The 288,358-nt window shown below is 38.9% G+C and overlaps 4 protein-coding genes and 1 long non-coding RNA gene across 12 annotated transcripts; 3 read left to right on the forward strand and 2 right to left on the reverse strand.

The window, feature by feature from the left end:
- The first annotated feature begins 3,099 nt into the window (after window positions 1–3,099).
- Window positions 3,100–35,349, forward strand: SLC30A7 (solute carrier family 30 member 7). The gene is made up of 11 exons (XM_034437359.2): window positions 3,100–3,387; window positions 4,169–4,270; window positions 7,765–7,878; window positions 9,583–9,670; window positions 10,704–10,830; window positions 12,187–12,336; window positions 14,345–14,395; window positions 16,845–16,980; window positions 28,437–28,527; window positions 29,361–29,510; window positions 31,010–35,349. Exons 1-11 carry the CDS (start codon window positions 3,308–3,310, stop codon window positions 31,055–31,057), a joined length of 1,137 nt encoding a protein of 378 aa, XP_034293250.2. The 5' UTR covers window positions 3,100–3,307; the 3' UTR covers window positions 31,058–35,349.
- LOC148114654 (uncharacterized) lies at window positions 26,223–29,783 on the reverse strand. The gene is made up of 2 exons (XR_015733157.1): window positions 29,680–29,783; window positions 26,223–26,407 (listed from the first exon to the last, which is right to left on the reverse strand). It is a non-coding gene; the product is annotated as an uncharacterized LOC148114654 (long non-coding RNA).
- Window positions 35,350–36,577: 1,228 nt separating the features above from the next.
- On the reverse strand, window positions 36,578–80,237 carry DPH5 (diphthamide biosynthesis 5). Of its 2 annotated transcripts, none has more exons than XM_034437363.3 (9): window positions 79,991–80,237; window positions 78,609–78,683; window positions 76,667–76,849; window positions 70,350–70,474; window positions 66,032–66,140; window positions 49,157–49,277; window positions 41,042–41,081; window positions 39,110–39,213; window positions 36,578–36,988 (listed from the first exon to the last, which is right to left on the reverse strand). In XM_034437363.3, exons 3-9 carry the CDS (start codon window positions 76,799–76,801, stop codon window positions 36,783–36,785), a joined length of 840 nt encoding a protein of 279 aa, XP_034293254.1. In that variant the 5' UTR covers window positions 76,802–76,849; window positions 78,609–78,683; window positions 79,991–80,237; the 3' UTR covers window positions 36,578–36,782. The 2 variants fall into 2 exon arrangements, with proteins under 2 accessions (XP_034293254.1, XP_087746117.1); XM_087889991.1 differs by having other exon boundaries at window positions 79,987–80,063.
- On the forward strand, window positions 80,171–152,242 carry LOC117677270 (uncharacterized). Of its 2 annotated transcripts, XM_034437362.3 has the most exons (8): window positions 80,171–80,304; window positions 102,557–102,805; window positions 109,238–109,339; window positions 126,667–126,758; window positions 130,728–130,910; window positions 132,162–132,221; window positions 139,452–139,554; window positions 151,647–152,242. In XM_034437362.3, the coding sequence occupies exons 1-7, from the start codon at window positions 80,184–80,186 to the stop codon at window positions 139,545–139,547; spliced, it is 903 nt and encodes a 300-aa protein (XP_034293253.1). In that variant the 5' UTR covers window positions 80,171–80,183; the 3' UTR covers window positions 139,548–139,554; window positions 151,647–152,242. The 2 variants fall into 2 exon arrangements, with proteins under 2 accessions (XP_034293253.1, XP_034293252.1); XM_034437361.3 differs by lacking the exon at window positions 139,452–139,554.
- A 10,409-nt stretch (window positions 152,243–162,651) lies between these two features.
- On the forward strand, window positions 162,652–171,100 carry S1PR1 (sphingosine-1-phosphate receptor 1). Of its 6 annotated transcripts, none has more exons than XM_087889993.1 (3): window positions 163,009–163,142; window positions 165,235–165,350; window positions 167,053–171,100. In XM_087889993.1, the coding sequence occupies exon 3, from the start codon at window positions 167,203–167,205 to the stop codon at window positions 168,340–168,342; it is 1,140 nt and encodes a 379-aa protein (XP_087746119.1). In that variant the 5' UTR covers window positions 163,009–163,142; window positions 165,235–165,350; window positions 167,053–167,202; the 3' UTR covers window positions 168,343–171,100. The 6 variants fall into 6 exon arrangements, with proteins under 6 accessions (XP_034293245.1, XP_034293246.1, XP_087746119.1 ...); XM_087889992.1 differs by lacking the exon at window positions 163,009–163,142 and adding an exon at window positions 163,614–163,993; XM_034437354.2 differs by lacking the exon at window positions 165,235–165,350 and having other exon boundaries at window positions 162,652–163,142.
- Window positions 171,101–288,358: the final 117,258 nt, after the last annotated feature.

Below are 288,358 nucleotides of genomic sequence, written 5' to 3' on the forward strand. Positions count from 1 at the left end.
ACTATAATAATAATAATTTGGCATGCCCTGTTTGCCCCAACACAAAGATACCACACTAACCATATGCTGAAGTCAACAATGCAAAACATCCTCAACCTGTATCCATCCCACTGCAAAGGCAGCCTCCTACTGTTTTTTTCTTGATCTCCTTCAAAAGTAGCACTATTTAGTTTTCCCCACAAACAGTTTGTGGCAATTGTTTCATGGTAAATTTAAGAGGGTGAAAACCAGTAGTGGTTTAAGGCAGGGGTCTCCAACTTTGGCAACTTCAAGCCTGGCGGACTTCAACTCCCAGCTGGCTGGGGAATTTTGGGAGTTGAAATCCGCCAGGCTTGAAGTTATCAAGGTTGGAGACCCCTGGTTTAAGGCATCAGACTTGAAATGGAAAGATCAGGAGTTGTAATCCTGCCTTAGGGACAAAACCTGTTGGGTGATCTTGGGCTAGTTGTTCTCTCTCAGCCCTATGATGGAGGCAATGGCAAATCAAAACCTTGCCAAGAAAACTGCAGGTACTAATCAGGCAATCTCTAAAAATTCAGATACAACTGAAGAAAAAAAAAACCTAAGGGCAGGGCCTATCCTGCTGCTCCTGCCCACAACTATGGTAATTGCTGTGGACATTCGCCTTGGTTATTTGCCTTTAAGCCGAAATAATTGAACCTCTGCTGTGGTGTTGAAAAGCCAGCTTTCCCATGCCTTTGATTAATCTATGAGTGACAGAAAGAGGTAATGTGGAGAAGCAGGTTTTTAGTGCCAGTTCTTCCTACTCCCAAATACCTCCTTCTATCTAGCTGAAGAATTGTTTCCCCTTGTTTCTGATCCCACAAGAAAGGTAGTTCCCTAGGGGGTGGTTCTATTCTGGAAAGCAAAGTGGGAGCAAGTAACCATCAATCGTTCTATAGGATTATTTTCAATGTGTGTGTGAATGCATAGGCTCTGCAGCCTACACCCTCTGGGAAAGGGTAAGAATCTAGTTTCTCCTTCTTCTCCCTACCATGCCTGCTTCTCATGACGAGGCGGATGGAACTGGTGGCAGGAGAAATGGAGGCAGTGGGATGGAAAAGTGAAGGAGAGCAAATGTGGAAAATGGCTCCTTTGGTGCTGGTTACTGGTAGCAGATGAACTGTGGATAACTTAGCTTACTGACATCAGAGGAAGTACTGTACTCCTTACACAGCTTCCCCTCCTCCCCCAGGATCTCATGACAAGAGAAAAACCAATTCTCCTTTATTCCCTAGCAGGGGTCTAAACTACGTTCAGCATGTTTCTGAACTGGCATTCTTTTATTCCTGTTACTGCACTTGATTTTTATTTTGGATTGATTATGTTAAACAACTAAACACAAAGATAGTTTTTTCACTCGTGTCATCACTCTGCTGAACACCTAAATACCACAGTACTTGTATTAGGTCAAAGGATCTTTACCCATGTAGTACAGCTGAATAGGTAGTCCTTGACTTATGACCACAATGGAGCACCAAATTTGTTAAGTGAGTTTTGCCCCATTTTACGACCTTTCTTGCCACAGTTGTTAAGTGAATCACTGCAGTTGATAAATTGGTAATCTAGTTAAGTGAATATGGTTTGCCCATTGACTTTGCTTGTCAGATCACAAAAGGTGATCACATGACCTTGGGACACAGCAACTGTTATAAATATGAATCAGTTGCCAAGCATCTGAATTTTGATCAGATGATTAAGGGGATGCTGCAAAGGCCGTAACTGTGAAAACAGTCATAAGTCATTTTTTTCAATGCCATTGTAACTTTGAATGGTCACTGAATGAACAGTTGTAAGTCAAGGACTACCTGTATTACTATTATCCTTCTCATCATTTCTACTACCTCCTTCTGTTGGTATCTTATGAATATATTTTATTGTTTGTATCTACACTGAGTGCTTATGCACCTTATGCAAATTCCTTGTGTGTCCAATCATGCTTGGCCAATAAAGTATTCTAAAGTATTCTAATTAGGTGCCATCAAATTAGCATGGCCTCTTACTCTTTCTTTTGGAAAGAACTCTTGAAGTCCATAGGTTATCCTACTTCCTTAACTTGGTAAAGTAAAAATGCTTAGGCAACAATCCTAGACCAGTTAGCCTTGGAGAGACACTCATTAATGGAATTTACTTCTTTGTAGCATGTATATCTGTAATGTCATGTAGATATATTCCCACCGTACTCAGTGCAGGTTACAGCGAAGTACACGTTAAGGATTGGCTATAAACCTGTATTGCTTCAAGTCAATACAGGTAGTCCTCAACTTAAAACAGTTCATTTAGAGACTGTTTAAAGTTACGGCACTGAAAAATGTGATTTATGACCATTTTTCGTAGTTACGACCTTTGCGGCATCCCCATGGTCATGTGATCAAAATTCAGATGCTTGACAACGGGTTCATATTTATGACTGTTGCTGTGTCCCAAGATCATGTGATCACCTTTCGTGACCTCCTCACAAGTGACGTCAATAGAGGTGAGGTGGCGCAGTGGTTAGGGTGCAGTACTGCAGCTACTTCAGCTGACTGCTAGTTCAGCAGATCAGCGGATCAAATCTCACTGGCTCAAGGTTGACTCAGACTTCCATCCTTCCGAGGTGGGTAAAATGAGGACCCAGATTGTTAGGGGGTAATATGCTATTTAGTATACTGTCTTTGATGTAAGCCATAGGAATATGACTAATAAATAAATAAATAAATGGGGAAGCCAGATTCACTTAGCAACCAGGTTACTACAGCCTCCATGTTGTTCCCAGCGTCTGTTTTTCCCCAACTTGGAACTGAACCAGATGGATTTTCCTTCCAACACTAACTTATCAACTGCAAGGATTCACTTTTAACCACTGTGGGGAGAGAGAGGTTGCAAAATGGGGCAAAACTCACTTAACAAACGTCTCGATAACAGAAATTTCGGGCTCCACTGGGGTCCTAAGTCGAGGACTTACCCATATACCTCCGTCGCCCTGGGGCACCATCAAGCGTCGAAGCACAGATCGCTATAAACACGTGCATCACGCAACTGTGCGTGCGGCGCAAAAATTCAACCTACCCCATCCTTCCTTCCTTTTTCTCACCGCAACGTAACTTAGCCACCCCCCCCCCACCACTCCTACTGCGCAAGCTCACTAGCGACGCTTGGCTCCGGCTGTGCCGGAAGTCGGTGCTCAAAAAAGAGAGAGAGGCCGGCTTTTGCCTTGCAGGCGGGGGCTGCCTGGCAGACAAGCGAGAGTTGGGGGCGTCGCTGCTTTCTCGCCCCCCTCCCTCTACGCCAGGCGAGGCCCCGGCTTTCCCTTCCGCCGTTGGGAAAGATGCTGCCTTTGTCCATCAAGGACGACGAGTACAAACCTCCCAAGCTCCATTTGCTCCGAAAGGTCTCGGGATGGTTCAGGTACGGGCGAGTTGTTTGGGGGGACGGTGGGTGCGGGGGACGACGACAGATACATCTGCCGGGAAAAGCCCGGGGTGTCGGGGATCTGGGAGCCCGCTCGGGGAGGACGGGAGCTGAACAGGCGGCAGAGAATGGGAGAAAATGGAGCAGCGGGGACCCCCCTCTTGCTGAGCTGGAGGCCGGGAGATGCCTGGCTTGAACTACCGGGAGGAACCGAAGGAAGCCTCCTCGGGTGGGCTGGATGTTGAAAGCGGATTCAGCTGCGGGGCTTGCCGACGGGGATCTCCCGGGAGGCGGTTTGGAGAGGACGAGGATCTCTCGGTTCCTCTAAAATGGATCGGCCGGCTGGCCAGGATAGAAGGAGCCGCGAGGTTTGCCTTTGGCAGCATCTGTCTCCTATGTTGGCGTGGACTCCAACTCCCATCGCCCCCAGCTGGCAAAAGGAGGGGGGGGTCCGAGCTTGCAGGGTAGGAATGCGGTGGAGAGAAGGGGCCCGGTGGTCCCTTAGATCTGGCGAAGGGGCTTAGCGGGGAGTGGGGCTGGGGGTGGGGGGAGCAGTGTCAAGACTTGGCTGGCCAGGACGTGTTTCTGCGTGGAAATCGGAGCTAAGGTGTGTTGAGTGTGCGGTTTGCGACTGTCGTTAAGGCCGATCAGGCATGGGAGGAACGGCTCCGTCCACCTTCTCCCCTCCTCCCGCTTCCCTGCGAGGCCTTGCCGGGCTTTGCATTAAAGCCGGGATCCGGCCTCGTGGCTTGACCCTCTCCCCGGTCCCTGTTTCCAGGTCGATCCTCTCGGACAAGACGTCGCGCAACCTCTTCTTCTTCCTCTGCCTCAACCTCTCCTTCGCCTTCGTGGAGCTGCTGTACGGCATCTGGAGCAACAGGTACAAAAAGGAGGGAGGCGGAGGGAAGGAAAGAGCCGGGAGGGCGGCGCTTCTCCCTCCAAAGTCAAGTTCAGCGCTGCTGGTGTTGCCACGTCTCCCTCTGGCAGGGGCCGAAGGGGATGGCCGGCTCTGGAGAGGAGCGCCATTGGCTTTTGGGAGAGGTTGGTCTCAGCCTTCCTCTCCTGGTCTACTTGAGACCTGATCATGGCTGTTTTTCCCCTTTACTTTTAGATGCCAGTTAGTTAGTAGAAGCCAAGTTTTTTTTTTTTTTAAGCTGCAAGGTGAAAACCAGAAAGGTTTGGGGCAGATCACACTGATTGCCCTAATGCAGGGGTGGGCAGCTGTGGCTCTTTTACAACCTGTGGACTTCAACTCCCAGAATTCCTTAGGCAACCAAGCTGGCTCAGGAATTCTGGGAGTTGAAGTCCACAGGTTGTAAAAGGGCCACAGTTGCACACCCCTGCCTTAATTTATTTATTTATTTATTTATTTATTTATTTATTTATTTATTTATTTATTTATTTTATTGGTTCGATTTATATGCCTCCCTTCTCTGGAGACTCAAGGCGGCTTACAATGCGTTAAGCAATAGCCTTCATACTTTTGTATATACCTGCTTAGTAGGGCTTTCGGCCCCCGCTAAGCGGTGTTCTTTTTTTATACAAAGTCAGCTTATTGCCCCCACAATCTGGGTCCTCATTTTACCTACCTCGAAAGGATGGAAGGCTGGGTCAACCTTGAGCCTGGTGAGATTTGAACTTGCAGTAATTGCAGACAGCTGGTGCTACTTAACAGCACTTTAGTCCACTGCGCCACTAAGGCTAATGTACTAATGGGAAAATTCTGCAGTCTCCCTCCAATATCATGTCCTCTCTGCCATATTTAGATGATGGTTGCTGACCCAGTTTTTTTTTATATATATAAGAGACAGGAGTTGATGAAACAATGACTCCTAAGGGATTGTCATTTGTTATTCTTTAACTTGCCCAGCTATGGTTTAGAACTGTTGAGGTGTCTAAACAGGTTCAGTGAGGAACGGCTCTTCTTTAGTAAAATATAATTACTCCATAAAAGATCTAATTGTGATGCCATTTGCACTGCCTTTATTAAGTTGTTGAACTAGATCTCACTGAATGTATAGGTCTTTATGGTTTTTTCCCCTCACAGGTATTGATTTTTACATAAATTAATTGTAGTGGCTGGTGGCTGGGACTTGCGTGTTGCTGTAGAAGCCATGTCTTATTTTTGGGAAGAGAGGAGTCTTTTTGCATCTTTGGTTCAGTTTAAAACTAAAATTGCGCAAACATGTATTGTCCTATCACCCATTTAGTTGTCTCAGTTTCATATCCCCAAACTGACAAAGACGGTAGTTTGAGAGAAATCACGACACAAAGAGTTCTGTAGAATCCAGTGAATTTGTTAAAATAATAAAATTGGTATTGTGGGGCATGATGCAAGATCCCTTTTGTGTGTATGATGTTACAGCACCTGTAGAAAAGGGTAGAAGCTTGCATTGCAATGGAAATCATCCCCACTTTCCACAGATGCTTATGCATAGGTTTTTTTTAATTTCTTGTATGCTAAGACCTGTTTCTGTGAGCCTCCCCCTCAAAATATATAATTATCACTATAAGGAGGCAGAGTAGCTTCTCTATTTAGGCATGTGTGCAATAATACTATATTGTATACACTTTGTGTATGCCAAGAATATTAAGGGATAGCAGGGATAAGCAATCCATGACCCTCTAAATGTAGTCTCTTACTGCGATTTCTAGAAATTGTCACTCTATAAAATAGGAAACAGTACATGTAAAATAAAATATGTAAAATAAAACACTTGAAAGAAGGCATACCCAATCAGAAAATGGGGAGAGAGCTGGTCTGTATAATTGTTGAAAATTAGACATGATTGAATGGATAGTTTAATCATCATATGTAAAATGATCTTATTTCTGTAAGCATCTAGTAAATCACATTAAAACATTCAGTATTCATCCATTTTGCTGGTTTGGCTGGTATATGTACTATATTACACAAATGAGTAACATAATTCATTTTGCAAATGAGTTTCTACATTTGAGCGTTATCTCTTATGATGCTATGTCTTAGTATAAGATGTTAGGGAAAGGTCTGGATAACTGTTAGGACATATACAGTTAAAATTTAATAAATATGTATTTTCTTTTAATAGGCTGGTCTTTATTCCCTGAGATATTTTTAAACCTTCAGCACTTTGGCCTACCCTAGCAAGTGTGAGGTTTCATGACTGTACTAAGCAGTTTGGCTTCCTTCAGACTTAGAAGCAATGGATATGAAAATTGTCCCAGAGTACTATGATACCTATCACCACCTGAATTCCAAAGTAGAATGGAAGGTGTAGCCTTTGTATGAAGTAATATCTTCATAATAAATACTCTTTTTTTCTTGGCCATCCAACCTAAATAATCACTAGAGAAGTTTGGATTAAATTTAAACAATTGGTAAATTGATGGACAGGGAAAGGTGACATTTAAATTGTGTATTTCTATTAAATTTTGGAGGACGTTTGAACTAGGTTACTTTGTAATTATGGTATTTATATCAGACTTCTGGCATGGATTTTAGCTTGATTGGATTGTTGGATGGAAGGTACTTGTGTCAGAAAGGTTTAAAGTTGAACTACATCAACTTCAAAGTACCTGGAAAAATGGTCAAGAAGGGGGAAGCATTCATGGTGAGTGTGTTCCATAATTAATGTTCCTTGGCAAAGAAAGCTCTTCCTCCAATTGATATCTTCTTTGCTTCGTGGGTGGAAATTTGGGAAGGAAAGAACTCCAAACCTAATGCAAGATATTGGGGCAGCTTTGTGTTGGCTAAGAATGCATTCCATCAATGTCTCAGAATGAATTCTGATAAATTCCATTTGACTCAGATAAGTTTATGTAATGAGCCTAATGAAAGGTATTATTCCTTTTTTAAATCCAGCTTTAAATTTGAGGATTTGTTAGTAACTCTTGATAACATAGTTCACTGTAAGAAGTCAAAATGAAAGTTGCATTTTGAAATGAAGGCAAAATCTACCAAGAGGATATATAAGTATGTACTTATATTTGGTGTGAATAATAGTTCCAGCTGAAACAAATCATGTCTCATCTTTCAAGAAACTGTGAGGTATAGCATCATTTGCATTGGTGACCTTGTTAACAAAGTTATGGAATGGTACTGTTTGCTATTTATTTTTTAATTAAATTAAACTTGTATTTATTGATAAATTCAATTAAATTAGTTCTTGGTCTTGAATGGACTGCACTTTTTTAGTGTGTTGTATATGTATTGTGAGAGATTTGGGTGAATAACAACTTAAGTAAATACAGGTCCAAGGGGACATTGTCACTATTACTACCAGTTTTTTTTTTTTAACTTATCGGTATTTTTTTTTAAAAAAATGTTCTAATGTATTTTACTTTCTATGACTGTCTGTACTTAACTGATTTTTTTAATCTTTATATTCCCAGTCTAGGTTTAATATCGGATTCATTTCACATGTTTTTTGATTGTACTGCTCTGTTAGCTGGGCTTGCAGCTTCAGTCATTTCAAAGTGGAGATCTAATGATGCTTTTTCCTATGGGTAAGTGTTCAAGTTCTGAAAAGCTATTTGTTGAAACAATCACCTGTTGACAATAATTGGGAAAAAACCATGTAATGTTATTATATGCTGATAAAGCAGTCTGAGATTTGTACTAGAATGGTTAATGGAATCAGGCTATAAATATTTATTGTGGAATTTGGCTAACGAAAAACAAATCTGCCAAACTAATCAACTGTTACTTAGTGCTGTTGCCAGCATATTTTCTAAACCCAGAAAACATTTGGTGAGCTCCTAAAGTTTGAAACTTCTATAATCTTCCTTTAAATAGATGAATCCTTCTGGTTCCCATTCTTTATGGCTTTTCTTCTATGTGGGATTGTCACTTCTTACTCTGTGTGGGAGCAACAGGATCCACTTCGTAGCTGCTATTGTCCTTCATCTAGTGTTATATAATAGCACTTCTCTTTGGGCTACAGAATTTTTCTCCTTTCATCCATGCATTGACTTCAATTTTCCTCTTAGGGGTCAGGGTACAGAGAGGCCACAAGGGCATAGATATGATAGGGAGAGCCAGATGGGTGTGGGGAATTGGATGCAGTCCACACCTTACTGACGTTTGGAATTGGGAGGGACCAAGCCCAGAATGGTTTGGATTGGGGTGGATATTTGGTTAACCACAGTAGAGAGTGCTGGGATTTCTGTCATAAGTTGGTGCAGTGACACGACATCTTGCATTATAACTACATCAACTTACGATGGAAATTCCAGTCTCAGTTGTGGTTGTAAGTTGAGGACTACCTGTAAGCCTTATTTGTTCTCATGATAGTAGCTTTTGATGATATAGAAATTACATTTGTAAATCTATGTATATATAAATTTATCTGAAAATACATATGCACTGTGTGTGTGTGTGTGTGTACACATAACACACACACACACACACAAAAATTGTATATATGTTCTCTCTTTTCCTACAAGTAAAATCTCCCCCTTTTTGTAGTTGTCTTGTCAGTATTACGTGGTTTGTCATCAACATCTGAATTGTGCACAAAAAGTCTTAAGCACACAACATAATACACTTTGAATTTAAGAATTCCAAGTTCAGAAATTTATTTGAGTATCAAAGGAAATTGCGAATGCAGTCTTCCCACATAAAAATCCATTCGTTGTTTTACTCCCCAATAATTATTTTCTCGGTATAATGATAAAGTGATGAACTTCATAACTGATGTTCAATAGTAGGATGTCAGTAGTCCTTGATATCTACATCACATCATCAAGAGATCTACTTTAGGCGCTGATCTTCCCTTCCGTTGATCTCTATGCTAAATGTATAGCTGTCAATTTTGGTATAAAATAAAGGTGTGCAGTATACTTTTACTGCTGAAGGTGGTATATTGGAGATAAGAGTGAAGCCTGTTCACCTGTCTACTTCTTTTTTTTTTAACATGGTTTTTATTCGACCAATCCCTTGCTGTAATATAAGATGTAAGTTAAATGGAATGAGGAAGAATTGAAATAGTTGAAGTACTGTATTTCAAGACTAAGGAGAGGAGACTTAACTATGTACTCTTTAGTGATAAGAGCCCCACCTCTTGCCTCTTTATATTCTACTTATTTGGATAACTGATCAAACATAGCTACATAGTATCTTCTGTATCAGCCAGAATAGTGGCAAGACATGAAATTAATTGTGGATTTGCATTAATCTAGAATGAAATTATGTGCTTCTTTTCATCCTAGGTATGTTCGAGCAGAAGTATTAGCTGGTTTTGTAAACGGTCTATTTTTGATCTTCACCGCTTTCTTCATTTTCTCTGAAGGGGTTGAGGTATGTTTTGAAGATGGTTAAAATATTTTCCTCTGTTGAAGGAAGAGATTTTTGCACAGAAAGTGGGTTTTTATTTTTAAATCCAGTTATGCTCACTGGGATGAAGTTATTGCTAAATGCAGCCCAGATAATGTAAAAGAGAATCACTTGATTGTGGCAGAGTATAAGTTCAATAGATAAATAAGTCTTACCACGTTGTTTAGGACAGGAAATGAATCAAAATGTCTTCAGGATTTGACAATTTAAAAATATCTTGCAGAAACCATTGACATGAAATTCAGTGAGATTTACTTAGTAGTAACTGCGGAAGCTGGTAGCCTTACAATACCAACCCTAATTCTTCAAGGAATATTATCCCATCATTTTTTCCATACAAATGTTGAAAATCTAACATTCTCAAATCTTCAAGACTTTAAAAATGCATGTACAAGAATAGTCCTTTTGATTACACTATATGTAAATTTTATTATGTTCACTTAACATTACAACACTTCTGAAATTTTTCCCCTCATTCTGCAAAGAGTAATTTCTCACTGATGTGCAGTGATTTGTATAAAAATTATGTCACAGTATAATTTATCTGGAAAAATCACTTTTGGATCAGATAAAAATATCCATTTATTCCAATACATATCTTGTTTCCTTCTGTATCTAATCAAATGGCTTAAGAACCTGAACATGAAATCATAGGGCTTCTTCGTTCAACTGCTCTCTGTAACTGGTATTTATAGTCAGTAAGTTTTCTGAACCTTACATATAGCCAGCAGTATAGAATTATTAGTTACCTTTTCATCATGGGTATGTTTAGTGCCAATTAAAAGCCATCTCCCATCAACCTGTTCCTTGGAATGATTTGAGTTCCAATGTTAAGTGAGATTATACTGTGAATGCTTAGCAATCTATCTTTGGGTTCTAGCAAAAATAACTAAAATTTCTGAAGTAAACTGTGCTAATGTTTATGAAAAGTTGAGAAAACCTCATTAGTGAGATCTGTGTTTGAGTTTCACTGAAACAGTTTGTTTTTCTGTTACAGAGAGCACTTGAGCCTCCTGATGTGCATCATGAAAGACTCCTTCCTGTTTCCATACTTGGCTTCCTTGTAAATCTGATAGGAATCTTTGTGTTTCAACATGGTGGACATGGCCATTCCCATGGTTCTGGTAGGAAGTGTTACCCATTCATTGTATCATTGACTTGTCCCCCAGAAGCAGGGGTACTATTCAGCAGGTTCTGACAGGTTCTGGAAAACTGGTAGTGGAAATTTTGAGTAGTTCGGAGAACCGGCAAATACCACCTCTGGCTGGCCCCAGAGTGGGGTGGGAATGGAGATTTTGCAATATCCTCAGGACTAGGGAGGGAATGGGGATTTTGGAATATCCTTCCCCTGGAGTGGGGTGGGAATAGAGATTTTGCAGTATCCTTCCCCTGCCAGGCCCACCAAGCCACATCTTGCCCACCAAGCCACACCCACAGAACAGGTAGAAAAAAAAATTGAATTCCACCACTGCCCAGAAGCCTCAGAATATCTTTGTTGTGTCCTTTGTGTTAAAGAGCACGCAAACAGTCACATCTCTTTAATTTAGTCAAAACAGGAAAGAAGCTTAAAATTGATGCTACAATGTCATTTGAACAAGTAACACTTTTTCTTTGATCAACTAATTTTGTCTTAGAAATATACAAAATATGAAAAATCCTTTGAGAAGGATTGTGGTGCTTAAAGTGAAAAAAATTATAGTTTGGAATAATAAAGGAGTAATTGACATAGAAATACAAACTTTTTTATTTGAACTGTATGGTGTGCTTCAGGTTATAGGTAAACTCAGAATAAAGCCATGTCTCCCTCCCACCCCCCAATTTCTTTCCATGTATCTCTTGCATGTTGATTGTATTCTGACTTATTAAACCACAGTTTCCCATTGTATCTGTCCATAACAGTGTGGTTCAGCTGGTGCTTCAAAAGGAATAAGTAAAACCAAGATAGCTTACTGATACAATGTAATTACACTCAAACTGTGTTAATGCATTAATTAATTTCAATTAATCAAGGGTACTTTGCAGTCAGGAGACTACATTGGTCTGCAGACATTTTTTAATATACATTTTAATATACATTTAATATAAATATTCATGAAACTGACAAATGCTGATGCCATCTTAAAGACATCCTTTCCTGCAAGGAAGAAAGATCAGGGCTTCTAAAATAGCTGCTGTGGTTCATTAATTCATTACATAAAAATAATTACATTTTTTCCAGAACTATTATGTAGTTTGGGATAGTATAACAACGGTGCAAATAAATAAAATTCACAAATGCAGTTCAATTGTTCCAATGTAGATTTTGCAGTCCCTTTAAGTGCAGCACATTACCTCTTAAGGAACATCTACTTGCATGGACACTAGAATGTTATTTGTTATTTCTGCTAGACTCTTAACATGTAACTTTTTTGTAACCTTAATCAAATCCAGAATCTTGATATGTATTATGATAAATAACATCCATCAATTTCTTTCTGCAGGACATGAACACAGCCATTCACTGTTTAATGGGGGTCTCAGCCACGGTCATGGAGGACATGGTCACAGTCACGATTCCAAGCATGGGCATGGACATGGACATAGCCACTCCCACGGAAATGAGCATGGACATTCTCACGATTATTGCCATGGTGGGTATGTGGGAATGTGCAGCAGGCTTGCACATCTGTATGCTATGTGTCTTCAAAAAGGGATACTTCTATAGATATGATGAAAAGATGCTGAAATCTTCTAGTAACAAAGATGATGTGTAAATTGTTGAATCTTATCTTTGGCTATCTAATCAATTTCCTGCTGTTTCTGTAATAATGATTTGAAAAAAAAAATAGTAAGGAAACCTTTGGTCTTGCCTCAGTTACTAGAAAAGGGTCAATCTACATCATGTGTCATATGTTTGCTCAACAGAAATTGTGATATGTGCATATACGTCCATTTGGCTATACGATGCTGTGCCGTATGTATTTATTTATCATATTTAGAAACTGCCCATCTCCCTCACAGACCAACTTTGGGCAGTGTACAAGTCTACATAAAACATATGAAAGATGGTAATTACAATTACATTTGTTTTTACTTTCTTTAAGATAGAGGATACTTTTAGCCACATTTTTAAAAGAACCAGGGAATTTTAGTTTAGAGGGGTAATAAATGCAGTGGAGAAAACAGTCATTCTTCTTCTGCTTTAAACCATGCTCTTGTTATGGAAAGCAGGTACTTCATGGTCAGTATGAATGAATTTATTCAATAAGTTTAACAATGTACTGTCACTTAGCTAATTTTTTATGGGATTGTGTTAGGATTGTGTTGAGAATAATAGCCACGGTACTATATTTCTACCCTGAAGGAAGATTATGCTAATTGTGCTGCTGTTTATTACATTTTGGCAAGTAAATTTAATGCATTTATTAGAGAAGGGACAATGTTGGGCAGTTTTACATATGCAAAGCTGCTTCCCTCTGTATAACCAACCAAACAAACAAACAAAAAACCCTTGTTATGTGAAGGTTTAATAGTTCTTTCTGCATCATTCTGTTTTTAAAGAAAATTACTTGGCAATATTTATTTACTCTGAGAAAATTGCTGGTTGTTTGTTATAGCAGAATCAAAATAGCCATAAGATAATTTAGAAAACTGATAAAATGCTTATAAAAACCATGCACTCAGCCAGTGTCTGAAGTCCATGTGACAGCTATTGATTAAAAGATACATAAAGACTAGTAAAAAAAATGCATTGAGCATCTGGGGACAAGCCATCCCCAGATTTCATATGTGGTGGGGAAACCCTTATCCCTGTTGAGTTGAGAAGACTGAATAGAGAAGACTGTTTGAAGGAGATTGCCTGGAGCAAAGCCATAAGGGGCTTTGGAGGTTAAAACTAACACACTGAATTGTACTTGGGAATCTACTGATATACCGAGATTTTAATAGTGCTCTAAATAGCTTTAGAGCACTATGAATCTCTGTAATATCATAAGATAAATCTTTCCTGAATTGTTGATGTTAATGTTCCTGTCATATTAATTTTCACTTAATATACAGTATCTTGATTGTAATTTGGCTTCTTGATTGTTGGTTTAGTGATCGACTATACTTGGGTATTGGGCACATGCGACTTTACAGTACTTTTCATTTGATTAGAAAAAGATGCTTTCAAATGCACAGAAGCATGAGCACCACAGCTGAGTGTGATTCATTAAAGCAACTGCTTAATTTTCCTAAATCGATTTGGCTAAAGCAGAAACCTCCCCTGGTAGACTTTTGCTCCTGGAAAAAAATGTGGCCCTTCGCAACTGGGCTTATTGATTCTTTAACATGAATTGGAAATCTCCCCAGATTTATCACTACCTAGAAATCCTGTTTCTGTATTCTGTTTATTAAACAATAAGCCTCTTAGCATGGTTGAGACTACATTGCGTCTCACTTTCTATGCTTTTTTTATCCTATATTAAATAAGGCATTAAAATGCTTGGGAATTTCTTGTGTTCTGGAGAATTTAATTTTTAACTTAAGCACTTCCTGGTTTCTTTTGGCTAGGAAGATCTGGAAGCTGTACTTGAAGTATATAATATGATTTCTTAAGCAAAAGCTCAAGGATAAATGAAAGGATAAATGTCTTTTTTCTTTGTACCATTTTTACAGCTGATCAACCCATTGAGATGGCTGCAGGATCCAACAGACAGATTTTAGAAGGTATGATATAGATACATTGTGTTAAATTTAGGCTAATGCGAAACAAAAGTATAATACGCATTTGTAGAAAAATCTAATGCCACATATCAAACAAGATTACTTATTGAGATTAATAACAAATTAATTTATTTCTTTAATTCTATTAATGAATTAAATGAATTAATAAATATGCAGTTTTTTTCTGTTACCAAGCGAATGTTCATATATTTGCACGTTGGTCTTATCTGTCTTTCAGAATCCTACTAAATTCTATCAAAGCAGTAAATTAAATTAGTTGTTCTTTTATTCCTAAAAGGTACATGAGTTGATATAAAGAAATAATAGATTTTTTTAGAATATAGACTTGCTTCTGAAAATACATTAATAAATGCTATCAAACTTTGAGATACTTTGAGTAACCTTTCAAGTAGAAAAAGATAAATAAGGCAATCAGAAAGAACCTGGGGGAAACTCCCAAAGGTTCTATTAAACTAACTTCTTTTATTTAGCACCACAAATATTTTACAGTCTTAGGAAAAGTACAATTATTTTAATGCCTAAGTATATTGCAGTGCAGCTTTTGAAATTTTTGTAGAACCAGAACTTTTTTCTGATTGTTGTAATGCAGTAAATCTTTCACACCACTAATACACAGACAGTTCTGATTTGTACTTCTGATTTTCTAGCACATTCACCCTTGTTTATGCTTCTGTTGTTAACAATATTTTAACTACAAAGACATTGGAACAATTGAAAAAAATCAATGGAATAATTAAGCTTATAATCAAAGTTGATATAAATGATTTTCTTTTTGTAACTTGATGTATTGCATTTAAATTATCACTTTACAAATCTACAATTTTTAATTTGAATTTACAAATGTAAGCCAGTGATTTTTACTTACATCTCTCTCTCTCTCTCCCCTTATATAAATTTCATTCAAGAATAGTGAAATGTAATACACTGATAGTTTAAGTCCACTTTCAATACTGTCAGTTCTTTAAAACACCTTTTAGACATAGTTTATCTAGAAACAGACATCGTTACCCACATTTTTGATCTTTTAGCTACTATTTTCTGATTTCATTCTTCAAAAGTCTCCTTCAGTCTCTGATAGCTGATCCTGTCATAGGTGATCTCTCATCCTTTCCTTATCTGCAGAGGTTTTCTGGTCTATCCCCAGTTTCTTGGTCTTTGCTGAAGTTGTTGGTTCCACTTTCACAGAACTGTCCTCAGTTTCCCACCCCCATCCCACAAAGCCTCATCAGTATTTGATTTTTGAAGTGTATACAATATCTTCGTGTGTGTGTGTGTGTGTGTGTGTGTATAAAACTTTCTAATCTGTATTTCCACTATGTGACTGCAGAGGGTGCTAAATGATCTTCCTATACTAGTCATGTACCATACATTTATTCTTGCAAACCTCTGACTTGCTCATATCATATAAAACAACTAACTTGATTATTGTAGTTTAATTTTTCTCTCATTGAATGACAGCACACAGAATAGCATTTTTACCTTCAGTTTATCAGTAGGGAGAGGGACTGTATTCCTTATTTTTGGATAGCTATTAAACAGTTTTTTGGGAGGAGGAATCCACTGACTTTGAAACTTTCTCAAATCTGTGAAATATATTGTATAAGAATTTAAATACTGCAATTCATCTGCCAAAAGAATGTGTGAACAGAAAAGGGAAAAAATCCAACATCTGAAGTGCACAAGGAGTTATGAAAACTGACAAAATTTCTTTGCCAAGCTAATTAATTCAAACAACAACAAGGACAAAAAACACCCAGCAACGCTTTGCCAAAAGGAAGTTTTCCTTCTTTGTGGTATTACTAATAAATTATTTGGAGGCGTGCACTGTAGTTTGCATTATTTGTTGCAACCAAATGTATGCTGGGATCAAATAATTTGTAAAAATAATTACCAAAAAATGTTAAGTTCTCAAAAATTATTTCAGTCATGAGACAGTTGATGAACAGGTGATCTTTAGAGAGATACGAGAGAAATTTATTGAGAAGTTATTTCAGTAAATGATTATTTTGTAAGAATCAAAGGTTGCAAATTAATTATGTGAATTATTAAATTATCTCAGTAGCATTTAATTAATTTGCAACCTTTAATTCTTACAAAATAATCATTTATTTACCACTCTCTATCTCTCTATAGAATATAAAGAAAATCATATGAAATTTTATATTTATTAATATTTTTATGGGGGTAGAGACCACAAATGTCATAATGTGGCCCTGTTTCTGTTGTGTGGTCTCATATGGGCTTGGAGGGGTTACTGTGCTGAAAACACAACAGAAAAGGGACCAATAATAGTCAAATACTAGTTCTATGAGGAACATTGTTAATGTGTGTTAAGTAAATGACAGTGTACAGTGCTGATTTCCTCTGGCCCTTTAAATAAAGTCTCTTTGAAACTTTTTATACCTTTTACTCAATATATATTTTCTTGCAGGTGTATTTTTGCACATTGTTGCTGATACCCTTGGAAGTATTGGTGTAATCATATCTGCAATATTGATGCAGAATTACGGTTTGATGATTGCTGACCCAATCTGTTCGATGCTTATAGCTCTACTTATTGGTGTAAGGTAAGCATTGTAAAGAGTGAAGTTTTAGAATCACAACATTTAGAATGGTAACAAATATCACTTCGCTGGTTGTCACCTGTTCCAGCTGTAACAATTCTGTTTTAATTACTGTTGTAATGAAGCTTGGTTTAAAGAATCATCAGTATTATTTTTTTTCCTATCAGTATTGACATTTTGTCAAGTGCCTGAGTGACAGCCGAGTTATACATTGCTGCATTACAGTATTGATCTTCATTTTTCCCATGGGGGGGGGAGAGAGAGGGAGCGGAAGAGATGCATATATGTATATTTAGGATATGTTGTATTACTAAAAGAAGCAGAATGGCCTCAAATTCAGCGCATCGTAGTTCGCCTTTCATTTTCTAGCCACCATAGGAAGATAGTTATACACTGAACAAATTTCCTTTAGTGTGCGAGGTCACTTTCTAGAGACAGTTTGTGTTTATGTAGTATTGTGAAGCAGTAGAGATGATCTTATAGATACAAAAATCAGATAGTCTGGCAAGGACTGCGCTAGATTTATCATGCATATCAAGCACTGCCATTCAAAAATGGGCAGAGCCATCCTTGTTTTGGGAGAGATTATAATCTGGGATTTCAAGATTTACCCTAACCCTAACATTTTGTTATGAAATGTTGGTAAATAAGCTAATAGGCCATGTTATCCAATAACAAAAATATATATAACATTTATCATATTTGCTTGACTTTGGCTTATTTTAATTAGCACTAACAAATATTGGTTGTCTTTGCTTTACTTTTGCTGAGCAAGAAAACCTTTTCTGTTTTGAAAAGCTAGTAATTTAAAATAGGAGATTAAAAATATTTAAACATGCACGTTCTCCAGAGGCTATAGATATACTGTTACATGCCATGGAAGGTGGTAATGCTAAAGGTACATAAATATTTGTGAGAGAAGCTAAATCCAACTATCACTAATATTTAATAATAGCTTGTCAAGTGTTCAGTTAGTGTCATTACATCCTACAGAATTGAGAGTTTTGTTCATTGCAATTGAATTCATGCTATAATAAACAACATGATGCTTTCAGCTAAATGTCTATGGAGATTCTCACTCATCCAGGTCATGGTTGTCCCAAAGATGCAGAACCTTCTTAGATGAGAAGCGAAACATCTTCAAAGAAACTTCTTCAAAGAAAAACCAGAAGGTCCAGTTGCCTGTTGAAAAAGCACCTTTGGGACAACCATGAACTGAATGACTGAGAATCTCCATAGACATTTAGCTATACATTACGATTTGTTTAGGCAAATTTTAGTTCTGAAATTCCATGATAGAAATCAATTTTTTCAGGATCTTGATGGAATTTGGTTGTTTTCTGTTTAGAAGACTGGTGAAACTGTTTTCCAGTAATGCCTGGATATTGCCATTTTAGTATCAAAATGATTGTCATTCATTTTCATGAGTTGGAGGAATAACCCAATGGTCCTGTATAAGCAGGAAAAAAGCAATAATAAGGAGTGATTGCACACATGATAGAGAAAGACCTGAAGAAGAATAATCTCCAATTGCTTGGCTGTTCATTCTTGTAAAAGGGCAATCTAAGCAGATGAAAAGCAGGAGGCAGGCAGCCCCTCTCTTTCATCTCTAGCTAACATCGCTGTGCTTCTAGCTTTTGAATAGAGAGATGTTCTGACTAAAAATTTTGCCTAGTGTGCGAGATGAACCCTCAGAAACCACTTTTAAATTCAGCTTCAAGAATACATGTCCCATTTCTATGTGGTCTGATTCTGAAAAGACCCTGAGTAGAGGAATAAGTCTTGGGCTTGCACAAAGAACGTTGCATTGCATTAGCCCATCTGTTTAAACAAAGTTTGGGTGAACTGGCCTTCAACTTAATTACCATTATGCCTTGACTTTGCAGACTTCCTGTATTTTGATAATGGGGATTGGTTTAAACTGTTCATTATTACAGTTTAATACAGAGAACAGTGAGATCACTCTGTTTCTCCAGCCGAGCATTTCCAGGCTGCACAATAGAGGCTCAACATTTGCTAGATCATAAATTCCGTTTTGGTGTAAACATCAGACTGAAAAGTGCTGAACTTACACAGCCTAGTGCTAGACATGTTGCATTTGCTGTTGCAAATTAGAAAGAAGATAGATTAATGGCATAAATGAGTAAGCAGAGAGACAGCGATGCTGAACTGAGCATACTTGCCAATTGAATGTGAGGATTCCTTTAGAACAGGGAGTTCCCAAACTTTTCTATACCCCACGTCCCTAAAACGCTTCTGATATATTCTCGCACCCCTTACAAAAGTAAATAATTAACTGCATATAATTACGCAAATACACTATAATTTTGAAACTTCTAAACCTAAGTTTTTGCACCCCCTGGAATATCGTGTCGTGCCCCCAGGGGTTGCGAGCACCCCCGGTTGGGAACCCCTGCTTTAGAATGATACTTCAGGTGAAAACAAGGGTCGTGCTGACACCCTAGATGTCAGCAAGCACATGTAGAGAATTGATCAAAATTTTAAAAAATAATTACATTCTCTATACACTTTTGCATCAACATTTGAAAAAAAAATGGTTGAATTTAAAGTTCGGCATCCAAATTAAATCCAAGTTGAGAAGGATACTTCTTGAGGATACTTTTCAACTCAAAATAATATACATGACTCTTTGTTAGTTTTCTATTGCAACTTTTATTGCAACTTTAGTTCAGAAGCTGAGTCGGTATATATAGTTGCTGCTCTATCTATTTTATCCTACAAAGTCCTGTGTGGTAGGTTGGGTTGAGAGGCTGGCCCAAAGTCATCTAGTTTTCATGGCTGTAAGGGGAGGCTTGAACTGGGTCTCCCTGCCCCGGGTCCAACATTTTAACCACTACGCTAGTTCTCTTTTTTTATCTTTATTGAAACTTTCTGATCCATGGTGATTTTACAAAGGCTTGTTGTGGTTATAACAAAAACGAATGAGAAAATATTTTATCTTTTGCACATCCAGGATTTACTATTAGGAAAAGGTAACCAAAGAGCCTGAATGAGCAAAATATAAAATACCTTACCACCTTTACCTTATGATAAATCACTACTTAACACATTAGTTTTGGGAAAAATACTAAATATTATGAGTAAAATTAAATTGGAAGGGCATATTAGCTTCCTGGCCATTCATTTGAATGACATAATTTAGTGCAGCCTTCCATAGTGTGGATGCTCTAGTCAGCATCCCAGAGAATTCTGGAAATTGAAGTCCACACCTCTGGATGATACCTTGATTGGGAAAGCTGCTTTAGTGAGAACACGCTTAATCTACTATGGTGGAGTAGGGCACAGTATTTATTTATTTATTTATTTATTATTTATTTATTTATTATTTATTTATTTATTTATTTATTTATTTATTTATTTATTATTTATTTATTTAGTCAGTCGCATTTCTATGCCGCCCAACTCCCTGGCAAATCATAAGGTTCATCACTTCTGTTTGCACAGTAGAACTCTAGTGCTTGTGTGTGTGTAAGTGTATAAGGGAGGAAGTATAGAAATAAGATCAGTTTGGATGACAGAATATCAACTGTCAGGAGAATTAGCCCAGTTGGATCCAAGACTAAATTTCATGTATGCAAGTGCCTCACCTTTGCTGTCTGTGCTTTCTTATCTCATGCTCAGCTAAAGTGATTATGCTTTGAATCACTTAACAACATATCATTGAAACAACTCTTTGTGGGCCATCTAGGGCAGGGGTGTCAAACTCGTGGCCTGCAGGCTGGATGTGTCACGTGCTGGCTACGCCCACCCCGTTTTAGCGAAGGGGAAAAAAGTTGCGATAAGTTACGTGACAACAACATGTCAACATTGCGAGTTTGGCACCCCTGATCTCTGGCAAGAACGGGAGGGTAAGTTGTTTCATAGGAGGTAGTATAATATTATTCTGGAAGAGAATGTCTTTTCTATTTTTTACATTTATCATTTCTGAAATTCTGAAGTGTGATAGCTTCAAGGATTGATTCACCATGGTATAAACCAGAAAACTTTCTATTATCTTATTCTATAGAAGATTTCTCTTTTCTGAGAATGAAACTTGATACGGTTGCATCCCTTGGTGTTCATCTGGCAAAAGAGTATCTGCCATTGCAATTTAAAATAAATGTATTTATTTGTGATAGCTGTGCCTGGGAAATATAAGGATTCATATTACGTTTCACTTGTTCTTTTTATTTGAAAACATGATAAAAAGGTAGTAACCAAAAGCACATAAAAATATATTGATTTGGAACTCAAGTGTTAGAAAATGTTTTTATTCAATTTTCTAAAGATGTGTGCTAGTTCTTATATTGCTTTTGTACAGCTCATATTGACATAGGAATATTTCTTAAATCTTGATTAATTGATTGATTAAGAATTCTAGTCAAGCTGTCCAGCCATTTTAACAACATAAAACGGGCAGTAACTGCCTATTGCTGTAATAGCTTCATTGCTGGTTCACTTCTTGCCTCAAAACTTGATTTGAAACTTTTAAAAAATCAATCTTCTAGATTAAAAATGATGTCCATCACAGAAAAGGAATGTGTAAAGAGCATGCAGTGATGGAAGTTGTGGGTAATAGGACACTTGATTCCAAATGCCAATTGCGGAAACTCGGTGTTTCACTTTAGAGTAAATTTAATTTTCCTGTCAAGACTCTCAAGTGTAATGCATTTTAGAAACATGCAGTTGTTCTTATGTTATTTATTCGGTGGTGGAATAATCCTGCTTGAAAGAAAATTATTTTGAAGTTTAACGGAGGCCTGTTTTTAATACAGTAGAGTGGTGGTTTTTCCTGTGTAATCAGGAGAGATTGTTTTCTTTAAAAAGAAATCTGTGCCATGTAAATTGCTCATCTTAAATTTCCATTTTTGGTTTGGAAGTAATGGCTCATTCCTTTCCACATTCTCCACTTTTTTGATCTAAGTCTGAATTTATATTAATGTATTCCAGATATATTTGCTGTGATACATTAGTACCTATAACAGCAGAATTAGGTTTATAACTATTTGCTACGTGCCATGAAATATTGCAACTCTATTCCATTACATCCTTATGGGCGAAGATCTGCAATGGAAAACTCACAGGAGAGCTATATTAATATAGTTGCTCATTGCTGCAGTTTGGGATGGGGGGCTGCTTATGGGAATCTGTGAGAATGTACTATGGCTGCCTAGTTCAGTGTCAAACCATGACTACATGAATAAACATGCGGGCATTTATCATGCAAAGATTTTGTTCAGATATCCCCCTAAGCCATCATATGTGCTTTTGACTTTAGCTTAGCATGTTGTACCAATCCTGCCATGATAATGTCTTCTTCTTCTTGACAGAGATAATATTTGCTTTGTTTTGATAGGACTAGAGCGCTATTGTGAGAGATGGTGCCCACAGAGGGGGAGCTGGTGTGATGGGTTTCAGTGAAGTGGCAGTTTCTCAGGAAGGAAGGGAGCACATTTCCAAAAAAGGGAGTGAGACAAGAGGCAGCACAACCAAAAGGCAGGATAGGAGACCGAGCAAGAGAGTAAGCATAGTCATCTATTAGGGTGAGAGTAGTAAGAGTTTTTTAGTCTGGCAAGATTCTGTCTACTGGGTGTAAACAAATAAAGAACTGAAGTCTGGCTGCGTTGCTATTTGTCATTCTTGTGCTTAGCCTAACAACTGTGCATTGAATTTACCCCGCATTCCATGTTTTAATTCTTCATACAGATTAACTTTAACGTACAATTGTAATTGAATCTGGAATTACAGTCCTAAATTGTGACAGTTGTTATGCGGGTCACCATGTGACCATTCCCAATTTTATGGCTTTTTTGGTGGTAGTCATTAAACAAATGAAGCAGTCATTAACCCAATCCATTTTAGCCATTGGGTGCTTTTTGCCGCAAACTGCAAGTAAACATCAGTTTCTGGCAATAAATGCCAAACATATAGTAATATAACAATGTTGTGTCAAACATTTCTTTGTCTTTATTACCTTTGTCCAGATTAAGTGGCCCATTAAACAAAATTTAATAATTGAAAATAAGATACCTGAAATCAACATGCACATATCTTAAGAAATATATCCAGATAGAACGAAATATTTACCTTGGCATTCTTTACTTTGGCTTGGATCAAGAACAAATAATAACAAAGAGAAATTACAAGTATCTACTGTCTCACATTTATGGTTTTACAGCACTCACATGACTATTAAAAACCAAATTTTTATAATTTTAAAATGTGACTTTAGAATGGAGGAGCTTTCAAGAATCTCTCTTTAACTTACTCTATTTTTTTTTTTTTAAAAAAACTCTCAAAACACCTTGAGTATTCAGTAGCATGTCCTCATTTACATGCACAGACACACAGACACACTTTCCTACATATTAAGGTGAAATTAATAGCAATAGCACTTAGACTTATATACCGCTTCATAGTGCTTTACACTTTATACTCTATACTTTATACTTCATAGTGCTTTACACTTTATACTCTCTAAGTGTATAGAGTCAGCATATTGCTCCCAACAAAGGGTCCTCATTTTACCAACCCCATAAGAATGGAAGGCTGAGTCAACCTTGAGCCGGTGAGGATCAAACTGCTGGCAGTAGACAGAATTAGCCTGTAATACTGTGCCACCATGACCCTATCCATTCTAATCTGTTAGTTTGGTTGAGAAAACGTTCCAAGTCAAAATTCATGAATGGCATGCAGGAATTTTTTTCCTGCCTGCTTTTTGATTTTGTCCATCTGTCTGATGATTTTAATCCTTTTTCAGTATAATTCTCTGTTCCATTGAATAGGATTGGAATAAAGAAGGGTAGGCACAAAGTGTAAGGATTAAGGATGCCATTTCATTGTCCCTCTCTGGGCATGGCTGTCTTCCCACCTACTTACTGTACTCTTCAGATATTATTCCAGTTCACATTAGATTTAATGTGCTGCAATATTTGCTTTATTAGGCTAGATAAAGTGGAGCATTTCCCCTTATTGTGCAAGTTGCTTACCTGAGCAAAGCCAATATTTTTCTTTCATTAGCATTTTAATCATAGCAGTAGAAGAATCCAGGGATTCCTAGAGTTTACTTCTCCTTTGAGTCATATTGTTTAAAATTCTGCCCTGCTTCTCTGCATACATGTGCTCTAAGCAGCTCAGAGGGTAAGGATAGCTATACAGGACAGAAATATTTCTCAGATCTTTATTAAAATAAAAGTATTCTCTACTTTGGACTTGTGGGCATATTTTGAATTTTGAGAACATCCTATAGACCAGTGGTGGGTTTCACTTACCTTTGCTACTGGTTCGCGTGTGCGCTACTTCCGCGCATGCGCAGAGCGTATTTGATGATGTCCGGGTGGGTGGGCGGAGCCTCCCGCCGCTGCTACTACCGGTTCACCCAAAGCGGTAGCAACCCACCACTGCTATAGACATTCTTTTATGTGGGAGCCTGCATGTGAACAAAATGGCTGCTCTGAATGGGCATTATAAAACACCTTTGAAACCCAAGGCAACTTTAGCTGGTTCACTCTTTCATCACTCCATTTACTCTCTCAGGATGCTTTCTTTTTCTGGGTAGTGAGCCTACACCATCAGCACTCCATTGTAACCCTTATTATTTTTGTCCTCCAAGAATGTCGGTGAAAGGCCCAGGAACACTCTGGAAATAAAGATTATGCTAAAATCTAAAACTCCCCATTCGCTTTGTGAGGTTCCTTCTTGTTTAAAATAAAAAGAATCCAAAGCAGAATAAAATCAGATGGACAAGGCAGATTTCTGCAGTTATTACGTTGGAGATCCAGGTAACACACAGCTTGAAACTAATTCTCTCCCAAAACATAGAGCAGCAATACCAATAATTCCTTTGATATATGAAAATAATATTTTAAACTCAGGAAAAGTAAAATCTCTAAGTATGGCTTGATTGTGACTTCATGGCCATGCCTAAATACCTTTCCTATATGGAAGTGGTTTACCGTTACCTTCTTATGGGATGTTTTTTTTTTGACTTCCCAATCTAACTATAATTATAGACTTTTCCTGATGTCTCCCATTCAGTCCTAAACTAGAGCCAGCTTTTCTTTCCTTTTCAAGATCAGCCAAGGTCAAGCATATGAGTAGTATAAACAGTTACACCGCAATATCCGCAATATTATCAGTTGTTTAAATATGTAAGCCACAATAGCATCTAATACAATTTTCCAATGCAGTCATCTATTAATAAGCAGCATAACCACCAAACTACATTTGGCAAGTGCCAAATGTAGCAGCCGGCAGCCAGATTGCTTACAGTTGTTAAAAATGTTGTATGCAGAAATAACAAGAGTCTTTGTTAAGCATTGCAGGTAAGCTATTTATGCGTTTTCTAAAAAAAAAAAGTTTTACATCTGGATAGGTCCTTATAGAACCTATCAAGCCTTGCGGCACCCATGATCTAGGTGACATCAAAAGGCTTATGAGATCATCTAGATCAGTGATGGTGAACCTTTTCGGCACCGAGGGCTGAAAAGGTTGTGCAGAAATGTTGTGCGCACGCTTCTCAGGGCCGCGCTTCAGAAAAGCTGAACTTCCGGGTTCCAGCGTGCATGCTTGTCTGACAATCAGCTGGCTGGTGCACATGTGCAGGCTGATTTTCAGCAGTGCTGTGCACGCACTAAAGAATCCTGCTCTGGAAAAGCTGAACTTCTGGGTTTTGGCACGCCTGCACACATGCACATACCTGTTTTCGGCACTGCCGCACGGGCGAAGGACAGCTGTTCATCGTGCGCGCATGCGCGTCAGAAACCTGGAAGACAAACAGGCAAAGCCGCATGTGCCAGGCGACATGGCTTTGTGTGCCACTTTGTATACGCGTGCCATAGGTTCACCCTCACAGATCTAGATAATCTAGATAACTGATTTTGCAGTTCTTTGTTTCTAAAGGAGGAATAATTCACTTTTTCCACGTTTCAGCTGAACTTCATTTTAAGTCTTCTTGTATAGCTCTACTTTTAAAGTCTCCCTGAAATGTTATTAAAACTAAAAATAAAATAGTTTATTGCAGAGGGTAAATCTACCCTCTTTTGGAGCCCACTAAACCTCCCATTAACCAGCAGGCTCTAGGAAAATTACATTTTCTTTTCTTTTGAAGGAGAACACCCTTGCCTTCATGTCCACGCCATGATAGCCATACATTGATTAGGCTACTTGGATTAAAGCCCTTCTCGCCTATATTTTGATAGTTGTGGAAAACCAGTTGGTTGGCTGGCGATCAATAATCTCTTAGCTTTATGGAGTTCTTACGCCTTTATTTGGTGTTAAATATTCATTTATACATCAGCTTTCCCACAAAGAAAGTATAACGTTGATGTTGAATGATTAATTTCCATTATGGGCAGACTTGTGATGGGAAATACTTATTTTTGCAGCAGAATGTCCAGGAATAATTTTCTCATTCAGTGCATTTACCAGTCTTTAAAAAAAATATAAAAAAAAAATATTATGAGGTATATAGAGAGTAAACTTTGAAAATTTGAAGATATAACTTTTCTGCCTAAGAAGCTATGTTTTTAATTCACTTTCTTTCTACTGAATATCATTTAATACCCCCTGAGATATGCACGATATCAGACCTCCGGATTTTTCGTCGGGCCCTGAAAACACACCTATTCCATCTAGCCGGGCTGGCTTGATCCCATCCTCTCAGTTTTAATTGAATTCGGTTTTAATTGGGTTGTTTTTAACTCTTGGGCCGAAATTATTTAATTGTTTTTTAAACTGTTTTTAAATTTTATATGCAATGTTTTATCTTGGCTGTAGACCGCCCTGAGACGCGCAGGAAAAGGGCAGTATAGAAATAAAAATAATAAATAAATAAATAAATAAATTTAAGACTTATTTTACCCTTATAAAGTGGAATTAAAGCTATGGTAGTAATGAAGTGTTTTAATCTAGACAGGAAACTGCATAAACTTTTCATCTGTTTTATGATGTTATCAGAAAATTGCAAACCAGCCTTCTGAAGATTCTTGATAATATTCCAAATCTAAGACTATTGGGGAGTCACGGCATTCGATCCTAATCATTATAGTACCAAAATGTGTATCATGATGTCACAACATGCGCCTTTTGTATTTGCAGTGTGATATCAGACACACATACACATGTAGTGAAGTTAGCATAACAAAACCTTAATGTGTGTTTTGTTGTGCGTCCACACTCCACAGATACCTGTGGTGAGGTCAGTGTTCCTGATATTAAGAGTCATAAAATTCTCAATATTCTGAGCGGTGCAGCTGTATATAATCTATGATTCTAAGCCCTTTATCATGGGAATTGTGTGTTTCCTCTGATACCTCAATATGCTCGTTTTACAGTTGCTGAATGGAGCCTCTAAATTGTTTCCAAATGCTCCCTGCTTGAGCTCCGTTAAAATCCCTGGGTTCCCCTATTTCAAGAAATGCAGAGATGGCTGTTTTAGACAAGTCATTTAATTATGGCTGAACATGTACCTACTAATTTAGTTCTGTGATTTTTCTTCATGTGTTTTCCCCTACTTGCGTCCTTTTTCTTATTATTTTGGATTATAAATTAAACATTTTCTAAACCACAAACAAAAGCAAGTATCCTTTTTAAAAATGTATATATTCTATATTTTGACAGTTCCTTTAGCTAACTGACCCTAAAGAGCCTCATATATTTCTTCCTATCAGTAATGCCATTTTTGTCAAGCATCTGAGTCAAAATTGAATGATGGTGCATAGTAGTCTTGATCTTCTTTTTCCCCCATGAGCGAGTACCCTAGTTATTAAAGGCCTTTTTTTTTTTGAGGGAGGAAGCGGGGGAGAGAGAGAGAGAGATGGCTATTTAGGATATGTAACTCACTCCACAATGGTTACATTTGGACAATTCAGTTTCAGCATAACGTTTTGAATAGTCCTCAAATGATAACTACAATTGGAAATAGAATTTGTGTTGATACCATGTTTCTCCAAAAATAAGACCTCCCCAGATAATAAGCCCAATCAGCTTTGGAGCGCATGCGCTAAAATAAGCCCCCCCTGAAAATAAGCCCTCCTCGGAAACCCCCCCCCCCAATATTAAAATGCAGGCACAGCCGGTCCCTGCCATTTCCTCTGGTTAGGGTTAGGGAGACACAGCTGGAAATCAGGTAAGATGGCAAGAGGAGTCCATCTTGCTCCATGCGCCCCAAAATAATAACACCTCCCCGAAAATAAGGCGAAGCGCTTATTTCAGGGTTCAAAAAAATATAAGACCGGGTCTTATATTTGGGGAAACATGGTAAATGATGCAGTTATAAAGGAAGATGTTGTGACCACATTGCTTAGTGATTGCAATCCCAGCACTTCTGGCTGTTTTCATTAACCAAGAATATCTCTTCATTAGAATGAATTTAATTCATCTATCTATCTATCTATCTATCTATCTATCTATCTATCTATCTAATCTGTATTTAAAATAACTTTAAATAATATTTCTAGTGTTGTTCCACTCCTGAGAGAATCCATTGGAATTTTGATGCAGCGAACGCCTCCTTCTCTAGAAAGTGCTTTGCCTCAGTGCTATCAACGGGTGAGTTATAGTATTTTGATTGGTTTGAAATATACACCTCAAATAGAGCAGCAGCAGATGTTTAACATCTGGAGAACACCTGTCCTCCAGGAATGCCAATTCAATTCCCTTATTAAATGAACAAAACCCTAAAATTAATAGAGTTTATCTGATGAAACAAATTTGTAAATTTGGGCAATTTTCATTCTATACAAATTGAAATCTCATTCTCATAATTGTAGAAACAATGAACAAACAACATTAGTGACCAGACTAACTTTCAGTTATGAATGCCAATACAGTCTTCCCCAGCATGATACTTGTAGATGTCTTTTGGACCTTGGCAGGTGTTCTAAGACATCTGAAGGCAAATTATCTTAAAAAATTTATTATCAATTAACATCATGTTAAGTTATAACCCTGTTTCTCATATAATTTTTAAGCCTTAATGCACTGTGCTTATTTTGCGGTTAATGTGAAGATGAACATAATTTTTGTTTAGGATTTTGTGCAAAGCAGGTTTTAAAATTGCTTTAACAACTTGGGATTTTTTTAAAAAAGTGGTTTAGTACAAAGTACCAGCATGTTCTTAATAGCATGAAGGAAACATTTTTCAGGAACAGAAATTGGGAAAAGAAACCCGCTCTTCAAAATGAGATTGAAACTGATTTATTATATTTGGTCTTAAAAGAAAAAAATATTAATTGGACATCTTTTGAGAGAATTCATTTTGCTTATTATGTAACAAAGTACATAGAATTATTCAGGGCTGGGATTAATTGTTTCTTATAAATTACTCTGTTAACGATCATTTAAAAGAAGGAAAAACTAAAATACTGAATTCTGTATTTTAGGTTCAACAATTGCAAGGAGTTTACAATTTGCACGATCCTCATTTCTGGACTCTTTGTACTGATGTTTACATAGGGACTTTGAAACTGTATGTAGCTCCAGATGCTGATGCAAAGTGGATATTAAGCCAAACTCACAACATTTTTACTCAGGTAAAATTTGCATTTAAATTATAAGTTACGATCCGGCTTTTAGCCACTGAAGAAAATTTCATTAAGGTATTTTTAGCCAAGTTGGGTTATAAAGTTCAGGACTTGCAAGAAGCCTTATTTCTGATTTTAAATTCTAAATAATCTAAATTCTATATAAAATTCTACTTACACTTATTTGTAGATATATGTTCTTCAGCTTTACAAATATCTCACTTTTCTGTTGATTTTTGGATCGCTTCAAAGGGAGTAAATTTGCCTCTTACTTTTGTTTTGCTAAAAATTATAAAACATTTTAAATGTTAATGATCACATTGTCTAGCATTTTTAAATGTTTAAAAGCACCAGTTAATAAATCTGTGATTTTCTGAACTTTAAAATAGAGGCAGTCCAGTTACATTTATTCTGTCATTGTATATGTATTTTTAAAAAAAATTACTTTGTGGATCATAAAAGTCTTACATATTGGCTAGTTCTCATTTTCATTACATTAAGTGTTGTACACCACAAAATTCAAGTCCACAAGTCATAAAGTTGCCAAGGTTGCCAAGAATGGTTTTCAAGCATTCTTATGAAAATATTTTGAACCAGAAAAATCATTTGTTTTTATGATCATAAGACCAAGGAATAATGAAATTAAGAGCTTTGCTATGGTGCCATTTTATTAATTAGAACTGTTCATCCATAGTAGTGGTCATGTTTATTGAATTTATATCTGCTTTTCTATTGGAAACACGAGGTGGCAAACAAGGGAACTTTCCTTGTTTTATCCCTGCAAGAGTCGCTATATTTGGTGGGTTGATATGAGAAAGTAACTCACCCACCGTCATGCTTGACCACTGGGGCAAATTGAACCTGGGTTTCTTTGATCCCAGTGCCACATCTTAACCATTGGTCTATACCAGGGGTCACCAACCCACGGCTCTGGAGCCGCACGTGGCTCTTTCATCCCTCTGCTGCGGCTTCCTGTCGCTTAAAATATGTATCACAACCACCAACGTGTGACACCTACCAGCATGCGATTTATTGGGCTTTCGACTTCTGGTAGGTCAACCATGGAAAAATCCAAGAAAAGTTTCAGAAGAAAACAGAATGTTTAATTCAACTATATATGCTAGTTTTGTGACCGCTCAGGAAATACTCAGGCACGGGAAGGGTTTTGTGGCTTCCGGGGTTTTCTTTTCTTTGGAAAATGGGTCCAAATGGCTCTATGAGTGTTTAAGGTTGCAGACCCCTGGTCTATACTGGTTGTTTTCCTAAATGGAGCAGACCTCCAATGAGGTTTGCAAGACACTTCCATGACAGATCATAGTGAGTGAGGTGTCCAACTTTGGCAACTTTATGACTTGTGAATTGGAATTCTCAAAAATTCCCAGCCAGCCATGCTGGGATTTGAAGTCCACAGTCATAATGTTGCCAAAGTTGGATATCCCTGCATTTGAAACGAGATTCACCTGTTCTCATTTCTGACATATATGTGTCTTTCTTCCTTGTGTTTGCAGGCTGGAGTGAGGCAACTGTATGTTCAGATCGACTTTGCCACTATGTAGCGAACCTCTTCGACTCCTCCTCGGACCAAAGCTTTCCAGTACTGTCATTTTAAGACTTTGTTCTCCCTTTGGAAATTGAAACTCCTGGTCTCCATTTCCCAGCAAAGTCTCTTGCTGTCTGATTAGCAGAAGAGAAAATGAAAGGGGTGGGATTGACTTGAATTAATCTGGGAGTGACTTTCTGGAGCCCCAAAACTTTGTGGATTCTTTGCCAAGTTTGTTCCTACCTACAGCAGACTTACCGATACAGATGTGAGGTTGCAATCGTTGACTGTGCTTTCTGTAAGGCTGCTGCTGTGGCAGAGATTTCTCGTTCCCACAGAACCGGTATTATTGTAGGGAGGGAGAAATTAAACGGAAATTACTTTGGGGTGTAATGTCACAGCGATTGACATTCTACAGCATAACTGTTTATAAGACTGTTTGTACTTCGCAAACTTAATGAACCAAACCATATTGGGTTTTCAGAGTGCCTTTTTATCAAAGTATCTGTCAGCACAGATAGGAAACATTGGGGATTTTTTATTAATTTTTATGGCTGTGACTTGTACCAGTAAAGTTTTTGCTTGCAATTGATGTGCTGTAAATGTGTAATTGAATACAAAGATGATGGATTCCCTGTTAATGTTAAATTTTTAAGTTTCTGAAGACCACTCTTCAGTTTTCAAATACAGTAGCAAAATGAATACGTAAAACGCGCTCGCAGAATGTTTCATTACCATGAAGTAAAATCTTGGCTGCTAATTCTGCAGTACCCTGACAGTAATTGGGCCGTTACTACATGTATCTAGCGTGCAAAAAAATGTCTTGCAAGAATATGATGTTTTCCCCCGATCGGATGTCTTTTAATTATTGCTTTTCGATACATGGTCAAGTCTTGCAGTAAATAATAATTATTTTTTTTTTAAATTTAAATTTTATGAAACACTCAAAAGGAGGGATGCTTTTATGAATTTGCCTCTTCCTACATTACCACTTCCTTTCTGAGTCCTTTATATTGGATACATTTATTTTGATTGGAGGGTTTTTTTTTATACTAGCCAACAGACAATATATTATTTTATTTTGTACTCTGTATGTTTACTTAACCAATTATTTGATCCTCTGATGAATGTGAATCCAGGATATACTTCTGGTAATCTCACCATTGTCTGCATTGTCAGGTTTAAACATTCAGATTTTAACTGAATATAATGAGTTTTCCTAAATCAAACCCCATATTCAAAGTTTGATTTTTTTCCCCCTTATCAAGATTCTTGTAGGACCTATAAATCTTACAGCAGCATTTTCTGGCACTTAATTAGTTAGTGAATAGCTCTGCCAATATTGATTCTGTGCTAGTATTCTCCATCATAATTAAAAGTTCTTTTAAAACTTCAGAGTAACGTTCTGGGTAATATGTCTTCTGTCTATATCCCACCGTGTAATGTTTAAAGGTTATATATGGATACAACGCCACATATTTCTAATGTTGGAACTGAAGTTGGTCAGCTAGTCTCCATTTTAAGTTAATATGGAAAACCCCAATTCACTGTTTGTCAAATCAATAGAAATCCCTAGGCCTTTTTAAAAGACAATTGGAACAAAAGCGTGAAATGCAAGCAAGGTTGGCCTAGAAAAAAAAAAAAGCATTTACTCATGATCAGAAATTGTTTTCTTAAGCCAAACAATTGTTTTTTATAGCTTGCATGAAATTGTGTTAGGCATCAGAAATACATAAAATGGACCTGAATTTTATATTGGGAAAAAACTGTAATGTGGATTTTCTGTTTTTATGGGAATAACTTTTTATTACTTTTTAATCCAATGGTTGTTAGATAACCTATTTACTGGTTGTTTTAATTTCTAGCCCTGCTTTGTTTTTGCTTATTGTTAGAAATGAATTTTTATGCAACCTGTAATTTAAACCCTAATATAAGTTTTGATTCATTATTTTTGCACAGTAACGTATTTGGGCCTCCTTCCTTTCCATAAGACAAAATGAAAAACTGTTTTGTGTATTGCTATTTTCTGATTCCCCTCACATATAAAAGACAATAGGAATAGATTCCCCAAGATGGGAGGGGAAAATGTTTGTGCTGTTTTCACTTGGTGCAGCAATATTATTTTTCCCCATGGAAATAATTATTTAGCTCTGTGTAGACTAATGTGAAGTCCCCTCGCCTTTGAATCTCTTTCAGCAAAAGGGCTTGCTGAAGTAGGTTGTTAACTTGTTTTAAATACTTTATTTGTAATCACTTCTTCAAATAAGAAAATCAACTTGTTCCACTGATTTGTGCATCACTCTGAATTTTGCTTATGCTTTGACATGCTTGTTCCAGTGGCTTTTGTTGGCACGTTCTAAATTTTGGGTGTGCCTTAAATAAGAAGCGCTGGAAGCTGCTTAACCTTTTTAGTGGGGTTAATATGCTCTTTGTTTTGTTTCTGCAGGATGTAAGTCCTCTTTATTGTTGCTGACTTCTCTCAGCCAAATGTCAAACAGCAAAGCATATAAAATTATACTTTTGCCAAATATGTGGCACTGAAATGTGCTTTTATCTAACTTTTGGCAAAATAACTTACATCGAACGCCGTTGCCTTTGAACCATATAGTTCAGCAGAGGGCTCACTTTCTAAACAAATGTGCATTTTGATCTGTAATCCTAAAACAAAGTGTTTAATTTAGGAGATTTATAGAACAGGTTTATTGTCCACCAAGCTCTAGAGAGATAATATGAAGGAAAAAGTGTTTTTTATACTTTTAAAGTTCAAAGTATTAGGATTAATCTTAGGATCTGTTTAATTGTTGAGGGAAAATAGACTGCCCAACATAGTGTAGGATGTTATTTTCTACAGATGGAACCAACAGCTTGAACAGTCTTTTTTCCTCTCAGTTTTTTTTCATTTCTAAAAATGAACACTTGCCATTTTATTCAGATATTCAGAATCTTGGCTAGTAAACAAAGTACTGGTCTAACTGTAAGTTTATAGAAGAGATGCTAACTGCACTTTATCAAATAAATATTGTTGGCAGATGAGGAAACCAAGACTGCCAGTGGAAATATCAATGGCTGGTTATTGCAAGATAGGTTGAGGGATGGGTGGGAGGAGACTAAAACCAGTGAAATTATGTTTTCCACAGGAGAACTGCAGTATTCACTATTTTTTTTTTTTAAATATGGTTGGTATGATTTAGATGAAACCCAGGGTTCTTACATGCTTTGTCTAGTTTAGAAAATTATCCTCTATAACAGGCCTGTCAAACTGAGGCTTGCGGACCGGATGAGTCATGCGCAGGCCATGCCTATCCTGGCTCCGCAAGGCAAAAAAATGTCACGATACGTCACGTGACGCAATCAAGTTTGACACCTGTGCTCTATGAGTTTTGTTCAAAATTTCTTAAATCACGATCTGCTTTTGTTTTGCCATAGAAAGTACAATATGCATTTTTCTCAGAGTCCTACTCCCAGCCCCCATTATAACTCCTGTTGCTTTGTACTTTGACCTGAACGTTTTGCAATTTATTTATTTTTTACCTTAAAAGAGTTGTGCCCCACTAATAAGTAATTTTACTTTGGAGCTGTGATTAAGCTTTAACAGATGGATTTTTCTGTTTTTATTCTTCCATTGTCTTGGGGAGGGGAAAGTTTCACTATAATGAAATGCTAAAACAGTTGTTTGCATATTTCATTTACTGAGGCCTCATTGCTATGATATCAATTCCTCAAACTTGCCACTCAAAGTTGCCTTGAATTACAAGATGGGCAGCAAATACATTTGATAAATAAATAAAAAATTTATGCAGGGGTCAGCAGTCTGTTTAGGCAGCATGAATCACTATGCAACCTATAGCTTCTAATAGACCAAATTCTGACTTGAGAACACTGATCTAATAGGATTCCAGCTGCCTATTTTTAACTTTTGACATCAGTACTCATTATTTAGTGGTGGTATGTCTTGTTGCCAAGCCCTGATTTAAATTATAGATCGCATTTATGGCTTAGCCATATATTTTCCTGTATGAAAAAATGGCGAAACTCTTTTATTTCCTGAAAATGTCTTTTATTTCATTTCTAAAGGCCTGGTGTTTTGTACAATTCAAGGAATTTATTTACCGATAAGTTCAAAGTGGTGGCTGAAGATAATATACCGAAAATAACTTGAAAATACTATAGCTAGTGGCCAGTGCAATATTGAACATTTTATTGGTTTATTTTTTCCTACTTTAAATACAGTCTTTATTGAAACAGCAAAAATGTTTGACATATTTGGGATCAATTTTTCCTATCAATAAAACTTTTTTTTAAAGGTCATATATTGTTTATGTAGTTCTTTGGGTGAAATACATTCCTTTAAAGTATTCTTAAGTTCTCGTCTAATTGGCAAAAAGACGGAGGTGTCATAGACCCTAATAAGCTGCATATTGTGGTTTATGCATAATAGCAGCTAGTCACATTGTAAAACACAATATATAAATCAAAAGATAAAGTGAGGTTGGTTGGTTAGATTTATTTCCCATTCTCTGCACAAACTCAAGGCAGTGTTGAGTTGAGGCGCTTATTCATGGAAATGGCACAGAAAAGATGGCATCCCTTAATTTCCTTAGAAAATCTTTTGGAGGAATCTCCAGATCTCCAGAAAAAGTATGGAGCAGGTGGACTCAATAAAAACAGTACACTGAACCAACTGCCAAGGTCAATTTCCTACATCAGTTATATCTGAAAGTGGATACCTCCTGCTTGCTACACAGGTGCGGTCTAGAGATCTTTTTGAATCTATTTCATTTGGAAGGGCAAGCCTCTTCATTTTTGGAAGGACATGCTATAAAAAGAGATTAAAGAAAAAAACCCTCGAGGGAAAAAAGGAATTAAGGATGTATGAGAATTATGAACCATTGGCTGCATATATTTATGGGGTTCCCAAGACCCTCTCCACTTTTGAAATTGCATGGCAGCCTGGATCCCTTGTCTCTGCTGTACACAGTTGATATTTTTGGCAAAGCTGTGCAGGAAACTAATAAGGCAATTCTAAAGCAGCTTCTGTAAAGATGTTACTTTTCTCTGTGAGGAATTATTTCCATGGATAGTCCAAAAATCTCCATCTTGCACTTAACTGACATACAACCAGTGCACGATCTGCTTTTCTATTACTTGTTTGAAGAATGGAAAAGGAAGATCTCTTACATGGTTTCATTGTTGTGTGCCAATTGTATGTACATCTCCTAAGATGATCCCTCTCATGATTACTCATGGTTTAGATACCTTTTATTTGGATTTCTATCATGTGGTCCATGCAAGACTGCATTTGGGAAGCACAGTTGGTCCAGCATGGAGTTGTACAAGGAGATATTTGTTTAGTAAACTGATAGTGCTGCCCATCTCACTCATGTGATATCTCTGCTCTCTGAGCCATATCTCTAAAGCCCTACCTAACATTGAAAACAATGAGCCATCCTAGCCAAGTGCTATATTTCTTCTTTCGAATGTTCTCTTTTGCCATACTGAGTGTTCTCCCATCACCAGCTGTATAGGTGAATCAAAACAATATTCTCAATTTTTATTTCACTTCTGCCAAGTAACAAAACTTTTACAAGGTGTACGCACTGAGCCTGAGCCATAAGAAATCACAATTGGGTTTGCTAGTTGTCTTCTTTAGCAAGATATGGGCTACTTCTTTGTAGAGTAGTCTGTTATCAAGAAGGAATTTACCAGCTTCTGTTCCAGGTAAGGCACAAAGAGTTTCCAATTCAGTGTTGTTCAAAGATGGATTTATCCACTGCAAATAATTTAAGCATGTCTACTTCCAAGGGATGCAATATTCCAGTTATGATTATAGAGTGCAGAGGATCGCCAAGGGCCACTGTAGTCATATCCTGAAGAGTACCTGATGCAATCTTCTGATCCAGTGCACCAATTCTTGCTAAGCCTACACAGATAGTGTTCTCGGTTACTTCTGCAAAAACAAAGAACAATGATTTAGGAAAATCTGCTTCAAAATGTTGACTTCTGCAGCAAATCTAAGAGAAAACGATTCTCCCTCCTTTCCTTCAAAGTTACATCATCTTACACTGACGCCAGGAAACCTTCTGAAGGTTTCAGAATCTACAATCACTTCCCTGAAAATTGGAGCAATGCCTGTAACATTGCCTCGTAATAGGATGTGGCAAAATGTGTAAAGATCAGGCACAGGAAATATGTGATCTAGCAGGAATCTGAACTTTCTGTCAGGCCTGGAAGCCATCTTTTGTATTGGGCCTTCAGACCTGCCACATTTACTACTGTGGAAAATGGGGAGGGGGGATTGTATGGAGCATGGCTGATATATAGTCATAACAACATTCCTTTCTCAGAGGTTCAAGGACATCTTGCCCTGCACCTGGGAGGCTGGAACTGGGAGGCATCTCCAGTTGAGATGGTGTTTTGATTGGACCATGTGATGGACTTGTGGGTGTTGGGCAGGGACTTGAACTTTCGTTTGGGTGGGGAAACCCTGGAAGCTTTCAGATTCAGGTTTCCTCACATGTGCCAATATGATATCTAATAAAATGTAACTTTGAGGAAACTCAAGCCTCAGAATATTCTTTTGCTGGGGGTGTTACTTGGAACTCTTGACACTTCAGGTATAATAATTAGGTAGGTTTTCAGTCATGCAGAGTTATTTAAGTGAATATAGCCCTCCAGAAAGACTAGATGCTATTCCTGATAACTGAGGAATTTTCTAAAAAAAAAATATTGAAAAAACAAGGAAGCATTTATGAAATATCTGTGGACAGGGTTTTGTATCTCTGAAAAAGCTCCTGTAACCAGAAAATATGAAGGAGAATTTGCTGAGAGTCATTTTTACTCCCCCACTCCCATATTTTTCTTGATGTTTTGATAGGGGAGGGTTGTCTACTAACCATAACTTGCATAACACAGTAAATTGTATTATGTTTTGCTCTATGTTATTTGAATCCAAGATGATGAATTAAATTGTGGTTAAATTTCTCCTTAACCATGATTCTCATTTTATGTTCCTTTGCTTCATAGGAATGAAAGGTGTTTCCAGGTTTGCTTTTGATAAATAGTGTATCCATCTTGTTTGCTATAAGTTACTGGGATCAAACACTGAAGAACTAGAAGCTTTACAACAGGGTGTCCAACCTTGGCGACTTTAAGACTTGTGGACTTCAACTCCCATAATTCCAGCATGGCTGGCTAGGGAATTCTGGGAGTTGAAGTCCACAGGTCTTAAAGTCGCCAAGGTTGGACACCCCTACTTTACAGTGTTATTTTAAACCTTAAAGTAAGGATGAGAAAACTTCAGTCAGTCAGATATTGCTGAATTTCAATTCCTGTCATGCCCACTGAGCATGACTGGATCATGACCAGGATGATGGGAGTCATAGTGCATCCTTGGTTTCTCCACTCCTGACATACAATTTTACAATTAAAATGCTTGAGGATCAAATCAAGATCAATTTACTTAACTTTTGAGGTTTCTTTTTTCTACGACATAGAAATGTTTTACTAACAAGAGAACTACATTTGGTTATATGTTTTCCCACCAAAGTCTGTATTTCTTTGTGCAATGTCAAATTGTTAGTTGAATACAAGACGGCAAGGAATTGGATACATATTTTTCTTTGTGCTGATCAAAGACTGTAAAATTCAATTTTTTTAATATTAAAAGTGCTTTCCCACTCTGCTTTTGGGACATTTTGTGGCAAGTAGAATCACAAACACTAAATGAAGGAAATGCATAATTTCTTATGAATGTGGGAAATGATTGAAGTCAATGTGATTCATTCTTGAAATATATCCATATAGAATGTTTTTTTTTAAAAAAAACCTGGGTCATTGAACTTGTGGCTGGTTTGTGTATAAGCCAACATTCTGCGGCCTTTAAATATGTGCTTCCAGGCCAGCGGTGTACATGACATGATGATGAACCAATGTAAAACGTTGGCTTCCGTGCAAACTGTATCTTGCCAAGTTCAGGATGGCCCATCTCCATATTACCATAAGAGCTCTTAAATTTGGAAGAGATTTCAAGCAGTATATCTTTCTACCAGAAATGACAGACAGATTATACCTGGCTCTTGGCCCTGTAGCCGCCGATTCTGGACAACTGCAAGAAGTTGCTCGGCTGCTTGATTCACACTCATGTAGCGTGGTGGCTCAAAAATTTTCTTTCCCCTGACAGAGAAAATTGACAATGTCAAAACAAGGAGTTCATACATCCTAGTCATGTTAGATTCATGAGCACAACAAACTGACATTTGTACTAGTTGGTTTGCACACTGCCTTTTGTTCAACAAATGTTTGTTAACACTAGAAAGATTTAGGTTGGATTTGGTCACCACACTAACAGCTGAAAAGCAGTAAACAGTACGTTCAGCAGATGGAAACATATTGGTGCGCTCTTCTCTTGACTTCATTGGACTAGCTTTAGATGTGCATTAAAAGCTGCATCCAACATTTATGTCATTGGGAAAGAGAAATCATTCTTAGGCAGTCCTGTGGCTGTTTTGAAGCTTTTAACCAAGGAATTACAGCCTGCATGATTCAGATGAATGTATTCTCCACTTCTAAAAGAGGTGCCATATGTTTACTCTTCCAGTACAATCCTAGCCATGGCTATTCCTCAACCCCTTCAAAAGTGGTGTTATACTTCTCCCTGCATCAGCAATCCATGCTATTCATGCCAAATTGAAAGGAAAGCCTGTATTTTTCTACCATATACTCTCGAGTTGCATAATTATAGTCCCTCAAATCCAGTGTTTAAGAGTTGTTTTCAGCAAAGTTTGCCAACCCTGGACTTGGCCAAGCAGAGTTAGGAAGAAGTTCCAAAATAAATTTTCCCCCGAGATCGTCAGTCCGTATGAATATGAAGCTAAACCAAAGTAAGGATGTGTCCAGAAACCATCAACTGTTCCATAAAATGAGCTGGCAAAGAGATTAAGGACGCAGACTGATCCACCCAGATTAGAAATACTGAACAACTGGGAGTGGGAAAATATTATACTACAGATAAAATGACTTGGAACAGAGCTAATATCGTTCTGTTTGCTTTTTTAAAGTGAGAGACAGCTAATACACGCTAAACACAATAAGAATTAAATTTGCTTATGAAGCATCCAGTTTATCTTTGACAGAAAAAGATGACTAAAAGTAAGGTTTGGCCAATGACATTTTATTGCCTGAAGCAGATGGTAAGTGATACCTCCAATTTCAGTTAGTACAAGACATTAAAAGTACTTAAAACTACAAGGAGAAAGGTCTGGACTAGTTATGTGGAGGAACACCCTGATTGTGATGAGCAATTTTTCACTAGAGGTCTTTAAAAAGAGACTAAACAGTCATCTGTCAGAAGTGATTTAGTGTATCTTGTGCAGTGCAAGAGTTGGACTCAATATTCTTTAAGACCCCATCCAACTTGATGTTATGAAAGCCAACGGTGCTGTCTCTTGGACACCAATTCCTGGTGGTGCTTCCTGAGGTAGATGGTGTTTCATCCTACAATGTGGTCACACTGTTGTGAAGACAACTAAATTGGCTACTGTTGAAAGCTGTGGCAAACCTCCTGGGATGTGGATGCAACCAGAAGTCAGGCCTCTGCATTTCAGAGAAGCAGAGAATGGATTGCAGCATTGTTTCTGATTGTGCAAAGGCTTTCAACTGCATTCAGCTGATGAGAAAAAAAATATTTGCAAACCAATTTTGGGATCTTTGAAAAAGATCTGGGTGCATATTTATTCCAGATTCCCTACAAATATTTAAACCTAATATTTGTAGAAATACACTTGAGAGGATTCCAGTGGACTTTAGTTATGATTTAACTTTGCTATTGATCTGTCCCATAACCCAGAGTATGAATGATCACAATTCCTTTCCATCTCCTGCATTAATGATGTAATATGTAATATTATAGGATCCTATAATAGTTATTCTACTTTCAAGTGCTAACCTGTCTACACTCCTCACTGCCACATGCTGATAATCAATATATAGCAACACAACTTACCTCATGAGATTCTCCACTGACTGCTCTTTCACTTTAATGTCTGCAGAAAAAAATAAATGTCATACATTGGAAGTTCATTTTTATAAAAACTATTAAGACTCAAGATTTTATTTTTTCCCTTGCGTATAATACAGAAATATGTTCATAGACTGTCTTCTCTAACCCATTTCTGCATGCAGAATCTTACAATCCCTGTTCCAAAAAATGCTTTTTAAAAAAATAGGACTAATTTCAGCTAGCCAGTACCATTATCTTCATTGCATGGTAATACATGGTTACCATTTTGTTGCTGTATAGCATATTCATTGTCTTTGGGCTGTAGAATGTACTGTATATGTGTGAGGCAGAAAGGAATTTATTTATTTTATATTCCACATTTATTATTTTTATAAATAACTCAAGACAGCAAACATACTGATACTCTTTCCACCTGCTATTTTTCCCACAACAAAAACTTTGTGAGCCGAGAGAGAGTGAGTGGCCCAAAGTCACCCTGCTAGCTTTCATGCCTAAGGCAGAACTAGAACTTACAGTCCCCTGGTTTCTAGATCAGCACATTAATCACTAGATCAAACTGGCTCTTAATTAATGTCCCCCTCCAAAACACAACTGTTTTGCAAAAATAAAACAAATGATTCCAGAGTATCTCTACTGAATTAATATTAGTACATAACAAGCAGTGATTTTCACAAACTGGTTGGTATTCAGGATCTCAGACGTCAACCAATTGCTCCAAGGAATCCTAATCATTTTTCCTCCTTCCCAGTCATCTGTTTAGGGGGCTCAACAAACATTCTACAGGTAATGAGCAGATTCTGTCTTTTGGAAATGTTTTTGCTGGACTTTTTTCTTCAGACTTCTTCCGATACTGGGATTGACACTGACATATCCTTCTTATGTGTTTGGATTGGCTTCATAGGATCCATTCTTTGAGGATGAATTGCTGCTACCTTGTTTTCCCCCAAAATAAGACATCCCCTGATAATCAGCCCAATTGGGCTTTTGAGCGCATGGCAATAAGGCCAAGTGCTTATTTCCGGGTTAAAAAAAATATAAAACAGGGTCTTATTTTCGGAGAAACACGGTAGTATTTAACTCAGCGTGTAAGACACAGTCCATTTTTCATAATTAATTTTTTTTCTTTTTGCATTAAAACTAAGTACCAATCTTAATTGAAGTCTATTAAGTAGACATCAACTTTAATAAGTTCAAGCTGTACCATCTGGAACCAAAGGTGTGCTTATAGGATTTAAGGTTGAAGCAATCAATAACATACTTGACGTTTTTCATCTTATCTTCCAGAAGAAAAACATATTGGGTGAAATACTTCCTTCAGATCATTAGTTACTGAATTTGATACCCTATTAAGCCTAAGCAGTATGAATGAGCTATGAAGAGGAGCCATGGATAAGTGCTGTTTTGTTTCCATCAGCTGCCTGCCTCTTGGCTAGTGAGAGCCACTTTAGCAGGATAAAATCTGGAGTTGTAGATATTGCATTGGCCTCCAATAGTTTATGAATATAAGTCAAAGGGCTGGTATTGGCAGGAGCAAGCAATCAGATCCATTTGTGAGAGGTTCAAGTCATCAACTTTGTTGTGTTCTATGTATAATCATGAGTCTCCCCAAACTACTTGGAATTTAGATAGGGTCAGGTTTATGCCTTTTGCGGCTGTGTGAGGATTCAAGGCTAGTTCCCTGCTTGACCCCTCCTCCCTGCCTGACTGGGAGTTTCCCAACCTTTACAACCCTCTGGACTAGTATTTTAGGGATTATCTGAACCCGCTTAACTTGTGCACTCCAATCAGATAGAGAATGATTCTGGCTCTCCCATTCCAAGTGGGGCAGGGGCAAATTCACTCAGTGGCCTTGTTCCCCCACTCTTTTGGAATGGCTACCCCAGTCTCCTCCCACAAGGTTTAAAGAAGGCAGTCTTTAAAGCAGCACTGTGTTGTGTTGGATTACAGTGGGCTATTTATGGTAGCTTTATCCAGTTGCTTGTGAGTGAGATTACTGGACTTGTGTTATGGATTTTTATTGTGAGTCACGCAGTTATGTTATGTGATGGTAAACACAGAATGAATTAAAGAACACTCCAAGTTAGTTTGTTTGTTTGTAAGAATGGAATTACCCTCTCTTTATATTTTAGTGCCATTTATATCCAGTGTTTATTTTATTCTAGTCATTCGAACTCTGGATCTAATTCGTTTTCCATATGCAGTGACTTCATAATTGCACTTTAATTTTTAACCAGCTATTCGTACGTCTTCACATATCAACATTCCTGACATGGAACTTTTGCTATGATAAAGTGAATTAATCAATGACTGTATTCATACACTAAGCTAAGCCAGAATACACTTGGATCTTGATGTGTGGGCCAAGCAACTGTAATTTGCACACCAGGCTTCCATCTGAGCACTTTACATGAACCCAGTCAATTGTAATTTATTTACGAATGGATATCCTAGAATGGCTTGGCATTCTGTGCAAAGATAATAAAATGCTCAAGTAATTTTCCTCAATATTTTTAACACAGAGGTGTCTGTGTTGCGTGTCTGTGTGTGTTTATGAGAAACAAACCATATCCCATGGGAAGATTCAATCTTCCTTAATCTTTTGCCCTTTGGATGATTAGGAATCTAAATTTGACACACCTGAGGGCACCAGGAAAGAACTCATGTAGTAGAGAAAATAGAAGCAAGTTGAGAATGGAAGTATTAAGAAAGAAGAGTGGGAGATGTGCTGGACAGAGCATTGTCCAAAACATTTGACAGGCTGACATGTATATAGAAAGACTGTAACATCTTCTTTCATTCAGCATTAATCACAGAGAAGAAATGCAATTTTAAATCTCTCTAGCTCTCTGAAAATGCACTCCAAATGGCCAACATCTGTGCAGTTTAAACAGTTATATGGCTGCTGCAGCATTTCAATAATTGAGGAACAATTCCAGTCAATTCCCCAATGTATAAATTATCTCCAGACTAATTTCTGCAGCAATCATGTTGACTGATTATATGCTGGCAAAATTCAGTTCTTTCCAAAACATGCAGAGAAATTGCTCTTGGACTTAAGAGGTTTTGGGATATAATGCTGGAACTCCTGGCTTGTAATCAAGAAAAGCAACGGAGGTCATAAGACTGTTAGCTGCTTGCAAGAACTCACCACCAACCTACATCACCGAAAAGGCTACGGTTAAATCAACCCTAGTATTTAAAGAATACTGAATGAGCTAATTACATCAGTCCAATTTCCATCTGATAACAATTCCATGTGTGTTTGTATGGCTCTGTAGAATGTCTCTCGCTTAAATGTTAAATCCAATTTTGTCTGAAAAGACTGGTGCAATTTTTTTTTAAAAAAATCATGCCTAGCTACAAAACCTTTTGGGCTGCTTCCTTTTCTGCAGGCCAAGTCATTGATTAGAGTTTTAAGAAAATAACAGAAATATCAGAAATAATGAGTACTTTTTGTTTTTCCTTTACAGTAGAGGATGCTAATCTCTATATATCATATTACTGTTAAAACCCAGAAGCAGGATCAGTAAGTAGATTAGCAATCCCAGTAAAGGGATGGCCTTGCTAAAACTTTTATTTTAAACATTTTTAAGACATTCTAAAATCACCTCCGTAACAATGGAGGCACATTTGTGTGATCCTCTTAACTGTAATTTAAAACTTCTTACAGTATAATTCTGGGGCAATTTAAAACTCCTGACTCTGCAATATTTAGTTGTTATTCAGACTCAAGTTTCTTTGCAGCTTTGTGGGGTACACATTTCTTAAAATTAGGGAATTAGTGAGTGGGGAGACTTAGACTTCTACTTCTTCCAAATGTTAAAGAGAACACTGCAATTGATTACTATTCAGGCCAATTTATATTATGTAAGTCTAGCAATAATCCTTTTCCATCCTATTGTACTAAGCTTTAGATGAAAATTTCCATAAAGAAAGAAAGCCTGAAACAAACTCTACCCTGGGGCAAATATAAGAGGAAGACTAGGCAAATGCTATTTTTGACTTATACTATTTTTCAGTGTCTGGCTTTCTTAGATAAAAAAAAAAAACTATTAAATATAATACTTTCCTTCTAGTATCACAAAATGGTGCTTGCCCAGAAAAAAATATTGCAGATATATTAGATATATACATGCATAAATTAGTGATACTAATCTAGGAATCACTGACATATGAATTTGGATTTTTTTTTTTTTTTTTAGAAACATTGTTGGCAACGGATGGAGTTTCATATAGACTAGTAATAACATATACGGTTTTGTACTAAATTCTATTATGGGGTAAAGAGGGTCAAATTCATATCCTACTGTAATACAGCTTTCCCAGCCACTGTGTCTAAATGAACATTTCCATGACCAAAGCAATTTGGGATGGACTACTAACACAGGGTGCTGGACCAAAAAGGTTCAAAAAACAGATCAGATATGGCAAATCAGCTGGCCCCTTTTTAAGCTACTTCTTACTGCAGCAGAAGCCAGCAGTTATTTTGTCAGACTGCAAGACAAGCCAGCCCACCAGCTCAGGTACAATCAGCCAATTAGGGCTTATTTTCTTTTAAAGTTTTTTTTAAATATCAAGGATAAAAATATCTGCATTATACTATTGGCTATAGTATGTATAACACTATACTACAGTATTACTCTGTTTTCCTGAAAGTAAGACCCCAGTGGAAAATAAGCCCTAGCATGATTTTTCAGGATGCTGATAATGTAAGCCCTACCCCCAAAATAAGCCCCAGTTAAGTTTGTCAGCCAGATGGGTGCATTTAGTCCTATATTTCCCCCAAAATAAGTCCTAACCAGAAAATAAGCCCTAATTTGGAGCAAAAATTAACATAAGACCTGGTCTAATAATAATAACTTTTATTTGCGATCACAGACCAAAGTACAAATATAATTGCAAAAGAACGTGGGGAAAATAACATCATAAACAGTTAGCTACCAGAAGCCTTGGGACCTGGTGTTATTTTTGGAGAAACATGGTATGCATATTATATACAGTAATATACTATATAGTACAATATACTGGCTGCATTATATTATTTCAGTTCCATGATTATGCCTGCATTTGCATGCTTATCCAGGAAATAACTCAACCATGGTTGATTAAATGAACCCAATTTTCTGGATTTGTACAATATTATTGTAAAAATAATAATGACCAGTACCCTCAGCCCCTCAATTGTTTTGAGGCTTGATGCTCTCTCCTTTCCTGTTTAATAGTTACATGAAATGGCTGAGGGGGATCACCCATCTGTTTGGGATCTCAACATATGTGGATGACACCCAGATATATATCTTTATCCTGAGTCAATCAAGTTGATGTTCTCAAGGGCCTGTCCCAATGTCTGGAAAGTGTGTGAAACTGGATGAAGAAAACAGACTCGAACTTAATCCTGAGAGGACTGAATGGCTGCAGATACTGGGGCCCAATATGAATGGGATTTTCCATCTTTTGAGTTTGGAAGGTTGCATTTCCCCATTCAAGGCTGGTGTGCAATCTAATCTTGGATTCACAGTTCCTGCTCAAAGAGCAAATGACAGCTGTGGCCAAGAAGGCCTTTACACAGGCACATATGGGGGGGGGCTGTTGTACTCTTTCCTGGGCCACGAGACCCTTCAGTCAGTTACTTATGCTTTAGTCAACTCACAAATGGGACTACTGTAACTCCTAACCACAATTCTATCTATCTATCTATCTATCTATCTATCTATCTATCTATCTATCTATCTATCTATCTATCTATCTATTGGTTCGATTTATATGCCGCCCTTTTCTGGAGACTCAGGGCGGCTTACAATGCATTAAGCAATAGCCTTCATACTTTTGTATATACCTGCTTAGTAGGGCTTTCGCCCCTCCCCCCAAGCAGTGTTCTTTTTTATACAAAGTCAGCTTATTACCTACCTTCGAAAGGATGGAAGGCTGAGTCAACCTTGAGCCTGGTGAGATTTGAACTTGCAATAATTGCAGGCAGCTGGTGTTATCTTAAAAGTGCTTTAGTCTGCTGCGCCACCAAGGCTCTTATTCATGCAGCAATACAGGCAGTGATGGGTATACCTTATTATAGCAGAGGTAAAATGTACTTATCTTTCCTACTGGTTCGCTGATGTGCACATGCCCATCGTCTGTGCGCGTGCCATCATCTGTGCATGCGCAAAGCCTTCTGCGCATGCGCAAATGGTCAAAACTGAGACGTGATGATGTCCTGGTTGGGGGGGGGCAGAGCCTCCCACTGCTGGCACTACCGGTTCTCCGAACTACCCGCCGCCGGTGCTACCAGCTCCTAAGAGCCAGAAATAGCTGGCAGCATTTCATCCCTGCATTATACCCAAAGGATCCCACTGTCTGCAGACTGGTTATCAGTTGACTTCCAAGTACAATTCAAGATGCTGCTAATCACTGGAAGTCTTTCATGGCATAGGGCCAAGTTATACATGGTCTACTCATCTCCCATTGTTTCTGCCTTTCCAGTTAAGATTGGGCAGAATTGGTGTGGTTAGGGGTCCCTCATTCAAACAATGCCACCTATGGGAAATGTGTTTCTTCTGTCATGGTACCTGCCCTTTGGAATAATATCCGCCCAGAGATCCATGTGGCCCCCTCCCTGAAGATGTTCTGGAAATCTTTTAAAACTTGGCTGCTTTCCATGTCTTAGAATGTCCACTTATGTTTTGTGATCTATGAAGTGAGGTCTGCCTGGACATATACAATTTTTTCCTTATTGGTTTCTAGTCTTTTAAAACTGTAAGTCTCCCAGCGTTATTCTGGAATCATGTGGCTTCTAAATAAAATAATAAACACTGCATACGATGTTCAATTAGATCTTCATGCCTCAGTATGTCATGTAAACACAGCCTAAAGGTAAAGGTAAAGGTTCCCCTCGCACATATGCGCTAGTCATTCCTGACTCTAGGGGGCGGCACTCATCTCTGTTTCAAAGCCGAAGAGCCAGCGCTTTCCGAAGACGTCTCCGTGGTCATGTGGTATGACTAAACATCAAAAGTGCATGGAATGCTGTTCCCCCCAAAGGTGGTCCCTATTTTTCTACTTGCATTTTTTACGTGCTTTCGAACTGCTCAGTTGGCAGAAGCTGGGACAAGTAACGGGAGCTCAGCCCGTTACGCGGCACTAAGGATTTGAACCGCTGAACTGCTGATCTTTCGATTGACAAGCTCAGCATCTTAGCCACTGAGCCACCGTGTCCCACTAAACACAGCCTACAAGATGTATTATAAGGTTAAAAATTGATCTTTTAGGATTCATCTTCTAAAGTTGGTCTCTTCAATAGTAGTATCATTACTATGTTTGATTAACTAATATTTCTTCAAGATCCAGTGAAAGTTGGGATTGCTCTCATAAGAACAATGAGGGTTGCTTCACTACATACGTATATAGAACTGGATCACCAGAGAAGGCCTCTTCCACCTTCATAAGGACACTTGAGGTGGTGGTGGGCGCTTTGCTCTTCCTGCTCCTCCTCCCATCTTTTTTTTTTTTTACTTTTTACTTTGGAAGTCTTTTCATTTGAAGACCAGACGAAGTATATAAGCAACTAACCAATACATTAGCAGAGGTAGCAGTCATACAAGGCAAAAGAGGCTCATCTCTTTTTCCATTCCACATTTATCTACAATTTGATAGCAATAGCACTTAGACTTATGTACCGCTTCATAGTGCTTTACAACCCTCTCTAAGCGGTTTAGAGTTAGTATATTGCCCCCAACAATCTAGATCTTCATTTTACCAACTTTGGAAGGATGGAAGGCTGAGTCAACCTTCAGCAATCAGGATTAAACTGCTGGCAATTGGCAGAATTAGCCTGCAATACTGCATTCTAACCGCTGTGCCACCACGGCTCTTATTTGATACTTATTTGATCAGAAAGGATGAATTGTTCAATTATTCACAAAAGTGCAGTAGTTCACACTGATGAAGCATGATAATGGACGGTGTATTTATGACCAACGTGTAATGTAAAAATTCTGGGTGGTGTATGAGTAATTAAAAAAGACATCCAACAATTGCTTGAATTATTAAAATCTCGCAATGATATCATATCTAAATAAATAAATACCAGGTGCAAATGTTTCTTACCGAGTAAGCATAGAGTGTGCATTCCATTTTTTCTGTTTTTTATAATTTTGTCAAAAAAACTCTCAGGTTTCCACGTGTCTGTCCAGAATACAATAGAAACTGTTTCTCCAAAGTTATAGAGCTATAAAGAAGGAGAGAGAGAGGAAAGAAAAATCTTTAATCACCATTATACTATAACCCATAAAGTAATTCAAAAACTGGTTATAAATATTCAGTATTATGGGATTTTTCAAATGTACGAGAATCATTGAATTATACTTGTTTTTACTTGTCAAAGGCAAGGTCTGGAACCAACTGAAGTACATCGGCCAGAGGTGTTTTTGGAAATTAGTTCTACACATCAGTGATGGGTTGCTCCTGGTTTGCCCCAGTTCGGGTGAACCGGTAGTGGCGGTGGCAGGAGGCTCTGCCCACCTGCCCAGACATCATCAAAAATGCTCTGCGCAGAAGCACCGCACACTTACTAAGTGAGCGCGCGCACCCACGCACTACCGATAACAAACCGGGATTTGAATCCCACGACTGGTACACATGTCCTGGAAGTGCTCCAATTTCTTCTTTGCCTATTATTGCTATTTTAAAATGGTATAGCTATATAACTACAGTGTCTCAATGCAAAGTAGTAGTTTGGATTAGGACCAGAGAGAATCAGGCTCAAATCTATTTTAACACAATGAACCTCTGTGATCACTTTGGGTCAGTCACTGTGTCTCAACCCAACAAATCTCACAGGGTTTTCCTACAGAGAAAAAGAAGGAACTGCTATACCACAGTAGTGGCCAAAATTGTGGAAACCTTTTGGGAAAAGTGTATTTTTGAGGTTTGATGGCTAATAACACAACTTTCTTTCTTTTTTTTTTTTTGGGGAGTTTCAAGATAATCATATTCTGCTGCTGGAATGGCCTGGGAATAGCCCAGACCTTAACCCAATTGAAAATCTATGGAGCCGACTAAAGAAACTTGTTAGTCAGAAGCAACCCAGCAATAACACCAAGTTAATAGAAGCAATAATTCAATCTTGGTTTCACATTATAACAGCTGCAGAACTAAAAGACTTGGTTCGCTCCATGGGAAGACATTGTAAAGCCATAATTCATGTTAAAGGTTACTCAACTAAGTATTAACTGACATGATAATTTTTGTATATTTCATTTTTTCTATGGTGATAATTTTTGTATGTCTCATTTTTTCTACGTGTTTCAGTTTTCTTCTTTATACTGTAACTGCTATTCCAATAGGAAATCCTTCATAAAAGTTATTGCATTATATTCATGATTAAATTATCTTTCCATTGATATATAAGTTTATGGTACTACTCCAAAAAAAGTGGTGTTATTAGCTAGCTTTAGAAAATACACTTTTCCCAAAAGGTTTCCACAATTTTGACCACTACTGTAGATGCTATTGGTTTTTTCCAGTCCCATCAAAAATTAGTTACTGAGTGGGACATCCAGAGGAAATATGGCGAGCAGAAGACAGCTGTTCAAAAGCGGAATTGGCGACAATGGCGAAGGCCCAGGATCCGGTGGGTAGATCAGTTCCTTGGAACCTCTCCAGAGAAGAAGAGGACAAGAGAGTAACATATGCTATGAAGGCTGATTCTCATGAGGAGACTGCAGACAATGATTTTCCATGGTTTTGGGAGATGATGGGACCAATCATTTTGCTTGCAATTACATTGAAGTCTTTTAAATGACACTAAGTTCGCAAACTTCATTTTTTAAAAAATCACTTTCAGAAACTGCCTGTTAGCTATCTTAAAACTATTGGAGACCTTCAGAAAGACAACATTGAAAAGTTTCCATCAGTTGAGTTTATCTTCAACTCAAAACAAAAGCAAAATTAATTACAAGTTTAAGAATTTACAGAGCCTGAAATAAACAGCCAACAGCTAAGTAAGTTTTTGATCCAAAAATGGATCAAAACGGATTAAGTACCCAGATAAATTATAATATTGACTTTTACTGAAAGATGTTGAAATTAACTATAAAAAAACAACAACTTCTTGTGCTATTCTGGTTATTGCAAGTCATAATAAAAGATAAGTGATGATTTTAGAAACTGGACACTAGAGGGGACTAAAGATTTTAAGCAGAAGGGGAAAAAATACAAACTTGATGTCATTTAATACTGGGACTTGCAAAATGACGCCAAATGTTATCAGAGATGTTAAAGGAGATCTTTGAAAAATGAAACCAAAGGTTAGTGATTACAATATCAACACTGTCAATAATGAAGTCTGTTTCTTGGATAGACTATCTGTAAAAAATGTTAATAAAGGAGTGATTGATGTGGAACAAATTTTATCTGAAAAGATAAAATAGAGAAGGTGGAACTACAAATGACAATCCAAGATAATGATTTGGAAAAGGACACTTTACTATATATACAAACTTTGCTGAACTTTTAAAAATTAAACATAAATGATAAACCTGGATAATGTTTTCGTGTTGGATTTACAAAAGAAACCTTGGAAAATCTATGCAATGAAATAATGAAGAATTGAAAAGAAATCAAATCCTATCATAATATTTGATTGAATTAACAATTAAGACAGTGATAAGTAAAAGGGAAAATATAAAGTTGGTTTATTTGATCAAGGTTAAAATAAGAAATGGGATATAGGATGAACATATATCTAATTAGGGATCTGAAGAGTTATCAAATGTGTTTCTACTTGTGGTCAAGGTTGCAAGTCACTTCCTTATATATCTCTTTTCTTTTTCTTTATTCTTCATTTTCTTTTTCTTCCCTGTTTTGCTTTTTTTTCTGCACTTTTTAATTCTTTTTTTTCCATTCTATATTCTTTCTCTAAATTTAATGTGTATTAGCTTTTACTGTTGTAATTAGTAAAAGCTAATACAAATAAAACTTAGAGGGGAAAAATAGAATGGAAAGAAATAATAAAAAGTGCAGGGAAAAAGCTGAAGAAAAAAGAAAAAGTAAGTGAACAATAAAGAAAAAGAAAGGAGATATATAAGGAAGTGACTTGCAACCTTGACCAACAAGTAGAAACAAATTTAATAACTCTTCAGATTCCTTAAACAGGTATCACTTCAGCCTATATTCCATTCCTTATAATGGGATTAAATTAAAATTCTTAATAAAAGAATAAAATTAAAATTCTTAATAAAATTATATTTTAAAAAAGTAACTGAGTAAACTGAGTAAATTTGAAGGTGGAATAAGTTCTAAAACAGGCATTGGGTAACTACGGTACTAACAGGTTATGCAAGTACACTGCTTTGCATCGTGGGCTTTGAATTTAATGTAGGGAAATCTGCCTTCCTTGTTTAAAAGAGTGAATCTCCACCACTCATTGTGCAACTTAAGTTTTTTAAAAACTCATTAAGACCTTATTAGGAACCAAACCTGCAATCTATACACACAGGGTTATAATACAGTATGTTTATTAGTAATATTCATTGACCTTAATTGTTTATTTAAATAATATTGGCTCCCATATTACAGACACCTATGAAAAGCATGCTAAAATAAGAGATATAAACCGAAATGACAACAATATAAACAACTGCATTTAAAATCCAAACATAACACACACATCCCAGCCATTAGAATATTAAAAGGATTTAAAAAGGTGGAAGAGGGAAGAAGTGGCTGTAAGGATGGAAAAGCAAGGGAAAACAAGTCCTATTTCTGAATTGGTATTCCAGGGACAACTTTAGCTATGCAAGCGTGTACTGTATCATAATGCATGAAGCAATCCTCATTGCAATGGCCAGGTACAAGAAGACACTGCTCAAACAAAAAAATCCTATGCAAAACTCTTATGGAAGAGGCAAAACTCTTTCTCTACCCAGGAGACAATACAGGCAGTCCTCAACTTACAACAATTCAAAGTTACAAAGGTAACTTTACTGAAAAAAGTAACTGATCCTAATGCTTACAACTGGTGCAGTATTCCCGCAACCACATGATCAAAATTTGGGCACTTGGCAATCAGTATGCGTTTATGATAGTTGTACCATTTGGGACAGAGGTGGTATTCAGCCCGTTCTGGAGAACCGGTAGCGGAAATTTTGAGTAAATCGGAACACCGGCAAATATCACCTCTGACTAGCCCTGCCCCCATCTATTCGCTACCTCCTGGGTCCCAGCTGATTGAATCCCAGCTGATCGGCTGGGTCTTCTTTTGTTGCCCTGCACATGGAGCTGGAAAGCAGGTTAGTAGGGTGGGGAGGGAATGGAGATTTTACAGTATCCTTCCCCTGGTGTGGGGTGGGAATGGAGATTTTGCAGCATCCTTCCCCTGCCACGCCCACCAAGCCACGCTATAGAAGCATTGCTGGATACATCTCTGCAGACTCCAGAACTGGTCTCCAGGTACCTGGTTTCGCATTCTTGCCAACATTTTTACTTTTCCTCCTGGCAACAGAGAATAAGGGGATTGCACAGAGGGAGACAGGAACCAGAGAGGGATTGAATGGAAGTGAGAATGGATGGATGAGCTGGGATGAAAGGAGGTGGGGGTCACTTTTGCCTCAAGGCCTAACTCCTTTGTCTGAGGCCTTATCCGCTAAGCCAGAATGCAGCCCAGCTACTTTGCCCGGAAGATATACAACCCCCTACCCTCAAACATTTTCACACCCTTTCTTTGCCTTGTGATGAGCTAAATGACCGGGTCACCTGGGTTTTGCACAAAACAGTTTGCTTCATTCACACTCCTAGAACAGGGTACTCTGCAGATGGTTCTTGGAACAGTACATATTTTAAACAGGACACTTGGGTAAGTCGAACGAGAATGAGCAATCCAGATTTTGGATTTCCCAACCTAAATTGCCCTGCCGGGAACTTGAGAAAAAAAAAGAAGGTTACTCAACTTGGGGGGGTGGGGAGGTCAAAATGCAACTTTTAACTCTTCAACCCCTCTCAAAGTCCTCGGTGTTGCTTCCCCTACTCCGCTGTAAGAGTAGCTGGATGCCTTTTTAAAAAGGGAGCTGGTTTATCGTTGGGATTCGTGCAACTCTTCTCTACACCCAGCTCAATTGGTAAGGAAGAAATTGGCACATTTTCAAGGTGTGGCCCAAACATTTGGACACCGAACTAGAGTGGAAAGGAAAATAAAATTGAAAATAAGAGAGCTGTCCATAATTCATAGATATAGTAGAGTTACAGTGCAACCTAGAAAAACGAGTGAAAGGAAATGGCTGAAAAGAACTCTACATTCTTAAATATTACACTCCAGTAAGAGCTAGCTTGGTGTCATGGTTAGGCACCAGGCTAGAAACCACAAGACTGTGAGTTTTAAGCCTTTCTTAGGCGTCAAGGCAAGTCAAGGCAAGAAGCAATGGGTGGAAGCAAGTTGAAGAGAGATCCAACCTGAAACTAAGGAGAAATTTCCTGACAGTGAGAGCCATTAACCAATGTAACAGCTTGTCTCCTGGAGTTGTGGATGCTCCATCACTGCAGGTTTTCAAGAAAAGATTGGACAGCCATTCATCTGGGATGGCATAAGGTCTCCTGCCTTGAGTAGGGGGTTAGACTAGAAGACCTCCAAAGTCCTTTCCAGCCGTATAATTCTAGGATCTTATCAATAAACCCCTATAGGACTAGTTTGGGCAGTTGTCAGGAGCCAACACTAATTCAAAGACACCAAAAAATAACCATGTGATTAAGCAAGAAGAAACGTGCAAAAGAATGCAAAGAACAGTTCTTTTTTGAGCTAGATGTTCTGCTCAGGTATTCTTTCCACCTGTAGGGCCAATGGAAGCAAGGTAAATTGAGAATGGACCCCATAACCCTACACCAGAATGACCTGGTGGACTTTTAGTCTAGACCAGGGGTGTCAAACTCAAGGCCAGGGGGCTGGATCTGGCCCACGGGGTGCTTAGATCTGGCCCGTGCAGCTGCCCAGGAAACAGAGAAGGACAGGTCTGCAGCAGGGGTGAAATGCTCCCGGTTCGGACCGGATTGCCCGATCCGGTAGCTATGGTGGCGGGTGGTTCGGAGAACTGGTAGCAAAAATCCCTGCCCCCCCCCCCCCCACACATGCCCAGCTGAGCTGTGCGATCATCAGAGGCTGTTATTTTTTTACTTTTAAAAGCATTTTTTCTACAACCTCTTCGGCTGAAAAAAATGCTTTTAAAAGTAAAAAAAAAGTCTCTGATGATCGCACAGCTCAGCTGGGATTGTCAGAGCCTTTTAAAAGCATTTTTTTCTACAACCTCTTCAGCCGAAGAGGTTGTAGGAAAAAAAATGCCTTTAAAAGCCTCTGGCGATCCCAGCTGAGTTGCCTGATCGTCAGAGCTTCTAAAAGTATTTTTTTCAGCCAAAGAGGTTATAGAAAAAATGCTTTTAAAAGTAAAAAGAAAAAAAGTTGGCCATGCCCACCCAGTCACATTACCCCCCCCCCACCACCACCACCAACAAGGCACGCCCACAGAACCGGTAGTAAAAAATTTTAGATTTCATCCCTGGCCTGCAGTGCCTCTGCCAGTGAAAATGGAGGCCATCGCAGTTGAAAATGGAGCTTGCGAGAGCTGCATGCAGGCTCCATTTTCGCTGGCAGAGGGTTGCAGGAGGCCGTCACAGCCAGAAATAGAGCTCGGGAGCCTGTTTTCACTGGCAGAGCCCTTGGGCCACCAAAGGCAACCCTGACACAAGTGATGTCAAGCTGGCCATGATCCCCCACCCTTGCAGGTCAAACCCAACCCTGATGCAGCCCTTAATGAAGTCGAGTTTGACACCCTCTGGTCTAGACATATTTTCAGAGAAGTCCTACTGAACGTTTTAGAATATATTACTCATATGAATCTCACTCTCTCTTTCTCTGTTTCCTATCTCATGTCCTTGTTCTTGAAATCACCTATGAGAATAAATAATGACCACTGAATAAACATATGTAGAAAGCAAAGTCTACAACCTTGACGTAGAGAGGACTGATTTTTTAAAAAATTAAATTACTTAAATAAATAAATAATTAAATTTATATACCAACCACTTCACTGTTATGTCAAGCAACTCTTTAACAAAACAACAAGGAGTTAAACATAGCTTGAGTCCAAACCAAGAAGACGTGTAAAGAAATCTTGGGTTGACCCCTTCCTCGCTTGCAATTCAGAGTGAGTGTAAGAAAGGAACAAGACAAAGCATAATCAGACTTGCAAAATTCTGTTAGAATGGCTCATCTTATTAAGAGTAGATTTAGGTTTTCATGGAGACTGTTCTTGGTCTGGTTTACAACATAAAAGTTACACTATATGCTAGTGTAGTGGGAACAATTCTTCAAGGATTAAATTACTCAAACTCTAGTCTAAGAGTCTTATGGGGGGAAACTTATATATAGATAAGAGAGAGTGGGTTAAAATACTGCCTCAGCTATGATGCTTTCTGTATGAATTTAGTCCTAAAGTACTTCACAAAATAGTTAAAAACTCCTCATAAGACTCTTCAAATAGAACTTGACAGTGTAAAGCTTTGCAATCAACTCTTTGATGGAAATAGATAGTTTGGTGCTTGAAATTCCACAGCACAAGGGCAAAGATGAAAAAAGATGAACAAAATGCATGGAAAATATAGATTCCAGTTATCACTTTGTTCACATAAGGTCACTGATGCTGTATATCTGCATTCAGTTGGAGTAGCGTTTTATCTAATAACCTGAAATGCTCCCTGAGACACAGATTTGGGGCCTTTAAAACCAGGTAAAAGATAATAATTATAACCAAGGCAGCATCTTAGCTCTGTAGGAATGGTCTTTGCTTAGGACTTTCTCATCAATTTATCACTCCAAGGATGCAAGATCTGTCTTCTTTTGCAACCAGTCATTTTAATTTCTGGGTCAAATTGAGCTCTGGTTTTTATCAGTAGAAAGTTTTAAGATATCCCTAATTTGCAGGTGGTTGTCAAGGAGAAATTCTGTTTACATCATAACCAAGAGATGACAATCATTTGACGGCACATAATCACTCAAATTTGCAGGTATGATTGCAAATATCTTCATATCCAAAAAGCTGATGTTGGGAAGTTTAATTCTCAGTTGATTGCTTTTGGCTTTAGAGGAATTCCACATATTGTATCTATTCCACTAAGCATTGTACAGACCTACAGATTTCCTAGATAGGTTCATCCGAGTGCCTCTTATCTATGTTGCATGCATGTTTCTAGGAACATGCTGTAAAAACAATGTTTCCTCCAATAACTGTAAAAAACTGTCCATTACCAACTTTTACCATAGGTGGGCACATTTAAACCACTAATTCTGCAGCCAGATGAAACTAAAAGGATCCCATTTGTGTCTGTCAAAAGCTATCTAAAAGGTAAAGCCTCATATAGATGTTCTTGGTGACTGCTCATGCAGAACTCCGCTGGAAAGACGCCAAACCCACAGTATTTGATAGAAACAGTGTATGAATTTTCCCCCCCCAGGCAGCTTTGCTGGTTGAGGTTGAAATAGTGAAAGAGTAGGTTTCAGTACATATTAATTATGAGGTCTGCGTTGAGTTGGGCATGTAAGACACGTAAATTGCTTGTATTTTCAGAAAGCATGTCATTAAGTTAAGAAACATCTTGGTTCTACTAATGCAAACTGTATAATGATCTTCAGATAACCAACGCCTGAGAAACAATGGATGGAATGAAGTGAGATTGGTAGAATTCAGCCTAGATTTCACCTGCTAAAGTGGGAGTGATTTAAAGCCTATGGTATGTTGCCTAAGACAATGAGATGGGCGGCATATAAATTTAATAAATGAATAAAGAAAGAAGAAAGAAGTAAAACAGGTCATGGGTTGTCCTGCTTGCTCGTTGTTCAATTTTCTATCCGAAATAACTCTCCTCTAGTGTAATATTTCACCACCCAACAAAAAATGACCACATATTGCTACTGTCAAGACCATATATTGCTATTATTTCTAGCTGTATCCCCAAGCCTAGGATATCAAATACAGTAGAGTACATATGGTGTTACAGAGAGTCCTTGATTTATGACTAGTTGTTTAATGAAGTTACAATGACCTTGGAAAGGTTGCTTTATGGTCCATAAGGCACTTCTGGCCATTGTAAAACATCATGTCTCTCTCTCTCACACACACACCCTACGGTTACATGGCTGCATTTTAGTTACTTGGCAATCAGTTCATATTTATGACCCGTTACAGGGTCCCGCAATCACATGGCTATGATTTCTGATGGGTTATTTTGCAAGTTTCCAGCAAAATCTCTCATTCGGGAGATTAGATTCACTTAGTAAACATGTGATTCATTTAACAACTGCGTGATTTGGATTTGCAATTCTGCGATTGAGTTAACGACTGCTATAAAAAAGCAGTTGAAAGTTCCAGTTCCACAGGTGCCTTGATTTACAACTGCAGTGACTGCAATTGAAATTCCAGTCTAGCATGTGTGACAATCTCCTGCACATCACCTTTAAGTCTTTCAATAGGCAGTCCTCGACTTACAACAGTTCATTTAGTGCAGTTACAACAGTTCATTTAGAGCAGATACTTGTGACCATTTTTCACACTTACAACGTTTGTCGCATCCCCATGATCATGTGATCAAAATTCAGAGACTTGGCAACTGACTCATATTTATGACGGTTGCAGTGTCCCGGGGTCATGTAACCAACTTTTGTGATCTTCTGACCAGCAAAGTCAATGGGGAAGCTAGATTCACTTAACAACCATGTTAGTAAATTAACAACTGCAGTGATTCACTTAACAATGGTGGCAAGAAAGGTCGCAAAATAGGGCAAAATTCACTTAACAAGTGTTTCACGTAGCAACAAAAATATTGGGCTCAATTGTGGTTGTAAGTTGAGGATGACCTGTAATGCAGTGCTCATACTCAGATGTAGCAATCTCTCTTGGCCAAACTGTCTGCCTCAGGTAAAATTTATATATGTAGTCCTCAACTTACGACCAGTTGCTTAGCGATTGGTTGACATTACAATGGACCCAAAACACTGAAAGAACCCAGATTCAAAATTCTAGTGGCCGAGCTGCTCCCGCAAGTCACATGATCACATTTTGGATGCTGGCCCAGATTTATGGCTATTTGCAAGTGTTCCACAGTTAAATGACCTCAATTTACAACTTTTTTTTTTGTATGAAACCGGCCTTTCCTTCCTAGTTCTGGCAAAAAAAAAATCTATTATAGAAAAATTGTTCCCTTAATGACTGCAGATTTGCTTAACGACCATCACCAAAAAATTGTAAAATTGGGTCAGTCACGTGATGATGTGCTTAATGACCAGCAATGACTTATGACTGTAATTCCTGGCTCAATTACAATTTTAAATCGAGGACTACCTATAATTTAGCTTCTTTTCATTTTTTTTATTTTTAGTAAAGGAGGTAACTGGAAAGCTGGTATATTGGAAAATGCCCATTATTAAAATCACTTTTCTTTACAAGAATACCTTTGAATCCAGTGGTGAAATCCTAATTTTTTTTACTACCGGTTCTGTGGGTGTGGGCATGGCAGGGGAAAGATACTGCAAAATCTCCATTCCCACCCCACTCCAGGGGAAGGATATTGCAAAATCTCCATTCCCACCCCACTCTGGGGCCAGCCAGAGGTGGTATTTGCCGATTCTCCAAACTACTCAAAATTTCCGCTACCGGTTCTCCAGAACCTATCAGAACCTGCTGGATTTCACCCCTGCTTGAATCCCACAGAGAGACAGACATCAAAAATAAATATGTTAGATGATTGGAACAATTATTTCACTTGAAAGTTAGCTGGAATTTCATTCAGGGACCAACATTGCCAGCTTTCTATCCGGTAAATGGGCTTTTGGGCACTGGCAACATCTTCATGACAGCTCATTTGTGACAATGTCCTCAAGAGGCTCCTTACAATTAATGTACATTCACCAGCTGGAAAAATTGCCTTCTCCTAAACTGAAATGAAGAATACGATACAAGCGGAGTAATAGATGCATTTACTATGACGAAACAACCCTCATAAACTATTGTTATACATTCCTGCATCTTTACAAGCAATTTTGATTTCTTCAAACTGCCCAGTGAGGAATGGAACAAAGGGAGTGATAATATGTTGAAAGATAAAAAAGAGGACACAGGGCTAGGATAGCGGAAGGCAGTTTCATGTTTGCTACTATGTCATGCGAGTCAATATCACAACCCATTTGTGATGGTACAGAAATCTCAAGGGGCAATGAGCATTCCAAATAACTGAGAGAGCCCTGACCATTAGACCTATTTTTTTTTCAGACTTGGCAGTTTTTAAGATGTGTCAATTTTAACTTTCCAAATTCCCCAGCCAGCTCGCTCGCAGGGGAATTCTGGGAGTTAAGTCCCACTCATTTTAAAGTGGCCAAGTTTGAATAACACCGATACGGACTCTACACCTTTGCAACCATAAGTTAATGCAGATAAATGTTTCGTAGAAGAGAAAAAGAGCACCAATATAGGGCTGCCATTGCTAGGATCAACCACATGTTAATGCAACATCTGTTCTCATGTAGACATTAAACCGTGTTGTGGTCTCTTAACCATGATTGCTTAAGCCCAAATCTCACTCCATAACAGCCATAAAAAAAAGGTTTTCAGAAATAACCATGTCCTTCTCAATTCTGCAGACATTTTAAAACAAGAAATGAAAAAAAAAAAAGGACGCGTATTCACATGCCATAATGCAATAGCTTGAGAGAAATCATGAAGTAACCTTTTCAAAACCAAGTGTCTATTTTTGCAGCATCCTTTCCCAGCATGGATGCCGCATTCGGCTATAAGAACGGTCTGTGCATTTCTCCAGATCATCTTTAAGAATTCATGGTTCCCATTTTCAGTGAGGGTCAAAAACAATGTCTCTTAACCTTGGCAGCTGTGGACTTCAATTCCCAGAATTCCCATTCCCAGAACAACAACATTCTAGATAGTTTAGTTTTTAATTATCTAGATTGTTGTTGTTTCCCAGCATGGGAATTCAATCTAAATTAATCAAACCCCTGATTAGGGGTTACAAAAACAAGACCTTTATCATTCCATAAATAAGCAGAGGTTTCCAACAATCTGATTCAGTTTTTAAGTATTTGGGGACAAACACAAATAATTGTCAATCTCATGCAGAGAAAGAAATGGAAGCAGATCCTCCTATCTGCTCTCCAAAGAGATCAGATCCTTCCAATTGTGCCTGAATCTAAACCATCGCTGCTCCATTGGATTATTGTAAAATACTGACAACTGAGATAAGTACAACAATTTGGAAACCCCATCACCCCCATCTAATCAGATCACTGGAAGCCTGTAACTACCTAAATGAAATAGATGAGTAATTATGTGAAAATATTGATGGGCTATTTCATTATATCCAAAGCAGAGAGTTGAACTTTTGAATGAGATCTCCTATAAAAATAAACGAACGTGAACTCACAGAGAAAGAACTACACCAAACTTTTTTTGATACATTTAAGCAAATGAATAGAGCTGTGATGGCGAACCTGTGATACGTGGAGCCATATTGGTGGGCGCGCGAGCCAGTTGATTTTTGGGCCTTCTGGGCCCACCGGAAGTTGGGAAACAGGCTATTTCCAGCCTCCAGAGGGCCTCCGAGGGGATGGGAACGGCCATTTTTGCCCTCCCAAGCTCCTAGAAAGGCTCTGGGGCCTGGGGAGAGCAAAAAACAGGCCTTCCATTCCCACCGGAAGTCGACAAAGAGGCTATTTCCAGCCTTCGGAGAGCCTCCAGGGAGTGGGGAGGCTGTTTTTGCCCTCCCCAGGCTCCTAGAAAGCCTCTGGAGCCTGGGGAGGGTGAAAAATGGGCCTACCAGGCCCACCGTGCCATTGCGTGCCAAAAGCGGGGGAAGCACGGGGGTGTTGTGCATGCATATGTGGGGAGGGGGGGAATTATGAATTATAATTATATAGAATTATGGGTGTGGGCACGTGCATGCACAACCCGCCCGTGCTCCTCCCACTTTTGGCACGTGATGGCAAAAAGGTTAGCCATCACTTGAATAGAGTTATCAAATGAGAATTACCAGCAAGGTACCTTTTCAGCTCTGTAGAGCGTGCATAACTTTAACTTGGTTTTTTAATACACAAGCGGTACATGTATGAAGGAATTTACACATGGTTTTCTTTTGCTAGTTCAAAACTATCAACTCCTTGACCTCAACTCTACAATACCAAAGCATTTTTAAAATGTTTTTTGCACAGATAATGACAGAAAATCATGAAATTAAAATCTGTTCACCCCATCTCGTTTGAAAGGACTGTAATTGTCAGCCATAAAGATATATACTGCAGCATGTTTTTCAGTACCGTATTTCCCCGAAAATAAGACCCTGTCTTATATTTTTTTGAACCCTGAAATAAGTGCTTGGTCTTATTGTCATGCGCTCAAAAGTCCGATTGGGCTTATTATCAGGAGATGTCTTATGGGGGGAAACAGGGTATATAAGACACTTTTTTGTTTCTGCATACAGGTAGTCCTCGACTTACAACCGTATTTGAGCCTGTAACTATGCTTATATGTCAAGACATTCGTTTAATGGGTCACCATATCACCACACCTTGATTTTTACAACCATTTTTGCAGCAATTGTTAAACAAATTCATTTTATCTAATGGGCTGGAAACAAATGCCCCAAAGGGGCAGAAAATGCCAAGCAGGGAGTGTATAGCTGTCGGAACTTAAATGAACCTGTCATTAAGTGAGGACTAGCTGTAATACCTGCCACTCTCAAGTACTCATGAAACACAAGGCATGCTTTTTTTTTTTTACAGCTCCTGTGCAACTGACTTCAAACTGGCTTCCCCCAATCATGCTGGCAAAACTGTTAAATTGGAACTCCAAATGTCATTTGCTTAGACATCTGCTGCTCTCCAACAAGGCAGAATTACATCATAGGCTTCAGTGCACCCTCTGTAAGCTTTTTTTTTTTAAGGCAAAGATGTTTCCTGTTTTTCATTACTGAAGTATGAATCTCTACATCAAGACCAGTCTTCAATACAGGCGCATACAAGCATGAGCTCTTGTTTTGGGAAGTGCAAAAAAGATGGACTGAGGAACACACGGTTCTCCAGGTTTTGTTGGACTCCCGCTCTCTTAATTCCCAGCCAAAATGGTCAAAGGTCTGAAATGATGGGATTTCAATTTACATGCTGCAAAATAAGATTAAGGAGAGCCAGTTTGGTCTAGTAGTTAAGGCACCAGGCTAGAAAGCGGGAGCTCGTGAGTTTAAGTCCTGCCTTAGACATGTAAACCAGCTGGGTGACGTTAGACCAGATACTCTCTCTCAGCCCAATCCACCTCACAGGATTGTTGTTGTGGGGGAAATAGAAGGGAGAAGGTGTATTGGATATATTCACTACCTTGAGTTATTTGTAAAATTAATAAAGGCAGGGTAGGGTAGGATAGGGTAGGGTAGACTAGACTAGACGACTAGACTAGACTAGACTAGATCATTGGCCACGTGTGATTTTAAAAAGTCAGACTTATACAAACAGTAGACATCTTGAGTTTGCCATTAGAAGTAAGACCTTTCTGACTAATTTCTTTTAATCCATTTTAACAGCTGTTTTAATTACAAACTTTGCATTTTTGACAATTTCATCAATAAATTAAGCAATAGGCACAGATCAAAGGGTCCCCCCCCCCCCCCCGCTTATCCTGAGATGCTGGCCAATAAATGAGAGATTTATTTATAAAATTGTACAGTACTTTGCCATTTATATTGACTTTACAAGGTAATGATAAAATAAATGAGAACGTAATAAGTAATTTCAATGAAAAAAGGAACAGTTTGGAAAATACTGATCTACTTTTGCATCCATACTTGCAAAGTTCATATACGTTGGTAAATTGTAAGTTATTATCTTTTAATCTTGCAAAGATTGACAGAATTTGTGAAATTTTAATATAACATGGCAATCTAGGGGAAACTGCCAAAAATTTGGGATGTTTTTCAATTCCTAAAATTTGGGCCCTTATTTATTTCTATCCCGCCTTTGTTATTATTTTTACAAATAACACAAGGAGGAGAATATATCCAACACACTTCTATTTTCCACACAACAATTCTGTAAGGTGCGTTGGGCTGAAAGTGACTGGCCCAAAGTCACCCAAACTGGCTTTCATGGCTAAATCTGGACTTGAAAATCTTTGTTTTGCAACTACATAAAGGAACACCTGGATTTCCCTTTTTTATCACCAGGAAAGCAGATCATATGCTGAATGCCATTGTTCTAGGTATCCTACTTTAAGGAAAGCCCTAAAAGGATTACACCAGAATATGTGAAAGAATTATTTCCAGCACTAAAGCAGTCAATTATTTCAGGGGTCCCCAATCTCCGGGCCACAGCCCACTAGTAGGCCATGAAGTGTTTGTAACTGGGCTGTGAAAATGGTGGGCGAGCACTTCCACAAGCAGTGGGCGAGCACTTGCATGTGAGCTCCATTTGCATAAATAGAGCTGCACGGGCACACACTTGCCGGCCACACGTGTGGAACCATTCCATCTCCCCCCTCCCCCCCCAGTCAGTCAGCAAAGCCGGAAAGGTCGGGGAGCTCTGAACTATTTCACTCAGCAAAGTTCTCTTCTTAAGGTGCCAGTCTTTTTTCCCATCATTATCTAGATTCTAATAGCTGCATCAGCTTTCTGAAACTTAAGTGCCATAACCGTTTGTACTATATGATTACAGATAGTCCTTGACTTATGACCGTATTGGAGCCTGCCAATTATGGTTGTAAGTCATGATGGTCGTGAAGCAGGTGATTATGTAAATGACCTGATTTTACGACATTTTCTGCAATGGTTTTAAATAAATCTTATTCATTAGGGGGTATTACTTACTATTTAAGACAGGGATGTCAAACTCAAGGCCTGTGAGCTGAATCCAGCCCACGGGATACTTAGATCTGGCCCACGGGGCCTCCCTAAAAACAATGAAGGACCGGCCTGCAGTGCTGCTGCCAGCCAAAACAGGCTCCCGAACTCCGTTTTTGGCTGTGACGGCCTCCTGCAACCCTCTGCCAGAAAAAACAGAGCTCGGGAGGGCTGCATTAGGATATTGCAGCTGAAAACGTAGCTCAGGAGCTGGTTTTGGCTGGCAGGGCGCTCAGGCTGCCACAGGTGCCCCAACATGAGTGACATTGATCTGGCCACACCTACCCCAGCCACACCCACCTCGCCCTTCCGAGGTCAAACACAACCCTGATGCGGCCCTCAGTGAAATCGAGTTTGACACCCTTATTTAGAAGTTCAGTTATACAGGTAGTCCTCAATTTATGACTGTAATGGAGCTTGAAATCTCTATCCTAAATCATGATGATTGTTAAGTTAAAGAACCCATATGACCAAATCTGATTTTATAACTTTTTTGTGGTGGTTGTTAAGTGAACATTGCGGTTGGGAAGTGAATGCCACAGCTGTTAAGCAAATAATGTATTCCTATGGGCATTTTTTGTCAGAAACCAGCTGAAAAGGTCAGAAACTGAAAAAGATGTCAAAAATTATGGTCATGTGACCTTGGAACGCTCAACCAACTGTAACGATGAAGCAGCTGCCAAGTGCCCAGAATGGTTGTGTCATTCCATGGGGGTGGGTAGGTTGTGTAGCCATCAGCACTCTGGAACCAGATCTTAAGTAGCTTTTGGAAAGTCCATCATCACTTTAAATGGTTGCTAAGTAACCAGTTGTAAGTTGAGGACTACCTGGAGTATGTTGTTTTACAGTACTTTGAGAAAAAGGGGGAAAAAGGAAGAGAAGAAGGGAGGGAGGATCACAAATGATTCTGAAACACAAGCCCAGAAAGTGCACAACTGTCACAGCTATTTCTCATAGGTTAATGGCCTGTTACCACCTGCTTTCTGCAACCTCCCTTATAAAGGAAGGACAAAGCTGTGGTTTCCTTAAGAACAGAATGCCTGCACTCAAGAAATATACCTGTAGACCACAACAGCCAACAGCATTCAATATGGAAGCATTGTGGACCACTCTGTAGGGAATTCCCAGCTTCACAGCCCGGAGAACAAGGTCACTATGTGTAGTTGCCCTTCAATTAAAAAAAAAAAAAAGTGAGTTATAAAACATGGCAGCCTACTGGATAATTTTCTGCAGCACTGCAATTATGTAGTAACAGCAATAACCAAAACGTTGTCTTCCCTAATAACCTTTTCCAAAACATAAAAGCTATTCAATTCTTGTTTACCAATTCAAATGCAGAATTTTGTGTATCTGTTGTTTACACCCATTTCCAAACATCCTAGTTCAGTTCCTATTCCTCAAGCACCACTGTTTGTTTGATTGCAATCCATGGCCTGCTGCTAATCTTCACACCTTCAGACCTCATGGCACCTTATACAATATGGAGATGGGATGATAATTATCTCAAAATGAAGATTAACATATGCAATCAGTAAGTCTAAGGGAAAATTGTTCTCCTGAACTGTATATACAGAATAACAAGAGTTGGAAGGGACCTTGTAGCAGTGGTGAAATTCAAATTTTTTTTACTACCGGTTCTGTGGGCGTGGCTTGGTGGGCGTGGCAGAGGAAGGATATTGCAAAATCTCCATTCCCACCCCCCTCTGGGGCCAGCCAGAGGTGGTATTTGCCGGTTCTCCAAGCTACTCAAAATTTCCGCTACCGGTTCTCCAGAACCTGTTAAAAGCTGCTGGATTTCACCCCTGCCTTGTAGGTCACCTAGTTCAACCCCCTCCTGCTCAAGTAGGAGACCCTACACCATTTCTAACAAGTGGCTGTCTAGTCTCTTCTTGAAAGCCTCCAGTGATGAAGCACTCACAACTTCTGAAGGCAAGCTGTTCCATTGGTTGATTGTTCTCACTGTCAGGAAATTCAGGGATTCATTCAGTATCATTAAGGGAATTCCTTTTACCTATTTATTTCATGTAATGCAGTTGAAATAGAAACAAAATCAAGAAGTTTTTTTCCTGCCACATTTTTACTCCTCGCGCCCCCCCCTCCCCCCTGCCCTGGTTCAAGTAGTCAAAGGCTAAGAAAGTTGCAAAACCATATTGTAAATTTGTGGTTCACATATGTACACTTGAGAAGTATAAGCTTTCAGATGGCCCTCAGTAAAGCAGCAAGAAAGATGAAAATCCGCATCGAACTCAACCATCTAAATCTGGAAAAAACAAAGAAACAAACCCCAAGCAACTCTGTACCAAAGCTAGTTGACACACTACAAAGCTAAAAATTACAATCGTTTGCATTTTAACTTTAATAAATAATTGCATCTGAAAATTAGGTGTTCCACTTCTTTGTCTCTTTCAGAAAACTGCAAGACATCTGTTAGCTGGCAAGCAGCAACTCGGCACAAAGAGCAACTCTGGCATAACTCCAATGCTCCCTTTTAATTACTGTGCAAACCGGAGCTTCATTTAATTGCAGATGAGAAACTTGGTATGCATGCTCTGTACTTGCAATAGTATGCAAAATGCTTGTTTTCTGATACATTCACATTTGTTATTCAAGAAGACTTCAGGGAAAGTGAATGGTAGCCCCTCACAAGTGCTGGATTTCCACTGCATGTGCCAGGCAAACATCTAGCTTAAAGAAAGATCTCTTCTGAGGGATTTAGAAAACAAAAGATTGCAAGAAATCAAGAGAAGTGCAGTAAGGCGTACAGAAAACATGCAAATTAAGGCTGTCAGAGGCTTTAGTTAAAAGAGCAGCAGCTCCCTATAAACACTGATAAATGTACCGCTGAAAAAAAGTTATTCATTAGAATTAATATGACCTACCATTCAGATACTAAGATGAGTAGGCGAGAAGTACTTGGTCAACAAGAATTAAGGTGTTTGAATGCAAAACCGGACATTGACAAAGAGATGTTCTTGGAGCTACTGACTGCTCAGAGCTCTAACTCTGCAGAAGCTCCTCATCAAACATGCATCAATCACATTTAGTGTATTATCCAACCAAATGTAGAAATTAATTTAATAAGGCGGCCAAACTTCAACAATGGCTTCAGCTGCTCCCATTTCCCCAAGGAATCTTAGTTTAATGCTGCTTATTGGATGGAAGAGAAAGAGGGGAAAAGAAAGAGCATCTGGCTGAAAAGAGTGATTAAGCAATCCACTTTCTGGCACGGATGCTTAATTCCCATTGAGGTGCGTCCAAGATTTGCTGAGACTAAACCTATCATTTTTTTTGAGGTTCTGTTTGATTGCTCTGACCACACGTTGCATACTATAGCAACCTTTGCACTCAGAATAATGTTACCCACATATGTAAAAATTAATTATTTTTTGTAACTAGATTTTAGAGAGTGATCGGAATAATATGACAAATCCAATAGTTATGGAACAGCAAAGTATATTGTAATTGTATAATTAACTAGGCATCTGAAACCAGAAAGACTCTAAGCAGCTTATAGAAATGGAATTTTACCCTTAGCACTCTTCTAAATAATCAAAAAGGCCACAGTTTTCACGATAGGAAAACCAAGTTTAAGTAGACAATTGATTGGGAACTAGGGCACATAGTGACCACAATGGAGAAGGGCTAAGCTTTCGTGCTCTACTCAACTTCATTCCAAACCGAGTAAATTTTAAAATCATTAAAATATTTTAATTATCAGCATCTGAGCCAGGTTTAAAAATGCAACTGATAGCCAATGCAATTGTAACAAGACTGCCAGTTGCATTTTTCAGATTTTTGACTATCTTTGGACTATCTCCGTTAGAATCTAAACATTATGCTTGTTTGTTTTCTAACATAATATGCAGAGGCAACTCCAAGTAAAGGGAATTGCAGCATTCTACTATGGAAATAACTAGCATATGATTAATCAGAAAATCCGTAATTGGTAGATAAGATTAACCCAGACTGCATTGCCATTGCCTACTTTGTTGGCCTACAAGTCCAAGGATATCTTAAGATTTACGATCAATATTTTGCACCAAAGCAGATTCTTTCAGGACTAAATTAACATTTGTGTGCATACAGGAAGGTCCCCACATCTTCAAGCTCTAAAGAGATTATTTTTATTGGATTAATAAATTTTATCCAGATTAATCTTTTTCAGAATGCCAGACCACCAAAAATATATAAACATTTAAAAATCTGAGATTTACCCATAGCGAAGTTTGAAAATAATCTTGGTGTGAAGCTTGTATTTGAATTCTTTATATGGAAACATTTGGATGATCAAACAGGGCTCTTTTCATTGTGTTTCAGCACAAAGATTCAAATAAGACCCCTTTAATAATGTCACCGCTTTGAGTAGGATACCGTAATTATATTAATTCTCCATGGTTGGTATCATCTGTAAGTGCCATTTGTTTATAAAAGGCAGGAAGAAAGCAAGAAAATATTCCTTTCATGTTGCTAAGGATGTACATCAATCCCCGTTTATGTATATGCATATATTTTTTTCCCAGCAGGAATCTCTCAGATGATGTCCGTGACAATTACATTTTCCCAACACTCTCATCAAAAGGGCAATATTAATTTTAAAACCCCAGCTGGAAACAAAAGCTGCTTTCCTTTCTACACTGTAGATTGATGAGGCTTGACTTCCTAGGGCAGAATGAAGTGGTCCGGGGAAAGGAAGGAGTGTAACTACGGTAGAAATGGAGCTAGAACATTTAATAAGTCAAATTGATTTGTAGTGACCCAGATGTCTACAGTATGGATAGATTGTGCAACTTGTACTGCAGCATTAAGTTTATAAACCACCATATGTGTTGTAAATGCAACATGAAAATTAACAAAATAGTCTGAACAAGCCTTACTGAATCTCTTGAGAAACCAGTAAGGAATAGCCTGTATGAAAAATACTGTTTTTTTAAAAGGCAGACAAGACATTGATAATCAATTTACTTCACCACTGATGAGCAAGGTATTATAATACATCATGCAAATTAGTCTGTATTCCTATTTAAAGATGCAACACAGGTGGTCATCTTGGCAGATCTGATTGCATCAGGGCTAAGAAATTGGGAGCGTGCTTTTCCTATAATTTCTCTTCACTTCTTCATGAATTTCCTTCCTTTCCAGAATCTGGTACTAAATCTGACCATTAACAAGATTCCCATATAAGTCATTATGATCACACATTGTACACATTATATGGTAAATAAACAAAATTATTCTAAATAAGGCGAGCCTCCAAAACCATTTTATTTTATTATTATTTAATAATTAAATAATATTATTTATTATTTAATTTATTACATAATAAATAATTTAATAGTTTATTATTATTGGGACTTTATTCGGAGTTTTCTTTTCTTACCCAAAAGGATCACCAACTACAAGAAAAGCCACATCAGTTTGATGTGCATCTTTCAGGATACTATCAGCATCTTGCTCTACGATATCTCTGTCAGCAAGGATCAGCTCTTTACCATAGAAATCTTCCTAGAAAAAGAAAAAGATTATATCTGATGCTTATTTGTTCTAAAGGAAACTAAGGTGATATAAAAAAAATTGGTACTGAAATGTATTGACTGGATCAAGGACGATGGACAATGCGAAGATCATGTAATTAACTGTTTATTAACAACAGCTGGGCTAACTGCCACAGCTATAACTGAAACTGCTTGGAAGTCTGCCTGACAGCTCTTATATTCCAGCTGTCAGGCGGCTTAACCAATCAACGAACAGAACGTTACTTTAACCAATCAACGAACAGAACGTTACTTCCTACTTCAGCAGACTTAATACATTGCACCCCTTTCTACCTGGATGGCGCATATGTAGTCCTGGAGGTATGCCGGTCGGCGCCGGCTTCTGATCGAACGTCTTAACCTTGCCTCATTCATAGACTCTTGCGAGGAATTACTTTCCCCAGCAGTTCTAATAACTACAGGTACATTACTGCTTTCGACTTGTGTTTCAATTTCTCCTTCGGGATTTGTATTGTCCGAAATAATCTGTCGGCTCAAAATCTGCTGCTCATCGTCTGGTAGCTTCTCAGCTTCTGGTATGCCCCTTAACCCTTGGCTGAAACTTTCTCCTGCCTGGTTCTCTCTTTCTGTTATATCATGTTCAGTACCCCATCTGACCCGTAGCTGGTCTTGGTGACGTCTCCAAACCTTGCCTTGCCCCATATCAACCTTATATGAGCATGGACCTGTAATATCCACCACCTTACCTGGTAACCATAACGGCTGACCCCCATAATTCCTGGCGTACACTTTATCACCCACACCAAAAGGTTTAGATGTCCTACTTCAATCCAAAGGCTTGGCAGGGGCGTAACGGGGTTGTAACCTATCCAAAATTGTACGCAGCCGGCGACCCATCAGTAATTCTGCCGGACTCCGATTGGTAACCTGACAAGGGGTGGTGTGTTGCACTAACATATACTCCGCTATACGGTCATGCCATTTCCCTGGTCTCATGCAGCCTAATGCCTCCTTTGCGGATCTCACAGCCCTTTCTGCAAGGCCATTACTGGCCGGGTGCTAAGGAGAGATAAGGGCATGCCTGATTCCTAATTGGGCAAGGAACAACTCAAATATGGTAGAAGTTAATTGGGGCCCATTATCTGACACCAATAGGTCGGGCAACCCGTGGGTTGAGAATAGGGTACAAAGGGCCTTTATGATGGCCTCTGAGGATGTTGAGTGCATAAGTATCAGTTCAATCCATTTAGAGTTCGCGTCAACCACTACTAAAAAAATTTGACCATGAAATGGTCCCGCAAAGTCTATATGAAGGCAGGACCACGGGCCAGCAGGGTCTTCCCATTCCCTGGGCTTACCCTTAGGGGGCATTGGCCGAGACTCTTGACAAGGGCGGCAAGTGGCCACCCAGTCGGTGATACATTGATCAAGAGTAGGCCACCAGAGATAGGCTCTAACTAGAGCCTTCATTCGGACTATTCCTGGATGTCCGGAATGTAATGATTTTAACACAGAATCTTGTAAAGATTTTGGAATCACCACCCTGTGTCCCCACAGTAAACAACCCCCCATGGTAGATAATTCCGTTTTACGGATAGTGTAAGGTTTCCACTTCATGTCCACGGGCCCTTGCGGCCACCCCCTTAGCACCCAGTCCATGACTGTAAAGATCTCTGGATCGCGGGATGAAACTCGAGCGATGTCAGCCGCCGTCAAAACGAAAGGTGAGTCTTCAATCATCAGGACTGACGAGGCGGGAGCTGGGTCAAAGAGCAACGTTGGCACGGGGCACCGGCTGAGGGCGTCAGCATGGGCCAGATTCTTGCCTGGCACGTACAGGAGCGTGTAGTTGTAGGCGGATAAAAACACGGACCACCTGGTGAATCTCAGGGATAGGAATTGCGGAGTTTGACGGTCAGCTGCTAGTAGACCAGGCAGAGGCTTATGATCCGTCACTAGTGTAAAAGGTCGACCATATATGTAATGATGAAACCGCTTGACTCCAGCTACCAATGCTAGAGCCTCCTTGTCTAACTGTGAATAATTTCGCTCCGCTGAAGCCAAAGTCCGGGAGAAAAATGTAACAGGGGCTTCACGGCCATCAAGGAAACGGTGATTTAAGACTGCTCCCACGCCATTAGGAGAAGCATCACACGCTAGCACGAGGGGTAGGGACTCGCAGTAGTGAGCGAGGACAGAGTTTGAAATGAGTATATGTTTGATATTAGTAAATGCAGTGGCTGCAGTTGAATCCCAGTTCCAATGTGTCCCCCGGTTCAGTAAACGATACAAAGGTTCCGCAATAGATGCCTTGTGTGGTATGAAAATTGCATAAAAGTTTAAAAGGCCTAAGAAGGCTTGAAGTTCGGCCTTGTTGGTGGGAGCAGGGGCATGTAAAATAGTGTTTGTCTTAGACTCTGTAGGGTGTATACCCTTACCATCAATTAGGAAACCCAAGAACTCGATTTTGGAAACAGCTACAATACATTTGCTTCACTTAACTTTAAGCCCCACTCTCTGGCATCCGGTTAGAACTGATCTGAGTCTTTTAAGGAGTTCGGTGGTGCTAGTGGACGATACTAATACGTCGTCAAAGTACGGTACAACCCTGGGAATTCCATTAAGTAAATGCTCCATCATGCTCTGGAAGATTCCCGGGGTGACTGAAACCCCAAATTGGAGGCGGTGGCAACGGAAAGCACCCCGGTGTGTCACTATAGTTTGTACGTCCGCTGTTTGGTCATCCACAGGCAGTTGTTGATATGCCTGTGGTAAATCTAATTTAGCAAATACGGAGCCACTACCCAAGGAGTGCAACAAATGTTGCACAATAGGAACGGGATATGCATGCGCCTGTAATGCACGATTAATTGTTGCTCGGTAATCTGCGCAGATGTGCACTGAACCATCCGCCTTCATGGCAATAATAATAGGGGTCTCCCATGGTGCGTACTCAACAGGCTCCAGGATACATTGTGCTATTAATTTGTCAAGTTCAGCATCCACCTTTGGTCGCAATGCAAACGGTACTCTTCGCGGCTTAAGGTGGCGAGGCTGCACTTGAGGGTCGAGACTGAACGAAACCAGTTGTCCGATGTATTTTCCTAATTCCTCAGAGAAAACTGAGGAGAATTCATTACATAACATGTCCAGTTCAGATGATGAGATGGCATTAACCCCTTGTATAGTTAGACCTAATGCATCAAACCAATTAAGGCCCAACAGGCTGGGGAATTTTCCTTCCACAATGACTAGTGATAATAATCCACTAAACTTCTTAAATTGTACTCGGAATGTGCCACTTCCGACAATCGGAATGTTGGCTCCTTGGCAATCTTTTAGCAGGAGATGGCAGGAGTCTAGTTGTTGTTTAGCCAGTTTCGGAACTAGTCATTTAATTGTACTCCATGACACCAAGGATGTAGCGGAGCCGGAATCAACTTCCATAGTGCATGGTTTCCGTTCAATGAATACTGTAAAATGAATCTTCTGCTGGATCAACATATTTGGTGGTGTTACTAAATTCACATCAGAAGAAGATCATTGGTTACTATTACGAACTTTAGACGGATTAGGACGATATTGTCAGCCCCCATCCTGCGGCACACGTGATTCGAACTGTGGCTGAGGGGCTCTGCATACTCTGGCGAGATGACCTTTGTGGCCGCAGCGGCGGCACTCTGCGTTTTTAAAACGGCAATTAGCGCGCAGGTGATTTCCTCCGCAGCTGAAACATGCGTTCGGCCCCCTTGACATGCTAATTGGGCCAGAGTTTTGTTTTCTAGACTCTTGAAGGCGGCTCATTTCAAAGTCACCATCAGAATCTGACATATTCTCATTTGTCTCATTTACAGACGATGAGTCTTTTTCCGTCTTAGGTGTAGTATATCCACGGGGCAACTCGGCTAGTGACAATGCTGCCAGTTCTGCAGCACACGCCTCATCCAATGCCATTTGAAATGTTAGGTCGTGATTCGCAATCAGACGCCTTTTAAGACTTTGGTCCCTGACCCCACTGACAAGTCTATCTAGGAGATAATCTTCTAAATCAAAGAATTCACAATGCCTGGCTGCCCTCCTCAGAGCCGCAACATATTGATTAATAGTCTCTCCAGGGGCCTGATCACGATGGTAAAAGTGTTGGTGGTGGGCTATTCTTGAGGGGGCTGGTGCGTAATTTTTTTAAAAAATTTTTATAAAGTCTTCCCATGTTCCCGAATGTACAGATTGGGGGCCATTAATGTCACTGCAGTATCAAACATTTCAGTACCGCAGAAACTTAGGAAATAAGTGGGTTTGCGCTCAGGCGTCAGCTTTGTATAATCATTTGCAATTAAAAAACATTCAAAATGTGCCAAATAAGCCTCCCACGTCTCTGTACTGGGATTGAAAGGAGGAAAGGTCTGTGCGGATGCCATTTCCTCTTCTTCTTCTTTTTTTTTTCCTAACTGACTCACGTTTTGCTTCTTCAGTTTAAATCTCTCTTGTTTCCTTATTACTATGATTGGTAGATCGACCAGTTGATCCTCGTCGCCAGTTGAAATGTATTGGCTGGATCAAGGACGATGGACAATGCGAAGATCATGTAATTAACCGTTTATTAACAACAGCTGGGCTAACTGCCACAGCTATAACTGAAACTGCTTGGAACTCTGCCTGACAGCTCTTATATTCCAGCTGTCAGGCGGCTTAACCAATCAACGAACAGAACGTTACTTTAACCAATCAACGAACAGAACGTTACTTCCTACTTCAGCAGACTTAATACATTGCAGGTACTATGATACTGTCACAGCTATCCTACAAAGCAGGTTAGGATGAGTTTAAGAAACTGTCCCAAGTATTGGGGCACACAATTTTTGGATGGTTGAGCATGGAAGACGGGCACCCATTCTTTTTAAATATGATTTTCAGCCAATGAGGATAGCACATGGGTCTGACTTTTTTGTGTCTTTCTGGACTGGGGACAGCATGTTTAATTTTCAAATTACTTTCACAGTTTAAGGGGCACTAAGTCCACTTGAAGACTTAGAGAAACATCATAAATTATGCTATCTTAATTCTGGAAGAAATCACACTGCCAAGCATTTAGTCACCCACTGATCAATTGTAGTAGCACAATTTCAGGGAACTTTGGGTACTTTCAAACAGGGATGAGAGCTATATGGCTTATTTAAAAGAATGGTGGATTGCAAACATTACCAATGGGTGGTTTTGCCTCTTGTGTTAAGTCATCAACTATTGTTAACAAATCACATTACTTAGTATTCACACCCCATTAGGCAAAGCCAAGCAGTCCTCCTTATGACTTAGCTGTTGAATTCTTAAACGCTATAAACATACATATAATTGGCCCTATTGTGTTTCCAATCTTATGGGTTGGGGACAAACAGGGGTGTGGAAACTGGGCACCCAACCTCAATGTCAAGTCTATCTCTTACCAGTCAGAATTTATACTTTCTTCATTAAATTGACTCTATAGGGTGTTGCACATCAGAACAACTAGACTCAAGGACAGTTTTTTCCCCCCATGCCATCACTCTCACAACTGTCAAACTATCTAGAAAGGCAATATTACCATCATTATTTTCATCTTCCCTATTACCTATATCCTTATCTTCTTATGACTATAACTTTGTTGCTTGTATCTTAAGATTTATATTGCTTACTGAGTATCCTAGTATGATTTATATTGATTGCTTATTTAGCATCCATGATTATCACTAAGTGTTGTATCCAATGTTTTAAGATGAACATATTTTTACAATGACTATGATAATGATCTATCACTATTGTTGTATGTACACTGAGAGCTTATGCACCGGAGACAAATTCCTTGTGTGTCTAATAACACTTGGCCATTAAAGAATTCTAATTCTCATTCTAATTCTAAAGGGTCATGATAATCTGATGCCAAACTTTTAAAACATTCAAACTCTTTCACTCAGAATTATTTAAGTCCATATATGATAACGAAACCAAACTCTAATTTATAAAGCTATTATGTTCATTGCCTGTTTGTGTCTGTATTCTAACTTTCCTTCACAGAGGTAAGTCCCATTATGTGTGGACTATATCAAGACATAGTAACTACTGGTAGATGCAAAATTATATAGAATATTTCACACCAGATTAAGGATCAGAATACCATTTTCATTGCTCTGATATTATTTTACTCTTCTTCTTGCCTATATTCACATACCAGTGCTTCTTTTCCAACAGTTAGGACAGAAGTGTAGGCTTCCAAATATACTCTGCTACACTGCTTTATTACTTCCAGCCCTTTTACTGTAATATCTTTGGCATCTCCAAGTCCAAGACCAATCAAGTAAAGCATTTTTTTTTTAAAAAACAAGAAATGCTTTGGTATGGAGGATTTTTACACCTGTCAATGAAACAGAGAAAAATAACATGAAAATCAAATATTAAAGCTTAATGGTAGGTAATAGAACATTGGAAGTTTGAGAAATGTTATACAGGTAGTCCTCAAGTTACAACAGTTCATTAAGTGATGTTCAAAGTTATAATGGCAATGAAAAAAGTGACTTATGACTATTTTTCACACAACCATTGCGACATCTCCAGGGCACATGATTAAAAATCAGAGGCTTGGCAATTGTCTCAATTTATGACAGTTGTAGTGTCTCAGGGTCATCTGATCATCTTTTGCAATCTTGTGACAAGCAAAGTCAATGGGGAATGTAGATTCACATAACAACCATGTTAATAACTGCAGTGATTCACTTAACAATGATGGCAAGGGAGGTCATAAAATGGGGCAAAATCAACTTAACGACTGTCTTACTTAGCACCACAAATTTTGGGCTCAATTGTGGTTTTAAGTCGAGGATTACCTGTAGTTTAAACATAGTGGAAAAAAATTACTGCAAAAGTTCTTGGAATATATTGACAATACAATGCAAACTTTTCAGCTCTGTAGTTATAAAAACAAAATCAATGGACTTGGATGTGAAATACAATTGCATGCATTTAGTTATTAACTTTCAATATTCCAAAATATTATGGATCTTAGTCAGATATTGTTTCAATATTAACAATTTCATCAATACTATTCACATGTCTGATACCTACACAACCACTATCAATACGCTGATTAGGCCATTAATGAGTGTAAAGCTAATGTGGAGAAATTTAAAAGGATTTTCTAATGATTATTCACTACTGGTTAAAAAAAAATAAAGAATGAGACAGTAATAATTGGTTAATTGTTGTTGCTGTTATGTTCATTCTATCTTGTATTGTATTGTTTGGGAATTGGGTTAATTTTACCATAAATGTTATAGTGTATGGTTGTTAATGGTTGTAAGCAGCCATTAGTTTGGAAGAACTAGCAGTATATAAATCTAAATCTAATCAAAAAATTGACAGCTCCTTGTAAAATATATGAATTATGTTGTACTACCATATTTTCACTTTTCTTCTGTTTCTTTAGCCATTACCAAAGGCAAAATGTTCATTTTACACATGCATTTATTTAATTGATTTAAAAGTTTTATACTCTGTCCCTAATCCTATGCATTTCCCCTTTTAGTACATCATCCACTTTTCTTAGGTTTATTTTTTTCAATAAGTCCTTGGGCTTTCATATAAAATGAATGCACTCTTTGTTCCAAGTCAAGTGTCTAATCCCTCAGCTGCAACTCTCATCTAATTCTGAAATCTCTTATCAGAACATCATTTTCTTTTAACTTGTAAATTATATCATAAGAAACTGTTATAAAGTAAACAATGATTTATCAATAATTTATCAAATACAGACAATATTTATGAACTCCCATAAGTTTATAAGCTAAGAATGAGGCTAAATGCTCATTATAAGCTAAATGCTCTAGCTGAATATTATTAGTTTCCAACTTTAAGATTTTATTCTCCAGACACATGCATCATTTTATTTTTAAAAATTAAACCACTGGAGCATAACTGCATTCCTGATCACCCTTCATATAAAACACTGACCTAGCCCAATCTATTTCCAAAGACATCCTTGTTTGCAAAATTTCCCTGCTCTATGTTAAGCACAGGCTGTATTTGTACATTACCCTCATTCCTGACGAAGTGAATTAATTAACAATCCAAACTATAAATTTTACACATTGCCGAAGTTCAAACAATATTTTGCATACCGAGATCCAAGTTGCAGAAATTCAGTCAAGGTATTTCTCTCCACCCAATGAAATGAGTGGAGAATTAAAGGGTTCCTGCAATTTTTATCAAAAAAAATGGGTTTCAATAATAAATCATATTTGTAACTGCATAATAAGCAAAATATGTTAAAATCAAGAATTAAAATAGTGTCAGATTGTATAGAGTGTTTGAATGCACATACTTTTTTCTTACTAATAAAATGACATATTGTATTTAGCTTTGTATCTGAATAACCTTATACACCGAAAAACAGTTATGAAGTTCTTTCAGATTTCCAATGGAGCTAAATCTTGATGATCCTTGAATTTTCTGGGAAACAAGCTTCCTCTCTAGGAAATGTAATTCTAAAAATGCTTTCTTAGGACAATCGAATCCAAGAGACCTTTTTTCTAACTCGAATCTCCATCCAATTCTAGGGTAGTACATTCCACCAAGGTTACTCATTGGATGTTATCTCCTGGCCACTCATTCTCTTTATCTAATCTACCTCATGGGGAAGTTGGTAGAACAATGCCTGTAAACAATCCAAGAGTCCTCACAGAAAGAAAAGACACTGGGAACTGTGGGGCTTCTAGACGAGAAATCCCACCAGTCCTCCTCCCCGCCCTAATACAGATGTGCTCAATTTTGCACATCTCCTCATTCATAAATGTCTATGGAGAAGGAGAAGAAGAAAAGAAGGAGAAATAAGAGTAGGAGAGAAGGTTAGAAAGGGAGGAAGAAAAGAGGAGTAGGGGAAAGGAAGGGGAAGGAGAGGAGGAAAGAAAGTAGAAGAGGATAGAAGAAAGGAGGGAAGGGAAAGAGAGAAGGAGAAGGAGGATTGTTGTAAAATAAGGGAGATGGAATGGTAGAAGAGCAACCCCAGTATATTCAATTTTTTTAGGATGAAGAATGAACTAATATGAAAGTTAAAAGAGAATATGTACGATTAACAATGGATAAGAGACCGTACATTTAAGACATGTTTATGAGAAATAAAAAAAAACATTTAAAAAAAAAATGTCTATGGAAATTCTTAGTCATCCAGGTCATGGTTGTCCCAAAGGTGCTTTTTCCAAGAGGCAACTGGATTTTCTGGGTTTTTTTGGAAGACGTTTCAAAGCAGCTTCCAAGCAGCTTCTTGGATGAGAATCGAAACGTCTTCCAAGAAAACCCAGAAAGTCCAGTTGCCTCTTGAAAAAGCACCTTTGGGGACTCCTCATTCATAGGTAAAAAAAACACTCAGCTTCTTTACCTATGCAAATGAGGGCCTGCTTAGCATGTCATTGAAAGCCCGCCCTCCGTCCCTTCCTATTGGCCGAGACCCCATAGAACCCCCGTCCCGCACAGCGCTGCCCTTTCCCTCCCCGCTTGCACCTGCCTTCCAGCTTAGCGTTCGCCTCTTTCCATCCCTTCCATGCTTTCGCCTTCGCTTCCGGGGTCTTTCGGTGCCGTAAAAAGATCGCTCTCCGCTTGCGACGATTTTACGGCAGCAAAGACTCTGGCTCTTTACTTTCTCGGTGGGCTTCTGCTGGCTCCTTTCCTCCTGGAGAGGTGATGACGGGAGCGGCTGGATGGTGCCTTTGCTGCTGAGGTGCAGGCAGATCAGGATGAGCACCTGGGAGTCCGGCAAAGCATTGGGGGTGCCCACGGTTCCCCTTTCTAATGGCTTAAACATCCCCATATTGGGGCTGGGTAAGTGCACTGATCCGCCCCCCTCCCCCTGCTCGTCTGACTGCGGAAACGAGGAGAGCACTTCTAAATGTGATGAAACATGATCGCCCAAGTGCATGCGCCTTTCCCTTTGCCTTTGAGCTTCATTTCTCCGTGGCATTCAACCTGTCGCCTGCCCGCTGTAAAGCAACGTTGTGCGTTTGTCCAGGTGCTCTGCGCTACAGCTTCATCCTCCTTGCTACACCAATGGGTAAAAAAGTCCACTGTGATGTGTGACTGAGCTCCCACCCAGCCAAATTAAGCAAGATGTTGTACTGAACACATTCCCAAAAAAAAAAAAAAAAATCAGGTTTACAATATGCAATTGCTGTTATGCCACTGTATATGATTATTATTCTAGACGGGCAGATATTCTGTAGTCTATACCTTGGAATAAACCTCTTTCACTTAAATATCTCCGAGTAATATGTAAGACTGCACTGTCAAAACAGCGCTCCTCTTTTTGGTCAGCACTTTTCTGCCAAGAGTCATTAAATCAGGTAGCTTCCTCTCTGGAAGCTCAGAGATGTGATTCATTTAGAAATCTAATAGGGGTTTCCTATAAGATCATTTAGCTTATGCTTGCACTGAATGTTTTTGAACACCAGGCTCAAGGTTGACTCAGCCTTCCATCCTTCCGAGGTAGGTAAAATGAGGACCCGGTTTGTGGGGGCAATAAGCTGACTTTGTATAAAATAGAACACCGCTTGGGGGGGGGGGCAAAAACCCTACTAAGCAGGTATATACAAAAGTATGAAGGCTATTGCTTAAAAGCATTGTAAGCCGCCCTGAGTCTCCGGAGAAGGCGGCATATAAATCGAACCAATAAATAAATAATAAATAAATAACAAGCTGGCAAGACAGCTTGTTCAAAATCCTGTTTTAAGGCAGGCTGATTAGAAGAGCCTGTTTGTAGTACAGCGCTGTAGTAATATGCTATACATGTTCTATCTTTAGGTAAGTATTTTTGGCTTTTTGGAGTGCTTAATTTTTCTTTTTAATTGCATTCTTCTAGATCACAGGGAAAGTTTTTTTTTCTCAAGACCTCTTCCCAGTTTTAAAAATTACAGAGTAATCCCAAAGAACTTTTGTTTGGATGAGTTATATTTATTGATATTTACCACATTTGAGTTTAAAATTGATACATTTCTTGCCACTACCATGTCTCATGATTGTTTGGTGTGATTTTAATATTGCCTCTGTTTTCAATAGGAGCCAGCAAATTTTGATTTTGCAGACCCCAAGAGGGTCTTGAGGGACCCTCTGGGGACCTTGGATCGCATTTTGAGAAATACTGGACTAGATATCTATTAGGAATTGAGCATTGGTGATGAGTAAGGCCAAAGCTAGTAATGCATTCCTTTTTATGTAAATTTAAATTGCTTTCTCCCCCTCTCAGTCCAGGTATAGAAGAAGAACAGGTAGTTCCCAATGCATCTGAATTAATAGTTTGAAGATTTCCTAACTTATGCTAGAGTCCACCTTTAGTTTAATTTATTTCGGGTAGGCATGCATTTTGGAAAGTATTGCTTAAAAGACAGTAACCCTAGCTTCTCCTTTCTGTTGAATGTAGAATAGAATAAAATAGAAATAGAAGAGAAGAGTTGTAAGGGACCTTGGAGATCTTCTAGTCCAACCCCCTGCTCAGGCAGGAAACCCTATACCATTTCAACAAATGGTTGGTCAATCTATTCTTAAAAACCTCCAGTATTGGAGCATTCACAACTTCTGGAGGCAAGTCATTCCACTGATCAATTGTTCTAACTGTCAGGAAATTTCTCCTTAGTCCCATGTTGCTTCTCTCCTTGATTAGCTTCCCTCCATTGCTTCTTGTCCTGTCTTCAGGTACTGTGGAGAATAGGTTGACCCACCTCTTGATAGCAATATTGGAACATTGCTATCATGTCACTCGTAGTCCTTCTTTTCATTAAACTGGACATAACCAATTCCAGCAACCATTTGTTATATGTTTTAGCCTCCAATCCCCTAATCATCTTTGTTGCTTGTGCTCTTTATGACCTCTGTATAATAACCAAACAAGTAAATTATAGTTGCAGGTGGTCCTCAATTTATGACTGGTTGCTCAGTGACAGGTCAAAGTTACGATGTACCTGAAAAGGAGACTTATGGCCTGGATCTGAAGTTCTGATGGTCTCTTCCCCACCTGTGGTCACATGACTACACTTCAGGCACTTGGCAATATGGTCATATTTACAGCCATATGTAGCATCCTGAGTTTTACAATGGTTTTGCCGGAAACTGGCACTTCCAATTTTGGCAAAATTACATTATTAGTGAACAATGGATTCACACTTACAACTGCCAGATTTGCTTAATAACCACCACAAAAATAATTGTAAAATGATGTGGCCCATTTTATGACTGTCATGACATATGACTCTAATGGAAAGTCCATTACGGTCGTATGTTGAGAACTTTTGATGTCGTTGACTGAAAATATTGGTTGCTGCCTTATTTGTAGGAATAACAAAGGCGGGATACAAATAAATAAATTATAAATGAAAATTCTTCTCTTAAATTCGAATAAGAAATTCTTATTACTATAACAGTATATGCTACAATCTTATTTTTAACCTTAAAGAAGATTCCATTGAATCTGTTATGACTTCTGGATAGGAACTCTGGTTTATTAGTATGAAATGTTCTCAAGAGATTTTATTCTGCAAAGTTTTGAGGAGATATTTTTATTGGTTGTTTACTATATTATTACTGACATATTTTCCAAAGAGGCATGTCGCATACAGTTAAAACATCCTCTTCTCATATGTCTCAAAAGCAAGCCATTTTAACAAAGTCCTGTTACATTCGATAAGATTTATTCCCAAGTAAATCTTTGCTTAATTTAGTGAAGGGATTCTTAGACGGTGGGAGTCAAGAGTAACTTAGATACAGACTGCATTTTAAAAAAAAAGCTGATGGAGCTTGCAGAAGCAAAGTGGGAGAAGTACCAAAACTTGTTCCTACTTTGCCTGTGCAAGCCAGCCCCAGATTTCCAAGGCCAAAATGGGGAGAAAAGCACACAGCAGGTTTTGACAATAGTACGGTTTTGCTTGGATAAGTGATTTGCACAAACAAAGCAGGAATCTGTCAAAGTCTGCTCCCATAATACATGAGCAAACCTACGGCAGATTTCCACAGACGAAACAGTGAGCAAAGCTTAAAGCTAGTCTTGTGAGATGGATGAACCAGTGGACCTAGATATGTCAAAATCATCTATTGGTCACAGCAGTGCTGGTGACTTCTAGTGTGGAGTCTTTGGAGTGATTATAATGTATATGTGTTTTGGTTTTTTTTGTTTTTTTTTAATTTGATTTATATGCCGCCCTTCTCCGGAGACTCAGGGCGGCTTACAATGCGTTAAGCAATAGCCTTCATACTTTTGTATATTTATACAAAGTCAGCTTATTGCCCCCACAAACTGGGTCCTCATTTCACCTACCTTAGAAAGGATGGAAGGCTGAGTCAACCTTGAGCCTTGGAGAGATTCAAACCAGCAGTAAATTGCAGGCAGCTGTGTTAATAACAGGGTGCGTAGACCAGTGTACTATCAAGGCTCTTTAAAGAAGTTCATAATTTCTCCCCTCATTTAAAATTAATAGCCTTCCAAAATGGAAGCCTTTAATAGATGCTGGGGTGGGGGGGAAGCTAAGAAATAATAACATTTAAGTCAAGAAGAAATTTGGAAAGTTACTTATGTTTTAGTAAATGGTATGTTATACCTTGCCCATTCTGCCTTAAAGGAAACCTGTCTTTTATTCATTCATAGAATTGTAAAGTTTACAAATCTCTGAATTAGTCTGCTACCGGATACAAATTTAAGAATGGCTTAAATTCTTTAATTCTTGAACAGCTGTGTGGATGGGGGACAACTATGCATGGTTAGCATTAGCATGTCAACTAGGAGCAAGAAATGCAAATTTCTTCAGCTTGAGGATATGGCAGAGGTGAAAGCCCTTCCTATGCGTAGCAGATAATCAGTTCCTTTAATATTGAACATGCTGAAATAAAAAAGCATACAGTCCATCAACCTCAATAAATAAGGTGGTATAGTAGTTGGGAATTTAAGTAGCTTATGTTAGTGATTGTACAGCACATGTACTGCTGGCTAATTTAACCACATTTCTTCAACAAAAATTTATGCCTTGGAATGACTTAGAGAACCATAAACAGGCCCCGCAAACTGAGTTTTCACTCTATTGTAGGATTAAATATAGTTAGCTGGTTTGTGGTTTGGTGTGTCATGTAAATATAGTCTATATATTAAGGAAAATTTAGATTGTCTATATCGTGCTCTGTAATAACAGTCTTTTTCCTTGCTACATAAAATAAAGTACCGTAATTATTACCTCTACAAACAAAATATTGTAGGAAAAGAGAAACTTTTGTTTTATGCTTATGATGGCAAGATATTTATTGTTGATGTATGTAATTAACACTTGGGAGACTTTAATTTATCAGTCAAGAAGTGTCAAAACACTTAATTTGCTTAAGTGATGCTAATTAATGTTTATACACCGTACTTCATATTTTCAAAGTGTTTCATTATTTTCATAATCCTTTAAAAAAAATCAGATGCATTAGTTTAATAGGGAGGCATTGTCTTCAGTGCTTCTGATCTTATTTATTTTATTTTATTTTTATTTATTAATATATGCTGCCCTTCTCCAGAGACTCGGGGCGGCTTACAATGTGTTAAGCAATAGCCTTCATAATTTTATATATTTTATACAAAGTCAGCTTATTGCCCCCACAAACCGGGTCCTCATTTTACCCACCTTAGAAAGAATGGAAGGCTGAGTCGACCTTGAGCCTGGTGAGAATTGAACTCGCAGTAATTGCAGGCTGCTGGATGTTAAATGCTGCCTTAGTAGGAGGCATTAGCCTCCTATGCCACTTAGGCTCCTTTCTGATCTGATTGCTGTTCAGAAATAGAACATTATCACTGGACCTGGCCAAGGGATTTATTTATTTAAATTGGGGGTGTCAAACTCTGGCCCACGGGGTACTTAAATCTGGCCCGCGGGGCCAGCCTGGAAATAGCAAAGGACCAGCCCATGGGACCCCTGGCAGCCAAAAAGTGTGTGCCCCCCCACACCCCATTTTCGCCCAGGACAGCCACTTGCAGCACTCTGCCGGCCAAATCAGGGCACAGTGGGGCAGTGTGAGGCCCCCACCCCATCCCATTTTCACCTGGATGCCTCCTGCAGCACTTTGCTGGCCAAAATGGGGCATGGGGGGGGGGTTGTGTGAGGCCTATGGAAGAGAAACAAGTAATAACAGAAATATTTGCTGTGTAAAAGTGCTGGAACTTTGTATGTGTAATAGGTATTCATGCTAGGCTTTGGTAATGTTTAATAGGTGCTTTTCTGCAGTTTAGTGAGGGGTTGGGTTTTTTCTGTTTTTGTTTTTGGAAGAAAATTTCTTGTTAAATTTCTTGGACCTTTCCTGCTGCCATAACATTCAGAGAATTGTGATAATTTTAAGTTGGATAGGCCAATGTAATAGTATATTCATGCAGTTGCTGTCAGAGAACTAGCATAATTTGACATGGGCAGATTTTAGACATTGCACTAAACCACTAACCACTGATAATTTATTGAATAATCTACAGTTGGCCAGGCATCTATAATAAACTAAGGCACACCCAATAATCCATTTTAGAGCATAATACAGTATATGAACCAGTCACAATTTTGAATTTTGCTCAGGCATTCAAGGTTGACATTCTTCTTAGACTTGATGCACCGTGAGATATCCAAACTAACCCACTTCACTGGGTTATTGTGAAAATAATAGTTAAACACCATCTGTTATGAGATTTTTAGAGATTGGCTTTTCCCACAAAGTTACTCTTTGTATAGAATATAGGCCTATTTTTAATTACCTTTGAAGAATTCAGAATAGGAAATTGAACCTGCAACCTGCCAAAAGCAATGGAATCCAGTAGAGTTTAATTTGGGTACACTAGAGTGCAGTGATGGCTAACCTTTTCCAGACTGAGTGCCCAAAGTGTGTGCATGCACGTGCCAGTGTGCATGCCAATCCGTGCGCGTGCGCCTGCACCCCCAAAATGCAATGTGCCCCCCACACATGCGCCCCACCTCCCGCACATGTGTGCATGCCCCCTGCAATGCCCCGCCCCGGTGCATGCACACACACACACACACCACATGCATCCAGCGCATGCACATGTGCCCCTGCACACGCCCCACCCCCTGTGCATGCGTGGCAGAGACCCAAAGACCAATTGGGTCTCTGGCTGATGGGAGGTGCGTGCGCATGCGTAGCAGAGCTGAACTGGGGTGATGGCTCGCGTGTCATCAGAGAGGACGCTGCGTGCCACAGGTTCACCATCACAGCTATAGTGCATATTACATTGTAGCAAATTGACTGCATGAAGTATTAATACAGTATATTTTGACAATCAGGGAGTGGATAATCTTTATTGTTAAGAATTCATGATGTTCCCTTATTCCATGTATGTTTCTTTCATGGGTGGAGCCTAGCCAACAGATACTGAAGGGCATACCTTGCCATTGGGTAAAAACAGATTTCTATAAAACGTTATGTGATAGGTTATTACAGGTTATTTTCGTGATTAGCAGCCAAAAATCTGTAAGATACAGCCAAAAGTGTTTAATCATTGCTGTCCTGTGAAATGAATGTTTCCAAAATATTGCACAACAAAAACAGATGGACATTTTGTAGTATCAAACAATTAACATCCTCCCTATTAAACAAAGATTTGATTAGAAAATAGATCAAAGGCAATAGAGAAATCTTGCCTTAAGATGTAGAGAGCAAGTTTCCAAGATTCTGTAATTTAATCTCTTTTTTCTTGTAATAACTCTGCTTATTCTGAACTTGAGAGATTCCTGATTTTGTGGTTGTGAGCTGTTCTAAGCAATGTGACAGGCTTGTATTTGTACAGTATTTCTTAAATTCAGCAAAGGTTGCCAGTGGTACTTTCTTTTAGTGTAAATTTATCACAATTGTAATTCAAAATTGCTTTTCTTTGCCAGGATCTTGGCAAAATCTGGAAGAGCTGAATGGCTGCATGATGTGAGACTACAAGTTGGGTTGCAGCCATAGCATCTTCAGCTGAATTGAGGGGGAGGAGAAATGTTGATTTTGTGCTTCCCTTGGGAGTTTTGATATGTGTTGTCAACAGAAGCAACTGTGCAGAGTTCTGGATTTAAAAACTTCTTTTTGCAATTAATGAATATCTATTAAGTACTATGAAGAATTAGAGGAACAGTTCTCTACTGCTTAGTTTTTTCTTGTCAGCATGATATGGAAGAAAATGAATGTACACAAAGACTGCAGGATGCCTTTTATCAGTGAGATTCCAGCTTCTGAACATGAGATATGGTCTGTCTTGTTTTATAGTCTTGATGACAAAAAAAAAAAAAAAAGTATGTGAGATTACACAGATGTCATGCTTATTTTAGTGTATTAGAAGCATACTTGTTTAATACAAAATAAGTGCTGATGGAATTTTATATCTGATATAACTACCAGTATGCATAGGATTGCGGTATTATTTATTTAATCCATTTTAGGAAGGTAGAGACTTTCATAAACAGTTGTGTTTTAGCTACAAAAATGACAAACCAAGCATAATTAATTGGTCTCTCAGCGGATACTCTTCCACTTCACCTAGTAGCTAAGAAACTTGTACATGAGGGTGGAGATTTGTTCTCTGAGCTGGTGGGTTGGTTTCCGAACATTTCATTACCAGGTTAGGTAACATCTTCAGCGGATGTTATCTAGCCTGGTAACAAAATGTTCAGAAATCAACGCACAAGGTCAGAGAACGAATCTCCACCCTCATCCTACACCCGAGCTACAGATGTTTGCCACCATTGCAAACTTGTACATTTCTGGACTGAAGTAGGACAGCCTCATAATTTTAGTTTGGCTTGGCAATTTCACAGACACAATAGGGCTCTTACCAAATCTGATTAAGTTCTATAGATCACAGTGAATAGATTGACAGGAAGAGAAGGAGAAAGCCAGTATTCAAGAAAGTGAATATCATTGGAAAGGAATTTAGTTTCCATTTTGGAATTTAGTTTTATCTTGACTGTTTCTGTCTCAGGTATTGTATTTGTGTATATTTGTGCAGCTAAATTGCTCAGATAAAAAGTGACAATAAATTATGACTTCTTATTACAGTACCAAGGAATTTTAAGTTTACACATTGTCCCTCTGTTGAGCTATGATGAGATCCAAAGCCTTTGGTTCCATTTTTGATACATCGTTTATCCAGAGACAGAATTTAATTAAATTCTTCTATATTGAAATAAGTCAACTTTAAACTAAAGGGTATGAAACGAATTTGTTCTGACAAATCATAATTTATCAGAGTTTAGGTTTCTAATGTATTCTTAAACTGCAGCTAAACTGAAATAGGAATAGTTGTGTTGTGAAAAAGGGGGGATAGGGAGCCCAAGAGTAACTGGACCAGTCGTGGGATTTTACCAGTTCTACCTGGTTCCGGCGAACCAGTAGCAGTGGTGACGGGAGGCTCCGCCCACCCATCAGGACGTCATCACGGACGCTCTGCGCTCATATTTCCGAACCGGTAGTGAAGGTAAGTGAATACCACTACTGAACTGGACCTTATTTTACTCCAATATAGTCAGTATGTTTCTCTTGCTAGACCCTTCTACTAAAATAGTCTTATATCCTACATTTATTTATCTTGCAGCATGTTATGGATCCATAACAGTGCAGTATTTTTAAAGTGTCAATAATCCTCTTTCTCCAATAATTTTCAATTGATGGATGCTGTAATTAATTACAAAAATCAAATAGAAATAAAATCGAGAAGTTGATTAAAATTAAAACATGTTTATTTATCAAGATAATCCAATCGAGTAATAAAATTGTAACTAGTATTTTTTAATTGTGGGGAATTTTCTTCAGATAGTTCACGACTCTCGGTCCTAAAACTATGAATGATTTCTAGGGCATTATGTTGATATTTGACAGATACAATAGCAAAAGCCAATTTTCTTCAACTATATTTATAATTCTGTCTGATTATCTTAATGTCTATCTGTGCACCTAAGTATCTAATAATACAGTGAATTTGTAAATTTTATTTTTATTTTATTTATTTTGTATTCCACCTTTATTATTTTTACAAATAACATAGCCAATACACTTCCTACTTCCTATTTTCTCCACCACAACAACCTTGTGAGGTGGATTGGGCTGAGAAAGAGTGACTGGCCCAGTGTCACCCAGCTGGCTTTCATGGCTAAGTCAGGACTTGAACTCACTGCCTTAACCGCCACACCAAACTGGACAGGTAGTTTACAGTTTAATAGATCTGGGGAATAAATTAATTGCTTGAAATCCTGTTTTTCATCTCATTGTTAAAGAGACTGTATGCAAACATACCTTTTCAGGTTTCTCTATATTTCATGGTGGGAATTAAAAGAAAATTAGAGAGACTGAAGATCTAACCAGGTATACTGTAGGAAGTCCTGAAAAGTCATTTTAGTTGTAACAAAAGAAATAGAGTGGAAATAATTTTAAACTGGTTCACACCAGCAATCCTTCGTGAACTATTAACTGTTCAGATCTAGTCACAAAACATTATTCTGAGGAGAAAAGGTTTAGTGAACCCTGGAAATTGGATTTGATTTATGCCAGAAAATCTGCCTTTTCACTGCTTGAGATTTTCTATGGAAGAAAGCCACAGCCTTTTACCAAACGGTTTCTAAGGAAACATCTTATAGCCGAGCATCTGAAAACAATTTGGTTGTTAATGAGAAATAGTTCTCACAACGGTGGGAAAGTGTTGAGTGAAAGAAAAGACTTCAAGATTTTGGCACTTTCTCCAGAAAGACATTTGAAAATAAAAGTGTGCTGCTGCTGTAGCAAAAGCTTATGAAATTTCCTACATGGAGTGGGCTTTCATTACCTGATTTTCAATTGTCTCCTCTCTGGTTTCGGATCTCCTCCTCCTTCCTGTAGATAAACTTTTTGGGGAAAAAAACCCTGTGCCTTATGCTTGCTTTTAAAAAGAAAAAAAAAAAAGGTTGAAAATTGGCAGTATGGAACAGGATCTCTGATCTGGGTCCTTTAGCACTCATGGTTAACATGCCCCCCCCTTTTTTTAATTAATTTGATTTATATGCCGCCCTTCTCCGGAGACTCAGGGTGGCTTACAATGCGTTAAGCAATAGCCTTCATACTTTTGTATATTTATACAAAGTCAGCTTATTGCCCCCACAACTGGGTCCTCATTTAACCTACCTTAGAAAGGATGGAAGGCTGAGTCAACCTTGAGCCTGGTAAGATTCGAACCTGCAGAAATTGCAGGCAGCTGTGTTAATAACAGGGTGCATTAAACCACTGTACTACCAAGGCTCCTTGGTAGGTCTGCCCTTGGAGGTCTGCACTTCAGGAAGAGTCATAGAGAGGAAGGATGATATAAAAACTAGATTTATACTTCATGCTAAATAAGCCATAGTATGGTTTGTTTGGTTTTGGCACGTTGTGCTGTGCGCAACTATCATTTCTAAGGCCGTGATGGTGAACCTATAGCACGAGTGCCACAGGTGGCATGCAGAGCCCTCTCTGCGGGCACACGAGCCATTGCCCCAGCTCAGCTCCACCGCGCATGTGCGTGCCCCTCCCGCTGGCCAGCTGATCTTCGGGTCTCTGCCATGCATGCGTGGGGGCAGACACGCGTGCATGCACGGGGGTGGGGATCATCCATGGGGGACGGGGGAGCATGGGATGTGCAGTGTGCCTGTTTTTGGTCCCAGGAGGCTGCAGGGACGCCTGCTAGGCCAAAACGAGGGGCAGGGTTGCACACGCATGTGCAGGGGACGGGGCACACAGGCAGCTTTGTACACGCATTGCATTATGGGTGCTGGCACACACATGTGTGCATGGTTGCTCATACATGAGCTTTTGGCACACAACGACAAAAAGATTAGCCATCACTGTTTTAAGGCATGACTTAATGTGTAAATTCAATTACAGGAAGTCCTCGACTTACGACCACAATTTCTGTTGCTAAGTAACAATTTCTCATTTGTTAAGTGAGCTTTGCCTCGTCCTACAACTTTTCGTTCCATAGTTGTTAAGTGAATCACTGCAGTTGTGAAGTTAGTAACCCGGTTGTTAAGTGAATCTGGCTTCCCCCTTGACTTTGCTTGCCAGAAGACCACAAAAGGTGTTTGCATGACCCCAGGACACAGCAGCTGTCATAAATATGAGTCAGTTGCCGAGCATCTGAATTTTGATCACGTAACTATGGGTATGCTGCAATCGTAAGTGTGAAAAACGGTCGTAAGTCACTGTTTTCAATGCTGTTGTAACTTTGAATGGTCACTAAATGAAGTTGAGGACTACCTGTACATGTTAAATGGCTTAGCATAATTGGTAGGTATTCACTCTGCTCAGTGGTGAAATCCAAATTTTTTTACTATCGGTTCTATGGGCATGGCTTGATGGGACATGGCGTGGCTTGGTGGGCATGGCTTGGGCGTGGCAGGGGAAGGATACTGCAAAATCTCCCTTCCCACCCCACTCCAGTGGAAGGATACTGCAAAATCCCCATTCCCTCCCCACTCCTGGGGCCAGCCAGAGGTGGTATTTGCCGGTTCTCCGAACTACTCAAAATTTCCACTACCGGTTCTCTGAACTGCTCAAAATTTCCACTACCGGTTCTCCAGAACCTGTCAGAACCTGCTGGATTTCACCCCAGATTCTGCTCCTGAGTAAATCTAAGACTTGGGTAAGGAAAAGCTTTCCCACTTCAGCCCAGTCTTCTTAATATGTAGCAGGAGGTCCTATAATGATAATAGGTAAGACATTTAGCCCCACATGTAAAATGGCCCCCAGAGCAGCCCCAACACAGCCATAATAGCTATAGCAGCTATTTTCTCTGCTTTTCTGCAGTTGTGATGGATACTGTAATTAATTACAAAAATCAAATAGAAATAAAACCCAGATGCTGATTAAAATTAAAAACATGCTTATTTATCAAGATAATCCAATCTAGTAATAAAATTGTAACTAGTACTTTTTAATTGTGAATTTTCTTCAGATTGTTCATTATTCTCAGTCCTAAAACTATGAATGATTTCTAGGGCATTATGATGGTGGTGGCGCAGTGGTTAGAAAGCAGTACTGCAGGCTACTTCTATGGACTGCCAGCTGCCTGCAGTTTGGCAGATCGAATCTCACCAGGCTCAAGGTTGATTCAGCATTCCATCCTTCTGAGGTCGGTAAAATGAGGACCCAGATTGTTGGGGGCAAGATGCTGATTCTGTAAACCGCTTAGAGAAGGCTGTAAAGAATTATGAAAGGGGTATATAAGTCTAAGTGCTACTGCAATTTGACAGATACAATAGCAAAGGCCAATTTTCTTCAACTATGAGGTTTTTATATTCCCGTAAGTCGCCTTGAGTTGCCATGTACGAATAAGTGGCAATATAAATTTCCATAATAAATAAATAAACAAACAAACAAACAAACAAACAAACAAATTTTGTAATTCTGTCTGATTATCTTAATGTCTGTCTATGTACTTAAGTATCTATGCATCTAATAATATACAGTGAATTTGTTTGTAAATTTTATTTTTTATTTTATTTATTTTGTATTCCACCTTCCACCAGTTTTGTCACCAGTAATTGCCAGAATCCCATCTGAGGTTTGGATAGAGAAAATCCTGGGGATATTTTTTTTATTACCATCTAGCAGGGCCTGAAAGGGTGGATGAGGTGCTTCACCCAGGCATTTATCAAATAGGTAGGTTGATCCCTTGATGTGGGCTGACCTTGAAGAGAGGCTTCAAAGAGGTTTTTCCTTTACGGTTGTTTCTTTGGAGAATTGCAAGGCTCCTCTTTTTTGCTGAGATTTGGGGGATGTTACAGAAGGCTGGGCTTTCACAAGGTGAGAATGTGGAAGGAGTAAGGATGATGATCTTGATGGAGATAAGCAAAAGCTGATGCCTTTATTTTTTGGCTCCAGCATTCTGTGAACACTGCCATGTATGGTACTTTATTAATAATGGCTTATGCTTTAGCACCACATGATCTTGGCCAATTGTTAAAAGTCATATTAAACAAAATAAATCTCAGTGTGATGTGTGAAGACAATTATTGAGTAGCTGTTCTGACCTAGGCTTCCCAAGAGCATGAAGCAGACTCCTTGTCCCGACAAAAAACCCTTTTAATTAAGTTACTGTGAATTCCTCTCATTCACAGCCAGCAAAATCTTTCAAGGGAGAATTTACAGTCACAGACCTTATCTGGCCTGAAGAGCTGCCAGGCTGATATCTTCAAAACTTGGCAAGAAGTCTCTGAGAGTCACGGACCAATTAAGCAAACTAATTGTCTTCTGCTAACTCCCTTCCCCTTTCACTCCTCTTTATTCCCTGTGGGAGGGGCCATTCACAGTCCACCTGTGGCTTTACTCCTGAGTCATACCTTGTTCCTTAGCTGTTCCCTTCTCCTGGCAGCTCTGCGCATGCACACAATGGGAACAGGCTCCAGCTGTTCTTCTTCCCCACTGATGTCCAACTCCAAAGGCAGCTGACAACTGTCAGATGGCCCTGGCCCCATCTCTGCCTCCGACACAGAGCACTCATCAGAGCCTTCCCCAGACTCCAGGATTGGCCCATGTTCTCCCCAACCTCCTCACTGTCTGAGTCTGCCACCAGTGCTGCTGGCTGCTGGGGGGGGCACAACACTAGCTGTCTACAGGTAGTCTACAACTTACCACCATCTGTTTAGTGACCGATCAAAGATAGAATGGTGCTTTAAAAAGTGACTTTTGGCCGGTCCTCATACTTACAACCATTGTAGCATCCCCACAATCACATGATTGTGATTCAAGCAATGAACAAACAAGAAGGAATGTCTAAATGACAGTTACAGCATCCAGCATCCTGGAATCGTATATTCGTCATTTGCCACCTTCCTATCTGGCTTTTGACAAGTCAGTGAGGGAAGCGCATTCACTTAACAATAATGTGATTCATTTAAAGACCATGGCAAAAAAAGATCATGAAATTGAGTGCAGTCACATGATGACTCACTTAACAATTGCATTACTGAGTGGCCAAAGTTCCTGTCCCAATTGTGCTCATAAGTAGAGGACTACATGTACCTATTTGTTAAAATACTATTTCAAAAGACATTTTAAAAAATCAGGTTTTTGTGCCCCTTGTGAGGGATACTAAGTTATCCATATACAATGAACGAACAGGAAGGCATATCTAGGTGTATATTTTAATACAAGGGGCAAGTCCCTTGTATTAAATGTATATTTTAAATGTATAAATGTATATTTTAATACAAGGGTCAAGTAAAAAGAACTGTCACAAAATCTCATAATAATGGCTCATGCCCAAATTATATATAAAGAATTAAATGGTGAAAGTCTTGCAAAACTGTCATATCTCATCCCCAGTATATCATTTGGTTTTGCCTGAAAAATACTAGCTTTATGAGACGGAAACCATTATTAAATGTTTAAAACATTTAATGGGTCTTCAGAGAGGGGCAGCATATAAATTGAATAAATAAAAATGAATAAAATAAATAAAACATAATTTAATTTGGCTCTTCAGATGCCATCTAGGAGTATTGTGGTTGTCATACTGCTGGCCTCTGTTATACTCTTTTAGAGCAAAGGGAAGATTTCAGCTGGAATCTTCATTTAAGTCATTCCTGTGCATTTATTAAGATATTTGTGTGTAATTTAGGGAATTCCCAGAGGCGATAGCTAAGCCCTGGAATGAATCTTCCATTTCCCTTGAAGTTTTGTCACAATTCATTGGAAAGATCTATAGTGATGACAACACTGTTTTCCTAAAAGCTTTTCATTTCATTATGGGGTGAAGTATGGTAACTATTTGCAAAAATCCTGTTTTTCCAGACACACATGTAAAAACTGCTATAACAAGACACTCCTGTGAGCAGGGCTTTGCAAACAGCTGTTACCACCCAATCTTACCAAGGAATTTTCTGAGAGCTTGTTTTGCCTGCTAAATTCTATTGACAGTTTCAAATACTTTGTGGACTAGTGCACTTGAATGAAGAAATAGCTTTCCTCCTTTGACAAGCTAACATTCAGAACTTCAAGATTCATTTCTAAATAGCATAAAGTCACACATCACACATCACACATTGTACATGGTAACATGTCATGGCTTGCTTTGTTAGAAAAAAGGCCACTAGTCCTAGTGACCTTTTCATAGTGCTAGGCTAGCCGCAGTTTTTATGTGTGGTTAGATGAACTTGCTATTGAAGCACCAGCTCTGCTAGAGAAACCACAGTTCTTTGATTTTAATTAAAAATGGCATTTCTTATACATTATTGATTTATTAAAAGCAAGATAGATGGTTTAAACAAAAACTAACAGAAAGTTGCTTCCTTTTTTTAAGACAGTGTTTTTGATTTTGGAGTAAGTTTCTTAAACAAAAAAAGGGAGCTGAAAAGTCAAGTGATATTTTGTGAAAGCATTCCTATGATGCCTGAATGTTAAGTAACTCAGAGAAAAGCAAACCCCATTGCCATGGGATTGTAGAACTGAAGGATAGCACAATCAGGCCTCATCCATCAGCCAGAAAACTGAGTGTTTTGTTCTGAAAAATCATGCAAGGAGACCAGGCTGACCCTACTTCACGTTTTTATCCTCTACCAGGAAACCACTATAAGATCTACCATCAGAATGTGTTTTTCCCCTTTCATTTTTTTTTTTAACCCTTTTGTGCCAAAGTTTTAAAGATACGAACTTGCGGTCAGGTCCGCCGGCGGCCTGCGGAGCTGGCAGCAGAGTCGGACAGTGAGGAGGCTGGGGAGGAACATGGGCCAATCCTGGAGTCTGGGGAAGGCTCGGACGAGAGCTCTGTGTCGGAGGCAGAGATTGAGCCAGGGCTGTCTGGGAGTTATGTGCGGACTCCGGAGCCTCCAGAGTCAGACATCAGTGAGGCAGAGGAACGGGGAGCCTGTTTCCAGTGCACGCATGTGCAGAGCTGCCAGAAGGCAAGAACAGTTAAAACAAAAGGATCGACTCGGGAGTAGGGCTTGGAGATGATTGGCCCCTCCCATAATATATAAAGGAGGAGCAAAAACTGCAGCTCTGTGTTGACTCTGTGTTCCATGTTGCCTTACAAAGTTAATTACCAATTAGGTCTTGGCAGCGTGTCAATGGAGATAAAGGTGGGTGTTTGTCAGCCTTATCAGAAGAACTGTGGGAGACTTCTGTTGGACTCTTTACAACTATTTGGGACTCATCTGTGAATGAACAGATTGAAAATGAACAGGCTCTGAATGAGCAGAATTCACAGCCGTTGAAATAAAAATAGGGTTTTGGGGACTCATTGTGTGCTTTTACTGTATCAGGAAGCCTAGGTCAGAACAGATCTGTCTTTGTTACCTGAAATATCAGGTAAAAATGGTTTAAATTAATAAGTGCCAAATTTATTTTCCATTTTACATATCCAGGTTCTGCAAAGACTTTCCTCAGACCTTGACTTCAGGTGATATTATTCAGGATTAAAGCAACTCAGATAATTATCCATAGGTTTCCTTAGCACACATCCTGTTTTTACGCAAACAAAGAACTTCCAGAGGATAAATACCTAAGCTATGATTCTGAATTGCTGTAGGAAACACAATAGTTAAAATGTTTGACGTTTTTCAGGCAGGAAATTAATTCTGAGAGCTGAAAAACAGAGTAACGGCCTATTCATAGCAGAAGCCAAGTAAATGTATAAAACTTTATGGAGCTGTTGAAAATTTAACAGACAGCCATTTTCATTTATATATAGCGGTGTTGAGATTAGTGAATGATTAGATATAATTAGGATTTAATGCCACATGATTTTATTTTCGTTTCTATTTGTAAAGCTTTCAAGGGATTCTGCAAGGGTTTTATTCTTCCCATGAAACTTTTTTCTTGTAATCTTTAACAGTACACAGTACTAAAAGCATATAACTAGGTTTTGGAGAAAAACTTGAGACAATAAACGTTGCATGGGGCTATCATATGAGGTCTTTAAAAATCTGCTTGCAGATGATAACTCTTTTTTTTTTTTTTAGTTTACTGGTATTTGAAAAGGAAATGTGTCTTTGTACTAAATCAAGCTACAATGTCTCTACAGACATTTACTCTATTCAATTTCTACCTAAATATGTGCAAGATTGTTAACTTAAAAATGAGCCAAATCATCAAAATATGATTTTTCATAAAGAACATTAGCATTTGTGTATTTAGCCATTAAACAAGTGAAAAAGAAAAGGCTCCAGAATTGAAGCTATATTCCTACATCTGATTTGGGCTAAATTTGGATTAAAGGTTTGGGGGGAAAAAGATTCCTGCAGGCAGCATCTGAACCATAAAATGCTGCCAGCTGATCTCAGAGGTAATATTCAAGAGCCATCCTAGATGCCTTGTGGCTACTGTGCAACTTTTAAATTAAAATTCTGCTGCAACTGTGTGACTTTCCAGGCAGCCTTTGTTAACTGGAATGTGGTTAATCTAGACTCAAAATAAAGAGAAACTTGAGGGAAATCAAGTTGAAGGTGGGTAGATGGTTGCTTGGCAACCCCGATGCTTCCCCTGAATCTTGCTTCCAGATTCAATAGGAAACATTAGAATTGCATAGCTGGCACTTGAAGACTATATACTTGACTTACTTTAATAATAGTGTGAATTTAAAACAAAAAATGAGTTGAATTTCACTGATTGATTTGGATTGAAAAGAAATAAGGTCATATTTTAATTTAGTATTCAGAATCAATAGCAGTCATCTCTTTATATATATTACGTAATGTATGTTACATATATTACATTATGTAATATACATATATATTACATAACTAAATATTCTAAAGTGCAAAAAATGCTCTAATCTCTCTCTCTCTGCGTCATATTTTCTTACTGGAATCTGTGATGCGTAAATAACAATTTATTAATTGGGATGGCACTGATAACAATTTATTAATTGGGATGGATTTGTTATGCAGAAAGTATGGTAGTTTTCCTTTAATTTATCATTAGTGTCTTTATTAACATGTTCATTATTGATACTTTCTGACTTCCTTTATAACATTCATATTGCATTTAATTACATGTACAGGTAGTCCTCAAGTTACGACCACAATTGAGCCCAAAATTCATGTTGCTAAGTGAAACATTTGTTAAGTGAATTTGCCCCATTTTACGACTTTTCTTGCCACAGTTATTCAGTGAATCATTGCATTTGTTAATAAATTAATAAATTAACAAATGGTTAACTTAACCATTGTTAACTTAACATGCTTGTTAAGTGAATCTGGATTCCCCATTGACTTTGCTTGCCGGAAGGTCGCAAAAGGGGATCACATGACCCTGGGACACTGCAATGGTCATAAATATGAACTAGTTGCTAAGCATCTGAATTTTGATCATGTGACTGTGGGGAAACTGCAATGGTCATAAGTGTGAAAAACAGTTGTAAGTCACTTTCTTCAGTGCCGTTGTAACTTTGAATTATCACTAAATAAACTGTTGTAAATCGAGGACTACCTGTACAGTATACTGTAGTCTAATATATGAGTATTGAATATTCAATGAAACATCTTGAAATTGGATTTACTAGGGTTGTTATTTTTGTTATTTCACTTGATTAATGATACAAAGGACACCATTTCTTTTTATTCAAAAAGTAAGAGCAAGAACTTGCTTTTTAACTTTTTAACTTTTTTAATCCTCTCCCCCAACTTTTCTGTTACTTTGTATTTTACTTTTCTCTTAAAATTAATAAAGTTTAATTTAAAAAAAAGGTAAGCACAAGAACTTAAGGCTTCTCTGTGGATTATACTGTATACTTACTTAATCAGGGTAGATTTGGAGTCTAGGAAACCCCTCAGATTGCACATTAGGTCTCTCTAGGGCACTGTAATCTCATCCAGCATCAAGGATGACATGGAACCGGTGGTCCCCTAAAACCAGAGTCACTCAGTCTTGCCAGGGTTCAGATAAAGCCTGTTGTTCCTTATCCAGACTTTCTCTAGGCCAATAAGCTCCTTCCTCCTCCTATGTTCTCCACAACTCAATACAACCTGTGAGGTAAATTGGGCTGAGAGACAGTGATTAGTCCAAAGTCACCCAGTTGGCTTTCATGTCCAAAGCCGGACTAGAACCCATGGTCTCCCCATTTTTAGCTTGGTGCCTTAACCACTAGGCCACACTGGCTTCTGTTACTACTTGGAAACCTCCTTTCCTCCTTTCCTTTATGTGAGCCAGACAAGGAAAAGCATCATCGCATAGTGAGAATAGAAAGGAAATGTGCAGTGGGGTGGGTGGATGGTGGATATTAAAACTCTAGTATAGAACTCTCTCTCTCTGTGTGTGTGTGTATGTGTGTAAAATCTAAGGAAGTGAATAGAAAACAAAGGGTGAAAGACTCCAACATTTCATGGAAGCTTTGTGCATTGAGGTGGGGGAATAGGGAGAAATGGTGGGAAGGGTAGAATGGAGAGAAATGTGGAAAAAAGTAGGTCTGGATATCTTCTCTCGCTTGCTTTGAGCTATAAAAAAAAGTGAAGGGTTATGTCTCACTTTTACTTGTTTGCAACATTATATTGATGTTTTAGTTTGGATAAATAACTAGCATAGATCAACCTTATTTTCCCCTTTCGTGCATCTATTTTTAAGGAGAAAATAGGGTGAATTAATGACAATTTCAGATGAGAACAAGCTTGGAACACTATTAAAACCAAAGCTCAGGAAACCATACGTTGCAAAGTGAACAATCTCAGGAACTGTGCTAATACAATGGAAACTGGTAGTGCAAAGTTGTACCTTTGAAAACATTTCTCAGAGTTAGTTTACATTACATAAAGCATAGATAGTCCTCGACGTACGACTGTAATGCAACCCGGAATTTTGATTGTAAGACATGGAAGTCATAAGTTGGGACACCCACGTGACAGACCTAATTTTATGAACTTTATTGAAGCTATCATTAAGCAATCATTCACTGACTGCCATGGTCATTAAGCAAGACAACGTAAATAATCAGCCATGAAGGTGATCTGGTTGTCAACTGCTCAAAATGCAACTATGTGATGAGTGGGGAATGAATTAAGCCTTTTGGGGCTGGGGTCTGTTGTAACTCTGAATGGTTGCTAAATGACTGGTCATTACGCAAGAATTACCTGTATAGGGCTACCAGATCTGGCTATGTAAAAGTTGGAAGGTGGAAAAGAATTATTTATATATTTAATTTTCTTCTGTTGACATTCAGTGGTTGGCTGGATTTTTGGAGACCAAACCTGGTAGTCCTAATAATATGTGTAGAGTTGTGTATGTGTTGTAGGGAGAACAAGATGCTTGAACTGGTTGGTATGTATGTGAACCATGTTGTTGAGCTAGCTTATGGTTTATAAATAATGAGTTTATAAACTCGACAAATTCTGACTTCTTCAGTAAACTATGCATGAGGAAACAAAGGATTTTATATTATAAGCCAACAGTGTTCTGAACCTGATTGCATAGAGAAATTTAAGTACTGTATGAACCTCAATTTTAGTAAGTACTGTAGTCAGTTAAAAAACTGACCATATGTATATCAAACAGGTGACCTTGAAAACTGGCTATACTCAGAAGATTAAAATAGGAATTTGTGCTTCCCTAAATGCTGAAGTCTCTAGACAAGTGGCAGGAAAAAACAGCTGAAGGAAAGTATAAGATAAGATAACTACAGCGTTCTACTCTTCGGGTCCAACATTCTTTATCTTGCTGGCCTCCTGCTATTTTTCCCCCCCAGCTAAACCACTTCCTCTCCTGCTGGCATATATATTGCCCTTGGTTTAAACCTCCAGCAAGTGCCAGAGTGGAACAAATGTATTGAACAGTTTGCCACCCCGTATCTCCACTTTATATATATATCTGCAATTACATTTCCTTATTCAGAGCAGGGATCTGTAACACAATTCCGGGGTTCTGTAACACAAATTATTGTGGGAATGTAACTGTTCAGGACAGTTTTAGTCCACCTAGTAACTTGCAGATGGATTAATTCATAATTTTCATCTGCATATGATAGAGAATACTACGCCAGGGAAATTGATCCCTGTTTAATAAGCTAAATGCCAAAAGGAGGATCTGATCTGCATCTTTAGAAAATTATTTATTGGGCAGGAAAAAGTAACAATGAGATCTGAACAACTTTATAGGAAGAGAGAGAAGTGGAGAAGAACAGTACAGGGAGTCCTTCACTTATGCCACAATTGAGCCTAACATTTCCATTAATGAACAAGGCAGATGTTAAGTGCGTTTTGCTCCATTTTACAACCTTGTTTGCCATAGCTACATGAATAATGTCATTAAGCGAATCTGGGTTCTCCCATTCACTTTGTTTGTCGAAAGCTGGTTGGGAAGGTTGCAAATGGCGATCACATGAACCTGGGAGAGTGCAACTGTCATAAATACATGCAAAGTCCAAAATTTGATCACTTGACCACAGGGCTGTTGCAACAGTTGTAAGTATGGAAACCAGTCATAAGTCGGTTTTTCAGTGCTTTGTAACTTTGAACAAGCACTACATGAATGGTTATAAGTCTACCAGTAGTAAGCATAAATTGAATTACTGGTATCTAGAGAACCTTTAGGCTTCAAGAAAGGCAGAGAATCTTTGATCCCGCAATGGAGCTTTAGAAAAAGAGCAAAAGTTTCAAAGATGGAAGAAAATAGTATCTTTTCCAGGTTGTCTGCTATATCAAAAAAAGGAAAGGAAGGGGTGAAGATTTAAAGGGATATAAAATGAAGTCAAAAAGATCCCAGAGGAAAAATAAATGCCCATTCAAAAGAAAATTTGCAGGATGCTAGAAAAGTAGTTTAAAGTCTAGTCTCCTTAATATTGTCTCCTTAATATATGTGTAAAATCACTTTTTTCTTATTTTATTTGATTTTTATCTATCTTATTTTATCTCATTTGTTCATTCTCATTTCATTTTATTAATTTCATTTTTAAAAAAAATTTGGTCTTTGATTTATAAATTTAAAAAAAAACTGAAATAAGTTGCTTAAAACAGCTACGATAGAGAGATGACCCAAATAATGAAACCAAATCATTCCTAATCAGTTCATTCCACATGGTTTATTTTATACTTCTGTAATTGTCTGTAGGAAATACAGAACATATTAACAAAATAATGACATTTTTTCCCTCTGATGTTTCAAGGAACATCTCATCAAGGTGGTTATTCCCACGAGGCAGTGGTATACGCACTTCAGAAATGTGGCATTCGTCATATTGACACGGCAAAACGATATGGTTGTGAATCGCTCCTGCAGAAGGCTATCAAAGAGAGTGGAATAGAACGAGGGGATCTCTGGATAACAACCAAACTCTGGCATGCTGACTATGGCTATGACAAAACAAAACAAGCCTGCTTGGAATCTTGCAACAGACTTGGGCTTGAATATCTAGGTATGAAGCTGTTTTTTTAATATATATTCCTGTTCAGATTATTATAGTCATAAATCTTAGTGCACATTTAATATATTTTTCTTATTGCATCACTCACAACAACATGCTTTTATGATTGCTCTGGATCATAAACAAGAATTTTTAGTAGTGAGATTATTCCTTTAATTCTTTAGTTAATCTCTTTACCATAAGAAAGAAAACACATTTTAACAAGGATTGGAAGGTTATTAAGAGAATTTGTCTGCTTAGCCTTGAATGATTGATTATGTGCCATCAAGTTGGTGTCAGTTCTTAGTGACTACATAGATTTTCTCTTGAATGATTTATTCCCCAACTGCTCCTTCAGGTGCACCCATTGCTGCTGTATCCATTGCTGTTGTAATTGAGTCAATCTTTCCCAACGTTATAGACTTCTCTAGAGAGCCAGGTCTTCACCTCACATGATAATTGGAGTCTGATCATTTGTGCCTTATTGAGACTTGATTGAGTTGATTTGTTCAATTATCATTTGTTTGGGGTTTTTTTGACTATCCATGGTATACTTAGAACTCTTCTTCAGTGCCAGCATGAAAAAGTCTCAATATGTTTTCTATTCAGCTTAACCTTAATATCAGTGCTAATTGCAGTACTCTTAAAGCACTCCCCTTCAGTTAAAACAGAAAGGAACAACTCAGAAAAAGGGTTATGTGATCTGCACTTCTTATCTTAAATCAGGGGACCCCAACCCCTGGACTGTGGCCCACTACCAGGCCGTGGCCTGTTTGGAATCGGGTCATGCGAGCAGTTGGCTGCCCATGCACATGCACATGCTGGCAAACATGCTCAAAGCTTGAATTACGTGAGCAGCGCTAGTGTGTACGTGCACAGTTCAAATTACATGAGCGGCGGGCTGGTTCCCCTCCCCCTCCCGCTGGGCTGCCAAGCAGTGATCATTGGGGACTGCTGCCTTAAATGATTGCTGCTGTTAATAGCAGTGTTATTAGTGATGTTATCTGTTATAGCTCTTAAACCAGCATTTAGCTCAGTGGTGGGTTGCCCCCGGTTCACACTGGTTCTGTAGAACTGGTAATAAAACCAGTGGGAGACCCCGCCCACCGACCCCGACGTCATCGGAATGCTTCTGCACCTGCGCAGAAGAGCGTGCGCACGAGCAAAGCACACACACGTGGCCCTGTTGCAAACTGGTAGTAAAGGTAAGTAGAACCCAACCCTGATTTAGCTGCTTGCTGTCATAAGATCTCTACAGAGCTAGAATAAGTTCAATCATAATGCTGTTTAATAGGACTCACTTGTACTGATCCGTTTTTCTTAAATTTTTCTTACAGGGCACCTCAAAATTAAACCTCCTAAAAAGATTCTGATAGACTTAGTGGTATACCCCCAAATTGTATAATTAATCTGTTGCAAGCAATTCCTTATTGTTACAACAATCTGATTAATTCACTTGAGGAAAAGATCACACTTGATGCAAATATTCTTAGCACTCCTAGGTTGCATCAGAAATCAGTATGGATGAAGATCAGTATTTCAGTTGGTTCCCGATTGGCCGCTCAAGCCAATATGTTTTGACATAGTATAACTATTATGATGACAGTTTGTTTGTGGCCTTAGCATGTTTTGTGAATACAGCTAGAAATTCAACCCCAGCCACTGTAAAGCAAGCCATAGAATGACCAGGATATTTTTTTCAAATTAGGAAGAACTGCAGAAGGACATTCATGTGTTCCAAACTCCTTCTAAGAAAAAACAGGAGCCAGAGAAAGAGGAAGTTTTAACTCCTGCCTTTTCTGTGTTTGTGTGCGTTAGAGGCATTAAACTAGTTATGGATAGCCTAGTCATCTGGTTATGACTCAAACCGAAGTAGGGTCTTGAAATATTCTTCTCCTTGAAATAATGCTTTTTGTCATGTTAAATGGGTTTGTTGAAAGTTTCCTTTGCATTCAGAAAAGGATGCTGAGTTGGTATTGTGTTTCTCTTCTGTCACAAATACTGAAAAATATTCTCATAAACAAAAAACCAATAATTAAATACTGTCTCAACAAATGGTTTTATTTTTCTTTCCTAACTTTTTAGTTTCTCTAGGGTTTTTTTTGTCTTCATTCTTTCATTTTAATTTGGTTTCTAGTGCTGAATACTTCACAAAGGAAGATTGGTCTGACAAATTACATACCAATGAGAAATTGAAAAAGTGCTGGATTGTGGGAAAAGATTTCATTTTTTTATTAAAATAAATGGTTTTTACAGTTGTTATAACCTGGCTTTAGGCGCTCATTGATAAACATTGGAAACAAATAAAATGGATTTAGAGGTTGGATTTAGAGCTGGCATTCCTTGAGATCTGGACTCATGATATCATGATAACATCTCCTTACCCCTACATCATCCTTGTTTCCTGAATATATAAATGATGATATTTTCTCCCATGTATGTTTTGAATTGGTTTCTATTCCTTAATAACCTTACCTTTTATTGTGCTGGGAATTCTGATGGAATTGCAGATATTAGTACTACTAACAAATATGCTGATAGGCTTGCATTTTGAATGAAGATGAACTTCTCTTCTAAGCAGTGAGTCTCTTCTGACAGTGCCTGGAGAATAAGCAGTCACTGAAAATTAATGAGATATCAAGGACAGCTTGAAAAGGCAGATTACCTGGTTGAAAATCTATATACAATGAAACATTTTATTCTCCTGTTTGTTTGTTTATAGACATCCTAACCTAAAATTCCTATTTTTTTCCCTTGTGTAACTTCATTTTGATTATCCACATTGAATGGAAATGTAAAATTCAAGAAACTGGTTTCATTGGCAGGTGTTTGGTAGGAAACTATTGTGCCAAGCTAAAAGTTATGGTACATATAGTACAACAAAATATTTTTTTTCTCTTACAATGCTTAGTATCAGTAACAAAGAATATTTGCAGCTTATTGCTCATTTAAATCCCGCTGATGTCATTAAGAAGATTAATATAACTCCCAGTGATTTTTAAAGATATGTGATACATGTTTAAAATAATTCCCATGGGAATTGCTGATCCATAAACATGCAAGAAACAACATAATTAAGCTCAGATGTCAACACAATAGCACATACAGTCAACTGTTCTTGAAAGCAATCCGCAAAACAGAAATAATATGATATTGTTTAATGACACCATACTAGAAACAAGCTTTGTTTTACTTTGTTTTATGTGTGCCCTGAATGGCATAGCATACCATTCTTTTTCCTAAGATGACTTTTCAAATTAAGATGATGTTCAAAATGCACTTCATGCTAGAATATATCAGCGTTTGTAGTTTTAATTAATTTGCATGTAAGCATGTGGGCCACGTAAGAACAGAATAACAGAAATGGAAACCTTCCAGTCTAACCCCCTGTTCAAGCAGGAACCCTATAATATTTCAGACAAATGGTTGTCTGAAGCATATCTCATAAGCACATCTGGTGGCATGGGACCTAAAGGTTTATTTTTCATGCAGCTTGTTCTCTTGTATGGAAATTACATAAATTTTATATTGGGGTGGGTAGAAATTAACTAAAACCTATATCAGGTGATATTTAAAATCCAGATGTAATAAGAGGGGCAATTATTGGGAGAGAAGTAAATAAGCCTTCCCTCATTGGGCATATACAGAACTGAGGCTAGAGACATGTCAATATGTAATGGTATGTGGGAATGAGTTTAGGAGACAGAGAAAGAGCCATAACCTGGGGGATGGTCAGATAAGAGGCAGTTTAGCCTGCATAAGAAATACGGCTGTGGCAATCATCTCAGAAAGGACCCTCCTTAGTTTCTTGGCCTATAAAAGCGATTGGGAAAAAATGCATTTTCAGACTTGCAATTAATATATCTATTAATATAACCTGAAAGTAAGTAAAATTAGTTCATCTGGGTGTGTTTCCTGTCTGGACTACTTCACAAGGCTGATTTTAGGAGAAGAGCAGGTAGAACTGGAGGGCAGAGTAAAACACTGCATCAGTTTAGAGTTCTTGCGTTGCTACAAGAGACCCAAGTCCAGCCCCCCCCCCCTTTGAATTCTGTTGGCCCTTATCTGGCACCAATTTAGTGCTGACCATTACTTAACCAGATTCTTCTGTGTAGGCTTCACTGCTGCCAACCTATACAAATGATCCTGATTCTTTGCATCTGACACTGACAGTACTACTTAATTGATAGAGTTTCTCTTTGTCACCCTCTTATACCTAAGAGAATCAAGGTAGGCCAATCCTGAGTTTCTCACTCACCCCTTCATGTCTTCCTGAGCTTAGCTGATTTTTTTAAAAAACAAAACAAAAAAACTGCTCCATATTTTCTTCAAGGTAATAAAAACTCTTCCACATTTTCTCCAAGGCTGTACATCTGGTCCATTGAAACTGACATTCATAGATTCAGTAAATGCTGTCATTTACTGGAAGCTTTCAAGAAGAGACTGGACAGCCACTTGGCAAAAATGGTATAAGGTCTCCTGCTTGAGCAGGACGGGGTTGGACTAGATGACCTAAAAGGTCCCTTCCAACTCTGTTATTCTGTATTCTGTAAATGCCTTTGATCATTCGTCTCATATTTCAGTTAATACAAGAAGAATGCCCTAATCTTCATAAATCTTTAGGGATTAATGAATGTCCTTTTATTTCCTTTTATTTTACTAATAAAGTAAGATACCATTATAATGGAGTGGCAGATTGCAAAACATACGTGTATCTATGCGTGTGTGATGGTTCCGGCCTTTCATCTAGAACACTGTTTAGGAGGCTGCCACCCTGATTCTGTCTGCACTGTTTCTAAGGAGAAAGTGGGGAAAATGTCATCTTGTCTTAGATTCTTCCTTTTCTCTAGCATGACAGAACAGATAGGACTCCCTTTTTACGACTCTGTAGTCTTTTAATTTGGGGTAGAGTTGTACTTGCTGGATGGTGCTAAGTGTTTACTGGCCAGATGCCCTTCCTGATACTACAAGGAGTTCACAGCAGGTAATTTTTTTTGCGCCCTAGAGAGAAACATCTGCTGCTACCTAGGATTGAACTGTCAAACTTCCAAGTGGGAGGCAAGCATCTTCACCACTGGACCACCACTCCACTCACATAGCAGAGGAGATAGGACTGTCTAATTAGCTAATTTCCATATCAAAATGAAACTACCGATTTCAGAAGAAAGAACCAATCTTTTATTTGCTTGAATGAAGATCAATGAATTAAATGAGAATGGAAGATAATTGGGGGAAAAAATAGAGAAAGGAGAAATAATATCTCCTGCAGGATTTCATTCTGTCTTCTTTCCCAGACAGGGATATATCTGAATTCAGATGTAATACATGTACAACAAAATAAGACTCAAGATAGAAGGGCACAATTTTGAACAATTCATAAAATAATCAAAAGACTTTAATCCATATCTGATTCTACTATTTCCTAAATGATTATATTGTTTCTGATTCTCTAATCCCTCTAGAACAGGGATGTCAAACTCGTGTCATCATAGCAGCATCATGTGATGTATCACAACTTTTTTCCCCTTCGCTAAACCAGGTGTGGGCATGGCCAGCATGTGATGCATCCACAAGTTTGACACCCCTGCTCTAGAATGATATTCTAATACACACTTTTAAGAAAGAAAATTTCCTGGTCCAAAATGACTGCTCAAAGTTTGCATTTTCTAGATATTGCTGGTTTCTGTCCAATCTTTAGATTGGCAGGCCTAGTTTAAGTAACCTTTAACTTTTTTGTAACTAAAGCTTTGGGGATAGAATTGCTATTCTTTTACTACAATTACTTTATTTCTAAAGCAGTTTATTTAAATGAATGACTGGTATTCATTTGTATATAGAAATGTAAAATGCTATATTTGCAATTTGCAGTGAGGGCAAAGTTCACCGTCTGTAGTTTTCTAAGAAGGATTTGTTTATGGCCATTTTTTAAATGTTAATTTAATAATAACCTGGCATAATTTGCAACATATCAAGTTATATGTATCCTATCAGTTACACATCATTGTGTACAGGCGTCTTAATAAGCCTCTTGATTTTGCTTTTTGCCTGGCCTTATGCAAAAGAGGGAGAAAAGTTGAAAATCACAATGAACATTATATAATTGACCATAATTACCTTAGTAGGTTAAAATTGTATAGCCTGTTGTATAAATGCTACATAAATTACACCAGCCACAAATATTCTCATGACTGCTACAATACTCGGTCACTGAATTTTTTTGAACAAAAAGTCAAATGACTCAAGCATGGCTTGAAGCCAAATTTGTATATGGCTACCCTTAGCAGAGCTACTTTTGTGAGAATCTAGAAAAGTGGCTTTCCTGGATTTTAATCGGAATTGGAATTGCAAAAATAAGACTTTGTGCTATATGTTCTGCATACATCATTAGGCTGGTTGGTTAATGAGAAGTATAAATGAAATAGGTTTGTTTGTTTGTTTGTTTAGATCTTTATTTAATACATTGGCCAGATGCACAAGTCCCTGGAAAAAGCAGTCGAGAAGTCAGAGCGGAAACTTGGCAGGCCATGGAAGAATTGTATGAGAAAGGTAAGATGACTTCTGTAATGCATTTTGGGTTTGCCACATGAAGTATTCAAATAGATTTTATTCTACCCAATTCTATTGCTCTATTCTTAATTTAACTGAATTCTGGTGTTCATCCTAAATCTTGGGAGTATTACTGAATAAGTACTTGATGTGCAGATTTCTTTGTTCAGCTCATTGTTGTTATAAAGCATCTGAATTGAAATTCTGGGAAAGTCTGCACATTTTTCTTTTTGATGAACACTAATGGCACAGAAATGAAGTGCATGCAATGAGGTGGCAGGAAGGAGAAGAAACCTCTTTCCGCTATTAGCTGTCTCTCCTCCCACTCCTAATTCCTTTAAAAGGGCAGAAGCTTGGTTTCTTCCATCATGCAAAAGCTTTGACATGTATCAATGTATGACTTCAGCACTGAGCATTAGATATAAAAACAAAGATCCATGACTTATTTTCAACTACTTACCCATCAATCCCAAGAGGAAAAATTCTGGTTTCAGTTGTATGTTAATCTTTAAAATCCTCTGAAATGCAGTGACTGCATTTAAGCCAAAAATTTTCTAGCTTCAGTGTAACCCATTCTCACATCTTCTGTTACTGGCTATAGATATCATTAATCTTTTTTGTCAATAAATGTACAGCATGCTTTAGTATTCTTCTGCTGCCCATGGGCAAGTATTTTGGGACAAAGGAGGAAAACCTCAATAATTATTTTCTCATCTTTGCATATGCCCTTTGAAACAAAGAGATGAATACAAAACAGCTGACCTGGATTTTATGCACCACACCGCCCACTTCAGTTACTCTTGGGTTTGTAGTCTCTTGAACATACTGAGTCCTAGTATTATTAAAGGGGAATTCTGATAGGCCCTAAAGAGGATTTGTGATGGTGGATGGAGATTTTATTTATGTAGCAATTTCATATTTGTGGTTTTTAAGACATTATGAAGAAGTGAAATTGAAGATTATTCTATTAATTGTGTCTCGGCTGTCTACCCACGTTTGTGCTGGGAATCGCTGAATCACCAAACAAAGTCAGTCTGTGGGTGTCATCAAGCTTTACTCCACAACAAACGGGCTTCAGAACAAACCGAGGTTGAATCTCGCAAAGTTGGCACGGAGAGCTAATGCCTCTCAGCGCCGTTTAAACAGTTCGCATCGGCCGCGCCCACACCTCACCCGCCGATAGCATGTCTCAGTTGATTCTGGTTGTGCCGGGTTGCAGCACTTCCTGGTTTCTGCCGCCTCACTCCTTGCCGCTTTCTCTGTCGCAGTTCTCCTGCTGTCTCCTATACGCAGCCCAAACCGATAATCACCACCAAGAGCCGGTTTTCCACCACCACCGCTAACACACCCAGTGCTTTCTTGACCCCCTCCCCCGACAGTATGAAGTTGAGGGATGTGTCATCATGCCTCTCCCCCTCCGGTACGTGTGTCGAGTTGTAGCTGGGCTCAACATTGTGTTTTACAGTATCTCTTTGGGTGAGAATTGAATTTCTTTTCTCAAACCCTTGCTCATATTAAGTCACAAGTGGTTCTGACAATAATTCATTGTTATTCCTTCAAAATGAGAAATATCTAAATAGTGAAATAGTGTCAGGTCTGACACAATGTAAATATCTAAATAAAGACGATCCTTGGCTCCATTGGTTAAGAAAGGTATAGTTTTATTAGAAGTCAAGTGTATTACAGTAATGCAAAGCCAGAACTGGGAATTGCGGGCCAAAACCACATAAATTCAATTCTTCCCTTCCTTAGCTGTCTCTCATTGTCCACCCTGTGTATCCAATCAGGTTCAGACAAGATGTTTTCATAACGGTCAGTCCAAGCATAATTTGGTATGCGGGTCCCTCCTTCTTCCAGCTGGGTGACCTTGAGGCAGTGTCTGGAGGAGATATAGCACTTACTTTCGTTTCCTCAAGCATTCCCCTCCCTTCATTCTCTCCCTCCACACAGTTCATGGCAGTCTGCCACAACATAGCAATGAAGCACAAGCAAGCATAAGATGGCAGCCAATAAATAGGTTACACCAAGCCATCTTGTAAAAAGCTGCATGATATGAACAGAAATGAAAAACATGATGAGCCACAAGAATACAATAGGAAAAGGATTTTCAAACTTCATGATGCCATCATTCTTTCAAGCTTTAGATAGAATTGAAGTTAGGGTTCTTGTCATCTTGATATCTCAAATTCAGGAATCTACTCTGTGTCATATAATTTAACCAAAGTTAAACTGAATCTATTGAAAACTGCAGTGGCTTTCAAATGTTAACTAATTTTTTTCTATATGAAGAACTCCTTTTCAGAAAGAGTGTTATAATTTTTGATTATAAAAGATTGCAAAGTTGATTTCTGGTTATTGAACTGAAGACAGGGAGGCATTATTTTATATCCTTGTTGAGCAGGGCCAATGAAAATATTGTATGAGTCTTTAAGCGAATTTTCTCCTTATGTAACATTTTTCTCCTCTTATTAATATTACTGAAGTGATAAACCAATAAGTAAAACAATATTAAAGGCTTTATAAGATAAAAGCCCTTATTCTCAGGGATATAGTCATTCAAAAATTTGAAAAATAAATAAATAGGAAATCAAATAAAAGGGATGATTCCTAAACCCATTGATTCCTAAACCCATTGATTACATACTTCTGCTTAAGAAATTAATTGGGATAATACACTATTGTGCCCAAGAGCCCTCCATGTCCACATTAATGTTTGAGAGAAGGTTTCATCTATAAACTACAACTATGAATATCAGTGTCACTTGAAAAGGAATCAATAGAAGTTAGATTCCTTTATTGGCTTAAGTCTCAGCATTTGTAATGTAGTTGAATAAATAAGCCAGAATATTATATTTTTCCTTGTCTTTGGGAGAGTCAAGAGTTCAGTCATCTGAGAGCTGTGGCTTTGTATTTGTATGCAAAGTTCAATCTATGTCAGATTCACTTTGGGCTTTCCTTCCTTCTTTGTCTAGACAAACAGGAAAAATGTTAGATTTTGGTTTTGCTGCTTTATGTCCAAAAATTAATGGTTAGTTTTCATGAATCAGCTAGATAATACCCCTGCCTTTGCTGTTCCTCTCTCCCATTTCCTCATGTGTATTAATTCCACCAGACTATCTGTCTATACTAGGTTGAATACTTTATGAGGAATTAAAATTGGATGTTGGAAGCTACCTTAATTTATCATATCATTCAGAGCTTTTTACTTCTTATGGAGTCATCTACTCTTGCATGCTATTTGCTATATTTCCCCTTCTTACATTATTCAAATTAATGACATGTAAATCTCATGTGAGTTAAAATAGCCTCTGTGTTTCCTGGTCTCATCTGCTCAACAAATCATCATTTTTTCTGTCTTGTATGAAGCAGAGTTTTAGAACCTCTGGCCATGTGTTTCTGAAATGATAAAAATGTTAATAAATGTAGAGGTTTAAATGCAGTAGCCCGAGAGAAAAAAAGGATTAAATAATTCATTTGCATAATTAACCACTAAACTTTCAGTTGACATTCAGATAATACTTAATCGTACTATTTGTCTTATGGCACTGATCTGGGATTTCTTGAACTGTCTTTTAATTTACATTCTTCGTTTGATTGTTCAGCCTTTGCAATCCTAACATATATCCATGCAAGGGTATTGAACATTCTTATTTCCTTTTAGGTAAATATGTATTGGATTACATTAGAAGAATGAGAGCTAAGAAGTTTTTATTTCAAATCTTTCCTATACACAAACTTATCTAGATTGTCTTACAAAGCTAGTGATATGTTTTACAAGGATTTTGAAAAGACTGTTGACTTGACTTAACAGTTTTTGATATTTTAGAAATAGAATTTAAATTGAATTACTTTGGATATTTGATTTTTTTTTTTTTGTAAATACTGTAATTAATTGAGTCTGTAAATTTGGGTAGGTAGTTTTGATTGTTGCATTCATTAGAACATTTTGAATCCAAAACAATTTGACTGGTAACTTTCCTGAGATTTCAAATTTTCCATTTTCTGGCAACAATTGCAACAATTAAATTGCAGCTCCCATCTCAGTCTTGTAATTCCTGTTCCTTCCCCAGTGTCTTATCATCTGCTGTTCATTTTCATAAACCCCAGGTTCATTTTATTATACAGTATATATTTAAATGCCTTCATTTTTTTAAATGAAATGTATAACCATATAGTTCATATTTCACAGGATATACAATGGAACCTGTGGGAGAAGGAGTGACAGAACCTGGGAGTGGGGTGAGAAAAGGAATCAGTCTAGAACCCCTATGGTGCCACAAGCAACCTAAATTCAACCCTCCTTGGGTGCCCTTGACCCTTATCTAATTCTACACAGGCGCTGTCCAGTAGTTGAGAAGATTGTTAGGCATAGACAATAACAATACATCAATTTAATTGAGCCTTCACATGTGGACAAGGTCTTTATTGCCTCACAGAAACTGTTCAAAATTTATATGACACGGGAAAGGTGGATATTTTGCTCGTTCAGAATTTTGGACTTATTTAAGGCCAACATGGGAAGGAAAATTGTGGACATTATATATATGGACATTATATACATGGTAAATCAAGCTGAAATGTTCCAGTCCATTGTTTCAGTGTGTCTGAACTTTGCAACATCATGCCGGATATAGTCTCTCCTATTTGCCGTCTTCTGCATGAGGTTCCACCTCCAAAAATCATAGTATGATACTTGGCTGTTCTAAGATGCGCTCTTGAGATGCCTTAGTTTGGGGAAGGCTGTTCTAGTAGATTAGTCAAGAACTAAATTAGTTGTTTATAGCTTGGGAACTCACCATCCTCAAAGCTGAAACAAATTCATAGAATTTGTTATTTACAACACTTAAGAATGTAGGCAGGATCAAGATACGGAATTCCTCAGTATGCCCGAAACTGGGGTGAATAAATTTTCATAAGTAATCTATTGATTTACTTGTATACTGTTGAATTTTCTAGGCTTTGAACAGGTTATAGTTACTATAAAATACAGTACAGTGTTACATGCTAATTAGGAGTACCACAATATAAGTACACTAAAACTACAAAACTGATAATATAGTACCTAATAATAAATCTGAGAAATCGGATAACACCTGAATAAAGTTGTTAGAAAATCACACTTTGAAGTTCCTTTAAATATTTTACGTTCAAGTTTCTGGAGGGCCATCATAGAGAAGATCATTTGACCTTCAAGAGGAAACCTGTTCTACAGTATAGGTGTAATGAGGGAGAAGCACTGTTTTTTAGTTTCAGCTTCCTTTTACTTCAAATGAGGCACCATGAGCAACTTCTCCTTTGAGGGTCTCCATGGATGAGTTAAATTTCTGGTGATCTTGTAGGTACATGGATGTCAAATCATATAGATTCCTTTAAATCAAGGTTTTATTGAATTGCTAAAACATATTTTTCTCTCCTGGAATGCTTTTAGTTATGTGCTACTGCTCCAAAGTGGAGATCTAGGAGATGACTACAAGGATCTCTTAAACAACTTGGGCCAGTCACTCTCTCTCAGCCCAATTCACCTCAGAGGTTTTGTTGTTGTGGGGAAAACAGGAAGAGGAAGGTGTGTTGGATATGTTCACTACCTTGAGTTATTTGTAAAAGGCAGGATACAAACAAATTCGAAAGTTGTTGTGCTTATAATTCTGATATGCTCCTGATTATTCTGTGATTATGTTTGCCATATGGTTGTGATATTGTAATTGACTATTAGATCTCAATAAACTATGACAAATCTTTGCTGAAATTGTGCTTTACACATCACTGATTAACTATCAGAATGTATTATCTTGGTAATAGTAATATTATGCACACTAGATCTTGTCCTGAGGATTACCTTGCTTGCTAGTCTCTGCTTCCTTCCTTCCTTCTTAGGATAATAACTGGACTCCCATTCCAACAGCACTACATTTTGATTTTTAGTTTAATTGTCATTTTAAAGTTGGAGCTACTGCTCCAAGATCTAAGTAACTTTGTAAAATATCTTAGCATAGACTACATGCTGAAGCTGAGCATAAAGAAAGGGGGTGAGATTTGTGAATGTCTTTTGCACACTTGCAAATTCCCCAACAGGTGTTTATGAAAGGGACATTAGACATGTCAAACCTTCACAGCTTGTTATCAGTTGCTGTGATAAGCAGGACAGTCTTGTTCATTCCTGTTTTGTGCTTCTCTTCCTGACGCAAAGCAGCAGTGCTTTATCAGGGTTGGGAGTAAAGCCACTGCTTCTCCAAAAGCTCTAACTGGTCCCATGGCTTGCCCTTTGGAGCATGATATATCATCTTATCCTAAGGCTGTCTTCACTTTTGACCCCATCTCCTCAGCTCAGGCATATTTAAGGAAAACAAGCAGCAGTGGCAGCTTTCTGAGAAATTTTCTACCGTTCAACTTTTCAAATGTGAGACTTGAGGCAAATAAGGAACGGCCGGGCAAATCCAGTTTCATTTTGAGGTGTAGCCCATGGGAAAGTTTTATAAGACAGTGGATGTGGAAAGTCCTTTGTGCCATCTTTCATTCAAAATGTATTAGGCATACTTTATTTCCCCTAGTGGCACATCTGGATTTCATTTCCTTTAACTGTGCCCTATGAGTTTATGGCATTTCCCCATCAATGGTGGGATTCAATTTTTTTTACTAGTGGTTCTGTGGACGTGGCTTGGTGGGCTTGGTGTGGCTTGGTGGGAGTGGCTTGGTGGGAGTGGCAGGGGAAGGATAGTGTAAAATCTCCATTCCCTCCCCACTCCAGGAGAAGGTTACTGCAAAATCCCCATGATCAGCTGGGACTTGGGAGGCAGAGAATAGATGGGGGCGGGGCCAGTCAGAGGTGGTATTTACCGGTTCTCCGTACTACTCAAAATTTCCGCTGCTGGTTCTCCAGAACTGGTCAGAACCTGTTGAAACCCACCTCTGTTCCCCATACATTTGAGATAGCAAGTGTATACTTTCATGATCTAGAACAGGGGTGTCAAACTCGCGTCGTGACAGCATCGTTACGTGATGTATTGTGACTTTCCCCCCTTTGCTAAACTGGGTATGGGCGTGGCCAGTGTGTGATGCATCCAGCCCATGGGCCGCGAGTTTGACAGCCCTGATCTTTTTTTTTTTAAATTTGATTTATATGCCGCCCTTCTCCGGAGACTCAGGGCGGCTTTCAGTGCGTTAAGCAATAGCCTTCATACTTTTGTATATTTTATACAAAGTCAGCTTATTGCCCCCACAAACTGGGTCCTCATCTATAAGATCCATTTATCTCATATCATAAGTATATGATCACACTACCTGTAGACTCGAGCTTATTTACTTAGAAAGTGAAAAACTAGCCTGCCTCAATTTGATATCCTCCAGATAGTTAATCTATAATTCCTATAACTCTTTCCATTATATGCAATTGATTATTTTGACTGAAGCTGAGGGAGTTTTAGCTCCATATCGTTGAAGGTTACCAAACTGGAGGAGACTTCATAAACTTACTTTTCTTTGCACTTAATTACTTTTTATATCTACCATCCATTAAGAGGAGGAGAATGTTTCTCAAGTTCTCCTAATTGTGACTCATTATAAGCAACATTTTTGACTGTCATAAAATAGTGTTTTAACGTTATTTGTAAAAGGAGATACGAAAGCCATTGTACTGGAGTGAAATCATTCTGTGAGATTGGCGGCCTGTAAGTTTGGAAAATAAATATATTTTTTTAAAAAAATATATGCAACATGGTTGCTGTTGTTGGGGGTGAAACAAAGGGATATCCCCCATGTAAGCTGTCTCGAGCTTTTGGAAAAGAATGGCATATAAATCAACAAATGAACTAAATGTAAAGGAATTTACAGCTGACTTTGATGATAGGGAAGGATTGTGCAAGGTGTTAAGGTGGGAAGTATTGAATGAGTATTAATGGGAGGGACTTTCAGAAAAGTTAGTACAGTCCTAAGAAAGAAAGAAGGAAGCATGGAAAAGAAACTCAGAATAACTCCCATTTTAAGATGGGAGAGAAAGAAACTTGGACAGGTTTTCCAGAGTCTGTTATTCCTGGAATCCTTGCTAGGCCTGTGTCTTGACTTGGCCTACCTCAAAGGATTGACATAAATCATAATAAAAGAAAATATAGTTAAAGGAAATGGGAAATTCCATAGATGGATAAAATGAAGTTGTAACTCAAGCCATAAAAAGCTAATGTGAAAGTGGATGTTTTGTAGATGCCTCTGTCCAATTCAATCTGTTTATAAATGCCTTTTTTCCTCTTGAGGAAATTAGAGAAGATGATCTTTGATAGCCTTTAAGTTTTGAGATATGTAATATAAGCAGTATTTTGTATCTAGGGAATATAATAGTAGGAGGGGAATAGTGACATTTGCCCTCCCCCAGCTCTGTAGTTCCTATGAGCTTTACACTTGAGGAAATGTTATGCGCTGCTGATATTTGTGCCTTCCTGTTCCTTCTCTTTAGAGTTATGACTTTAATGTCTTTTTAAAGGGCTTGAGATTGGATTATTTGCTTCAACATGTGGTCACAAGGAGATGTTGCTATCAATGGATTGTGTGAAAGGAGTGACACCCAAAGTATCGAAAGAGTAGCACTTATGCATTTAGCTTCCAGATATGGTATATTCGCTCAACTTCAAACAGTCGCTAAACAGAGCAGATGTTAAGCAAAACATTACCTGTGTGCTTTGCTTAACATGTCCTTTGCCGCTACCTGTCCTTTCAAAACAGTGCTGAAGAAGTAGTTCTCACATTTTTTCTTAACTTTTCAAGGGGCAATCCCTTTCAGAATAGACTAAATGATACCTTCTCCTTCAGTTCATTAACTCATGACACTCTATCTTGATTAAGTTTCAGTTTGTTTCCTCCCAACCAGTTCCTGTTTTCTTCCATTTACTTCATCTCTGCATACAATAGACCATAAGAGTACATAGTCTCCAGAGAACTTGGATGGTTCCACAGTACATGTTCTAATCTCTATCATTTCTATTTGTATACTTGTTGACTATCCGTCCATTATTCAGATTGTCATAAAGCTTCTGTTAGGGAAAAAGCCAATGATCTGAGAACTGAAGGGGCATTTTTCAGTAAGGTTTTTTTTTCTCTTCCTGTAATGAGTCAGGCAGTAGGGTATACAGTGTACCTTTTGAGCTTCTAAAATTATAAATATAATATGATTCAGAAAAAAAGCTTTGTAAAGTATTTTTTGATGTGTGAATATGGTACAGTTAATGTTCAAGCTTTAAAATTTTTGATACACACCCATAGCAATGTTTAGGAAAGATAAGACTTGCTATTGTCTCAAACAAAGCTTTGCTACTGAGACCATTTATTTATGAAACTTAGTGTTAATAAGATCAGCATGTCCCTCTTACTCTGTATCTGGAGTGTTTGTCCCTCTTCTTTTTGATCTTTACATGGAGTTTGTTTGAAGACAATTTTTTTTGAGCAACAAATATTGCATATCAGTTTTCAGTGTTCAGCTAAAGCTAAACTGTCACCTGCAAAATACAGACGTGGAAGGGAGTGGGTCAAGTATTTGCTTGAGTTCTGATGACAGAAAAGGGACACCATTACATGACTTTTCTTATTTGGCAAGGGACCATAATGAAAGCTAGACAGAGCTCATGATTTACAGGTCTCCTTCTCTTCCAGAAGGTCACCAGTATTGCTTTATTTAAGAATCTCCCAAAACTTGGAGATGGCGTTGATTGTCTTAAATCAGCCTTTCTGAATCTGGGCTTGCCAGATGTATCAGGTTATGTTTATGTGGAGATGATGAGAAATGTAGTCCAGGCACATTTGCTGAAGCCAGCTTATGGGCCAATTCCTTTTTTCCCACTTCCAATTGCTTTTTTTCTGATCTTCTGATTATCTTTTTCTGGCAAAGTTGATTTGGCTAGAAGCTTGGAGGGTAGGAATATATTTCTTACAGATAGGTAAATATGTTTATGTCTGTTTTATAACAAATTTTTAAAAGATGCTACTTTTGTATACTTGTTGATAATAAATGTTGTCATATATATCTATATTTATAAAATATTTCACACTGATTTGTTTTGTCTTCTGCTGCAGACAAAATATTGCTCCCTCCACCCCATTGTTTGATATCTGATAGAAAACAACACACTAGAAAAATTACTTAACATAAGTTAACATGTGTTCTTTCAAGAAGCTAATTTAATTGTAGGCTGATTTGTGCTGTTTTACACAAAAAATCATCCTGAAGGGAAAAAGCCAAGTTGTCTTGTTTTTTCCTTCCTCTTGTGAAGTTTTTTTCTTGAAGGAACCAATCTTCATTTGCAGGACTTGGTAACCATATTTGAGGTAAATGCCACCTAACATACCTCAATAAAAGTCAATGTAGTGAAAGTTCAATCTTATTTGTGCAAAAATCAAATCTTGCAATGAAGATTGGACAGAGCGTCGTCATGTTAGTGGCTGGATTATTACTTCTTGTCTCCTCTCTTCGTATGACCCTGTTGGAAAAACCTCCAGTGAAGTGAGTTCATTCACAGTATTCCAAGCCATTTTGTAGGTCGTTTCTGATCAAGTGTAGATTGTTTTGAAATGAAAGAGAGCAAATTTGAAGAAGTGGTTAAGACAGCAGGCTAGAAACTGGGAGTCTGGGAGTTCTAGCCCTACCATAGGCACAAAGCCAGCTTGGGTGACCATGGGCTGATCACATCCTATTAACCTAGGAAAAGGAAAGCACTTTCAAAAAACTGCAGCTAGCCACTAGAAGACTGACTTATAGGCACTATTTATCTATATGTTTTGCAATGAAATTTAGGATAAAGAGCTAGTATATAACCTGTGGCATTAAGGCATGTGTAAAATTAGAAAATCTGGATATATAAGTGCATTTGAGAGAAGCAAGCAGGTAAATAAACTGCTTGAAATAAACATAACCCAGTTTTCTCTAACTAATAAAAATATATTAAAATTTCTTTGTTTGCCTGTTAATAGGTGCTGTCTTATTTGAGCTGTCACTTAAATTGCTTCTCTCAATTCTAGATTACTGCTGTGTAACATTTGCTTGTTAGAAATATGAGTCCATTGGAAGGATAGTGCTATTATAGACAGATTTGTTAGATTAATAGAGTAAACAAGGTGGTCATTAATATTGGCATGACATGGCTGGGAGAGAACAGCTGGCTTGATGTATCAAAATTACTGCCTCTGGTGTCCTGACTCAGCAAAGGTAATTGTATTCATCTTAGTGTATTTATTATATGTATATAACAAGCATCTGCATTTAGAGTCTATTGTTCTCTGCTGCAATGTTATTGTAAATTGTGTAATTCTTTGAGGCAACATCAATTAATGAAAAAAATATTACTGAGTTGCTGACCCATACCCTTCCATGCTGCAGTAGAATACTAGCTGATCTAGACTACTTTTGGAAAATTAATTTATTTGTACAGTTTATGTAGGCTTACTTTTTGCAATGTCGTTGCCTTTTTTTTTTTTAAACTACAGATTTAACCTTTGGGAGTCTGACCTGTACTAACAGATTAAATTAAGCAAATTGCAATACTATGGGTTGTAAACCTAGCTAACGGACACAAATTGAAATATGGTTATTAGTTTTGAATGATATTTATCAGGGTGTCTATTAGCATAGTTAATATGCTAATTTCAGGTTTGCTGCTTAAGAAGCAGGTCTCTACTTGGGCTCTGCTCAGGAGTCTCAATGATCCTCATCTAAAAATGCTTACAGTGGCTCTCAGGGGAATTTCACTGGTAGAAAAATGGAAAATGTAAGGTATGCTGGTGATACTATTACAAGAACCTTTAATCATGAAATTGCACCAAACAGTAATGCTTGAATTTTTGCTAATTCTAGAGCTGAAAATAATTAGGCAACAGATCAATGTTGATGAATTTCAGAGTGAACTAGGCCAAACTACAGAGATGTATTCAGAACTCCCCCCCCCAATTCTTATCTATAAAACACTAAAGGTAAACACTGGTGGGGAGGGAATCCTCCCAGGCCTAGTGGGGAAGGAACAGCCTGAACCTCCTGGGCGATGACAGTTTTACGTTGCCCTGCAGCATCCTCCAAACTCAACCACAGTCTATGCTGGACCTTCCCTACCCCATGCTCCTTATATGGAACTCTGTCTGCTTAATAACCTGTGAATTGCATAACAACTGTAACTGGGAGCGCTGGGATTGTGATTGTTGAGCGAAGTGGTGATGTTATGTGATGCCTCGCTTAAGGACCACTTGTTCAACCGAGATTCCAGTCCTAATTGTGGTTGTAAGTCAAGGACTACCTGTAATTAGACTATACAAATAGTCCTCATTTAGCAGCCGCAATTGCTAAGCAGAACCTCATGTGACCTCAACAGGCTTATAACCTCTCTTCAGTCATTAAGTGAATCACTGCAGGTTGTTAAGTGAGATGTCACATGATCACGTCTTGTACTTTCACTGCCGGATTACTGCCAATTGTGAAGTGCACAGATGGTAATTGTGGGACACTGAAATGCTCCTAAAAGTGAGGTTTGATTGTAAAGTTACTTTTTCAGTGCCATGATAACTTCAATGCATCTTTTATATAGTGCATATTATAAATGTGGCAAGTCTTGGATCTATAGCTGCAAATGTTGATAGGCACCTAACAGTGTTGGCATTCTCTAATCACAAGAAAAGCCACCAGTCAATTCGTTACATTTATTTATGTATTCATTGTATTTAAGTTTTCCTAAAGATGCCAGGCTTCTCCATTTATGATCCATTCTGTCCATAGGACAAATCTGTGAAATCAGTTATACTGAGCAAAGGCACTGGGTCAGTCTGTCAGCAGTAAAAGCTGAATTGTTAATGTTAAGTGTCACAGAATCTCTGCTTTTGTGTTCGATTATAGTTATGTAAAAAGCCAAGATGATATGTTGCTGCTTCTATTTAGTATGCAAATGTAAGCCGAAGAGTCAATCTGAATTGCAAATTTTTAATTTATGCTAATAGGTATTTATATTTAAATCTTGGATTAAGGTAGGTTTCCATCCCATTATATATCCTGAGATCCTATTAGTATTAATAGAAGTCATGCAGACGTGGTCGGTTGACAACACAGCTGTTTCAAATGGCCAGGTTCTTTCCATTTACGTGGGATTTTGGTGACAAGACAAATCACTAGTGATTTCATGCATCAAATGGCTATGTGCCAAATCATTAGTATGTTAATAATCTTCCTGTGTTATCTGGTTGCAGTCTGCAGTTCCTGTTTTCACAAGAAAGAGAGTGCTGAATTTGCATTACCTTAGTGTTTTGGGAAATGTGCTTATAAGGTTTCTGCAAATCCATATTAAAGAAAAAAAAAATTCCCTATAGAAATCCACATTAAAGCACTGGACTCTACCAATAAAGAACTAATTAATATACTGCATTAAGTGTGGTTTGTTGAGCAAGCCATTATGGTCTAGTTCACATATACCTAAGCCATATATTGGGGTTTGCAATTCATCAAGTTAAATCCTTACATGAAGGCAGAGTATTTGATTTGGTTTAGCTTATATGAATCCAGTTTATATTTTGTGAACTATGGCTTATAGCTGAATGTTGTATTAATCTAACCATTGTGTTGATGCTCTTCATTCTGTTATTTTCAACTCGTTTCTTAACCCAGTGGTTCCCAACCTCTGGCCGTGGTCCACTGGGGGGTGGGGGGGGACGGCACAAATTTCTCCACAGGGGATCTGCAAAGGATGGAAGAAATGTTATGATTTAAATCTTGAGTTAAGTCTGGGGTGTGTGTGTCCATGGCCATGGTCCATGACTACAAAAAGTATTTAAGGGGCGGCCTTTAATGAAGAAAAGGTTGAGAACAACTGCCCTAACCTGTAAAGAATTTTGAAAGTTGTTTGCCTTCTGCATGATCAGCTGTTGACCCAGTTTTGTATGATTGTGAGATTTTATAAGAATTCCTATACTTTTTATCCAATCTTTTACAAAGAAATTAAAGAGCATTGGATCCATGTCTGAACCTTTTGATAGTTAATGCTCAAGGAAGTGTTAATGCTCAAAATGCCTTTTCAAACATTTTGTTGAAATCAAAATATATTTGTCCACAGGATTCCCAGTCTACTGAGAAAGCTATATGAGATCTCTCTCTCTCTCTGTCTCTCCCTCCCTCCCCTCTCTCTTATCTACCTACCTACCTTCGAGTCAGTATTAACTATTAGCTCCTGAAGAACTCTTTGCAGTTTTCTTGGCAAGATTTTGGAAATGGTTTACCATTGCTTGCTTCCTAGGGGAGGGAGAAAGGGATTGAAATTGAGATTAAGATAGACAAAACGAATTCTTGGCAAATGTATGATGGACTCTAATTATCATCGCAATGTTTACTGACCCCAAGACGCTAATAAAGCTCTTACATTATTATCCGCTCTAGAATTTTCCAAAAAAACTGATTAAAGATCAAGTGCTCTATTTCTGGGATCCCATTTATAAAATAAGGACATCATTTGCCTCTTCCAGGTATAAGATATTTTACCCATTTGCCAGGATTTTTCAGAGGTACTGTAAAGGATACAGGTTTGGCCAGAGTTTCTTAATTACCTAGCATGCAGAAATCTCTCTGACCATGTATACACAATATAGAAATCTTAGGTGGTAGAATTGTTTTGCTTGTCTCCACAGAGTTAAACTGTTTTCATTATTATAAAACTAATAATAGTATTTAAATGCAGTTTTCTGGATTTAGCTGACCTTTTTGAAGAAAACAAATATTTGTCTCATAAGCTTAAAAAAACACCTGTAAATATTCTACCAGTAGCAAAATGAACTTAAAACAAAACAAAACTGTTTTGTTAATAACACTTAAAAGTTTTCCATTAAATAAGTTATTTACTCTAAGCTCATATATATGTGGATTATGAACACTGATAGGGCTAATTGCTCACTATTTTTATTTATAAAAGCACAAATAGTTTCCAAAAATGTCAGTAAGACACTTTTTAGATTGAGCAGAATAGTCTAAAGACCATTCTGAAATAAAATAATAGCATTGTTTTTTTCTTTTTTCTTTTTTTGAGCATTATACTAATTATAATTTGGTAGAACTCTTCTAAACATTATTAGTTGGATAAAGTCCCAACAGTTTCTCTCTCTACCATACTATTCTGTGCTCATACCATATAATCTGAATTAGCATGAGTCTGTGCTATGTAAAGGAAGTTAAAATGCTTCTGTTGCCTCTCGATAATTCCTTTTTATGTCTTGCAAATGTGGCTAAAAGGCCTATAATAGAAATATTTTTTATTTCTTGCTATCCATGTAGCCAATTTTCCTCCATTCTTGAGCTTGATCTCTATTCCTTAATACCATAAAAAAAGAATCACTATATTGTTGCCATTGTTCAGGGCATGAAGATAACGTTCATTCCAATATTATGTAGTACACAGAGGATAACATTTAAATCAGCAGTGCTGCAGAGTATGAAAATGTCAGATTGCCCGTTGTACCATATAATTACTTTAAGCCGAAACAGGATTCTCTTTTGTGTAGAAGCTTCCTAGTAAAGAAATTGGCGCTGTGAACTGTGAGTCAGTCTGGAGTCAGACACTGCCTAAATTGAATAAATAAAATAAAGTGAGTTAATAAAAAAGATTGTCTTTAAAAAGCCTTCTTCAACTTGATAGTTTTCATGGCTGGGTTACCTTGGGATACCCAGAGAATTGTAGAAATTCAGGAGACATGATGTTGGAAACTCTGGAATTTATCCATTGTTTTTAAGAGAAGGTAATTTTTATTCCGTAGAGTATTTTTTCTTTTTAATTCTTTTTCCTGCATTAATTAAATAATTGAATCTATAAAACCAGGCATATTATTTTGTCTTAAGAAGTAGTCTTTTAAATCACTTCAAAAGACTAAACATTAATATATATTTTGATGTCACCACTATTAGTTATCATTATCTAAAATAAATGCCCATGACCTTATACAAAGAAAGAAAAAAATGAACAATGAATATGGAAAACTGCAAAAACAATATTAAGTTCTAGATCCCTTCCCATTATATCTGACTCCTGATTACATCAAATTATTCATAAAGTTTAAAAATACTTCTGGTTCCTGTTTTTACCTCCAGATATTTTTCTCTTAAAATCTGTATTCTTCACTATCCAAGTTTGCCCTGTTGTGTGACGCATAATACATAGGGAAACTATTCTTCTTAAATTTATTAATTCTTATCCTTTTGCTCGTTTTTAGGACTATTAAATGTAATTCAGATTAATACATTTCCTTTCACATATACGCGTGCCTACACACTTATTTGTATTTATATTGGAAAGTATTATAACCTCAGATACTTGGATATTATAGTGGCAGGCAGGACCCGACATGCAAAAAGCTCAGTATAAAAACTGTGTACTCCAAGGTCTTAATTCTTCACTTCCTAAACATAGTTACATGGTTATATAAGAACTTTTTTGCAGCAGTAACCTACAAGGAGTCGGAAATCTGTTTGAACTGTTTGTCCCTGAAGTCTCCCCCCCCCCTTACACCCATTCTACCAGTGTTCCACTTTTCTCTAGTTTTTGGCACACTGCTCAGAACACTATTTCCTCCTTTTCAACCTGGTGAAGTCCAATTGTTCTTTGCTTACACTACATCAGCTTTTCCCAGAATTTAGCCTGGAAACTTGAATCCACTAGGGAATCCCCAATGTGTTTAGATTATAAAACAGCTTCCTAAAAGCGTCTTGATTGGGCAGCATCCTTAGATAATGCTGTCATACTTGATTTTCAACAAACAGCCCCTTCCCCATAATGTTTTCAAGCAGAGTGTTCTACAAACATTGATGTGTGCGTAATAACTCTTCCTGACGTCTTTTGATTGATCCTGAATTCATCATTCTTGAAATGAGCAGGCTGAGCCTTCTTGCCTCATAAATAAATAAAAAAAAAAGGTGGGGGTTAGGAAGAAGACTGAAGCTGAAGTAGGGTGGTTTGCTTGGGAGCTCCATGAAACACAACTAAAATACCTTTTACTTTTGAAATGCTTGTATGGACCATATTCAAAATTAAATGCAGAATCACTATGTATTTTCAGCAATTATGCGTGGAGTCTGCAATTTAATGTCAAGGGAAAGATTTGGATTTCAAATATTTAAGCTCATCTCTGCTATTCGCCATTGCCTTTTGCATTTTAGTTCCCAATTTTAAAATGTAACGTTGGCTTTGGTCATTTGAAGAAAAGTGGTCAAGTTGGAACATCTGTCTTTTAAGTTCAACATCCCTTGGGGTGTATCAGAAGGTTAAATGTCTTTCTGTTTTGTTTTGGAAAGCCACAGAAAATTGCTACACATGTGTAGTTCCTTTTCTGTTTTCATTAAGGTATATGCAAGTCAATCGGAGTAAGCAACTTTTTAATTGAACACTTGGAGCAGCTGAGGGAGGACTGTCAGATAACTCCACATGTAAATCAGGTGAGTATGTTATACATAGTGCTGTATATAGCTTTGACCAGCAAATGAATGACTTAATGAGATAGAGATTCACAACAACATTCACACTCCATTCAAAAGAGATAATTAAAAGCTAAAAGGGAAACAAAAAGACCAAAACATTTCCTCGCCAGCAATCAAACCCCAGATAAGCAGAGATTAACACCAATATTAATACCAGACCAACAAGCAGTAAACAGTATCCCAACAAGGACCTACTAACTCAGACAAACAATCAAACAAATTATAAACAGTAGCCTAATCAGGAAACTATCAAGAAGAAAACAACACTGACAGGGCAAGGCATTTTTATATAAACAGAGAGCAAATCCCACTCCCTTGTAGCATTCATGATGCTATCTAGTTGGGTAATGAAATGTCTGCAAGTAAACAATAAAATTCAGAGAGCACCAAGTACACCACCGTTCAATCCTGAACTATAAATATTCTCTTCTATTGGTACATTAATGACTCTCTGAAATGAGGATGCAGAACAGAATCCTATCCTCTCCTATTTGGATTGATGGCTAAAGTGATATTTTTAAAATACATCTGATTTTTCTGTGTGTTTTATTAGATGATTTTGCCAGGAGATTTATAAATCTATATTTTAGGTCAGCTTTAACTAATAAGAATGAAGCCTTTTAGCATATTTTTTATGCATCGTTCCTTTTATTTACATTTGGATGCTCTGGATATTTGAAAACTATCTTTTTTCTTCTTTGCTTCTTTCTCTCTACTGGTTAATGATTGCAATAAAGTCATTTGATTTGATTTATTGGATGAGCCTAAATGGAAAATTATTGCAAAATGTTTCTCCTTTTCGTTAGTTAGTCATAAGGGTGAAAAAAACCACATTCATAATAATCTGATACTCAAGAACTTCTATGAAAAATAATAACAGTAAGAAAATGGGAAAAAATAACTTAGTCTCCTTTTTTAATAATTCAAGTAACTTTATAAACTACTATAGTGTGAGTATAGTTTGATTTTTTCCTTAGAGTTCAGATCTTCCAATAGGCAGATAATGTTTGGATTGACCTTTTCTTTCCCACTGATTTTCTGTCCCATAAATCTCCAGCGATCACTATGAAATGAAAAGGTAGACCAGGATGTTCTGCCTCTTCCCTCTGCCTCAAAACACTCCAGTGAAACTACTGGAAATGGTCTCCGTTGTAGTCGTTTTGGGTGGAAGAAGATGAGCAAATGAATGTTTCTGTACGGTGTCTCTGTAACTGTAAGCGTGTGGTGGAGAAGGCCACAGAGAGGTCAAGAAACTTCAAAGGTTGAAGAAATGGATGTGTCTGCTGCTTGAACTTTGATTCCCATCCAAGCAGTCATTTTTGATCACAGTAGGTTGAAGCTAACCAAGCCTAGCCCTGGAGTGCCTGCGTTTCTCAGAGCCACTATTGAGCATATGCCAGCCTATTGTTTCTGGCTATTGTTGCCTGAATAGACAACATGTCCTAAAGATGAGAAACAGGAAACAGCCTTTCATCCTACTCAGGGTGGATGAAAATTTCCATATTCCTCGTGCTGATGTCATTTGTGCCGAACTGTAATACTCTTGCTGCTGTTGCTGCTGCTGCTTCATCATAAAAATACATAGATATTTAGGTCAGTGGAAGAACTTTGATGGCAGTTTGGGATTGCTCTCTATGAACTGGCTTTGTCACAGAATTTCTACTGTCTTTTGCACGTGTTGGGGAAATAGCTCTTTCTGTACAGGGATTGTTTTTTCAATCTTCTGTGTTAAAATTTCAGGGAGAGGTAACACCAGGACAATTCACATGTTTGAAGGTTTTACCACAGTTATTCCTTTGGGCATTTTATCATTAAATTCATGTTCATCATGCATTTATTCATATTTATTTTGCCCATTTCTCTGGTCTTCTATCAACTGAGCTCATATTTTCCTTGGATCACTTTCCAGGTTGAATACAATTTTAAGAATCAAGAAGCTTTTCAGTGACTCCTTAAACTACTAAGATATTATAAACACAGAAAAACACAAATATAGTATTCCTTGTCGAAAAAAGTCAAGCTGTATATTAAATTTGTTATTAAAAAATACCCACTTTTTCTTGGCCTATGATATGATATTTCTTAAACATTTCTCCATTCCAATACTGCCCACAAAATGTGTCATATTTCTCTTCCTATTTGACTTATCTACACAAGATTAAACTCTGTGCTAAAAAAGAAAAGTGCTCACAATTCATATTCACCTTCACTGAGGAGATTTCACCATAGACATATATTTTAAATCAACGTTTTCCAACTTTTTTTGTTATGTGGACCACTACTTGATAGCCATAAACTTTTGTGGAGTGTCACATAGCCAGGTGTTGGCAATTGTATGTATTATCACCAAGTTCAATAAAAATTAATATTTTTTAAGAAAAGAAGGTTCAGGTTTCATAACAACTGAGAATATCCTCCTCATGAGATTTCAGAATCTCCCAGGATTTGGCTATCTTTGAAATGTCAACTATTTTTAAATAAAATATTTTTATTTTCATTTCCATCCCATCAAACATCTGGTATATCTTTGCAAAATACCAGCATTATATTTTTATTTTGTCCTAATACTAAACATGCCAAAAAGTCTCATTTATTAAATATGTATGTGTTATTAAGAAGCTAGCCAGGAACCTGAATCCTAGTGAAATTTGAAGATCTTGAATAACTGAGTTATGTATATTGCAATGAAAACTGAGAAGTCAGACAAAATCTAGGAAAAATGGCTTCCAGCATTGTTTCCAATCTCTATGCCAGCAGAGGCCATAGAAGGTGTCTGCATTTTCTTCTGATAAAAAAGAAACATGTTGCATTTATGAGTGTCGTGCATTTCTGCTTTCTCATGTTGTATCTGTGAGACTACATACTTACCCACAGTAGGTACAGAATGAGCTGTGTATTGTCTACTCTGTTACATGACTGGGATTGGGGCTTAAAAGGGAGAAGCTGCCAACAGCATTCCATAGGTATATACCAAAAATATTTTTCCTCCATAACCATCAAACAGATCTGACTCATTTTCAAGTTATCTTTTGTTTGCTGGCTTCACTATCCTCACCAAATTTAATTGAAGTTTTTGTAGTGGTACCATGCTGATTGATAGAGACTTGACCCCTGTATTATTTTCTACTATCCCACTGGTTGGAAAGAATAAAAAAAAAAGGTGGGGGAAGGATAAATACAAATTCCAATTAATAGCTATAATTTTTTTTTTTGCAATCTTAGCATTTAAAGGCTATCTCAGCCATACAGAATGAAGATTCGGAAAATGCTTTTGTTTTCCTAAGCCAGCTATTACTTTATTCTATTATACTAGCCTCTAGAGATTTATTGTTCCACCTATAATCCTTGGCTGAATAATGAAAAACATAATCTAATGGAGGATTCTAATGGAAACATTGGTGAGCATCCTTGTGTTTGCACATTCCACGTAGGTCTAGAAAAATGGGAAAATTGCAGAAAATTACAGGAAGGAGAATATTTTATGATTTCTTTCCATTATTACCATATTGTTTTTTTCTGGAGAGCAAGACTTAGGCTCCAGTCTGTGAAGATAAAAACATGAATCCTATCCTAGAAGAGGAGACGATATAATTAATGCTGTTATTGTCTATGACTGTTGCCTAGAATACTGATTTATCCAGGAAGCAGTGACGTAGATTACTGTACAGAGTTTATGAACTAACAGTTTCTTTTATACATTCTGAGGATGTTAGTAACCAGTGTCCCATTTTTTTTCTTCAGAATTTCATGTTTCCTCACAAGGGAATTTTCCTTGGCTTTTGGAAGGAAAAAGGTTAATAAAATGTTATTGTCATGATAACGTTATGCCAAAAGTGTAGCAACATTCAGTAGCTTGACCTTTATATTGTAATAGGTTATAAACTGACAAGAACATTGAAGTAAATTTTCTTCTTCTTTTTAAAAAAGGTAGAATATCATCCTTTCCAAAGGCCTCAAGAGCTAGTAGAGTATTGCCAAAGCAGGAATATTGTTTTTGAAGGTTACTGTCCACTAGCTAAAGGTGAAGTTCTTAATCATCCCAACGTTGTCCAGCTTGCAAAGAAATATGGCAGAACTGCTGCACAAATCTGTATTCGTTGGAGCATCCAGGTAAGTCCTGAACTTTCAGCACCATTAAGCAACAATTTGTAAAATGTAACAGATGAATTTTCTGTCTAGCTACATAAAACGTCCCACGCAATAATGGGAAAAGTGCATGCTTATCTCTTGGTTTTCGATGTCCATTGAATAGCTGATTTCTGTTTAAGCAGTAACTGAAAGTAAAGCAATATACGAAACTGTTCAAAAGTAATTTGGTCTCAGTTCTGTTGTGGTAAATAATTATCAGGAGCAGGTCTGGAGTTTTTCAACTTCCGTTCTGCATTTCACTGAGTAATAATTGTAGTCTGGGATGCGGCCTTATTTTAAACTTGTTACTTTTGAGGCTGTCGTGAATCAGAACAGAGATGGTTGTAGTATGTTCTGATTGAAAGATGTATCTGTAGTATTATATACATTTTCAGGGAAATATGGTATTTATATATTGTAAATCTAGATGCAATAGCATCTAGAAATAAATGTGTTACCTGAATTAGTCTTAGGAGAAAGTAACTGAGATTGGTGAAACTTCACTGGGGCTTCCTTCCCATGTATTTAAATAATCAAGAAATCATAAAATGTCTCGGGTGGAGATAGGACTTAAGAAAGCTGAGGAAGAATTATTAATCAACCATGAAAATCTTGGCATACTACAGGCCCAGAAGAATATATAGTTTTGAACATACTCACACTCAAACATGCACACTTTCTCATTCTTACTTTCTCACACACAAAGTTGAATTAATTGCAAATAAACAGGGTGGTAACACTGTCTTAGCTATGATCTACCACAGTCAAAGATAAATCCATAAGGTCCTGTATGCCTTACAATAGATACCTCAACAGTCAAAGCACTAGTATTTTTTGAAGGTATATATCCATCTAAAAAAATTTACAGCATTAAATTTTGGTACCTCATACACACCAAAGTTACTATCTGTATCTTTCTCTTTGTGTATAAATACTTATAGCTTTATTCTTCCAAAGAGTGATGAGGTAATAAGTTTAAGTATTTGGCTCTATTTGTTGAAATTGCAGATGGGAACTCAAATAACAGAACATTTTCTATAAAATATGGGCCTGTGCATAAAAATGTAACCTGTCAAAGAAAGACATGTTTTGTGCTAAATGTGCACGTAACCCATCATAAGGATATGATTTATTGAAAAATTGCACTAGTGTAAACTCCTAAATTATTTTTCTTTTTTAAAAAAAACATTAGATCTATGCTTCCATCAATAATGATTTTACTTTTTCTTCTAGAATGGCATAGTCACCATTCCAAAATCTACAAAACCAGAGAGAGTACAAGAAAACTGTCAGGTAAAAAGACCAAATCCCCTTCTGCCAAGTGTACTTACTTAGCATCAAATATTTAACATGTAGAACTATTTTTTTCCTTTTTTGCTTACAGAATTTTGAATAATACTATTTCTGTAAACCTAAATTTAGCCAAATTAATCCAAATTAAATTACCTTGTGAGATGATGTTTGGCATATGTAGTAAGAAATCATTTAATTAGAATAAGTAGCTGCTTGGCCTGAACTATGAAAAGTGACAGCATAATAGCAAAGCCTTAAAGAAGTGGATTAAAACTATGTGAGTTAGGCACCTCTGCAAAGAGAATCGAGTATGCAGTGTTAAGGTTTTAACCTTAAAGAGATTAAGTGACTTTTTAAAATACTCCTGAACAATTACGGCAAATCCCAAATAAAATAAATTTAAAACTGCAAGTGAGAAGCTTTTAAATAAAAATTGCAAAAAGATTTAGTTGTTTCTGGGGGGAACAGGAACACTTAGCTTGAATTGCTGAAAGAACAAACTGCAAAAGAAATTAAATGCTTACAACTGGGTTGCTACCGGTTCGGCCCGATTCTACCGAATAGGTAGTAACTGTAGGGACTGGTTCTCCGAACCAGTAGTAATGGCAGCCTGGCCACGCCCCCGAACCGGTTCCCCAGTTGCTGCTCACTTGCCCACCCGACGCATCCATTGGACGGTAAGCTGACCGGAGCCGGGAAGCAGCTGGCTGCAAAGAAGCCTCTCAGTTGCCTGGCCACAGGGCGCCGAAAAGTCCTTCAGCTGGTGAGAAGAAAGCTGTGCATGCGCGAAGATAGTGGCAGCGACTGGAGGTCTTTTTGGCGCCCTGTGCCAGCGGCTGGGTAGAAAAGAAGCCTCTTGGCTTCCAAGTTCAGCAGCAGGCTCAGTCCCTTCACAGGGTCACATTCTCTGCGCCCGAGAAAGATCAAAAAGCGCGGAGCAGCCTTTAAAGACAAAGCCAGTGTAGCCGCCTAGACGAGGTAAAAGAAAATGAACCACTGAGGGAAGGAGCCCCCCTGAAGCTGCTGGCATTGCAGCTGCCCCCCTCCCCACAGCTTGGAGCTCCAAGCGGAAGAGGTCCTTGGCTGTTGTGAAGAAGCGGCAGCTCTGGGTGCGCCATGCCTGCTTTGTTCTCTTTGAGAGCAGCTTTGCAAACAAGGTGAGTCTGCTGTCCTGAGCTGGCAGAGGCTGCGCAGGGCGCGGCTGGGAGCATGCTAACCTTGCCCTCCCCAAGTGCCGGACTCTGCCGTTGCCATCGCCCCTGGCCTGCCCGGCTTGCCCCTGGCTGGCTCCACACTCATGCGGCCTAGCATGAGCATTATTTACATTATTTAGATTTAATGACAAGTTTAAGGGCTGAATTAATCCCATGTTGATACTAAATGGCTATTATATGGATTTTTAAAATTCTTTTTTCCTTTTGTGTTGCTTTTATTTTATTATAATAATTGCAATATATGTAATATATTTTAAATTTTATAATTGTGTAATTATATTACACAAGTTATAATAATCATTTGTGGAGTTGTTTGCATTTCACTATTTAAAAAAAAATAACATAAAATATGAACCCAAAGTTAGGTCATTGTTGAAGTTAATGTCATTGTGAGTTTATGAAAAGTAATCTCTTACCAAGGTCTATCTGAGAAGAATGGATAGATTAATATCAACTGAAAGGACTGAGATAAAGATCTATCCATGAAGTGATAGTTAGAAATTTCTGGGGAGGGTAATTTCTTCATTTGTGGACATCACAGGTATAATTGATGAAAAATAAGTCACTATGATTTCCAGCAGAATTTGGATTAGAGATCTTGGAAGTCAACTACAGTTAGGTAGACAAGAAGCTAATGTTTAGAATATTTAAGATAGCATTTTTAAAAAGTCTTTCATATATAAGACTAGCTAGGGAGTCAATGCATCAATGAGTAGTAATGTCAGAAAAAAGGATTTGTTTGGCCAAATGGTTAAAAAAAAAAAGGCAGGGAGGATCAAATATCCACAGTGGCTTTTTTTTTTTTTAATGAAGTGGTGTTGGCAAAATCCACCAAAAAGTATGACGAAGTCCTCTGCAATTACAAATTTAGGTTATTATCTAATTCCAAAAACTTCAAATCCTGATAGACAGTTGGAGTATTTATTTTTTTATTTTTATTGTACTTCAAATTTATATACCGCCCTTCTCCCTAGGGACTCAGGGCGGTGTACAGCCAAGTATTCTTGTTAAAAGAAAATGTAACTCCAGTAAATCCAAAGATTAGATCAGGAATCTGATGAAAAAATAAAAACTAATGAGAATACTACCATACATTAATTTGAAATCTATCCAAATAGCCATCTCCACCCATCCAAACCCCATAATTCTGAGATGGAGCAAGATATGTGGAAAACAATCAAAAACTAGATAAACATCAGTAACTTTAGCATTCACACAGTTTCTGGAGAAATATATGTTGTTGGTTCTAAAAGAAGCAGCTTTTAAAAGGAGACAATTCTGCTTTCACTTCTGTAATTTCATGTAGCCATAAAACATGTCCCAGGAATTCTCCAGAAGATAATACTGCAGACCATATTTTGAGAAGAAATGGGCAAATATAAGGGGCAATACATAGTTCCATAGCTTAAGCAGATTTCCCCACACATGAACAGCATTTCTGTGTGTAATAAATGACTTCACTTTTGAATAGTCACAAGACTGACCAATCTTTGTTCAGCGACACAGGAACACTGGCTACAGTCCTATTACATTCAATAATTGTGTAAGTGGATAGCTGCCCAGAAAGTCTAAAAGCTTCATTGAACTTCTAAAGGAGGGAACATTCTTCCCAAATGAAGGGGTGTTAAAAACAAGTTAAAAGGAAAAATCAGAAGGATAAAGATTATTCAAGATTATTTAAAGCCAAAATAATGGAGTTCTAGAGAAAGCAAATAAGGACACTATAGGTAGGGAAATGGTTGAACAAAGAATACATGAGGTAATGAGCAACATCCGGTAGAGTATAAATATCATAAAACAAACATATTCCAATATACTGTTAGAAATATTAATATTATGAGATATTTCATGTCCATTTCTTAGTAAAAATCCACGTATTGGAAGAATAGCAGTAGCAAGAACAATTCCTTCAAAAATTAAACTGAACAATTTGGGTTTGCTGGGAGAAACAGATGGTGACACCTCATTTTAAGGAGCAATGGAGACCTAAAACGTGGAGAAGCTGCACTTGCTTTTTGGACTAGCCTCCTATTAGTACTCAGGCTAACTCTGACCTTGGCATCTTCCAAAAGCTGGGGAAAATAGAATTCTTTTGGAAGGCATTTAATTTTTGGATTTTTAAAAAGTTTATAGGGTTTTATTACTTTTATTGTGCCATGAATGTTATTTGCATGGACAGTAAGGCCACCAACAATCCTATGTAATTTTGACAAGGTATACATTTAATAGAAAAGGTAAAAATAAGATAAAAATAACCTGAATTGTCATTGGATAAGTGATGAAAATAGAGGCATCAAAACTGGCAAATGAATGCCAATTTGCAATATAGCAAAGACTACTGGACTGAACCAATGTGTGTTTCTTTACATATCACAAAAGCAAGACACTCCCTTGTGGAAGAATTGGTTTTATTACAGCCTTTCCCCAATTGTGCACCTCAGTGCAATTGTCATCATTCTCCACATAGTCAGTGTTGCTGGAGGATTGTAATTCAAAATGAGAAGGTTGTGGTAGTCTACTAATGTGTCTCCAGATTTAGAAGTAGGACAGAAAGGAGAGGAAAACCATAGGAAAACAAAGAATTCATTCACAGGTAGTCCTCAACTTACGATAATTCATTTAACTACGGTCTGGAATTGCAGCGGTCTTGGAAATGTTGCTTTACTGGCCATAAAGCACTTCTGGCCAGCACAAACCATTGCGTTGCCACTGCCACAGTCATGTGATTGTGATCTGGGTGCTTGGCAACTTGTTATGACTGGTTGCCAAACGCCCTACGATTATGTGATTGTCATTTGCAATATTCTCTGCCAGTTTTCCCAGAAAGTTAATGGGGAAAACCAGCAGAACTCCCTCTTGTCTCTGTGGGCTGGCTGAAAGAGCTGCTTGCTGAGGGGAACTGAATTCCTTTGGCAGGGTGCAAGAATGGGAGCTCAAATCCTGAGCTCAGTTCCTGCATCCCACAAAAAATTTCCTTCTGTGCACAGAGGGGAGCTGAAATTCTTTGGCAGGCAGCTCTTTCAGCCAGTCCACAGAGATGAGAAGGACCCAAAATCCAAGGAAAGAGTGAAGAGGCAGTGTGGTAATGTAAGAAGCATCCGGTACCTCAAGGCATGTAGCGCAGGCGCAGCCACATGTGAGTGTCTCTTTGCTGAAGGGCTGAAAATCCTGCTTGGATTTCAGCAGGGAGGATTTTCAGCTCTTGAGCAGAGCCTTCCAAGATCTCCCCCATCCCACAAGGCACTCCACTCTCCTTATGTGGGACTCAGTTTGCTTAATGATCTGCAAGATCATTTAGCTGGAACCTAGAGTATCAGGATTGTTGAGCAAAGTGCTCATGTGGAGAGTCATGTGATGTCTCACATAAAAACTGCTTCACTGAATGCCTGAGATTCCAGTCCTAACTGTGGTTGTAAGTTGAGTACTACTTGTACTGTGGAAAAGGTTTACCCCGAACCCATTCTTTTAGGCAAGGCATCTTAAAGAACATAAGGTTGTAATCCCAATCTGGATAGTCTGACTCATTGTACACTTGGCAATCAATTTCTGTTTCCATAAAAATGCAAAGAATCATGACATGGTTTTAAAACTGATCGGCATATTTAAAACTGGTGAGGATTAGATAGCCTATTTCCCTACATTTTTTTAAAAAATTAAACATAGATCAATGGATATTTGATCTAACTAAAATGTAGAAACTGGCATCAAAATGAGCACTTTCTCAAGATGGTTGCTAATATAACAACTGATCACAAAGCCTTTAGCTTAATTCTGTAGCAGCTAAATTGCATCAGAATCAATGTAGAGAAAGAAACTTCTACTGTGCCTCTTGAATTATGAAGGATTTCTGAAGATTCAGTAATGTTAGGGATATATGAGGAGTTTTTACCATTAAATAAGATGTGGGTTTCCTATAGAATTAATACTGGAATAAATTAAAGTTGAATTAGTCATAAATGATCTGGAGTTGGAGTGAATAATGAAGAGTGGGTTGTGTAAATGACAAGTCACTGAAAACAGTGCAGAGATTTTAAGATCTTCCAGTATACAAAGGAAGTGTTTTTAAGTAAGTTCATTTTGGAGGCGAAGAAGTATGACAATAGAACTGCAAATGCTCAAGTTGCATTTGATATATGGCAAACTCTTTTGTCATATTGGTTTTAAAAAAAGGAAAGCAAGCAGGGAATGCAGGGATGACAATTTATTATGAAATTATTTCATTGTTTCTGTATTGTTTTAATAGTTTTTTTGATATACTCAGACAACTGATCAGTAAAAAAAAATCGGTATTATATTGAAGAGTTGCCCTGCTAACTGCTTAAAGGAGTCCTGAGGAATATGGGACAGGTTCTTGATTTCCATGACAGCCAAGTACTCCTGAACTGCTTCAGGTCCCTTACCAAAAGAAGGCAGATAGAAATCCTCCATTTTCATTCTCAGCCAAGCATTGCTGCAGTTTCCTATAGCACAGGACACCCAGCTTCACACTGCATCACTAGTGATGTCACTACATCTCCTACCTACTTCAAGATTGCCATTTCAGCCACCAAACCTAGCTTTTTTCCATATCTTCTAATCTCCTCTGGCTATCAGTTATTTCTGAAACTCATTGCTGGAAGATACGATGATGATCATCCCTTTCAGTGAGCTCCCAAATCAGCTCTGGCACAAAGAGGTGGAATAGCCAAGTTTTTGTTAAAACCGTCCCTTTCCAGTTAAAAATCAAAATCACTCTAGTTGATTATTTTCCAACCAAATCAGCTTAGGCTCGGGGTCGTTGTATTGTTGAATTATGCTAAATTGACCCAGAGGCGGTCCCGAATGAGAATGATGCATTGTTACTAAGACCATAAAAGAATCAGAGGGACTTTCCAAGAATGCATATATGTATAATGTAGAAACTGTATCTGACGTTGCTGGCTCGGCCTTCATCTATGCCTACAACTTACAGGAACTCCCTAGCTCCTTAGGGAGCAGGCAAGGAAATGGCCTTTGATTCTGTGACATCTACTCGTTTTCTACATTTCCCTCTTCCATTGCCTGTCCTTACACTTGGTGAACTCTAAGGAAGAGACCTCCTTAGCGTCTGCATCTTGGTCTAAGTATCCTCCCAGGAAAAAGAACTAGTAGAGCTACGTGCCAACTGCTGTGTTCCAGGAGCTAAGCCTACGCAGCTCAGAATCTGTGTTACGAGAAGGGATAACTATTTGGTCTAGCCAAGAGAAAAGAGAAAGTTTTCTTTAAAACAAAACAAAACAAAAATTCCCAGCCAGGGAAACCCCTCTGGCCCAGAATCTCTAGTTATTATCAGCAATCTCTCTCAGTTAACTCACCATTTTTTTTAGGAAAGAGGCCTCAAAGGAACAGTTACTGATTTCGTTTTTCTTTTGTTCTCAACTTCATTCTTTGTTTTTGTCCACATTCTTTTGACATGATTAATGAAGATTTGCAGAAAACTGCAAGACAGGAGGGCAGAAGATATCCAGTAACATAGATCATGGAGTTAGGGTTTTGAATTTAAGAAATTATGTGTACTTGTGGAAAACCGTAGGGACATTAATCTTCTTCCTCACAAATTAAGCCATAATCAGTTTGTGTGTTTAAAGAAAAATGTAGTAGCAAACATATTCTCCTGTGCCAGCATAAACAAACCAGCTTAATAATCAAGGAAACAAACCTGTCACATAATGTAATTAAAGTCAATTTTTCCAATTAAATAAAGACTGGTCACTCTAAACCAGCCTTCCCTAACTTGGTGTCCTGCATCTGTGTTGGAGTAGTGCTGCCCGCAAACTTAGCCATGCTGCTATCTGGGTTTGTTTGGAGTTGTAGTCACATTTTAAAGGGATTGATTGAACAAATTGAGGAATGTTTTTCTAACTCCTTGGCTGCTCTGGCTTTAGAGTGAAAATCTTGCATCGAAACAACAATTAGGCATGCTGGTTAGCATGAAGTGGCAGACATGCTTAGTGTTGCCTATGTATACACTCCATTAATTTCTATGCATTCTCCTTAGGTCTTTGATTTTTCACTAGACTTTGATGATGTTGCAGTACTAAATGGAATGCATGATGGGAGACATGTTTCCTGGGATCCAACCTCAGTTGTTTAAGTGCAAGGTTTGTCTGATTTCTTATTGCAAGTACTGGGCAAGTTATTTATTAGGCCTTTCACTCTTAGCAATTCCTGCCAAATTACAGAGAATATAGAACTTCTGTGATCAGCCCATCGCTTTTGTTTCATCTATATTAGCTTTGTCTACAACCTTATACATATTTGGGGGGGGGGGAGAGATATTTGAAGCACGTCCCTGCTACAGAAGCATAATTTCCCTATTTCACTTACAATTGTGCTCTAAATTTCATAGAGAACATTTTTATAACTGCTTTATAGCTACTGAATTCATAGGTTCACTGATTTTCTTTTTTCATGCTGTGTTTTGATCTATTTCTTTGGTTTACATCCAAACCATTTAAAATAAGTATTTTAAATTTTAAAGCAAAGCCCCTTATTTTTCCAAAACAAAACAAACAAAAAAATAGCTCTGTGAGGTAGGTTGGACTAAGAATGGCCAAGGGAGATCTACTGTTGTGTCTCTTACAATTTAAGTTGCACTTCCTAGTGTTTCTTTACTTGGACCAGTTTAATACATAGTAAAATCAAGTATGCCTACATTAAATGGCAAACATTTTAAATGGCGGTAACTTTGTTAAATGGAGATTCTTTTCTGTTTTTTGTCCATAGGATTAATCCACTTTTATGCAGAATTTTACTATTTTAAATATTTGATTCATCTTCTCCTTATCTCATTTTTTTCATTACTCTTCCTTCTTGGTACATTATTTTCTTTCTGTTGCTTCTCCTTATTGATTAATTATTATTAATAATTAATATCTTTGGTGAGAGAGAAGTTCCCTGAGTATGGGCTTCTGCACGAGTCAGAAAGCTCATCAGACTAAACTTCCTATCCCCGTGACCAGTGGTGAAATCCTCCGCAGATTGCCACCGGTTCGCTGCCCGTGCATGCACAGTGCGTGCCAAAAGCACGTTTCATGCAAAAAAAGAAGGCTTGACAAGGTAAGTAGAACGGGGGTGCGGGGGGCAGCAGGGCTTCCTGCTTTCCAGCAAATATAAACTGTGCGGCACAGCTGATCATTGGAAATACCGCTTCGCCTGAACCAGTAGCTTTTTTTAAACTACTGGTTCGCCCAAACTGGTAGTTTTTATCGCTACCAGTTTGCCTGAGCCGGTGCGAACTGGTAGCATTTCACCCCTGCCCGTGACCAATCTGGATTGGATCCTGCATTAATTATTTTTAAAAACATTTTTCTCTGTCATTTTCTTTTAGCTTTAAGTTCTTCCTTTCCTACAAGCATTCTTTTCCTGCATGCCATTTTTGTGTTATGAGCCTCTAGCTATGCAGTGTTGCTGTTCTTCCAGTTTAATATGGGGTATTTTCAGTGTAGCGATTGGTGAATTTCCCAAGGTTCTTTCTCCTTTGACCAGCATTATTTTCCTCCATCTAATGAGTTTTGGATGTATGTATGTGTGTGAGTGTATACACACACACACACACACACACACACACACACACACACACACATACAACCTGGTCTACCCAAATATGGGAAGGAGCATACTGCTTCCTTTCGCCTTTCAGCCCCAATCCAGGAGCCCTCAGGCAGTTGCTTAATATGCAGGCAAGCCCTCACCCATAATTTGAGGTGCCCCGTCCCCTTGCGTATGCACGCGTGACACCCTCCCCCCACGCTCCACTTGCTTTTGGCATGGTGGGCCCAGAAGGCCTATTTTTCACTCTCCCCAGGCTCCAGAGTCTTTCTAGGAGCTTGGGGAGGGCAAAAACGGCCTTCCCCACCCCTCCCAGAGGCCCTCTGGAGACCGGAAACAGCCTGTTTCTCAATTTCCGGTGGGCCCAGAAGGCCCAAAAATCAGCTGGCCAGCGCACATATGCACGCTGGAGCTGAGGTAGGGCAACGCTCGCGTGCCCACAGATATGGATCCACGTGCCACAGGTGGCACGTGTGCCATAGGTTCACCATCATGGGTCTAGAATCTGTTAGTCGAAACTGTGTGAGTCCATGGGTATCACTTTGCATTTCGTTTGAGCCAGGTCATTTTATTGCTTTACTTTTTTCTGCAGTACCTCAGCAATAATGGGTATCTCTATTCCTTCAACAACACACCAACATTATAGACTAAATCTAGGTTGTCAAAGAAGAGCAAAGTAATCCTTTTCCATGGTTTATGTCTTATGAAACAAGAGGATTCAGCAGGAAGTACACTTAGTTCTATAATATGCAAAGAACATGTGGTAATTGCTCCAATATTTTTTACATTTTAGATTCAGTAAAAGTCTCTGCACGTGCCTCACAAATATCATTTGTCAAAAAACTCCACTTATCTATCATCCAATTCTTGTGATTTTTGCAATTCTAGAATTTAGAGTTAAAAGGAAAAGGATATGCACCAATATATGATATGAAACACCTACATGCAGGCTTACAGTGTTCAGGAAGAATGAAAAAGTACAACAGGAGGAAGGAGGGGTTGAAACAGGCAGGCAAATATTAGAGACGCCAGAAAACTTGCTAATAGTATCATATCTATTGTAACAGACTGTTTTCCTAATTGGTTACAGCTATTTCTCCTGAATATATAGACCGTCATTAGATATAGTTCCAGATAAATTCACATTTGTTTATTCTGTCATAAAACTTCAACCTTCTCAGCCTTCAGCAAATCCTCCAGGTGTATTGGAACTAGGACTCCATGAATTCTTAGATGAATAGTTTTCCAACACATTTGGAAAACAACAGATTTTCTTCCATGTCTACAACCACTTTACTTCATTGTTATGCATGAAGTCTAATACATACATATGTACATACTTGGGGGCATCTTGAGAGAAAACCTTCTCTCAACATCATGATGGGCTGTGTTTCAAGTTTCACTAAAAGCTAGTTTAGCTTTTACTCAATCCGACCGTGCTCTTGGAACCTTATTTAAAAGCGTATATTAATAATGGCTTATAATGCAATTGACTTTTGGAAAGCTCTATTCGATTATCAACTTGGTATTTGGTAAGTAGTCACATTGGCCTGATATTTTAGGAGTTCCTGTGTCCAGAAGAGTATGGAAAGTCTGACTGTGATTTATATTGTTTTAGGACTTCCTGGAGCAGTTTTCCCACTGCTGTGCTGTTTTAGTCGTATCACAAAAAAACATGTTCCTTGCTTTTTATCAATACCCAGCTTGCAGTGGGTTGGTATTGTTTGTCCCTGAAGCTTTTTTACTACAGACTTCAGAGACTTTTTTTCTCTTGATTACACTTTCCAGAAGGTTCTGTCAGCATTTCAAACAAAGTTCAAGATTGTCTCTTGAGATATATATGTATTCATGTTTTAAGAGTTCATTTATGTGTTTTAAATTCATTTCTCCCCCCCCTTTCTCTTTCAGTGTATCTTAAAGTAATCTTCATATTATATTTATGCATAATATTAAGCTACGATATTTAACCATACTGTTTTAACCAATAAGCCATAGCTGCCAATTTCCCTCATTATTCTATGCCAAACGGAACCATTATGTGATTGCAGGCTTAGCTTGGACTCACTTAAATCATTCTTTTAAATACAACAGTGTGCAAAACAGACCAAGAAATGTGGTAATTTATGGTCAGGATTGACCCCCGAGAAACCCAACATTCTTGGATTACTTACCTTATACCAGCTAGAAAAGAAGGTTACTTTTCATTGTCTGAACAAAGATTATAGTTTATAGAGTGACTCTGTAGAATGGGGCTTTTTTAGGTACTCCATTGCTAATAAATAAAGATTTTTTTTTTTAAAGGCAGCTGGTCAGCTTTTACAAAGGAGGCTGAGGCACTGGCTAAGGTAGTGAGGATTATACACTCAAGAATGATCTACAGAGCAATTAGTTGTTGACAAATAAAATTACTTACAATGTGTGTTCATGCACTGTATTTACATTTTGAGTTTCTAGATTTAGAAAGATATTTATCTTGAAAAGGGTTATGGCATGTCCTTTCCTTAAGAGTTTTTTTTCCTCTTGCGTCTAGCCATAATTGATAACTATGGTCAAGGTTTCTAGCCTTCTCCTTTTGGAAGAGAGGCAACAATTGAATGTTCTAAAAGAAATGGATTATTGGATTCCTTTCAATCAGGTTTCAGCAAACTGGATTTACTGTCAACTATTTTGACAGTGAAAGGGATAGCATTTCCGCAAGAAACCAACTCTTTGACTTGAGTATTCTTGTCTCAAAGCTATTGCTCAGTGGTTAAATAGAGGCTTTGCCACGTTCCAGTTGGTGCACCAGTTGCTGCCTATCTGGAGTGGTAACAGAAGCTCCCGACCATAATTCACACCCTCATTGTTACCAAATGGATTACTATAGTGCCATTTATATGGAGCTTGTAACCTACAGTTGACACATAATCCAGCAGTTTGTTTACTGAGCAAGGAATATATTAACCCACTCTTTTGAGCCTTATATAACTTGTGAACTACGGTATATTGTGGGCTGCCAAGTATCTTTTAATTGTAACAATATAAAAATTAAATGAACCAAGAAACGTGACATGGAGAGTGATTAATTGATTGATTGATTGATTGATTCTCTTTGGAGAGTGACTATGAAGACACTGTTTATATAACCAGTATTTTGTGGTAGCACTGAATTTTTGCGCAACAAACTCTAGTATGTATAAATTCAGATTTCTAAATGCATGCATGATCTGTGGAACTCTGGCCCTATCATCTCAGAAGATATTCACTGTTGGATTTAGAATACGAGTATATTCTTCAAGGTTAGGTATTTACCCAGTTAAAGATCCCATCTCTGTTCTTGCAACTTAAGATGTGGCTACTCCACATTGTTGCTTTTATGTTTCAGGCCAGCATTAAATATGTTTTAGGGAGGGATATAAACATGGCATATTTGTGTACCTACATGTGCTAATTCAGCAAGGAAATTATGTGAGAGGCTCCTTTACTAGTACACTTCCCTTCAATTACTGAAAGTAACAGTTGTGCTTAACGATTTCTTGTTCCTAGGTTCCATTTTGTTCTCACCACAAATGCTGCCTCCATATATTTACTGTGAGTAAAACCACTTAATGCATACATGTACAGGCCTCCCCTATGAAACAAGTCCTTTGGTAGCACAATTGGTGGCTTGATCTCTTGCAGAAGTGGGTGAGAGGCCTTAAGGGCACAAAATGAAATAACTCTATAGAACATGAAGCTGTGGAGTGGGTATTAGAAAGTTGAAATGTTACAGTCAACTCATTTGGAATGTTTATCTGAGAAGCTGTTTTGCCTACCCCATAGAGCAGGGGTGGGGGAACCATGGCCCTTTTATGACCTTTGGACTTCAACTCCCAGAATTCTTGAGCCAGCATAGCTAGCTCAGGAATTCTGGGAGTTGAAGTCTACAATTCATAAAGGGGGCAGAGTCCCCCACCTTTGCCATGGAGCAAAGATGCCCAACCTAGAGCCTTAAAGTTACACACATCCTGCCTCCCCCCCCCCCCACCCCCGATAAAACTTCCCAACACCTACTCAAGCATGCAACCTGATCCTAACTTTTAATCTGAATGAAGGAACAGAATATTGGACTCATTGAATTTATCATTATTTCCTTTGAATTTTATTACATTTTAAAATTACTGTAAGCTATTGAATTACAATATATTACATTATCTCAATATATGACCAGTTTCTTAAAACTGTTCAGAATTATGACAGACCTGGAAAAAAGTACTTAAACCTGGTCTTGAAGTTACGATTGCTGCACCAACCTTGTGGTCGTGTGATCACATTTTGTGACCTTTTTTGCTATTTTGCAGCAAAAATGCCAATTGGATAAGCTGGTTTCAGATTTATAGCCACATGATTTGCTTAATGACTACAGTGATTTGCTTAACAACCATTGTAAAAACAATTGTAAAATCAAGTCCATTCACATGTCACTTGATTTACAAATGTAGACTTACAGATAACATCTCAGGCTCAATTGTAGTCTTATCTGTATGAAGTTGCCAGGTGCTATTTAGATCATCTAAATTAAGGATGTGAATCCTCAATGCAGGAACTCTGATTTAGGTACATATACATAACTAAACATATACATACAAGTTTTGAATTCAAACTCCAATTTTCAAGCATCCTGTGGTGGCGTAGTGGTTAGAATGCAGTATTGCAGGCTGTTTCCTGCCAGGAGTTCGCTTCTGACAATCTCATGGTTGACTCAGCCTTCCGTCCTTCTGAGGTTGGTAAAATGAGGACCCAAATTGTTGGTGGCAATATGCTGACTCTGTCTAACTGCTCTCTAAACTGCTTAGAGAGAGCTGTAAAGCACTGTGAAGCAGTATATAAGTCTAAGTGCTGTTGCTGCTATTGCTATCTCAGACAGATAGCTATCTAACCTTCACTTGAATATATCTATTGATGTGTTCATTGGAAAACCTGATGCCCACCATTTTTTAATTACCATTCTCACAAGAACCACTCAGCATGACCAGTGGTTGGGGACTATAGGTTTGGTAATTCAAAACATCTGGAGGATGCCAAGTTGCTAATCACTATTCTAAGTAATCTGAATGAGAGTATTAAACAAATAAAAGAGGAAGAATAGAGTGCCCCACCTCTATTAGAAGTTTCATATAGTGCTGCTGTTCAAGATATGCACGAGCAGTATGAAATCCCAATTGTGTTAGAAGCAAAAATACACTGCCAAGGGAGCCAGCTGTATTTTAAAAGACAATTCTAAATATGCAGATTAGAAAACAACCTCCACCATGTTTTCTGTTAACAGAGTATCCAGAATATCATTCACTGGTGAAGATTATTTTATCACATATGACAAAAATGTACATACAAGTATTATTCCCATATAAAATCAATTTCAGCTTCATTCTAGCCATACATACTTCAAATGTGGATTGATATTTATCCTGAGGCTACTTACAAAAGCTGTAATTTTGTGTGTGTCTGTTTATAGCCTTCAAATGTTGATATAAATAAAACAAATGACACGCATCTGAGTAAACTTTCATAGGAAGGCATGTTTACATTTGGGGAATGTATTTTCATCAGAGCAATTAACATGACCGAAATATTCCATACCATCTAAATCAGGCGTGTCTGACCTGCAGGCCACATATGGTCCTAGACACCTAGTAATGCCGCCCCACAAGATAATAAAAATATTTTTTAAAAAGGAAGTTTGTTATTTATATCATTAACTATATTGTATATTTTATACGCAGCCCAATACAATTCGTCTTCACTCAATGGGGCTCAGGCAAGCCAAAATGTTGGACAACCATGATCTAAATTCAATGCATTAATATTTTTTAATGTGTTCATCTCATATTTTCTGCTGCATGCTTGCTTAGCATTGAAGAGGGGTTTCATTTTGCACAATTTTTTGAAGACCTGAAGCCCTTATCTTTTATTTTATTGTTCTACTATTTGGCAAAGAGATTCTGGGATTCCCAGGAAGTGGATACCTTATGATATACCAGAAATACTGTAAGTGAAGTCACATTTTTTCTGAAAAATTAAAATCCCAAAGATAGAGGTGCCACAAAAAGTAATTTAGGATGCTCATTCCTGTTTAGAAGAAAATACCTTCTGAGGGGCCCCTTTAATATTCCTGAGAGACAGACAGAGTATGAAAGCTATTATTCAGTATCACATAGGAGCTAGTTGACCATTCATGCATGTGTTTTGGACCTTTGGATACTCTTTTCTTTGAATCTAAATTTTTGAACTTAGAACTTCCAAATATGAAGCTTTGCTTCTTAATTCCAAAATGTGGAGGTTGGCCTTTGTTATTCCATTTATGACATATTGTTTTATGAACTGACTATGATCATACATTTGTGGCAGAAAATTCTACAGGACTATTACAAAATACGTTGTGTTGACTCCGTACAGACTTCCATTCATACTGCTGGCTTCCACTATGACTTGGCCTCTAAAATGGCATTTTTCAATTGGTGAATTGATCTAAAATGAACAACAAAGTTATCTTCTTTTTCATATTTCTCATTTTGCTGGCTGTTTAGTTTGTTCTGGTGGAGCTATTAAGAGTGGAGCCAGACTTAATCTATATTGCCCAATGCCCATCCTTTATTTCCATAGTAGTTCTGCAGCTTATGATTATAAAAAAAACCAGGGTTTTTTTTTTATTACAATATGAAGGGACTTTGAGGTTTTCTGAGGATGGAAAAGTCAGATTATGAGTGAATGGTGAGTATTTTTATAATATTGATGCTTTAGTACCAAAAACTACATTCTGATTCAAATTACATCCCATTCCCACAGCCAACTTAAAATTAGACCTGTCAATCCTCCAGTCTTTTGGACGGGATAAATTTTCTAAGAGCCTATCTTCTGAGTGATAATTACAATCATCAGTGGTAAATGGCACATTTCTCTCTTGGGTTGGATGAGAACATCCCATATTTATCATCCCTTTCAAAGGCAGGGTATTTGAGGGTGTATCCTGGCAATTGCAAAGGGAATTAATTTGAAAGGGTATAGTGGCCTGGGTCGTTCCAGTTGTAGCCCAGCAGCTTCTCTCTCTCTCTCGCCCCCTCCCTCTTTTTTAAAAACTCAATATAAAAATTCAGGTGTTGGATTAATATGTTTCCTTTTTCTCTAGAATGTCTGATATCATTTCACTCCAAAGCATATGAAAATACAAGAAATAGTAACCATCTTTTGACCAAAGCCTGTTTTTTTTTAACCACCTATGGCAGCAGCTTTAACATAATTTTTCAAGGGATGGGGAGAATAAGTGATTCCATCAGGCGTATTTCCTATGAATTTGGGAATATTTTTTTTCCAAATCAAATTCCAATTCAGTGACATCCACAGAGGGGTCAAAGCAGACAAAATAGTGGGTGGAGCAGCACTCATCTTTGTTGTGGATGTAACACTGATACACTGATGCAAAAGTAGTAAGGTTTGGATTGCAGTATTTCCAGTTTCAGGAGAAAAGCTTTGGGATGCCCACAATTTTGAACCAGAAGTTTTTCTGAGAGATTTTCTTTCAGTTCCTTGCTTTAGCTCTATTTTTTACATGTTTGTTTCCATCTAAACAAAACTTCTCTGAGGTAGCACAATTAAATAAATCAGCTGAACATAATTGGGCTCTTCTTAGGCTTTGCACATAGGGAATCTAGAAGATTGATTGCATTTTAATCATGATACTTGGAAAAGAAATAACAATTATGCAGGTCCCTGAAATTTGGTGGCAAGGCTGCCTTCTTCAAATACTGAAGTGAAAACGTCACAAATTTTAGCTAGAGCGGTAATGGCAATGATTTTGAAAGAAGAAAATAGCAAAATCAGTTTTAAAAAGTGAACGGGAAGAATGTGGCCCTTTTCTAAGGCTGTCTACCCAGAATTTTCTGTTCCCATTTGGATCTTAATTTTCTCCTTATTTTTATGTGGCCTGTACTTTTCACCTCCGTCTTTGTTGCATCTCCCCCTCCTCCTCCATCCACATCTTGATGAAATGTAGCTCAGACCCTCAGTTGAACAAAAAAAATAAAACCAATGGTGGCTTTAAAATGCACACGTCAGGGATTTCTAACCAAGCTCCCATATGATTGCAGAGAGTTGAAGATGCTCAGGCCCCTTTCCTAGCCCACAACTGAGGCTAGAAGATAATTATGTCACTGCTACATAGGCAGTAAACAGGCTGCAGTAATTATAAGTTCAGAAGCCCTCAGAGTCAAAATATATGTGTTACTGGCCTGATATGCTCTGGTAAATACCAGTCTGTTTCCTTTTAAAGTGGTACAATGATATTACGTTGACAGGAAAGCTAGTGACAACTCTTTTTCGAAAGCTCTGTTCCTGGATGAAAATTGTTTTGTGGATGTATAAACAAAGCCTGCCCGTGGTCAAAACGTTTTGTACTATCTGCCAAGAACGAGCCTGTTTTATTTTCAGATGACTCCTACTTTACTCAGGAAGGCTCCAATGAAGGCAACTGCTTTGGTTCTTGAATATGTTCTCAGGTTTCTGAAAAATTCAGTACTTCTGAGGGAAAAACTGAATTTATTCCCATAAGTCTCTGTTAGAGTTGTGTGAAATATCTGAGGAAACCTTCCTTTATCTTTCCCTTACAGGAGCATCTTTTCTCTTTCAATATCTCATTTGGAGAATTAAAACAGATATCTGGCATTCATCAAAAGGCCCTAAATCTGAAAGGAGCTGGATTTAGAAGGATAGCTGTTTGCACTAGTATCACTAATTTTCGAGAGCTCAATCAAAACAGACACATTAGAATCAGTTATTAGATTTTTAACACTTTGTTTTCATGTATTAGTAGCATGGGGGCTTCATTTGTACATATGTGTGTCTGTGTAAAATTGTGTTAAAACTTTTCAAAAAGATACACACTAATACAAATATAAAATAAGGAAGAAAAGAGAAAAAGAAAAAAGAGAAACCAAAAAGTACAAGAAAAGAAAGAAGTTAAAGAAAAATAGGAAAGGAAAAAGATACAACGCAGTGGTTTCCAATATTCTTCACAGCAGTTAAAAGTACATTTATATTTTAACATCTCTTTCTAAAGTTACATTATAATACCCTTCTTTCTATAATCTATCACATCTAATAATCAAAACAATAAATCACAAGTTCATTTTTTTTTCATTTTAATGCAAAATTCCCTAAGAAGTTTCTAGTAAATGTAAATAGTGCCTTTTCTCTAATCAAAGAATTTAGTTTATCCATCTCGGAAAGATCTGTCAATTCCACCAACTATTCCTCCCTAGTGGATAGTGTCGAATCCTTCTCCCTTGGTGCATATAGTAATCTTGCTGCCATAAACATATATTGAAATAATCCTCCATGGCAGAGGCTTCATTTGTTTTTGTCATTTGAAAAGCAAATTACAGCCTTTTAGTTTTGAAGACATCTTGCTTTTATTTCATTTTCATACTGCTTCATTTGGATTGTAGGCTGAGATTATTTAAGAAGGCAGAGAATTAAATGTTAATCCCTAATAGATTAATTGAAAGAACAATATTCAAATGATGCAATTTGAGTTGAAGGGAAAAGTTGGAAGTATTATCTGGTTAGATGCCAGCTTGGCAATATTAGCAAAAATCATAATATTTCTTTGATATAATGCTTGCATCTGAATCACAATGCCTGGAAGATTTTAGGTGGTAAAAGTTGCATTCAGCTGGCGCAACTTGTCATTTCATCCATTTTTATCATGCATCCTTTTTTAATGGAACATTTTTGGAACTATTCTGTTTTGTTTTTAATAATCATTTCTTTTCCATTTTATTTGAAAGATTGATGGACATTTAGTTTTCAGTTGTCTTATCGTATTTTTATGGCTCTGTTTCCCATTTAATTAACTACTGTTTATGGACCAGAGAGAAATTTCTTTAACAATCAGCTCTTACAGGAGAATTTAATTAGGACAAGGCATTTACTTGCATGATTTTTCCTTCTAAGAATTTCTGTTTCTTTTGTTTTTAGAGATAACTCTCAGATTCAATTAATATAACAGCAATATATTTGAAAAACCTGTATTCTGTAACAAATGAATTTATTTCATTTTACATACTTGATACCATTATAGTTCAAATATAAAAATACCATAATAGTAACAATATGAAAAAGGTAGTATATCAATGGAGATTCAATTATGTCTTATAACTTGAAATATTATTTAAGCTCTCATAATGCCTAAACAAAAGTGTCTTTTAAGTAAATTTGAGTGTTTCTTCTATTGGGCAGTCAGGGTTCCTGACCACTGAATTTTGGACATGGCAGCCTTTTAAGACACTTGAAAACCTGTGTAAAGTTTTGCTTCCCCAGAAATGGACAGTTCTTTCATCTTGCTATGACTTCTGATCAAATTCATTTTGAAGATTTTTTAAACTGGGAGGGATTGGGGAGGAGAATCTATTTGCTGGAGATGAATGTATCATAGGTCTACTCACCAGGAACAACAGCAATTTTCCTCACAGACTTCCATATCCAAGCTTGAAGGAAAAACACCTATCTATCTCTCCAATACAAGTAACAGTAGTTTATATGCAGAACAAAAATTGATGATGCAATGGATTGATTGTAAAAAACATTTATTACAATGTATTGAAATTATTCTTTCATTATTGATTTCCAGGTCTTTGATTTTAGGCTTGCAAAAGAAGATATGGAATTGCTCGACTCCATGAACGTCAACAGAAAGTTGGTCTATCTAACCTATCCATTATGGAAGGGATAACCCATGGAGTGGTTACAGAATAGAGTGGCTGAGAACACAATGGCTTCTGGATTTCCTCAAGCTTGTCCCTGGTATTTATGATACTTAATGCATTCAGAGCTAATGCAACTTAAGTACTTTTTGCACAAACCAAATCTTTCCTTATTAACAAATTATTAGGCTACTGTATGGAGTGTTCTCATTTCCAAGCTCTCATTTAAAAGACTTTTCGGGAAGTTGTAAGTTACTCTTGAACCTAACTAGAAATGAACAAAAAAAAAGTCATTGCTAAACTTAACACAGCTGGATCCCTGTTGGTTTTGGCCATGTGTGAGACAATTTGGAGTTTGGAACTGTGTGGTAATGAAAATTAATGTTAATAGTATTAATGTCTGATTAATATATTATTCTATCTACTCTTTTTTTGCATGGAGGTAACCAAATGAGTTTAGAACCATAAATTACTATCACACAATTGTAGTCCATTTTATTGTCAATAAACAAGTTTAAACCAATGTTCTGGGAAGATTCATTTTAATCAAAACTTGTGAGGAACAGGTACTTATCAAGGCAGTTTATGAAAAAATACTTGCTACACATTTTCAGATATTAACAATAGCTATACTGCAACTTTGATACTTTAATGCCGAATTTGAACAAAGTATATAGAACTGATTAACTTTGTAGTACAATTGTGGGTTGTAGTAAGCATGGATGTGATTATTCTTGAGTGCCAGAGATGTAATATTAATGCAATATCGGGTTTTCAATTGTATAGAATGTGAAGGATGTGTGTTTGTGTTTTATTTTTATAGTTATAATGTACACTGAAGGTGGCATTTAATTTTGTTGTATGAGGTGCAGTGACAATAAAGTTAAAGTTAAAGTAAAGTAAAGTAAAGTAAAGTAAAAAAGTAAAGTAAAGTAAAGTAAAAGTTTCTGTGAACCTGCTGTATACCTAAATGTTATTTTGCTACTGATTGCATTATGTATTTTAACTTTCATATAATTACATATAGATAATATGGTTCTATAATACTGCAAGCTGACATAGGAGAGTCTGCTGTGGTCTATAAACACATATTTCTCTTCCTGAATTGTATTATGCAAAGTTCTGAATTTTTCCAAAGTCCTGAAATTTTCCCTCCACAAAGGGTGTTTGTATAGAGTTGAAATATCCTATGAGATAACCACATCCAAAGACATGTCCACCAGGAACAGCTTTTTTGAACATTTTTAAAATCTTTATGCTATTTGGGGAATGTATGTTGGCTCCCTTAATATATAGAAGTAATAGATTCAAATTCAAATTTAAGATGGGTTTTACATACTTTTAAATTGGGACAAAAAGCTAAAGTATCTCATAGTTCTAATCTATTTTTCTCCTCTGCAAAGTCGAACTCTTATCCTTTATGTAACCCAGATGAAATAAAATATGTGGGAAATAGTTGAGTACAGGCTGTCTTTGACTTACAACCATTTGTTTAGTGACTGAAATTACAACAGTACTAAAAAAAAGTGATTTATGACTGGTTCTCGCACTTACTACAACCCCAATATCCCCAGTCAGGTGATCAAAATTCAGGCAATTGGCAATTGGCATGTATTTATAACAGTTGCAGTATCCCAAGTACTTGTGATAGGCTTTTGCTACCTTCTCCACTGGCTTCCAACAAACAAAGTCTGGGGGAAAGTGGATTCACATAACAACTGCATGATTCACTCAATAACTTCAGTGATTCACTTAACTGTGGCAAAAAAAAAAAGATTGTAGAATCGGTCATGACTCACTCAGCAAACAACCTGCTTAGCAACAGAAAATTTGGTTCAAATTGTGATCGTAAATTGAGGACTTATGTTCCCTATGTGCTATTTTATCATTTTAAAATGTAAAGTTCTGTGTCTGATTTGAGCTAGACCTCTATTTAATTATAAGAATCTGTCACCAGTTTAGACAGCTTTGATTGACCTCAGCAAAGATGTGAAACCTGTACAATGTCAAATACTAGATTACAGTCTTCAGAGACTTGATGGCTAATCTTATGAAGGCTGGAATTCAACAAGTTGACCCTCTTGCATTATGAACAATGGCTATGAAGATTGGGATTAATTTAAAGCAAAAAGAGACAATACTGTATTTTTTCACAAATCAAAATCATCACATTTTACCATACAAACAATATCTTAACTTTGTCAGTAACTACAGCCACTCTCAATTGTATTTTCAGACCACTTTTCTGTCCTGGGAATTACAGGAATTGCATCCAATACAGCTGAAGGGTGCTGGGTTATGGGTTAGGGTTTGGGGAATAAACGTTCAAAAAAAAAGAAAGTGGGCCCTACCAACACAACTGCTTGTCCGTGTAACTGGATGAGGTGGAAAAACCACAATTATGCAAAGTCAAACACCATCTGAGTGTAGGGAACTGAACAGCACAAGCAGTGTGATGCAAGCCCCTCCCCTATTATATGTGCATTGTGATATCACAGAATTAGAGATACAAAGAATTTGAAAAGGCGCTTTGTTCCTTTTTTCCACTATTTTATAGTGGAATGAATGGGACTTCTTTTCCTGGCTCCCGTTTACTCTGCTTGGCTATTTTTACTAGACATCAATCACAACAGTAATTTGCAAAACTTCAGCTTACTGGAAAAAAGGAAAGTGGTAAGGATGGATGGGCATACAGATAGTACTCAATTTACTAACCACAAATGGAACCCAAACTTCTATCATTAAGCAAGGGGGTCACTAAGTGAGTCATGCCCAATTTTATGACCATTTTTGCTGTGATGGTTAAACGAATCACCATGCTTGTTAAGTGAACCAATTGTCATTAAGTGAATCCAGCTTTCCCCAACGACTTTGGTTGTCGGATGCCAGCTGGGAAGCTTAAAAATGGCAATCATGTCACCTTGGGATGCTGCAATAGTCATAAGTGTGAGGACTGGTTGTTGAGTCATTTTTTTCAGTCCCTTTGTAACTTCACTAAGGACAAAAATAAATGGACCGCGTTAAGTATTTCTGTAGGTCTCACCTTTGCATTGTTTTCATATGTGGCTTCAAGAACAGAGATATTCAACCCCATTTGCCTTCTGCCTGGAGCAATTATACATACTTTATGTTATTGGGAATATCTTTTTTCTGAATTCTGTAGTGCAACCATATTCTTTGTAGTGCATAGATTACAGTGGTATCAAACTGGTGGCCTGCAGGCTGGATGCGTCACGTACAGGCCATGCCCACCCCAGCTCCGTGAAGGGAAAAAAGTTGCGATACATCACGTGACGCAGCAAGTTTGACACCCGTGGCATAGAAGAACCCAGATGAAGATGCCAATCTGCTAGTCTGATGGAATAATAGAATATAAGGATTGGAAGGAATCTTGGACATCATTTAGTCCAATTGCCTACCCAGGACAGGAATCCACAAAGACCATCAACCGAATACCACTTAAACATCTCCAGCGAAGAGAAGTCTTCATTTTATCCAAGGTCACCCTACATTGTTGAACAGCTCTGTTAGAAAACTTTTCTTGATGTCTAACTAAAATCTACTTTGTTTCCTTGTAATTTAAACCCATTGTTTCTGCCTGTGGCACAATTCTGAACACTTCCATCTCATCTTCTACGTGACTGTGGTTCAGATATTTAAAGGCAGCTATCGTATCTCTCTGCAGATATAAATTACCCAACGCCTCTAACTGCTCTTCATAAGTTTTTTTTTAAATTCAAGCCCTTTATTATCTTAAATGCTGTTCTATGGACATATTTCAAATTGTCAATGGTTCCAGATGTGGACATGGTCTTCCAGTATGATCCAATGCAGAGGAGAGAGGAACACACACACCCCTTGATCTAGAACTCCACCCCTTTGATCTATAGATTGTACTACCACTGATGCAATCTAGGATTACATCTGGTTGGATGGGGAAAACTAATATATGTACCTAGTAAATCTTTTGTGTACTTAAATACAGTGGTGGAATTCAGATAATTTAACAACCGGTTCTGTGCCCTAATGACCGGCTGGGTAAGCATGGCTGGGTGGTCATGTGACTGAGTGGGTGTGGCTACCTCGACATCACGTCAAGGGGCACCTCACCCAGCCTCTCCATGCCTTGCCATGTCATACCCGGCCCCGCCTTGCCCCTCCCCTCCCAGCCACTCCTTGTCCACTCAGCTACTTGTCCAGCCAGGCAAGCAGCTGGGTGGCTGGGCAAGCAGGTAGGCGGTGAGACAAGGAGTGGCTGGGAGGGGAGGGGTGAGGCAGGGCCAGGTGTGGCAAGGCATGCTATTCAGCCGGTTTGCCGAACTGCACAAAAAGTTATCTACCGGTTCTACCAAACTTGTGCGAACCAGCTGAATCCCACCACTGCTTATATAGTGCTGAAAAGAGATCTTGTAAATAAAGGTGATGCAAGAGGCTTAGTGCATTCCTTTTTTATTTACTTATTAGTGCTCAAGGACACCAAATTGTGTACACAGGTAGTCCTCACAACCATTCATTTAGTGACTGTTCAAAGTTACAACATTGAAAAAAGTCCACTTTCCACACTTGTGACTATTGCTGTATCCCTACAGTCACATGATCAAAATTCAGGCACTTGGCAACTGACTCATATTTATGACAGTTGCAGTGTCACACAGTTGTGTGATCGCCTTTTGGGACCAAAACAGTCAACGGGAAAGCCAAATTCACTTAACAACTGTGTTACTAATTCAGTGATTCACTGAGCAACTGTGGCAAGAAAGGTTGTAAAATGGGGCAAAACTCATTAATAATTGACTCACTTAGAACAGAAATTTTGGGCTGAATTGTGGTCATAAGTGGAGGACAAAATCTATTTCGGACAAAATGTGGTCAATATATCATTTTTCAGAAGCAATATGTATAATATATTTAGCTGTTTTTAACCAAGCTGGACAACCTATGTTAGTGGCTTTTAAATGATTTTTTTAATGTGTTTAGTTTGCTTTGTTTCTTGTACTTTTCCGTTTTTGGAGTTTGAATTTTAACTTTGTGAATAACATTTACAGAAGCAATGTATGCCTACTTTCTTTTCCCATTAACTCCTACAAGATAGGGTTTTTTGTCTTTATTCACAGGTTTATAGTATTTGCTATAAATGAAACTTTTATATTTGATTATGAGATTTCTTGAGACACCATATCCCTCAGTTATGGGATATCTTACTTGGATATATTAATCCTTTCATATACGGTATGTTGAGTCCAGGGATCCAAAGAAAGGGATATCTCCTGCTTCCTTGTCTTTCTGTTTACACTGTAGCAAAACATGTGCAGCTTCTGATTGTGTGGCGGTTGCAAAGACTGTCTTCAGGTTCATTTTTCTTCCCTTCTCTCTTGACAGTTGCAGAATAACGGTTCTCTTGTCTGGGTCTCATTTTCTACTAATCTCAAAATAGGGTATATTGTGGTCATTCAAAAAGAGGCGTGGAACAATTGAAACTGTTAGCACAAAAAAAACTCAACTCTAAAAGTTTTGCTTTGAGATCAGTTTTAACTGTCAAGATGGGCTGATCCATTTAACAAAACCGGAATTTCTGTCTGAATCAGTTTTATGATATTACTGTCCTGTGGTTAGGGGTTTTGTTCTTACCCCACACAAAAAGATGACAGTTTCTTTTAAGCAATCTTATATGTATGTATGTATGTAATAATATGTACAATTGATGCTTTAAATAAATGGACAGGCTGGTTGAGTCTGCTATAAATAACTATTTTATCTAGGTTATTAGATAGTAACATATATTATGTGTGTGAGTTTATGTTACTATTTAATAACCTAGATAAAGTTATTTATAGCAGAATCAACCAGCCTGTCCATTTATTTAAAGCACCAATAACTTATTCTTGATAAAGTTTTCTAGAACAAATTACAACTGAACAAAACACAAAACAGCCTTATGCTTACAAATGATCCTTTTGCTTTCAGATTTTATAATGCATGTATTAAAAATAGGAAAGAAGGAAAGAAGGAAGGAGCTCTTGTACTTTATGAAATTTGTTTCATTGATTGTGAGAGGCTTCCAGAATTGGACAGCGTACAAGTTAATTAATAATAATCATATTCAATCCCAAAATGGAAAATCAGACTGGAGGCCAAGATAAAAGAAAAATCAAGATCAGGTGCAAATAATTTAAAAATCATGAAAGTTGAAGAATGTAAGAATCTAGGCAAACAAATAAATAAACTAATAAAAAAGTATTGGTTTAGCACCAAAAAATTGAAGAAGCTTTGGAAATCACAAAGCAAGAAATAACAGCAATAGCTGGGGAAATTGAATGATACAAGTTCTACAATCAAGAAAATTGATGACAATTCACTATGCATTACATCCCTGTAGTGATTATATCTGCCCCACAGAAATGGAGACAGAGGTTTATTTCAGGTCAAACAAACTATCAAAGATGATAAGTGTGCATTAGCTGATTATATAAAAGATAGCCAAGAACAAGCATTGACCAAGTTAAAAATTGAAATGTAACAAAAAGCGAATATTGAAATAATGTAATGCAAACAATATTGCTGGTACAGAAAAGTTAAATGGTCAATCTTTACAAAAGATTGAGGAGAAAGTGAATAAATCTGACAATAGCTTACAACTGGAATATTAAAAAAAGAAACTGACCTCAAGAGCAAGCTATTCAAACTAATGCAATCAAAGACAGAACTGAATCAAATGATTCAAAGTGCAGGTTATGCAAAGAAGCAGGAAAAAAAGTAAATCATACTCAGCTTGTGCAAGAAGATCACACAAACTGATTATAAACAATGACATAACACAATCACCAAATGATTCACTGAAACAATTGTAAATATTATCAGAAACTAGTGGGGACATAAAGTTGAAAAGGTAGTCAAAAATAAGCAGGTTAAAATATCGTGGGGTTTCTGGATAGACTGATAGCGTCTTGACTCACAACACACCAGATTTAAATGTGGTTGAAAAGAAAAGATAATTGATGTGGCAATACCAGGAGATAGTAGAAGGCAAACAATTGGAAAAGATCACAAAATATCAAAATCTGAAAACTGACATTGAAAGATCATGGCATAAACTGGCTGTGGTGGTCCCAGTGATTATCGGCACACTGGGTGGCACACCAAAAATCTTGGATAGCACTTACAAAATCTGAGCGCTGAAAAAATCTCCACCTCTTCAATTGCAAAAGGCCACACTACTTGGATCCTCACTTACTCACAACACAATTCCCTATGCCTCCAGGCTTGAACTTTTGGAACTGTGCCGAGTGCGGTCCAATCTAAGCATAGTACACAAAATTGTCTGCTACAACATCTTGCCTGTCAACGACTTCTTCAACTTCAACCACAATAATACACGGACAAACAATTGATACAAACTCAAGGTAAACCGCTTCAAACTCGATTGCAGAAAATATGACTTTAGCAACAGAGTGGTCAATGCCTGGAATGCTCTACCTGATTCCAGCCTCAAACCCTCACAGTTTCAATCTCAAACTGTCTACCATGGACCTCACCCCATTCTTATGAGGGCCGTAAAGGGGGCGTGCATAAGTGCACCCACGTTCCTACCATCCCTGTTTTACTGTCCCCATTTATATGTATTTACTTCCTTTGTTCATGTTTATGTTCATACCTATACTTGTTATCTTGTATAAGTTTGACAAACAAAATAAATAAACAAACTACATTAATACATTACATCATAAGTTCTTGGGAAGAAATGATGCATATGAAGGCCAAAACAAACTAAAGAACTGACAGCTGTGACTTCACCTTCTTATGAAGAGATTATTATGACAATAAAATAATGTCTGCTCTGACTGATAACAGTTGTTCCACATTCTAAAATAGAGATTTCTTGTATCCACCCTGGAAATGAGAGATGCTCAGGACTGAGCTCAGAATAACTTGCCAACAACACTTGTATTCTCTAACTGACAACATTCAGTCCTTTCCCAGGAAGTTTTTGTGAATGTTGTATACAAGAAAGAACAGCCTGACTATGAATTAAGGAGACAGGATTTCCTTAAGGACACTGTATGTCTTTTACTTCAAAAGGGAAAAGTGTGGTAGCAACTTTTGTGGCTAACAAATTGTATTAACAAGCATAAAAGTTTGGTGAAGCAAAGCTCACTTTATCAGATGCATAGTCAATAGAGATACAGTTCACATGAGAAGCTAATCAGAAAAGGTACCACCAGAACCTGATTTTTTACTACTATAGACTAGCATGGTTCCTTTCCTACAATGTCTTCAAGAAGCCAATCTGCTGCTCTTATCTCATACTTTGAACCCAAGTTGCTGAATAGAGAAAGTAACAACTCTCTTGTGCACCTGATGTAGACATTGTCAGCGCCTGTCTTCTGGGAATCCATTTCCACAAAAGAGAAAGAGGGAAAAGGAAGAAGACAGATTGTATCCAATCCTTGCCATTTGTGCTACAGATATGGCTAGGTTATCCTTTCCCTGACTGCTAAACAAGTGGGTTTCTCCAGTTTAGACCAATAAGAGGATGGCAGCTTGTAGTTCCCACATGCCTTAGTTGAGCATGGAGGAACAGGATAAAACATCTTGAACAGCCTGAATAAGGACTCTAGCGTGTCCTTACACGCTAGAGGTGATTCTCTGTTCTCAGGAGGTTGCGTAACAGGAAAGAACAGAATATTTTCACAGGACGAAAGGGAAGCCATGCAACAGCCATCTTCCTGGGCTTCAAACCATAAACAATAGTTTGGCTTGGGGAAGGGGAGAATGCCACTGCCTGTTGTCCTGATAAGTTTCCATCTTGTAGTTCAGAAGCAGTATGGCTCATTCATTGAGTTGCTATCTCCTGTCAAGCTATGCTAAGCCCAAATCATCACACTATAACTTGTTTTAATTAGAGTTTGTGGAAGAAGCCCATGGATCATGCTCAATGTATCTGGTTTGAGCTTAGAGTGTGGTAGAAATCCAACCGTTACAGCTGGTAAACAATTTTTATGGCTAACTACAGGGATGAGCAGGTCATGGGCCATATGTGCCCCCTCCATCCCTCCACTGGGTACCCTGAGAACATATCACTGAATTTGGAAATATAAAGAAGCCAAATTTTCACAGCAAGGTTGTCTTCATTTGTTGCTTAACATGGGGAAACTGGGAACCTCCCACTTACAATTTCACATACCAAATTGGGGTAAACTTCTGACATGAAGAATCTTTGATCACATACATGTGTGCCCACCAGGATGCAACATCTACAATGCCTTCTCCCTGCTTTCAGAGGGAAAGGAGGGCTTGTGAAGACACAGAGTCATTTCCTGCAACTTTCATGTTAAACAATTTGCCTCACAAATCAGGGTTGTAAGTCATTAAAATGAAATGCCTTCATTTACGGATTGTTTTGTTTTCTACAATATTCTGGGCAAGCTTTCTATTTCAAAGTCAGTTTGGTGAAGTGGCTAAGGTGCTGGCCTAGAAACCAGGAGACAGGGAGTTCTAGTCCTGCCTTAGGCACAAAAGCTGGCTGGGTGACTTTGGGGCAGTCACTTTCTCTCAGCCCAATTCATCTCACAGGGTTGCTGTTGAAAAAAAATAGGAAAAGGAAAGCTTATTTAAGTTTGCCGCCTGGAGTTACTTGTAATAAAGATGGGGATAAAAATATAATAAATACAGGTAGTCCTCCATTTACAAGTTCATTTAATGACCATTGGAAGTTTCAATGGTACTGAAAGTGACGTGATCATTTTCCACACTATTGCAACATCCCCATGGTCATGTGAAAATATCCGGGGGAAGTTCCCAGGGGGAAAAAAAGGGGAGGGAGGGAATGGGAACTGAGCAAGTATCTACATTCAGATGCTTGGCAACTGATTCATATTTATGACCTTTGCTGCGTCCCAAGTTATGTGATCACCTTGTGACCTTGACAGGCAAAGTAAATGGGGAAGCCAGATTGACTTAACAACTGCACTGATTCACTTAACAAATGTGGCAAAAAAGGTGGTAAAATGGGGCAAAATCCACTTTAAAAAAGTCTTGCTTAGCAATGAAAATGTTGGGCTCAATTGAGGTTGTAAGTCGAAGAATATCTGTAATATAATTGATCTTTTGCAGGGTCTTAGAAACAAGGAGGGTATGAGGTGGCTGATTGTCACTGTTTTATCTGTAATGCATTCAAGTGCCTCAGATTGTGGCAAGAGCATACAAACAAACAAACATTTGATAAAGTGATTTATCATGCACAGATATTTGGAAAGAAGAATTGTAATCCTGTTAACATACAGTGGTGCTTAAAAATGGATGAACTCTGGATTTTTCACTATTTCTGTATAAATATGACATAATCTATTCTCCACATAAGACCTAAAACTAGATAAAGGAAAACCAATGAAACCAATGAGAAAAAAAAATTATACTGCTCTCTGGATTTCCTCCTGAGGGGAGCAAAAAAACCAGGACCCAACTTATGGAAAAGTCAAACTTTTGAGGGGGCCAATCAATCAGAAAAGAGCTGGAAGGGACCTTGGAGGTCTTCTAGTCCAACCCTCTGCTCAAGCAGCAGACCCTACACCATTTCAGACAAGTGGCTGTCCAGTCTCTTCTTAAAAAACTCCAGTGATGAAGCAACTTCTGGAGGCAAGCTGTCCCACTGGCTCATTGGCCTCCCTGTTAGGAAGTTTCTCCTTAGTTCCAGGTTGTGTCTCTCCTTGATTAGTTTCCATCCATTGTTTCTACGTTGGTAAATAAGTTAAAATAAATAAATAAGTTGGTAAATATGTTAAACAAGAGACCAGCTCTCAGCACCTCTTCTCTTCCACTTGTTTACACTTATTTTGTAGACCGGCATTAAAAAAGGAAACGAGGGGGCAAAGCCGGGAGCCGGGGAAGGAGATGGCAGGAAACTTGGACAAAAAGTCTAGGGAAGCCTCGGGGTCCAGCAAGCCAGCTTTCCTGCATCCCCTTCCCCACACCCCATGGCGGTTGCCAGGCTCTCTCCCCTCGCGTGCACCCACCCCGCATTTAAAAAAACAAAAAACAAAAACCCCAGACAAAACTTTGAAGGCGCAACCAGCGGCGAAAGGAAACAGGTGTTAACCCTTCCGCGGCTACGCCCGGTTTAGGAGCTGCTTGGTGAAATCGGAGCGGCCAAATCTCCTCGTCTCCAGGCCGGGCAGGAGAACAAAACTTAAGCCCGAGTGAAAGTCGCCTCAGCCGCGCGCGAGAGAAATGGGAATTTAGGGAGGGAGAAGAGGAGGAGGAGGAGAAGGGGGAGACCCAGACGACGCTGGGAAGGAAAAACGCTTCCAATGAGCTCGGGAGGCAGCCCCGCTTTTGTTAGGCAAGGGGGGCGACGGGTGGGCCTGGCTCGAGGTGAAGGGTGAGCCATGCAGCCTCCTCCAACGAGAGCGGCGTCCCGGGCGAGCGAGGTAAGAGCTGAGCTGAGGGATCTCGCGCCCTTTTTTTTTTTTTTTTTGCAGGAATCCGGACAGGGTTATTATTTTATTTTATTTTATTTTATTTTGCAAGCGGGAGCGAAGCGCTTCGTTGCGTTCCGCCTTCCGGGGACGCTTTGAAAGACGCCAAGTGGGAAAGGCGACCCCCCCCCCCCCAGCAAGGGGGTGGGTCGTCGAGGGTTTTGATTTGAACACCTCCTTGCGCTGCAAAACTCCGAATCCCTGGGAAAATAGGATCAACCCTGGAATTTAAGCGGAGATTTAAGTCGTGGTTACCCCGGTACGTGTCCCTTGGGCTGAAAAGTCCGGCTTTGTTTGGTTAGGATTGACTTCCATAGGGGAGCGAGCAGCCTTCACTCTCCGCCTTGACACTTGCCCATTTCCCTCTTCCCCCTCTCTCTTTTTTTTCCTGGGAACTTCCCCCGGATATTTTATCAGGAATCCGGGCGAAGCGGCGGAAAGGTTTACGTTGTACTAAACCTGTCCCAGCAAACTTCCCAGGAAGAGTCTGCGCGCGCGCGTTGCGAACCGGGCGAAATTCCCTCTCAACTTTTTGTTGTTGTTGCTCCTAGCTAGCCACTGACTGAACGCGGGGAAACGGAGGAGTCTTGCGCTTGAACTACCAGCTAACTTTAGGGGGGGGGCGTCTGATTTGTGAAAGCTTTTGCCCCGTTTGCCGGACTCTTATCTAAGGGTTGTGGCAGAAAGCAGCAGAGAATGAACGTGCTTAGTAAACATTCAGTCCTGGAAGTTTCATTTGGTGGAATCTACTGGGAATGTTGCTGCCTGGATTCGTGCGAGTAGCGGTGGATACAGCTCAAAAGGTGAAAAAAAATGTTGAAGCTAACGGGAATGGAAGGGGTGTGTGTGTGTGTGTGTGTGTGTCTATGGAGAGGGGGGGAGCAAAATAACTCCAACAAGCAATTTACCCCTCTTGTCTGATGGTGATGCAGATACTATCAGCCTAGAGAATACCAGCCATTGGGTAAAGTCTGTGGGATAGACATGTTCTGGTCTTCCAACCAGAATGAATGGCCCCAGAGGTGCCTTGTAGAGATGTTTCCTTTGGTGAAAGTTGCAGGTGAATATTTGATGTTATTAGAAAAAACTCTCGGTTTGCATGCTGTATGCTACCTGGGGATGGAGGAGAAGAGGCAAACTCCGAAGGCAGCAGCCATCAGATTTCCTTTTCTTCCAGAGGAACTGAAAACAGGCACAGTTTTTGGAAGAGATGTTGAAAGAACATGACTGGCTGTTTTGGAGGATCCAAAGATCAGGACTTAATTTTTGGTTAGAGATTACAGCTTTGCCAGGTTTAGGCTGGAAGTCGGTCCCCCCACCCTTTCTTTCTGGCTGTTGCTATTAACCTCAGTACCACAAAAGTTTCAGTTTTTACACCGGAGGGCTAATCTGTTTTCACAAAACCTGGTTGCAGAAGGTCGGGTTTCAGTCAGCTTGATGACCTGATCATCCTTAAGAGGTTCTTTCAGCCTAGTTAGTAGCATAGTTAGCATACTACTACTAGCATAGTTAGTATCCACACAGGACCTTCTCTGTTATGTTTAAAATATATCTTAAAAAAGTAAATCAGCATATAGTTTAACAAAATGATTGTTGCTTTGGAGAAACAGTGGTGGGTTGGCATGATTCTGATCTGCCACTTTTCCTATTAGCCTAATTGTTGAATGTTTCCTGGGCTTATATTAGTACTCGTGTCTCTTGCTTCCTAGAGAGGAGGTTGAGAAGAGAATGGCTGGGGAGAGAAGAAAATTCTGCGGCTGGTTTGCAGCCCTATTCAGAACAGATGTTCTACATCTGGGGACAAAAAGTGGACAAATTTAAATGGTGAAATGTTTGTGGCCTGCCAAACACAGAAATGGCATGTGTCTCTCAAGTTCTGTGGAATAGCTGGGTTACCTTACACAGAATATGATACATGCCATTTTTGCGTTAGGTAACCCAGCTATTTAAGCAGTTAGGTATGATTTACTGTACATGTGGCATAAAGACTGGCATGGTGTGTGTTCAAAGTCAAAGATTTATATGTGAATTGATCATCTATCAGGAAGTCCAGCGTGTTTCTTTGAAGAGTGCATCCCGCCCCCCCAAAATTTATCCTGGTTCATAGTGAGGAAAGAATAAGCTGTAAGATCTTCCAACAGAGAGAATGGAACACAAATGGTAACTTTCATTCTCTTCTATCCTAAAATATCTGCACCCAGTGAAAGTTTTAACTTTGCTTTCTGTTTTGGACTGATATGCTATTTTAAATACTTAGTATAAACACCATGAATGTTTACTCATATTTTTCCATATACTTTCTTTCATCTAGTAAGGCTACGCACAAACTAATTAAGCTGCTGAAAATGAGCTTCCAAACATACTCGGCTGTAGCCCAAAATCAGCCTTTTCCCCTTCCTTTCTCTCTCTCTCTCTCTGCTCCCAATTATAAAAGTTCAAGTGCTTTACTTTTTGTCCTCTAGGTTTTTGCTGAGTTTATTCCAGAGATCTGAAATTGGTGATGGGGCAATGGGCAAAAACCAGTCCCTCCAATTTAATGGTCATCTTTATTTTTAACTGATACAATTAGTCCATTGTTCAAAGATGACCTTTTCCTAAGCCTCTCCTACAAAAGTGAGTCTTTTTGAAGCTTAACTTGCTTCTTTTGTTTAAGTGGAACCAACCAAAACAATTTTCTTTCTATTACTTCAGCCACCTGAAGAAAGATGTTTCAGGAATTAAAATTGTTTAGGCTGCCATCAGGAACAGGTAACCTAAGGTCTTGAAATTGATGCGCATTGCGCTTCAAGAGTGAGAAAGGTTTCCTACTTGGCTATAAACAGTGATGTTGGGGTTAGTTTCCCTGGTGTATTCATAGACAGGAATAAGTTGCATTGTGACTTGTAAACTGAAGTTGACGTGGAATTAGGTGGGAACTTCTTGCCTCAGAAATTCTGAGTGATTCCTATTTCCTTTCATTGTTTTCAAGCTCTGCCTTTCAAAACTGGGATTTAATTTCATGTGTTTGAATTGTGGCCACCACTCGGGTTTTTCTGTTCAGTGAGATCAGTGGGCATCGAAAAAGATTTCATCGGTACGGTCTTGGGTGACTTAAAAAAACAAACAAACAAATTATTACTGTTCTGGTTGCAGACTGCCTAATCTGGCTAAGAAGGGAATGCCTGTTTTGAGATGATTTCAGATTTGATGACTACAGGGGCATATTCATATGCTTTGCTTGGCAGATGTAGAGAAACGGTTTGCTGTTTCCTACTTGTGGTTTTGGGTTGTTCATTTTCTTTGACTTCCCAGTTAGGTCTGCGCTCCAAGGGGTTTCCTGATGGTATCCTATCTAATAATTATCCAGGTCCAGCTAGCTTTGCTTTCTCAAAATCAGCCAAGGATAGCTAGGTGCTGCCACCTGCTGTGATATAATTTAGTCACCATTGTAAAAATCAGAACAATTTGTGGTGTACAGTAGAAATAGCTATCGGATCCTCGTGATTACCAGCATTAATGTGTGAGTGTATCTAGTGTCTGGGCTGTGACTGCTACGGTTTGTACGTTCTAACACTTAACCTGTGCTGTACGATAGAACAGCTTTTCTTAGCCAGTGTAGTAAACTTAGGTGATCATATAGATAAAAGCTATTATTTCTGCAGGCCTTGTGTGTAGTTAGTGGCACCAGTCAAATATGGGCAGTGCATAGAATTGGATCAAACCACTGTTTCTTCATAGTCTTTGCTTCTACATAATTTAAGGCTGCAACACCCTTGTAGGAGTTGATGTTGGGATTTCAGCTTGTTGCCTTTTGAGTTGTGCTGGGTTAGATCAAACACTCTTTAGCTAATAGTCTTTTGTTTTGTCTCCCTTGATTTTTAAGGGTCCTGGTTTCTGAGATTACCCTGGTTTCTGAGGAGATACTGGCTGTAGGAAGTGCAGACCTTGTACGCAGCAGGAGGAGCAGCAAGTGACTGTCATTCTACACCACGTCTCATCAGTTGCTCGGAAACCTGCAGTCCAGACTGGAACCATGGACTCTGCCAGGGCCCCCCACATGAAGGTCCGGAGCGATGTCAGTGACTACCTCAACTACGAAATCATCAGCAGGCATTACAACTACACCGGGAAGCTCAATGAGAATGCCGAAAGTGGGATTAAAGCAACATCAGTGGTCTTCATCATTATCTGCTGTTTCATCATCCTCGAGAACATCTTTGTTCTGCTGACTATTTGGAAAACCAAGAAATTCCACAGGCCAATGTACTACTTTATTGGTAACTTGGCGCTCTCAGATTTGCTGGCAGGAGTGGCATACATCGCTAACATCCTTCTGTCCGGCTCCACGACTTACACTCTCACCCCTGCCCAGTGGTTTCTTAGAGAAGGAAGCATGTTTGTGGCTTTGTCTGCTTCGGTCTTCAGTCTGCTGGCTATTGCGATTGAGCGATATATTACCATGTTGAAGATGAAGCTCCATAATGGAAGCAATAGTTTCCGTTCCTTCCTGCTCATCAGTGCCTGTTGGGTCATCTCTGTGATATTAGGGGGTCTCCCTATTATGGGGTGGAACTGCATTGGCTTCCTGGAGAACTGCTCCACCGTGTTGCCTCTTTATCATAAGCATTATATCCTTTTTTGCACCAGTATATTTACTGGCCTCTTATTGGCCATTGTGATCCTTTACTGTAAGATCTTCATCTTGGTAAGGACAAGGAGCCGCAGGCTGACTTTTCGGAAGAACGTGGCCAAAGCAAGCCGGAGCTCAGAGAAGTCACTGGCTCTGCTGAAGACGGTGATTATTGTTTTAAGTGTGTTCATTGTCTGCTGGACTCCCTTGTTCATTCTTCTGTTGCTGGACGTGAGATGCAAAGTCAAGGCTTGTCCCATCCTCTTCAAGGCTGAATATTTCTTAGTACTAGCAGTTCTGAATTCAGCCACCAATCCGATCATCTACACGCTTACCAACAAGGAGATGAGGAGGGCCTTTTTCAAGATTGTACGGTGCTGTACGTGTCCCACCACAGACTCTGGGGCCAAAGTCAAGAGACCCATCATTGGAGGGATAGAATTCAGCCGAAGCAAATCTGACAATTCCTCCCATCCTCAGAAAGATGAGGGGGATCCTCCAGAAACAATTGTGTCCTCCGGTAATGTCACCTCATCGTCTTAGGAGCTTTGGCAAAATGGAGGCCTGAGCCCCTTGAAGGCTGACACGTGGGGGATAGCTCTGCTTGCTTGTCTCCAGACGGAAGGAGGAAAGTGAGAACGAGTTAGTCTGAAGGGGAAATGGAGTACTGATTGGGGTCCAGCTGTTGGCATAAGACACATGGTGTCCTTTGAAAATATTTCCTCTCTGGGAGAATGTTGTATGTTGGTTTGCCCTGAGGCAACTGAGGGTTGTTAGGAATATTCAAACTCTATACATCTCTGAAAAGTGGACACTTGGATAAGCGGTGCCTTTGAATGGGAGTATGAGTGGGGAAGGAGAGAAATATCTTCAGATTGTTTCCCTCCCCCACCCCCAGGTAAAACTCCTGAACCCCTGAAACAAAGTTCTTGCTGTATTGGATTGACAGTCTTCTTCAATTAACTCCCTTGTCAAGGGAAGCAAATGTGCTAGTATATTCTGAGTAATAGAAAGAGAACCGGGCTGGGATTTTATCTCAAGAGTTGTTCAGGTGCGTGTATCCCTTTGGCACTTAATCCTCAGTGGAAAGTCAATGGGAATTAGATGCTGGAGACTGCTGTGGGTTACTCTGAGGAACATAGCCCCCATAGTCCTGGTTGTAGTTGAATCCTCAAGGAATTAGTGAGACTGTGACACGTGTGAATTAGACTGGGGCTGTTTGAACTTAATAGATGTGTCATTTGAACCTTTAAAAAAAAGCTGATAAATATGCTGCTTTCAGTAACGAGTTGCATTTTAATAACTTTAACAGCAGCTTTATATACACAGTTTTAACCATCAGCCGTGTCCCATTTCTGCTCGTGGTAATCATAAGAATTTTAAGAACGGCCCTGCTGGAGGCCTTAATTTCCTTCCAGGCAACTTTGTTGTATGACCTCCCATATCTTAGTGTAGGATACATATTTTTCCTTATTCCTCCTCCTGCCCCCCATTGATCAAACAACTGAACCTGGGGTGCTTGCAAGCAGGAGATGGAGCCATACCCTTCTACTACTTGTTGGTCTGCAACTAATATTTGGAGAAAGGCTGTTCTAACCTATAGCTTTTCAAAATTAATAGCTCTTGATAGACTGATTCTCCATGAATTTATTCATTCCTTTTAAAAAACTACTTGAGTTAATGGCCATTGCCCTGGCTTATAATGAATTCTACGAGGTTAATTATGTGCTGTGTGACAAAATACTTTCTTTTGTTTTTCTTCTCCTTCCAATCAACTTCTTAGGATGATTTTTCTGAATCCCAACGTTTTTGAGAAGGATACACATTTTCCCTGTTTTCTTTCTACACAGCATACGAAATTTCCTATTTTCTTTTGCTATGTAAATTGTTCATTTGTGGTGGTGAAGTGGTTAGAATGTAGTATTGCAGGTTAACTCTGCCCACTGCCAGGAGTTTGATCCTGACTGGCTCAAGGTTGACTCAGTCTTTCATCCTTCTGAGGTCAGTGAAATGAGGGCCCAGAATGTTGGGTGCAATATGCTGACATTGTAAACTGCTTAGAGAGTGCTGTAAAGCACTATGAAGTGGTATATAAATCTAAGTGATATTGCTATTCATTTCTCATAATCATCTTCTAAGGAAGATATTGAAAGTCAGTCTCTTTTGTTGCCCTCTCCTACAATTTTTCCAGTTGTGTTACACTTTTTTTGAAATGTAGCCAGAAACGTGCACTGCATTATAAATATGGATGAACCCTTTGTGTAAGGGCACTACAATTTGATAGTTTTATTTTAATCCCTAGCATGGACTATTTCTTTCTCATATTGCTACACATTTGGTTAACAACTTTATTAGTTGTCCGCTGTGAACATACATTTTTTTTCTAGTTAGTTGGACATATGAATATATACATGATTAAGGGAGGATTACCTCAATGTGCAACATTTTATGTATTGAATTCTGAGATATAGTTTAGGCTGAAAGATGAATCACAAATATTAAGACTTCTAAGAATGAACAAAGAAATAAGACTGGGCCATTCTGCAACTTCAGCAAACGTCCACACTTAAAGTCATTATGTGTCCTTTCATTTTAAATGGTGTCCAGTGACTGCAAATCCATGTCCATCCATGGAAAGTATTATTTGTATTAAATGAATGTATTTTATTACAGCATTAATTGCTATTTTGTGTTTGTGTATGTATGTGTATATTTTAATTTGAGTCAATATAAAATGTAGAGATGCTAATAAGCATAGATGCTATTTTATATCTGGACTGGTTGTCTTCAATTTTATGAGAAATTCATGCTTCATCCTAACCTGAAGGGAAGTTCCCCATATTAATTACTTGGGACATACATCTGTCTTTTCCACTTAAGAGCAATCAGTTGCAAAGGAAGATATTGTGGATTTCTGTACTTATAATAGTTGTGTGAAAGAAAGAATTTCTGAAGGTGCTACTTACGGTGAAATCAATGAGTGAGTGTCTCTGTGTATGTGTGAGGGATGAACCTCCTAAAATCATCAGAGTTCAATGGAAGAGGCCCTGTTTATATCTGGGAAGACCCAAAGATTAAATTTTTTAAAAAAGAAAATAAAATGGCAGCAGTGTCTCCACTGTTGTGGCTGTTAATCCATCAATATAGCATTATTGAGCTTAGAAACAAGATTATTGGCCCTTTTAGCATTATTTTCAGTGCAATTTTTTTTTTAAAAAAAGTAAAATGTTTCTGACTTGGTTGTACAGTATAGCTTCATTGACCTTTAAGTATTAATAAACTGGATTTTGTATAAACTGTACATTGAGCTATCCTTCCTTTGATGTCATACAGGGCTCTGTTATAGTTTTGACAGGATAATTTTAAGAATTCTATGGAAGTACTCATTTCCTTTCTGCACTGAAAGGACAGCTCAGTATTAATCATGGTATATTTGCATGACATGCATGGACCTACCCTAACAATTTCATTTGTTATAGGCAAACATTATTTTGAAAGTGTTGGATTGTAGGGTTTATCCCAACTACCTTAATATTGGTTTTTAGATCAACAAGCCAAGATTCAAATGAGAATAAATAGTAGTTAAGCTGCATTTCCCAATCTGATCGCTTCCAGATGTTCTGGTAAAGAAGTCCCTTCCTTCCTAACCAACTAGTTAGGCATTGTAATCTGAAAGACATCAAGTCAGGGAAGTCTGAATGAGAAAAAAGTAAATTATGATTGCAAGAATAATTTGATTGCAGGTTAAATGGAATAGGATCCAGTAGTTCTTTTTAAATACAGTGCTCAACCACTGAGAAAAATACTGTTACAGAAATCTGAAGCACATATGTAGGTAAGTGCTCTGAAAATATATCTATAACTTTTTCACAACTATGTAAAAAAACTGAAATGTATCTGTTTTTCTTACATATATGTATCTAGTATGAATGCCGTCCTATTCAAATTAAGGAACAAAAGAGAGAAATGGGACTAATATTTCCTACAAGGCTTCATATTCTGGTTAGAATAGTTTTGGGTTTTTTTAAAGGAAGGAATGCACAGTATTCTCCCTCCACCCCATATAAAAAGTATGTTTCAATCCTATTATATCCACTTAACTGGAGGAAGCCTTTTTTTGAACACATTAGATCTTATTTCTGATTACAAGCACATAGGATTTATTGTTAAGCTAAAATCCCGAGTTTTAACACATTGAGTATTGCCTCTTGTGAGATTTGCTAGACTTAATTTATTCCATTACAAAACATTTCTGGAAACTTCTCATTTTATGGTGTATCAAAACAATTGAAACCCAAAGCAGATTTTCGGTGGAGGCACAACTAGTGAGAACTTACACTTTCCAAATGATGCAGTAAACTTGGAAGTTGTGCAATGGCGCTGAACCATAGCTCCCTTCATGTGAGCTGCCCTGAGTCTACGGAGAGGGGCGGCATATAAATTTAATTAATTTAATTAAATTAATTAACTTTCCAACAAATGACTGCTGGAGGACACTAAATTTGGGGTGGCTGGTTCAGAGGGAATATGATATTTAGATGGTTCTTCTGTGCCTCATGCTGGTTCTTCATTCCCAACTCCCCAGATAATTCCTCAGACTTTATTGAAACTTACAGGATGCAGTTGGGTTACAAAGATAACCTTCACCTTCTTAGGTTGTGTGTCATCTCTCTGTAACATTTTCTGGTGGAAAACTCAGCTGCCTGACAAATGAAAGAAATGTTTTAGGTTGCAGCCTTTTACTTCCTGAAGGAAATTCCAAAAATGCCCTGAAGACAAAAAACGGAAGAAGGCTGGGATTTCTCTCCATCTGTCTCCTGGTATGGAAGAAATGACTTCATTTGCAATCATTTCCTTTTCTTGGAGAGTGTTTTTGGCAAAGTTTGGAAGTGGGAGGTGATTGGTCAGAATACGCAAAATACTAAGATTAATTTCGCAAGCCTAATACCCTTTAGATGTATTGGGACTGCTGTACCATTCTAAGAAATGTTCTTCAATGTTATGTTGTTTGGAGATTCTGGGATTTATATTAGCACATTAGGTTCCAATTGTAGGAACTTTGATTTTGGCTTTTATGGATTATTTCACTGGTTATGTTATCACAGGTGACCTTAATATATTTTCATGAAATATAGAAGATTGAAAATTCAAATTGCCCCTTTGTAATCTTGTTGCTAACCATGGCTTAGGAATGGCCTTGACACTTTATTTCTTTATACTATTGTTCTTGAAGTGCTGTTGGGCTTTACAAAGTTTTTCAAGGTGAAAGCCACACTTGAAGAAACAGAATTATAGAATTATTTAAAATACATTCTTTAATGACCGCAACACCATCATTTCAATGACTTATCTAACATTAAACAAAATAGATACCATTCTAAACTTCTAAGAAAGAGACAGAAGGTTATAAATCTAGACTACACAAAAAAACCTGATTTCTATTACTCTTATTTATAATCATATTTATAATTTCTAATAAATATGGAAGGGAAAAATGATAATGAATGCAAATGTTCATAGAAATGGGTAGCTTTGTAACCTCCTGGGCTGTATTTGCACAGCATACGTAATTCCATTAATGAACGAATTCATTTTTTTAAAGGTAAACATAATATACTGCTCAAAAAAATAAAGGGAACACAAGCAGAAGACATCCGAGATCTGAATGAATGAAATAGCCTTATTAAATACTTTGTTCTTTACATACAGTAGTTTATACACTCTCAAACAACTAAAGGGAACACAAAACTACTGTACGTAACGAACAAAGTATTTAATAAGGCTATTTCATTCATTCAGATCTCGGATGTATTCTGCTTGTGTTCCCTTTATTTTTTTGAGCAGTGTATATTGAATCATAGCCAGATTGGTTGGGTTTGGTGCAAACTCCACAAATGGGGAAAGAAGGCCTGCCTTGAAGGCTAAAATCAAAGTGAGTGTGTTTTTATGAATGTAGCTGCTAAGCCTTTAACTGACCTGGTTAAAAGTCACTTGTGCAAATGCCTCATGATAACTTATTATGCCTCAATTCTACTTGGCTAGTAATTCTCCTTAAGAACCGGCCAGTAGCTTTTTCTATTATTTGCTATCAGACTTTTTAAAAATGAGAGGTTACACACCAGATTACCTATGCTGTAGTACTAAGTATTGGTCCAATTGCATGTGATCTGGAGGGTGGCCAAGAAGATATAAGGACTACTGCCACATTGCTAAGACTCTTCCAACATCTCAAACTGATTTCCAACTCAACTCAGCTCACCCAACATCTCAAATTAGAAACAAAACAAATGGGATTATCTATACAAAGAAAATGTCTAATTGAAACAGGTTAGTACTGCTCTATTGGCTGCTTGACCAAACACAGTTTGAAATGCTGTTACCAGTTGCCTGTGGAGGAATGGAAAACCTAAAAGAACAGCCATGGTGTTCAACAGAATCCTGCTGCATCCATTGATGGAGGATAGCAAGCTAACAAATGTGCTTATTACCTGCCATATTGACATTTGCCTGCATGAATGTCAACTTCTTCATTCACCAGTTGCATCAGTAGGGATGGTGTCAGTCACAATTGTTGGCTGATTCTTACTTTGATCCCTTCCCATCAAGGTTTTGTTTTCAGACTACTTGATCTAACATTGAGATCTTCCTTGGAAAGCCTCTTCCAGATTCTTGGACAGGTAAAGTGGGCATTGATAATAGAGACTATCCTCACTTATGGATTTCTCTCACCTCTTCAGCACCATGCTATGATAGTTTTAACTTCTGGTCCTGAGATCAGTTTTATTTTAATGGTAAACTATTTGGGTTTCTTTTAAATGGGAAGCAAAACATAAATGTTTTAAATAAATGCATTATTTTGCCTGATTTGTTAATTTCAGAGTAGAAGTCACTAAATTTTTGCACAATTTAAAGGAAATATCAAAAAACAAGATATGAGAAATGTATGTTGCTCTTTGTTTCATGAAATATTTGAGAACATTGTGTGTAGCCATACAAATGGAGTTTGCTTTCTCCAAGCTGCTACAACACATATGCTTCTGATTTCCTGATAAAAAAATAATCTTGCTTTATTTGATATTTCTAGAAGAACTAACCAGGTAGTCTGCTTGTTATTCATACAATCTGGAGAGTAGAGAGAGTTGGGAAATCACTGAACTTTTGACAGTGATCATATGCATTCAGCATTGTGTTGAATTAAAGGTGGGAATCTCAGACTTCCTAGAACTCTAGAAAACCTGCACCTCAACAGTTAGTTTTTAAACACACAATAAATAGCTTGTCATAGGTTCCTAATCTGAGATAATCCTGATGTTTTAGATTACAGTTCCCAACTATCATGATCATGATGATTCTGGGTTAGAGTTTAACCCAGTGGTTTAGAAAGCATCAGGTAGAAGGATGATATATCATTTTTTATGTAGAAAGCTGTGTCTTAAGAAACTTAAGAACATTGTGGCAATTCTTAAGGCCAAAGAATACTTTTGGACCTCTGTTACATCACATCTCAGTTTTCTGGTTCTTCCTTCCCTTCCTATTGATGGAATTTCTCTTGGTTTACTCTTTACAAAGGGTGAAAAAAGAGATAGGATAGATGTCTTATGCAGTTAATAGCACAGTTATAAATATTGGTAGTTCATAATAAATTACTTCCTTGTACCTATGGAATGTTTATTAGAGAAGTCTGATTCAGATGATTTTATTTAGGCTTTTGTTTTTATTTTAGTTTCAAAACAATTTCTCTTCACACCTCTCTTAGTCTTTATCTGATGGATCACACTTATTTTGGAACTGTGAGAAGAAACAACATAAAACTTTAGAACAGGAATCCTAACTACAACTCTACAGTATTTTATATCTGGGTGAGCTTTCCCAGGAACATGAAAGACCAGATAGAGATCCTGGGCCTGATCTGGCAAAGCAATAAAGTCTACAGTACTTTCTGTTCTAGACTTTAGGCAGCCTGCAATCCTTCTGCAGTATGACAACTTTAGTATGAACAACCTCATTGAGCTAACAAACACAGGTCCTCCCTCCCTCCCTCCCTCCCTCCTTCCCTCCCTTCCTCCCTTCCTCCCTCCCTTCCTCAGTTTTCTTGGCAAGATTTTTGGAAGTAATTTGCCACTGTTTTTTTTCCTGAGCTTCATCTCTAAAAGTCTTAAGTTTCTAGTCTTAACAATTGCATCAAACTGATTCTGAAATAGAATTTTAGGCTGCATTAACAGAACAACTGTTTCCAAATCATGAAAACTAATAACTCCTGTGCTTTGGTCAAAGCCTCATATCAAGGGGCCAGAAAGGATTCTGACATCATGAAGTGGGTTCAGAAGAGGAAAGCAAGCAGAATCAAAGCATGAGAAGATTAGATTAGATAAGAAGAGTTAGAAATAGAAGCTTAACTTTCAGAAAAGATGACTGAGGAATATAATAGGCCTCTCTACAATAAAGGTTAGCCACGGTCTGTTCCTTAGAGTGCAAGAAATGAATAATGGCTACAAGAAGTCAGAATTGAGTTGAATATTAGGAAAACAACAATGACAACCACAACAATTCAACAATAGAATCCAATACTTTGGGAGGGGTGAGCTCTTCTTTATTGGATGTATTTAAACCAGAAGTTGACAACTGCCTGGAGAACAAACTTTAATCTTTTAATTAAGCAATTGTTTGGACGCCACAGTCTATGGCTGCTTCCTAAACAGAGATTCTATCATTCGTTTCCTAGATACTTACCATCAACCATGACCCCTCTGATCTAAGTCCAAGATCAAGACTGGCATTGTCAGCGTGACATGGTCATTGTCTTATCCTGCTGTACTATATGAATCATTCAACAGCTGGGTGTGTTATTGTAAGCCACATTTAGCTTCTTCAATGCTGCTTCCCTGACATCATGATCTCTTTGGGGAATGAGAGGAAGGTAAACCTCAGGTTAAACACGAACTAGCTAAGCATATGTTGGTAATATGTTCAGAGACCTCAAAATAGTCAGTCAAATCTTGACAATCTTTGCAGTCATCTGAATTTCCCAGACATTTTGTGTGGATGACCCATCATTCAAAAACAAATTATGAAATGCAGAAGAAGTTCTCTGCTTAAGGTAATAAGATAAATAAAAGATATTAAGATAATAAGCAAAGAGCCATAAGTGGTTTGCTTATAGGTTTGCATGTCCTACCTACCTCCTCCATTTACAGGGGAACATAGCTTCACACAACTGTAGTAGAGCGCTTCACATAGATGGCTTTGTTGTTGCTGCCGTCTTCCAAAACATCTTGTTCTCTTTCTTTACCTTCTTCCTGCCCCTCCAAGAAAAAGCATTTGCTTTTTAAATCAAGGAAGACTTAGTTTAGCTTTCCCAATCAACTGCTACTCATGGAATTGGGGAATTCGCTTTCAAAATTCCCAGCCAACATGTCCCAATGGCAACTTAAGGGGATTGGATTCAAAAACAGATGAAAAGATCAGGGAGAGAGGGAGGGAAAGAAAGGAAAAGAAAAAGAAAAAAAGAAAGAAAGAAAGAAAGAAAGAAAGAAAGAAAGAAAGAAAGAAAGAAAGAAAGAAAGATACTTTCGTGGAGCATCTGCCAGTCAGTAGGCACAGTAATTGCCTATAAAAATAGACAAATCATGTACTTAATGTTTTTAAGAAGAAAAGTTTTGTTCAATGGTTTTTGTCCTGTTTTGGGGAAAAAATAGTTGACATTTATTCAAATCTATTCTATTCAAGTATTCTTCTTTCAAGGACATACTGAAGTCCCAAAGAGCCAGTTTTTAAGGTGACCTTTTTCAATCTGAACTCATTACCAATTTTATTTCCTGGCTGATCCCTTGCTATGGCTTCTAATTATAGGTTTTATTATTTGAGGCTCATTCAGTAGATGACAAAAGCTTCCCCCCCACCCCCTATGTTCCAAGTATTGTCAGCCCTATAGTATGAGAACATTCATTTCAAACTAATGACCAACTATTTTTTTTCTCCAGTCAGTTGGATAGCTGAATGAACAAAAAAGGAAATCAAATAGGTGTTTCCCCTGCTTTTCTTTGTTCCTGTTCTAAAACCTAGGGGAGGGGAGAAGAAAAAAAACCCCACCTATTGAGTTGGCTAATTTAAAGCCACCTGTCAAAGAAAAACCCCAAAGAAACATTTTGGTTTTTTTTTTAAAAAACAAAAAATATTGTACTATTGAAATGAAGCAGATAAGTTGAGACTCAATTCAACAAACTTGAACTTGAACTGAGAACAAAATCTGAGCAGTAATAAATGCCATTCTTTTGTGTACTGATGATTAATGAGAATAGATGGGACAAAGAATTCAATTCAATTCAGAATAGAGCTGGAAGGGACCTTGGAGGTCTTCTAGTCCAACCTCTTGCCCCAGCCTCTGCCAAAATCAGTAGCTTTGGCTCCATTGTCCTAAGCAAGTTGTCTGCAAACTCTACTTTATAGGCACCTAACTCTTCTGGGAAGCTGCCTTTGCCTTTATTGCAACTTTCATTTTGTGGAATCAATAGTGTCCCCACAAAATAAGAGAAGATTTCCAAATGCAGGAAGAAATGTAGAGTTTGAGACCTTCTGATGGAATTCCTGAATCTACAAACTATTTTACTGACATTCTCTATGGCGTATTCCTTCTGTTAAACCTCTGAACCCTAGTCTCAGATATATTTAAATACCGCAACATCATTTCTTTCAGAACTTCACTTTACATCATTTGTGTGATAAGACCCTTACTTGAACAAATTGCAGTGAAATGTAGTCCATTCCTTGTGAAGCCTGTTGCATCCAAGTTTGAAAAATTGGGGTTTCATTATATGAAGAACTTCACCACCTGGGATCTATTGAAACCATTTTTACATATTATAAGAACTTTGGTTCTGGCATGGAGATTGCAATTTAACAGATAAATCAAATCTTACACAAGTAGTTTTGGGAGATCCTCTCTTTAAATTGTTGGCATGACAGTTTAATAAAAAATATTATTATTTTTATTCATGAGTAAAATTGTCTGTAGTGAGGAATTATTATCCTGTAGAGCATATATATGTGAAAGCTCCTATGTAAGCTTCCATGCAGACAGTTCATGGTTTGGGATCACCTATATAAAGAATTTCCTGTTGCAGAAACCCATACCATAGATGTGAACAATTAACATTACAGCACAAATTATTGATAGGACAGGCATCTCCCCAATGATCATATGATGGGCTCTGCAGAAATTTGTATTATCTCGGAAAACAAATATAAAGCAAACAAACAAACAAACCCTGTAGTTAGTATCTACCAAGAGATCAGATCGGACAGATCTACTAATTCTCTGACATGTTCTGCTTTTTTTTTTAATTCTCTAACATTGACATGATTGCTACTTCCTTTTATTGCTAATTTTATAGTTTCAAAACAGAGGGGGATCTACCCTTTTTAAAACCCCAGAAGTTCAAGGCATGCATAAAATAATTATTAGCTTCCAAGTCTCACATTTCATTTTGACTATAGTAGGTTTTTGGGGTTTTAGTATCAAGTCAGCCCTTTCGCTCTCTTTGCCTTTCTTTGCTAAATACTTTTGCTTGATGTTACCTCTCAAAAACATGCATATTTATATTGTTTATATTGTTTGAGATAAATATCATAGAATGAAATTCTATTGAGTGCCTATTTAAGTATTTGATGATCTCTAATTTAACTTCCTATAGCAAAAGTACCTTATTTACTATTTACTATTTCACCAGGCCGGCCTGGCCTAATTTTCCCCCTCTTTTATAAAAGATTTTTAAAATTTTAAACATCTTTTAGTATTTATATATTCAATTTTAAATTGGTTTTAAAAGTTTGGGGTTTTAAATTTGTCGGGGCCAAAATTATTTAATTTGATTTTATTCTATTTTTTAAATTTTGTATTGTATGTGTTTTTATTGTTTGGCTGTGCACCGCCCTGAGTCCTTCGGGAGTAGGGCGGTATAGAAATCTAATAAATGAAATGAAATGAAATGAAATTTGAAAATGCTACATGTGCCATTTGTTCCTTAATATTTAAAAAATATGTACTTGGTAAAATGTTAAACATTCTTAAGGATTGAGACCCCTTTTCTTCATAATAGACTAAGCCCAGTAAGAAATAAAGACAGGCCCACATTCCAAACATATGGATCATCAAACAAATCAATCTAGAATTTTCACTCAAGGCTCAAATTACCACCAAGTCTGAATGATCCTATTTTGGACACATTTTGCAAAGGCTCATATTCTCTGGAGAAGTATGTAATGCTGGGAAAGGCAGAAGGAAAGGGAAGAAGCAACTCAGTTAAAGTGACAATGTGTGCACCATTAGAAGATTTGGAAGATGAGGTTAGGGATAGATTATCATACAGGAAATCTATGCATGTAGTTGATAAGAATTGACAGTGACATGATGGCACACAATCAGATCAAATCAATCAATCAATCAATCAATCAATCAATCAGACTTGTCATCTAAGCAGCAAAGATGTACCTCAGTTGGACAGGAGATGTTCATCTGAAGACCCAACTCTTTAATTGCTTTTCAACTCTTGTTTCAACTTATTCTGTGAGATGAAAGAAAGGTAAAGGTAAAATCTGTTTTGAGTTGAGGCCAGTTTCTGGGTGAGTTTTATGGACATGTCCCTATAACTTTCTTGGCAACAATTCAAGTCTCCTGGATGATTTATGGAATTCTATTTACATTTCCTAGTCTGGTTTGTAAGCCTGATGTCATTTTCCATCCATGTACAGTAGCAATTAGGTCTGTCTCTGCTTAGCTTGCCATAGTCAGTCAAAGTTAGCTAGGTGGTGCCATTTAGGTGGATATTTATAAAATATTTTGATAAATGAGCATTGTGTTCCTATGTTCTTTCCAGAAAGTTGAAAGAGTTTAGAAGAGAGGCACTTCAGCATTTATCTGTCTTTTAGGCATATTTAGCACCTTTATTTGGGAAGAAATATTTTGTCTCTAATATATGATCACATAGACACACGAACCATAAACGAAGTGGCTGGTATCACTATTCTTTGTCCACTGATGTTTATTTTGAAGTGTTTTCATTGCTACTATTTCTATAATATATTTCCCTAAAGTTTGTTTGGTAATAGGTAATGGAGTAGGTCTGTTAGCTCTGTAGGTATTGGAGTAGATGTGTTAGCTCTGTATCAGTGGGATTTAGTATGAATGGGGGTTCATGAGTGATCACTCTTGGAAAAAAATCAGAATATCGGTGTCCCTTTCCTGATTGAAGTCTTGCACAGTATTTTTTTTCCCTCTTAAAGTGTATTTTTTTTTAAAAAGGGAAAGTGCCAAACATTGTGAATAATTCTGTCATTAGAAGGGATGAAAGAAAACGTAAAGCACAAAGTGTAGGCGGTATCAGTGATATTTATTCCAAGTGAAACTGTATTTATCCAATTAGAAGGTAAGATGGTCCTCTTAAACAATACTGACACCATCTGGTCTTTCTCTTTGCCTGCAATCCTTTTGTTCCTGCCCCTGTTCCTTCTTTTCCAGACTTGGTCATTCTCCAAGGAATTTTTCTTTCTATTTTGTTATTTGTTCTCCTCCCCAACCCTCCCCCCGCCACACTTCCCCTGCTTGGTGGTTTTCCCTTCTCTTTGCCTTTTGTGCTTTGTTTTTCTTCTCTCCACCTCCTTTGCTCTTCTCCCACTCTCTTGTACCAATTCCCACTGCTCCCCAACAGCTATTCTCTTTAAATCTGTTCTCTTATATTCCCTCCTGGAATTCTGATCTCTGCAGAGAGCAGGGAGACTGAGAGGCAAGAAGCCGGTGCCTTTGAAGTATTGGTGCCACTGTGTTCCCAGAAATCCTGTGGAATTCACCAATTACAAACGGGCTCTTGTACCATCTGAAGGTAGGAGTCAGAGGCTGCTGGCGTGTGTCTTGCGGGGCACAGCTTTTCATGGAGTAAGAGCGCTTAGTAAAGCAGATTTCTCTTCTCTCTTTCTCTCCCAAACACAACAGGGGGATTTGAAACATTGACGCTTATTTGCAAGACTGAGGCTCTTTCCTCATTTGACGTTTATATTGGCACCAGAATCCCTTGGCAACTGAAATGTTTTTCCCTGATCTCACAACACCAGCTTTATCTCCCTCTCAGACTTTAAGCAGTTTTATGCCAATTCTCCATGTTCCCAAAAGTAATTATTGTTTCCTGCTTCAGTTGACACAGAAGGTGGGAAAAACCCATTGTCGTTGACCACCTTTTTCCAAAGAACTGAGATCAGTTGGAAAGTATGACCAGCAGTGTGCTTTGGCATGTAGAAAGGGGTAGCATGACCTCTTTAAATAATTGGTCTTTGAGATATGGTAGCTGGGACACCAACCAGACAAATATTGGCACCTAATGCATGAGGGTAATATCTCTGATTAGCAGAACCTTTATGAAGGCAAAATGAAGGCCACAATCAAGACAGTCCAATTGTGGTGATTTTTCCTTTCAGGGATAATTTGAATGCTGGGTGATCCCAGAAACCCTTGAAAGACCTTGGCAAAGTATGGTCAAGTTTTTATTATACCAACTTGATTCCAGAAGAAGCCTATACCAAAGATTGCAAGTGACAGTGAATTTGTGCATATTAATTTCTTTTGAACTTTTTCTTTGCTACCCCAATGATACGACATTGGATAGCTTGCAATAGATAAAACAATAGCGGTAATAAAGTATACCAAATAAATACAATGCATGTAAATATATATCAAAAAGTACATAATCAATAAAGCATCTGAAGGAGATGGGAAATATAAACAACAACAATAATCATTACCATTAGGGAACACCAGTTCTAACATTGGGGTGGGGTGGGGACTAAACCACAGCTCCCAAAGAGGGTAGAGTGGGTTTGAGATTGAAAAGTTGTTTCTGTTTTATTCTGAAACTGGCAAAATAAATTATTGAAATTAAAGTTCAGTAACATCAGTGAAATAAGTAACACGCATGTGTGAATTTTCCTGGAAAGCATCTTTTGCCTGTCTGCTACCTTAGTTGCTTAGATTACAACATTTTAGGAAGAATCGCTTTATGTCAAAAATAATCCAGGAATATAAATGTATACATATGCAGATAGAACTGCATATGAGAGGGATATTCTAGTATTGGCCATGCCATTTCTCCCAACCCATATTTTCTTTTGAAGGTCGGATTCCCAGGAGGGAGGGGCTGCATTCTAGAGGGCAAAGAGACAGCCCAATTCAGAAAGTTTGCTCATCAGGAAGAGGGTTAAAATGGCTCCTCCTTAGCAATTCCTAGAGTATATCTTTAGTGGTACAAATACTTGCTTTAGTCTGGCAAGATTCTGTCTAGAGGTGGAGAACAATAAAAGAAACCACTCAGAAGTAACTGTAGGAGTCATTCTCTGTTCTTGTAGCCTGACACTTTGTTTTTCATGTTATCTTCACTACATAATTTCTTAACCTACAGAATTCAAAGAATAAACTGCAGAGTGTGTGGCTTTTTAAAGGTTCTCATTTATGGACGTAGAGTTATTAATTTTCAACAGACGATGCCTTTCTACAATTCATTCCCTCTGCTGGTACTATACCTTCTCTGGGTTGCAGGACTAAAAAGTATAATAAGATTGTAATGCCTTCTCACATTTTTTTAAGGAAATATGGTTGGGCCAATGAACATTTGGAGCAGTCACTCTCTTTCTGCCTAATTTACCTCATAAAAACATTATTATGGAGATTAAATTAGGGAGGGCTTCATGCATGTTGTCTTTAGTTCTCTGAAGAAAAATGAGCTATTAAGGAGATAAATAATAATTCTCAGAACTATTTTCTGCATACCATCCTGACTGTAGTTGTCCTAGCTTGGTGTCATTTCATATATTTATGTGGCACTCCCACTTTCAACATTTTCCTACAACAGCTCCCCCTTCTCCAGGGTTGTTTGGATTGAGAGAATGAGTGGCTTTGAATTACTGGTGAGCTTTTAAGGCTATGAGAGAACTTGCACCTGTATCTTTCCACATCTAATTCAACAACTTAATAATTACAATACAATCAGTGGCGGGTTGCTATCGGTTCGCCCCAGTTCGAACCGGTAGCAGTAGCGGCAGGAGGCTCCGCCCACCTGCCCAGACGTCATCAAATATGCTCTGCGCATGTGCAGAAACTTCTGCACATGTGCAGAAGAGGTGTGCGCGCGAGCGAACCAGTAGCAAAGGTAAGTGAAACCCATCCCTGAATACAATGGTGTCTTGGAAGAACAGCAGATTCGATTTCTCATGTATGATCTCATCTGATCTGATAGATTCTGAGATTATTGAGGACAGGTTGCCTTTTTCAAAAGGGTTGTGGTATTAAGTTAATGTCTAATCCTCCATCTTCCTGCCTATTCTAAGCAGTAAGATACAAATACATTTATCCACTCCCAATTTCATACACAATACCATTTGATGCCTGTTGGGTTATTGTTAGATTCTTGCCTTGGTGATTCTCCATGGACTTATTTGATTTTCAAATGCTTTTTTAATATTTTACAGAATTACAAAAAAGCAAAAGAAGAATCCATCAATATAAATTTGCAGCAGAACATTCAGCCCAATTGGCAGCCTGGAAGAATATCGCATATATCCTACAAAGTGCATTTTATTAAACCCATGTCTTCAGGAGTAAATTAGAAAATAATTTCCTCTTTTTGCAAACCAGCATTTCTGTGCAACAGTATGGTGCAACAGAGCTAGTCTATCAAGTCACCATAAGCATGCAAGCAATAGTTTTTTCGCAAGAAAGTCTCCATGTAGCAATACTGATTTTGAGAGGTGCTCTGAAGCTAAATGTAGGAGAAGACTAGGCTGAGCCCAAGGGCAGGGTCCAATGTATCAACTGCCTGGAGTCCCTACGCTCTTGAAAGAGACCTAAGTCCACCCCCTCTGTTGACTTTTATCTGGCGCCAATTCGCATTGACCATTAGTAGATCAGATTCTTGTGCATAGATTGAATGGAATAAACTTGTAGTGTTTTTGAACTGTCTCCTGAGTCCTAGTTTCTTGCACCTGACACTAAAGGTGTTATAACTTTTGAGTGCATCAAATGCTTTTTCTTCAAATCAAAGAATACGTGGGAAATATCACTGGCTGAATAATCAGTTCAGAATTTTGAAAACCTTTTCAATTAAGATTGTTACATTTCCTAGTTACATTAATGAAGTAATTACTAATATATCGCTTCTATCTAAACAAATTCAACTTTTGGATAGAGTTATTGAACTTGGATGTTTAAAACTTTTCTTTTCACCATCAGGCTATAAATACCCCTCAATTTGTGTTCCTCACATTTTGTTTTTGTTTTATGTTTTGCTTCTTAGTTCTGTGTTATGCTTTTATGTTTTTTCAAGCTTTTGTTAAGAGTAGCAAATAGGGAAAAATCTCATTCCCCAAAGTATAAAGTCTTAAAAATCAGAAACAAGAAGATTCTCCTTCCAAGTAAACTTGAAGGAGCCGCAGTTCCATTGTTTTTTTTCTCTTATTTGCTCTAAGTCAGGTCAACAGTACTCGAACCTCAAGAAACTGGGATTGGAAATAACAATTTTAAAAAGAGTTCTAGAAAATTCTAGAAAATAGTAGAACTGCAGTAGTTTAAGGTTTTTCAAGTTATTGAATTAAAATGATTAGAGCTAGGTGCCTCTATCTCTGTATGTATGTATGAGTGGTATATGTATTCCAAGATGGAAAACTCGGCAGCTATCAATAGTTTTTGGATCCCTGGTGGCACAGGGTTTAGAATGCAGTATTTCAGGCTGACTCTGCCCACAGCCTGGAGTTCGATCCTGACTAGCTCAAGGTTGACTCAATCTTCCATCCTTCCAAGGTCAATAAAATGAGGACCCAGATTAATGGGTCAGCAATAAACTGACTTATTGTAAACTATTTAAAGAAGGCTGTAAAGCACTATGAAGCAGCATATAAGTCTAAGGCAGGGCTGTCAAACTCCTGGCCCACGGGCCAAATGTGTCACGTGCTGGCCACACCTATGCCCAGTTTAGCGAAAGGGAAAAAAGTCCTGAAACATCGCGGATGCCGCTATGTCAACATGAGTTTGACACCCCTGGTCTAAGGACTATTGCTATTTTCTCTATTGCTATTGCTATTTTCTGTTTTCTTCTTCTGCCTTTCAACTGCCTTTTAATTCCCCAACCTTGGTATATATTATAAAGACTTGCATTTCTTACTGACTCAGCATGTTATCCTGAAAGGATTTCAGCATGCACACTTAGTTAAGCTACTAAAAGAAAAAAGAAAATGAAAGGATAAGCAGAAGCAGAAGGTTTGCTGTTTTTTTGCCCTTGAATAAATGCTGTGCAAAAGGACTTTCTCTGGAATAAAGAGGATGGGGGGAGTGTTTACTTGAATAGGGACTCCCTCAGGAGTTTGGGATGATGACGGACGACACGAAGTCTGTGGGTGAAGCATCTAGTAATTCCCCTATGAGACTCATTATACAACATTCTGTATAGGCTTGTGCAAGCATATTTTAGTACAAAACTTTTGTTTAAATACCAGTTTGGTATAGTGGCTAAGGTCCTGGACTAGAAATGAGGAGACTCTAAGTTCTAGGCCTCCTTTAGGCATGAAAGCCAGCTGGTGACTTTGGGCCATTCACTCTTGCTCAGCCCAGCCCAGTCCAACTCACAGGGTTGTTGTGGTGGAGAAAAGAGGAGGAGGAAAGTTGTTGTTGTTGTTGTTGTTGTTGTTGTTGTTGTTGTTGTTTTGCTTTAATTTATATGCCGCCCTTCTCCGGAGACTCAGGATGGCTTACAATGCGTTAAGCATTAGCCTTCCTACTTTTGTATATTTATACAAAGTCAGCTTATTGCCCCCACAATCTGGGTCCTCATTTTACCTACCTTTGAAAGGATGGAAGGCTGAGTCAACCTTGAGCCTGGTGAGATTTGAACTTGCAGTAATTGCAAGCAGCAGATGTTAATAACAGTGCTTTAGTCCACTGTATTACCAGGCTCTTGTTGTTGGATATGTTTGCTGCATTGAGTTGACTATATATATGGTGGGATGAAGAAAATTAATCACTTTAAAAATCCATAATACAGGTAAATCTTGCTTAATAGCTGGTTTTTTTTTAAAAAACAACCATTTGAAGTTATGATGGGCACAGAATGAGTGCTTCAGGGCAGAGGTCCATGGCCTGTTTGCAACTGGGCCACATGAGTGGCTGGTGTGCATGCATCTGTGCCTGACCACAACCCCACTTGCGTAAATGTTGCAGGCGCTTGCAGCCCAACTCGCGCAAGAATCACAGACACTCTCAACCCCATGGAGCACACACCTGCTCCTCCCCCAAAACCATCCCCTTTCTTTCCACCCCCCATTCCGGGCTACCAGCCTGAAAGGGTTGGGGAACTCTGCTTTACGGACCATAAAGCACTACTAACCAGGGGTGGGTTTCACTTACCTTTGCTACTGGTTCACTCACATATTTGATGACGTCCGGGCAGGTGGGCGGAGCCTCCCACCGCCACTGCTACCGGTTCTCCCGAACTGGGGCGAACCAGTAGCAACCCACCACTGCTCCTAACGATTGTGAATGGTCATGGTGCCCCTCTATGGTCATGTGACTGCATGTTGAGCAGGACAGATTTATGATCCATCCTGGCATTCTGTAGTTACGTGGCCATGATTTACTTTGGTTTTGGGGTTTGCTTATTGGAGTCACAATGTTTAATGGCTTTGCTTAACAACCGCTGCATTGATTAACAACGGCAGTGAAAGAGGCTGGAAAAATCACTTCCAGTCACGTGGTGCCTTGACTTATGACCGTTACAACTTATGACCAAAATTCTGGGTCAAGGACTACTATAAATAAAAGGGGGAGACAGGTAAGCTTATTGGGAATGTTAGAGTCCTATTTTTGGCCTAGACACAATGGAAACAAAAGGCAGGACAATGGTATTTTTCTCTGTGCTAGAATTTTTCTAACTGCACATTCATGGAAAGGGATAGTTAAGAATAGCAATTTATGTGTTGCTTCTATATTTTTTGAAACATTTATAGCTTCTAAACAGAAGCAACTGAATTACGCGATCATTGTCAGAATGCACATAATACCTGCAATAGGAACAATAGAGGCACAAGTGTCATTTCAGATGGAAAATGAGTTTGTCTCCCCTTTCGGGTGACATATTTCATATTGTCAGCTCCTTAATGCAGCGTAAATAACCTAATCATCTGACAAGCGGGCTCAGAGACTTTATTTGCTTTTTGCAATTTAGAGACTTCCATGTTGAAAGGTATCATCTTCCTTCACAATATATCTTTTCTGTCTAATGCAGCCACCCAGATAAAACCTGAGGCACTAGGTCGTTTGACAGTTTCTTTCCCTATTTAGGTAAAGCTCTATGTTTAGAGCACATTTGAACAATATACTCTGACATTTCTGGTATGCTTAAACTGTAGCCAGTCCTGGTTGATTGGCTGGCTGGGAGACATTTTGACTTCACCCAGCTATCTTTGTTACGACTGACCCACTTTCTCTCCCCCCTGCTCCCCACCCTTTCCACTGTTTTGTTAAAAGAAAATGTGGCGATCTAAGCAAAATCACCGCCTTTGAGAACTAGCCATCTTTTCTGAAGAAGAAACAAAGTGCGAGGAAGAAATAATGCATAACAGATCATCTTTGCTTTACTCCAGAATTCACACTGCTATGCACATGCCCGAATATCCAAAGTTCATCAGAACAGAAAGAAGAGCCATTTTGATTTTTCAAGATGAAGCAACTATTGCAAGAGTCACAAGAAAGGAACCAGTAGGATACCGTAACAGGGCTTGTGAATTTAAGTCATTTCATTATATTCCTGTGACAGTGGTGTTGTATCCATGGATAGATAATTGCTATTTCAAGGAAGAAAATGCCACTCCAGAAATGGCAGGGTATCCATGGCTTCAAAAAGTGCTCTTGATCAAGGAGATTCTTGGCCTGCCCTGATCTCATTTCCTTGGATCCATCAAAGCAGATTGTCGGCATGTTGCAGTCATGAAGCTCAAATGCAAAGCTACCAATGCGTCAGCTTTGCAGGTTTTGAAGAAAATTGAGATTTGTCATGATAGTAAATCCAGTAACAGGGATAAACACAATATTTATTATAGTTTTGTCTTTTCTTTTGGGGAAAAAGTGAAAGGGATGTGTTATTTAGTTCCTGGCTGACCAACAAGCACTGATGGATTGATAGTTATTCACTGAGTATTGGGTAGAATGAAGAAATGCTGAGTGGCTGGTGACCAGGGGTGCTATTCAGCAGGTTCTGACAGGTTCTGGAGAACCGGTAGCAGAAATTTTGAGTAGTTTGGCGAACCGGCATATACCACCTCTGGCTGGCCCCAAAGTGGGGTGGGAATGGAGATTTTGCAATATCCTTCCCACAGGAGTGGGGAGGGAATGGGGATTTTGCAGTATCCTTCCCCTGGAGTTTGGTGGGAATGGAGATTTTGCAGTATCCTTCCCCTGCCATGCCCACCAAGCCACGCCCACCAGGCCACACCACGCCCAAGCCATGCCCACAGAACCAGTAGTAAAAAAAATTGAATTCCACCACTGCTGGTGGCCATACTCTGTGAGCTATATAGACACACATATATCTTCATCTTCATAGCATCTGGATGTCTAAATGAATCTGAAAACAATTGAAATGGTCCAGACCAGTTTTAAGTGTGCTATAAAACAGAAACAGAAGAGCTGGGAGACAGAAAGGACAGTTGTCTGGAAGCGCTCTTTATATTGAGCTGTTGTTCCTGTTCAGCCATATTGGCTTCCCTCTGGCATGTGAAACTGTCTGCCAACTTGTTGATTTAATAGGAATTTGTGTAGATCCATCTTATCTTCTGTGGCTTTTAATTCATGGCCTGAGACTCACATAAGACAGTTGCCATTTGCAGGTAGCACTAAAACAAATTTGAGACCTTCAACTAAACTTGAATATTAGGCATTCACTATCTAACAAAGTGAAAAAAAGTTAGGGTTCTACATTTAGGCAAGAAAAACCACATGCACAGGTATAGCATAGGTGGTACCTGGCTCAAGAGTAGTAACTGTGAAAGGGATCTTGGAGTTCTAGTGGACAATCATTTAAATATGAGCCAGCAGTGTGCTGCAGCTGCCAAAAAAAGCCAACAGAGTTCTAGGCTGCATAAACAGAGGTATAGAATCAAGACCACACAAAGTGTTAATACCACTTTATAATGCCTTGGTAAGGTCACACTTGGAATATTGCATCCAGTTTTGGTTGCCATGATGTAAAAAAAGATGTTGAGACTCAAGAAAGAGTACAGAGAAGAGCAACAAAGATAATTAGGGGACTGGAGGCTAAAACATGTAAAGAATGGTTGCAGGAATTGGGTGTGTCTAGTTTAATGAAAAGAAGGACTAGGGATGACATGATAACAGTATTCCAATATCTGAGGGGCTGCCACGAAGAAGAGGGGGGGATCAACCTATTCTCCAAAACACCTGAAGGCAGGACAAGAAACAATGGATGGAAAATAATTGAAACAACCTAGAACTAAGAAGAAATTTCCTGACAGTTAAAACAATTAATCAGTGGAATGACTTGCCTCCAGAAGTTGTGGGTGCTCCAACACTGGAAATTTTAAAGAGACTGCATAGTGATTTGTTTGCAATGGTATAGGGTTCCCTGCCTGAGCAGGGGGTTGGACTAGAAGACCTCCAAGGTCCCTTCCAACTCTGTTATTCTGCTCAGTTAATAGGCAATAGATGTTCCTCTGAATTCAGGTGGCACACTTAACCTCAGGTTATCCCTCAATTATTATTAAGTTGCAATACAGGATGAAGTGAGGTGATATGGTAGTGAGCATAACCTTAATAAGTGGGTTAGTATGCCATGAGAATATACTTATTGCTGTGAAAGACTTAATATTTCCTAGATGATAATACCACAGACCCCAGCTAAGGGTTATTGGTTTTTATTTTCTCAGGACTGATTGCAAATTTATTTTTTGACAGAACCAAACATAGATATACTTCAGTTTAATAATTTGATTTTTACATGAGAAAATAAATGTGTGAGAAATTGTGGTACTTCTTTGCAAAACAGTGATGGGGCCATGGAGAAAATGAAACTTTAGAAACCCTGGCTGAGTAATAGCTACCCAAAAAGGTTCTGATGAGGTTGTTAAATTCACCACAGGCAAGTGTGAATTTGCCACATTACAATGTTGTAATAGAACTATATTTGGCTTTCTAAGAAAGTCAAGAATATATGTGAAAGTGGTCATAACATTATTCAACATTTTAATCAAATTAAAGAATACCATATCCCATACCTCCCGATCCAACACAATATAAAAAAGCTGATCAGTCTTGCAATCAAATCTGATTTCAATATTGTTAGATACTAACAGTGAAGCAATAGGCTTCACTCAGGTCCGCTGAACAAGCGGGAAAAATACTTGAACCTGATTGGATATGACGCCTGACAGCTCCCTATATAAGGGCAAGCTGTCAGACAGGGTTTGCTGGGTGTTAGAGAGCTACAATAAAGAAGAGTTGTCTGAGCCTAGCCTCCGTCTCTTCATTCACCCTATCTAACAAATATTAACTCAGAGATATAGATTAGGTGTCACAGCATGCCTTGATCTAATCATCTTGCACCTCTCAGCAACATGATTTGTTTAAACTCTAATTAGATGGATTCTGCTCTAACAAATCCCTTAGCCCAGTCTGCATGACTTATGCCAGAATCTGGCAGCACACAATTGCATTAACTAAGTTAAAGGCTGCCACTCGAAGAAACAATGAATCTCTGTATACTTCCTTTTGCTCTTCCTGGTATCCCATGAACCCTTGCAACAGAGGAATCCTGGCAAGGCTTCAGTGTATCAATGGTCTCTTTCCCATTGGACAGGAAGGCAGGTGTAGGTGTGGGGGAACATTGTAGTGTTTCTCAATCTTGGTAACTTTAAAATGTGTGGACTTCGACTCCCAGAATTCCCCAACCAGCCTGCTGAATGGGGAATTCTGGGAATTTGAAGTCCAAATATCTTATGGTTGCCAAGGTTTAGAAAAACGGATTGTAAGCCAACCAAAATTTGGAAAATGTATTGGTAAGACCATGGTGATAATTTTTTTTCTTGTTTTATCATTGGAAAGAGTTTTAATGCATGCATTTCTGTGCATTTGGATACTATATGGAGCCAGTATAGTTTAATGAGAGCCAGTTTGGTCTAGTGGTTAAGGAATCAGACTAGAAACCAGGAAACATGGTTTCAACTCAACCATGAAAGCTGGCTGGGTGATTTCAAGCAAGGCATTTTCGCTCATCCCAACTTGCATGACAGGGTTGTTGTTGTACAGAAAATAGGAGGAGGAAGGAGTAGTTTGTTATTTTGAGTTGTTTATAAAAAATAACAATGATATTAAAAAAATCAAATTTAAAACTCTTGGTGACCATATATCTTTTATTACAAAAAACAGTTCCTTATTTCAGAAAGCTGTCCTTATTATGTCTAGTTTAATGAAAAGAAGGACTAGGGGAGACATGATAGCAGTGTTCCAATATCTCAGGGTTTGCCACAAAGAAGAGGGAGTCAAGCTATTCTCCAAAGCACCTGAAGGCAGGACAAGAAGCAATGGGTGGAAACTAATCAAGGAGAGAAGCAACTTAGAACTAAGGAGAAATTTCCTGACAGTTAGAACAATTAATCAGTGGAACAACTTGCCTCCAGAAGTTGTAAATGCTCCAACACTGGAAATTTTTAAGATGTTAGATAACCATTTGTCTGAAGTGGTGTACGGTTTCCTGCCTGGGCAGGGGGTTGGACTAGAAGACCTCCAAGGTCCCTCCAACTCTGTTATTCTATTTCTATTTATTTATTTTACCAAAAAATCATTTCCCCTTTTATTTTGTCATTTAACTTTTAATGTATAAATAGCATCACTTAATACAGAGTCTTTCACATTTGTGTGAAATGTAAGGAAAATCGAATTGTCTTTTAAAAATAAATTTACATATACTATTTGATTTTAAACATTGTTTTGTAAGAAAATGCATTTTTGTAAAATTTGCTCTTGAATTTTCCTTTGTAAAGCAAAGTTGTAAACATTAATAATTAATTTTTCTATCTTTATGAACCTCTTTCAGGTTTGCCCTTTTTCCAGATTTGTCCTTTATTTTTTTTTAAGAAACTATGATTACCATAACTATATGCCATTTTTAAAAACTAAGTAAATCCCTGCATATTTTTACTCAGAATTACATTTTATAGGCTTACTAGTCCCAATAAGTATATTTAGGGCTGCAAGTTACTGTTATTATCTTGCAGTTTAATCTTGCATTTTAGATAATGGCTTTCCAAAATGGCTTTTTTGTTACTCTTTTTATTTTTCTTACTTCCACCCATAAGAGTTATAATATTGCACATTCTTTCCAGGAGCACAGGGAAACCATACTTGCCCAAAGGACTCTCATAAAATTTATTTAGAAAAACAAAACCAAATAGAAATGCTGAGAAGCAATAGTGCCAGAAATATGGCTTGGGGAATTTCATGTGTTTGAGTCAGAATAATATGGTTATACAGCCTGACTCCTACTTAATGAAAACATAGAGAATTGCTTGATAATTAGAACTAGAACCTCAACATGGGAGTTGCTTATCTCCATCTGCCTGAAGACATCTCTTTTGTATTTATCAACCTCCTTGTCTCTGTCTCTCTTTTATATTATTTTAATTTCATAAGTAAAGTCTCTGAAACAATAAATGTTTTGGTAAATCCATCATGCCAATCTAAACAATCTAAACTATTTGGGATTTGGGGAAGAGCCAAGATTTTCCAAATCCTGGTACCTCCTCTAAATATTTTAATTTTAAGCACAATTACAGAAAAAAATCTGGCATGTTGCAAAGCAAATGACCATACTCTACAAATGCATTTAATTTCCACATACTGTAGATTCCATAGTTGTTTGTTTATGGATTTATGCAGCCACTTATCTTGCAAAAATGTGAGTCTGGGAAGCTTGCAACAGTAAAAACAAAATTAGAATATTGTCTGCAACAAAACATCCCCAAATCAACAAAAAACAATAAATATCCTGGAGGACTGGAGGAAGTGGCAAGGACTATCCTCAAACACTAGTAAATTGATGTGTTGTGATTGACAGAATCCATTCTGGCAGCCATTTTGTGAATGGGCAAGTCATCTGTAACTGCCACTTCCTATCAGTATCCACAACACATTCACAAAGGTCAAAGATGCTCAAAACCTGTTCTTTGAGACTTGTAAGGAATCTTTGAAAGCAAGTTAACTGTCTTATATTCTTCACACAATCCCCCTGTCCATCCCACTAGGTATATCGGATGAAGAAATCAACTCCACAGGAAGGCTAAAACTACTTTTATTGAGACTGACTATAAAAACAGAATCTTGCAAATTTGATTGTGCTCCTTTCCCTTTTATATTTTATATTCCCTTTTAAATGAAATTATGGAGATCTGTCTGGACTTTTACCTCTTGTTGCTTTGGCAACAGAGCTTGCATATCACTGTCAAGATCATCTTCCTTATGCTGTACCCAAAACTCTCACATTTTTCCCCTAGGAGTTCAAGGTGATATATAGCCCTTCTTCTATCAAGATTGGTGACTGACTGGCTCAGGGATCTTTGATGGCTGAGGATGAGTCTAGCTTCTCTTAAGTGAATGCTTAATTGCTACAACCCACTGACTCTTGCATTCAATAATCAGGTCCTATTAACAATTAGATTTGTGATGCTACTTGCTGGATCAATTGCACTGAATTGATTCTTAAACTGTTTGAGGGAATTGATTTAGTTCATTTCAGTTCTATAAGCAAATGATTGGTATTTCACTGAGTTGCTCCAGACAGAACGTCTGATAGCTAGGTGCAGAGTTAAACATTAGAATATGTTATAAGAAGAGTTATGTTAGCTTATGGTGGCAAAAAATATCAGGAATCTGATAGCACCTTTTCTGACTCACAAATTTTATTAAAATATATATCTTTTTCTGAGTTGCTTGATGCTTTTGTGAGCAGCATCTGATGAAGTGAGCTGCAGCTGAAAAAGTCTTTTGCCTTTTAATCAAATTTCTTTGAAGAATGAATACAGAGCACCTTAATCCAGGTGATGGACCATAATAAATTACCGAACAATTTATGAATAAATAGGAGATTGCCAAACCTGGATTATCTACCTTTCATTCACATGAATTCCACATATTGAAAAAAGCTGATGAATATGGCAGTAAAATTTCAGGATGAATCCAACTTGGAAAGCACCATATACAATGGTCAACCACATTTTAATTTCAGTCACAGTGCTGACAGTAGTCCACAAAGAAAGGAGATAAACCTAGGATGAATAATAGTGCTTGAGCTTTCTTCAGCTCAATGCTAAGCATGAGCAGGGATTTTTCACACACACAAAAGGTCTTTATTTCATTCTCCAAGTCTTAGGTAAAGGACCATCACCTCACTTGTTAGCCTTCAGTAGGCAAAACTGTTTCTTGACATCAGATAGTCCTTGACTTACAACAGTTTATTTAGCAACTGGTTGAAGTTACAACAGCATTGAAAAAAGTGTCTTATGACCATTTTTCACACTTACGACCGTTGCAGCATGCCTTTGGTCACGTGATCAAAATTTAGACACTGACTCATATTTATGACGGCTGCAATGTCCCGGGGTCATGTGATCACCTTTTGCGACCTTCTGACAAGCAAAGTCAATGGAGAAGCCAGATTCCCTTAACAACTGTACTACTAACTTAACAACTGCAGTGATTCACTTAACAACTGAGGTAAGAAAGGTGTAAAATGGAGCAAAACTCACTTAGCAAATGTTTCAAATTTCGGGCTCAATTGAAGCCATAAATCAAGGACTACCTGTACTTAATCTTTACTGCTCGTCCTTCTTCATATACAGTAGCTGGATTTTTTCTTTTGTGAGGCAGTATTTCCCCCCAACAGGTCTGAACTAGCACAGTAAGTGCTGTTGGTTATGCATTTCATCTTTTTATGTCAAAATGTGAGCTTTTACTCCACTGAGTTGTGGAAGAATAGAACCACCACATCTTGGTGGCAAAAATCTGAGCAACCAGCAGATGGGAATAAACCAGGATCAGTATATTAAAAGCTAGTAAGTTAAGGTTAAATGAACAGTCCAAGAAAAAAGCAAATTCAGTTACTATTCTTGCTTATTGTCACTGCATTGATTTTATTTCCAATTCTTCTGGAAGGGAGGTAGTTTCCAGTGAAGCTCAGTCATGACTACTGATCTTCATACAAGAACTGTTGTTGGAAGCACTTTAGGACAACTTCCCAACGGAGATCAATCAGGCTGACCACCTCTTTGTTGATTTTTTAAAATATTGATACCATCTACTTCTTTTGCTTTATTATAGTTTTCCTTCCTTTTTACATTTTGTCTTTTATAGTTTTTGCATGTTTTTTTTTTTAGGCTATTATTGAAATTAATGTTACTTTTCTAATCTGATTGTGGGTGATTTAACTCTTGTTTGATATATTCTGTAAACTGCTAAGAGTGACTTTGATCGTAGTGTGGTAGAAACATATTGAATGAATAAATAATAATGCATGATTGAAATTATTAATATTATTGTATTATTTGTTCATTCAAAATGTATTGAATAAATAAATAATGCATTATGCCACCAGCACTCCTACCTACATAAGTGACAACACAGACTTCATAAGAAAATTGAATTCTAAGGCACTCTCCCTAACACCACCATTTTAGCCACTGTGGATGTTGAGGCCCTATAAATCAATATCCACGGACCTCAAGCATCAGGAACATAATTACTGATGCCCAAAAGGGACACTTTGCCACCAGGCTTTTGACTTTGTATTCCTTCATCATCTGCATTCACAGAAATGAATTTCTCACCAAATTCCATCATTATTTCAACAGCCTTCGCCCACCATCAACCTCAGCCTAGAACTTTTTACAGAACAAGTCCACTTCCTTGATGCCACCATAAAACTATACAATGGACATATAAATATCACATTATGCAGGAAACCTACAGGTCACCATGCACACCTGTATGAAAGAAAAGCTATCTTTGATACCACGTTCTAACCCATAACCTCATTTGTTATAGCCCACTTGACAGAGAAACTCAACTGTTGGCATTAAACCAGGCATTCTTTCTTTCCTTATATTTATTTTTCAGCCTAATTGCTTTTTTTAAAAAGCCAGGACTGAACTACATGGTGCTTTTGAAGTCATTAAAGTAATTTATATGATCTCAAATCATTGGCCATGGTGGTAGGTGCTTGTGAGAGTCCAAAACACCCAGAAATGCCAGATAGTCTACATCTACTTTCCAATATTCTCCCTTTTCATCACTCTACCTCTAGGGCAGGGATGAAGTCCAGCAGGTTCTGACAGGTTCTGGAGAACTGGTAGTGGAAATTTTGAGCAGTTCAGAGAACTGGCAAATACCACCTCTGGTTGGCCTCAGAGTGGGGTGGGAATGGAGATTTTGCAATATCCTTCCCCTGGAGTGGGGTGGGAATGGAGATTTTGCAGTATCCTTCCCCTGCCATGCACACCACGCCACACCACGCCCACCAAGCCACGCCCACAGAACCGGTAGTAAAAAAATGTGGATTTCACCACTGCTCTAGAGCGTGCTGAAGAATTCTGGGAGTTGAAGACCACATATATAAAGTTGCCAAGGTTGAGAAGCAGTGCTCTAGACCAAGGGTGTCGAACTCACGGCGTCATGGCAGCATCATGTGATGTATCAGGACTTCCCCCCCTTCGCTAAACTGGGCGTGGCAGCGTATGACACATCTGCCCTGCAGGCTGGGAGTTTGACAGCCGTACTCTAGACCCTCTCTCCAAAAGTCCAATGCTAGCCTCCAATTCCATACCTCCCTTCTTCAATTTTCTCTGCATTTAGGTGCAGTGATCATGGTCAGCATTTTTTTAACTTTCCCATGATGAAGTAATATAATATTGTATTCTCCGGTATCCCAGACTTGCGTGCTGAACATTTTCCAAAAAAGGACACATCTTCAATAGCAGGCAGAGATGTTATTTTTCACTTTGCTTTGTCTTTTGAAGGAAGACGGATGCGCAATGTCTTCCATCATAACATTATCAGGATATAAGGTGGGGTTTTTTTGGTCTTTTCTGTTCTCCGCTCTTGAAAGGTGCACTTTATGCAACCTTCTTTTCCAGCCATCTGTTTGGAGTAGTTTTGAGCTAATTGGATTGAAGAAGAATTATGTAGCAATTACTGAATTTTAATTTTTAAAGCAAATTAATTTCTAGAGCAGAGAACGGTGACGGTAATGAACATGCCATGCACAGCCAGAAGCCAGGTATTTAACACAAAGGAAAATAAGTGAAATCAACAATTCTTGGTGATTTCATTCTGTGGCCAAGTTAGAAGTGGAGCATGAATTGGGAGAAACCGACAGAATTCAATTGTGGATAAAGAACTTTTATTTTCCTTTTGAAAATCAAAACGAATCCTCCAAAATATTGTTCCCAGAAACAATATTAAAAATATGTGAAATGCATCCAGTGCCATCTAGTGCCATCTTTAAAACACTGCTGTCTCCAGTTTTGGGCCTTGGGGCATCATCTCTAGCTTTATTCTATTTGTCCTGGCTATTTGTCAGAAAGTATTAGTGTAGCTAATACTGTACCAAAAATCTGTCCATTTCCCCAAAGGAGATTTCTGATTTTGCCCTGCCATTCTAAATTAGTTTAGGGTGTAATTTTTGTACTGATTTGGGGCTTGCTATATTGAGAATGGAGTTTCCTGCGTTATTTGGTTGTTTTCTGAATATTTAGTAAATTGATTTATTGTTTATTCAGTAAATTTATAGGGTGCCCAGCTCACACACATCACTCTTGGCAACTCATAATTAAAACAGAATAGTTATACAACTAGTTATGATACGGGTTTGCTTATGTCAGGGGTTTGCAACCTTAAACACTCAAAGAGCCATTTGGACCCATTTCCCACAGGAAAGAAAACACGGGGAACTACAAAACAGTAGTGGGATTCAGCTAGTTCGCACCACTTCGGGAGAACCGGTTGTTAACTTTCTGAGCAGTTTGGTGAACTGGTTGTTGGAAGAAATTATTAGGGCAGAGAACTGGTTGTTAAATTATTTGAATCCCAGCACTGCTACAAAACCCTTCCCATGCCTGACTATTTCTTGAGCGGCTACAAAACTAGCATATGTAGTTGAATTAAACGTTCTGTTTTCTTCTGCAACTTTTCTTTTCTTGGATTTATCCATGGTTGGCCTACTGGGGGTTGAAAAGCTCAATAAATTGCGTGCCAGCGGGTGTTGCACATTGGTGGTTGTGATGCATGTTTTGAGTGACAGGGAGCTGCAGCAGAGGGGTGAAAGAGCCACATGCAGCTCCAGAGCCGCAGGTTGCTGACCCCTGGCCTATGCTAACAGGGCCCCAGCCTGCTCAGCCTTTTGGCTAAGATCAAGTGAAGAATCTAGGCTGAATGGCAAAGCCAGGTTTTAGTACCTTATGAAAGGCTAGCAGGTATAGGGCAAGTCTAATTTTGTGGAGGTGATGTTATTCCACAGAGTGAATCCTATTGCAGAAAAGACTCATTTCCTGGTCCAACAAATGATGCTCTCTTGCAGACAGGACCTGGAGCATGTCTCTCCTGCCAAATATAACCAGATAGTTAGACATCACTGGGGAGAGACAATCCCATAAGTATCTCTGCTCCAAACAGCAAAGGACTTTAAAGGAAACAAACAGCACCTGGAAGTACGCTAGTAGCCAATGCAATCAATGTAGCAATGTAGCAGCTAGAAGGAATTGTTGCTTATGTTGATAAATTATTTAGCCACGAGGTGGCACTGCATTTATTGTAATTGTATCTGGGTTAAATGTAGAATGCTTGATATTACTATTGAGTTGTTTTTGTTTTGAGGTGTTTTTTTTTTTTTTTGAGAGAGAGAGAAAGACAGAGACAGAGAGAAGGAGAATATTTTAAGCCCTTTTCTACTTCTTAAAAAGAAAAAACAGGATGCTGCTCTAGGACACTTAAATGCCATTTAACATGCAGGAATTTAGTTGACCCTGCCAAAGTCCAACCATACCTCACTGTGGTGGTAGGATAAACAGTACATAAGCCTTATTATATTGGCCAACACAGCTGTGGCCTGGAGAAAGACCTGGTGACCTACTCCAGTTTTACCTACCAAGAAACTTTTATGGATCGAATCAAAGATGTGGAAGATATAGTGCTAAGCAGTGAGTCCCCCTGGCTGGGAGGTACCAATAAAGCTACAGGGGAAGAGCAAACAGACTATCATAGTACCAGGATCACCCGTGATGTGGATGGGGTAAATCCTAATGGCCCTCCAGCCATTGACACAGTTGCTAGAGAAAATGGGTCTCCCTGCTGTTCAAAGATTTTCAAATTAGGAATATGGAACATCAATGACTAGGAAAGCTGAATATTGTTAAGGACAAAATGAATAGGCTTAACATTGATATACTAGACATCAATGAAGTTCATTGGACTGGCTGTGGCTTCTTCAACTCTCATGGTCATATTGTATTCTATTCTGGCAATGATACCATCTGAAGAAGAGGAGTAGGTTTCATACTGTATAAAAAAGTGGACAGATCCATAGGAAAGTTTTCGAATAGTCAGTGATAGGATCACAGCAATACATATCAATGGATAACCTTGCAACATGACAATTCTACAAGTTGACGCTCCCACTGCAGACTCAGCATTAGAGCACATCCAAGAATTCTATGCTGAAATCCAGGAAACCCTGAAACAAACACCAAAGAAAGACATTATCTATATTATTGGAGATTTCAAGGCAAAAGTGGGAGAAATGGAAGAAACAGGGATCATGGGCAACTTTGGTCTTGGTGAACAAAAGGAGGCAGGAGAACATCTGATTCAGCTATGCCATGAACAACAGTTAAGCATAATGAACATATGGTTTGAGCAACCCAAGCGGCAACTACCCTGTTTCCCCCAAAATAAGACATCCCCTGATAATAAGCCCAATCGGGCTTTTGAGTGCATGACAATAAGGCCAAGCGCTTATTTCAGGGTTAAAAAAAATATAAGACAGGGTCTTATTTTTGGGGAAACACGGTATACACTTGGCATTCACCAAGTGAAGAACATTGAAATGAAATTGCCCACATGTTATGCCAAAAGAGGTGGAAAACTTCCATCCTTACCTTGAAAACATTCCTTGGTGCAGATTATGGGTCAGACCATGAACTGTTAGCTATCAAGGGTTCAGAGCTGCAATGTCATGATTCAGAAATTTGACATCAAGAAGATTCACCCAACATATGTGATTGTAGTTAAGAACAGATATGAACTGTTCAACATCATAGAAAGACAACCGGATGCGCTATGGGAGGAAATAAAAACAACCGTCTCTGAATTAGCCTAAGAACATGTTACATACAAGAAACCAACAAAATTGGCCAAATGGATATCGGAAGCTACAATAGAGACTCCAGAAGAGAGAAGGAAAGCACAAGCCATTGTTTACAGGGAAGAAATGCAAAGACCAAATGCAAAATTCCGAAGAGAGGCAAGAAAAGATAAAGAAAAGTACTGGGCTGAGCAATGTAAGAAATTGGAAGAAGCCGCCATGAGAAGTCACACAAGAGAGCATTTCACTTTGGTGAAGAAGGCCAAAAACCCCTTTATGACAATTAAGGCTATGGGCAGAGGAGGTGATGGGCAGAAATTGCATGACCAACAAGCAATCAGAGAAAGAGGCGTGAATATGCAGAGCAACTTTACATAAACAAAAAACAAGACCAAGCCATAAGAGGAGAAGCCAACCTGCCAGAAACGTAACCAGATACTCTGGAGGAGGAAGTAGTGTAACCAGTTGCCTAACCGCAACTGCTACATGCCCTAGTTACATCCATGCACTCTTCTTGATCCATGCTGTCCGTATGCACCCGACCTGACACACACAGCACTTTCACATAATCCCCAGGCTAGATGAAAAGAGTTAAACAAGACTCCTTGTTTAGCCCTCTTAACCACATCCAAAATCCCAAGAGTGGTTGGGATTTCTGCAGAGTCACTGAGACCACTGCCAACAAAAGCCCTCACAGTGTTTTGCCAAAGTGTGTGGAAATCTGGTCAGTGACTAAAAGAATGAAAAAAATCAATATTTATCCCAATATCAAAGAAAGGTGATATGAAAGACTATTCCAAGCAGTCTAAACCATAGCCTTGATACCACATGTGATTAGAATGCTCTTGAAGATAATCCAGCAAGGTTTGAATTCAACCGCCAATAGAGAACTGCCTGATGTATAAGCAGAATTTCGGAAACGTTGTAATCATATTGCCAATCTACATTGGATGATGGAAAAAACAAAAGGATACTAGAAAGATCTCTACATGTGCTTCATTGACTACACAAAAGCCTTCGACTGTGTTGACCATAACAAGCTCTGGAATTGCCTCAAAAAATTGGGAATATCACCACACCATCACATCTAGCTCATTCAGTCACTGTACTCTGATCAGGCAGCCACTGTCTGTAAGCCATGTAAAGCCATGATGGACTGTATAGATAGTTCTTAACTTACAACCATTTGTTTAGTGACCATCTGAAGTCACAATGGCACTGAAAAAATGGTCTTAAAACTGGTCCTCATACTTATGACCACCATAGAATCCCCATGTTTAGTTGATCAAAATTCATGTATTTGGCATGAATTTACAAAGGTCACAATATCTGGAGGTCATGTGATTATCAATTTGCAAACTTCCCTGCCGACTTCCAACAAGCAAAGTCAATGGGAAAAGCCAGATTTGCTTAACAACTATATGATTCATTTAATAAGTACAATGATTTGCTTAACAACTGTGGCAAAAAAAAGTGATAAGGAATGACTCACTTAACAATATATTTTTTGGGTGCATTTGTAAAAGATGTGAGAAAGGGCAAAGGTATGAGTAAAATGAAAGTGGGAAAAATATGAGTGAATAAAGGTAGTCCTATGGATTAGAGGCACATAAAGATGAAGATGTGAATAAAAGGACTGGAATGTTTGACAGAAATTATTGCAGGGGTGCACATGAAAACAAGACCATAGAGCAGTGGTGAAATCCAAATTTTTTTACTATTGGTTCTGTGGGCATGGCTTGGTGGATGTGGTGTGGCTTGGTGGGCGTGGCAGGGGAAGGACACTGCAAAATCTCCATTCCCACCCCACTCTGGGGCCAGCCAGAGGTGGTATTTGCTGGTTGTTCAAACTACTCAAAATTTCCACTACCGGTTCTCTGAACTGCTCAAAATTTCCGCTACCGGTTCTCCAGAAACTATCAGAACCTGCTGGATTTCACTCCTGCCATAGAGCTTACTGATAGTTGTGTATTATGTTCCTGTGAATGACAATTGTGAAAGAACCAGGGGTGAATTTGGAAGGGGAAAAACATGTGCACTGTTTTGAATGAATACAACCTAAGGAAAACAAATTTTGTTAGATGGCATGAGAGCATAGATGAGGATAAGATAGTGCTGAAAAAATGATAAGGCCATTCAGAGATCCAACAATGAAAGACAAGGATGACTGTTGAATGTTTCCTTAGAAAAATGTCAGTTTGCTTCTAATATGAGGTTTAATCATAAATCCATTAATGTGTATGCATAGAAAAGGGCTGGATTCAAAGGCATAATTGGTTTGATTGCTTATGATGAAAGAGTGAGATAATTAATGAAGCTTGCAAAGATGATGAGAGACTCTGAATGAGGGCTGGACATTATTTTCATAATGTCAAGAGTGGAACAAAAAGAATGATAGAAATAAAAGTAGAATGACCATCGGAAGAGAATAAGTCCTTTTTGTAAGAGTAGCTGTATTAGAATATAGTTAAATTTTCCAACAAGGTGGATGGAAAATGGACGTGAGGAAAAAGACTGTAGGAGTTGCTTGGAACAGAGTGAAGACAATTATTTACAATTATTTATTTTTTACAGAGCGCCAGAGAAATGTAAGAGTTCTGATAGAGGGAAATATGAAAAAGAATGCTTGATGGAATAATGTAAAATGCGATGGAAGGATACTTATATGAGAGAACAATTGTCTGAAAAATAAAGATGAAATAAAGATATTGTGTAACATAAATGTAGAGGAAAAAGATAGTTGTAAAGAAAAAAAGGAATTGTTAAGATTAAAAGGTAAAAAAAGGGAATCATTGCTGACTATAGGGAACTGTGCTCATCTCTGTTTTAAGGCCATTGAGCCAGCACTGTCTGAAGACATTCCTGCAGTCATGTGGTCAGCATGACATCATGGAGTGCTGTTACCTTCCCACCGAGGTGATACCTATTTATCTACTCGCATTTGCATACTTTCGAAATGCTAGGTTGGCAGGAGCTGCAGCAAGGATGGGAACTCACTCTGTCACATGGTGCTCGGGTCTTGAATGTAGGCTGCTGGCTTTTCCAGCTGACAAGCACAGCATCTTAACCACCAAGTCACCACATTGCCCTGTAAGATTAAAAGAGACAGAGGAAATTTTTTGATGATAATTAAAAGTTATTTTGGATGTGGTTAAAAGGGCTAAATAAGGAGTCTTGCATTGGTCGCATTGGTTGATGATCTCTGGAGGGCTCAGGACAGGGGTTGATCCTCTGTTCTGGTCCTGTTAGATCTCTCAGCGGCTTTTGATACCATCGACCATGGTATCATGCTGCACCGGTTGGAAGAGTTGGGGGTGGGAGGCACCGTACTATGGTGGTTCTCCTCCTTTCTCTCTGACCGGTCACAGTCTGTGTTGACAGGGGGGCAGAGGTCGATCCCGAGGCCCCTCATATGTGGGGTGCAACAAGGATCGGTCCTCTCACCCCTTTTGTTCAACATTTATGTAAAGCCGCTGGGCGAGATCATCCGTGGTTTCGGGGTGAAGTACCACCAGTACGCTGATGACACCCAGCTGTACATCTCCACTCCGGACCACCCCAACGATGCCCTTGAAGTGATGTCCCAGTGCCCGGAGGCCGTACGGATCTGGATGGGGAGAAACAGGCTCAGGCTCAACCCCTCCAAGACCGAGTGGCTGTGGTTTCCAACGTCCCGATATAGTCAGCTGGTGCCATTGCTGACTATTGGGGATGAATCATTGGCCCCCACGGAAAGGGCTCACAACTTGGGCGTCCTCCTGGATTCATGGCTGTCTTTAGAAGAGCACTTGACGGCCGTGACCGGGAGGATTTTTCATCAGGTTTGCCTGATTCGCTAGTTGCGTCCCTTTCTAGATCGGGACTCCCTACGCACAGTCACTCATGCCCTCGTCACCTCCCGTCTGGACTATTGTAACATACTCTACATGGGGCTCCCCTTGAGGAGCACTTGGAGGCTCCAACTGGCGCAGAGTGCGGCCACGCGGGTGGTTATGGGAGCGTCATGGCGTTCCCATGTAACACCTCTCCTGCGTGAGCTGCACTGGCTCCCAGTGGTCTTCCGGGTGTGCTTCAAGGTTTTGGTTATCACCTTTAGAGCGCTCCATGACTTAGGACCTGGTTATTTATGGGACCGCCTGCTACCACCAATAGCCTCCCACCGGCCAGTATGCTCCCATTGAGAGGGGCTCCTCCGGGTGCCGTCGGCCAAACAATGTCAACTGGTGGCCCCTAGGGGGAGAGATTTCTCTGTGGGGGCACCTACAATCTGGAACGAGCTCCCCCCGGAGATACGGAGGATCCCGGATCTGCGCACCTTCCGTCGCGCGCTCAAGATTTTTTTATTTCATCAAGCTGGCCTGGTCTAAATCTTTTCCCCTTTTAAATGTAAATTTTAATTTGTTTTTAAATTATTGGGTATTTTAAATTTGTCTCAGCCAAATTATTTAATTCGTTTTTATTCTATTTTAAATTTTTGTATTTATGTGTTTTACTCTGTGGCTGTTCACCGCCCTGAGTCCTTTGGGAGTAGGGCGGTATATAAATCCAATTTAAAAAAAAAACTCTTTTCATCTAGCCTGGGGATATGTGAAAGTGCTGTGTGTGTCAGGTCAGGTGCATAGGGACAGCATGGATCAAGAAGAATGCATGGATGTCTCTAGGGCATGTAGCAGGTGCTGCTCAAATCAAGTTGGGCATGTGGAGGACTGTGTGGGCTGGGAAAGTCACACGGCGAGTGGCATGGCTTGACAAAGTTGTGTGGGGCCAGGAAGGGTGCATTGGGATTGCTTTCTCCCTATTCTTCCCTCTATCCCTTCCTCTCTCCCTTCCTTCCTGCATATATGTGTGTGTGGGGTGGGTGGGTGGGTTGGACGGGACTTTTTATAAAGAGGGAAAGGTAGCTACAGTAAATACAAAGAATGTAGGGGAAATAATTTAAGTGTTTCTTGGAAGATGTTCACATAGATATATACATGATACCAAAATGATTACAAAGATGTTGCAATATCCCAACATCAATCCCCTTTCTTTCTTTCTTTCTTTCTTTCTTTCTCTTTCTTTCTCTTTCTTTCTCTTTCTTTCTTTCTTTCTTTCTTTCTTTCTTTCTTTCTTTCTTTCTTTCTTTCTTTCTTTCTTTCTTTCTTTTTTGTGTCACAGTATTCCAAGGACACAGTGGCTCAGTGGTTAAGATGCTGAGCTTGTTGATCAAAAGGTTGGCAGTTCAACAGTTCGAATCCCTAGTGCCATGTAACGGGGTGAACTCCCGTTACTTGTCCCAGCTTTTGCCAACCTAGCAGTTTGAAAGCATGTAAAAAATGGAAGTAGAAAAATAGGGACCACCTTTCGTAGAAAGGGAGCAGTGTTCCATGAGTCTTTCGCGTTTAGTCATGCTGGCCACATGACCATGGACATGTCTTCGGATAGTGCTGGCTTTTTGGCTTTCAAACGGAGATGAGCATTGCCCCCTAGAGTCGGGAACGACTAGCACATATGTGCGAGGGGAACCTTTACCTTTTTATTCCAAGGAAATATGTTCTGGACAGAGTCTGCATTGTAATGCATGTTTTACCACTTGCCTAGAGCCACACCCCTTCTGCAGCAGGGCTTGGCAGAATTCTACTGAAAGGGTCCAAGAGGTGATGATGACTATTTGGGAAGAGCGGTGTGGTTTCGTGCTTGATAGGGTACGCAATCCCTTCTTTGCTCTTTAGCAGATCATTGAAAAATGTACATATTAAAAAAATAAGTTTTGTATACTTATACAAGTCTAGAAACTAAGTTTGAATTATGGGATGGCTTGCATGAATAAGGAGTTGGAGGTTGGTTGCTAAATATGCTACGAGGGAAATAAAGCATGGTAAGCATAAGTAATGCTAGATGAATAGTTCAGCATTGAGCTGGGAATAAGCAAAGGAAGAATCATGTCCCCTTGGTTGTTTAATCTGTTTATGAATAAATGTGTTAGGAATGTTTGTGTGATGTTAGAGTTGTGCTGGTGAATATCTGAATGTATGTATTCTCTTGTACAACAATGATATGGTGCCATTGGATAAAAATGGAAATGATTTGCAGCTAATGTTAGATGATGCAAGAAGGAATTTGAACCTGAAAAATGTATTTATCAAAGATTACGGTAGTTGTGTTTGATGGGAAAATGGAGTGGATGATTGAAAGTTATCCGCAAATAGTCAAAAACGAGAGCAATCAGATTAATTTGTGTGCCTTGGTAGAGTATTTACTAACGACAGGAAAATGGATCAAAACATTTTGAGACGGGTAAAGGCTGTTAGAAATGTAATGGGTGGTATATGATCTATTGTGAGAAATAAATATTTGTCCCAGGAAGTGAAAATAACAGGATATGTGTGGGCATGCCTCTGCCTACTCTGTTATAGAAAAAAAAATGAGAGTTGGCTGTGTCCAGAGAAGCATAAAAGCATCTGGGTTATTTAAGAAGTGCATGAGGTACAACAAGAAAAGATGGGGCCAAGAATGAATGGATATTGAATGAATGTGGATTGAATACAAAAGTGAGCATTAAAGGAAAGCATTGTGGTGACTTGCTCATAGGGTGTGAATGAATGCAGATGAAACTGCAATACAAATAGGTAAAGAAATAGAGTTGTGTTCAAAGAAAGGCGAATAGTGAGAAAATCCTGTTGAGTTGATAAGTCTCAGAAGAGAGAAGTTAAAGAAAAAAAAAAGGCAGAGGGTATGGACATGGGACAAACAAAGATAATTGTCAAAGAGAGAAAGTTAGGGAGAGGTATAATATATGGTCTTGAATTTAGCATTTTTATTGTATTATTTTATTTTACTTTATTTTATTTTACTTTATTTTATTATTTATTTTATTTGTTATTTTGTTGTTATTTTGTTATTCTGACATGATAGCAGTGTTCCAATATGTAAGGGGCTGCCACAAAGAACAGGGAGTCAATCTATTCTCTAAAGCCCCTGAAGGAAGGACCAGAAGCAATAGATGGAAACTAATCAAGGAGAGAAGCAACCTAGAACTAAGGAGAACTTTCCTGACAGAACAATTAATCAGCGGAACAATTTGTCTCAAGACGTTGTGAATGCTCCAATACTGGAGGTTTTAAAGAAGAGATTGGATAACCATTTTTCTGAAATGGTATAGGGCAGGGGTCAGCAACCTGTGGCTCTGGAGCTGCATGTGGCTCTTTTATCCCTCTGCCGCGGCTCCCTGTTGCTGATTGGCTCCACAATTGATAGGGCTTTTGGTTAGGACAGGTAGAAGAAAAAGGATGCCGAGCTAGGAGGCGGCTCTATGGTAGGGGAACCAGACTTCCAGTCGGCTCCAGAATTGAATGGGGGCTTCCGGTTAGAACCTTTGTGGCTCTTTGAGTGCTTAAGGTTGCCAACTCCTGATATAGGGCTTCCTGCCTGAGCAGGAGGTTGGACTAGAAGACCTCCAAGGCCCTTTCCAACTTTGTTATTCTGTTATTATTTTATCTCTATTAATTATTTTATTTTATTTTTACATCATGCCTTTATTTTGCTTACTATTTCTTACTGCCTGCCCTCTGCAGGAGGTTGCTTACCTATAAAGGGAACAGTGTGATGGGAACATATGTTATTGCCAACAAGTCCTGTATACTTAATTAGCCCAAATGGCCATAACACGCTACAACTATATTCATCTGTCAGTTTGAATTGCCCCACAATCTAAGGTGAGCAGTCCCAGAATGGTGAGTTTGTGGATGACTGTATGTGCCCATCAGAGAGATAACGAGAGAGAGGGAGGAGGGAACATGGTGAATTATATTTGCAGAGCAGTCTTCATCTGAAGTATTTTAGAATTACAAGAGACTTGTGGCAACATAAAGGCTAAACCAATTTATTGTCACCTACGCTTTCATGGACTGAAGGGCACTTTATCAGATGACAGGGAAAGTGGAAGCTGTAAAGTAAGAGGGAAATGAAATGCATGAAATACCAGCAGTGACAATTATGTTCAAGTTTAAACATAGGTGAAATACTAAATAGTAAGACTCCTGCATTATCTTCAGTGCATGTTTTGCTGCTGTGTTGGTTCTGCTAACTTTTAACATTTAACAGAGCTCATTGTACTTTTGGCATTTCATTTTCTTTTCTTCCTACTAATCATCCCCTATATCTTAACAGGGATCCCAATAAACAAGGAACACCTCATGAATTTGGCTTTTACCTCATGAAAGCTCATGTCACAATACAGTTATCACTCTACCAGATTTTCTTAGTACAGTATCCTCCAGAGGTTTTGGAATGGTGCTTACCAACTAGCATTGCCAGTTCTTGGAGAGCAGCTTCAACTCGTCTGGAGGTTTCCAGTTTTGAAGGGCTTTATGTTTGAGTGTACACCAGTGGTGAAATGTAAAATTTGTTACTGTCGGTTCTGTGGGCGTAGCTTGGTGGTGGTGGTGTAATGTGACTGGGTGGGTTTTTTTTACATTTAAAATCATTTTTTCTACAACCTTAAGAGGTTGCAGAAAAAAATGCTTTTAAAAGCCGCTGACGATCAGGCAACTCAGCTGGGATCGTCAGAGGCTTTTAAAGGCATTTTTTTAAAAAAGCATTTTTTTGTAGAAAAAATCCTTTTAAAAGCCTCTGACCATCCCAGCTGAGCCACGTGATCATAGAGGCTTTTTCTTTTTACTTTTAAAAGCATTTTTTCAGCCGAAGAGGTTGTAGAAAAAATGCTTTTAAAAGTAAAAAAAAAAAAGCCTCTGATGATCGTGCGGCTCAGCTGGGCATTGGGGGGGGGGGAGGGATTTTTGCTACCGGTTCTCCGAACCACACATCGTCATTGCTACCGGATCAGGTGATCCGGTCCGAACCGGGAGCATTTCACCACTGGTGTGTACACAACATTGGACTCAGTTCACATTGTTGGTTTAACATTGTTTAGTTAGGTATTCCACAAGTGGCTGAGTTCACATAATTAAGCCATAAACCACAATTCACCCATCACAATAGTTGGATTCATAAAACAAACACTCTTATGTCTTAGCATGTGAAAAGGGGTGCACCTGGACAGTTATAATCATGGTTTTGGAGATCTACACTTTTAAGACAAAGGGACATGCTTTTTTGTTTGCACAACCACTTAACTGGGTCATCTTTGGAGAGAATAGTGTGACATGTAGTAAACAGACACGTCTGACAATTGATCAGCCAAATAGTCTGAAGGGGGTAATTCTAACGTGGTTAGATATAGCTCCCAACAGCCCCGAGTCTGTCTAAAATTAAATAACTCATCTTCCTCAATCAGCTGGGTCTTCTGAACAGCCAGTTGCTAGATGTACTAATCCATTTCTCATTCAGAACAAAGATAAATGCATAGAGAATTTTTAGGCTTTTTGTCTCTGAGGCTATTTTCATTTTTTCTATAGACAATCAGGAGATATAGAGGAGCCAGAAAAACAGATATACCTCCACCTCCTTTGTCAGCAATGATGGCTGTAGATTTTTTTACTTTTTGCTCCAGCAATTAAAATCAAGTGAGAAAAGAAATTAAGACCATCAAACAGCTGGGTGGGAGTGCAATAATAGTTAAGGGATGAATGATCCAGAAATCTCAGCTTAAACATTGCTGATGCACAGAAGTGAGTGAATTAACTAGGGGAGGAATTGCTATAACTCAGTGGTATTGTATGAAGAGTGCTACTGTTTATAGAACATACCTCTTCAGGTTTTGAGCAAAGATTCTTCCCGACAGATTTGTCATTGACTAAGGCCATGCTTCTCAATCTCAGCAACTTTAAGATGTGTGGAGTTCGACTTCCAGAACTTGCCAATTAGCATGTGTGTTACCCAATCATTATGCTGACTGGGGAATTCTGGGAGTTGAAGTCCGCATATCCTAAGGTTGTTGAGATTGGAAAGCACTGGACTAAGAAAAATAGACTCCTTAAACGATTAAGACTGATATTTTAGCAGAAGGCTCCTACATTGCTCCTATCTCTTCCTCCTTTTTTATATGTCTCATGCTTGCAGGAGTGCCTTCATTTCTAATTAAAAACAACTCAGCAAGTCACAGCTCAGGAGATTAATGGCAATTATTTGATCATTCCTAAACAGTTTCTTTTTTAGGCCATTGCGGGGAGACTAAGTAGCTTTTTCAGCTAAAAGGCCCAAAAGGGAGGGCCATAAACTGTTGGCAGGTTGAATTCTGTCATTTCCACTGACCTAAATATTGTGTGTCTCACATAGGATGGAAACAGATTTAACATTAACAGCTGGAACTCAGTGGTGGGATTCAAATTTTTTTACTACCGGTTCGGTGGGCGTGGCTCAGTGGGTGTGGCAGGGGAAGGATACTGTAAAATCTCCATTCCTCCCCACTCCAGGGGAAGGTTACTGCAAAATCCCCATTTCCTCCTGATCAGCTGGGACTCGGGAGGCAGAGAATAGATGGGGCGGGGCCAATCAGAGGTGGTGTTTACCGGTTCTCTGAACTATTCAAAATTTCCGCTACCGGTTCTCCAGAACTGGTCAGAACCTGCTGAATACCACCTCTGCGGGAACCTGTATTTCAGAAAGAGGAAACTACAAATGTTTGTGGGATTGTTCTTCCCAGTAAGTTTTGGGAAAGTCCTTTGAGGACATCCTAACATGGATAGAGACAGTATTGACTCTTTTGAATTTTCGTGTTGGAGAAAACTCTTGAGAAAACTATGGGCAGCCAAGTAAGCAAATAAATAAATAAATAATAGAAGAAATCAATTCAGAGTTCTCATTTGATCGAGTTCAAATTGTCATATTTTAAACATATTACTCAAAGACCCAGTTTCCTTGAGAAGTTCATAAGGCTGGGAAAGATGGAAGGAAAGGGAATAAGAGGTTGATCAGCAAGATGGTGGAAGGACTTAGTTACAGTGGTGATGTTTGGAATCCTAAAAAAATTGTTGAGAATCCTTCATCCTGGAGAAGATGTATTGCATCTATAAGGTTATTAAGTTAACACCAACTTGCATAATCAATCAATCAATTGCTGTTCACTCTCCTTCAGCCATTAGCATCCTTATCAGACTGAATAGGCCAGGCTATAGAAGCTCGGTGTTTTTATTTTTGCTTTCTGCAAACAAATAGCTGCAAGGCAGCGTTGACAATTAAATCAGTTTATGTTCTTTGATTTACTCTCCCAATTCCCCAAAAAGCTCCTGGAGCTGCTCTAAGGGTAAGAAGCAAACAAGAGAGACAAAATTGACAGCATTTGGATATCTGTATATTTGGGTGAAGGGAACAATTGCTATATCATGAGCTGGAGGGAGCCTTTGCAGCAAGAGTGGTTGAATTAACATCCAAATCCAAAGGTCTGTGCAAAGGAAAACAAGGTAGAGAAGAAGGCATTGAGCAGACTTCCTGGAATTCTTTCTAACTCATTAATAGCAATAGCAGGTCTGGTCTGGGTCACTTATTTGCTATATAAATCAAATAGATAGATACAGCAGATTGATATATGATAAAGAAAGATAGAAATAAAGATAAAAAGATCTCTCTCACATACACACATATATCATCTCTATCTATCTATCTATCTATCTATCTATCTATCTATCTATCTATCTATCTATCATCATCTTTCCATGCTATTGCCTCTTCCTAGGGATGCATTAGGTGACTTCCCCCCCAAATTGTTTTCTCTGCAACCCCCGATCAAATCTAGCCCATTTTTAACTTAATCTTTCTTTTTCCCCATTCCCCATTTCCATTTTGGTCTCATATTGTTCATATAATTTGGAGAATTATGCTACTGATGGACAGAGTCCTTGCCCCCTGTGGGCAATTTCCTCCAGACATTCCACCAAATGGAAAGAATAAAAAATTATATACATAGGGTCTTATTAAGAGCCAACATTTAGTTATTCAGTATGCAGCAACAAACCTGTGGAGAATAATCCTCCATTTCCCTTTATTTAAGCAGACAAATAGGTGATTCATTTGGAAGGCCAGGAATGCAAAGATGCAGCTACGATGTGTCAATCAGCATTAAGGGAAATGTTCTAGCTTGTCAAGAGCAATAAATCAGTAACTGGTCTAGCACAGCAAAGATTGCTGAAGTCCAGATTGTTTAAAGATTATGCCAGTTGTTCTTCAGGGTATTTCCTGTATATTAGCTGTGGGGGAAAAATCCATAAGTTACTTCTAAAGCTCCCAGAGTGCCCCAGCTCTATTTTCATTTTATTTATATTATTGGGTTTCATGAGTGTATGGAGATAGAAAATTTTGGAGTGTCTAACAATATTAAGTACTGGTTCTTCTCCAAATAAGGAGCGAAAAAAACCCAATATACTGATTTTGGTAGAGGAAAACATGATAGACATTTTAAAATAAATCTGTTAATTAATCAAACAATGCAAAAACAATGGGAAGAAATGTCTGATCTAGAAAAGTGTAATCAGTGTGATTCTGCAAATCAATATAACCAATACTATAATAATGCTGTAGGAATTCTTGAAATCACTTTTTAAAAATTAAAACAATTTTTCTCCTTTTGTGTTACGTGTAAAGAAGCGTTGTTTAACTTTTTAAAATTACATCACAGTACTTATATTTAATTCATTTTATTTTTTTAAAAATATATTGGTTGCTTAAAATGCCATATTGTTTTGTTGATTTCTTTTCAACAGCAAATTGATAACTGTGATGAATAAATGCTGAAGCATTGAAAATTTCATTGTTGGGAAAATCAGATTATTTTCTTTTTGACATTTGTATGGAAATCTATTCTAAAGGACTATTGCATTTGCTCTGCTGTAACTGAAGATCATCTATTTGTGTAGGAACACGATTGCTTCTGTGGTTAGAACACTGGGTTGGAAGTTAGTAAGCCAGTGTTTGAGATCTGTGTGCTGCTGTGAGGAGGGCTGAGCTCCTGTCCTTCACTCCTGCTCCTGGCAGGGACATGAAAGAAGCTTGCAACTGGGCATCTCTTGGGCAATGGTGATATCACCGGCTAATCCTTTCAACCTAGAAGCGCCTTGGTGCTTCCGACATAAATGCGGTGCGATCTAGTTATCTGTCTATTATGTGTCTATCTGTCTGTCTGTCTGTCTGTCTTTGATACACAGATACACACAGATACACACACAAACATATATGTATGTATGTATGTATGTATGTATGTCTTTGGTTATTCGGGTTTTCTCCACCGTAAAATTGGAAGTGTCTTGGCGATGTTTTGACGAAGTCTCATTCGTCATCTTCAGGCTGGTGTTTTCGGCTTCATGCTCCTAGAAGCATGAAGCCGAAAACACCAGCCTGAAGATGACGAATGAGACTTCGTCGAAACATAGCCAAGACACTTCCAATTTTACGCAGGAGAAAACCCGAATAACCAAAGACCTACATACAAACACCGGACTATAAGACGCACCTACCTTTTTTGGTGAAGAAAACAAGAAAAAGAAATCTGCCTCTGCCTCTGTGTCCCAGCAATTTTGCCTCGTTGCAGGAAATGGAAAACAGCCTGCTTTACTTTCATTTTTGTTTTCAGCATAGCTTGATTAGCACAAGGAAAAAAAAATCTGCTCCAGCAATTTACCTCCTTGCAGCAAGCAGCAGAGGCCCACACAAAACAGCTGAGAGCAAAACAACTGAGAGTTCGGGAGGCCAATCCAATCAACTTGTGCTAATTAGGCTGTGCTGAAGCTGAAACGAGCTGTTTCTTCTTGCTGTTTGCTGCAAGGAGGTAACTGCTGGGAGGCAGAGGCCAAAGGGTGGAGGCCGGTGGGTGGGGATGCATTCGGTGTATAAGACGCACCTAAATTTTCACCTCCTTTTAGGGGGGAAAAGGTGCATCTTATACTCTGAAAAATTTGGTACATATTGTATATACCGTGTTTCCCGGAAAATAAGACCTTATCTTATATTTTTTTGAACCCTGAAATAAGCGCTTGGCCTTATTGCCATGCGCTCAAAAGCCCAATTGGGCTTATTATCAGGGGATATCTTATTTTGGGGAAAACAGGGTGTGCTTGTGTGTGTGTGTGTGTGTGTGTGTGTATATATGTGTGTGTGTTTTCTATTGAGACACTTGGTCTACCCCAGCATATTTCTTTATCAGTGAAATATAAATTTTATCTATCTATCTATCTATCTATCTATCTATCTATCTATCTATCTATCTATCTATCTATAAAATTTATATTTCGCTGATAAAGAAATATGCTGGGGTAGACCAGGTGTCTCAAAAGAAAAACACTTTATATATGCTGGTCAGGCAGAAACATTTAGAAAAAACTAAATGGAATGACCTGGAAAATATTCACATATTTTTGACTAAGCAACTGGGTAATGTTACTTTCAAACTCTTTTCAAAGCAACAGCCTGCCATTGGACTTCCGTTCCTTTCTTAAGCTTCATCTGTAAGAATGCCAAATTCTATTTTGTATGTCCACTGATCACTGAGCTAAAAAGCAAGTATTGTTGCTTACCAGTCCTCTATAATTGTTCATATCCTACAAATAATCACTCTCTATTTCACTATATTTATTTTCTGGAGTCAATGAGGGGGAGCTGATGCGAGGTGATGACGTGGTGTGGAGAATCATTCTTAAATCTCAGACAATAGTAACATAAATGAGAGGTAGAAAATAGGGGAAGAATATGAAATGAGATTCAGATAAATCCGATGATCTTTGATCATCACCGAGCGTTTCCACCGAAGACTGACAGCCTTGTTTGAATAAATAGAAGAGGAAGTGACTTTATTTGGTATAGCAATTCAGATGTAGTGGAATCCTAAGAACTGTTTTGCACAATTACTGAAAGAGATGGAGGTTGTTTTTTTTTTTTTGCCTTGAATTCCAGTGGGACTTGATGTCTCAACTCTGAACAGGAGCACTCCAGGCTGCAATTCTTCACGAGCCACCTACAGAGTTCTTTGCTTTCCAGAACATTGTAGCCTGAAAAATTCAATCTCAACTTAGCTCTTTCTTTTCTTTTTTTCCTTTTGTATTTCTCTGTGGGAGATATTCTGGAAGAACCCCCATAGAGTATAACATGTCCCGGGGCTGTCCGACAATGCTGAACTATTTCTACTGAATGAACAGGGCTCCTATATTGCAGAGAAGAGACTTCTAAAATTTCCATCTTTGGGGAAATGTGCCTTGAATTGCCACTTGTTTTTCCTTGGTAGCCGCGAAGCACTTCAAATGAAAAAATCCGCCCGAGGCAAAATCATCCACTGTTACAGAGAAGCGTAGATTTGTTACAGTCAGGTTGAGCTATCTTCTTTTACACAACGCTGGCGTTTGCCTGCAGTGTGACAGAAACAACATGAAGTGGATTTAATGCAAAGTCACGCGCTGCCCCCTGCTCTTCCACATGAGGAAGAAGGCCGAAAAAGACCTTCATTTGTATTGGGCTTTGAATAGCCAGGTTGGCACAGTATGGCTCTTTGTATCTTGCAAGGGTGGTTTTGTTGTGAATCGCATTAAATTATGAATTAAGGCTCTCTCGCCTGCTCTCAGTTTTGCTGCAAAGCTCGCTTTGAGGTTTCTCACAGTGGGTGATGACTGCTGAAGAGTTTCGATGGCTAATTCAGAAGCTGTCAGTTGTTAAGCAAGGTTCCACTTGGGCTCTTTGTGGATTAAGTGTATCTGGTTGCCTATCAATTATAAACAAGCATTTTCTGAAGTGGGAACTGCTTTAACTTTCTGCTGTGGCTGATATGGGAAAAATGTTTGTCTAATCTCCAAGCTTGATTGGGAATTGTTTGTTCTCTCTCAATCAACATATAAGTGACTGAATCTAATTTAATGCTCATCCACCCCCCCCCCCCGGGTGCATCTCTGTTAGATTGGGTTCCCCTCACCTCTCATGCTCAAAACCATATTCTGGCTGACCCCTCTTAGACTTTGAATGAAATCGCAAGTCCAATTGTTCTTGTGGCTACCAGAGCATAGAAGGAATGGCCTTTGCTGAAAATTCAACAATGACATCATTACTTAACAGCGTTTGACCAGCGGCCACGATTCTTGGTTATTTTCAGAATTGAGTCAATTTATACATTGAACATCATAGCTTTCCATTTTTTAAATGTGGATAAAATAATGGTACATAGAGAATGGTATACTTTCTTAAAGGAAGGTCATGTTGGCAGATGTTTTTTTTTTAATTTATTATTTTTAACATTTTATATTTTAAATTACTAACATTACAAACAACATATACAATATTTCATCCTGTGCTATACATAAGAAAGGAAGGTTTGGTTCTTCGGATATATCCTTATGATCGCCAAAATCCACGTTCTCGGGGTACAGGTACCGAAGCATCCAATTTTCCCAGCGCATAGTCCACAAATGGTTTCCAAATTTTCCAGAAAATATCTTCTTTATAGTCACCATTTCTAATTTTAATATCACATGTCATTTTATCATGTTGGCAGATGTAGAAGTCCTAGATCAGGGTGTTGTGGCCCATCGGCAGCTGGTGCAACTAGTAGCTGATTCCAACAGCGAGGAGGCTGGTGTGGTGCTGCGCCAGCAGCCTGTGCAGCTGGCACTTGAGTCGGACAATGAGGAGGCTGGAGTAGATGTGGTACTAGGAGCGGGGATTCAGCCAGGGCCTTCAGAACCTCCAGAAGCTCCCTTAAGTAAAGAGTACAAAGAGGAGGAGCCTCTTCTTGATGCACGGGCGCGCAGACCTGCCAAAAGGCAGGAGTTGCTCCTCAGAAGGAGGTCTCCTCAAGAGTAAGGCTTGGGGCTAATTGGCCACTTCCTTAGCCTATTTAAGGAAGAACACCAACTGAAGCAATTTGCAGGGAACAACTCCGTTCACATACCTTCGTGTCTTGTCTTGCTTATCTTAACAGCTTCCTATAAATTGCTTCTGGGCATTCTGCCAACCACAGTAAGCTTTCAGTATTATTCTTTGAATTCTTGGCGGCTGTTTATGTAGTTAATTAACAGCAGTTGTTGTAAAAAACTGGTTTATTTAGTAAACTAAGGTTTGAACGGACTTTGTGAGTGCTGCATTCTTTGGGGTCCGTAGCTGGGGCAGAACACAGGGGTGTCAAACTTGATTTCATTGAGGGCCGCATCAGGGATGTGTTTGACCTTGGAGAGCTGGGTGATGGTAGCCGGAGTTGGGCATGGTCATGGAGGGCGTGGTCATGGTGGTCATGGCTGGGTAGGTGTGACCATGGTGGGTGTTTGACACAGGCTCAAGATGCATTATTTTCCCGTCTCTTCTTTCTTTCCACAGTTCTTTACTATAACCATTTTCCTATCTCTTCTACCGGATACTGGCAAACATTTATTACTTATTATTTATATTCCACTAAACTTTTTATTTCTAAATTTATACCCCATTGTTTAATAGTAAATTGCTTTTCTAGGCAGAAAAGCTATTTCTACTATTGTATTTTTATTATTCAACTAATAATAAAAAATACAATAGCATAAATAACATGATAATACAAGACCTAACAGCAGAGGTAAATTTCCAGGATAGTAAATAGGAATGGCTGTCAATTATAGATACAGAATAGAAAACAGAATAGAAAACAGAATATAGAATACAGAATAGATGGTTGATTGTAGATTAAATGGACCTATAGTATGTAAAATCTGGCATTAAACTATAGTATTAACAGAGGATGTTGCTTGTTTTCTATCCAGATCAGGTATTTACTTGAGGCCATATAATTGTAATCCAGTCCAGTCCTTCTGCAGCACTCTTCCGGCTGAAAATGGGCCATGTGGAGGTCCTGGGAGGCCCCAGAGCAGGCCATTTTTGGCCTCCACGGCCTCCTGCAGCACACCTGGGGGGCCTCTGTGGCCCACTTTGGCTGGTAGAGGCACCATGGGCCAGTTCCTTGATATTTCCAGCATGGCCCCGCGGGCCAGATCTAAGCATCCCGCAGGCCGGATCTGACTCGTAGGCCTTGAGTTTGACACCCCTGTCCTAGATAGTGTTTATGCATGCTTTCTTCCCCCACAGGAATTGATACAGCTGTTTGCTGTACTGTTTAGTCCATTGAAATGTTGAATCCAATTCTGGTTGCCATAATATAAGGAGAACTTTGAGGAACTCGAAAGATCACAGAGAATGATGATGAACATGAAGATTTGGAAGCTAAATCCTCTGAAGAATACTGAATGGAATTTGGTATTTTTAGCCTAAAGAAGAGAAGGCTGATGGGACGTGTGAGTAGTAGTTTTCAAATACTTGAAAGTCAGTTACAGGGAAGAAGGTGTGGATTTCTTTTCCATGGTTCCGGAGGGTAAGAGAAGAACCAATGGATGAAAGCTTTATAGAGGGAGATCAATATTCAAAACAAGGAGGATTTTCCTGATCATGATAGCAATTAAGCAGTTTAGCAGCCTGCTTCCTAGAGTCATGGGGGCTCCATCTCTGGAGGTTTTCAAGCAACAATTGAACAACCAATTGGTATGGGAATTCCTAGGCAGGAGCCCGGAGGTTAGACTAGAAAACTTTCAGAGTCATTTCCAACCCTACAATTCTGTATGTTCTAGTGAAGTAGTTGATTAAGCTGCATTCTTGAATATCTTAGTCAGTTAAAATATATGACCTGTTTTTCTAAATAAACCAAATTATTTAAAGACATTTATAAGTAGAACTCTCCCCTCCCACAAGATAATGGCCAAGGCATAGATTTACTACATCTGGCTAGGCAATTGAAGATTATCATATAATGGTGAATGACTAATATTTGAATAGTCATACAAGTATGAAAGATATAAGTACAATATTGGTTTAGAGATGCCACCGGAAGCTTTATATTTTTTTACACATCTAGCATCTTAACCATGTTTCCAATAATGACTGAATTGGTTCTACCCATCCCCATATAGAGAATGAAAAAAAATGATCATCACCTAGTTTCTTTACAAAAGTTAGTGAAACTGCAAGTATGTGTGATTTACCGTGTTTCCCTGAAAATAAGACCCTGTCTTATATTTTTTTGAACCCTAAAATAAGCGCTTGGCCTTATTGCCATGTGCTCAAAAGCCCGATTGGGCTTATTATCAGGGGATGTCTTATTTTGGGGGAAACAGGGTAATATCACCAAATTTGGTCTGCTTTTAGAAGACCCTCCTCTACCATAGAAGACATGGAGCTAAACCTTTTCATTAAAAAGGTTGTTCTATACTTTGGTATGATCAGACAATTAAAAGAAGGAATAGCAATAGCACTTAGACTTATATACCACTTCACAGTGTTTTACAGCTCTCTCTAAGCAGTTTACAGAGTCAGCATATTGCACCCAACAATCTGAGTCCTCATTTTACCGACCTTGAAGGCCGAGTCATGCTTGAGCTGGTCAGGATTGAACTGCTGGCATGAGCAGAGTTAGTCTGCAATATTGCAATACTGCATTCTAACCACTGCGCCACCAGGGCTCTTCTTTTCCTCAAGTGAAAACACAACAGGAGTGGAAGGATATGGTGAACAGGAATGGAATGAAATGCCCAATCAGATGGATCTATCTATATCTGCATACATATTTGGACCAGTTAGTATTTGATAATAATTACAATTCAACCTTAAGCATGTTTTTGAAGTGCTTAATCTGATACAATTCTATAAGTAGATAGATGAGGCAGCTTTATATTGAATCAAATTATCGATTCATCTAATTCAATTTTTTTTCTACAGTTGGTTATCAGTTATTATTTTTTTAAAAAAGGATTTTAGGCTGTTAATTTTGTTATGGATTAGATTTACATCTTGCTATATTCCTTCCAGATTTCAAAGTACCCTATTTAGCACTACATACTCTTCTCTCTCTCTCTTTACAATAGGGCACTTTAGATTGGATGGAGATATAGTGACTAGACTGAAGTCACCCAGTGAGCACCAATGATAGGTGGTGGATCTGAAGCTGGGTCTCCCTAATCTGCTCTTGTTTTTTAACCATTATACAATACTGACTTTGCTTTCATTGTTCCCATACCTGGAGATTCTGAATATTAAAGTTGAAATTGTCTGCATGCAAATGATGAAGCCTAGCATTAATCAATGGATACTGTGGCATCAGTTGTCCAATTATGACTGGGTTCCTACTGAGAATGGCCTAATTTTACCGTTGTTCAGACATTATTCAGTCATCCTTATCCAAATTCAAGAAAACTGGAGGAAATCAGAGCAAAGACCTGGTAAAGAAGGATGTTTGAGGCTTAAAAAAAAACCAAACCAAATATTCATTCTTCTACTATATCAGTGTTCATACATTCACAACAATCTCTTCCCTCAGTAGTATCATTAATGCTCTGTAAGCATCTTCTGTCTACTTGAACAGATAACATGATTTTCAAGCATGCCATTCTCATCCCAATCTCTCCCACCTTTCCTGGAATTACCTTGACAGAAATTATGCTTGTTATAGAAAATCTGCTGTCTGTATGGGTATCAAGCAACAAATGAATAGGTTGTTCTACAAAATCTGACAGGTTGCTGTAAATGCTAGCCTGATATATGTAATGGGGATGGGGTGGGGAGTATACAGAAAGCCCTACTAAAAATAGCTGTGGTTTGACGATTCACAGATTTAGACTACTGCAGTTATCCTGACAAGCAGGAGACAGAGCAATACGAAACTTTTTTTTTTTTTGTTAGCGAGCATTTTCTTTCGCAGAGTTGAGGGCTTGGAGCAATGCTCAATAAACTGAGAGCATAAATTGCAACACACACACACACATACAAAATGAGTAAAGGCAAAGAATTTGCATACATATATTTTTTATTTTCCAGGAAATGCTGCGTTTTGCTATTTTTTAATGCCACATTCCATTTTTTATTTCTACCCATTCCTCAAATTCAGGAAGAAATTGTAACGGTCTGACTTTTCCTTTATAACAACTTTGTGAGATGGAGCAGCGAGCACAGAATGACAGATCCAAGACCCCAGGTGGAGCAGGGTTTTGAATTCAGACACTAGACTAACCTTCTCCCCACACTAGCTTTTGTAAGATTTAATTTCTCTATATAGCCACCCATCTAGGTTCATTTAACTATAACTCCCAGCATTTCTCTCCACTGATGATGTTGCTGGAGCTTGTGGGGCTGGCTATGTCAGGAATTACCTATTAATACAGACTCTGCCATTGCACGTGTGAAAGCTATCTGAGATCTTTATGGTGGTCAATTTACTTTAAAGAGTAGGCATTAACCAAGGTCAGCCTTAAACAGAGGAACAAAAGTCAAGAACACACCAGAGATGGGATTCAAGATATTTTCACACTACACAGTGGAAACAATGTGGCTACAAGGCTATAAATGTCAACAATTATCTACAAAGCAGGAGATAATTATCTAATGGCTGTTGGTACTTTAATCTCTACCTTCAGCAATAAGAATTTCCAGTCCCAGTCTTTAGGTGAAATGAAATCTAGAAAATTTATTACCTACCTTTCATCATAACAGAATAACCCTGAAGTGATGAGACAAAATGAGATTAAAAATAATAAATCTGTACTTTGCCTCATGTTAAAGCCATAATACAGGATAGCAGTATCAGCAGCAAGAAATGATTCAGCAAGATAAACATTGCCCCAAATCTGAGCAACAGAAAGACAGTCTTGGTAAATTTGGCAAAACTACATCTGAGCAAGGTAACAAACACACCAACCACCACATAATCTTGAAATAAAATTTAGAAAACCATCACATCAATAACTAAATAAAAAATAAATCTTAAATACAGCAGACTTCTTTTAATAAATAGAACATGACATTTATTGAGATTGTAATTTGCCTTCTGACCTTGACATGGGATCAAATTCGGTGTTTTCAGTATAAAATTATATATTTCTAATATTTCTTCTTACTTAAAATGATGACATTCTGTGTATTTTGGAAAGTTAAATGATTGAGAGGTACATCTAAAAGGGGCAAGCCTTATTGTTGGTGTTTGCATGAAAATTCATATTTTTCCTGATGAAAAGATCTACTGGGTAAGAACTGGTTGGATCAGATTCATGTACAATAAACGGAAACTGAAAAATAATGAGAGGACTAGTAATATCAATTATGGAATCTTAATTGTTAAATAGAAATTTTGGATACTCATGGTTATTATATAATTTTGATAATCATGGGAACAGTCATATATAATTTTTTATTGTCTAACAATGGACAAACAAATATTTTGCATATTATTGGGTTTGTGTAAGAAAACCCATTTTGATGTAAGATGGCATTTTCAAATGGCACAGCTTCATGATCCTTAGCTTATTGATCAATAAAAAAAAATAATTGATTTTGGTTTTCAAATAAATAGATGGTAAGCAAATGTGAAGATTGCCTGGGATATGGTTAAGGCTTTTATACATGGTAAAACTATGTCTTGAACTGTACTGCAGAGTTAAAAGAGAATGTAAAGAAAGTTTTGGTTATCTGTGCTTGGCTCTGCCATCTGTATGGATAGTTAAGAACAGTACCATTAAGAACTATGCATTCATTTTCTTAAGGAAATGGGTATGTATACATTTAGCCATCTGCTAGGAGATTTGGAATGCTTCAGCCATGCAAAAAATTATAGACTCCATGTATTATGCAATGTGTTTCATTTAATACTTCATAATAATGAAAGTGGGAACTTGCCAACTGATAAACTTAAAAAAAAACAACACCCAAATATCTCATGAAAGTAGTCTGCATGCCAGACTAGAGATCCCATTTTATATCCCCATGAGTGAGATATGTAGACTCTTCTCCTCTGGATATGTAGAACATTTCTTCTTTTTAAAACAATCAAGAGAAATCTGTAGAAAAAGGCTTTTATCTTCCCAAGAGCCTCTAATGCAGGAGTCATCAACCTTTCGGACCTCAGGGACCACTAAATTCATAATTTTAAATCCCGCGGACCACTAATATGATCTGCCTAATGACAGGGTGGGCATGGCTAGGTGGTCATGTGACTGGGAGGGCATGGCCAGCTCAATGTTACTCACGTTGAGGGGCACCTCGACAGCCTCTTCTCGCCCCTCCCCTCGCCCCTCCCCATCCAGGCTCCTTAAGGCCCCAACAGTTGTTGGAGCTAAACAGCCACCACCAGAAACAGCTGGCTCAGTTCAAATTGGATCTGACCGAGAAGGAGGCTCAGCAGACTGAGGACTATGAGCACAGGCTTTCCAAGCAGAGGGAAGACCTGCAGGAGTACAAGGCCAGGTACCGGCACCTGAATGCTTAGCGGGCTGAGATGGTCAGCTATTTCCAGGCCATGATGCAGTCCCACTGGAACAAGGCCCTCCAGCTCTTCACCACCAGCAGCGCTTCCCTCCAGCCTTTGCCCAAAGCCCCATACCAGGAGGCTGAAGCACACCCCAAATCGGAATTTCTGCCCCCCTCTGATCCACACAAAAAGACACAGTAGGGGAAGACTCTCTACAGCAACACAAACCTTCATTGCACGTATCTGGCCCAGGGGCCGTAGTTTGAGGACCCCTGATTTGGTGCAATATAAAAAAATGCAAATAATTTTTCTGCGGACCACCAAAATTTTCTCACAGACCACCAATGGTCCACGGACCACCAGTTGGTGACCGCTGCTCTAATGAACATTTGGAATCTCCAGGAAGCTGGAGAAGTCCAGAAAAAGAAGCAAAGATATTTGTTTTATTTCTATAGAAGTAAGTGAGATATATATTCAGTCTGGGGGCAGAGAGTTCTTTATCTGTAGCAGTACTTTATTTCCACACTTAAAGTTCAAAAATGGAAAAGATGGAGGGAGGGAATACTTGGTTTTTTTTAAAAAAAGTAAAGTTTGATTTTGTTTATTTCTTGTGAGAATGTTCCAAAAGTGCTTTTTCAAATGGCAATTGGATTTTGTTTTTTCTTGAAGACATGTCGCTTCTCATCCAAGAAATTTCTTCAGTTCATGAAGAAGCTTCTTGGATGAGAAGTGAAATATCTTCAAGGAAAAACAAAGGAAGTTCAGTTGCCTTTTGAAAAAGCACTGTTGGAAGGAATGTCCATCTGAGTTCAGTTCCAGGTGGGGAGGAAGACACTGAAAACATGGAGGCTGTTTGAAAAGATGGTTTAATGGTGGACAGGACCACATGGTTTGAGGTCCTGGGCAATTGAGCACATGGGAGAGAGGGGGGGAGGGGGGAGGGAGGGAGGGGGGGAGGGAGGGAGAGAGAGAAAGAGAGAGAGAGAGAAAGAGAGAGAGAGAGAGAGAGAGAGAGAGAGAGAGAGATTCATAGCCTCTCTTGGGCTTTGAATTTGAGCTTCCTGTTCCTATTGGCTGCTGTAGAGATCATAGCTAACCTTGTAGGTTTTCTGAGTCAAGCTTGGTTGAACTGTGCTGGATGATGTAATGAAGAGGCATGGGTTCTGAAAGGGTGTTGGGAAATTCCTATTATGGCTTAATGGCTTTGTCCTAGTTTGGATCTTGAGCGAGGGCTAATCCTATCAACCTAGAGCTGAAGGTCTTTTGTTTTGTAGATAAGATGCCCAGTCTTTCTGGAGCTATCAACAAAGATGGGGGCTGCTTTTCAAAAGCATGTTTCTCCTTTTCTCATCCAGGGGGGTATAATATTCTGCCTTTTTAATATTTCCTAGGATATTTCATTGTTCTAGGAGAGGAGTGGGTGCTAACTTCCTACGGCACCTTTGGGACAACTGTGACCTAAATGACTGAGAATCTCCATAGACATTTTGTGAGAATGGTTTATCTCGCTGAGGTTTGGGGAAGGAATCTCAAGTCCCATGATGACGAACCTATGGCACGCGTGCCTGAAGTGGCACACGGAGCCATGTCGCCTGGCATGCATGGCATCACCCGTTCCTCTTCTGGGTTTCTGGTGTACATGTGCATGTGACAATCAGCTGGCCTTTGTGCATGTGGCAGTGCTGGAAACCGGAGCCGGAAGTGCACATTTAGTGCCATTTTCTGGCCACATAACATAGAGGCATACTGACTAGAGCAGTGATGGCAAACCTTTTCGGCCCCAAGTGCTGAAAAGGAGCATTGCACGGCCCGTGACCAGGAAGAGGAGCTGCCCAGGGGGATGCGTGTGCCAGATAAAGTGCTTCAGGTTTCTGGTGCACGCATGCACACCAGCCAGCTGATCAGAGTGTGTGCATGTATGGCAGTAACCGGAAGACTTGCTCACCACAGCATGCATGTGCCGGAAACCTGAAGCATCTTATCTGGCACATGTATCCCTCTGGGCAGCTCCTCTTCTTGGTCGCGGCCTGCACAATGCTCCCTTTTCAGCACTCAGTGCCAAAAAGGTTCGCCATCACTGCTCTAGTCAGTATGCCTCTATGTTACATGGCCAGAAAATGGCACTAAATGTGCACTTACAATTTTGACCTTTTAATTGGCAGAAATGCAACATAAGACGTGAAGCTATTTTCCTTGCACTTTGGCCTTAAGGGTGAATACAAGGCCATTTGGAAGAGAGTAGTAGCCGTGAGAAATACCAATTTGCTAATCCCAAAATAGAAGGAAAGAACAGGTATGAAGGAGTGGAAGGTTTCTGTGGGAGGAAGTTTGTGTCTTCCAGTCTTTCACTCTATGGCCCCTTTATGACTTGTGGACTTCAACTCCCAGAATTCCTGAACCAGCATCCCCACCCCTGCTCTGTGGCATAATTAGCACAATTTTCCCTTTTCTGTTTCCTAATAATTGAATAATTGTGGCCTGAAAAATCCTATTGCAGCAATTATAAATCAGATAGAATTCTGCCTCCCTGATTGTGAAAGAACCTAATTTGGATTTTTAGCAATTGATCGCTTCACTTAGAAAGCCTTAATCTTCTAGCTGGTGCTATTGAAAAAAAAAAAAGATGTGCTGGTAATTTAGTCAATGCGGATGATTCCCTTCAGTGGCTTCACTAGTCTTTCTGTCAATATGTTCTGATAGGCCTAATCTTGTTTTGTTTCTTCTTTGACCTTGAATAAAACACATTTGTATCAAAATGTACCATCTCCCGGGTCCTGAAAATTACTGCATTGCTCATGATCTGGTTGGACACCAAAATAGCAACAAATAGCAGCAATCAATAATAGACTTGAACTGAAAGTACAATATTGTATCTCTTCAAGAACAAAATCCGACAATCTTTTGACACAACTGGATTCCTCCCCTTCTTTTATATTGGCATGACCTGGCCAAATTTTGGATAATATATTTAAAAGATGTGTACCAAGGAGCCAATTAGTACATGATAAGTTGTGTTCCAGCAGCTAATGTATGTTTTGACCAATATAGCCTTGGTATTCTTTTAACATAAGCCCAGTCAAATTGAGATACGTGATTTTGCATTGGATTTTTACAGTTATTCTAAATGTACTCTGTTAAATACTATAGAGAGCCCTTGTCTGACAATGATTCGTTTAGTGACCATTCAAAGTTACAACAGTATTGAAAAAAGTGATTTATGATTGTTCTTCACACTTATGACCATTGCAGCCTCTTCATGGTCACATGTTCAAAACTCAGACGCTTGGAACTACTCATATTTATGACAGGGTCATATGATCACCTTTTGCGACCTTCTGACAAGCAAAGATACTGGGGAAGCCAGATTCACTTAACACTCTTGTTACTAATGTAATAACTGCAATGGTTCACTTAACAATGGTGGCACAGTGGTTAGAATGCAGTATTGCAGGCTGACCCTGCCCACAGCCAGGTGTTCCATCCAGCCTTCTAGCCTTCTGAGGTTGGTAAAATGAGGACCCAGATTACTGGGGGCAATATGCTGACATTGTCAACCACACAAAGAATGCTGTAAAAGCACTGTGGAGTGATATATAAATCCAAGTGCTATTGCTATTGATAACTATGGCAAGAAAGGTCATAAAATGAAGCAAAACTCACTTAACAACCATCTCCAATAACAGAATTTTTGGGCTCAATGGTTGTAAGTCCTGTATCACTGTTACTCTTAGTACTATTGGCCAGAGAGACAAACATGGTCAGGGGAACTATTATGAATCTGAATGAGTGTGAGAGAACAGGCTGCCTATAAAATGGCCGACTTCTGTGCTGCTGTTGCCCTTTACCTTTAAGGTCTCACCCCAGCCAGTACAACAACTGTTGGCTATAAAAGTTGAGTAGAGAGGCAGTTGGGTGGTGGTGTCGGTTCAGAATTTGTTTTGCTATAATGTAATTGAATTGCATTCTAGAGTATAGCTTTCCAGATCTCAAGTGATGGAAGATAACATAGTATATCAGGGGTGTCAAACTCGCAGCCTGCAGGCCAGATGTGTCAGTGGTGGGTTTCAAATTTTTTTACTACCAGTTCTGTGGGTGTGGCTTGGTGGGTGTGGCATGGCTTGATGGGTGTGCCCTGGTGGGCATGGCAGGGGAAGGATACTGTAAAATCTCCATTCCCATCCCACTCCAGGGGAAGGATACTGCAAAATCCCCATTTCCTCCCGATCAGCTGGGACTTGGGAGGCAGAGAATAGATGGGGGCGGGGCCAGTCAGAATTTTTACTACCGGTTCTCTGAACTACTCAACATTTCCGCTACCGGTTCTCCAGAACTGGTCAGAACCTGCTGAAACCCACCTCTGGGATGCGTCACGCGCTTGGTCTATATCCTCCCATTGCAAGACAAAACAACAACCCTCTGCTTCCAAAATGCCAATAAATTAGAAAGAATGGCTTTTGCCTTTTTAAAAAAAAATATGGTGGCTATCTATTTGCAGAGAAATTAATTTGTGGCAATCCCTCCCAATCGCATTTCTTGAAGCAATCAAGAAAACCATCTGGTGTTTTATAACATGCAATTTGATTCACAGGGGAAAAAAAAAATCTTGTCGCAAAGGTTCCTTTGGACTTTCTCTTGCTATTTTCTGTTGGTTGAGCTCGGTTTTTCTGTTGTCTTTTTTGTATAGTCGAAGAAGAAAAGACAGTCTTTGGAGGAGATCAAGGAAGCTGTAGTAGCATCGTTTTTCTAAACAAAATATTGTTAGCCAGTCGATGTGGGAAGAAAATCATATGATGTGAAGAAAATAAGAACTTCTCCATGCCATTTTCTCCCTTTTTCATTGAGGTTACAATATCCCTCACTCTTACGTGAAAGGACTGGGTTAGAGAAATATTTCAATTTATTCCTGGCATCAAAGGTGTCTTTAAACTAGCTATTCCAAACCTGCTGGTTTCCAGATGTGTTTGGGTACAGTTTTCTGAATTGCTAAATCCTAATCTAAACACATCTGAAAGGCATCAGTCTTTCACATGTGGGTGGAGGCCTTAAGGTATGGAAATAGTACTCCTGTGACAGTCTGAATGCTATGGCAGTTAAACAGAAACTATGAAAGGTAGTGACAGAAATGTCCACAATAAAGATGGCGGCCACAACCATGCAAACAAAACCCCATTCTTTTTATCTGTATTTTTTTTTAATCAAGACAGATGCAACTTTGTCCCATTTTTAGGTGTGGCATGTACAAAGGAGGGCAGGGCTTTGATCACGTAGTTGCCGTTGTCATTTTGACTTTTTTGACCCTCTCCCCAGCCAACCACGAGCACAGAGAATAGTTTATCCACAGCAAAACAGTAATGGTTTAGCAGCCATTTGATTCAATAAGGCCAGAGGTATCATTATACTTCATTAAATGTAAAATTGAATGGTCTGTAGTTAGCAACACACTACACAAGCATTGTGAAGGAGAATAATCTGCATTATTTTAATCTAAATTGGCTTTGGCAAGTTGTTAAATATCCTTATGTTGTCTTGAGCCAGGCTAAGATTCGATATTGGGATAAAACTCAAATATTAGAAATCCAAATCTTTGGTCAAGACAGAAGTGCCTCTTCCGTGCCAAGGTGCTGAGATGACAAACGGTATTTGATGTAGGTACAGAATTGTAAAAGGGGCAAACTGACCCTAAACAGATACATCCTGTTGTTTAATGTTTATTACACCCCAAATGTCATGTAGATTCTAGAGAAGAAATACTGCTTCCCTTACTGTCCTCTTTACTGCTTGTGAGGCGCCTTTGTGCCCCTTATCTCCTTTTATTATGTCTTGAGCTCTGGAGCTGAGAACCTGAGCCTGTGGGAAAAGGGCTGTTATGTCTTTCCTAGTGATAGATTAAAGGATAACTTCTATGTGTGAAATGTCGCACTCTTCATAATAACTTTGCCTTTATACTGTATAAATATCTGGTCAAAATCAGCCATCTTTGTTCAGACCCTTCACTGTCTTTGGACTGTTTGAACCTTGCGCAATAAACTCTTTACTGCATTGAAGAGCTTGACCTAGTCCGTCATTATTCCTATAACAATCTTGAAGGATTATTTTCACTGCTTCTTAATTTAATACAGGTATAGGTCATTCCCAACTTATGACTGGTTGCTTAGTGACTGTTCAAGGTTATGGTGAACCTTTTCGGCACTCGGTGCCGAAAAGGTTCGCCATCATTGCTCTAGTCAGTATGGCTCTATGTTACATGGCTAGAATGCACAGTATTTAATGATCTGGTTTTGAATTCCTATAGCAGGGCCCTGCCCTTGTCATGTGACTTCATTTCGGGTGCTTGGCAACTAGCCAAGTTTGTAGCATCTCAGTCATGTGAGCACAATTTATGACATTTTTGCTGAAAAGCATCCTGTAGTGAATATTGTTCACTTAATAACTATGGATTCACTGAATGATGGTGATTTGCTTAATGACTGCCACAAAAACGTGATAAAAGCAGGCTGACCCAATTTATGACTGTCACAACTTATGACTGTAATGGGCAAGCGCCACTACAGGTATAAATTGAGGACTATCTGTAGTCTTAAGATTGATTTTAAAGTTATATATTGGCTTGAGTATCCTTTGGGGCAGATAGGTGAATTCTAAATAAGTGAAAAAGGTATAAATAAACACATAGAACATCTCGTGGTGCTAAGCTTGCATTTCATAGCAAGATATTCAAACTCTTATCAGTTTTGCTGATGTGATGACATCCCCCAGATATCTCTCCAGATGTCAGTTGGAGAAGGATGAACCAGTTCCGGGCATGTCAGGAAGGGAGTTGGTCAATGGCTCCAAACAGTTGTCTGAGAGTGATTTGGCTAAAGCACAGCTGCAGCAGGACAGTCCTGAGGCTTTAAGTGGGGAAAGCATGCAGCTGCAGCTGGTTAGTGATGTGGAAGAGGAACTGCCTTCTGCCCCATCCAAGGACATGTAGGGCAGGTGCAGTAAAGGTTAGCCATATTACTCATGAGGAGGCAGCCTCCCCCTTCTTAATGGGATGCACTAGAAGCTGGCTATTTAGCACAGCAGACAGATGGAGTCTATTCTGGGAACAATGTGTTCGTTTCCTTGCTATGTATTTTTGCCTTGAACTTCAGATTGTGTCTCTTCAGCTGTGGCTTTGCCCTGCCTTGTGGCCTTGCCTTTGCCTGTGGCCTTGCCTAGTGGATGTCAACTCGGAAGCGAACCTGGCTCAAGCCATCTTGTGCTGCCTCAAAGTTGCCATGAAGCCTGAGAAAGAAGGGGAGGGGGGGGGAAGTAGATAGCCCAACTTACAGTCAAAATAAAAAGTTTTCCTGTGGGAACCAAGGTCATCGCAACAGGTGGCTGGTAAAAGAGGAGAGGAGCCTGCTAGCTGAATTTATTGGACCATGTGACTAGTGACACTGGGGAGGGGGAAAATTTCCTTCTTTTAATTAGGTGAAAACTGCAGGAAATTTCAAAGCTGGTTTTCACTGGCTGTGCCGTTATGTTGCATCCAATAAACATATCCTTTGAGGAATCTACCTGCCTTGGAGTTATGCTTTCAATGGGTGTATTACTCAGAACACTGACAGCGGATTTGCCTTTGCCTTGGCAACATGCTTTTGCCTAGTGGACTGGACTTGCCTTTGCTTTGAAGAGTTGGGTTGGCTTCATTTGAGTAGCCTGTGGAACTCATTGGGGTTGAGCTGGTGCCAGCACAGGGAATTGCTGCGGAATATCAATTCAGGCTCGGAAGCCTTAATAAAGACTCCTTACACCCATTGTGTGTGTGTGTGTGTGTGTGTGTGTGTACATGGGACAGCACAACTGATGACTTCCACTTTAGTATGTTTTAAGCTGACTAGCATCAACAGGAACTGAGAACAAAAAATTATCATGTCAGGAATATATCACATCCTTCTATACATTTTTTCAAGACTTCAGAAGGGTAGCTGTACACTTTTGTAATGAGCTCCAAATATGTAATCTGATAAAGAATCAGGGATTAAAAATAGAGCAAAAATATTTAGGAAGGTGGAATGTTTTGTTTTAGGAAGGAAGGTGAACTACCATAGTCATATTATTGATTAGATTTAAAGGATACATTACTGTTAAAAAAATTGAGTGAGTCCAGACAAAATTAACACATGACTTTTACATTATGTGGAGAAAGCAAAAATAAATTGAATTAGATGCTTGTGGCAAGAAAATATTTCATTTTATCTTGCAATATAGCTTAAAATAGTATGTATTTAAATCTATCTATCTATCTATCTATCTATATACAGGGAAATTGCCTTCACCTTTTGCTATGTTATTGCAAAATGATGGAACCACTTAAAGCAATTATTGAATTTGATTATCCTGCAACCTAGACCAGTTTTATTTTTTTTACTGTTGCTAAAATCTAGTTCTTTTTGATAGCGTTATCCTGTTTGTAATGTTAGCTGTACTATTTTCACCTTCATCTTCCTTCTTCAATTCTTTTTATTTTGACTTGTGGGCTTAGCTGTCTGCCCATCTTCCAGCCAGCCAGCCAGCCAGCCAGTCACCACCATATTCTGTAAAATTTTGCACTATTGCTCAACCAATCAAGATTTTATTTTGAATATTTTATTTTGTATTATAAACCAACATTGATCTGTTTTATTATTTCTGATTCTGAGTATTGTTCTGTCCAGAACTGGTGCATTATTTTCAGATATTCTATTCTTCCTAGACTTGATTTGAAATAATGAATCATTCATTCTGTGTTTTCAATCTTCCTATTTTTGTGATCAGTAAAAACCTTTTATCCCAGTAGTCCTGCAGTTTTCTCAGACAACAGTCCTGAATTCTATAGCCCATTTGTCATCAGATATCCAGATATTCCAACACCTAGTGAAGTCCTCTGTAATGACCTATTTGGTATAGGTTTCTCTAAATTATGTCATACCCAAGGGTGAAATCCAGCAGGTTCTGACAGCTTCTGGAGAACCGGTAGTGGAAATTTTGAGTAGTTCGGAGAACTGGCAAATGCCATCTCTGGTTGGCCCCAGAGTGGGGTGGGAATGGAGGATTTTGCAATATCTTTCCCCCAGGAGTGGGAAGGGAATGGGGATTTTGCAGTATCCTTCCCCTGGAGTGGGGTGGGAATGGAGATTTTGCAGTATCCTTCCCCTGGAGTGGGGTGGGAATGGAGATTTTGCAGTATCCTTCCCCTGCCATGCCTACCAAGCCACGCCACGCCCACCAAGCCACACCTACAGAACTGGTAGTAAAAAAATTTGGATTTCACTACTGGTTACATCATATTATTTATGGAGAGATACTTTTCCTCTGGCTCCTCTAATGAGACCCGTCCAATAGGATTGAACCTTTGGCACAGACACTCTCATCTTCCTCAGAGCACACAAGTTCCAGAATGACATCAAGGTAGCTCCTCACTGGAGATTTTTATTATTAAATTTATATGCCACGCTACTCAAAGATGAGGTTACAAATATAGCTTTAATCTATTCACCCATGACAAACTTACATTGTAATTGCAGTTTAAAAATAATGTCTAAGTATGATTTTGGGAGTAAATCAGGCTTCTTGTTATTATATTATTAATTTGGATCCACTTAGTTCTGGAGATTAAGAAAAAAACCTTTTGAAGAATTAAAGGATGAATGATTTACTTCAGAGTGTTACTTGGCAATTTATACTCTGTTTTATTTGGTCCATCTGTGGTCACTTTTTGAAGTTATACACAGTGATTATAGATCTTGAAGGGATTATCTGTGGGTCCTGAAGCAATATCTCTTCTTTATTAGAAGACTAAAGAAACTGATGAAATTGGTAGCAAATGTTGTGGATATTGTGAGCAAATTGGCTAAAAAATTATTCTATGACACTGGAAGTAGATGTCTGCACCAGATTTACCTCAGTGAATAATTGTTAGGTATCTCTTGAATTAGGTTTTTTTTTTTCAAACAAGCATCAAAGAGAAAGGTTTTCAAACAATATGATCAAAGTTTTTGGAGAGTTTTATTTTAGTTTAATAACCTAATTCTTTGCCCCTCTTTTTTTATTGCTCTGGTATTCATTTTGAAGTTGTTTTGATCCTTTAATTGCTGTTATATGTAGTTGTATTTTTCTTGGTTCTTTTAGCATTAGTTTTTTAAAAAAGAAATGTCCTTGGACCTAATTATAACTTATTGTAACTTAATTCTTGCAGCACCACTGGATTAGTTGTCCCCTTATAGAACTCTAAGGATAACAATCCCCTTCCCCTTTAATTACTATTTGAGAGCAATGCCTGGTAGCTTTACAAACTAGACTTTCTGGCTATGTTGGGGGAAATTAGTGGATAATTGGAATCGGAAAAGAATGGCTAACTATGAATGTCAGGTCGGGCTGTTGATTTAAACAGATTTCAGAATTGGGAATGTGAACTGATCTGTTAGTAACACCTGAGAGACTTACAATCCAAAGCTGTGGAGAACTACACAAGATTTCTGCAAATAGCAGAGCAGCTTCATTAACACTAATTGTAGACATTTGGCAAGTCCATAAGCAGAATTCAGCTGCCTCCCCTGAAATCTATAAAGAGAAGGGTTATCTTTCCCAAAATTGGGGTCAGGTTTCAAATTAGAGCCTGCAGAGGGCATACTTGCTAAGCACAGATATTCAAGTTTGATGGTTATGTTCTGTACAGAAAAAGAAAGGCCTTAGAAACTTAGGGTTTCATACCCACAAATACGAACCCTGAGTCTTCGGAGAGGGGCGGCATATAAATTGAATTAATTAAATTAAATTAAATTAAATATGCACTCAACTCTGACAGCTTTGTGAAATGGTCCTCAAGGATTGTCCTCAGCCTATCTCTATGGCTCAGTAATATCCTTGTAGAGAGAAACCCAGCGTGGTCTTGCAAAGAAGTAGAATCTGATCTTGTTAAAAGAGAATATTTGTAGCTCAGGGTTGAACTGTGGGATCCTTGATGACATTAGTTATTTGCTTGTAGACATTTTATTACCAAACTAGCTAACACACTAGCACTGATGATAAACCTAGTTTAGTAATGAAATGTATGCTTCACTTTACTTTATTGATTAGCCCTTAGGCAGTGGTGGGATTCAATTTTTTTAACAACCGGTTCTGTGGGCGTGGCTTAGCTGGGGGTGTGGCTTGGTGGTCATGCGACCGGGTGGGCGTGGCTAGCTGGTCATGTGACCGGGTGGGCGTGGCTATCTGCATAGGGACTACTCAGAGGGCTGAAAAAAGTCATTTCTGACTGATCCTCGTACTTTTGACCGGTCTTCGCATTTATGACTGGTCATCATTTATGCCCATTGTAGCATTCTTAACAACCATGTCATTCATTTCACAACTGCTTCTCTTCATCATGGTGTCAAGATAGGGCAAGGGGCTGGACGAGCCAGCAATTTAACAAACGGTTCGGCCGAACCCCCTAGAACCAGCAGAATCCCACTACTGCCCTTAGGCCATATCAAAATGCAGAGTTCTGGACACAAATTATTACTAAAATCTGATAAAAACCATTTAAAATGGAATAGGATAAAATACAATTTAAAATCAAATTGGAATAAAATATGATTTACAATGAAATTGCAATAAAATACAGGAAATGTATGCAAAAAAAAAAAAAAACACAACCAAGCTTAGATGGCACAAGGATCCCACAGGATCTAATCTGTTGGAAAATAACTAAATTTCCAGTCTTTTTACCCAGCACACTCCCAGTCAATTCTTATATTCAGATCAGAGCAAGCACATGTGACACTCAACAAACATTAAAAACAATTGACTGGCAAAAGAGGACAAAAGACAGACAAAGGCAAGGAGAGAGAAAGATATGAACAGGGAAGAATTATCTCTATGGCTCTGTACCAAAGGAAACAAAACTATCCAGAAATACTAGAAAAAATAGTGGGTATAATTAGTATGAACAGTCCCAGAGAGAGTGGCTTTTGTTTAATCCAATTTTAACCCTTTTATGTACTTAAAAACAGCAGAAGAGAGATAGAAGATAGGACAGCAGGTGATCCTTTTGTCTTCTGTACTATGAAGGAAACAATTTGGTAAATAGGGATGATCCAAGGAACCCCATTGGATAAATGGCTCCAGATGAATATCTTATTATTTAGTCATAATGGGCATTCCACTAATACTAATTTATATCAGAAGGCTTGTGGAGATGCTTTTTAACATGCTGGCCCCCATTCTTGGTTTTTTTTCCTTTAATGGTATCAAAAATAGTAAAAAAATATTTTCTGCATGGTGGCGCAGTGGTTAGAATGCAGTATCCTGCCCACTGCCAGGAGTTCGATCCTGACCGGCTCCAGATTGATTCAGCTTTCCATCCTTCTGAGGTCGGTAAAAAGAAGAAACATGATTGTTGGGGGCAATCTGCTGACTCTGTTAACCGTTCATAGAGTGCCATAAAGCACTATGGAGTGGTATATATGTCTAAGTGCTATTGCTAGAAAAAATTCTGATTGAACAGTCAGATATTCCAAGCTTAGGATAAATGCTCATATTCAAGATGCATTTTCCCCTCCAAGGAATAAACAATGCTGATTTAAACTATTATCTACACAATCCAGATAATTCTGAACAGGCTGAAAGATATTTTGGTCTCAGAATTGCAAACTGGGTGCTGCCTTCCCAAAGGTGTATGTGGAGCCAGGGAATTTACAAATACACACATATAGAACATACCTACAGATACTTCATTATCTCCTCTGTATTTAATATATTTCTCCTGTTATAATTCAGTAACTTTGTGAAAGGCTGTGGGGAAAAGCTTGTATACTAAACCCTGAGGGAAATGTTTATGTGCAGGCTTTGAACAATTTCTTTTTCATTTTTTGCATGTCATCCTTGTTAATGTATTCAGTAGATAGGCATTCACTTACCTAATGTAAGTCCTTGCTTTTCTGTCCCCAGCAGATACAAAATTATATGTTACTCCCCGAACTCTCTAGTTACTTCTTTGGGATTAGGAATCTTCATATTAGGATAATGTAGCTTTTCAGATTCATTGACAAAATATATTTTGGAGGACGGGGTGCTCGGGGCATCTTTAAAGCAGCTGTCTTAGGTACTTGAAGTACAATTTTGGATTCAAGGTGTTTATGAAAGATAAGCTGGGAGTCAGTGGTTCTCAGATGTCAGATATGTCTACAGCCCACAATTGCTGAGTTTCAAGGCTATAAAACACTGGACAAAGAGTCAAAATATCAAAGAGGCTAGATTAGCAACAGGTTTCAAAAGGGGAACTGCCCCCTCATATTGACAAAGGACAAGCAACTATTTAATGTATTTCAGTGTAGTGTGTAACAAAGACTCTTACCTTGCTGCGTGTACTGTGTATCTGAAAGGCTTTAGCCAGACTGAACCCAGCAACCTGGTTAAGCTATGTGAAATCACACAACACAACATTCTGCAGATGTGTGTTGTGCAAGCCCATTCCATAGCATGTTTTTGTCTTCTGATCGAAGCTCTGCTTAGCCCTCTATCCTATCAATAAGCCTAAGCTAATCACCCTTTTGTGTGTTTGTGTATCTATGTATGTGTATGATAGTAAGAGAAAATAACTACAGTAACTGTGCCTCTTGAAAAAAAAGCAGGATACGAATTACTTGTATTGCAATGTTTTTTGTTTTAAATCCGTGGCTGATCATTTCTATCTTTCTTTTTTTTTTCTGAGAGAGAATTAGCTGTTCTAAACAAGACCATTGGTTGACCATGAACCAACATAATATGGGAGAAATAAGATCACTTTTTATTACCACAATATAGCCTGAAGCTGTGCTTGTTCCTGTGCTCAGTCTGGTTCACGTCTCATCTTTCCCCACCATTTTCCAGAGTTCTTAAATAAACCAAGATACCAACAAGATCGGCAAACAGAGAGAGAAACAGAGAGAGAGACCAGTCATTTTGAAACCCTGGCCAATTTCCTATTGCCATGTTTACCTAGGCCACCACTGGAATTGCCTATCCAATTTTCCAAGTATCCATCAAAATCTATTTGGATCTATGAAAAGCTGTGGCAAACTGTTCCGATCCATTTTTCATCCTACCCTGTTTTCCCCAAAATAAGACATCCCCTGATAATAAGCCCAATTGGGCTTTTGAGTGGCAATAAGGCCAAGTGCTTATTTCAGTTCAAAAAAATAAAAATAAAAAAATAAAACAGGGTCTTATTTTCAGAGAAACATGGTAGTGAGGTCCAAGGTGGTAATTAATTTTGGAGAACTGGTAGTGGAAATTTTGAGTAGTTCGGAGAACCGGTAGTAAAAATTCTGACTGGCCCTGCCACCATCTATTCTCTGCTTCCCAAGTCCCAGCTGATCGGAAGGAAATGGGGATTTTGCACTAACCTTCTCCTGGAGTGGGCAGGGAATGGAGATTTTACAGTATCCTTCCCCTGCCACGTCCACCAAGCCATGCCACGCCCACCAAGCCACACCCACAGAACTGTTAGTAAAAAATTTTGAAACCCACCACTGGCCCAAATGTATCTGCCTGTGAATATCAGGCCACAGAATACCTTGAAAAAAAACCCAATGGCTGCCATGGAGGCTATGAATTCTCCACCATACCAAACCTCTGCTCTCCATACCACCTGCTCTTACATCTCTGCCCAACTCATAGACTTCCCCTTCCCCATCAGTCATGATGTCTCAACTGACAATGAGCAGCACATTTCCTTAGTTTTTCAAGGACCAACTCAGGTTAAGAGGAGACCTAGAAATCTGTATTCCAGGTCTTCCCATTCTCTGCCAAGCATAAAGAATCCCTAGCAGATACTACAACTGCAACTTTGTGTCTCTTTTTCTAGTTTAAGCAACTGATCCTTCATTCCCCCAACCCCATCAGAAGTGGGCTTCACATATTTTTACCACCGGTTTGCCGTGCTCACGCTAGCTTCGCACACACACCTTCCGCGCATGTGCCTGGCCTCCAAAATGTGGCTAAATAGGACGGCATAGCCCCGGGCTGGGTGGGCGGGCCCACTCATGATCACTGCTATCGGTTCGCCTGAACTGGTCCAAACCGGCTGAATAACAGCACTGAACCCCATCCACTACCAAGTGCCATCAGCTTTCAGAATGACCTCCAAAGCCACTTTTTCTAGTCTTAGTCCTACAACTATCATCTCCCTACTCCACTTTGAGTCACTCCTGTAATGTATGCCACATTTTAACCAGGGGTGAAATGCTCCTGGTTCGGACCGGATCGTGTCATAGTGATGGCGGCGGGTGGTTCGGAGAACCGGTAGCAAAAATCCCTGCGTGCCCCCCCCCATGCCCAACTCAGCCGCGCGATCATCAGAGGCTGTTTTTTTTACTTTTAAAAGCATTTTTTCTACAACCTCTTCGGCTGAAAAAATGCTTTTAAAAGTAAAAAAAGAAAGCCTCTGGTGATTGTGCAGCTCAGCTGGGATCAACAGAGGCTTTTAAAAGTATTTTTTCTACAACCTCTTTGGCCAAAGAGGTTGTAGAAAAAATGCTTTTAAAAGAAAAAAAAGCCTCTGATGATCAGGCAACTTTTAAAATGCTTTTAAAAGTCTCTGATGATCCCAGCTGAGTTGTCTGATCATCAGAGGCTTTTGAAAGCATTTTTTCTGCAACCTCTTCAGACAAAGAGGTTGTAGAAAAAATACTTTTAAAAGAAAAAAAAGCCTCTGACGATAAGACAATTCAGCTGGGATCATCAGAGCCTTTTAAACAACGTCTTTGGCCAAAGAGGTTGTAGAAAAAAATGCTTTTAAAAGTAAAAAAAAAAAAAGTTGGCCATGCCCACCCAGTCACATTACCCCCATCCCCACCAAGCCATGCCCACAGAACCGGTAGTAACAAATTTTACATTTCACCACTGATTCTAACACATCCTTTTCTTTATCCCTGAAAACATTTAGTGATTTGGGGGAGGGCGGGCATAAAAAATGTCTAAAGTGGAGATAGAAATATGCAAAATGGCTATCTCCATGCGAATGGTTGCATTTCACTTCTAAGGACAGCATGTCAGGTTTTTTTGATCACTTCTGAGTGGGGTCCTGCAATTACACACTTACTTTAAAAATGCATATATTCCAGAGTTTATAAAAACAACTTTGTGGCCCTGCCTAGCCTCAGGAGACAATATTTGCAAATATGAGGAATATATATATATTGTCAGAGCTTCAATGCTGGCATAGAGAGCAGAGGAGAGAGAGATAAGCTCTGAACTTTTGCCTGCTAAATCCTTTTGAAGTCAGGTTGTCGTGGAAATGAGGAGGGGGGGACATTCCTGGGAAATGATGAGTCAAGAAGTCTGAAGAATGACTTGGAAGATAGCCAATGAGAAGCAGAGATTTGGGGGTGATCCCCCAGGGCCCTTAATTGTTGGAGGCCAGACCCACTATGAAGTACAGCGAGTTCTCGATTCAAGGTAGCACAAAGGGCGCCTCCAGTACTTAATTAAGTGGAAGGGCTACCCCTTGTCAGAAGCTTCCTGGGTGAAGAGCACAAACATCCAAGCTGACCGCCTCATAGCTAAATTCCATGCAGATCACCCGGACAAGCCGGGAGGGGGTGGGGTACCCCCTCAGAGGGGGTGAGGTACTAAACCTGTTGTTTATCTCACGCAGGCCCTGCTGGGAGAGTGAAGGGAGAGGGGCCGGATGTCAGCGCTTCAACGCTGGCATAGAGAGCAGAGGAGAGAGAGATAAGCTCTGAACTTTTGCCTGCTAAATCCCTTTGAAGTCGGGTTGTCGTGGAAATGAGGAGGGGGGGGACATTCCTGGGAAATGACGAGACAAGAAATCTGAAGAATGACTTGGAAGATAGCCAATGAGAAGCAGAGATTTGGGGGTCGGAAAGGGAGGGATTGGGGGGCAAAAGGTCAGTCTTGTCCGCATCGAGTCATGATCCGGTGGCTGTGCTCAATTAAAGAAAAGATTTCCTTAAAGATTGGCAGTTTGGAAATTCATTTATTTTGAGATAGCATCGAAGTCTGACATATATTTCAGTGAATGTCCGATGTGACTTTACTGTCTGCTTATTGCTCTTCTGGAATGCAGAAGGTCAACAAGGTACCCACAGATATGAAACCTTGGCTATTGGAGTCTGAAAGCAGAGCTGGAGGAAAAAAGAAAGCTGGATGAAACTTGCACATTTGATGTCTTGGTATTGCTTAGTGCTTGAGGAAAAATCTTTTATTCATTCAGTAAATAAACCTTTCCTGATGCTTTGGAGAAGATAGGGGTGGGGAGGGGGCCAGTTTTAAGTTTCTTTAGCTTATCCAGAGCAGAATAACAAATACCCGAGGATAACAAATGTACTGTATGCATTTCCATATTGCATTATATGTAACTTCTATCTATGTATCTGCTTTGCTTACCAAACCTAGTACTTTTTTAAAAAAGTACCATGTACTGTTATCTTTCTATATCTGAAAGTAAGAAAGAGACAGTTCTTTATCATCCTTTTTCTAATGAAAAGTATCAAATCTTGCTGTATCTCAGAAAAGGAATATGGTTTAGATTTGTTCAACTGTGTAAGGTTTTGCTGTTCCAATATACCAAAGTTTATTATAGCATTCGACTAAGGCTAAAATTTTCTGCTTCCAGTTTCTTGCTATCATGATTCTTGCCACTATCAGCATCTAAATCACCAGCTCTTTAGATTGGTTTTATTATGTTCAATGACTATTTCCCTTAAGTTGAACTCTGGATTTCCTAATTGATTATTTCATCCATTTCTGTAAATACTAAACCAAACTATTTCTAACTCTTGGGAATAGCCACCAGAGATGAAATTTATTGCTTATTTGCTATTTACTTAGTGTTAGCCATCCAGAAACACAGCAGTGAGATGGCTATTTATTTATTTATATTTATTTATTGAATTTAGGCACCGCCCATCTCTCACACTGAGTGACTCTGTACAGAGGGTAGCTGTATAAATCAGGGGTCACCAACCTTTCAGAGACCACCAGATTCATAATTTTAAATCCCGCGGACTACTAATATGATTTTTTAAAAAAAGATAAATAGTATTTAGTGCAATATAAAAAATGCAAATAATTTTTCTGCAGACCACCAAAATTTTCTCGCGGATCACCACTGGTCCACGGACCACCAGTTGGTGACTGCTCGTATAAATGATCTATATAAATAAATAAAGCAAGAAAGCAAGGGATTAATTCTTAACTGCATATTTCCTGCAGCTGTTTGCTTTGTCAAGGAAGGCTGAAACAAATTGCTGATTTCTTTACCTTTATCTTATAAAGTTTCTGGAGGCATCCGCAATGGCCAGTATTAAGACCAATTTGTTGGACTAGGGAGATACAACCCCCAGCAGTAACGGCTGGTGTAAGCAGTGGTGAAGATACCCCCATTTGAAACAACACTTTAACTCAACATAGGTGCGTGATAATAATTGGCTTATGAGTAATCCCCCAGGCATCGAAATATGACCAGGCAAGCCACAAAAAATAGTTTTGATCTGTTCTTGCTGGAGGAAAATAACTCCTTAATAGTTATTTGTATCGCTCTTGCGATCGTGGCAGCTGCTGTGCAAAAGAACCTTCGTTTTTATCGTTTCTTTCTTTTGAAATCCCATTTGATTTCTTCGAAGCACATCAAAAGATAATGCCTATGTCGGTGGAGATGCAGTTAGGGATTGTAAATTGTTGTTGTTTTGCCAAGTGTTTTCCTCACTTTACTGGTATCATTTTTCCAGATGTGGCGATGAAGCTGAGGAGAACTAGAGTGAACATTAAGAATTAGATCTGCGGTTCAGATTAGTTTTTGCCTTCTTTTGTTAGGCAAACTTTCACAGGGACTGTGGATAACCCTTTAGGAGTCTGCATCTCCATGGAGATTTTTTTTCTGAATATGCGTTAACTTCGGTTCTATTATGACCCTTGGCTTAGCTAAAAAAAAAAAGATTGCTCTCTGAAAACTATCTTTGTTACTACTTCAATCCATATTTATAGCCTGAAGCCGCTGAGTAAAAAACCCCAACAATGCAACATAGAAAGAAGATGGACCTGATATTATTATCGACTCCCTTTGAGTTAACACAGAAGTTGAATTCACAGAATAGAGAACTATAAAAAATCAGAGGGGAAAACAAGGGCCTAATGTTTATCTGAGAAAACAAAATAGCAGCATATGATTCTTGATGCTGTTTTCAATGAGTTGACTCCCTTGGTAGAGAGGTGTAGATGGAGTCTGCCTTTTCCTATTGTGGGGGGTGAATTATCATTTCCAAATCTTCTCCATAAAGAAACTTTTCTATATCTATCAGATGGCCAAAGACACGCTAAAGGTCAGAACAAAGAAGATCAGAATTCCACTAAAACACAACATGTTTTTATGAAAATGTCTAGATCACAAGTTAACATTTTAATTTCCCACAAAACCTTGGGGTGATGGAGCATAAAAGACTTCATGGAAAATTAAAAGTTCTTGATCCTCTTATATGGCATTCGAAGAATGGTTGCAAGCAGGTGAATTTACTAAGTCCACTGATGTAGGAGAAACACTTCTCAAATCTGGAGCTGGTCTTATAAATTGATATTAGGACAGAGGTGTCAAACTTGATTTCATTGAGGGATGCATCAGGGTTGTGTTTGATGTTGGGGGGGCCAGGGTGGGCATGGCCAGCTTGACATCACTCGTGTTGGGGTACCTTTGGTGGCCCCAGCACTCTGCCAGCAAAAATGGGCTCCAGAGCTCCGTTTCCTGCTGCAACGGCCTCCTGCAACCCTCTGCAAGTGAAAACAGAGCCTGGGAGTGGTGCATGCAGCCCTCGCGAACTCCATTTTCATGGCAGAGGCACCACTGGCTGGTCCTTTGCTATTTCCAGGGCAGTCCCACGGGCCAGATCTTAGCACCCTGTGGGCTGAATCCGGCCTCCAGGCCTTGAGTTTAACACCCCTGTATTAGGGCATACACTAGGATAGGGCTGCTTTGTGGCCCTTCTATGGATACTGTTGTTTTACATAAGACTGAAAAGCCTCCATATCATCATGAAAGGAACAAATTTAGAATTTTTGTATGCCCTAACCTCATTTTCTCCAAGATTCCAGTGTGCAAATAACATTAGTTCCCAGAGCAAAAGAGCCACTATGTGTGGGAGTAGTGGTGTTTAAAATTTAAAACTATGGTACAGCTAACCCTCCTTCATGTGTTCAAATCTTGGTTGTCCCTGCTCCCCATTAAAAAAAGATGTAAAGGACCCTTTTCTTCATGCATATTTAATCCAACATGCAATTCAATTCATATGAAATGAAGTAAAAAGAAATCTATGTCTCACCATGGGCCCCTTTTCTCTTCCGTAGGCATTGCCAGTCTACCTTCCCTTCAATCCCCAGTTATGTCTTTTTATCATCTGCAGACAGAATATACAACGACTGTTGTCTGGCCCTTTCAGAAGCACTTCGCCATGTTGGGAGGGAATGACAAGATGAAGAAAGACGAAGGAGCAGCATTGATGACAAACTGCTAATTCACTCCTGCTAATTTATCACGGAAACAAAGCTGCAACAGGTTTCAGCTTTATTCATGGTAATTTACTAAGCTCTGCAGTTCCAAGAAAAACATATTAATTACTTCAATGGGATTAATGTGTCTGGGAGTGTCTGATTCTGCCATCTCTTTTATCTTCAACAGAAAGCTATATTTGGGGACAGTTTTCCTGAATTATCTCTTGGAATTTTTAGTAGAATCTAACTAACCTACAGCTTTAAAAAAAATGACATAGAAATTTTGATTTGAAGCATTATTATTGTAGTGAATAGTATGATACACATTACCCGCCCTATCCTGGCATTTTTGCTTTGACTTGTCAGTTTTTGTTTTGTAGCTGCGTTTTCTCATTCCTCATTTGCTATACGCTCCAAGTTAATAACGCGTGTTTTGTTATGCATGACCTAAGCTTATAATGGGACTGACTGATAACTGCAGCATTCTGAAACTGAACATTAGCAGACATATTTGCAGAATTTCTCTTGTATACCAAGTGATATTTCATATCTTTGACTATATTTAAAAGAAGATTACTATTTGAAGGGTCTGAATGCCCCTTTGATCAGTTACTGCTACAGTGCTATGCCAGAGTTCCTCCCCCCCTCCTTCTCTTTCCCTGTGATTTTTAAGGTCATAAAACTCAGGGAAAGGTTTTGCATAGGCTGGCACAGCATATGTAAAACTTCAAGCAGATTGTAGCCCACGTATGGCATATGGTGGCCAGTTAGATATGTTGCCTCTTTTGACTGACCCCCATCAGGCAGCAAAACTCTGCTTTTTCTACTGCCAGTCTTCTGAATTTGGCTCTATTTGGTTTGATGAATCACAAATACAGGTAGCCCTTGGCTTACTTGATTACGGACTTCGCTGGGTTGACTTTGAGTTAAATATTTCTCAGTCTAACCCAAGGGTCTTCAGACTTGACAGCTTTAAGACTTGTGGACTTCAACTCCCAGAATTCCTGAGTTAACATGACTGGAGGAGGAATTCTGGGAGTTGAAGTCCACAAGTCTTAAAGCTGTCAAGTTTGAAGACCCCTGGAACCAATTTCAAAAGATTTTTGTAGAGACAAAAATGGGAGAAAATTCACAGATGTGCTTAACATGAGCTCCTGGAATAAAAATACAAAAGTAATAGTCTTAAATAAAATAAGTTATACTGGGTGTTTTGATATTCTCCTTCATGAATGTTGATAAAGATCTCTGAACGTCTCTTTTGGTGGATTCTGTTCTGATGTGGTCCCCTTAATCTTGGGGTGTGAAGTCTCTATCTTTCAAAATGCCCCAAATTCAGGGGTGAAATCCAGCAGGTTCTGACAGGTTCTGGAGAACCGGTAGCGGAAATTTTGAGCAGTTCGGAGAACTGGCAAATACCACCTCTGGCTGACCCCAGAGTGGGGTGGAATCGAGATTTTGCAATATCCTTCCCCCTGGAGTGGGGTGAGAAGGGAGATTTTGCAGTATCCTTCCCCTGCCATGCCCACCAAGCCACGCCCACCAAGTCACACCATGCCTACCGAACCAGTAGTAAAAAAATTTTGGATTTCACCACTGCCCAAATTCCACTGGAAATCTTTTAAAAAAAGAAGCAGTGATTCTCTTTGATAAGCCTAGTCTCTGGGTTTAAAGGGTTTGGGGAGCTTTTGCTGGATCTTATTTCAAACTGTAGCAAAGCACCTTTGTTGTGTTTGGAGTCTTGTCTGCTTATTTTGGAAATAGCATCTCTGAAAAAAAATAGGTGAAGTCATGTTGCAATGAGTTATGCTTTAACTTCTAAAGGAGATTCTCAGTGGCTCTCACACAAGCTAAAGGTAATCAAGATGGAAAAAAAAAACACCGTCCCTGTAGGAGTGGGTTCTACTTACCTTTATTATCAGTTCGCAATGGGACCATGCTCGAACGCTCTCTTCGCATACACAGAAGCTTCCTGATGACGTCTGGGTCAGAGGGTGGAGCCTCCCGCCGGTTTTACTACCCATTCTTGCGAACCGGTCTGAACCGGGGGCAACCCACCACTGCTTCCCTGCCTGGACAAAATAGGTTGTTTGATAGGAATAGGATCACAGTCTCAAAGTAGGTTAACAACTCAAAATGGAGAATCAAAATGGAGGAAGCTATCTTGAGAGTGGATGAAGAGAAAGTCCTTTGGGGACCAACATTAATGTCAATGCTGACAGATTTTGAGTCAGAGGTGTCAGCTAGTAAAAGTTAAGCTTCACAATGGTGTGGTTTCCATCTTCTAATTAAAGTCTATAAAATAATTATCCTAGAAACGAGGACAGTTTTAATCTCCAAGATATATAATGGGTTTTAAAGGCCATCGTGCAGTTTTTGTTTTGTTGGCACCATCATCACAGCTTAATTGTGTGTTATTGTTCCCTGAAAACTGGTTTTTTTTTGTCTGCCTGAGTTTTTGGAGGAGGCTCACAACTTATTAATTTCATTTTTAATAATAAACTCCGTGCAGCCTCCCCATTCAGTTTCCAGGGCAATAATGAGGCAGCAATTTTATTTGGCAGGCGGCTGCTATAGTTGCTCTTCAATGGCTTTTCTTATGTATGCCACTCCGAAGCAGGCTCCTCAATGAAAAAAAAAAAGCCTATGTATAATTAATACATTCTCTTTGGCTTCCTCCCTCCCCTCTCTTGCTGAGTGGCAATAGATATGGAGTATGCAAATCTTCCCCAGTAGGCTGTGGCTCCATTTATGAACAGTTTTATGAAAATAATGCAAAAATGTCTGCATGTCCTAGAGGAAGGCAAGTAGAATTGTTTTCAGTCTGCACAGGGTTTTGTAATATGACAGATTCAAATTCGATGCGCTATTGAGCATCATCAGGCAGCTCACACAGAGAGGCTACCTGGATACTGGTTTTGTTAGGTGAGGATCAAATGGAATAATTTCCCAAAGGCCTCCCTGCCCCCCCCTTTTTTGTTTGTTTTGCTTTTAAAAACAATGCTGCAGATTCAGGTGGTGGAAAGGAGCAGCTGGAAATAAAAAACAAAGAGTGTTTGAATGTGAAGTATTGGCTTTTTCACTCTCAGAATGTAAGTGCAATCATAAACATTCAGTGCAATCATAAATAATATTTCCAACTTTTGTCCTATTTGCTCTAATTGGTCTTACAGCTTTTTTGAAACAGGTGAAAAGCTTATTTTTAATCTGGAAGAACAATGAGGCAGCGGTGAAATGCTCCTGGTTCGGACCGGCTCACCCGATCCGGTAGCGATGGAGGCGGGTGGTTCGGAGAACCGGTAGCAAAAATCCCCACCCCCAATGCCCAGCTGAGCCGCACAATCATCAGAGCCTTTTTTATTTACTTTTAAAAGCATTTTTTCTACAACTTCAGCTGAAAAAATGCTTTTAAAAGTAAAAAAAAAAGCCTCTGATGATCGCGCGGCTCGTCAAAGGCATTTAAAAGAAAAAAACCCTTGTTTTCTTTTAAATGCTCTGACGATCCCAGCTGAGTTCCCTGATCAGGGAACTCAGCTGGGATCCTCAGAGCCTTTTGAAAACATATTTTTACAACCTCTTAGCCGAAGAGGTTGTAGAAAAAATTGTTTTAAAAGTAAAAAAAAAATGGCCACGCCCACCCAGTCACATTACCTCCTCCACCAAGCCACGCCCACAGAACCGGTAGTAACAAATTTTAGATTTCACCCCTGGAATGAGGTAAATGTACAGACCATAGGCCCGTGATGGGGAACCTATGGCAGAGGTGGCATGCACAGTCCTCTCTTTGGGCATGTGCATTATCGCCAGCTGTTCTTCTGGTTTCTGGCGCACACATGCGTGCTGGCCAGCTGGTCTTCGCACACTCCAAAGCACCAGAAATCCAAAGACCAGCTGGCTGGCGCGTGCATACGCCCCAGCCAGCTGGTCTTTGGGTCTTTTGTGCTCTGGCATGCACATACATGCGCGTACACACATGTGCACATTCCAGTTTGGGCACTCGGTGCCGAAAAGGTTCGCCATCACTGTCATAGGCAGACCTTCCTCCTCCTCCTCTTCCTCCTCATTGTCTTTGTCTTCTTCAGGTTGGTTAAGCTAACCACAGGTAGTCCTTGACTTCCAACAGTTCATTTAGTGACAACAGCATTGAAAAAAGCAATTTATGACCATTTTTCACACTTACAACCATTGCAGCATCCCCAAGGTCACGTGTTCAAAATTCAGATCCTTGGCAACTGACTGGTATTTATGACAGTTGCGGTGTCATAAATATTGTATGATCCCCTTTTGCGACCTTCTGACAAGCAAAGTCAATGGGGAAGCTAGATTCACTTAACAGCCGTGTTACTAACTTAACAACTGCGGTGATTCCCTTAACAACTGTGGCAGTGGTGAAATGTAAAATTTGTTACTACTGGTTCTGTGTGCGTGGCTTGGTGGTGGGGTAATGTGACAGAGTGGGCATGGCCAACTTTTTTTTTTACTTTTAAAAGCATTTTTTCTACAACCTTAAGAGGTTGCAGAAAAAAATGCTTTTAAAAGCCTCTGACGATCAGGCAACTCAGCTGGGATCCTCAGAGGCTTTTGAAGGCATTTTTTTTTCCTACAACCTCTTCGGCCGAAGAGGTTGTAAAAAAAATGTTTTTAAAAGCCTCTGATGATCCCAGCTGAGCCGCGCGATCATCAGAGGCTTTTTTTTAACTTTTAAAAGCATTTTTTCGGCCGAAGAAAAGTCTCTGATGATCGCGTGGCTCAGCTGGGCATGGGGGTGTGTGTGTGCAGGGATTTTTGCTACCAGTTCTCCGAACCACCCACTGCCATCGCTACCGTATCGGGCGATCCAGTCCGAACCGGGAGCATTTCACCCCTGAACTGTGGCAAGAAAGGTCATAAAATGGGGTAAAACTCACTTGACAACTGTCTCAGAAATGGTGGTAGTCTCAATTATGGTTGTAAATTGAGGACTACCTGTATGGTATCTTTCTTGAGTTTTGGGGGTTAATTTTTTTTTGAAAACTTCCACTATTGAATTGAGCCGTAGAGTCTGGATATGAGAAAAACTCCAGGAAAGCAAAACCAGGCCCGGAGGTCTGGCTCCGTGTTGCCCGTTTCTAGCAATAACAGTCTTCGACAACTTTATTTTTGAACTCAAAGATACGTTCTTTCTTGGTTCTGCTCTGGATGAGAGCTCTAAAGTGACAATCAGGGAGAGCCCGCCGATCTTCCCCCACTCTGAAATCAGCTCCCTGCATCCTGCTTTATCTTTTCTTTTCAGCTTTTTCTAAAGCATAGCATGAAATATTCAACAGCCTTTGCAGCTTTAGGAAAGGGCAATGAAGGAGTGGGTTGCTTTGGCTTGTGGAAAACAATGACCAGATCTATGGCTTATTTCAACTTTACTTAAAGCTTTCTAAAAATATTGGGCTGGGCACCATTTGAGCTACGCTTACCTGGAGGTCAGCCCTGTTGAACTCGTCATGCGCGGAACTGCAGGTTTAAGCTAATACGGAGAGGAAATCAATCACCATGGAAACCGGATTGATTGCTGCATTAGTTAAGCAAAATCCTCATCTACTTGGAATGGCATTTTATGATGAGAGCTTGACCCGAGGGCCGTCTTCCCCAACTTCATGTCTAACAGGTAAGTTGGATGACTGCGGCTCCTACAGGGACACTAGGAGATTAATGATCATGCTGGAGTGTGTGTCTGTATGGCGTAATCCAACACATCTGAAAGGCCTCAAATTGGGATAACCTACAAAATGTATGTGTGAGTATAATCATTTGATGTCTGCAATTAAGGAGAAGTTCCTTTTTATTAACTTTTCCCTTGCATTCCTGCGATGCTGGAGGTGAAAAAAAAACACAAACAACCCCACACGAAACGACAACTTTAACTAAAGGCTTTGCTGTTTCCATGTTGGATTAAATACCTTAATGCCACTTTAAGAGAGGATGAAGCTCTCTTTTTTTGTGTGTGTGGTGTTGATGATGTTTATTAAACATATGCTAGTAGCTACTGAGCAATCTATATTCCTTGGCAAGGCCTCAAATGCTCAGAAATGGCCTTCAGTAAAGGATGTGAATGCATTTTACAATATGTACCCTAACAAAGATAAATAAGCTCAGCGAAACCATTCTAAGCCTTCATTTGCACAGGCATTGAACCAGTGGTAGGTTCCAAAATTTTTTACTACCGGTTCTGTGGTTGTGGTTTGCTGGTCGTGGCATGGCTCAGTGGGTGTGGCTTGGGCATGGCAAGGGAAGGATACTGTAAAATCTCCATTCCCACCACACTCCAGGGGAAGGATACTGCAAAATCCCCATTTCCTCCTGATCAGCTGGAACTTGGGAGGTGGAGAATAGATGGGGGTGGGGCCAGTCAGAATTTTTACTACCGGTTCCTCGAGCCTTGGTGGCGCAGTAGACTAAAGTGCTGTTAAGTAACTCTTAGCTGCCAGCTGCCTACAATTACTGCAAGTTCAAATCTCACCAGGTTCAAGGTTGACTCAGCCTTCCATCCTTTCGAGGTAGGTAAAATGAGGACCCGGATTGTGGGGGCAATAAGCTGACTTTGTATAAAAAAGAACACCGCTTGGGGGGGCCGAAAGCCCTACTAAGCAGGTATATACAAAAGTATGAAGGCTATTGTTTAACGCATTGTAAGCCGCCCTGAGCCTCCGGAGAAGGGCGGCATATAAATTGAACCAATAAATAAAATAAATAAATAAATAAATAAACTACTCAAAATTTCTGCTACCGATTCTCCAGAACTGGTCAGAACCTGCTGAAACCCACCTCTGCATTGAACCCTGTGGAAGAGATTTCCTGTTTTTATATTCCTATTAATGCCTATATTTAACGCAGCCCTTTAGAAAATATAATGAGTCCCAGATTTTAAGTCTTGCACAGATATATAATAAGCTAATACTCAAATGGGGTAGTTTTATCCTTATTCTTACTATAATTATCACTAGAAGCAACATCTGGAACAGGTTGTCTATAAGCAGCACAGCACATGAACCATGTATTCCTAGCAATCAGTGCTTTAACTGGATTCCAGATTTGCAACCGACAGCTAGTCATGAAATGCTATACAAGTAGTCCTTGACTTACAACCTTTCTTTTAACGATGGTTCAAAGTTATTATGACCTTGGACAAAGTAACTTACGACCTGTATTTGCACTTATTACTGTTGCACCATCCCCACGGTCATGTGACTGCAATTTGCGACCTTTTATTAAATTTCTGGCAAAAGAATGCCCATTGAGAAATTAGAATCACTTAATGACCACATGATCCTGTGGGAAGTCCCCCCCCTCTCCACCAGAATGAAATAGTTTGGGGAATATGAAAAAGGCAGGATAGAATATTTCCCCTAAAGGAGAACTGGGGAAAAAACTTAAGGGAGGCAGAAACCAGCCCCAGTCTCCCTGTCCCAAGCAGAAACTGAGGAGGTAAGTTTTTAGAAATGCAGATTTGGTAATCATTCAGAAAGACTGGGTCAGTCTAATCATAAGCAAAGAGCAAATAGAGACTCCAGATAAGCAACACAATTCGGCAAGCCAAAAGTTGACAAGATTAGCTCATACAAACATTTAGGATATGCATTTCTCCCTTTGCCTATAGAGCCAACCATGACCCCTACATGACCCCATAGGAATCAAGATGGTATAAAAACCCACCCACTCTCAACTCCATTTGGTCAGCTGCAGTGGTGGGTTGCCCCCGGTTCAGATCGGTTCACAAGAACCGGTAGTAAAACTGGCAGGAGGTTCCACCCACCAACCCGGACATCGTCAGGAAGCTTCTGCGCATGCGTTCCCGTTGCGTGGTCCTGTTGTGAACTGGTAGTAAAGGTAAGTAGAACCCACCCCTGGTCAGCTGTCCCAGAACTGCATGCTGGCTGTGTTCTGGTTCTGTTCACCAATAAACGGACTTTCTTTGTTAAGCAGCCTCCATTTTCTTCCTGGCTTTCCAACAATCAGCTTAATGACCATGTCAATTTGCTTAAGGACTGCTATAACAAGTGTTATAAAATTGGATCAAATTTGATTTATTGACCAAACTTCTGTTCCCAATTGTGGTTGTAAATTGAGGATTATCTGTAGAAATTCTGTAATATACAGATAGTCCTCTATTAACCATCACTTGTTAAGTGACTGTTCGAACTGACAATGCTGATCAAGTGGTACTTACAGCTGGTTCTTAAAGTTAGGCTGTTGCACCACCTCTGCAGTGATGTGATTTTGATCCAGGTGCTCAATAACCAGTTCAGGTTTCTGACTTTCACAATGTCCACAGTCAGGTGTGCTAAGTCCTCAGTCTTACGATGAGATCCTCGGACTTACGATGAGGTCCTTGGACTTATGATGAGGTCCTCGGACTTACGATGCAGCACCCTCATTGGCTAAGATGCGCCCAGAGACGGCGGGAGAATCCTGGCATCACCATTGGTTGAGCGGTTTGACAGCTACTGTATAAATAGCTGTCATACGCCTGAGTTGCTGTTCTAGTTCTGAAGCTGTTCTGTTAATTGTTAGCATTAAACCTTTGGTTCCTTTTACACCTGTCTTGCCTCAGTTACTGCCCCCCGTCGCTCTACAGAGCAAGGTGATTATGGTTTGTGACCTTCCCTGTTGGCTTCCCAAAAGCAAAATCAGGAAGCTGGCAGAAATTCAGAAGTTGCAGTTATGTGAAGTCCTCGGTTAATGACCCACAGCGACCCCTAGCAATGGTAACCAGGGAATGCCAGAACTGCCATCTGTCATCTTTACATGGGCATCACTTAGTGACACTGTTGTTAAGTGAGGGCTATCAGTACTATAGGATTACCTTGAAACTTTCATGAAATGTTAATGCCACCGAAAATGAGTGTTCTGACCCAGCTTTCATAAGCCCTACTCAACAGCCTACTCATGAGGAGAAACCCTTTTTTATTTAGAAAAGCAGGAATACATGGCATTCACTGACACAGCTCCAGGATACACATCTGTAGGTGATTCACAAGCCGTAGCAGTCTTGAGTTCCCTGCAGGGAGCCTCAATTAGCACCTCAATCCCAACACAAAGAGTCCTAACCAACCTGGATACTGGCAAGGAAATCCTGGCAAGGAATCCGCCGGAGGGAACTCTTCTAGAGCATGAACGGATGTCTCCAACAACCACATCTCCCATACCCTTCCTCCTTATATCCCAGCCAGGGAGGCTGGGATATTAACGTCTCATTCTTTTCCTGCATAGCTGGCCATCAATCCTACGTTGCTCTCCTCTCTGCAGTTCTCTGCGGATAGGCGCATCTGGGACAGGGCCCAGCTGTTCCTCCCCCTCACTCAGCTCAGGCCCTGAAAATAGCGGTCTCTGCCTGAGCTTGAGTAGATGGACCTTGCTCTGCATCTGGCTCTGAGACCTCCCGTTCCTCAGGCCTTCTGCAGGCCCCAATGTTATCCCAGGCACCCCCTTCATCTCCTCTGACTCATCTGACTCGACTGCCGTCTCTGCTGGCAGTCGATGAACCACAACAATGAGATCCTCTACAACAGTGGCCCCCAACCTTTTGGGCACCAGTTCTGTGGAGAGAGGTTTTTCCATGTACCCGAGAGAGCGTGGTTTTGTGTGCTTCCTGCATCCCGTGGATAGGGCTTTGCTTGTTTGCGTGGCCTGGTTTCTGACATGCCCAGTGCCAGTCCACGGATCAGGGGCTAGGGATCCCTGCTCTACAATATATTTAAGGTCTCATAATCTTATTATTCTATTTGCTACTTCTAGTCTGACTGAAAATTTGCAAAGAGAAAAAAGAGTTATGGAGTAGAAGAGCAAGTTGTTTGAAAAGCTGAGAAAAGCTATTAAACGAAGTTGGGACTTATGCTTTAAGCTTGGACGACCTCAGAAAGTTAGGCAGGGTTTCACCTGGTTAGTACGCTGATGGGAGAGTCCCAGAAAACCCAGAACTGCACACTAGAATGATGTTATCCAAATAAATAAATTAATCCCAGAAGGCAATGGTAAATTGTTTCCATGCTGTAATTCCATTTGCCAAGAAGTCACCCAGAGCTGAGCTCAACTCAAAGGGGACTCATAATGAAACACCAGGCCCCCTAAGTCTTCCTAATTGAAGAAAAGAGATGACTTCACAGGGGCTGAGATCAGGATTAGGATCTAGTTGAAGACTGGGCAGCCTAAGCATCCAGAGTCAAAATTGCTCATCCAAGTTGGACACACTTGTAATATTGCATCCAGTTTTGGTCACCATGATATAAAAAAGATGTTGAGATTCTGGAAGGAGTGCAGAAAACAACAACAAAAATGATTAGGGGGCTGGAGGATAAAACATGAAGAATGATTGCAGGAATTGGGTATGTCTAGTGTAATGAAAAGAAGGACTAGGGGTGACATGATAGCACTGTTCCAATATTCATGGGGCTTCTACAAAGATGAGGGGGTTCAAAGTATTTTTGAAAGCACCAAAAGGCAGTGTCAGCCCTGGAGGCCATCTTTTTCTTTGGATCTTCAGGGCTGCAACACTTAGTGCTGTGGGAAAACGGGAGGGAGATTGCATGGAGTTGGTGGAGATATACAGCCATAACAACATTCTTTTCTCTGGGAGTCAAGGTCGTTCAGCCTGCACCTGGAGAGGCGTGACTGGGGAACATCTCCAGTTGGGATGATTGGACCATGTGATGGACATGTGGGTGCAGGGGAAGGCACTTTGACATTCCTTTGGGTGGGGAAAACCTGGGGGCTTTCAGATTCGGGTTTTACCAGATGTGCCAATATGACAACTTTAATAAAATGGAACTTTGAGGAACTGCTGGCCTCGGAGTCTTCCTTGGTTGGGGATGTTACTTGGAACCCTGACAGGCAGGACAAGAAACAACTGTTGGAAACTAACCAAGGAGAGAAGCAATCTAGAACTAAGAAGAAATTTCCTAACAGTGAGAGCAATTAATCAATAGAATAGCTTGCATTAAGAAATTGTGGGTGCTCCATTACTGTCCAAGAGATTGGACAACCATTTGTCTGAAATAGTGTAGGGTTTCCTGCTTGAGCGGGGGGTTGGACTAGAAGACCTCCGAGGTCCCTTCCCAACTCTATTATTCTATGTTTTAAGTTCTTCTGACTGTTGCCATCAAACAGCCATTTTTAATAGGACAGAAGATATTAAACATGAGGAGAATAATCGTGTTAACTATTTTCAATTAATGTGCCTTACTTTTAATTAAAAAGAACATCTATCTAATCAATCTAATTCATTTTTTGTCATGGTCCTTGTTCATTTTTAAAGTAGAAACCTTTAAAACAGGTGCATTTACTTTCAGCCTGAAAATAGTTATGCACCATCGGCCTCAAGAGTAGAAGACTGAGAGAGAGAGAGGGAAAAAATGTCATAGCTGTTAAATTACAGGACTAACACTAGGGAAATCCAAGCCTACACTGAAGCGTGAAAATTTTGGGCCAGTGACTTCTCAAACCACTGTACTTTCACAAGGTTGCCTCTGTGGGGATAAAATGAAGGGGGATTTCGATGCAAACTGCTTCAGACTCCAGCATGAGAGATGGGACGTAAATCTGACAGCCAAATAAATAAATACAAGAAGGTGAAGGTGAGATGTAAACACCCAACTAAACTGGAAATTTATTCTTGCACAGATAGGCTTTAGAAAACTTGGACGGTTAACAAGCTTAATGAAGGGATGGAGAACTCTCCAGGGCAAATGAGGAAAATTGCTGGATTTGATGGTCCAGCTACCTAACCCCTGGATTGCTGTATATGTGACAGGGATACTCAGAGGTGGCCTAAATTGATGCCATTCCATGGCTGAATCTAAGCAGACTGACTAATATTCTTCCTAAATGTGGAAACAGTTGGAAATTAACTAAGTATTTCTAAAAGTCTTTTAAGTCATGGATAAGAGGAGAGCATGTGCAACCACTTTTTTTTTTAATTTGATTTATATGCCGCCCTTTTCCGGAGACTCAGGGAGGCTTACAATGTGCTCAGCAATAGCCTTCATCCTTTTGTATATTTATACAAAGTCAGCTTATTGCCCCCACAACTGGGTCCTCAATTTACCTACCTTAGAAAGGATGGAAGGCTGAGTCAACCTTGAGCCTTGGCGAGATTCGAACCTGCAGTAATTGCAGGCAGCTGGTCTTAATAACCAGCTTAATAACAGGGTGCCTTAGACCACTGTACTACCAAGGCTCTTAAAATCATGCTGTGAAGTCTATCCCATGGCATTGTGTTGCCAAAGGACAAGAGGGACCTTCTTCTACTGCTCAAAGTCTATTTGAATGGCCTAGAATCCACTCCAAAATCTTGTCAGGTGGCATAGTTGCTTATTAACAGCTTTGGATATTTGAGGCTGACTTCTAAGAGATAAAGGTATACAACGCTTTAGCCATTCTAAGATAAAGCAGGTCAGAATCAAGACAATATGTGGTTTAGGAAATCTTCCTGGAATGCTGTGTATAATACTTGAATTGTATTATAAATAAAATATATACAGTATAGAGTACATACCAGAAAGCCATGTTGAGTGGGAATTATGGCAGTTGAAGGTCAACCTATCTGGAAGGCACCAGTCTGGGAAAGCCATAGATAACACGATGGTCAATAAAGATTCGCATATCATTTTGGCTTTCATTTGCTTCAGCATTTTGTATGGAATATGAGGATCAGTGCCCATGTTGTGGTAGGCACTTAATGACAGATTCTTGTAAGACACTTATAGGTCATGGAAGCCAATCTGAGAGGGCTTCATTATTCAGGTAATCCTTGGGTTATGAATACTCATTTAGCAACCATTCAAAATTACGATAGCACTGAATGAAGGGAACTTATAACTGGTCCCTGGCTGTTACAATCTCCCCCGTGGTCGCATCATTGCAATACGACTGCTTGGCATCTAGCTTGTGAATGAGCTGTAATCACGTGTTCATGATTTCTGAGGTTCCCTGCCAGTTCCCCACAAGCAAATTCAATGGGGAAGCCAGCTGGAAGTCGTAGGTTGCTTCTGCTCCAGATGATTTTTCACCCATCTGCACTCTGCAGTGCTCATCCGTGGCTCTTGCCTACTGACAGTTCTACACTGTGCCTGTCAGTGACACTCTCCACCCTATCCACACACTGATCTGTGTTCCATAGTGCATTAGTGAGGGAAATTTTGGTTCTAACTGCTGTTGTAGCCCAAGGTCTAACTGTAGTTATAACAAGCTTTTTGCAAATATGTGTTCTGACCTAGGCTTCCTGCGACAGTAAGAAGCACATTATTTCAACGGCTGTGAATTCTGTTCTTTCACAGCCCGTGATGAGTCACAAGTAGTTTGTAAAGAGTCTGACAGAAGTCTGCCACAGTCCTTCGGAATAAGGCTGATAAGCACCCACCTTTATCTCCCTTGACACGCTTCCAAAAACCTAATTGGCAATTAGCTTTGCAAGGCCACATGGAACACAGAGTCAAAACGGAGCTTCAGAATTTAAACCGACCAGCACGAACAATGTTGCTTCCTGCAAAGGCTCCCGTGCCTTTGCTCTTCCTTTATGTCTTATAGAAGGGGCCAATCATCTCCAAGCCTTACTCCCGAGTTGCCCCTTTTGTCTTAACTGTTGTTGCCTTCTGGCAACTCTGCGCATGTGCGCACTGGAAACAGGCTCCCCTGTTCCTCTGCCTTGCTGATGTCCGACACTGGAGGCTCCGGAGTCAGCACATAACTCTCAGATAGCCCTGGCCCCATCTCTGTCTCCAACGGAGAGCCCTCATCCGAGCCTTCCCCAGACTCCAGGACTGGCCCATGTTCCTCTCCAGCCTCCTCACTGTCTGACTCTGTTGCCAGCTCCACAGGCTGCCGGTGGACCACAACAATATGTTACATTGTATCTATGCCAATGGAAGTATCCTGATGTAGGTAGGAGAGGATTGGGTTTTTTAAAAAAGCAATTTTACTGTTCTGCTTGATAAGGATCAGGCTTCTCAACTCTAATGCAGAGGCCAATTTTCTTTACACTTACCTAATTAAGTGAGTATATATTCTCTGTACCTAGGGATAGGGATCTATCTAGTAGTTGTCTTGTAGAATCAGTAAAGGTAATTTGATAACCGATGAATAAACTCTACAACCATTTCCAGATGGAGACATTGAGAAACAGCTGGGGATCTGATTATTCTGTAGCAGAAATGTATACAGCAGCTGTTGCTGAGGGTAAAGTTATGTATGCTCTTTTCATTTAGGAATAAAGGCATATCAATATGACAAATATGATAAGGCACATAAACAAACTGTACTCCCTTCCATCTTTAGGTTGATAGCTTATAAATAAGCTTTAGAAGATGTTTGTTTGCCGTTTGTGTTGGACAAAGAATCGTGCAGTTTTTGTATTCCACTTTTCAAGCAGTCTAGAAAAGGCCATTTTTATCAGCTCCTGCTTGTTGAAGCAACATGGTATGCCGAATTGATAAAGAAAGGCTGTTTTTAAATTGCTCACTTTACATGTATTTGTCTCGTGGAGAAGTAATGGATTGAAGTGGGCTGTGCAATTCAATTCATTACTGAAGTTAGAGGTTTGAATGGTGTCCTCTTGGTTTCCTTCTCCGCCTCTCCCTGGCTGGCGTAAAAGGTGTAGCCCATTTATACTTCATTTTGTGAATCACCCAAGTGGTCACAACAAATAAAGGAGAAGGCTACAGGGTGGGTGACACGGGCTGATCTTGTTTCTAGAAGTGTGAAGGATGGAATTGGGGGGGAAAAAAGTATCACAGGCAAGCAGACACAAGTTGCATTGAGGCAGGGAACAAACTCCTTGGTTAATTAGGCAACTTAGGAAGAAAATCACAACATGAAAATGCAGGCCTTTATCTTTTCAGCTCAAACATTTATCCTTTCTAAATAGACAGTGAAATTGGATTCCATTTCAGAATGAAAATGACCAGGAAGGTTGAGTGCATTTAATGGTTGGTTCCTACATGGGCCCAGCTTATTTTATATTTACTACAAGGGATCATGAGGATTGCAAACCTTTTGGGTTTGATGTGTCAAACATTTGGAAAATGCCTAAGTTGACTCTACTGGTGGGTCATCTTCTCCCCTCCCCGCAAACAAAAGAGAAACAAGTCTCTACCAGAGGTGATATTCAGCAGGTTCTGACCAGTTCTGGAGAACCGGTAGCGGAAATTTTGAGTAGTTCGGAGAACCGGTAAATACCACCTCTGACTGGCCCCACCCCCATCTATTCTCTGCCTCCCGAGTCCCAGCTGATTGGGAGGGAATGGAGATTTTACAGTATTCTTCCCCTTCCACGCCCACCAAGCCACACCCACCAAGCCATGCCACGCCCACAAAGCCACGCCCACAGAACCGGTAGTAAAAATTTTTGAATCCCACCACTGGGCTCTACATATTGATTTGTTTTTTTAAAAATGCAGTCGAATTATGTGTGGTATAAAGAATGTATATGTAACTCATTTTTGAAGGCTCCAGAGGCCATGCGAGAGCACATCACATTCTCACAGCCTACAAAAATTGCACAAGAATGGGGCGTACTTTCAAGAATAGTTGTTGTTGACGGTTGGCAAATGCTGCTGTGTCACCCAAAGCATCATGGCATGTCACCTGTGACATGTGTGTCATTGGTTTGCCAAAACTGCCTTAGGCTAGCCTTATCCTCCTTTTTATTATTAATTAATATTAATGGTAATATTTCTGATCCACCCAATAACCAAACCTTTCTGAAGATTTATAATAATGAGTTATCAGCAGTGGTGGGTTGCTCCTAGTTCGCACCGGTTCACAAGAACCGGTAGTAAAAATTTGTAGTAGTTCGGAGAACCAGTAATAACATTGGCTGGCCACGCCCCCGAACCGGTCCCCAGCCCGGTCGCCGCTTGCTTACCCCACCCATCTCATCCGAGGCTTTTTAAAAAAAACTTTTAAAAGCATTTTTTCTACAACCTCTTTGGCCGAAAAAATGCTTTTAAAGTAAAAAAAAAGCGTCTGATGATCACTCGGCTCAGCTGGGATCGTCAGAGGCTTCTGAAAGCATTTTTTCTGCAACCTCTTCGGCCAAAGAGGTTGTAGGGAAAAAAAATGCCTTTAAAAGCCTCTGGCGATCCCCGCTGAGTTGCCTGATCATCTCTCCTAAAAGCATTTTTTTCTGCAACCTCTTAAGGTTGTAGAAAAAATGTTTTTAAAAGTGAAAAAAAAAAGTTGGCCATGCCCACCCAGTCACATTATCCCCCACCAAGTAACGCCCACAAAATAAGCCACGCCCACAGAACCAGTAGTAAAAATTTTTAGAATCCACTCCTGGTTATCAGCATATAAAATGGTATCATCTGAATATAATTTCAGTTGGACTCCCAGTATGATTCACATCCCTTTCGAGAGTCACTAAATTCAGTGATAACTCTTGGATATGATGGAGAATTGCTCTACCACCCTCCCTATTATGGTAACCTCGCTTATTTAAGTATCAGGCAGGAGGGGAACTTCTGATCTTCTTTACAGCAATTATAAATACAATTATAAATTTACCTCATACTCTATGGCTACAATTTAACTCTCTTCTTCCTGTCAAAACCATAAATTATAAGGTCCCTTTTATGTTTTAAACAAAAAGTCTATAAGCAGCTTCCAATCAGCAATAAATATTGATATTGTCTTTATTTCTGATCAAAGAAATCAATTTATCCATCTTAGCAAATTCCATCATCTTTACCCACTGTTCCTCCATTGTAGCTATTGAAATAATCTTGCCACAGTTATTCTGTACAAAAACGAAGTTTCATATACATTTTTTTCAAACTGTTTGCCCACCTATCCTACAAGAAAAATCTCTAGCCTCAACTGAATACTAATCTTTAAAATTTTCTGAATCAGTGTGTTCACTTGTATCCAGAATTTTTTAGATTTTGTACATATCCATCAAATGTGAGAAAGTGTTCTTTCTTATTGTTCACATTTCCAGCAAAAATTGGAAAAATGCCTTTGTACATTCTAGGCAATTTTTTCTGATGGAATACTGTATGTCAATGATACATAATCTTATACAAATTTTCTTTAAGATGATAAAGATGATCACGTAAATTTCAGTCCTTTCAACCAGATATTTTCCCATTGTTCTGTATATTATAACCAAAATTTGTAGCTCAGTTTACTGTATCAAACATTATTTTATTTGTTCTGCTTGTTTCAAATTTCACAGTTGATACATTGCAGCCAGAGGTGGGCTGCAGCTGGTTTGCAATGGTTTGAGCGAACCGATTAAGTTTTTTACCAGTTCAGAGAACCAGCTAATTCCACCTCTGATTGGCCCCATCCAACCCCTCCCCTCCCCTCCTAGGAGTCCCCACACGTGCCCTGTTTTGGATTCCAGGTTAGTGCAGGAGGCCACCCAGGCTCAAAAGAGGGTGTAGTGAGTGTTATGTGGCACCCCATGCCCTGTTTTAGTTTCCATGGTGGTGCAGGAGGCCATCCAGGCCCCAAATGGGGTGCAGAGTATGTTATGTGGCCCCCCCATGCCCCGTTTTGCCTTCCAGGGTGGTGTAGGAGGCCTTCCGGGCCCAAAACAGGGTGTGGGAGGGCCCTTGCACATCCCCCCGCACCCCATTTTGGCTTCCAGAGTGGTGCAGGAAAATAGTTGGGGTTTTTGCATGATCATTACTGTGGGGTGAGTTTGAAATGAGGATTTTGCATTATGATTGCTTATAAATAAGTAGGAACCAGTAAAAGAGGAATGGAAAAATCCTTATCTGTAGATCAGCGTTTTTCAGTCTTGGCAAGTTTAAGAAGGGTGAACTTCATGCTGCCTGGGGAATTCTGGTAATTGAAGTCCATGGACTTTAAAGTTGTCAAAGTTGAAAAGCATGGGTCTACACTAGAGTTTAGGATTTTCCATTCCTGTTTTATTTAGAGTTTGGTGCAATTAGATCAGTTGTGGTTTCGTTAACAAATAGTGATTAAAGTGATAAGAACCATTACTGGACTTTTTGTGTGAAACTGAAATTAAAAATTGATCTGGGCTTTGATGATTAAATAAGGGATTATGGAAATAATGTAGACAAATGTTAACCTTAGAATAAGAGTTTGATTTTTTTTTTTTACTTATATCTGTACCAAAGAAAGTTGGAAGTCATTCTTTTTCAATTTTTTTCTTTTCCTCTTTCTTTCTTATACTTTCCTGAGCCTTTTCTTTTTTTGAACCTGTTTTTTATTTGTTTACCCCTTAGCTTTGTATTTTTTTGATGTATGAAGGATCAAATATTCATCCATTATAATTCTACATTCCTTATTTACAGAAATCATATCAAAATTTAGAATGAAATCAACTGGGAGCCATCTCATATAATGTAAACTCTGAGTCCCTCTAACCAAAAAGTGTTTATCGATAGAAGAGAATATTTGTAGCTCAGGGTTGAACTGTGGGGTCCTTGGTGCTCTCTGACCTTGATAGTTTTCTTGCAGACGTTTCATTACCCAATTAGGTAAGTTAGGTGATATCATCAGTAATAGAAGGGAGTGGAGTTTGCTCTTATTTTCATATACTAGTGGCTTACCTTGTCAGTGTTGATCAGTTGCTTCACAAAAAGTGTTTTGATTGGTGCCGGGTCTCTACAGCCTCAGGCAGAGAAGGGCTATTCTGCATCCCACCTGCAAGATCGTGGTTACAGAAAGGACACAGACAGTGACTTAGTAAGAGCTCTTTATTAGCTCCAGTACAGCAATGGGAAAACCTAACCGCAGCAGCTCCTTTTAAAGGGAGCTATCCACAGCTTCAGCCACTGACGTTCTTCTAAATCTCCCGCTTCTTTTATTTAATTCTAATTGGTCCGTTTGAATGGTCATTCAATACTCAACATCACCCTCAAATGTTCTTTAAAATACAGAGTTTCCCAGCATTCCTTTAGGAACCTCCAACATGCAAACCATGGTTACTCATCCTAAAATGAATCCTCTTTACCTGGAGCTTCAAAATTTGATTTTTGCTGGGGAGGTGTGTAGCTAAAAGTCAGTCTACATTTAGTGTACATCTGACTTTGGGGATATTTCTTCATAACCAAACAAAAGTGTATTTTCTCTGCAGTTCTTACCCCTTGCTCGCTGGATCTGGATGTCACAAAGCCAAGCCCACATTTTGTAATTAACCCCCATGCCCCATTTTGGCTGGCAGAGTGCTGCAGGAGGCTAAGTGCTGTCACGCCCCCTAGGCACGCCCACCCCAGCCACGCCCACCCAGCCAGTTATTAGGGCAGAGTACTGGTTGTTAAATTATTTGAAGCCCATTACTGATTGTAGCAATTATGTTCATTTCAAACTCCATTTTACAATGTTCAAACCCATAAATTCTTTTGTCTACTTTAACAGCCTTCTGCCTTCTGCCACCAGTAGCCTCTCACCGACCAGTACGCTCCCATAGAAAGGGGCTTCTCAGGGTGCTTCTCAGGGTACCGTCGGTCAAACGGTGTCGACTGGCGGCCCCCAGGGGGAGAGCCTTCTCCGTGGGGGCACCTGCCATCTGGAATGAGCTCCCCCCAGAGATATGGAGAATCCCAGATCTGCGCGCTTTCTGCCGTGCCCTCAAAACATTCCTTTTCCAGCAGGCTGGCCTGGCCTAACTTCTCTTTTAAATTGCTTTTAAATTTTAAATTTGTCTTATAAATTGGGGTGTTTTAAATTTGTTTTTTTGGGCCAAAGTATTTAATATGTTTTAAATGGTTTTTTAACGTTTGTACTATGTGTATTTTATTTTTTGGCTGTTCACCGCCCTGAATCCTCAGGAGTAGGGCGGTATATAAATTTAATAAATTTAATGAATAAATAAATAAATAAATAAATAAATAAATAAATAAATAAATCTTTCTAGTAATTGTAAACTCGAGAATCATTGACATCTATATGCCTCTGCCATTAGTTCTTTGCCTGATTTTATTTTACATTCCCTTTGGCAAAATTCTAGTATCTCACAATAAGATTGCCATTAAATGGATCATAGTTTTCTAGCATCTGGGGTTGGGAGGGGCTGCTCAAATTTTTCTTGATATGGCAAAGAGCAAAAAGTTCGAAGATGAAAAAAAGGCAAGAATATTAATTTGTTGAGCTAAATATGAATTGTGCATTTAATTATTTTCCAAATATGAATAAAATTAGAGGGCAAATTCACTGGGGAATGGAGGTAAGCTTAGCTGTAGAGATTCAGGATTTTCGCTCCATTCTTTCAATCTGATGAAAAAATTTCCCCTCCCTTCTGTCTACTCAGGAAAATCCTTTGCTGGACTGTAGAAATGAAAATCTACAGGATTTTAATTTTGTTCCTCTAGTCCAACAAAGGATTCCTCTCCCCCGCCCCGCCAGTGGATGAAGGGGAAGGTAAATCCTTTGTTGGGCAGGAAATCTCAGCTCAAGGGTGGAGGCAGAAATCTCAGCTCCATACAGAGCTGAAATTCCCTTCTGGCAGGCAGTTCTTTCAGCCAGCCCACAGAGATGAGAGGGAGGGACAGCAGCTTGCAACTTCCCTGCCGGCTTCCCCAATGACTTTCTGGGGAAACTTGCAGAGAAGATTGCAAATGGTGAGCACATGATTGTGGGGAGCTTGACAACTGGTTGTAAGTGCAAAGAGCTGGCCAAACACCCAAATTGCAAATACATAACCACAGGGTGGAGCTGCATGACACCTTTTGATGACTGTGTTATGATCCATAAAGCATCCTTTCCAAGGCCATTAAAATTTTGACTGGCCTTAAGTCAAGGACTGTAATATCAAAGCTAGTGTCATTCTAAAGACAAAAATGTAATATTGGCAGCACAGAATGTCATGCTGTGCATTCTAAGCCCATGAGGGTCCTCTGGTATTACGGCTTCTTCCTTAAGCCACATTTACCTTATATTAACATGGTTATTAGTCTACATTAAGTATGCAACACAGCATAGCACGAATCCAAGAAGAGTAAATCAAGCTGTATCTGCTCATCTGCATTCCCATTTCATCCTACTAATTGTCTAATGTCCTTGTTAATTGGTGAATCTTTGCCCACTGCCTATCTGATGTTTTCAGATGAACACTGCATACAAAAGGAGAGCATAAAGCAGCTTGCAATCTCCACTGATGCAAATCTATGTCTTATTATGAGAAAACTGCCTGCTGTGAAGTTCTAAAGCAACATTCCCCAGCACTCTCGTCTCGTCTCGTCTCTGTTATGCTGTCTGGAGTTGCAAAGAATTGCAATCCAACAAAACTCAAAGATGCCAGGCTGGTATAGAACTAGCAAACATTCAAGAGGAAGGAAAGTACCGCTGTTCCTGTGAAAAATATATCATAGTCTAGGTATTCTCTTGGCCCTTCTGATGTAGGCTTTGCACTATAGAAATCTGCCTGGCAGCCAAGATTACATGTTTTGTTTGAGTTAATTAGACGTGACTGATCACTTGAAATGAGCAGTTTTCACTGTATGTGTGTGAAAATCCTCCATCAGATCAAATGGACGTACTATATGGTAGGATCCCACTTGTGAATTAGGGAATGCTGCCAAGCAGCAGCTAATAAAACACAAGTGAGCCTGCCATACTATTCAGGTGAATTCAACTGAAGTCAAGATAAATAAAGAGCCACTTTGGTGTGGTGATTAAAGGTGCTGGACTAAGAGGAGGGATGCATGAGTTCTAAACCACCTAGCTAACTCACTCAACTACAGACTGTGTGGTAAAAAATAAAAATACCCAGAAGAAGAAAAAACTGCTATGTGATCATTAGGAGTTAAGATTGATTTGAAGAACCATGACAACAATAAACCATATTCTTCAAGGCCACCCTAGATTTTGCACAGCGGTCTGTAATGCTATAATCTGTTACAGTACAATCTATTCCCTTCCTCTCTTGAGTTTTCATGAATAGTAAAAGCCAGCAAATCTAGCAGGAGGGACGTCATAGAATTCTCTGACAGAACACCATGTATGAAATCTGGGGAAGAAGGAAGTGACTTGAACTTCCCAAATCTTTTTTTTTGCTTCATTTTGTTCTCAGAGCCTTGTCTAACCATAACCCAGTGGAATGATTTCATAATATTTTTTATACAAGAAAATAAAACAGTTGGTTCCCAGAATGATATGAATTCAGGAGACAGGTTCATAAAAAGCTACCTATAAGTTTCTCCTTGATCAGAGAAGAGATCCACAGTTCACTGATTCACAGAGAAGCAATTTTTTAAAAATTAGGGTGATACCACTGTAATATACTGGTGGGAAATAGTTCAGTTGCCAGAATTCTTATAACTCCATTCCTTTCTTCTCAAATCTCATCAAAGAGACTGAGATTTTTCTCTGGGAAAATAATTATTTTTTTTAGACAGATGCCAATATAATATCTAATCCACCTTTCCTTGAGTTGACACCTTCTAGTTTATATATATGGACAGACAACAGGCAGACAGACAGACATCCTCTATGAACAGGCTGCTGGTTCAGTTATGGCAAAGGAAGGAAATGTTGTCCTTTGTCCATTGGATGATGATGCATGGCAAGTTCTGTCTCTTTGGTGCTAAAATAGGAGTCTGTGGCAGCCATGGGTGCTCTCAGGAACCATCTATGTTTGTTCCCAGAAAGATCCCAGGCACAAAAAGACAGTAATATGAGCTATTATGCAGCATGATATTCTCATATTACCAACATTTTGCTTTTGGATATATTTTTTCCTATCTGAAAGGACATAAAGAGTTATAATAGGAATGACATACTGATAGAACAGTAGAACACTGCCAGTTCCATATGAAATATTCTCTGTTGTATTGCATGGGTGGGCTTCCTTCTGAAGAAGGGAACATGGAATTGTTTGGAATTGTACTTACTATTAATTGCCCAGCTTGGTTTATAGAACCAGTTTGGGGTAGTGGTTAAATCACTGGCCTAGAAGCTAGGAGACTGTGAGTTCATTTTAGGCATGAAAGCTGGCTGGGTGACTTTCAGCCAATCACCAGAGACACTGAATTCTAGTCCTGCCTTAGACATGAAACCCCAATTGGTTTGGGCCAACCATTCTTTCTTAGCTGAGCTATCTTCACAGGATTGTTGTGGTGTGGAAAATAGGAGGAGAAAAGAGCATTATGTATGTTTGCTACCTTGAATTTCTTATAAAGTAAAAAAGGTGAGATAAAAATCTAATAAATGAACAAATGAATTAATAAAATAAGCACTCTGTCCTGTCAATTATAATTCAGATCACTAATATTTCTCTTTTGTGGGCAGAATTCCCATCCACTTGACAGGAGATACTGGAAAGGTATTCGCTTAAGAAGGACATGACCAGTTTTAATAATTATTGGATGCTGTTTACTTTTGGCAAGATGAGACAATGATGAAAGAAACAATGTAATCTACAAAATCAATCATAATAATTGCAACCAATTCTACTTGGGACAAACATCACATCAATTAAAAACCAGGTCCACGAACACCAGCTGGCAGTCAAATGCCACGATCCCAAATTCTTAATCTCTACTGACACCAACATTAAACAGTACCAGTTTGATTGGAGCAACACAAAAATAATCAGCCACACTATCATCTGCCATGCTCGTGAGTTCATTGAAGCCTGGCACTCCACAAGCAAGTCCATCAACAGATACAGTGACCTACAACCAGCCTACAAATGAACCCCTCAGAATCCAAATCAACCGCACAGCTAACCAAGACAGCACTGACCCTCAACCAACCCACACAAGCCCCCCCCCAGCACTTCACTTTCCGATGACCGTCACCTGAGGTAACCTCCCCATCACAAGACCCATCACAAGACTCCTACTGATGACTCCCACCTGACCCATCTCAAGACTCATTACAAGACCCTCACTTGACACACCCACACCTGACTCATCACAAGACCTACTGACCACATGATAAACACTTATAAACAGAAGAACACTGCCACCCTTAAACTGTGCTGAAGAGGTTATCTAGCCTAGTAATGAAATCTTTGGAAACCAACCCACAAGCTCAGAGAACAAACCTTCACTCTCAGAGACAGTGATGTTGCAGCTCCAAGCATTTCCAACCTGTTTCTAGATGTGATTTGGAGAAGGTCTTTGTGGGCCTGCTGGACCATTTTTACTGGGAAAAAGATGAGATAGATGAAACCTTGTTAATACTTCAGACTCTCTCTGCAGCTTTGATATTATTGGCTATGGTATCTTGTTGAAGCATATGGGGGAGCTGAGGATTAAATACATTATTTAATAGCATGGAGTCATAAGAAAAGATCATCCACAAGTTTGGGATTAAGTTTGGAACTATTATCAAAGGTTGAGAATATACTGTTCTATTTCTCCTGTTTGCCTGTCTCTAGAGTTCCATAAATTTTCAGTTCCTTAGAGAATAATCTCAAGGTGAATGCAGATGTGATATGGAGGATTAAATTGCTACTAAAGGTAAAGCAAGCCCTATTTTACTACACTTCTGGATGGGGACACAAAACGTATTTATTTTACCAGCCCTTTTAACATCACTCTGTTTTAAAACACAGAGAAATAGACATATTAATGGCTGTTTTATAGTATCTTGTAAGCTGCTTAGAGCTAGTAAGAGAGTGAATAGCGTATAGGTTTTCCAAATAAACATTACTAAACAAACATGAGAGGGAATTGAGTCTCATCCTAGGTAATCCCTGATAACCAGCTACTACAGAAATTGAAAAAGATAAATGCTTTATTTTCAGGAAGGCAAAACTGTTTTGGGGATTGAAAGGGAGAAGGAACACTTCCCTTCAACCTTCTGTGCAGAGAAAACACAGGAAGCCTGGGAGTCTGCAAATAATTGCATTAAAAGGCATGCTAAATGACTGACTTCTTTCCAACGTGAGATTCAACAGGGAGTTTGGAAAAGACAAAATTGGTTCAGTCATCCATTCTCATTTTGAAAGGTGAAGAACAGGGATGGGTTCTAAATTTTTTTACTACCGGTTCTGTGGGCATGGCTTATTTTGTGGGTGTTGCTTGGAGGTCATGTGACTAGGTGGCCGTGGCTAGCTGGTCAGAGTCATTTCTGGAAGGTCCTCGCACTTACGACCAGTCCTCGCACTTATGACCCGACTCATTTGTTTTTAACACTGATCAGCTGTAGGACAGCCCTTTGAAGCCCTGCAGCAAGAATTTAAACAGTTTTTTTCCCTCTAGTCATCAGCTGAGACTCAGGAGGCAGCAATAGATTGGGGGTGGGACCAAATAAAAGGTAAGAATAACGTGGGTGGGAGGGTGGGGGGGAGAACCGGTTCGGTGACGTCATATCGTCACCGCTACCAGGTCGGCCGAACCGGACCGAACTGGGAGGAACCCACCACTGATGAAGAACCACAAGGCACCATTTGCAATACATGTTTCAACATGGGCAAGGCATGGCAGCTGGATGAAAATAATGTGGAATATCTCTTTGTACATAAGAAGAAATATGTTTGTGGAATGGAAAAGAAATAGAACAGCAATAATAATGGCAATTTTATTATCACAGACTTGAGAGCTGATGTCAAGTCTGCAGAAAAAGCTGAGTATTTAAGAGCCTCCCTGCTCTTGTCTTACTCTGTGAGAAATGTGAGATATTAGTAAGTTACAGAGTTCTATGCTTGTTCTAAATTGACCCCCGTTAAATTAGGATCTGCTTCGTCTTTCTCAAGGTTGCTTCTGTCCAACCTGTAACAATGTGCTATGTTAAGAGGCTGGAACAGCGAGCGGCCACTGGAAACAGCAAACAGCCAAATTTGATTCCCACCCCCACTTCTAAATATAAATGGCATTTAATGTTCTATCTACTTGACTCTATGAAGCAGTTCAGGAGGTGCACTGAAGAAACTGGTACAAAAATGCAAGTAATATTAAACACTTCTGATGTTCATGTTATATTCTCGGGTACAACTATTATATTTTTCCATTTAAACTAATCATTATAATCAGCGAGGAAAGTGAAACTGTTCCAGGTTTCTTCCTGGGGAGAGGGAGGGAGGGAGGGAGGGAGGAGGTGAGAGAGATAATGGCACTAAAAGTACACACGTAAAATTCTTCCACTCTTGTTTTTGAATCATTTCTGGCAGCCTCATTCATTTCATTTTCTGTTTGTTATGAACCCATTTATTTTGTTTGTCTTTCATTAGTGTTTCATTTGTTTCTTGTTCATTTTTCATTTCCAGGTGGCTTACAATGGAGATCCAGCTTCTCCTCTGATGCCAGTAATATTGGAGTGTCAGAGCCAAATAGCCTGATGCTTTCAGGTGTTATTCCACCCACCTGAAGCATCCGTTCAGGTTTTGGAGAGCTTGCATAAATGCCAGTATGTAAACAACTTGATAAAGAAGGATGTTGTTTAAGCTTTCTTCCGCTTTAAGCTTCAGTAGTAAACACTTTTAAAGGGCATAGGAGTAGTGTGGGCTGATCTCACCCAAATCGTTTTGGCTGCTTTCCCCTCTATTCCTCACTCTGCAAAGTTGGAAACAAAGTTCCACTTTTGCATTTATTTGTACAGGACTACAACTGTCTGCAGAACCAGACCGATCATGCAGAACAAGGATTGGCAATTGTTTTAAACACTGGGCACCATCATGTGATTACCAAAATGTCTAGGTAATAATAGTAATAATAAAAGTGGTAGTAGAAGTAATAATCATAAAATAATACCAATACTAATAGGGGCCTTGGCTACAATCCCAAAGCTCTGGGTTCACCATTTGAACACCATCGGCATTGACAAAATCACTGCCAGTCAATTGCAAAAGGCAGCTTCACTTGGAACAGCTTACATCCTGCGACAATACCTTTAACACTACCAAACAGCAACATCTGCCTATCCCAGGTCCTTGGGAAGGACTTGATAGGTGGGCCAAAATGCCAAACCCAGTCTAAACATCTGGTTGACTCTGTGACTATCCGTATTAATAAAATGATTCACACACTGGTAACAACTGCCTCCAAACTCTGAGTGACCTCTATTAACAGCTTCACATAGATATTAAACAGCAAGAGATAGGGGTCAGCCACCTGCCTCCAAAAGATGTTGCATCAGAGTCTTTTCTTACACTATTGGAGATGTTAATTCCTCCTAAATCCATTCCTTCGGCTTTGAAATTAGGCTCTCTATGAGAGGTTTCAAACATTTAGTTAGCCTTCTCACTATGGGTAGTGCTCAATTTATAACCATTTGTTTAGTAACCGAAGTTACAATAGCTTTGAAAAAAGTTATTTATGACCTTTTTCTCACTTACGATATCCCCATAGTCATGTGATCAAAATTCAACTGTTTAGCAACTGGCATGTATTTATGACAGTTGCATAGTCCTGGGATTGGGTGATCACCATTTGTGATCATCCGGTTTTTAACAAGCAAAGTCAATAAGGGATTTGCTTAATGACCTTAATGACCTATGAGTCACTTAACAGCTGCAGTGATTCACTTAACTGTGGCAAAAAAAGGTTGTAAAATGCAGCAAAATCTGTTTAACAACTGCCTTCCTTGGCAATGAAAATTTTGGGCTCAATTGTGCTCATAAGCTGAGGACTATCTGTAGTATGCTTTTATGGCTTATATGTTGTAGATGACAGTGATGTTGTTGAGGATGATCGAAGGATAGCTTTGAAGGAGAAAATAAAACATTTAAAATAAAATAACAATTTACACGGCATAAATTTGTGGGAACTCAGCCTACACAACTGATCTACGGTTCAGTATGACATGCAAACCCAGACCATGAATTAATTTGAACAGTGGCTAAGTTAATTCACCTAAGGAGGTCATACAAACATGGGAACGTGATTTACTTAAAACAAAACCAGCTGGATGACTTTGGACCAGTCAGCCTCTCTCACCCCAACTCACCTCACAGGGTTGTTGTTTTGGGAAAAATAGGAAGAGGAAGGAGTATTAGATATCTTTGCTGCCTTGAGTTACTTCTAAAAGATGGGATAAGAAATCTAATAAATTTATAAACAGCTGCCAGTGCTGCTTTTTATCCATGTTAAAAACGAAAGATAAATGAACAGATCTGACTGGGAAGATGTTTCCCTTCCATTCACTCTTTTTAAAAATAAACAGGGTGCATTATTTCCTTTCCCCCTAAATATTGACAGATTTGTGAAACCCTCATCTACAGATCGTTGGGGAGGAGAAAGCTCCACATTCTCTTCTTCAGAGGCAGTAGTGAAATCTAAAATTTGTTACTACCGGTTCTGGGGGCATGGCTTGGTGTGGGGGGGTAATGTGACTGGATGGGTGTGGCCAATTTTTTTTTTTTACTTTTAAAACCATTTTTTCTACAACCTCTTCAGCAAAGAGGTTGTAAAAAAATGCTTTCAAAAGGCTCTGACGGTCCCAGCTGAGTTGCCTGATCGGTAGAGGCTTTTTTTCTTTTAAATGCCTCTGACAATCAGGCAACTCAGCTTGGATCATCAGAGGCATTTAAAAGAAAAAAAGCCTTTTTTTCTTTTAAATGCCTCTGACAATCCAAGCTGAGTTGCCTGAAGAGGTTGTAGAAAAAATGCTTTTAAAAGCCTTTGAGGATCCCAGCTGAGCCGCACAATCATCAAAGGGTTTTTTTTTTTACTTTTAAAAGCATTTTTAAAAGGTTGTAGAAAAAATGCTTTTAAAAGTAAAAAAAAAAGCCTCTGATGATTGTGTGGCTCAGCTGGGTATGGGGGGGGGCAGGGATTTTTGCTACCGGTTCTCCGAACCACCCGCCTCCATCGCTACTGGATCGGATGATCCAGTCCGAACCGGGAGCATTTTACCCCTGTTCAGAGGGCTCAGAACTGCTTTCGCAAACTAAGCTATCATTTACTGCCTCTACATAAAGTTGTAGTAAGAATGGCCTATGCTTTGAGAAGCTTCTCTTCATGTCAGATGTTCCAAAAACTGCACACACTGCAGAAGAAAACCATGGCACGGGACGAGCTCTCTTTGAGAACAAAATGGCCATAAAACCACATGACAGGCTTGTAAAATCCAATCAGCTATTCACGAAACATGACCCAGGGGCATCTAATCTTGATTGCTTTATTATCTTTTAAATAAAGAACAAGCCTCCATATGCCAGTGTGCATAGTTTTTTTGGCAAAAGACAAGAAGCTGCTGACTGAAAAAAAAAAAATGAAACACAGGTGCTGGCGGTTAGGTTTCTTCAAGGAGAGCCTGAAATCAATGGAGAAAAATGGGTAAGGTTGACAAAAGCCACGGCCTTCATTGGCACCGTATTATAATTTTTCATACGTATATATTTCATATGTATATATTTCAAGCAACGGCCAAAAGGATTTCCTGCTGCTATTTTTTTTTTTTAAAAAAAAGCCCACACAATTTGTTGCCTTGTCACTAAATTTCAAATGGTACCAAAGGAAAGAGATAGGAGATTATGAATAATTATTATGTGAGGAACTGTGGGATTTGGTAATAAGATGAACCATTTATCTGGAACGTATTCCAATTTTAGTAAACTGGGCTGGATTTTATTTTCAAAGCATTTAACTCCCCACTGGTGAATAATAATCTTTTCTCCTATTAGAAAATCAACCCGGTGAGCCTTTTTGAATCCATGAAAGTTAGGAAGCATTAATCAAAGTGGATAAGAGACAAATTTTATTTTGAAAGAAGTATCATGATTGTGCTTATGATCCTCTCTGTAACCATCAAGGTTACTTATTTGTGATTTGTGGGAAGTGAGATACTTAAAAGTCTTAAATATCACAAAGGGACTCAACACATAGGCTCAAGATGCAGTTGAGAATTCGATATGATGAAATGTACGTTACGATTTGCTTTTCTGATTCTTCTTAGGGATGCTTCATGTTATTCAAATCCCAGTTTATAGAAATGGTCATCCTTTTTCTGTGGATACAAAATATAGCTCATTTTAGCCTAGGTCTGGGTAGCCTGTGAAGTAGCACTAGTTTTTCAGTTACAGTTCAGTTTCAGTTATGAGGTATCGGGTGATTGACGCTCACTACTCCATGCATGCAGTGCTAAGTGGACAGCAAAGAAGGAGGTTTATTGATTCCTGACATGCAGCCATAAATAAGGTGTTGGACTTTTCAACAACTTTTTCAACTGTAACAAAAAGGTGTATAAACCCTTTCTTGCTATAAGTCTGAGAACGTCATATGTGCTAACGACATTTGCAGATAGGAGATTGACTATGCGGCCCGACAAGGCAGGGATCCATGTGTGAATACGCACCTTCAAGTCAGTTTTTGGACTAGTCCTTGCAATTTTCTTGGCAAGATTTCAGATATGGATTGCCACTGTCTCATTTCTAGGGCTGAGAGAAAGTGACTGGTAGCAGGTCACCCAGCTGGTTTTGTTCCTAAGGCAGAACTAGAACTCACAATCTCCTGGTGTCTGGTCCAGTGCTTTTAACTACTACTGGCTCTCTAGGCAGGTGATAGTTTCTTTAAATTCTGGAATTGGGAGAAATGTAATAAACACTTTATTTCTCTTTCATTCTCTTGCAGGCTTTCCTCCATACAGCATACTGATACAGATGTTATACATTTCTTGTATTTAGGGCAATACAAACAAAGGGGGAGGAAATCATAGAAACAATCACAGACGGAACATTTAATATTCAAAATACCAAACTATTAACAGAGATTAAGAGGAGTGGTAGATATAACAATTCATAGTAAAGGAGGGCACAACAAAAGTCTAGAGGATTGTAATTTTAAATGATGCTTATTTGTGATAGATGTGATGGGCAATCCCAATTGAATTCCTTCTAATTTCTTGAGTTGTGAGGGAAGAATCTAGTAATGCAGAGGATGCATGGAAATAACAATGGAAAAGCAGGGAGGGAAATTTAAGAAGAAAGGAAAAGAAGACCATAATAAAAGAAGGGAAATGAGAAAAGTATTTTCTTAGTAAAGTAACACTAACACAAAGGTAACAAAATTAATCGAAGAAAGGTATAGAAATATAAACTTTCTGTAGTACATGTGAGCACTTAGGATTTTTTAAAAATATAGGTAATCGTCAGGGGTGAAATCCAACAGGTTCTGACAGGTTCTGGAGAACCAGTAGTGGAAATTTTGAGTAGTTCAGAGAACTGGCAAATACCACCTCCGGCTGGCCCCAGAGTGGGATGGGAATGGAGATTTTGCAATATCCTTCGCCAAGCCACGCCCACTAAGCCACACCATGCCCAACAAGCCACGCCCACAGAACCGGTAGTAAAAAAATTTGGATTTCACCACTGGTAATCCTGGATTTGCAACCAGTTGCTTAGCAACCATTTGAAGTTCCTGTGGACCTACCTGGGGGTACTTATGATTCAGGTTCAAAGTTCCAATGGTCTCCCCCTTGTGATCACATGACTGTTCTTTGGGCTGGGCTGCATTTACAACCATTTGCAGCATCCCATAGTCACCTGCTTTATGACGGCTTGCCAAAAATTGGCATTTACTTCTGGTTTTCAGCAAAACTCATTGGTTCGCCAAATGACCATGGATTCACTTATTGAAGTGATTATTTGCTTAACGACTGCCACAAAAAAGATCATAAAATCGAGTTGATCACATGATGGCCAGACTCCAGTACAATCATAACTTGAGAGGTTGCCAAGCCAGGCAAATATAATTTTATAATCCCTAATGGAACATTACACAATCTTATTTCTAAAGTTGAGGGGCTCAGTGTGGAAGGGTTATGGCTTACTGGTAGACCCTCAGTTTTTCACACAGTATGTCCCACGTTATTTCAACTTCAGTTAGAAATATTGGGTTGCAAGAGACAGGGAAGGCCTCCAAGAGTTGTTGTTGGTCTTCCTTTTGTTGTTAGCCCTTCCTTTTTTGATCAAGCAGCTGATAATTAGGAAGAATGGAAGAATTTCCTGACTTATGGGCCTGGAGTTAAATGAATATTATTCTGTGAAGATCATTAGCCCCTCAATATATTTGGGCATTTTCTCAAAGACCAGACAACCTTGCAATTAAAAGATTGGAGGAGGATTGAAAATTCGATTGTCAAGCGCTGGGGAAATCAGAAGATTCAGACAGTTCAGGTGAGTATAAAGTTTTATTGCACGCTTAAGCTCTCTTCAAGAAACTACTAACGGTCAAGGGAAATGAGCGGGAATTAAGAAGGCTTTCAAGAGGGGCTGGACTGCATAAACAGAGGGATAGAATTAAGATCACATGAAGTGTTAATACCACTTTATAATGCCTTTGTAAGGCCACACTTGGAATACTGCATTCAGTTTTGGTCGCCACGATGTAAAAAAGATGTTGGGACTCTAGAAAGAGTGCAGAGAAGAGCAACAAAGAAGATTAGGGGACTGGAGGCTAAAACATATGAAGAACGGTTGCAGGAACTGGGTATGTCTAGTTTAATGAAAAGAAGGACTAGGGGAGACATGATAGCAGTGTTCCAATATCTCAGGGGTTGCCACAAAGAAGAGGGAGTCAAGCTATTCTCCAAAGCACCTGAGGGTAGAACAAGAAGCAATGGGTGGAAACTAATCAAGGAGAGAAGCAACTTAGAACTAAGGAGAAATTTCCTGACAGTTAGAACAATAAATCAGTGGAACAACTTGCCTGCAGAAGTTGTAAATGCTCCAACACTGGAAGTTATTAAGAAGATGTTGGATAACCATTTGTCTGAAGTGGTGTAGGGTTTCCTGCCTAAGTAGGGGGTTGGACTAGAAAACCTCCAAGGTCCCTGTTGCAATATTTTCAGGATCAGACTCAATAAAGATAATAGGAGTTAGAGCTTTAAATATATTTCTTTTTAATTATGATAGGCATTCTATATTCACTGAATATTCAAGGTAGAAGCGACGAGAATGGTGAGGGTGGCTCCTTATATATATACAAGGGGTGGAGCTAGGAATGGGAGTGGTAAGTTATGAATACATTAAAGTCCAAAGAATAAGTTAACCTCTGATGTTCCATATATACATTATTTACACATTGGAGAATAAGGCATTTACATCTGACAAATCCCCCTCTAAATGCCGGTTCGTTACACAACACCAATTACATTCTGATTCAGGACAATATAATACATATAATTTAGAAGTTAAATATTTGTGTTGTTTAGAAGGTAAGGGTTTTGTTAATATGTCAGCTAATTGTTCAGAAGTATCGCAATGTATTGCTTTAATGAATCCGTCTTGAGACAGTTGTCTCACATGCTTAAACTTTATATCAATATGCCTGGACCTTTGTCCAATTGCATCGGATCTGGATATTTCAATGGCCGCTTTATTGTCTTCATGCATAATAAATGGTAAGGTGGGTTTCTTCCAAACATCAGTGATCAGATCATTGAACCATACAAGGTTATTTGCAGCTTTGGACAAACAAACATATTCCGCTTCTGTAGTAGAAGTGGCTACTAGTTCTTGTTTACCAGTATACCAGTAAACTGGACAATCATTCAATAGAAAAACATAACCAGAAGTACTCTTTCTGCATGATGTATCACCAGCCCAATCTGCATCAGCATAACAAGTAATTTTTGGTTCTCTGTCATTATTGGGTTCCAACATTAAACAAAAATCTAATGTACCCTTCAGATATCTTAGAATTCTTTTGACAGCTTCCCAATGATACAAGGTTGGTTTACTAACATATCTTGACAATAGATTGAGAGGTAATGCAATATCTGGCCTAGTCCAATTAGATATATAAAGTAGTGAACCTATAACTGATCTGTAAAATGTGTTGTCTTTAAACTCAGGGGAAGATTCATCAGTGTTTCTAAGAAAATCAGTTTGCATAGGGGTGTCACAGGTTTTAGCATTATTTAAGTTACATTTGTTTAGGAGTTCGATGATTTTATCTTTCTGTGTAAGTTTGAATCCCCTTTTAGTTTTGTTAATTTGCACACCAAGGTATTTATTCACTTTACCCAGAGATTTCAGTGAGAAGTGTTCATTTAACTTATTTACAAAGATTTCCCTGCTCTCTTTATGCTTTCCAATGTATAAAATATCGTCCACGTAAATTAATACAAATTCAATATGATCATTACTCTTTTTTACAAAGAAACAGTTATCAGCAGTGGTGGCGTTGAAATCCATGGTCTTAAGTACTTTTACCAAGCAATCGTACCATCTTTTGCCGGATTGCTTTAATCCGTACAGACTCTTATTTAATAACCAAATTTCGTTCTTATTAGTGTATTGACTGTGTGGTGCTCTTACATATATTTCCTTATCTAATTTTGCATGTAAGTATGCGGTCTGTATGTCATATTGGAATACGTCCAGATTGAGTGCAGATGCTACTACAAGGGCTGTTTTGACACTCTCTGTTCTCACTGTGGGTGAATATGTATCAGTATAGTCTTCTGGATATTTTTGTGCATAGCCTTGTGCAACTAGTCTAGCCTTGTATAAGGTATTGCCTCCTTCTAAGTTCTTAATTTTATAAATCCACCTGGTACCTATAATTGTTTTATCCTTAGGTGCGATCGCAGGTGTGAATACATTTAATCCTTGTAAACTTTCCATCTCTTTTTCCATAGCTAGTTCCCATTTTTCTCTTTCTTCATGTGGAAGTTTCAATACTTCTTCATATGTATTAGGTGTTATTTGTTCTCCATTCATATGCATTATGTAATCTTTGTATTTATTTGGTATTTGGTTTCTATTGTTTCTAATAGTTCTTTCAGGCTTGCTATGGTTATCATGCAAATATCTAGCTTCCTTTTTTGTTAATGTGTCTGTCTTTATTTTATGCTGACTATTAGTCCAAGTTTTGGTTTTGTTCTTACTTTTGTTAATATTTTGATTTTCTGTTGTTCCTTCCTCGCAAGATATCGTATCTTTACATTTATTAGGAAATATTTCATTAAGGTGCAATTTTGACCAATTGGCCTGTTCATGGAACACAGCTGTTCTGGATACTATAAATTTGTTATTACTATCAATAAATCTGTACCCTTTGGTTCCAGTTTCGTATCCCATGAATCTTAATCTCCTGGATACGTTTTCTCCCTTTCTCCTCAATTGTTTAGGTATGTGTACGTCTGCAGTGACTCCAAATATGTGCATGTGTGATAATTTGGGTTTTCTATTGTACATCACCTCATATGGTGTCTTATTCACAATACTGGACCAGGTTCTATTTTGAGTGTAATTCGAATAATGTAATGCCTCTGACCAAAATTGTTTGCCTAAACCAGCATCCTCTAATGTGCACCTAATCATGGTTTGTAGTGTGGAATTTTTCCTCTCTGCAACTCCATTTTGAAATGCAGAAAAAGGATTGGACGTGAAATGTAACATTCCTCTATCCTTTAACCATTGGGAGAATTCTTTAGACATGAACTCACATCCCCTATCTGTCATAATTTGCTTTATTCTGATATTATGTTGTGTTTCTATACGTTTGTAGAATTCCTTAAATTTCTGAAATGTTTCATCCTTGTGCTTTAATGTGTAAACAAAACCATATCGGCTGTAGTCATCCACTATTGTTAGGAAGTAACGTTTTCTATAGGTAATTGAGGGACTTAATGGACCAACTAAGTCCATATGTACCAAATCAAAAATATTGTTAGTTGATCTGTTAGATTTTTTTGGTCTGGGACTGGTTTTTAGTTTGGTGGACTTACATACTGAGCATTCCAAATAATTTTCACAATTTTTTATTTTGACACCTTCTGCGTGTTCAGTCATTTTTTGTACTACAGGAAAGCTTGCATGTCCTAACTTCCTGTGTAAGATGTGAGCACACTCATCATGAATTGGTTTACCTATTTTTGGTTTCTTTTCCTTGTATGTGTTTTTGTGATCATGAGTTATTCTACACTCATCATTGTCACTGTTACTGACATTTTCATCATCTGCTTCAATACAATCTTCCATATTTGAATCAATGTTATGTAAACATCTTTCTTTAGTTATCAGATAGGGTAGACCTCCTTTTATCATTACAGTACCTACATTTGTTTTGTTCTTTTCTATAGTTGCTTTCCCCTTTGAGAAAACTATATTGATATCAGATTCTCTGCTTAATTTTATGGCACTTAGTATGTTGTGAGGTATTTCTGGGATTAATAATACCCCCTCTATTTTCCCTAGACCAGGCAAGGTCACATTTCCTTTGCCTAGTACTTGAACCTTTTCTTGATTAGCTACCTTTATCACAAACTTATCTTCTATAAATGAAGATAATATACTTTTGTTGTTGGTGGTGTGATTTGTTGCACCAGAATCAATAAGCCAATTGTTATTCTCATCCTGCTGTGTTCTGGTGCTGTCTTGTTTATTTAGCCCATTCAGTGACCCAGATTTCCTCTCTTTTGAATTTTCTCTACCTCCTCTACCTTCTTTGTAATTTGGTGGGCTTCTATATTTGTGTCTATCTGTGGAAGATTGTCTGTAATTATATTTGCTCCTATATTCTGGTCTATGTCTCTCTCTTGAGACTTTGGGGCAGTCTCTTCTACTATGTTCCCTGGATCCACAATTGTAGCATCTAAAGGCCTCATTATGTTTATCTTGAAAGACTACTTTCCTAAAAGGTTTGTGGTCTGTTTGGTTACTGGATCGGTTTTTTCTTGAATTGTCTTCTGCTATCAATTTGTTAGATAGACTTTCTATGGATAAATATCCCAAATTAATGGTATCTAAGTGTGACATAAAGCTATCCCATGATGGATCAAGTGAATTGATAATAACACTTTTCATTGTTTGATCTGAAATCACTTCCCCCCTCAATTGTAGCTCAGCTCTTATTTTGTTTAGATTTATCAAATGCTCACTTATAGAAACCCCTGGTTTTACTCTAGAGGAAAAGAAATCCTTAGACATTCTTGTGGTTGTAGCTACGCTATCGCTGTGAAATAGATTAAACATGCATTGAATTATTTCTGATACAGTTAGGTTTGGTTTGATGCTATGATACATTGCAGGAGATACGCTAGATATTATTATGAAAAATGCTCTATGATGTAAACAATCTATTTTTAAAGTCCAAGGTCTTCTTGGAGGGCTAGTTATAAAGAATAGTAAATTTTCTTTCATGAAAATAACCTGAAGCTGTTGATACCACTCTTGTAAATTAATGCCATCAATTCTAAGTTTTGGGAAGTCACTGGGTAAGTTACCTACATTATTCTGTCCATTACTTACAACCTGGGGCAGTCCGTGATCTCTCAAGTGCAGGAAATTACAGAACGGCATTGGGATGCTTGCAATGAGTCTGCGCGGTTCTCTGGCCAGTTCAAGTCCTTCTGGGTCGTCTACGTAGTTTCGCACATGCGCGTTGTTCATTTCTTCTTTGGTGGCGTCGTGGAAGGTTCTCTCCCTTTCAGCTCTCTCGATCCGCTCCTCCTCAGATGAGTCGGTCTCTGGCTCGGTTTTTGGGGTTCTGGTGGTGGTGACGGTTCTTTTCTTCTTTTTGTGTGCGTTGGTATTCGATTTTGTCTGTGGTGTAGGGCGAAATCGGCATGGCTCTCTGGGCTCGGGCGTCGTCGCTTTCGAAGTCAGGATGGGAGCGTGCAGGTCTTGAGTCGCCGGTTTGATTTCTTGCTTCTTCGTAGATGTCTTGGTAATTTTCAGTCTTGGCCCAAAAGCAGCAAAAAGCGTTTTCATTGCTGATTTTACTTGAGATTTTGTTAAATCGTCTTCACTTTCTGATTTTGGATCATCTGAAGAGTTTGAGACTTCTTTCTCACTTTCTTCGTCTGATAGTGTTTTTCGCGCCAGAAATTTTGAACTGAGCGTTTTGATTGGCTCTGCTCCATTCTCTTTTGAAGTTCGTTGAAACCAAGATGGCTGCCATTCAAAATTTCGCGCGGGATCACATCTTTTCTTTTTAACAACTATTTTCTCAGTAGTCATCTCACTTACGATTTTTTGATCTTTGGGTTTTTCTTTAATGACGTTTTTCTCTCTCGCTGCTCCGCTGTTCTTCAGCATCTCCTGGAGGTCCGCGATGAGACTTTCATCATTCTTTTGGCTTTTTAGTACCTTTAATATCTCTGACCTGAGTTCGTTATTTTCTATTTCGATTTCTTTCTGGTCATTATTTTCACTCATTAGTTCTTCTTCTTCAGTGGTGTATTCTTCGGATTCTCTCGAAATCGCATTGGTGGATTCGTTGATCATCTCTTGATCAGTTTCTATTTCTTTGCTGTAGGCCCTGGTGTTGGGCCTATCTTTCTTGGACATTTTTAATTACTTATTGAGTCAATTAACCATCCTCTGCTACCAGCTTGTTGCAATATTTTCAGGATCAGACTCAATAAAGATAATAGGAGTTAGAGCTTTAAATATATTTCTTTTTAATTATGATAGGCATTCTATATTCACTGAATATTCAAGGTAGAAGCGACGAGAATGGTGAGGGTGGCTCCTTATATATATACAAGGGGTGGAGCTAGGAATGGGAGTGGTAAGTTATGAATACATTAAAGTCCAAAGAATAAGTTAACCTCTGATGTTCCATATATACATTATTTACACATTGGAGAATAAGGCATTTACATCTGACAGTCCCTTCCAACTCTGTTATTCTATTCTATTCTAAGATCTCTTGTGGGTGTTTAGGGACTCAAGACTGATTACATATTTAACCCCTCCCTCAGGCTCAGCCTGGTCATCGCCTATACCAATGTTTATAATGTTTTAGTGGGTAAGATGCTGGCCCAGAAATCAGGAGACTGTGAGTTCTAGTCCCACCTCAGTTGGGTAACTTTGGGTCAGTTACTCTTTCTCAGCCGAACTTACCTCACAGGGTTATTGTTTGGGGAAAATAGGAGGAGGAAGGAGCATTTGGTATATTTGCATCCTGAATTATTTATAAAAGGAATTTAAAACAACAATAAAACAAACAAATAAGTACTAGATTCACATTATGAATTCTTGCTAAAGATCACATCTCGATAGGAATGTGGCTCTGTCCTGGAGATCCTTAGACCCATTGCTCTCTCCCACCAGGTCATGAGGATAGTCCAAAGAACACAATTATCTTTCTATATGCATAAGGTCACCACTTATATATTGTTAAAAAAGGGAAAATCCATCCCCAAAACAAACAGAAAAAGAAGACACATTTTGCATGCTATTTAGCAGGTAGCAATACAACTTTAGCAGAACAACTCTCATTTGAATAGTAATACATATCCTCAAGTAGGGAGCTGTTACCACCAGGTGACTTTTGTGTCTCTAAGTCCGTGATGGTGAACCTATGGCACACATGCCACAGATGGCACATGGAGCCATTTCTGCGGGCACGCAAGCTGTTGCCCTAGGTCAGCTCCATTGCACATGCGCGTCTGCCTCCCACCGGCCAGCTGATTTTCGGTCTCTGCCATGAATGCGGGAGACGCGTGCACATACCCATGCTGCCCCTCCCCTCCCAGGAGTCTCCACGCGACCCCATTTTGGATCCAAGGTAAATACAGGGCTTGTGTGGAGGCTCTGGGAGGGCAAAAAACAGGCCTACTGGAAGTCTGAAACGGGCCGTTTCTGGCCTCTGGAGGCTTCAGGGAGGCCAGCTAGGCCCCAAACGGGTGCGGGGAGGTGGGGTGTTGTGCACGCATGCACAGGTGGGTGGGCAGCAAAGGGGGGTCATTTGCACCTGTGCAGGGGGGCCGTGCGGGGGGGGTGTTTGCGTGCACCTGTGCAGGAGGGCAGGGCGTGTGTGGGGAGCATTGCATTATGGATGTGGGCACGCGTGTGCGCATTATCGCACGAGCACACGTACTTTTGGCACCCAAGGAAAAAATGGTTAGCCATCACTGCTCTAGGTACTAAACGTTGATGAATAACTGCTGCTTTTATATGAGTTTCCATCTTAAATTTTAAAAGAGTCTTTTTTGAATTTATGGATACTTCTACGTAGGTGTTGTTGTTTTTTTTATAACAACAACACAGAAATAACTTGTAGGGTTTTTTTCTCCTAATTTCACAGCTCAGTCTAAAGCTGTAGTATTTTTGGCAGTCTTTTAGCCAAGTGCTACTCAGGTTTGACCCTACTTTGCTTTCCAAAATTAGCCAAGCTCTATACTGTCACTTAGCTGGATATGAAATTGGACTTGGGCCTTTCTAAAGAAAGGCTGTTCTTTGACAGCTTTCCAATCGGATATATGGCCAATTATGAGGAACTCTCAGCTGGTTTCTACTGTCTCCCTGTGTGGGCTCCTGTAAGAGATTTGGGGATAAAACAATAATAACAAATGCAGCATCCCTGGATATTTCAGTCTTATTTGGTTAAACAACCTTTAGCCTTTAGTTAAGCCACCACTGAAAACAAATTCAAACAATTCATAATGATGCTGCCTCAGTGAATTCACATGTAAAGCTGGAATTTTACTGATTCATTTTCTAAGATTTTGTATCTCAACCCTTTTCTTTCTGGCATTAAACCTGATTAATGGAATTTGGTGCAAATCTTGCTCCCCTGGCCCTGTATTAAGGGACTTAAAGTCCCTTAGGACTCTAGTCTAAGATGCTTAAAGTCTTAGGTTGTGGTGAAGGAGGAAGTTATTCAAAGTAATTGAATTCCCCCAAAGAAGAATGGGATTTTAAAGTAATAAATAAGGAAATCAGATAAAGCCTTTGCATGATTAGTTGCTATTAGAAAACTGTCATTGCTTTTCGGTTAAGTCAGCCAGCCTTCTTTCCACAAACTATTTAACCTGAATTTCCACAGGAAATTTCCACAGGAGCAGAATCTATAAGTCAACTAACTCTGAAAAAGAAGTCAGAAAAAAAAAAAAAAAAGCTAAGCAAAGGAGGTTCAAAAGGGGAATGGTGCTTATAAATGACAAAAAGGAAGGCAGCGAAGGGGACTGACAGACCTGAGAAAAGTAAATCTGATGGGAATCTTCTTTGAAAATTCAAATATATTTTCTACTGCTTCTCCCACTTTGGGTGTAAAGCTGCGGATGCATAATGAAGGCTGCCCTTTGGTCTGAAAGATGCTACTTTGGGCTCATTGACATGTTGTCACAATGACACTTTTGAAAACTTGTTTATTGCACTCTTCTCCCAGAAGCGATTGCCAGTGACAGAATTTATAGGCAGGTGTTTAAAGTGGCAAGATGAGACGGACTTTCCCCCCCCTCTTCCCGTCTCTTGTCTTAATTCTAAAGATGCTGCCTGCGAAGGCTTCCGTACAACCTCAGATCTAAGAGCAGTTTGTTATAATTACCTGTCACAGATATGGACCATTTCATATTTAAAAAGTGGACTTTGATGGAGGTGTAGCAAGCTCAGATATTCAGGGGGAGGCTGAAGGTGAAGCGGCAATTGACTAGATGAAGGCACTATGTACCTGCTTTTGCTTACTTCTTTGCAAATCGGCTGTTTGTCTCAGAGCATTTCTGCTAGTATCTCCAACTTTCTTTTCCCATGAAATTAATTATAAGATTATAATTGCCAATTAAGCGATAAAGCATCAATCCTCTGGGCTGCTGCTCATGAGTCTGATATAATTTGGGGGATAAGACTAGAGGCCAGGAGGAAACAGTGATGTAAAAACTCCAGAATTGCTCACTGCCAGGTTCTGTTCTTGTGTTTTCCCCTGAGTTGGATTTTACTTAAAAGCCCTAATGTATCATGATTATAGGATCAGGCTAGCATGGGGGAGGCCCATTAATGTCTTAGTTCCTCACACAGCTGGATGCTCCCTGCTTGACCTTGGATCAGTCACTATTTTTCAGGCCAACCTGCCTCTCAGGGTTGCTGGGAGAATAAAATGGTAGAAGATAAAACATGGGAGAAACCTCTCTGAGATCTTTCAAGCCAAGTTACTCTTTCAAGTGTTACAGAAATAAATCAGTTGTATAAAGAAGAGGGATAATTGAAGTTCCAGATCCAGGCACATTTTGCCACATTAAAGCCAATACCAGTTGGATTTAAGCAGGCAATTAAGGACTGAACTCCAACACATTTCTAATGATGGACTTCAAGCTGAGACTCCCTGAACATCTTAAACACTATATTTTACTGGTTCATTAAAAATAGAGATTCCAGGTAGGACTAATGTAAAGATCACAGAATCGTATTTGTTTTTAAATTTCCCACAACTCATCAGCAATGAAGAGGATTAAAAAGAAAGAGATAAGGGGTGCAGGTGTTGAAGCCACAGAATCATATTAAGATGAAAGCTGGGAGGAGATTTCAGACATTGAGATGAGTTTCAACCAAGTGCTCAAGTGATGACATATTGTATCTAGGACTGTTATAAACATTTCTGAAAATGAAAAAGTGATTCTCTTCCCATTTCCAAAGAAAAATAAATCATCCTGGCGGATACAGCAGAGAGCTTTTTTGAGAATAACATGTGTTCCTGATCACCCTTTCTTTCCCCAGATGTTTCCAAAGCAAAAGTAACCCCTAGTCCAGTGGTGAAATGTAAAATTTGTTACTACCAGTTCTGTGGGCGTTGCTTGGTATGGGGGGGAGGGGTAATGTGACTGGGTGGGTGTGGCCAACTTTTTTTTTTTTTACTTTTAAAAGCATTTTTGCAACCTATTCGGGTGAATAGATTGTAAAAAAATGCTTTTAAAAGATTAAAAAAAAGGCTCTGATGATCACAACTGTGGTGCGCAATCGCAATCGCCAGAGTCTTTTTTTTACATTTTAAAAGCAGGAAGTAATGACACCCGGGCGGATGGGCGGAGCCTTGTGCCACCATCACTACCAGTTCTCCGAACCACCTGCCACAATCGCTACCAGATTGCCTGATCCAGTCCAAACCGGGAGCATTTCATCCCTGCCCTAGTCCAAGCATCTCCTTTTCTTACTGGAGTGTTGAGTGAGACCCAACATGGTTTAGTGATTGAGGACTAGCAGGAATAACCATAACCCAGGTTATGGTCCTTCCTTAGGCAGTGAAGCCAGCTGGGTGATCTTGGGCCAGTCACTTCCTCTCAACCCAAATTGGTGTCAGGCTTTTTGCAACAAGCTGGCTGAAAAACAAAAGCCCTCATCACGTCATGCACCGATAGCTTCTCTTTGAGCGCTAGATGAGTGCAGTGCAACTATGAGGTTACCCCACAACCTAAGCTAGTGTAAATGCTAAGAAGTTCAACGGCAACTGTTGATTGTTGAAAGAGTACAGAGAAGAGCAACCAAGATGATTAGGGGACTCAAGGCTAAAACATATGAAAAACGGTTGCAGGAATTGGGCATGTCTAGTTTAATGAAAAGAAGGACTAGAAGTGACATGATAGCAGTATTCCGATATCTAAGGAGCTGCCACAAAGAAGAAGGCCACAAAGCACCTGAGTGCAGGACAAGAAGCAATGGATGGAAACTAACTGAGGAAAGAAGCAACTTAGAACAAAGGAGAAATTTCCTGACAGTTAGAACAATTAACCAGTGGAACAACTTGCCTCCGTAAGTTGTGAATGCTCCAACAATGGAGGTTTTAAAGAAGATATTGGACAAACATTTGTCTGAAATGATATAGGGGGAGCAGCGGGACAATTGGCCTCCGCCACATGCCTGTGCCTATTTCTCTCCGGGCCTTCTGCTGAAGCTGACCCATCACAGTCATTCCTCCTCAGCTGGCCTTTGCCAGCTCTTCTCTTC

This window comes from Pantherophis guttatus, chromosome 3 (assembly GCF_059756535.1).
Source record: "Pantherophis guttatus breed Tessera chromosome 3, ASM5975653v1, whole genome shotgun sequence".
In the NCBI taxonomy this organism is placed as follows: domain Eukaryota; kingdom Metazoa; phylum Chordata; class Lepidosauria; order Squamata; family Colubridae; genus Pantherophis; species Pantherophis guttatus.

Coding starts and splice junctions, on each gene's coding strand:
- SLC30A7 (XM_034437359.2), top strand. CDS start 3,308: ATGCTGCCTTTGTCCATCAAGGACGACGAGTACAAACCTCCCAAGCTC. Junction 10,831..12,186: donor TGGCCATTCCCATGGTTCTG/GTAGGAAGTGTT, acceptor TTCTTTCTGCAG/GACATGAACACAGCCATTCA. Junction 14,396..16,844: donor CAACAGACAGATTTTAGAAG/GTATGATATAGA, acceptor ATTTTCTTGCAG/GTGTATTTTTGCACATTGTT.
- S1PR1 (XM_034437354.2), top strand. CDS start 167,203: ATGGACTCTGCCAGGGCCCCCCACATGAAGGTCCGGAGCGATGTCAGT.
- LOC117677270 (XM_034437361.3), top strand. CDS start 80,184: ATGGTGCCTTTGCTGCTGAGGTGCAGGCAGATCAGGATGAGCACCTGG. Junction 80,305..102,556: donor CATCCCCATATTGGGGCTGG/GTAAGTGCACTG, acceptor TGATGTTTCAAG/GAACATCTCATCAAGGTGGT. Junction 130,911..132,161: donor GTATTCGTTGGAGCATCCAG/GTAAGTCCTGAA, acceptor TTTTTCTTCTAG/AATGGCATAGTCACCATTCC.
- DPH5 (XM_034437363.3), bottom strand. CDS start 76,801: ATGCTTTACTTGATTGGTCTTGGACTTGGAGATGCCAAAGATATTACA. Junction 39,214..41,041: donor TCAGTGGAGAATCTCATGAG/GTAAGTTGTGTT, acceptor TTTCTCTGTCAG/GGGAAAGAAAATTTTTGAGC. Junction 36,989..39,109: donor GCTACAGGGCCAAGAGCCAG/GTATAATCTGTC, acceptor TTGTTTTTGCAG/AAGTAACCGAGAACACTATC.